Source organism: Pelodiscus sinensis, chromosome 1 (genome assembly GCF_049634645.1).
Source record: "Pelodiscus sinensis isolate JC-2024 chromosome 1, ASM4963464v1, whole genome shotgun sequence".
Lineage (NCBI taxonomy): Eukaryota > Metazoa > Chordata > Testudines > Trionychidae > Pelodiscus > Pelodiscus sinensis.
The window spans coordinates 96540421-96784213 of NC_134711.1; the positions used below are offsets into that span (position 1 = coordinate 96540421).

A 243793-nucleotide genomic window follows, 5' to 3' on the forward strand; every position below is an offset into this window, starting at 1 on the left:
TGAAAAGGAATGTAAGAGGGGGAAGGGTACAGTTAGAGCTATCAAAGCTTTTACTTCTTCTGTGTACCCCAAGAGGTGGAAAGCACTGCCCATTTTCAGATCCCTAATTACAGATTTCTTCTGTAGTTTCTTTATGATTTGTCCTTTGTCACAAGTAATGCCTTCAGAACGCCACTGCCTCTTCTCCAGAATTCCCTGGGACTACTTAATTCTACTTTCTGTGAGCTCATTGGTTTTAAAAAGCTACTTTAAAACAGATTTAGTTGTGCAAACCCCCACCCCCCATATCTGAGTATGTAAAATAGGACCTACCATTTCAAATACAAACTCAAAACAAGTAACTTAGAGAACATACACGTCCTTGTGTAAAAGGCAGAATTAAAAACATTCTGGTATTTAGGTAAAAATGTGAGGCCTAAGTAGTTAAAAGCAATGTGCTCTAAAGGTTTCCTTAATCTATTTTCCCCCAATTCTTTCCACATCTAAGAAGCTTGTGGAGTTAGTTGCCGATTAACATTCAGGAAGATTGTACTCTGTCTCCAGTTCATTGCTCTTTTGTTGGCTTATTGTTATTCAGAGCCTATTTATTGTAGATGAGCCATTCATTTTCCTCTAATTGGATGGGATTGGATTTCACTTTCATTGTTGGACATACTGAAAACCCAGGAGGTGGGGATTGGGGGGGGGGGGGGGGTGAGGGAAGAGGGGAGGGAATCAGACAAGGGTCGTGGAGGTTTAACTGAGCACTAAGTTTAGATTTCTGCTCAACGAAGCTGTACCTTTTTAACATAAACCCCTTACTTGGATTTTCAAATTCTCTGTGAGGTCTTGAATATTTTATTCCATCTCTAAAAGACCAAACAAGTTCATAAAGATTCTGCCCTCTGTTCCACCTTTGCCCTCTGTTCCTTTTGTAGGAACTTGCATAATCATTTTATTGTTGATGCGTAGGCCTGAATAAAATTCCTCTCTATATCTCATATCAGTAAACTCACAGCTGCCCCTGAATTGTTAACAATAATAGCAAAAGACATATCAGCAAGTTGAACTGGAAATACAGATCTATGGAACAAAGATGTGACATTTGTATAGAGTCACATTTCAGAGTAAGACCTACATGGTAACACTTATTACTGAACTGCATCAGAGTAAGAAACTTACACATTACAGAACAGAGAGAAAAAAATCAAAAGCCACTATTCACAGCTGGCACAAGTTTATCCTTAGGTGCTTCTGCAGTTAAATCACCAATTTCATCTAAAGCAGAGTGGTTTGTGGAAACTCAGTGATAAACATTCTCTCTAATTTTTTCCATCTATGTGTGGAATAAATGTTATGTGCACCAAGGCATATGTGGATATGCACCACTAGTAGAAACACATGCTGTGGGGATGAGGGCATTCTGTTAATCAGCTGGGTGGCATTTGAATCTCTCTTGGTGGCTGTCCAAACACTCAGCTTACCCGGAAGAGTGCTGTCTGGGCACATGGGGCCAACATAAACCCAATTAATCATGTAAGTCCCATTCAGGGGTCCCAAATAGGGGTTAAGAGGAACTTATGCATTGGCCTTATCCTGATTCTCCTCACCGAATTAAATTTTACCTGCAGATGCATACAGGAAGCCCCTGACTTGTGACCACCTGAGTTCCGACCCCCCTACACTTACAACCATTTTTGTAAGTGCAGAAGGGGCCAGAAATCCCTGATTTACATCCTCAGCCTGCATTTACAATGGTACATGGCACCTATCGTAAATGAGAGTTCGAATTACAACGCCCCCGACTTGCGACGCTTCCCCGGAACCGATCGCGTCACAAGTCGGAGACCTCCTGTAAATTTTAAGTTCAGAAGGGACCATTATAATTGACCTCCTGCATAACACAGGCCTTAACTTCATTTTATCTATAGTCCATATTTCGAGGGTCCATGATGCTGTCTCTCTTCATTTCCAGCTGAGAAAAAGAAAAAGAAAAAGAAAGAGAGAGAGGATAAGCAGATGTAGATACAAACAGCAAAAGCAGCCCAGGTGATTAACTTTTTCAAAAAAAGGACAGATGCTTACCAAATAAAGACAGCTGCAAAGTAGATAATTTCTAATATTACCTTTTCATTTATGCAGTTGCTGTTGCCATAGAGATATTGTGCAATCATGAAAGAGAGGGGAGATGGTCCATATAGTCATGAATAGGAGGTAGACCAAGAATCAGTGTCTACTTTAGGATGTGATCCATGCTATGAACAAGTGTAAGAATCCCTGATTAAAAAAAAAAAAAAAGTTGTGTGTGTGTGGGGGGGGAATTAACAAGAAACTCTCTGCAATATTCTTACTACAAAAAGGAGTAAATTCTGAGGATGCAAACTGTCTCTTGCGGGGTCTCTCATGGGGGTTTGCATCACCCAGCTACATCTGAGATGAGTCATAACCAATGGCCAAAATCTCAATGCAGGCAGGGCCTATTCAGAGAAATTATTTGACAAATAGTTTTGAACAAATTTGACTAAGTTGTGACTGTTCACAGACAATTTGAATAAAAAGCTTCAAAATGTGTCAAATTATTTGCTGTGAATTATGTGCCGGCTGTAGCTGAGAGGGTATATTTTGGGAATTAAGTGTTAAAATCTGCCCGAATAGCAACCAGTGAACAATGCAAAGCTGCAGGGAGTGTGACAAAGAGACTACAGAATTTCAACCAGTCCGTTCTGCATCAAACCTAAGACTTTGTGGTTGAATTACAGCCAATCGGAAAATCCACTACATCTCTTGATAAGTTACTCCAGTAGTAACATAGCTTCACTATTTAAATGTGCCTTATTTCCAGTTTGAACATTGCTGCTGCAAGCCACTCGATCTTGTCATGCCTTTGCTGGATAGATTAAAGAGCCCTCCTCTTTCACATGGATTCTCCCTGAGTAGCTAGACCAGGATTGCCGTTGACAGGACTGCCAGACCCCTAGGCAATGTAAGGAGTTGGCTCCTCACTCCCAGAAGAGGTGGAGCTAGGGTTAGGGTTGCCAGGTGTCCGGTATTCACCCGGACAGTCCAGTATTTTCGCCTCCTGTCTGGTAAAAAAAACCTCAGAGAATACCCGACACCTAAAATGTCTCGTATTTTCTGATTTTTTCCCCCAGCCAGAAGGCAAAAATGCCGGGCACCTGGCAACCCTACAAACACTTAGCACCTAGCCTCTCCCAGTTCCAAGCCCCCTCTCCCCAGCTCCCAACACTCCCAGCCCCCCAACCCCAGCCCCGCTGCTTACCTGGTTCCACAAGGCTACGGGCACAAAATGTCTTCCCCTGGGTCTTAGTGCTCAACTTCTCCCCTGTTCCTATCCCTGCACTCACTCGTAAAGGGGACATGCTGTTTTAATGCTGTTTTATTTTAATTTTTTTTTTGCTCGACAACTTTGTTCTCCCCACTCCTCCCCCCCCCCCCCAACAGAATTTTTTCCCAGCGTTTTGTTGTTGTTTGGGGAGGGGAGAGGGTTGGTATTTGTGTTTCAATCATCTGGCCACCCTAGCTAGGGCAATCAGCCCCTCAGCTCCCCTCCCTCGCCAAAGTGTGCACAGCGCCCTCACCCCCCGCACGTCCTCAGAGCTGTCTGGAGCATGTGACACAGGGCTCTGGAGTGCGCTGCACAATGATCCAAGAGCGATTCTAAAGAGCCTAGAGCTCTGGCTGCTGCCCCTGCTACGGTAACAAGGGGAGCAGCCAGGAGCCCCAGGCCCCTTAAAATCTCCGGGCCCCAAGGCGATTGTCCCCACCCACCCCCCTTCTATTGGCAGGCCTGAACTAGACCATCACCAAGTCACCTCTTAACCTGCTCTTGTGTGACAGATTGAGTTCCTTAGTCTTTCACTCTACCTAAAAACATGTAAGGCAGTCCTCACATCATTCTATGACACCTCGCTGAACCTACTCCAATTTCTCTGCCTTGTCTTTGAATTGTGGATTCCAGAACTGGACACAATATTCTAACAGTGGCCTCGCCCATGCAATATAGAGGGAAAGCCACCTCCTTCTCCTGTAAAATATTTCTTTGTTTATACGCGCAAAGATTACAATGTCCCTTTTAACCAGAGCATCAGACTGGGAACTCATGTTCAGCTGTTTGCCCACCTCTAAATCATTTTCAGAGTCACAGATTTCAAAGACACTGCACCCCATCTAGTAAGTTTGGCTTACATCCTTTTTTCCTAGATGTATGACCTTGCATATTGATTGATTGCACCCAGCTTATAAAGAAATTCTGATTGTTCTGTATAACTGACCTGTCCTTACGTTTACTTACATCTGACCAAACGGTTATCTGGAAACTTTATCAGAAAGGACTTTATATTTTCTACCTTATCATCGATAAAGATATTGAACAACATTGGGCCAAGAACTAATCCCTGCAAGAGCCTCCCAGAAACATACCCACTAGACTAGATGATGATTCTCCATTAGCAGTTACAATTTTGAGATCTATTAGTTAGACAGTTTTTAATCAATTTAATACATACTCCATTGACTTTATATTATGGTATTTTTCTTTAGAACATTATATGTTATTTAAATCAAATGCCTCCCAGAAGTCTACATTTATTATTTTTATCAACCCAAGCGTGTAGTCCCATTAGAAAGTGAGAAAGATAGTTTGACAAGACCTTTATTCCATAAATCCATATTGATTGACGTTATATTGCCACCTTGAACTTGTTACGATAGTAATTAACAAGAGCTGATTGACATTTATAAAGAATAATGCTTCTTTTCACAATCTAACTCTCCTCAGATGTCAGTGGCTGGGCAGAGGCAAAGGTGCTACCGGTTGGAACAGGAGAATAGGAAGGAGCGTGTTGAGGTCAGAGTCTAAGGAAATGGTGGAATTTCTGGAGGAGGCAAGAGGAAAAGAGGCACGGGGGCAGATTGGGAAGCTGCAATGATTGGGAAACAGGAGAGCATAGAAGGAAGCAGGGAGGAAAATGGATGAGGCTCCAGGAGGAGGTGGAGGGACCATGAAATGTGGGCAGGTCCTCATTTATATGAGAAAAGACCTTGTGGGTTCAAAGATGCTATTTCTACACTACAAGGTTTTTGTGCAAAAACCGGCAGAGTGTCCCACACCTCAAGTGCGTTTTTACGCTAAAAAAAATTACAGTAAATCGACAAGACAGAGGGCTTTTGCCTGTAGAGTTATTCCTCTCCCCATGAGGAATAACTTCTTTTTGCGCTACAGCTCTTGTGCAAAAAGGCACATGTGGACTCTCCGCAGGGGTTTCTTCCGCAAAAAGAGCCTATCAGAAAAAGCACAGGTGCTCTGTGAGCCATTCTGTGACTGGCCATCAGGGCTTTCTTGCGCAAGAGCGTCCATGCAGCGTGGACGCTCTCTTGTGCAAAAGCACATTGCTTTTGCAATGAGCTTTTGAGGAGTGGATACGCTTTTATGCAAGAAGTCTTTGTGGAAGATCTCTTCCACAAAATGCTTCTTGCACAAAAACCCTGCAGTGTAGACAAAGCCAAAATGTAGGAAACTCAGGGAGATATAATTATTGGGATGAGGAAGGGAAATGGGGTTGATCATTGTATTCTCTTATGTTTTACATTCCCAATCCATATTGTGAATCTCACTTGCTTTTCAACCACCAATTACAAAAGATTAATGTAATTTGCACAGGGAGAGACATATAGATAAAGATCATCAAAAGTATTTAAAGCCCTAATTTCCACAGAAGTCAGGAGCCTAAATTATTTTGGCGATCAGGGCCATACTCACAAGCAAAGGAGAAATGTTAAATTAAAATCAAAATATAGCTACAGGATAATGGATGCTGTCACCATGCCTTACCTTTCTGTGCTTGGGTATAGCTGCTGTTTACTTTTTTTCTGTGAATGTTTCAGCTCACCGGCCAAACCAAACTCTGTCACTGCTGGTGTAACAAAAGTCTTCTTCCTCCCCCCACTTCCAAAAAAAGACATTTTAACTCAAATCCAAAATCTTCACCTTTGGGAAGGGCTGAGCCCAGGTTCCCAACAAGACTTTCCCAAAATGAACAGTTTGTTGAAATTCCTGGGTTTTTTTTTCCAAAACAACAAAAACATTTAAAATTGAAAATTAAGGAATTTGATTTTGATTAAAAAAACTGAAGTTGAACTTTTTTCATTTTGAATATTTTTTTTGTGTTTTCCATCTCATCCCAGAAAAAAGGGGAAGAGGGAAAAGAAAAGAAAAACAAGCAAAAAAATTAGACAATGATAAAGTTGCATTTGGTTTAACTTTTTTAATTAACTTTTTTTACAATTTTCGAATAAGGGGAAAAGTGGGAAAACAACTAAACAAAATTAAAAAAATATAAATGAAGACCTTCCCGCTAGCTAGAAGCCCAATCATAGGTTTCACTCGGTCATCCTCGCTCTGAGGAAAAAGAGATTACTTGTAGGCCTGGGCCCATTTCCCTGTAGTCCTTGCTGCCAGGCCTACAGCCCCCAGAATGCCTATTTTCTGAGTTGAAATCTGTGCTAGCTCCAGAGCATGCCTGAGAAAAGCCAGCATGTAGTATTGCCAGCTCAGTGTTTATTTTAAAATGAGTGATAGGATTGCTGAGGGCCCTGGAGCTCATTTCATGATGTCGCCAGAAGCCTCAGCCCCATCATGCAATTCAGCCCCGCCAGAAGCTATAGCAGACTTTCCTCCCCTTGGCTTGCAATACTCACAGGAGGAGTGGGAGAGCAAGAAACAGAATAAACCCAGTAGCTCAGTGTAAATTTACCCCTCCTGTCCTGTGAGCAAGGGGACAGGCCAGCACCTCTGTTCCTAGGAAAGTACAGGAGGGCAAAGAGCTCCTGGAGAAGCAGCAGTGAGGCTCAGGAACTGACATGGGGAGTGGAGTGGGCCTATGATTTTTGATCTGCTGAGATTGGCAATACTGAATGTGCCCTGTTACAGACACCATTAACATAGTGATACAATCTAAACTGCTCTAGCATGCTGCCAGGAAACGTGAAAGATGTTTACAAAATTATATTGGAGCACAGTCGAAATAATTTAGCTTCCACAGTAATACCAGAAATTACAGTAAAAATGAGATTAGTAATGACGACTGTCATGAGTTTTGATATTTCCTAAAGCTGTTACAAATTAAGTTTAGAAACCTTATGCTGATTACATTTAAATTATGTCCTTTTAGGAACTGGCATTTCTGAAAAAAAAAAAACCCACAAAGAAAAAACACTTAAGAGGGGTGTGTTATCTGTTGGCATTTGGTTACTGACAGTGTTATGTGAAAATTAGCTCATTTTATTTAAAGCTTCAGAGGGGTAGCTGAGAGTTGTTTTTAAAACTTTTCTAGTTACAGACTATCTGGATCTGAACTTTTAATACTCCAGTCATCTGAAGAAGTGGGTTATGCCCATGAAAGCTCATGATGCCATCTACACGTTTTGTTAGTCTTTAAGGTGTTATCTATTCGTTGTTTACGCTTTTTATTTAAAGATTAGATATGGATTTAGGAGTTTAAAGTGATGCTTAACTAACATTTCCAAAAAGCCCAGTCAGTTTTCTATGCTGGGAAAACAAAACACAGCATGGACTCCCAATTGGTTGGTGTAATCAAGAGCTGAGAGTAATTTATAATAACATTTCTGCCTGAGATGGAATAGCACCAAATGGAACACCACAGGGATCAGTAGTGAACACAGTTCAACAACTAAATTAATGATATGGAGCAGTGACACTTGTTCAGCCCATCTCTTGAAGCAGGGCAAGCAAAAGCTCATTGTAGCACCCCATGTGCTGTCTGACAGAAGCAAGGCAGCATGAGGAGTATTGAAGTAGGAATCAATTAAATAAATATCAAGGCCCTAAAATTGAGAGACCTTGAAATGCATTCACAGGAAAATTTCTAATATAGTTTTTTTAATAATTCACCAAAAACAACCCCCCAAACTTTGATTTAAAAAAACATGTTTAAAAAGATAAAAATCCAGAATCATTAAGTTTTAAAAAAACTCTCTTATTCTGGCTAATAGATTAATGATAGCACAGAATAACATAGGACACTATATAACACTGAAATATAAATGAAGAATTAAGAGTTTCAATAGCCGATGTTATAAATGACCATAATTATGTACAGTGAATGAGGTAACATTCAAGGTCATGGTTTTTGCTGGCATAAGAGTGGTTTTGCCAATTCTTCTCTTACACAGAATTGCTAATCTACTTAAAATATTATTGTGGACAGAACAAAGGTAATGTGGGAAGGTGTAAGTAAGAGATACACCGTCGTGTAAGGATAAGTAAAAAACTCCTCGTTTTTTCTTAGGAAGACCCAGGGCAGGTGAGAAAAACAGGCCCACCCATTGGGGAAGCAAAGGAGACAGTTGCCCGAGGGCCCAGTGATTCAACAAGGCCCGGGGTTTCTGGCTGCTGCTACTGCAGCAGCAGCGGCTGGAGTCCCATACAGTATGCTCCAGAGCCCCGGGCAGTGCACTCCAAGCAATGCTGTAAGGTTGGTGCAGGAGAAGCTAGCGCCAGCCTTGCCGTCTCTGCCTGAGACCCCGCACCTTATGGGAATGCTGGGCCAGGCCCCCAACCTGGTCAGGGGCCTGGCAATTCTGTCCGCCCCCCTGCATACAAAACAACATGCCCCAGAAGCTGCAAAAATAGTAGGAAGAACATAGAAGTTGGGTAAATGAAGCTTGCACATGCATAATATATGGGTTACCTAAAAATCAATGGGTTGATGTGCAAAAAAATGATTGGATAAAGACACAGCCATCTGAACTGCAGAAATATATAGAAGATCTAAGTGAACATTGGCCCAAACTGGAGTAATACTGGACCAGAAACTGAAGAATGGGACCAAAGGACAAAGCCAAGAGGATCAGAGAAGGTAGCGAGTATCACAGAAGAGAGAACTTGGTGGCCCAGAATGTGACAATTTGGACTCATTTGTCTGTTATGTGTCTGGTGTAAATATATGCCCCAGCACTGAGAGTGACAATAATTCTGTCTGAAACTATCAATAAAGGAGAAAAGTGATTACGTCCAGATTGGGTGGACTTATGACTAGTTTTCAACTTTTACCCCCCAATAAGACATGATGATGTATGACTGCTCACTGCCATCCTACTCAGGGAAGAAAAGAAACTACAAAGACATTCTGTCCCCACTCTCAGACATCCAGAGGAGAGGACGAGAGTGAAGAGCTAATATGTAGGTATGGTACAAAGTAAATATTGGGCCATTTTTTAGTGTTACCATTCTCAGCCAGGCAGTCTTGGATGTGCAGATATGGTAGTACATTTTCAGGATGTTGCACGGTGAATATTTTATGTGTCTCTCTTCGTATGGGACCTGCTCCAAACCCCTAATCATCTTTGTTGCCCTTTTTTGAACCTTTTCTAATGCCAAAATATCTTTTTTGAGATGAGGCGACCACATCTACATGCAATATTCAAATTTGGGCATACCATGGATTTATATAGAGGCAATAAGATGTTCTCTGTCTTATTCTCTATCCCTTTATTAATGATTCTTAATACTGTTTGCTTTTTTGACTGCCACTGCACATTGAATGGATGTTTTCAGAGAACTATCTGCAGCGATTCTAAGATCTCTCTCTTGTGTAGTTATAGCTAAATTAGTCCCCATCATTTTGTATATATATAGTTGGGATTTTTTTTCCAATGTGCATTACTTTACATTTATCAACATTAAATTTCATTTGCCATTTTGTTGCCCAATCACTTCATTTTGAGAGATCATTTTGAAGCTCTTCACAGTCTGCTTTGGTCTCAACTATCTTGAGCAGTTTAGTATCATCTGCAAATTTTATCACCTCACTGTTTACCCCTTTCTCCAGATCATTTATAAATAGGTTGAATAAGATCAGTCCCAATATGGACCCTTTGCTTTCCATCTTTTAATCAGTTATCAATCTATGGGAGGACCTTCCTTCTTATCCCATGACAACTTACTTTACTTAAGAGCCTTTGGTGAGCGACCTTGTCAAAGGCTTTCTGGAAATCTAAGTACACTATATTTACTGGATCCCTCCCTCAAAGAACTCTAGTAGATTAGTAAGGCATGATTTCCCTTTACAGAAACCATGTTGACTTTTCCCTAACAAATTATGTTAATCTATGTGTCTGACAATTTTATTCTTTACTTTAGTTTTGCCTGGTACTGACAGACTTACTGGTCTGAAATTGCCTGGATCACCTCTATAGCCCTTTTTAAACATTGGTGTCATGTTAGCTATCTTCCAGTCATTAGGTACAGAAGCTTTTTAAAGGCTAGGTTACAAACCACAGTTAATAGTTCCACAGTGTCACATTTGAGTTCTTTCAGAACTCTAGGATGAATGCCATCTCACTTGTTACTGTTAAGTTTATCAATTTGTTTCAAAACCTCCTCTAATGTAATGACACCTCAATCTGGGACAATTCCTCAGCTTTGTCACCTAAAAAGAATAGCTCAGGTTTCAGAATCTCCCTAACATCCTCAGCTATGAAGACTGAAGCAAAGAATTCATTTAGTTTCTCTGCAATGACTTTTATCATCTTTGAGTGCATGTTTAGCATCTCAATCATCTAAGGGCCCTATTGGTTGTTTAGTAGGCTTCCTACTTCTGATGTACTTAAAAAACATTTTGCTATTACTTTTTTATTTTTTGGCTAGCTGTTCTTCAAACTCCTTTCTGGCTCTTATATTTTTACACTTAATTTGACAGAGTTTATGCTCCTTTCTACTTTCCTCATTAGGTTTTAACTTCCACTTTTTAAACAATGCCTTTTTATCTTTCACTGATTCTTTTACCTGGTTGTTATGCTACGGTGTTTTTAAATTTGGGGTACACATTTAAATTGAGCCTCTATTATGGTGTCTTTAAAAGTTTCCATACAGCTATCAGGAATTTTACTTTTGTCACTGTACCTTTGAATTCCTATTTAACTATCTTCCTCATTTTTGTGTAGTTTCCTTTTCTGAAATTAAATGCCATAGTGTTGGGCTACTGAGGTGTTTTCCCACCACGATGTTAAATTTTATTACATTATGGTCACATTTCCAAGCAATCCAATTATTTACCCCTCGGATCAGATCCTGTGCTCTACTTAGGACTAAATCAGGAATAGCCTCTCCCCTTGTGGGTTCCAGAACCAGCTGCTCCAAGAAGCAGTAATTTAAGGTATCAAGAAATTTAATCTCTGTATCCCTTTCTGAGGTGATGTGAATCCAGTCAATATGAGGATAGTTGAAATCCCTCACTATTAAGTTTTTTATTTTGATAGCCTCTCTAATCTCCCTTAGCATTTCATAGTCACTATCACTCTCCTGGTCAGGTGGTCGATAGATCCTTACTGCTATATTCTTATTATTAGAACATGGAATTACTACCACTGAGATTCTATGGAACATTTTGGTTGATTTAAGACTTTTACTTCATTTGATTCTACATTTTCTTTCATGTACAGTGCCACTCCCCCACGAGCATGACCTGTTCTTTCCTTCCAATATATTTTGTTTATCCTGGTATGATTGCATCCCATTGATTGTCCTCATTCCACAAAGTTTCTGTGCTGCCTATTATATCAATATCCTCCTTTAATACGAGGCACTCTAGTTCACCCATCTTAGTATTTAGATTTCTAGCATTTGTGTTTAGGCACTTTAAAAATTGGCCATTATTTATCTGTCTGCCGTTTCCTGATGTTAGACTCTTTTTCATTTGATTGTTTCTCATCTGATCTTACCCATATTTTATCATCTTCCATCTTCTCCTTTTGAGCTGAACGTAGAGAATCTCTATTAATAGACCCTCCCCTAAGAGATGTCTCTGTCCAATCCGTGTGCTTCTCAACACCCGCCAACTTTCCCCTAGGTAAAGTGCTAGGGATCCTTACTGGGTAATGGTTAACTGGCACCCACAGGAAGCCCACCATGAGTAGATGACTGCTCTAACCCCACAAGGACCACTGTGCTGCGGGCTGGGGCAGGAGCTGGCAGCCCCGTATGGGGCTGGCGGAGGCAGTGGCAGCCCTGTGTGAGGCCGCCATGGCTGGGGGAGGCAGCTGGGGTCAAGGGGGCCATCAGCAGCCATGCACAAGAGGAGCTGGGGTGCCAGGGATTGCACCCAGCCAGACTGGAGTGGTTGGTCCATCCCCCCCATCTCTAATTTCCACTCCAGCCAAGCAGAATTCAGGTGGAATGAAAACGTGGAGCCCAGTAATTTTGAGAGTGACTAAAAGGTGGTTTGGCACATGTCTGATAGGCTGATTCATGGCTTGCATACATTGTTCCATGATTAACTGCATCTGCCAGCTGTTGGCCCTATCACCTCAATAATCCAAATCCTTTCAATTTCAGGTACATTATTCCTCATTAATTGTTCTGCCTTTAATTTTAGTATCGTCCACATATTTGTAAGCCTCATTACATAAGAACGGCCATATTGGGTCAGAATAATAGTCCATCTAGCCCCGTATCCTGTCTTCCAACAGTGGCTAATGCCAGATGCCTGATGCCCCAGAGGGAATGAACAGAACAGGTAACCGTCAAGTGATCCATCCCCGGATATCCATTCCCAGCTATGACAAAGAGAGGCTAGGGATGCTATCCCTGCCTAGCCTGGATAATAGCTATTGATGGACCTGTCCTCCATGAACTTACCTAGGTTTTTTTTTAACCCTATTATGGGTCTTAGCTTTCACAACATCCTCTGGCAAAGAGTTCCACAGGTTGACTGTGTGTTGTATGAAGACATACTATTTTAAACCTGCTGTTTACTTATTTCATTTGGTGATGCCTAGTTCTTGTGCCATGAGGAGTAAATAACACTTCCTATTTACTTTCTTCACACCAGTCTTAATAATATAAATCATATCACCTTTTGCAAGCTGAAAAGACCCAGTCCTAATCTCTCCTTGTCTGGGAGCTGATTTGAACATCTTATAGCACAGCACGTGTGACCACAGTGTCGCTCATGGATGCATCACTGTTTTCTTCTCCCTTTCTGCTCTGTGAGCTCACTTTACTGTTGAGCCCCACAAGCCAGGCACAGAAAGCAATGGTCCTCAACGTCAGGGAGCAAGCAAGAAGCTGTGGTACAACAAAACATCGCATCCTGGCTTTTGTTCACTCCATCACTTGCAATGCAATCCCCCACCTACTTCCCAAGAAAGGTCAGAAGGTTTTGCTACATGTAGTTACATCACCTAGCCAACTGCCCCACCCCACTGGAGTCAGTGAAAAGATGACTGACTTCAGTGGATATTGGACCACATCCTACATCTTAATTTCACAGTCTTAATTCTACAACTCATCTCCTTGAATCATACATGGTGCCATATCTTCATTTTAAATTGTTATGCTCTAATCATTCAAATTTCTTACATGTAACAGCTGTTTCTTGCACTAACCATGTCAAACAAACCCCCAGAAAGTGAGAGAGAGAGAGACAGAGAGAGAGAGAGAGAGGATTGGGGAGTGGGAAGGAAGGGAAGAGACTGAATCAGATTGCAAAGAGGATCATGACCACACCCTGCTACCCCCTGCAACAAATATTTTGATCACCTGCTGACTTCACAGATATAGGTTGTTGTGTGATGGCAAACACACAGCTAACAATGTTCAGAAAAACTGAAAAAAAAAACAGATAGTCTATGAGGTGCTACTAGACTAACAAAACATATAGACGGTATCATGAGCTTTCATGGGCACAGCCCACTTCTTCAGATGAAGAAGTGGATCATCTGAAGAAGTAGGCTGTGCCCATGAATCTACATGTTTTGTTAGTCTATAAAGTGCTACCAGTTTACCTGTACAGACTAACTCAGCTACCCCCTGAAGCTAATGTTCAGAAAGTAAGCCTTGAATACAGCCAGCCCAGCCCTGCACACCATCCGTAGTGTTAATAGGCCCCTGTGCTTATTTTATTCCAAATGACTAATTGCCATTTATTTGTTATGAATAACTATAGTGCCTTCTGACACCCCCTAGTCCTCATACACAACCCTAACCCCAAACCACCAGAGTATGTACAAGTCTGACATCGCATCTCTATTAAACTGTATTCTCTCTGCCTGTTGGTGATAATGCACTTCAGATCATTCATTGACGCAATATATTTTCCAGGATAGGCTTTTTGTTTTCACTCTTGGCTGCTCACCCTCTTCAGTGGTCAGTTTTGCTCATTTCTCTTGTAGGCTGTCTAGAAGCAGAGAAAGGCTTTTAGTTTTAAGCAGTTCTCTTTTCAGCCTCCTCTTATTGAATTCCAACCTCCATTTTTTTTTTTAACATAGGAACATCATTTATCTTGGACTATAAGTTGCAGAGGCCTTCAAGGGGCTCCTTTTTTTCTTTCCCAGCTGCATTTGTTGACACACAGTCAATCTGTTTTTTGCCTTCCTTCCCCTTTTCCCCCCCAGCAGGCCATAAAGTATCGACAGCTGTGCCCTTTATTAGCATAGCCATTCTAAATACAACAAGGGGGAAGAGACTAAATATATTACAGCCATTACCTCTGTCAAAAAGTGACAATTTTAAAACATTTCGGCTTTTCACTGGGAAAGCTAGCAGCACAAAAGAAAGTGCTATAATTTTATTGTAAATGCTTTTTAAATATGGGTCACTTGGTCATAATCAGGAGAAAGCATGGAAAAGTTCAAAGCTTGAGAATAGTTCAGGCTGATATCAGATTTTTTTTTTTAAAAAAGGCTTGTCTTTAAAATATGCAAATTGGACAAAACACAACAGTGAGAAGCATGCAAACTAAGATCTTGTTTCTGGAGGTTTTGTTTTTAGTACTGCTCTGCTCACACTTTTCCATTGACTTATAAGTGTGTTTCACAACTTGGATAGGATTTTTTTCCTTTGCAAACAGGGTGTTATGGATGTTTGGACATTAAGAAATGAAAGGGGAAGAACAGCCAGTCTCAGTCTCAAAATAATAAAGGATTCTTTTTCCAAAATGCTTTTGGAACCAAGATGTGATATGACTCTGGGATTTACCCAGCAAAATGAATTCTAAGAAATAAAATCAATGTGAAGTCTTCCCTGGCATATTAGGTTCAAGGTACGATTCTCAAATCTTGGCCTAAGCTATGAATTTTGTTTACATATTTTTAAGTTGCCACTTTACACTTTTTGTCCAAAACTGCAGAATGGAGGCCTACCTTTTCAGTAACTAGCGACTGTGACTAGCATCTAATATGCACTCTAAAATGTAAAAGGGGATTGGGATTTATGGATGTGCTTAAGTTTGTATAATTCCATCATTTTTGTTGTAAACTGCAATCAGTGGGTGAGGCTCGAGGAAAAAAAAATCCTGTCTGAATCCATCATTAATTACACCAACTTGCTCATCATTTTGGAGACCATCTGAAGACATTTTGCATTGTTTTCCCCCTCACATTAGCTGCAGCCTTCTATTTACAACTGTTGCCCTGAGGTTTGGTTTTGTTTTTAAAGGTGTGTGCCTTAGCTGTATGATATAACCATTTGGTTGGCTCAGTCATCCAAACAGCTGTCCAGAGGCGGAACTTCTTGAAAAGATCCAATTAAACAAGGGTAGATTTAATCCTGGAGAAAAGAGCTAACACAATTATTGTTAGGTTTCATAGAGGTACCCATGTTTCAGCAAAAACAACAAGGAGTCCAGTGCCACCAGACTCACAATAATTGTTGTTAGTATTGCAGTAGCACCTAAAGGACAGGACCCCATTGTGTTAGGCATTGTGCAAACGTCCTCGAGAGAGGGTTCTCCCCCAAATATCTTACCATCCTAGTCTAAATCTCATTAAGTTATACACCCCTATTTGTAACACCACAGAGAGTTACTAGGAGGCGGTGCCCCCTCCTTGCTACACTCGCCAACCCCTCTCTGGGGGTTGGAAACTCTGACTGCCCCAGCCCCAGTCGTTGGGGAAGACCAGGCTGAGGCATGGCAGCCCTGGCAGGTCCCAGCTCTCTCCTCCCAGCCGCCAGGCCTCACAGAGGCAAGGCCTGCCCTGCCATGCCTCCCCGCCCCCCTCGCCAGCCGCCAGGTGGTTGGGTTGATCTGAGGCTGGCCTGTCTCTCTTCCCCTGGCTACCAGGGGGTTGGGCTGAGGCCAAGGCTCTCCCCCACCCCCTCCGGGGCTGAGGCTGCCCCTGCTCTTGCCCTCCCACCCACCAGCCCTGGCTCTTTCCTCCCCCCAGCCCTCTCCTGACCTAGGGTGTGTGTAAGGGGACTGAGGTGTGAGGGGGCGCAGTTCCTAGTCTCTGGTTCACTAGAGGGATCATCGGGGAGTAGGGAGGGGAGAGGCTGCGTGGCTTGCTGCTTCTGCCCACCCCCCCCAAGCACTAGGGAAGGGTGAGAGGAGAATGACCATGTGGCTCACGGCTTCCACCTCCCCTCCCTGTCAAGCGCTGGGGAGTGGGGAAGGAGAAAGGCCGGGAGGCTCCCGGAGCCACATGGTTTGCAGCTTTGCCCCCACCGCACCGGAGCACTGGCGGGAGAGGGTAAAAGCTGCGTGGCTCCCAGGCCATGTGGCTCACAGCTCCGGCCCCTCCTTCCCAGAGCACTGTGTGGGGGAGGGGAGAGAAGAAGAAGAAAGGCTGCATGGCTCCGGGGCTGCGCAGCTCATGGCTTTGGCCCACTCCAGGAAGGGAGGCCGCTCTGAAGTCTCCCCAGGCCTGACGTGGCAGCAGAGTACTGGGGAAAGGGGAGGGAGGAGACAGACAGGGCGTAAAGTGACGTGATGACATCGCTCTGTTGTCCCGGAGGAAAGACTTTCTTTAATATATAGGGAGATGCTACAGGAAGGATGGCTTTTTAACAGCAACTGCCGGACCATTAGTGCTCCTTTCCCAAAGCTAAGAGGAGTTACAACAGGGTCATCTTTTCTTGGAGCTTACCAGAGTTACGGGCACATACACCGTTCTCAAAGCACTATTGATTCTTAAAACCTGTACACTATGGACTACACAGAAGACAAACATACAAACACCAGCATCAGAGCCAACCGCTACTTAAAAAATAGACTGATCTCACCTTACCAGAGTAAAACAAGCCATCTGATGTTGGGGGCATGGCTTATAAAGCTATCCAGTCTTCCACAGCACTCAATCCTCTTTCCTTCCAGCCAACAGGCCTTCTGACAGGACTTCTCCTTAACCCATTCCTGCCCTGATCTTGTAAAGGGCAGAGGACAGGAGATGTGCTTGAAGAGCTTCTGGGAGCAGCAGGCAATTGACAGGTACAACTTCCAGTCACATGTAACTTCTTCAAAAGTGGCGAGGAGTCCTGTGCTACCTTATAAACTAACTGAAGTGTAGGAGCATAAGCTATCGTGGGCAAAGACCCACTTCGTCAGATGCATGCATGATATGTAACTTCTTGTTGCTTTACACTGTACCTGAGTTCAGACTAGTCTCCAGGTAGCTTTAGGAAATACAACAGGGTTTAAAATCATCTTCTGTCTGCCACCCGTATAAGCTTTGCCTAATACAGAATGACCTAAGGATACATTACTTTGTAAACTGGCACTCAGGTAGTTCAGTAGCAGTGGACATGTAGCGGAAGTCAAAAGGCACCAGTGCTCAGGACAAACTAACAGACATTGCAGACATCTAAACATTGCATGGTCCCTGAAGCCAGAATCTTCATTCTGTAGAGATTTGACTTCAGGAGTAGCACAGATTGCACAAAACAACCTAGGAAAGATTGGTTTGTTTTGGCTTATTGTAGTTAAACTAGCATAATGTTTAGTTAAACTAGGATAACGTTTCCTACCATTTTACAATACCTTTTCTAAGAGCTTTGAACACACCAGGCAATTAAGCTGTTAACGCAACTGATTATTTTCATTTGCCATTACTCTGTGCTTGTACTTGTTCCTCAGATCTGCTGTGCCATTGTACTACTTTTAATTTGCATTTTACACACATGGTTCGGGGGGGGGGGGGGGGGAGAGAAGAACTTTCCTGGCCAGCTAACTGTTTAACTTGTTGCTCATCAAAGATCTGTAAAGTCTGGTTTTCAATTATTTGAACAGTGGAACAGTCTTTTTACAGCCAACATTATTAAAGTGCCAGATTTTATTAGCTGTTTTGTGTTAATAAGACTAAGGAGAATGTAGTGGAATGTTCCTTTGGAAGCTCTTGAATTCCTGTATACTCTGGAGTTTACTTTTCTCTGCCTGAATAGGGTGCCTGGCAATGGACTAATACATTAGTTTTCTGTGTTGTGATAGTCCCTATCCTGAAGCGGTCTCTGATGTTAACTACTTCACCTAGATAAGTCAACGCTGGTTTCAAAAGAATATCAAGGAAGAAACCCCAGCTAATACCACCCATTCACCACTTTTTGTTTTGTTTAAAGAATGTTCCAGGGAAAGAGACTCACATTTTAAGGAGATATAATATCCAGTCCACTGATAGGCCACAAGAAAGTAGTTTCTTAATACAAGTAAGAGCTGATTAAAAAAATAAGTCTAGTCTTTAAAAATGTCAAATATATTGAAAATGGCCAAGCTTTTGTGATTTTTTTAAAACCAAGTCATCCTTTTTTCAAGTGTCTATTGAAAGCTTTACTATGCAATAACCTGATTTTCAGGAAATGTAAAATGTTAATAGCCATTTAAAAATTTGCTCTAATGCTTTCAATTAAAACTTGTAAATCCTCCCAGCAGATTCATGTGAGAGTTTTTGTACAAAAAGCCAAAACGTTTAGATAGGGTCAGCAATTGCCCATGGAAATGCATTTTAGAACTCTAAGAGTAATTTTTGAATGAAAAAAAATGTTTGTTCATGTAACAGGCCCTTTTCGGCTAGAGGACTGAGTCCAGCACAACTGAGTGTGCTGGATGCACTTCCAAAAATGCATCATCAATCGACAGGAGGTGGACCTCAGAGCTCCAGGCCAAACCAGCAAAATGGAGCCATCAGGCTCTCCCTAGCAGTCCTGCAGTAGTTAGTGTTTCTGTCCTGCTAGCAAGGAACATCTCCTTCCTACCTTCACAAAGGAGATGCTCAGGGTCAGATGTTAGGCAAATTAAGTAGAAAATAGAAGAAAGAGGCAGCTTTCCATGCTCATTTATCACACTGAGAAGTGCTAAAATGGAGCCTCTGAGGGAAGCATGTCTGCTAGAAAAGGTGACAAGTGTGCACATGTATAAAATGTCAGTGGAAAGTAAGAGTGGTGTGGGGTGGGGAATGCAGCTGACATAATCCAAAGGACTATTAAGGTCTAATCAGCACCTGCTTTGGGGAGCTGTACTAAGAACTGGTGCCACGACGCAGAGGTACAGCAACAGCTGGAATAAACGTTGCGTGTAAGCGAACAGTGATGATTTTCTGGTTTTGCCTGCCCATTGGCCAAATCATCAGAAACCAGGAGCCGGTCCTCATGTTAGTTGAGAAAAATCAGTAATAACCCTTCTGTCCCAGAAGAGAACCCTAACCCAGAGGACTCATGTATACAAAGGGAGTATACAAAGTAGCCTGTCATAGTGGAGAAGGCCAGTGGTCTGGCAAAGTACCACTAAGAACCTAGTGCCACAGGATACTCAATAGGGAAATCACCCTTTACTAAGTACCATTCACACTAAGGACAGTTGGTAACAGTATCAGAAGTGATGTAGGTTCTTCTGTCCCTTGATTTTTAGTCAGTTGAGCTCCTAAGTCACTTTTCAAAAGGGAATTTAGATGCTTTTGAAAGTCCCCCCCCCCAAATATCAGAAAGTGACAAATTCAGTAACTTCCATTGGATGAGTGGATTGAGTCCATCATTATTATCCAACACAATTACATAGTGTAGAACTACAGCTAGTTAAATATAGAAGCAGGCTGATGGTTTTAATAATGTCCACTCACTGCCTCAAGATTTAGAAGTAAAAACCAGGCTGTGGGACTATAAAATATGCTAAAATAATCCTGTTCTACTAGCAAATGCTAGAGTCATCCTAACATGCATTTTTCAAAATTACAGCTCTCCTCTCAGGATTCTCCAATAAAAGAAATTACAGTAAAACTCCATTAGTACGGCATCCAATGCTCCGGGACTCCTGATGGTCCGTTTCAGCAGCAGCTGAATTGGGGATACCTGCAATAGAGCAGCTGGGGTGCTGCCGGGTTGGTCCCGCAGCGCTGAGGGGCGGCACTACGGCACCAACCCAGCAGCACTCCAGCTGCTCTTGGGGACGCCTGGGACAGAGCAGCTGGGGTACTGGCCGGTTGGTCTTGTAGCGCTGCCCCTCAGGGCTGCAGGACCAACCCGGCAGCACCCCAGCTGCTCTATTGCAGGCATCCCCGATTCAGCTACTGCTGAAACTGACCAGCAGCAGCTGAATCAGGGACGCCTGGGGCAGAGCCGGACTATCGTAAGGGGGGGGCTATGAGGGGTCTGGGATGGCATCCCCTCCCACCCCACTCCAGACCCCTCATAGCCCCCCCTTCTGATAGTCCGGCATATCTGATAATCCGGCACCCCCTGGGTCCTAAAGGTGCCGGATTATCGGAAGTTTACTGTACCTCACTTGCCTTCTCTCTGTACCACCTTGGAGCCATCACAGCTACAATACAGCTTACATCCCCATAGAAGATTACCAATAGCAAGGTGTGCGATCCTACACCCAGAGAGACCAACCAAGCAGCTGCACCACTCCACTGATTCAAGTTTATTTTCATCTTGATTCCTTAATATTTTCCTAACAATTTCTCATGTACTCAACCGCTATAGGCTGGGCCCAGCAAGAGGTACACGCAAGGGGTTCATGAGTAATGTTCCCTCTATTTTGTTTCCATTGCCACCTGCCATTTCCTTGAGAAGGCATACGTGGCTCTATCATCAGCAGTCTTCAGATAGGAGCCTCAGTGTGGAGGACCTCCCCTCAGATCTTTTTAGTTCCAAGGTGGATGACCTCTTGAAAAACCTTAAATGAGACTAGATCTACTGCTTCCTTTCTGGGTCTTCATGTGTCAATTAGGAGGCAACCATGGAATAAATTCTGTTCTGTGCACTTAGGCATGTGTAGATGTGCACCACCAGTGGAAACACCTGCAGCTGGCTGTAGGTACTCTGCTAATCAGCTGGGTGATATTTTAATTTCTCCTGGGCTTACAGCGAACACTGTTCAGGAGACGGTCTCGGTTCTTAAAAAGTGGCTGAAGCAACTGTAGTTTGGTTTCATTGACATCAAATACATTTTTCTGAAATTTGGAAAGCTTGTAGTCTGAGGCTGTCTAAGACCAGGATTGTCCTTTTATTGTGTGTATACAGCACCTAGCACAATGGGGCCTTCTCCTGAATGAGGTCTGTAGGTGCTATTGTCATACAAATTAACCAAATGGAAAACTTCAGGATTTAACAATATTCTGTTACTTACAAATAACACTAGTATGCAACAGCTAAGGCAAGAAATGCCCACACCAGAGGGGAGGGAGAGGAATGTTAAACTCATTAAGGAGAGATGGCTGAATTTAAATTAGGACCCATGGGGCAGAGGTATGAAGTCACGAAGGGCCCTATCTGCATTTGCAGGGCACAACAGACATATTAAAGGGAGTTTGGGATAACTAAGTTAGAATATGGACGGTCACAACAGGTATTGTGCCCTTAAGTGACTGAAATGCCATTGCACAAGGAGAAAAGGGGGTGCTAGCATCAGGCAGGCTCAGGCTCATAATAAAGTTAGCTACTGCCCTGTGAGGACCTTTGCCAGGACTGTTTTATTCCTCACCTTCCCCAGTGTCTTCTCCCATCTCAGTGTCAGGCATTACTTGGTCTAGTACCTCTCAGCCCTTTTCCTTTATTAGGGGCTGGCATGAGCCAGTTGCTTGAAATTTAACTTTGAGCTCACCAGTTACTCACAGCAGCCCTTCTCTAACCTACTCTATCTCCTCCTCACCTCAAACTGCCTCAGAGAAAGGAACAGATCCTCTTCCTGCTACAGTCTCTATGTACTGTTCCTTACCCCTTTCGGCAAACTCAGGAAAGCAGCACTGCATCCCAGCGCATTCAGATTTTTCCCCAAACCCAGAAGACATCACTTTTGCCTCAAAAAAGGCATAACATCCACAGAATCTGAACCCCACACACCTGTCAGTGTAGCCAGATGGATGCAAAGAGAATTGCAGGCAGTGTTATGGTACCCAAGCTGGAGAGGGATGAAATGAGAAGATGAAGAACCATCTCAAAGAAGGGAGAAGGGGTACATAGGAACTGAGAACAGCCAATTTTCAGAGGAACTGCCAGGGCTACAGTAACCATCCAATCTTGCTGTGTAAAATTAATAGAATAGAGTGAGATTTTGGGATACTACCCTAATAAGAAAGTTACTCCATGCACTAAACAAGACCACAAAGCAATTTACTGAGCAGTTAATTTACATGAATTATTCCAGAGCTGAAACATCAGCCAAATTCCAACTAACTTGGAGTCTTCATTTCTGCTTGTCACTTTAAGTAGCGTCCAGTGGTTGTCTGAAGAATACACTTATTTTGCAAAAAACTTTTAAACAAGAAAACAAATTGTTGCATGGTTCAGGCTGGCAAAAACCCAGTGTTGTGCTGTCTATAATGAGCTCCCCTGAGCCAATATATGTTCATCCCTATGGTGTGCCAGGAAAGATCATTTTAGAATTAGTAGCATATGCACAGGGAGTAAAGTGTGATTTCTCCTTAGTCAAAGTTACCTTGTGTTGGTCCCTTATACTGTGAGAGGTCTTGCTGCAGCAGACTGTAGGTTTTTGGATGCCAATCGGTGTCTGTTTTATGGGAATCTATTACTGAGACAAGGGCTCCTGCACTTGTAGGAAAGAATGCCCAGAATGGATACCAAGAACCCTTCAAATCCTCATTAATACAACTCATGAGCTGTTGCTCCAGAGGGAGGAAATTTGGAAATTCCCTGGTCGTCTATATCATGAACCTTGTCGTCTATGGAGAGCTGACTGCAATTTGTGTAGAGCAAGCACTGCCCACAGGCAGACTTTGCCAGCGTCAAATTTCCACTATTGAAAGACAACAGAACAAATCAGTCTAAACAACAACTAGCTGGAAGAAGGCAATTGCTTAACACAATCTCACCCTGGAAACTCGCAGAAAATAAAGGAACCGTGTTCTGTGGCAGCAGAAAAGTGCCATTCTTACATTTGTGTGTGTCACTTAGGTATTATTGGTGCATTAAAAATGTAGAGATGTTATTGCTTTGGCCAGTTGCCTTCTTCCTCTAACTCATGGCTTCACTTCAGCGAGGTGGCTTGAACTCCATTTGTTTTGATGTAGTGTGAAGACAGCCATAAATTCAATGGGCAATCTAGAATTGCATGGATTAGCTTAACATTTGTAGAGGGCTCAGCTTCAAAAATTCTATAATGATGTCAATATTTGTAGTGCTCTTTAAAAAGAGAAGGCTCATGGCTAACCTCTCCATGAAGGGAGTGGAACTCATCTTCCAGGGTAGCATCGGTAGGCTTTTCCCTTTTTCAGTCAATTAAGAAGTATAAGGGATGCTAGAGATCCAGCTCTAGGTACTACCTCTGAAAAATCAAGTTCCATTTCCCCCGCTACACAAAAAGTTACTCAGTCTAGTGAGCCCTGTGGACAGAAGTGTGCATATTTGCTTTTCTGGAGAGCATATAGACATTAGAGTATGTCCAAAAATCCTGTAAACGACCAATGTTAAATTGAGGAACCCAGAAGGCTAGAGGGCTGCTGGCTTCCTTAAGAAACCATGCTTAGTAGTTCTTCCAGCCTCCCCCTGAAAGTGAGAAAGCAGTGTATGGTGAGCATTTAAACAAAACACAAACAAACCAACTGCACTAGGACAGGTAGCAGGGAATGTAATTTAAGTATTAATACCAAGAGAGACACAGATAAAGAAACCAGGAAGGCAAAAAGGCAACAGCAGTAATGCAGCTCTCCTAAAACTTTACAATTTTAAGGTTCTGTAAAAGTTCAACAGTAAAGTAGTATTAGTTTAGTATGACAAGCCTTACCCCATAACTCAAAATTAAAAAAATCCTTCCCCTTCTTGATTTGATTTCCCCATAATTTACACATCTGTTAATTTTCAACATGTAGGCCCTGATTCAGAAAAGCACTTAACCAAGCACCAAAGTCCATCCAGGCAACAATTAAGCACATGGGAAATTTTCCTGAATGAAGACCCTAAATAGCATAGACTTGCTAGGTTATAGTTATGGCTATGTCTAGACTACGCTGTTTTCGAAAGGATATGCAAATTGTGAGAATTTGCTTTTCTTCCGATCTCACTTTCGAGAGCAGATCTTTCATAAGTGAAAGTAGTCTGGACACTTTTTTTGGGAAAAACCCAAAGGAGCAAGAGCTTTACTATGTTGTTCATGTTATATTTAACAGAATTCATTTCTAGTGCAATTAAGTCATTCTTCTTCAAACAAACTATATTTTGGGAAGGGGTTGGGTAAGACACCCTAAACAAAAAGAAAAAAGCCTACTGAAATGGGAAAGAGTCGAGCAAGTTTTAATAAATTTAATTTTTTTGCACTGCAATCTTATTTTCATCTCACTGAAATACAATTTGCTTTACAATTAATAAACTGATAATTTGTTCCTATATAAATGGATTCATAAAAATGCAGAGATTACACCACAAGATCCACCATCATTCAAATATCCCGGTAAGACTGGAAATGATACTGGCTAATGAAGGGGTAAGAATGCGTAGATAAAAGATGTCATGGCTCGGAGGGAAGATGCTGATTAAAGGAGATATTGACAGTGAAGCAGGTGATGCTTTAGTCTGAATCTGAACTGTCCTGCTCATTGGTTTGGTACTGGCAGATTGTCTCTTCCAAAGGAGTCATTGTGCCATCCGGTCGAACTCCCATTGGCTTTATAACCTCATCCCTGTAAGATTTTAAAAAAAGTTTCTATTAGCAAATGCACACATGCAGCAATCCGCTGTTTTATTTTAACTAGATGGATATACACACACACAGTATTTTCATAGAGTCTTTAAAATAATAAAGATCTCTATTTTGAAGTAAGGAGAACAAAACAAATTCGAGATAAAGACCACATTCATGTAGGCCAACCTATTAAGCCAATTAAAAAAATACAGGAAAAGTCAATGCCTAACAGACTCATGACAAGGAGCAGGTTCATGGTTTTAAAAACATACATTAGCTTTTCTTCTGTGAATTCTTTAAGAAGAAATGGTTGCCAAAGTTTCACCTGCCATTCTGGGCAACACACAATTAAAATAGAATATTTGATACATATTCATCTCATTCAGGGAACTAAATCATTCAGGAGAACACATTCTGCCTACACAACCTCTAGTGGTGCTTAAGTACTTGTTGATTCATTTTGAACAGGCAGCTTTTTTTTTTACTATTGCTTTTGTTTGTAGCAGTTTAATTACAGGATTGACAGCCATTTTAATCTCTTCAAAGCTCCAAATGCCTCTCCACAGCTAATCCAATTATATCTACTCCACAAGCCACAGCCTCTTCTAAAGATGATTAATTATTGATTAAGCCAATCAAAAAGTATTAGCACAGATTTATTTAATCCTCACATTTTAGCACCTCATTTATTATATGTGGATTACGGAAAAGGTTGTAGGGTCAAAGATAACATTTTGATTTTCTATTAAAGAGCCCTTATTTTTAATTTTTCATGATTTCATTTAAATGGTGTGGATACCTGAAAATAATTTACCTCTGATTGGAAAGGGAATCCCATGAAATGCGTATATTGCCACAAAGACAGTTTAACCTATGCATTTTGCTGTAGTTACTCACGGTGTGGGGGGGGGGGACCTTTATTTTCCCCAACATTTTGCCTTTTCCTTTACTCTTGTCTAAAAGAGGGCTTTGTACAGAGCGCCCACAATCCCTCCTTCCAACCATGGCTTTGACAGAAGCAGCTAGAAGATCACCACATTAGTTGTGCAAGATATGAACAGTAAACCAGATCTTATAAAGATGAGCAATGGTTGAATAAGATACCAGAAACTCTAGCTTTGATCTCTCCCCCCCGCATTTGCGTAACTGAGACACTCAAACCATAGTGATGATTTGCACAATATATAGCCTCAACAGTTTTACTAAAAAAATGATATGCTGCAGTATGTGATTTGAGAGACCGTGAATGCCATGAAACCAGTGTGGTTTTGCTAAACTGGCCAGGTGGACTGGTAGGTATTCGTGCAAGAGGTCTGCAACCCTAGCATCCAGACAAGTGACTGTGTGGCTTCTGACTACTTGCACCTCCATCTCCAGCAGCAGGGAATGTGCAATTATGTAGATCAGCAGTTCTCAAATTTCATTGCACAACAATCCTCTTCTAACAAGAATTACTACATGACCCCAGTGGGAGAACCCTACCCCTACTCTGCTGTGTGCATGAATACACTTGTTTATTTGGGAGGTGGCCAAAGCCCAAGGACTTCAGCTCCTGGCAGAGGCCAGTATCTGGAGATCCACTGCCCAGGGATGAAGGTCCTCAACTGGCTGAGTACCTAACCACCTTACAGTAACAACGTACTTCAAAGGTAAGAACAGATAAAAAGACCAACATTGACGCTAATTAGTCGTCAGATTGTGAGGGGTGAGGTGCCACAGTACCAACTGTACGAGTCTGGGATGAGTGCATTACTCAGGACTGTTGGTAGGTTTATGGAATCAACTTTGTCATTTGCACACAACAGTCCCCGTGCAGATTCTTAGCTTGTGTGAACTCTCAGATCCATTAACCGCAGCGAGTCCCCAATTGAGCACCGGAGATATGACAATTTATGCCAGTGGAGGACCTTGTTTAAATTAAGGTAAAAGTTATCTGGGTTTCTCCGGACAAACCACACACATCAAAGAAAATCGTAGCTGTGATAGCAAAGATGGGAAACTAAGTGCTCTCTTCACAAAAATTACTCCTCGAACCTACTGGCTAGCAGTGTGAATTTTGCAGTATCCCTTAAATATACGAGAAATGTAAAATATATGAATGTACAGATTAACAATATTTGTTTTAATGTGTATCAACATCATTGTTTCCCCTGACAAGATCAAAGACTCTTCTCTGCACCATGCATATTCCCAATACCAACAAAGCATTCTATTCAAGTATACAAATAGAAAACACACCCTAATTAAACATTTGGTAAAATGCATTCTTTTCTCCCACTTCCAGATCTCCCAAGTGTCCCTTCAAATTTACCTATACAAGTTTCAGCTTCCTGCTTGCCACTTAGCTTGATAACGATTCAAAAAAAATCATTCCCTTGTTTTCGAGGGTACTTCTTTCTTGTCTGCTCTGTGTAAGACAGGGCAGTATTGACACATGGAATTAATGACAGTGTCTGTAATAAAACAACAGTCATACAAACACCAGTCTGCTCCTTTGATAACATGGCATGTTTGGGACCTATTCACCTCCCTATAATTGAGTACTACATAATAGTTCCGATCCTTTCATGTAACATTATTTTGTTCTATGATTAGAAAAGGAGGGGGGGAATCTATATACCATTGCCATCTTTATTCACCAGCTGATTAATGCTGTGTTTTAATGAGTGTGGCTGCTATTTAGGCAGGTTCTGTTACATACTTGTTTTGTTGACTTCTGTACAATGTACAACAAAACCCAAGCTGTGATAATTGGAGACCATTTCATCTGCAAAAGGATTCCTGCTATTAATACAAGGTTGGCTTGGAAAAAGCACCCTGACATTTTAAATTAGTCAATTAATATATAATTCTCCCATCATTTATAATGAAGAAAGTGTTTTTATCAGACTTTTTAATTAACATGGAATATTTCCAATAGTGTAGGATATAAACAGATGGAAAGTTACACAACAGTGATTTAATCTGACTAAATTTAGTCTCTTGCAACTCTGAAAGCTTATGTTAAAATCTTTTTGCACAGAGTGAAGGTGGTTTTGGAAGCTCAATCACTTTTGGAAAGTAAACTTATTTACAAGCCAACAATTCTCATTGCTGTAACAAGGTGATTTATACTACTTGCTTTCAAACAGGTTTTATTTAAAATAAATTCAGGGCCAACTCCAGCCAATCAACACCCTATCCAACACCTGGCCCAAGTAGTACTGAAAGTTTCCCATTGCTGGAGACATTTCAGTATCTTCCTTTCCCCCCTTGCATTTAAAAAAAATTAGAAAAGCTTTTGTGGGCAAAACCCAACTTTGTCAGATGCACAGATGGAAGTTACAGCAGCAGGCATAAATATACAATCTAAAAATCTGCATATTTATGCCTGCCACTGTAATTTCCACTCCATGTATCAAAGTTAGTTTTTACCCACAAAAGCTTATGCCCAATAAGTCTTTTAAGGTGCCATACGACTCATTGTTTTTGTGATACAGGCTAACACTGCTACCCCTCTGACATTTGTCACCATGTATGTAGGATAGACTCTTAATTGGAAATTCTGTGTTATACTTCATTCAGATATTTTAAAGATGCTATCATTGTATATGTCCTAACTTCTGATGAGTAACGAGTTCATATTCTGTATGCCACGTTCCCTTTGCATGGATTACAAAACTCCAGACAGATAACCATTTGAAATTTCAACAATAAACCTTCCCAAAACCCACCCCAATTTAAAATCTCATCCTGTACAAAGCTCTTTCAGTAGTGAGGTAAAGAAGCCAGAAACATTACAAATGTGTATATTCACTCCTCTATGCAACACTACCTATATTTACATGAGATGTAAAATACTGTTTAAAAAGTTAACCTGTTATGTTAAGTTTAACTGGGCTGGGCCTGCTGCTATGGGCAGGCAGGCCGCTCCTGTCTAACTGGGCTGCTGATCAACCAGTAATGCCAGCCAGGTAACCAGTTAACCCTTTACTATCTTTAGTTTAAAATGAAGCGTAACTGGATGAATTAATTTTCCCCCAAACTTGGCAATAATTAGTTCTTACGAGGCAAATTTGATCAGAGATTCATTCGATCAGAGATTCATTCAAGCACAACTACCTCACTGAAAAGTTATAACTAACTAAAAATAGCAGTTTGCAACCTCACCTATAGTCCAATATCCATTGAGTCACTCTACTATTAGAGCGTTAATAGCTTTAAAGATGCCAATAAAACCTTATCAACATCATGCTTTATTTAGGGTTACTAAATGCCATGAAACAGTTTCAAACACTCCCTTGTTGCATGCAATCATCTCCTACAACAGGCACTTTTCAATAACAATGTCAATACTAAAGTAATCAAAAAAGGGTCAGCTTCATAGCTCACTACATTTGCATCCAAACACAACTGATTGAGCCCTTTTAAAAAAGATGCCATGCTTTTATTCCTCAGGCATGCAATTGGGCCATCAGATAACACATTTTAAAAATAAATCCGTGAAATCAGATTTAGAATGGCCTGTAATTATATGGGATGATTTTGCCATTTTCAGTCAGGGATGTATCAGTCCTTTACTTTTTCATAAGCAAAATGTATTTGTATTAGCCACACAAGATTTGCTGCAACCCCATACAAGCCCACTTTAATCACTTGCCCAAGTTGTAGGGAACATAAGAACAGCCATACTGGGTCAGACCAAAGGTCCATCCAGCCCAGTAGTCTGTCTGCCGACAGTGGCCAATGCCAGGTGTCCCTGAGGGAGTGAACCGAACAGGTAATGATCAAGCGATCTCTCTGCTGCCATCCATCTCCCCATCTCACAAAGTGAAGCTAGGGACACCATTCCTTACCCACACTGGCTAATAACTGTTAATGGACTTAACCCTCTATGAATTTATCTAGTTCTCTTTTAAACCTTGTTAGTGTTCTATCCTTCACAATCTCCTCAGGCAAGGAGTTCCACAGACTGAATATGCGCGGTGTGAAGAACTTTATTGGTTTTAAACCTGCTGCCCATTAATTTTGTTTGGTGGCCCCTAATTTTTATATTATGGGAACAAGTAAATAACTTTTCCTTATTCACTTTCTTCATACCACTCATGATTTTATACACTTCTATCATATCCCCCCTTAGACTTCTTTCCCAAGATAAAAAGTCCTAGTCTCTTTAATCTCTCCTCATATGGGACCCATTCCAAACCCCTAATCATTTTAGTTGCCCTTTTCTGAACCTTTTCTAATGGCAGTATATCTTTTTTGAGATGAGGCAATCACATCAGTATTCAAGATGTGGGTGTACCATGGATTTATATAAAGGCAATAAGATATTCTCCATCTTATTCTCTCTTTTTTAATGATTCCTTACATCTGGTTTGCTTTTTAACTGCCACTGCACACTGCGTGGACTTCTTCAGAGAACTATCCACGATAACTCCAAGATCTTTCCCAACTAGTAGTAGCTAAATTAGCCCCCCATTATATTATCTGCAATTTCACATTACCCAGCTAGTCTTTAAAACTATGGGAAGGAAAGAACAGAGAAGAAAGCTTCCTCCCCCATTTTCCTGTTCAATTTCTTTCCCCTTTACCAAGTGCCTCCCCTTAAATGATGAAAAGCATGTTGGTGCTGGAAGGAGTGGATAATGATTTATTAACATTTAAATTAACATTCTAGCAGAGAAGGGAAATTCAATGGATGTTTGTCTAATTAAGATTGCACTGGTATTTCTGCTATTTTCAATTACTTTCAATGTTTCTTCCACCGCCAGCTTCCTGATGCGTTACTTCCTATCATGAGAACAATTAGCAAGTCTATCTAGGACAGCCATCTCTAGCCCATTTACACTCAAGATCACTTTCTGAATGTAAGGGCAACCCAAAAATCTATTCTACTGCTTCCTCAAGCCCCCACCCCTTCCCAGAAGCCCTGCTCTACTCACTTCATCCCCTCTGTCAACTGCTCTTACCTTACCCTCACTCACTGTCACTGGCCTGGGGCAAACTGTTGGTCTTTGGGAGAGGGTGTGGGCTCTGGGTTGGGACCAAGGTGCTTGCAGGGTGGGAGGGACTTCCCAGAACCCAGTGTTTGAGGGGAACCTGCTTAATAGCCAGCTCCCCATGAGCACTGACTCCTGTCTGCTTCCTCCCCACACTGCTGCCTCTGATACACAGGCAATGGGGGTGGGGGCTTGTGTGTAACAATGTTAACCAATGAGCCAGAGCTCATCAGTTAACCATTTAACCATGTAAACTATCACATTCCTAATTAGCAGTGAAATAAGCCCCTTTCCATTTGTATTTCTGTTTGTAAGCCTGTTAACATAAATTCATTTCTCACAGGCCATCTACTAGACTATAGACCAGTGATGAGCAACCTAGGCTAGTAAGTGGGCCACATGCATGCCTCTCCATCTTAGTGGGCCACAAGACTGTTGTAACCAAAACAGTCTCCAGGGATAGGGTGGTTTTGCTAACTGTGCTCATGTACCTAGAATTTACGGGCATATAGACTGAATCGTAGCAAGGCTTTGATTGGATGCAGGGGAGCACAGCTCTCAGTCAATGTTACATGCAATCACCACATACCTCACTGTGTCCTTGCTTTACATGCATGTCACTTTAGTAATACAGATAGGAAAAAGGCTACATATGGAAACCAATGGCATCTGGCAACCCTGCAACTATGAAGAAAATATCTTATGGGCCACACACAAAATCCTGATGGGCTGTATTCTAGCCACAGGTTGCCCATCACTGCTAATGAGGGTAACAACATTTATCCCCTACTTGTGTGACCTGGACTAGATTTTACTCCGCAAACTAGAAATAAATGTTGTTCCTCTGTCTGCCAAGTCATCTATTGACTTAGGGTGTCCTCCACTGCTGCTTCTCAGCTTGATCCTTAGTGGTCTATTTTTCTCCCCTAACACTGTAGATTCCCCACCTTTCCTCAACCCTTATCTCTGCCACACTGGCAGTCCATACATCCCAATCACTCCCATGACTGCTTTCTTCTGTTAATTACACCACCTTCTTCCTAATCCATTCTGAACACTCCCTGCCATTTTGTCCCGTCTTGCTCTCCTCTCTAGGGCAAGGAAGTGAGAGCAGCACACTTACACAGCTCATGAATGAGACACTATGTACAGTCATCACTGTACTGAAAAAACTGCAGCTAGACAGGGAGACTGTGGTTAAGGCAGGAAAAAAAAAATCAGTACACCTGTCAAAACAGATCAGTTTCTAGATGCTCTGAAAAACCAAGTGTATTTTATGTACGTTGCTTGATGTTTTAAACCAAAATTTCTGAATCAACTTAACATGCATCTGATTTCTCTACCTTGAATTCTTTGCTTTATTGCAGGAATCAGCCCTTCCCAAAGGTTCTGTCTACATTAATGTTTAAATAGAATTCGATGGAACTGTGTTATGTTCCAATTCCTGCTATCTGCCAAAACATAAGCATAGTTTTCCAGTCCAGTGAAAATGGCCTAAACAGAGCAGACAGACATAAGTATGTAGATAACCAAAAAGCAAGCAAATTATTAGCATTCATACATACCTCTGACAAAGTAAACAACTGGGGCCTAACCCTCTCTCTCAAGAAGAGCTAGGATTAAAAACCATCCACTTTGTTTTATTGTAGTATTTTGGACAGGGTTACGTTACCTGGAAAGCTTATCAAACATGTTGACAAGTTTCATGGCTTCATATTCTTTTTGTTCTTCTGTCATTTCATCCATAGGATTGGGCATTGGCTCCTCCACATGACCAGTGATAAGGTTAATGCTGTGAAGGGGGGGGGGGAGGGGGGGAAAAGAGATGGTTGTAGCATTTACATAAATAAATACATACAAACAAACACATAATATAATAACTGTCATACTGGGTCAGACCAAAGGTCCAGCTAACCCAGTAGCCTGATATGGCCAATGCCAGGTGCCCCAGAGGGAATGAACAAAAAACAGGCTGTCATTAATTGATCTACCCTGTTGCCCATTCCCAACTTGACAGAGGCTAGGGACACCATTCCTGCCCATTCTGGCCAATAGTCATTAAGGGACCTTTCTTCCATGAACTTAATCTAGTTCTTTTTTTAACCATTTTATAGCCTTGGCCTTCACAACATCCTTTGGCAAGGAGTTCCATGGGGAAGTATCGTGAGCAGTTTGTATCATCTGCAAATTTTGCCTCACTGTTCACTTTCTCCAGACCATTTATAAATGTTCAATATAATTGGTCCCAGTACAGACCCCTATGGGACACCATTAGTTAACTCCCTTCTGAAAACTGACCATTTATCCATACCTCTTTCCAGTTATCAATCCATGAGAGGACCTTCCTTATCACATGACAGCTTATTTTGCTTAAGAGCCTTTGGTGAAATTTTCTTTGGATTTTGACAGAACTCTTTGAAATTATAATTCCCTGGCAGCATCATAAAACCGTTTAATGCCTTCAAATTGCTAGTAAAATTCTGCAGTTCTTTTCGGGGATAGCCTTCCTCCATATTGTTTTATATTCATTTTGTTGGCTTTAAAAATTTTTTTTTACTGTATTAGCTCTAGGTTAAGCATTCAAATACCTAAGTCTCAGAAGAGGAATTCTATTCAAGGAGAGCTTTGAGTTAATTGTCTGGAACTATTATTTGACACACAGACCAGTCTGGATGGTGCATTTTATCCTCAAAATATGTAATGGGAGTACCTTAAAGTGGCATTACCACTGTTTTCTTTTTGCACTCATTTCTACTGAGCCACATTTACTCCAATGTCACATGCTGAATTTACAATGCTAGCTGTTAGAAACTCCCTCCTTCCCCTATTTTTTTAAAACTTATACACAGACGGCCAAATTTGATACAGAAATTGGATGCAAGAGACAAGATACCTTGAAGTGCCTTTTTTTTTTTAAAGTGACTTTTCAGAGCAGGGTCATACTTAAAAATGAAATAATAAAAATATTAAAAAATAAAAGTACTGTAGTGGAGGAAGTCACTTGAAGTCTTTTCAGAAACAAAATGATGAATCGCAGACTAAGTACACAAATATCTTTTAAATTCAACATGCTTGTAATGTATTATCTGGAGATCAAAGGACTGTTTTCAGGTAAGGTTCTTGAAAGATACCAAGACATAGTGGCTAGAAAGATGTCCCAAAAATCGGGAGAGATGAAGTCTGCCATCTTTCTTCTCAGTGAAATGTGCTGCTTCGGGCGGGCGGGGTAAAGAGGAGAGAGAAGGTTTTTTGGCTGTGTAATTGGAGATTCAGAAAAAGCCAGAACCAGCACATCAAGAAGATTTAGGGTCTTCAAGCAAGGCAGAGCAAAGTAAGGTAACAAGCAAGCACTACTCAAGCACTACGATGGGCATCTGAAATAACTTGAAGCCAGATAACAAGGTAACCCTTCATATAGCTAAATTTCCATCACTTAAATTAGTTGCAATTGATGAAGTTATGGAGGAAGTATTCAAGAACCACAGAAACACTGGTTCACACACACAAAAAAAAAAAGACACTGAAAACCTTCATAAAGACTGTGGAAAACAGTTTATGTAAACACACACAGCTCCAAATTGTAAGCTATGATAGCCACCTTTGACAAAGGGCAGAGAGGAGGAGACTAAGAGTGCATCTAGACTGCAGGTTTTTGTTTGTTTTTTTTAAACAGCCGTTTTTCTGAAAAAACTTCACTTACATCCACACTGCTATTGTGTTTTCAAAAGAAAAATCAAAACAGCACCAGGGTTTTTCTGACATTGTAAACCTCATTTTACAAGGAAGAATGTCTTTTCCAAAAGAGCTCTTTCAGAAAAAGGCACGTGTGGACGTAGAAGAGGCATTTTTTTCCCAAAAGAAGAGGCCTCCAGGAAAAAGCACAGGTTCTGTCCATAGTAAATCAAAGCTTAAATGCTAGTTAGCATTCACACTGAATGGATACTATCTTTCAAAAAAGCAGATTGCAAAAGCACATTGAAAAAGCAGTGTGGATGCTCTTTCGGAAGAAGTTTTTTTGGAAGATTTCTTCCAAAAAACCTTTTGAAAGAAGCTTGCAGCCTAGATGTACCCTTAGCGAAAACACAAAGAATAGGGCAGTTTAAACAGGAAGAAAAAAATTAGTACTGTACTTTGGCTTTGCAGATTTATACTCTTCAGTGTCTGTATCTTCATCATCTGAGTACCAGTGATCTCCCCTTCCTCCTGCTAACAGGCCTCTTGCTGCCAGTAGTCCTGCTGCATTACCATAGCCTGTATACTTTAACAAGTTGTCAACTGCAGAGACAAGCAGATCAATTAATGAAGCTAGAATTTTAATTACAAATATTGTACTTTAAAACTTGTTCTAAAGCTGCATTACAAAGCCTAACTTTATGTAGTGACCAGTTGGTTCTATAAACTAACTGAAAAAGACAAGTGAGATTCTATATTTAATTTTGGTGTGGTAGGCCACTCTTTTGAGACTAAAGCAATAAAGATGACAAATTTAAGTTTGCTTGTATTGAATCATTTTGTCAGACAATTATAGGAGCTGAAAAGCTGTGAGAAGTCAAGAGTTAGAATACACAATTTCACAAGAAGATGGGTTCCAGTGATGCAAGCCAGGATTGGGACCTGGGACTTCCAAAATTGTAATTCTGGTTCTACACCCTGCCCTTTTGTGGCTTATTCAGTAAATGCCATTTTATCTCAGTTTCCTCATCTGTAGCACAAAGAGGATAAGCAGCTACCCAAAAGGAAATCCCAAGAGTTCAACCAATGTTGGGGAACTGCTTTTGAGAAAAAAAACAGGGGCTTTATTTGGTTTGATAAATTATGTAGGGTGGGATTTTCACTGTACAAACATCTGAAAGATTAGATGGCATAAAACATTTGTCACCAACCATTAAAAAAAGATTTTTTTAAAAAGAAAGTGGAATTAAGCCTACATCAGACTGATTTTTCTGTTTCTGCCATCAAGTTCTCATTTTGCTAGTAGCGCACAGACAGAATTTGTGAGGAAAAGTAACAGTTTCTAAGCTTTACCAACACAGCATCATTACTTGATATGTAGGCCACTTAGAAGTAGACAGCTTCCAAATCCTCTCTTGCATACCAAGCCAGGAGGGGTTAGGAGAACATCAAATACACTCTACTCATCCCTTCTTGGGAGCAGGCTCTATTGCTATGCAACAGGACAGTGATGTGCTCCAAATGCAGTCCACTGAGCCCTCATTCAAAATAAGGGTCACCAAAAGGTATGTTCTTAAGGGAGAATGAGGGTTTTTTTGGGGGGGAGGGTGGGGAGGGAGAGATTTGTGTGGTTTATTTTAAAGCCATGTATATTCTCTGGAGGGGGAAAAAAAACAAAGAAAACAACAGACTTCTATAGGGGCATAGGCCTAGATTCCCCCCTCCAAACAGCACTTCTAAGAATAGCCTTCCTTGAACACAGAATTACAGAAGTGTTTGTTCTTCTACCCTACAAAGGTAACACGCAAGCATGCTTATGCCCACATTTGGTTTTCAACAAGAAAACTATAAGAGCAGTTGCTAGCATTCTCTTAACAGAAATTGCAAAATGGTGGTTGTATCTGAATGTATACTCAGATGAAAAATTTACACCAGTACAGGAACCCTCTCCTTCCTCCCGATTTAAGCCCTTTTCACAATGGCATAGAAAGCCTGGAACATTCCCTCTGCACTGGGTGAATTCCAATCCAATTTGGTAGCAATCAAAAATAATTTATATATTAATATTTTGGGGCCTAATGGTAAGAAGAAAATTAATTCTCAGTCATTTCTGGTGTCCTGTTTTGCAGTTGCTCTGTATATGGAACTCCCACCGAAATGAAATAAACAACTTTGCTTGAAGTCAATGAGAGTATTGGGCATTGAACAGCTACAGCAAAAAGTTTATAGCTAAAACTACTTATAGCTCATGTCACTGACATTAGATTAGGGACCAAAGACTGAAAAACGCATACAAACTACATAAGCTTTTCCATCCAGCTTGAAACCAGTCAGCTGGGCGGTATAGAGAAGCTTGTCATTATCAATTCCATGATAAACAGAAAATTCTAGCCTCCTGGCTTTTAAACTGATAAATTTACCCAAAATTACATCTTAAATGTTATATTTTTTATATAAAGAGAAAAGCTCTTAGAACAAATTTTTACTGCAGTTTGCTGTGCTATAAACAGTGCTGTGGAAGTACAATTATACTTTAACATCATTATTGGATTGGTACTAGGTTTTTGTTAGATATCAAACTTTGAAAACCGCTTAAGAGTTGAAGACTTCATGAAGCATATTACTAAAAGGTAAAACAACAACTGTATAATTAAAGAAAGTTTAGATAATCAAGATACAGTAAAACTCCAGTGGTCCAGCATCCAATGGTCCAGCACTCCTGATGGTCCAGCACCATTGGAACCCAGAAGTGCTCTGGGCAGCCGGACAATTGGAGCTGCTCTGCCCCAGCTTCCCTGATTCAGCTGCTGCTGAAACGGACCAGTTGACTTGGGACAGAGCAGCTGGGGTGGCCCGCAGTGCCGAGGGGCGCATCCCCTCCACTCCACCCCAGACCCCTCATAGCCCCCCCCCCCGATAGTCCAGCATATCTGATAATCCGGCACCCCCTGGGTCCTAAAGATGCCGGATTATCGGAAGTTTACTGTATTTAATCACAATTTATTTCCGGTAAACTGTTTCATCTTTAGAATGCAAGATTTTTGAACCATGGGCTGTTGTCTTCCTATTTGTCTCTAACACCCACTACTTTTTTGGTAGTAAAAAAAACCCTAAAATCCTATTGGTCATGTAAGGCTCAAGTTCTTATTTGAACAGCAATTAGTCTAATTTTTCATTTTTTTAAAAAAAGTATTTGAAGAACACACTTCCACCGCAATAAAATTAACTAGATTAAAAGGTGTTAATTCCATTTGAAGAAAAAATAAAAGATATTTAATATTACACAGAAGCATGGTAGCTGTATGTGCTCCCAGGAAGCAGAAAGAACAATCAATAAGTTACAAGATCTGTGTTTAAGCTAGCTAATTTACAAAAGGGAAGGTAGGGGGAAATACGTAAAGAATTTCATTAATTTTATAACTACTGTTTAGACTGGCCAGATCCTCAAAACAAAGGTCAATTCTGTCAGGATACACCAATTAAGATCTTAACCTATTGGGCAGCAACTATATAAGATGTTGACGACAGAAAATGGAAGCCATTATCTAATATTTGACCGAAGATGAACAACATTAGGCATGATTTTAGTAGCAGCACAAACAGTACTTTTAACCTAATGGTTGTATCTGGAATTGGGAGGGTTACGGAAATATCTTCCTAAAGCCTTGCTGTAATTAGAATAAGAGGAAACAAAATTGATTTATACCTCTCTCCTTACAAAGGACAAAGAGGAATTCTGCTGCAATCTGCTTTACACCAAGGTCAACATGTGTCATAAGGCGCACAAGTTTATTTCTCACTGTTGTGCCAACTTCAGGACGATTTGATACATCTCTTAATGGAGGCAATACCTATTGTTACAAAAAGAAAAATGAATACACCACACATTACTGGCAGAAGTCACCAACTTGAAAAGAAGCTCTGACAACTTTTGATTTTTTGGAAAAAAACCATACAAAACAAGTTTAAATCCCACCAAGCAAAAGAGAAAGAGAGCAGGACTTTAACAGGGTTCAAAAAAGAGCTAGATGAATTCCTGGAGGTTGGGTCCATCAATGGCTGTTAGCAGGATAGATAGCACTTTGAAACTGCTGTTCAGGCTGGAAGGCTAACTTCTGTAGGGTGTGTAGACATACCAGAAGATATTTTATAGAATACTCCACTTAAATTTCCACACATGATCTGTCATACTCTTACCTCAAATATTCATCTTGGTGATATAGGCATGAAGTAAGGATCTTTGTTTTTAAGAGGTCATTTGGCCTTGCTTCTTACACCTTACTTGAAGTCTTCAAGTAAGATTTTCAACCAAACGTGTAACTTAATGGGTCTTCGTACTTCTAAATCACTGAGTTGGTACAACCAGCCCCTACTAGAATGCAAACTGAACAGGAAAGAGCGAGGGGGCGGGGGCAGAAGGAGGAGGAGAATGCCACCTATTCAGGGTGCCCAACACGTCCCATTAAAACTTTGATGTTTGGTTTGTTGACTGTTTGATTTGACATTTCTGGTGTCTGCTGCAAGCTTCAGCTTTAGTAGCGAATAACTCAAAAAAAGAGTCCATAGTCATTGATCTTGCTCTAGTTTATTACACTATGTACTGCTAACGAGGTGTGCAAGCATTATTCCCACTCTGACACTCACAAAGCATGCTCCACTCCTGTCAGAATCATAGGGTCGGAAGAGACCTCAGCATGTCATCGAGTCCAACCCTCTGCCCAAAGCTGAACCAACCTCAACTAATTCATCCCAGCCAAGGCTTTGTCAAGCCAGGACTTAAAAATCAGTTAGTACCAAGAACCATACTGCATGGCTGCGTCTAGACTGGCAAGTTTTTCCGCAAAAGCAACTGCTTTTGCTCAAAAGCTTGCCAGCTGTCTACACTGGCTGCTTGATTTTGCGCAAAAGCACTGACGTTCTACTGTCCGAAATCAGTGCTTCTTGCGCAAATGCTTTGACGTTCCCGTTCGGGCAAAAGCCCTTTTCCGGAAATGTATTTGGGCAAGAGGGCCAGTGTAGACAGCTAAAAACTTATGTGCAAAAAAGCCCCAATGGCGAAAATGGCAATCAGGGCTTTCTTTCGCAAAACCGCGTCTAGATTGGCATGGACGCTTTTCCGCAAAAAGTGCTTTTGCGCAAAAGCATCCGTGCCAATCTAGAAGCTCTTTCCCGCAAATGCTTTTAACGGAAAAGTTTTTCCATTAAAAGCATTTGCGGAAAATCATGCCAGTCTAGACGTAGCCATTGTGTGTCATCCCCTCAGTTCCTAATGCTCAGACTGCAAAAGGACTCTAAAAGCACTTTTGTTTATTATCAAGCCCAGTGTAAATAACTTATAGGGGAAGAGGGAGAGGGCAACCACCTTGTGCACCTCTCATTAATAAAGAAGGCTAACCTTATAAGCTTTCTCTGAATACAACTCTTACAGAGGACAAGATGGATTTATTTGGGATTTTGGTCCCTTTTGGGGGTTGGTTTTAGAACAGAGTCCTTCCACACCTGAACTAGTTCAGCATCTATGTTGCTTCTGCGAAAGGGCTGCTAACCCCAACCCTGAGCCTTATCTCTTGGAGATCAGAGGATCTTGTCCAGCAGGACAGGATGGTAGGGAGAGCCAGAGAGAAAGAAGGCAGGTGTCAGTAGCATGACCTGCACACCATGGAACAACCCAAAGGGCACTTCTATGATTCATCCCATCACAGTGGCATTTTCAGATCTCAGTTCTTCACTTCACAACCTCAGTAGCACACTTTTAATGTAGTTTGTTTGTATTAAACAGAATAGGTTCTTAGGGGAATGACTGTCAAACAAATGAATATGGATTCAGGTGGAGAACATGGAGTAAGTGTAGATTTATATGAAACCCGGTCTTTTACTTCAAAGAAAAGTCCTAAACAAATAAAAGATGCAGAGAACATATGTAGTCGTATATGGCTAGACTATGATTTGAGGCACAGCTTAAATTTGGAAGCTGCATCAACCTTGGAGTAGCCACAAGGGACACTGCAATTTAGTGATGCTGCTGGGACTCAGTTTCTATCCTGCTTCCTCTTTGCTTGGTAAGGGGGCATTTTGAAAGTTTTTCCACTGCACTTCAGCAGATAGTTAAAACTACAGAAGTTATGAAAATGTCTATTTTTTTAAACCTGGGATAAAATTCACCCTATGCAGAAGGCTAGCATGGGACTCATGCTCTACCTGAAAGCTATTTTAAGGGCTTAAATGATGCACAGCAGTTAAGCTCCAATGCCATGGATTATTTTCTGCTGAAGTATTGTAATTTATGACTAAAGTTCAATTGATGGTACAAAAATACTGATGGATTGACTAGCTTCCATAAGGCTGTAGGGCTATTAGTGATGAGGAGGATTTGCAGAAGTGACTAACAGATTTAGTTGCTAGAGTCCCCTTAGGCTCTTTTGAAAAAAAAAATCCTACCACCTCATACTACCGCCTCAGTCCCTGTTCTAATGTTGCTGAATTGAGGCTCTGTGGCATAAGCCATAGAAGTTGGGCCCAGGCAATTCAAGTGGATTTTCTTGCAATTGAAACAATTTGTTCAGTGTCCCCTCTGTATATTTTAATCATTACAGAAGTGTCATGAGGTTACATCCCAATGCTTACATTTTGTATTTTTAATCTGAAGAATTTAAAGTTAAGAATTTCAGTCTGTTCAATATTTTATTGTTGGATCTGGATTTTCATTTGCTGATACAGGTTGAACCTCTCTAGTCTGGCATGCTCTGGTCCAGCAACATCCTTGGTCTGATATGATTTTAGTTACCCACTGTTCATGGATGTGGCCATTTCCTGTGGTCCCATAAAGTTTGTTTACAGGCACCAGTCCGGGCACTCAGCATTCTGTACTGTTATTTAGCTCTAATTTACCCCTAAAGGTCTAACAGCCCAGTAAGCAGTGGAAGTGTTGGTAATGCTGCTAGACAATATTGACCTCCCATGGCCCAGAAACTTCTCCCATTCAGCACCAGTCAGGTTCCAAGGGTGCAGGATTAGAGAGATTCAACCTATGCAATGATTTAAGTCATTATCATGCATTTGTAGAATGACAATGTTTATTTCCTTCACAGTACTTTGAAATAAAATTATGACATTACATTGAAAACACTAACGTAGATCAATATTTTTGTCATTGAGCTGAGAGAAGGCAACAGTTGCTTATGGATATAGACAATTAATGAAATTTTAATACATGTTGCTTTATATTCACGCATCAACTTTCTCTGTGCCTGAAAGATTTTGTTGCATGTTTTATTTTCAGACATATCTGAATCTTACCTGGGCTTTGATAAACTTCCTGATGTTCCGATGAGCTCGGCAACATTCCGTGAGTAAACTGAGAACTGGAGTCAGACCCTCTCTGTAGCTGCTTCCCTGAAATGGAATTTAAAAAAAATCCCGCAAGCATTGGCTTAGTTACAAGCATCAGACAAGATTATATTTTATATATTCCATGCATACATGTGTTTTGCTTGAAACTTTAGAATAATATGGCTAATTTAGTACACAGACAAGTGGAAAAGAATAATTCTCATTTTTGTAGTGAAATTAAGATTTTTTCCCCCCCCTTCTCAATAAAAAAACCTCTTAATGTCAACAACATAACTGTTAGGAGTGACAATATATCTATTAAAATCTTTTCATTCAGAAGTTTAGAACAATTTTATGTAAAATTTCCCTCTAACTTTGAAACTTTCTGTGCAAAGATTTAGCATGAACACACATTACTATGCACAATTTGAAAAATTAAGAACACACTACCAAAATTCTTCCAGAAATCCATAATTTCTGATGTGCTATTCAGTATTTCAAAAAGGGACTGTTCCATAAGCTAATTTTAATCTAAAAATTTGCAATTTAAGACAACCTAGCTCCCTTGGATGTCAAATATTTTCAACTGCTTTTTATCTGAACATTATATATAACGTACAATTTAATGGCGTTTCAGCCTTCATTTTCTTTGTGTTGTGGGTTCAACACACATTTTATTCAGCATTTAGGCTTAATCCAAAACCCAACTGGTACTGGCGCAGAACTTTCAAGCATACGTTTAAATTATTTGTTGCACTCTGACCTGAACAAGTTTTGCTGATCTTGCTTTTCTAACCATAGATGGTATTCTCCTCAATGATAACAGAAATACAGTTTTGTCAGTAAAATACAACATCTCAGCCACAAGAACCAAAAAGGTTCCCATCCACATTTGTTACTTTTTATAACCTCAACAATGTTTTCAACTTTACTGTATTTAAAGGAAACAGAGTCAACATCACATTAAAAATTGGTTGGCAGTCAGGCTGGTTTTATCATCTGTAAATAAATTCTGATTAAGTAGGATACTCTCTCCTTCGCTTTGCTTTTCCTTGTTATTTTATTAGTTGTGTTAGGAGATACATGTTTTACTTTTATACACCACATGCCTGTTGACATGTTTCATAAATTTATGAATAATTCTATATTAATATAGTTCTCACAAACTTTTCAGCTTCAGAATGGGTCTGATCTGAAAGTTTGCTGAATTACATATCAATCCTACCTCTTAAAAATGTACAGTTCTGCAGGAGGAGGCGGCAGCTATATGGATCTGGAGTTATGGTTCAAGCTCATGTCTACCTTTACAAGAAGGCATTCTTTTTGTGCCATGTCACCCTTACCTTGTCTATTCTTTTCTCCATGAAATCCAGCAACACTTGAATGGCATCCATATTCATACCATTATATTTTAAAACAGTTTCTTCTTGAGTTGATGGACTAATGAGGACATCCAAACAAGAAACCGGAATATTGCTCAAAAGGTTGACTGCATTACTGAAAGAAATTTTTAGAAAGCCTGTTACTCTCAGTCAACTAACCTTCTTTAAACAAAACATGGACGAGATTAAAAACAATTAAAAAAATACATTCAAATAATACTTTCTCCACAAAATATGGTACACAATCAGTATTGTGCATTCAATTAATATTCTGTATTTTATCTAGTTAGTGCTCTAGTGATAATTAAATGCTGTACCAAACCACAGGTAATTTTAACAGTGACTGAAAAGTATGCCATTATCAATACTACTTATGTGCTTAAAAAAAGCTAGTGTAAATAATCAAGAGTGAAAAGCCGTATACTAGCTATGCACAGTGTACACAGCTACAGTTTAAGATGCTTCTTCATTCTCAATTCTCTATTCTTGCAAAGAACACATGTTGTGTTACTAAAGGAGGAGAGGTCAATATAGCTGCTTTTCATTACTTGCTGATCTTAGTTGAATCAGCCAGAAGTAAAGTATACGCATAACTATAAGAATTGGATGTTTGTTCCATAAATTGATGCTGCATGAAATAGGAGGATCTCACAAATCGGTTTTGTAGGAATGAGGGGGGAAAAAAAAAAAAAAAAAAAATCACAAAATGTCTCTTGAAATATATAAGTTTTAATTTTCCAATGCTTAAGTGTTATAAAACCACCAGAATATTTGAATAAAAATGTTTTGATCCCCCTTGAAAAGGAGGGGAAAAAGTCATAAATGCGGTTCATACATCTTCATATGTTAGCACCTGGACTTGCCTCCTCAAGTACGGCAGACATTTAAGGCTCTCAAAAACACAAAATCAAAAACTAAAGTTCAGAGACATCAAGTACTGGATTTTTTTAAAATGAGTTTTAGAATTTCCAAAACAGTAAGTGTCTGACAACCCTTATGCATTGTCAGAATCAAAGGGGAAACCGTGTTTAAGTTAGAGTAGTTCTGTAGTACCTATTTTTGTTAATCTCTAAGATGCCACTGGACAACTTATTTTCATTCAGAGGAGTAACTCAATACACAAATAGCCCCATTGACTTTAAGCTGACCACTCATGGTTGAAGGTAATATTCAATACAAGTGAATTGGATCAGGTCTTGATTTTTCAAACCATACGTAAGCCAGTTAATAGGAACTAATATTTATTTAATTCAAGGTAACTAGATCACAGGATCCTTTTTTAAAATGGAAAAACATGTTAGCATTTGACTAAGAAGTCCTGTGTTATGGTCTAGTTTGTTTTCAGAGAGCCTTATTCTGCTCTTCTGAAAGGACAAAAGTTAAATTGGATTTATAAACTTCCCTCAGATTGATACAGCCGCTCCCCGAGTTGCGAACAGTCGAGTTACAACCGTTCGTACTTACGACCAAAGCTCCCATGGGGCGGACGTAAAAGGCGGTCCCCGAGTTACGAACATGACCCGCGCTTATGAACAGTGCGGTCGCGTGTAATTCAATGGGGTCCGAGTTACGAACAGTTGAAGTTATGGACCAAGTGTTGCTCCGTAACTTGTTCGTAACTCGGAGAGTGGCTGTATATGGATAGTTGCTGAAAGAGAGGCACCCCCTCTATATCACTAAAGGTAAGTCTAGACTACACGCTTCTTTTGAAAGAAGCTTCTTTGAAAGAATCTTTCAAAAAAGCTTTTTTCTAAAGAGATAGTCTAGACAAAGACAACTTTTTCAAAAAAGTGATCTGCAATCTGGATGCTCTCTTTTGAAAAAGCCCTGTTTGCGGTTAAGAACGCTTTTTTTCGATAGAGCTCTTAAAAAAAAAAAAAAAAAAGACTTCTTCCTCGTAAAATGAGGTTTACCGCTGTTGAAAAAATCCGCTGTGTTCTTTCGATTTAATTTTGAAAGAACATGGCGGCAGTCTAGACACAAGTGAAGTTTTCGAAAAAAGGCCACTTTTTTCAGAAAAACCCCTGTAGTCTAGACATTGCTAAATGGTGGTTAATCAGCAGTCAGGCTGTTAACAGATTAATCTGAAAAAAAAAAAAAAAAACAAAAAACACTCCACACCCCCCCCCCCCCCCCCACACCCACCCACCCCCCACAACAACCCTGGTTTCTTACTTTTTATTCTTCGAGATGTGTTGCTCATGTCCATTTTATGTAGGTGTGCGCGCTCTGAGTTCAGGACAGCCCTGCCAAAGCCTGTATCCATCTAGCTTGATGAGCCAGTGCGGAATGATTGGTGAAGTTGTGGATAGAAGACCACGTGGCCACCCTACAAATGTCCAGGATAGGGACCCGAGCTACAAAGGCCATAGAGGAGGCCTGAGCCCTAGTGGAGTAGGCTGTGAGGAGAGGCAGTGGCACCCTGGCCAACTTGTAGTATTCATTAATACAGGAAGCGATCCATTAAGAGATCTTCTATATGGAAACTGGTTGCCTTTTCAACGGTTCCGCTATTGCTACAAACAGCTGAGGGGACTTGCAGAAAGACCTTGTCCTATCTCAATAAAATGCCAAAGCTCTCCTGACATCTAGCGTGTGAAGCTATTTTTCTTTGCCCGAAGCATGGGACTTAGGGTAAAATACTGGGAGGAAAAGGTCTTGGGAGACATGAAAATGAGACACCACTTTGATGTGAAAGCCACCAGGGAAGATACCTTTCAGAAAAGGTGCAGTAATGAACATCACTAGGGGCTCAAAGGGGGGCCCCCCATGAGTTTGGTCAGGACCAGATTGAGGTTCAACTGAGGTACAGGTTGATGCACATGTGGGTAGAGCCTATCCAAGTCCTTCAGGAACCAGCCCAGTTGGAAGGCTAAAATGGCTGCTAAGTGCAACTTAAACATCAATGAGAAGGGTGGCCCCTGAACCCTAAGGTCCAGAAGGTAGTCCAGAACCAGTGGGACCTGAGCACCCTTTGGTAAAACCCCTCTGTGGGTGGCCCAAATGGAGAAGTGTTTCCCCTTAGCTAGATAGGTGGCCCTAGTAGAGGGCCTTCCTACTTCCCAACTGGTCTTTCTGCAGCCACTCTGAGCATTGCAGTTCCGCTGCTGTCAGACATGCAGCTTCCAGGTCATTAAGTGCAGGGACCACAGGTTCGGGTGGTGAAGCCTGCCAAAGTCCTGTGTTATCACATCCGGGTCCAATAGGAGGGCTATCAGCCTTTCACAGGAAAGGCTCAAAAGGGATGGTGAACCAGTGCTGCCTGGGCCACGCTGGTGCAATGAGTATCAGAGATGCCCTGAACTCCTGCACCCGTAGGAGCACTTTGTGTACCAATGGGAAGGGTGGGAACGTGTAAAGCAGCCCCTGGAGCTAGAGGTGATGAGTGCATCTCCTGGAGACCCTCAACCCAGAGCCATGAAGGAACAGAACCTGGGGTGCTTCCTGTTCTGGTGGGTCACAAATAGGTCCAGGAGAGGGAACCCCCACCTGTGGAAAATTTGGAAGGCTACATCTCCTCTGAGAGACTATTCACATCCAGAGAAAGACCCGCTCAACTCGTCTGCCAGAGTGTTCGAGACCCCAGAAAGTTGGTGGCAATTAGGTGGCTACCCTCCCTGATGCACAGATCCCAGAGCTAGAGGGCTTCCTGATACAGAGGAGGGGAACGGGTTAGGGCCCATCCTGCCTGTTTATGTATGAGATCACCAAGGTGTTGTCGAATAGAATCAGACCTGTCCCTCCCCTGAGCCTGGGGAGAAAAGCTTGACACTGATGTGGAGGGAGAGGTCTTCCCGTAACCACATACTGTGTGTCCTCATGTCACCGAGGTGAGCTCCCCAACCCATGTCGGACACGTCCATCACCAACCAAAGGGTCATGAGGGGCCTAGAGAATGGTACTCAGGCGCAGACCACCCACCCCCTCCTGGGTCCACCAATCCAGAGAGTGGAGGATTTCAGAGGGAACAATCACCACTCTGTCCCAAGAGTTTAAGGGATGGGTTGTGAGCCTGTGCCAGCTGGATGCATGCGGAGTCCAGCATGCTGGATCGCATAAGTGCAGGCAGCCATGAGATCCAGCAGGCACATACAGTTCCCTCTCTCATTTAGGGCGCAGCTTGATGCCTTTACAGATCTTACAGGCCTCAGACAGATGAGCTTCGCCGAGGCACTGAGGCAGGCTCTGTTGGGGTCACCACAGGGCATAGGCTTCTGGCACTTCTTGCAGGGCTTGAAGCCTTGTAGCCTGGACATGCTCCGCCAAATGCACCAGGGACACAAAACAAGCCCTGTGCCTAAAACAGTGTGCAAAGTACTGCACTTAACTATCAACTGCTAGATAAAGAAACATGAACCTCGAAAACTTTGATGATTAAACAAACAACTAAGATGAACTTTTAAGAGGCGCTTGCAGAGCAAGAGCAAGACACCTTCCAACAACTGTCGCGAGCAGTAAGAAGGACCTAGTGGGTCTAGGGCCAGCAGGGGTATATATTAGCTGATATATCACCACCACTCCAGGGAGCTCCCCTGCTGGCCTGATGGGTACTGCTAAGGAAAAATATTCCAACGTGTGCGTGCAGCGTGCACACACCTATGTGGATGGACATGAGCAATCACTCGAAGAAGAATACTGTAGAACACATTTCAGGTTGTCCATATAGACCAGGATGAACAATAATTGTTAATGGGGGCCCACGCCAAGATTTTGGAAAGTCATTAAGGGCCACACTTCTATTAAGGGGGTCAGGGATGGTCGCTGGGTAAAGAAGGGAGCTTGGGGTAGGGAACTGGGATGCAAGAAAGTGTGTGGGGTCTGAAAGGGAGTTTAGGGGAAGAAGGGGGCTGTGATCTGAGGCAGGGGCTTGGGGTGCCAGGTCCAGGAGTGTGTAAGGGTGCCAGAGAGGATTTTAGCCTGGGGGAGGGGCTCTAGCAGGGGGTGCAGGGTCTGGGAGGGAGTAGTGACATGAATGAAGGGGGTGCAGAGGGTTTGTGTGGTGACCTGGAGCAGGAGAAACGGGGTGCAGGAGACAGTTCTGGCGGGGCGGGGGGGGGGAAGGATGTCGAAGGAGGTGCAGGGTCTTGGAGGGAGTTGTGACCTGAGAAGGGGTACAGAGAGTTTTGGTGGTGGCCTGGGGCAGGTAGTTGGGGGAAAAAGGCTAGGGTGCCAGAGGCAGGCTTTGGTTGGGAGGCACTTACCTAAGCAGCTCCCAGCCAGCAGCCCTGTAGGAACCAGAGACAGGCTCTCTGCTGATATCTGAGTCAGCTGGCTGCTCCACATGGAGTCTGCTCTGGGCATAAAGAGGTGGAGGGAGGGAGGCTTCACATGCTGACCCTGGCCTCAGCAAAATTTCTCAGCCCTTATTGGCCAGAAACTGGCCAATGAAAGCTGAGAGATTTTTGCTGGGGGCTGCGAGCAGTATGCAAAGTCTCTCTCCCCTTCTTCCCCAGCAGTCCAGAACAGAAAGCAGCTCTCTGCCTAAGGGTTCCGGTGAGGTGGCTGTGGGCTGGGTGCAGTGGCTTGGCGGGATTAATCTGGCTTGCTGGCTGCCTGTTGCTCACCCAATATAGACTCTGAAATGGCATCTTTGCAGTATAGACGTACCCAAACACCACAACCATCGTAGTGAGTCCAAGTCTGTAGACCCAGACTTGGACTCAACAGGTTCCCTCTAGGGATGTAGTTGACTAGTCACTATCTGATAAGCTTATGCTTATCCAATAATCTCGTAGTGACTCGACTAGTTGCTTTCCTTCCCTTTACTGCCTGGGGGTGCAGAGCCAGCTTAAAGGCCAATCCCTCCCCCGCATCACCATCTGTGCTGGGGGCATGGGAAGCAGAGGCACAGTGGGGAAACAGAATGAGTGGGGACTGAAGCCGGCTGAAGCACTGCAGTGGGAACATGGCAGCAAGGGGGGGGGGGGGGCGGGAGGAGAAGAAGAGCTGGTGCCGAGGGAGCCATCTTAAAAAGCTGGTTCCCACCAGCACCATCTCTGGGGTGCCGCCAGCAGTCCCTGCTGCCTCTATCAGAGGCAGGAGGGGGAAAAGGGGAGATAGGGGAGCTGTTGCCAAGCAGCCTTTGTCAGCATGAGCCAGAACTGAGCAATCCTGGCTCACGCAGACATTGCGCCTCTGTATTTTCAATGTATTAAGAGCCCAAGCTACAGTGTGGGTGGCTCCCAGAGCTCCCTCCACTGTGGCACTCCAGAGCAGTCCTATCGACCAATTGTTTAGTTGACACAAATTGTATCAACTATACAATTAGCTCGGTAAGACCCATTTAACATCCTGAGCTCCCACTGAAGTGCTTGAGATAATAGCTGCAGAAGTTGCTGCTCAGGCTGGAGCTCAGGCTGGAGCTCAGGCTGGAGCTCAGGCTCTGACACATAGGAAAAGAATGAGTTTAAGAGCTTGAGCAGGAATGTCTACCTGAATATTTGTAGTGTTGTACCACAAGCCAGAGTCTGGGCTGAGACTCACTGCCAAGGATTTTTTTTTGGTAGTGTAGATGCACCCATATAGGCTTTTCAAGAATAATATTTGTAATGAGCAAGTAGTGACTGATCTTAGTCTCAGACTCCTCAAAGTTTTCAGAAGTCTTTCTATTTGAAGTTGCATTTAAAAAAAAAGTCTAGCTAGGCGTTACTGCCGCTCCTTCCCCCCACCCCCCATATCTTGCAATTTGGTTCTAATGCAAAATTAATTTAATACAGGGATAGGGTACCTCAGGCCTGGGGGCTTGAATGTGACCCTGGCTTGCTTGGATCTAGTCCCCAAGGCTCAAGGCCTCCCCCCCGCCCAGCATTGGAGCATACAATCTACTAGGCTGGGCGCCCCTAAACTCTGGTGTGAGAGGAGGTGAGGAGTGTCTTCATCCTCCTCAGCCAGGGGCCAAGCCCGTGAGGGTTTTTTTGCACTTCACTTGTGTGCAACCTCCGACTGATTTCTCTCTGGGTCAATGGCCTCTGGCCCAAAAAAGGTTCCCAGACCTAGTCTAAGACTTTCAAATAATCAGAGAATATTGGGGTGAATTTACACTAGAAACTAATTTTGTTGCAGCCACAGTAGATGCAGTGTCCTTTTACCCACAGTATTAGCTCTCTAAAACAACTATCAACAAATTTCAACTGTCTTTGCTTGATGTTTTAAAGGAAAGGAATACAATCTAAAAGTATCCAGTTTGACAATTCATACAGTAATAAAACAATTCTATTCAACAAATATTTGGTGGCTTCAGCCTTTTCAAAGAAACAACCCTTTTTACTCGTTTCTTATTAAACAACTGAGTTCCCAAACACCTACAAAATTAATTTTCTGGATCACTGTGCCTAAGCTATTCTTTTCAATAAATGAAGCCCAGCTTTCTGATCTTTGTCACTTCACTGACAGTTTTATTTGTGGTAGAGGAGTGTATGAATTCTCTAGCTACCAGGAACTCAGTGACTGCACAGATCTGCACAATAGCGTTTGCATTCCTACTCCAGGGGGTAGAAATACTGCGTATATTACTCGCCCCTTTCTACTTCCTAGAGATCATTAATCACTGGGACATGACGTCCACCCACTCATACTCCCAGCCCCCTCCTGATATGCAAATTCAAAAGCCAGGACTGTTTAGCACAGCTGAATGCCTTGATTAAAACCTTGTTAAGAGGGCAAAAATGGCACTTGCTCTACTATTTGGTGCATTAAGTGGCTCATATTCAAGTGTTAAGACATGACAATCACATTAATAGTATCTGTATTTTTTTCCCCCGCTAAGCTAGTTAAGGTATTTCCTATGGAAAAACTTGCAATTACTGAAGTCAAACTGATTAGCACTCATGATGAGGAAGCTAACCAAGCCATAGTTCAGGGCATGCATTCAGCATTTGGTGTCAGTATAAAATAAATCCTCAAGTTTATTTTGAGCCCAAAGTTTCATACAAGGGCTCCTTAGGTATTAAAGTTTGAATCTTACACACCTATAATAGGTACCTAAGTCTCCAAATGTGGGATTTATACATCCTTTAAAAAAAAAACCACACACTTTCTAAAAGTGGGAGTTAGCTGAAAGTGTGGTTTATACGGTGAAGAGTGATAAAGTTTGTGCTTCAAAAAGGCTGCACAAAGTTTGCCCAGTTTTCAAGGGAAGAGATACTTTTTGGAACTGTCAGCTCTGCGGAAGCCATCCGAAATCTGGATTCTGAAAGGCAAGCTCCGTTCTGTCTGTTTTGTGCCTCATGTCCAGCAATAAAGATTCTATAACTTTAGTCAATTGTAGTGGAGTTCTGTTGCTGAAACAAACCTGAAAATAATCCAGTTCATTCTTTTTATGGCTGAACAGTACTACCAGAAGTTAGAGGAGTAAAAATACAGAATTAACTGAAACAGATTTGGAAAGTAACATTTGTGTTTACTTACAGCTATACCTATAGGGGATCAATGTGGCATTCAACCCCCCCTTGAGGCTTATGAGGTAAATCCCCCAGGCCTAAAGCTACCCCAACTTCAAAACTGCCTTATTCATATGCACTAAGTTATTACATAAACATTTAAGTTAGGAAATACCACATTCATGGTTGCTTATGAAGTCTTAATTTTGCCCCCTTGGCTTCCAGTCTGTATACTAAATGAGATCCTATTGGGTGGGGGGAAAAAGGCAGCATGTAACTTTATAATTTGGGGACTGCTGATCCACGGGGGGGGGGGGGGGGCGGAATCAATCTGGCAGGGGATAGCAAGAGCTGGAGTGCCAGCATGGGCTCCATAATACAGGGGAGGAATGGAAGAGCCCTGAGCCCTAAGAGCCAGATCCAGGCAAGCCGGGGACCACCTGTAGCCCTTGGGCCTTAGGTACCCCATCCCTGCTATAATTAAAGACTACCACAATGCGTATGTACAATGGGACAGAACTGAGGTGCTGCAGGGCAGTCTTAAGGGGGCTATTTCCAGATTTTCTAGTGCCTGACTTTGTAATCTAAATAATGTTCTAACATTTTGTATGAAACTTGTTAGGTTGTGGGTTTTTTTGTTTGCTTGTTTGTTTTTAAAGACAAATGCTGTTATATACAGCTATAAACAAATCACCCCTCTTCACATCATGCATAATCAGTAGGATTTGAACAGTTCAGTACTACAGCACAACCTACTATTGCTTGAGCTACAGGATTAACTACATTAACTGGAAGCAGTAGAAGGCTGTTTTCCCCAGAGAGATGGGGATAAGCTACTGCAGCCACATTCTCGGTCCAGGAGGTGATCAGGGCACAGAACCTGGAAAGCGGAGGAGCTTGGAAAGCGGAGGAGCTCCTGCCCTGCTGTAGTGGCCTATACTCCCCTAAGCCATGTACCAGATCTAGCCAACAGCATGCATTAAAACCGACAAAGGCAGATGTGAACAAATCTCACTAATTCTCTGCTCACTCATGGCTGAGTGTCTATTTCAGATTCAATTTTAAGTTAAGTGCATCATAGATCCAGACTAACAGGCTGGGACTAAAGTACATCACATTGTACCTATCCATTTACAACAAAGCAAGACAGCAACAGTCCCAGATGGCTATGCTGAGAGGGGATACAGGTAGATTGGTCCTAGACTCTTGTGTGCAGGAAACAGAGCATTCCAAAAACAGGGTTTCTAGTTTTACCAGACGAGATCAGACACAAGCTACCCCTAACAAAGCACTAGTCTTAATGCAAAGACATCTCTTCAAATATCTCTCTCCAATAGTATGACCTAATAAATGTGTTTGTCTCCAAGGTGCCATAGGACTGCTTGTTGTTTTTACAGCTACATACCAACATGGCTGCCCCCTGAGACTTGCCTCCAGTAGTAGCATCTCCCAAAAACAATCCACTAATTCATTCTCGCTCACTCACACGCACACTTACACTTAAGAGGAAGGTGAGAACAAAAGTCAAAGGAAGACTACTACCCGTTAGTGCACATTCAACACTATCTTTAACAACATGGTACTTAGGCATTCATTGCAGAGGTGTCTTGAATAATCCCAGACTAATCTGCACTGACTGAGGTGTGGCTCTGATGCAGGATCTAGATTTCCACTGATCCCGTGGCTTTTGGTAGCTTTCAAACTTAGTGATAGCTTTAAGGTGGTGGAACCTATAGCATTCTTCTAAGAACTGTTAAGTTAAAGCAATGTCTCCAGAAGATTTTTGTAGCTAGAATTATGGCTTTTTCAAGTTGAAATAGGCAACACTAGTGTTGCCTGTCAGACAACTTGGAGGCAGTATTTGTAGCTGCTTGGGCTCATGTGTCTGTAGATGCCTATTACATGGAGGAAGACCAATATAAAATACCCCAAATAAAAAGCTAGAAATTCTAACTGCACAGAAGTGAGACTCTTACCAAAATAACTTGATTTTTTTTGTGCTTAACTTGCAGTCAACAATTCAAGGGAACTTGGTGAAAAAACAAACCATTTTATAAAATTCCTTATGGAGTCAAAAGCAAGATTCAAGGCAGCTGCAGACTCTTCAGGAAGATGACCTGATAACTAAGGCAGTTTAATGGCATTTATACATAAGTAATAGGACAGTGCATAGGTGCCTTAAGCTGAGAAGGCAATTTAGAATTTTAACCATTACAAACCCAGCCATATGCAGGAGCACAGATCCAAGAGCATGAATTTATTGTAATTGATTCACCCTCTGACAAGTTAGACTTTTACATATGTAAAATAGCACTAGCATCTTTAGAATACCAGTGCAGAAATGCTGGGCTAATGGTGACCTAGATCATCAGCTAAACAGTTCCAAACTAGTGGATCAATTTTGTAAAAGTTAGACAATATTTCTAACTGATTTGTGAGGACAGTTAAAGATAACTTCCAGGAGTGCTATAGCTAGAATTCCTGTAAATAATTATCAATATTTCCACAAGTACATATTTACATTTCAGTCTTACTTAAGATTATACAGTTTAGGGATTGGGGGGGGGGGGGAGGGAGGGGGTTGAGGGGACAATGGCCACTCACTCACTCTCAGTGGCTCTCAACCTTTCCAGACTACCGTCCTCCTTTCAGGAGTCTCATTTGTCTAGCATACCTCCCTCTCTCCCTGAAGTTTCACCTTTAAGTGCTTACTTACAAAATTAACACAAAAAATACAGAAGCATCACAGAACACAGTTACTGAAAACCATGTGTACTTTCTTATTTACCATATAATTAACAATTGGAATATTTATTTATTTATTTACATTTCAGCATCTCATATATAGAACAGTATAAACAACTATGACATTTTAGTTTGTACCAACTTTTCTATTGCTTTTTATGTAGCCTATCATAAAATCAGGCAAAATAAGCAGATAGGTTCATGTACCCCCGGAACATTTGTGCAATTGAGAACCACTGCTCTAACTAAAAAGTTAACCCTCAAACATATATTGTTTCTGTTAAATCAACCAACCTGTGCAATTCTTCTGTTTTGTCTTCAGTAGGGCCCATGGTTAATAAGCAGTGGCGAAGGATGGCAGCCATATAACGAAATTGATGAGATTCATTCTATATAAATATAAATTATGAAGATTTTTCATTTTGACGATTGTAAATGAGGGTTTCAGGTCACTAGAATAATAGAAATATTAGATCATATAATCTAGTTTTAAAGTATTTTCCATTTCCTACCAATAGAAGATTGCTCTTTCAGAGTCCAATCTGAATACTTGGTAGAGTCTAATTTTAGGTGAATCTATTCCCATTATTTGCTCTAGGAGATTTGGGATTGATACAAACTTTATGCACCTTAAAAAACCCAACCCCCCCCCCCTTCCCTCCCACAACAAAAAAAAAAAAAAAAAAAAAAAAGACAGGGCTCCCAAAGCCTTAGCTCTAAACCTAGACTCCCTATACAATGAGTGGAGATAGACAGGTGCCTCAGAATAGGACTCTCAAAAGCCAGTACATTGTAATGTTTCCCCTTGGGAAATATCATGCAGAGAATTAGTTGTAAGCCCTGCCCTCTTATGGAGTTTGGCCTTTCAGGGCATATCTATACTTACGTCTAGATCAGCACTACTGCAATAGATGCAATGGTGTAAATTTAGCAGGTCTGGTGAAGACCTGCTAAATCAATGGCAGAGCACTCTCTGGTAGACTCCTGTGCTTCAGGTCCCTGAGAAGAGTAAGGTAAGTTGGCGGGAAAGCATCTTCTATTGACATACAGTGTAGACAGTGCTGTAAGTCAACTTGAGTTATCCAATTCATGTAGCATAGCTTAGGTTGACTTACAGCTGTAGTGTAGACCAACTCTGTCTGATATGCCGGAGGAGAATGGGAGGGGAGGCATCTCCCTTTGCTTCGCTCTCTGCTGCCAACTTTCTCTTGGCACAGGAACATGCGCCATTTTTGCTAGAATCTGCACAGGGGAGTAGGAGAATATCCCTCATCCACGATTCAACTCCTTTATTAACCAGATAGGGAAATATTCTGATGTGAGGCTCCCTCAATCTCTGATGCTGAAATTGTTGTATTGCACATAAAGAGTGAAAGAATATTGGGCTAGCAAGAGAATGATAGTTTGAAACCGACTGGGAAGTGTGAGATCCAGGATCCAGTGACTAATTATAGACAGTGGAACAGATTCAGCAGGTGAAATAGAGGGATCATCTGATGTGGGCTCCCACTGGTTAGTGCATTCACCTGAGAAGTGGCAAATCCTTGCTGAATACTTAGTCTCTTCAGGTGGAAGGGGAACTTGAACCCATGGTCTCTTATATTTAGACCAATGGGCTAAAAGTTATGATGTTGAAGGTCCTCTTCCCCGCTGTTTCATGTAAAATATCATCTAGAAGGGGCAATCTGGGAGGCAAGCACTAAACATGCACAGCAGATCAGGCCCCATAGGCAGAGGAATACAAGCAAGGCCCAAATTACAACCAAACTCCTACCACTCATTTCCTTCCTTCAGTATTTTTAAGCATGTCTCAATTCCTCCTGCACTCAAAATTCTTTCCTTCTCTTTTCCCTTTGATCCTTTTCCTCTCCTTTATTTAACATGTCCATTCTTCTCATTGTTGCTCAACCCTACTGCTGGCCTATTTTTTAAGATGACCTTCCCCCACTCATCCCTCCAAAAAGAGGCCCAAACAGCAGCAACAAAGTCTATAAATTAAGAAGTGTGTCAATAAGCAACGTGATCGTTTAGTTGTACACACAGAGAAGGGGACAGATAACAGATATTTTCTTTGACTGTTAGTTTCTATTGGTACTGAAGGTTTCAAGTATTGTACAACACAATGGAGACCAATTTTCATTGGGCCGTAGGTACTACTGTAACAAATGTTGGACCACTACCGCAACCTCAGAGTCACCACTCAATATTAACTGTATTTTCCAACTGCTACTTTGAAATTCTCTTGACATTGAAAATTGCTATTTCGGATAGGAATTTTTCCAAATTGAATCTCATTTCCTGCTCATGGGAATAAACTCTTCAGATCTTTATATTTTTCCATCCTGCCTGATGGTAACATCTAATGCTGCGTCTCCAGCACACTTAATTAGTGTATTGTTTTCCAGATCATTACAAAGAATGAAACAGAACTCTGCTTCACAAGGATCCTTTGGGGAATGTTACAGTTTAGAACTACAGTTTAGAACTAGAGAAAACAGCTTTTACTCAAGTACTATTTGGCTTTGGAAACCTTTGGCAAATAAGTTACCATAAAAGCTTTATCTTGAAGCACAAAATAAAATCCCTAAGCTTGGAAGAGATCTAAACACTTGTACGATATAAAATAGAGTGACCCAATACAACAGGATTTCCCTTTTCCTTATTATGCTCCCTTAGCACAAACCGTTTTTCAGTTCAGACAGGCTTCTTTGGTTTGTCCAAAGGTAAAGTTCTGAGATGAAACTTCTGTGTTTCTAAAGATATTCCAACAACTGAAACTGTCCTAAATAAGGGAACACCCAGCTCTGATGTCTGAGTAACTGCTTTTCCAATGTAACTATGTGGTGGTTATGTTCTTGCAGACAAAAATAAGCCCAAATTAAAGAATTTCAGTTCAGACCTTACCTCACTGTGGACATTCCAACTGTCAAGTGTCACATTAAAGAGAGCTTTGAGTGCCTCAATGGCACAATCTGTTTCTTGCAGCGATAAAGGACATCCAACATGTTCTTCAGCAGCTTTGTACTTGTCTGTCCATCTTATGCTAAAAGAACTTTCCAAAGCTTGAGTCAAAACCTGCAACCCTTGTAGCTCATGATGCAACTGTGACCTAATATCTGTGTGCAGAAGTGACAGGAGGAAGAGAAGGCGCAAATCAAAACATTTAATGTCATCGACAAGGTGTTGGTCTTTGCATTTTCTCAGTAGATTGCAAAGCATAGCTGCAAGGTTCAGTTCCAAACTGAGCTTCTGTGCAAGGGCACTATTAAAAACTATGTTACAAAGGCATTTCAAAGCTTCCACTATAACAGGGAAATTGGACACATCCTCCAAAGAATCTTCTGTCATGTCCAGCTTTGCCAGCTTCATCAGGATCTGCATGTTTTCCTTAGTTGTCACAGGCACTAAAACCTTCTTATCTCTGGAGAGAATCCGAAGGGCTTCAAGACAGGCAACTTGACATGAAGTTTTTAGGTCTTTTTCAAGGATGTTTAAGATTCCTTCACACAGTTTCTGTGCACACATACAAAAAAACAAAACAACAAAAATGTTAATCGTGATTTTGAGTGTAAAGTCTTTTACTATTGTCAATCAAATAATAAAACTTCAGCCATTTTCTTCAAGGAACTTGATTTTGGTCTCATTTTATGTAGGTCATTAGTTTTTCAAAATACAAACTGCAACAAAAGCATTCAGAGAATATTATAGATTTTTCTTCTACATACAACCAAAATAAATGGACACAGATAGAGATGACAGCACATCTTCTAGTCACAGGCAAATGGCCAGTTTCACCAGTATCAAGGTTCTATACATAAATCCTATTGTCCCAGCAAGTTGCTGGTTACTTTTCTGTAGAGAGAGAGGGTCCTTTACATGACATTTTTAGTGGAGGAGCAGGGGGTGAGGGAGGAGAAGATGACACTGTTTTAAGTAGTCTTAAATATTTGGAATATAGTACATCTCTCCTACTAAGTAGTTCTTCATATGCATGTATATAGCTCCCTGATTTGAGATTTAATGACCCAGTGAGAGTCAAAGTTGAGGTAAATTCAACTGGTATTTATGGTCTGTAGACTAACAAACAAAAGAGAGCATATGAAAACTAGCAAGACAAGACACAATGAAAGGTAGACTTTGTAATTTAAGGTGATGAATATGCAGTCTAGCTAAGAGCCTCAATAATGCCTGCAAAACAGTCTCAGACCACTCTGATCAAGGGCATCATGATCAAAGGGTAGAATGATATACTTACATTACAGGCCACTAAATGTGCATTGCCGCTTAGAAAAATACAAGTGATCTAAGAATTTGAAGGTCAGAAAAATATTTCAGTTACAGGAAAGATTCTAAACACAGAGTTTAGGTTTATTCAGATTTACGACAATCAATCAAGATGGGGGAAGTCTCAGAGGGGTAGCCATGTTAGTCTGTAACTTAAAAACAAAAAAACAACCCCCCAAAAAAGTCCTGTAGCACCTTAGACTAACCAAAAATATGTATAGTATCATGATCTTTCGTGGGCACAACCTACCTCTTCAGATGACAAATGAGGAAAGACAGGATAGAAGAGACTGCATGATAGGTCAGGGCTTCATAAAGTTTTTATTGCACAAATTCAGGATAACATCACTCATGGTTAGCCGAGTCACAAGTCTAGTTATGAGACTCTTCCCAAGTAAGAGGCAATAAAAACTTCAGTGTATCCTATACCACCCTAGCTTTTGGTTTTTGCCATTTAAATCTCCCTCTGCTTCTTATCCCTTAAAGTGTGTTAGTTACTAGTGAAATAGTGTAATCATTAATTTGGTTAGTTCTCGGTGACATCCTCTGGTGCGGTATGAATCAGTTCACGATGAGAAAATATATGCCGTGTGTACACCTACACTTCTCACTTTCCTATGAATACTAATGTATTGCAACAGTTTCCTACTTTGGGAAAATGTCTCAGGAATTGGATTTGTCAAGCACTAAAATAAGTGTTCACAACTCAGACTGAGGCTAGGTCTAGACTGCATCCCTCTGCCGAAAGGGATGCAAATCAAGCACTTAGGAAGTGAAAATGAGGCCAGGATTAAAAAAAAATTAGGAGTACAGGAGCTGCCGAAAAAGCTCCCCACTGTCGGCAGAGCCGCAGCTACACTTTACTATCGACACAGCGACGGAACGTGAGTATGCAAATAAATCCTGGGATATTTAAATCCCGGGCTCATTTGCACTTCTGAAGTGCTTGATTGCATCCCTCTCTCGGCAGAGGGATGCAGTCTAGACAGCCTCAGAGCTAGAGATCAAAAGTTCCATAGTACAGTAAAACACCAATTGTCCCACATCCAGCGGTCTGGCACTTCTGATAGTCCGGCACCAACTGGAACCCGGAAGTGCTCCGGCCAGCCACACAATTCGAGCTGCTCTGCTCCCGGACTCCCCAAGTCCGCTGCTGCTGCTGAAACTGACCAGCGGCGGACTTGGGGAAGCCGGGGGCAGAGCAGCTGGAGTGCTGCTGGGTTGGTCCTGCGGCGCTGCTCAGGTGAGGGGTAGTGCCACAGGACCAACCCAGCAGCACCCCAGCTGCTCTGCCCCCGGATTCCCCAAGTCAGCCACTGCTGAAACTGACCAGTGGTGGACTAGGGGGAGCCAGGGGCAGAGCAGCTGGAGTGCTGCCAGATGGTCCCGCAGCACTGCCCTTTCCCACACTGCGCAGTTCCCCGCCAACCCCCTCTCCTGATCCCTCATAGCCCCCCTTCTGGCACTCCGGCATATCTGATAATCTGGCACCCCCTGAGTCCTAAAGGTGCCATATTATCAGAAGTTTACTGTATATGCTACAGGGAGGCAGGTTTTTTGCTTGCTTTTTTTTTTTTTTTTTTTTTTTTTTACAGTAACAGTCAAGAGTATGAAGAGTTATGCAGGTTCAACTGTGGTACAATGCTATGGAGATACATATGCTTTCCTGTCTGGCAATTTGATGTAAGATACTTTGAGAAGTTGACTCTCACAGCGCTACTTAGAATATTTGGCCTGTTTTGATTTGAAGACCTACCCATTTGCCTGCATTCTTTACCTCTAAAAGTTTATCCATACATTTTTTGGTCACAGTTGTGGTTACTTTTATCTCACGTACAGGGAGGCACCTAATGAAAGCCCGATCCAGTGTGCACTGCAGTCTGTCAATGGGAGTGTTTTCCTTCAATTTCATCCAGCTTTAGATCAAGATCTAAAACCATTATGTATAGATGGCACTCTTGTTTGCAGCCTCAGCAGAAAGCCCAAGAATTGAATGTTTACTTGTTCACCTTCAGGGATGATCCTTCTCAATCACAATAGGGTAGATTCCCTATCTCCATTGCACAGACTTAGAACGCAAGAGCTGTCAATACAGCAGCTTTAAAAAGCACCATGGGGGGAGATTTTCAAAGACACAAAGGGCAATTAGGCACCAAACTCCCACTGATTTGCAACAGGAGTTGGCACCTCTCCCCTCCTCCCCCCAGCATGTACCTTTATGCCCTTGAAATTCAGTTAAAGGTTAAATAACCTCATTTCATTGCTCTGAATCTTCATGAACTGTAGTAATGCAATGGTGAAAACCATGTTTGTTGCAAACTGGAGATAAATGCAGGAATATTTGATTAAATTTTAAAAAACCCTTTTAACCTAACAAGTGATTTGTACAGCATATCTTGAACCATCTATTGGAGGTCTCACTGTATTATACATGTCACATACAGACTAGACAATGTCACTGCCCCAAAAGGCTAATGATATGATGAAAATCACAGTATGCTCACAAACTTATGCCCTACTAAATTTGTTAGTCTTTAAAGTGCTACCAGACTAATTTTATTTAAAAACACCACTTATAGTAGCAGTAAGCAATGGCAGGTTTTTAATGACAAAACCTTCTATGACAATTACGTGATCACAAGCTGGTTGGACCCTACTAAGCCATCAAAAAGGATGAACCTACAAGCAACAATTCAGTAGAGCAGGGCTACTCAACATGCGGCCCACAGGTGGGAGCTAAAACAAAAAAGTAGTCAATAGAATGGTCTTCTGTTGATGTGCATTATAGTAGTTAAATTCCTGGGCTGTCATTGCTCATGAAGAGTGCTGTTATGAGTGGCAATCAAGTAAATATTGTGTTTCGTTAATAGCAGAACTGACTTAAATGGGGCCTGTGTGTGGTGTAGTCTTGCTTTAATCTTTGTATTCATGCCCATCAGTGTGAAAGAAGCTATTTTGCATATATATTTGCATGCAACACACTTATGTTGCAGCCCTCCACATGTGCTGTGAGTATCATAGTGGCCCCCAGGGCTTCCAAAGTTGATTAGCCCTGCGTAGAGGAAGCTCTGAATTTCAGTTCTGTCAGCAGAGGCAGTCAGTTGCAGAAAGCCTGCTAACTGATCCAAACTGCCATATTAAAATAACGTGGAGAGAGACGGCATGTTTTGTTTTTACCCTTTAACAGTGTTGGGTTGTGAAAAGAAAGAAAAAAAAAGGTAAACAGCAATTTTAGCAACTGTGGGGCTAGCAGAACAAACGGTGTTAACAGGGAGTATTCAGGCACTGCTGACAGTTGGCAGCATTGCACGGGCAACTTTAACTAAGCATTTCCTGGCTTACAGAAACTTGAGCTTTGCTCAACTCAGTGTTCTGCAGGGGGACAGATTACCAGCATCTTTAACCCTGCATCGACATAGGGTTTTTCCCTCCACCTCAGTCATTGAATTTCCTAGTTTTTCAAAACAGGAAAATTACATGAGTTGTTAAAGCAGCTGTACATATGCCCCACAATTTGAATACCAAGCCAGTCAGTCCACTACCAACACATCAACTAGGCTCCATTAGCCTTGCTTTGGGCACACCTCCTAGCCATGCTACTGATCTCCTCAAGACATTTCTCCTCCAGCCTGCCCCACTTGTGGCAGTTTCTGATTTATTCATGCTCAGTTTGGTTTGCCATAGCTATTGTACAACAATCGTGCGGACCAAAACAAAAAACCCCAAACAGACAACCCCACCCCAAACACACAATGATGAGCTTGGGTGTGGGGAGCTTTTTTGTTGCTTCCCTTAGTGCAGGGGTTCCCAAACTTTGACACGGAGACCAGTAAATCCATTCATGAACTTTTGGAGGACCAGTAATGTTCATTTGCGTATTTGCATATTCATTAATCAAATGATGAATATTCAAATAAGTTGTTTCTGGTCCTCCCAAAACCCCCAGTGCCAGCTTTAGCAAAGCTTTTGATATGGTCGCCCACAATATTCTTGCCAGAAAGTTAAGGAATATGGATTGGATAAATGGACTGTAAGACAGACAGAAAGCTGGTTAGACCAGGGTTTCCCAAACTTTTTACTTTAGTTGGAACCTTTTTTTTTCCCCCCCCAATACTGCTTTTTGCAGCCCAAATATATAAACACAAAAAAAAACCTGAGAAAATACTAGACATATAACACGTCTGGTATTTTCTCATTAGGTAAGTTGTATTACTAGATGTATCAGTTTGTAGTTTCGAACTGCCTGGCTGGTAAATGTGCTCAGGCTGCATGAGTGTGTCTACCAGCCAGACAGTTGGCAACTACTCGAGGGGGAGTGTGTATGGGGCGGGGGGGGGGGGGGGGGGGGGGGGGGGGGGGAAGACAATAGAATCCCCAGGCTGGACTAACTCATGCAGGGGGTAAGGGGGGTAACACGGGCAGCATCCCAAGATCTATATATGGCCAGGTCAGTCCCACTCCCCGCAGGCCGATTCATTCCTTCCCCCTGCTCTCCCCGCTGTGCCACTGGCCAGCCCCACTTCCCCTCAACCCCCCTCCCGGGCAGCCAGGTCCACTTCTCCCAATCTCCCTTGGCCAGCCCCACTGCCTGTATCCAGCTCTCCTTCCAGAGGCCGCTTCTTCTCCTCGCCCCCATCTTCCCCGGCCAGCTCCCTGCCCCCAACCTTGCACCCCCGCTTCCACCAGCCCTCCAATCTCCCCAGCCTGCCCCGATTCCCCCATCCAGTGCTGCTTCCGGTGGCCAGCTCTCCCCTCCTCCTCACCCCAGAATCCCCTGGCACCTGCACCTTCCCTTAGCCCTGAATCCTCCTGGTGCCTCCCCCTTCCCTTACTGCCCCTGCCCCCTTTGTCCTCTCTTTCCCTGATACCCACCCCCTCAGCACTCTCTGCCCCATCCCCTCCTGCCCCTCTGTGCCCTCACACATCACTTGCTCCATCCCCACCTCTCTCATGCCCACCCCTTCTTTCAAGCCTTCTCCCAGCACCTCCCCCTCCAGCCCCCAATGCCCTTCCCCTCTTCTCTCCTCTCCCAGCATCACCCTGTCACCCCTCCCACTGACACCTCCCCTCCTGCCCTTTCCCTCATTGTCTGCACTTGGCCCCCTGGCATTTGTCTGTCTCTCCTGCACCCTGTCCCTTGGTGCCTTCCCCTCCCAAGCCCCTTCTCCTTCCATTCCTCCCCCTCCGCGCAAGCCCGCCGCTGCTGCCTCCTCGCCTCCGCCCAAGCCCGTTCCCTACCTTCTGCCTTCCACATTGCAGGGCCGGAAGCCGCCAGAGCCAGCGTGGCCCCACCACGTGCCTCCGAAGACTTTTAAAATCTCGGGCCGTGACATCACGTCAAGCCCGGGCGTGCTCCCTGCCCATGTGCAACGCCGCACATGGGCAGCAGCAGGCGGTGAGGAGGAGCCACGCACAGCGGGGACGCTCGGGTGGGAGGACACGTGGGAGGGCTCGCGGGGGGGGCCCACGCCAGGCAGAACTGGGGGAGAGACCCAGCTGGCACTTCCGGGTTCAGGGACCCGGGGCCCGAATCGGCCTGAGGCAGTCACCAGCCATGCTGAGGCCCGGTATTTTTTCCCGGGCCGCGGCCCATAGTTTGGGAAACGCTGCCTTAGTGAATCACTTTCTATTTATACATGCTATTGGACATCAACAACTAGAAAAATACTTTCCATTGCTCTAGTATACAAACCAGGATCTGACCACTAGCCTATTGAGTTAATAGTGTGAATGATGGTTCTCTGTCACAGGAAGTAACTGCAATTTAAGGGTGAACAGCAAGAGTTTTGCTACAAATATCTGCTTTCAGAGTTTAGCGATTTCTGACATAACTCAAATGCAAGTACTGCAAATATAAAAGTGACCTAAAGCGTATATTTGAAAATGGTACCTCTATATACTACTACATATTATTCTACTTTAATGTGAGAATAAATAATTTGTCCCTACAATTACCTCACTCTGAACTGTATGCTCATCGCATTTTCCTGTAGCAGAGCAGATGGACTGGCAAAAATGCAGGGAAATCCACCAAAAGTAGTTTTTAAATGGTTTTCACTTATCTTGCCTCCTATAAGCAATGCAGATGAGAACTGGTTCTTTCTGCATACTGTACACACCACCAATTTCAATGGGAGTTCAGCATGCCCAAGGAATGCATTTTAGGATTCTGGGATGCTGTGTGGAAAACTCCCAAACTCAAACCTAACCATATGCTGCTGTTACTGATAATCAAGATTAAAGATTTAACTTTAAGAGTCAGGTCTTCTGCTTTCAAGCTAAAGAGATATTGGTTCAACCTTAATGCTTGATAGTTTTAATGCAGCTTTGTGGAAGGAGAAGTTTTGACTTGGAAGGAGATGGAACATCCACCTGCATTAAAAAAATTCTTTAACAATTCCACACAGTTGTGGGTTTTTTTTAAATTTTAGAAGTGTCCATTTTAAAGAGGCCTCAAATAGCTAAATCATAGTCCAAGGATTTGGAGAGAGGGGGGAGGCAAGAGGGACAGTGGTGGTAGGGAGGAAAACAATATCATACATTTGCTATGATGTTTCATATGGTTTATTTTATCGGATCACTGGCCGTGCCTGCATATTTGGCTTCACCAGGAACGATGCGCCAAAAAACCATGATGTTCCCAAGTCACTTGAATAAATGGTAACTGGCATCAGGTCATTCTGTCTTCTCCTAGACTGACTTAAGTCTCTGTAGTTCATTGTGTCTTCTAACAGAGGTTTTTCTTAGTTTTAAATTCTCAGTTGATTTTAATTAAGCTCTCAGCAGGCGGTTCATGAGCTAGGCAAGTTTTTAATTTATTTAATACAGCCTACTTTAGCATCTGTTCAGAGGGAAGAATGGTTAGTGAAGTCAATAGGAGCTCCACACACAAAACAGAGGCAAAACTGGGCCCATAAAACAAAACAAACCCCTCATCTCTCCCCCTCGCCCTCCACAAGCTTTCACAGCTCTTGTATGGGTTTACAGCATTTGTATTGCTGCTTTCTATCTTGCACCCAACTTTACTGACTACCTCTTTTACCATAAGCAAAAATATCCACAATTCACTGAAATCTTAACATGCAGCATAAAATATATAAGGGACTATATGCCATAATCAGCTAGATCTAAGCTGTACACAAGCAGCAATCCTGGCTTCTGGGACACTCTGCTCTGACACTAAGAATTCTGCAGCAACTTCATCTAAAATATTTAAGGAGGTATGGTGGGGGTCAAGCTAGTGAATTACAAATAAATATTAACAGTGAAATAATTACAGTGGCCCTCATTTTATACAGGCTTCACCATTTTGCACTGACTGTGCATAATGGAATTACAGAACGTATCAGAGAAAGAAGTTCGCCAAAAACTCCAATCAAGTAGGAGTCAGCTGAGGATTTCAACTCCAAATAAGGTTGTTTGGGATTGCGGGATAAATGGGATAGACAGCTATTTCTGCTAAAGAGGTCAGAAGTGAAATAGCAAAGAATACCAGCATATTATGGCATTAAGTTTTGGAATGAAGCATCCATTGGGCTGAATCAGAATGCGTATATTCTTTAGATGTACCATTTCACCTCAGTGTATTACAAGGATGTCAGTAGAGCCCTGCATGGACACAAAATTGGTACGTGTGTTTGTATTGACAAAAAGTGAGTCGCGGATACCTGCATTGCATCTGCAGATGCAGCTACCCACAGATATAAAGTGGATATCCGCAGATTTGCAGGGCTCTAAATGTCAATACTGCATTAATTTATTTTTAGTGCAAGTTATTTTCATACCTTTCAATAAGGATGAATGAAAGCTTAGATTCTGGAGCACAATTTTGTAACAACCGCTAGTGTTCACAACGAATTCTGCAAGGTCAGGGTTGGATTGTGCAAAAAAACATGAAGTGCCGGGAATGGGTCTGTTTTCCAGAACATGGAAAGGGGGGAGGGGAGGGGAGGGGAGGGGAGGGGAGAGAGAGAGAAGGGACACTATACTCACCGTCACCGATGGGGACAGCTATAATGCAGAGTAACCACAGCAGGTAGCCATATCACTGTGACCGTATCTTGCCAGCCACCAGATTGGGTAAGTGCCTTGCCCCCTTCCCTAGAATGGGGTGAAGGGGAGGGCAAAAGCTCCCCCACACCTGACAACTCCTTGCCCTGAAGGATCCAGGCAACAGCAGATTAAAATTAAAGAATTAATAAATCACAACAGTAAACTAAATTATTGACTGAGAGGAGTCCATGCTATCTTATAGTACTTCTTGAGACATGGAGGCAATGTACACCAGACTAAAATGTAAAGAATTAATAAATCACAACTGTAGTCTGGTGTACATTGCCTCCATGTCTCAAGAAGTACTATAAGATAGCATGGACTCCTCTCAGTCAATAATTTAGTTTACTGTTGTGATTTATTAATTCTTTACATTTTAAACTAGATCATTGACTGCTATTTTATAGTACTTCTTGAGACGTGGAGGCAATGTACACCAGACTACTATTGTGATTTATTAATTTACATTTTAAACTAAATTGACTGAGAGGAGTCCATATTACTAAGCCATCCTTGTTTGATATTCTATATTTTATTGTTAAAGAAATTGTGTGCACTTTGGATGATTTTCAGAAGGAAAAAAGTCAAGAAACAGCTAAACACTTCATTTTTAAAGTTTTCTATCATGTTTCTAGTCATTTTTTAAAACAGATGGGTACCAAGGCAGAAAAATGTTCAGTGTACATACACAGTGTTTCCAAATAGCTCAGCTGATTTTTAGCCATTGTCCTGGTGCTACATAAAACTACCACCAGATGTCCCCAAATGGACTTTATTGCATGTCATTTGTCATGCAATGCACCTTCAACAGCTTAACCAATGAAAGATGGGGACTAGGCTCTATACTCCAGGTCACCTTTTAAACTCTGCATATTGAAGAAAATATATATGGATAAATGGTCTAATCCAGCTACACCTTCCTTGAGAGTTATCATTTAGCATAAGAATTACTGAAAGCTTTGTAAGACAAGTCCAAAGAGCACATCATAGTTTGCCTTAATGTCCCCCCCCCCCCTAGTTTATGTTAATGGACACAAATGAAAAAAAGTGCGTAAATTTTTCTGAAGCTTGTTCTCCCAAGGCAACTTTACTCCTAGAATCCCTAGATCATGTCTCCCATAATATGCAAACACATCTAGACTAGAATGAGAACGAGAAAATGATTTAAAGACATAGCAAAATTTAATACGTATACTAGGGATGTAAGAGTATAGCTGTTTAAACAGGTAACTGATAAACTGAAGGTTATGGATTACCCTAACAGCTACACAGGGCTCCCGGTCCAGCCACCTGATGCCCTGTGCTGCTGCATCTATCAGAGGCAGCAGCATGGGGCGGCAGGCTGGAGCCAGTATGCTCCCAGGGAGCTGCCTGCTGCTCCATGCTGCTGCCTCTGACATGGAGGTGGGCGTGTGTAACCACTGAAATTGTCAGCAGTTACACAGTTAATTACACACAATTTAACATCCCTAATACATACTAAGAAATGTGTATATTAAAAGTAATAAACCCAGTCATGCCTCACCATTAAAATGCTTTCTGTACTTCCGGCTAAATAGTCACTGCTGCAATTGAAGCAGCAATGTTAATTTAGCAAGTCTGGTGAAGACAAGCTAAGTTGATAGCAGAACATTCTCCCATCAACAGCTGTTCTCCATCTTTCTAAGGGTACATCTAGATTACATGCCTCTGCCAACAGAGGCATGTAAAATAGGCTACCCGACATAGTCAATGAAGCAGGGATTTAAATATCCCCAGCTTCATTAAAACAAAAATGGCCACCACAGTGTGCCGGCTCAGCTGATCGTCGGCACAGCACGCGAGTCAAGACACGGATCAGTCTACAGGGAATGCCTTCGTCGACCGCTCCCTTATGCCTCGTGAAACGAGGTTTACAGGAGTGGTCGACAAAGGCTTCCTTTGTCGACCGATCCACGTTTTGACTCCTGCGCTGTGCCGACGATCAGCTGAGCTGGCACAGCATGGCTGCCATTTTTATTTTAATGAAGCCGGGGATATTTAATCACTGCTTCACTGGCTATGTCGGGTATCCTATTTTACATGCCTGTGTCAGCAGAGGCATGTAATCTAGACGTACTCCAGGAGGCAGAAAGTCAGTCAGCAGGAGACAGTCTCCCATCAATATAACGTGGGTACACATCTTGTGAGTCTAAGTTATGTAACTAGAGTTGCATAAATTAGGCTGATTTACAGTTTTAATGTAGACCAGCCCTAAAATGTTAAGATTATGGTCCCCTCAAAAGTTTTAAAGACTGTGTCCATTAAGAATATTCAAAGATGGTTCTCTGATAGAAAAATCTTAAATTAAGGACCTGAGTAAACACCATCTTGCTTCAAATAGTGTAGTAGTAAGGAGAACAAACTGCAAGAATTATTGTAATGCAGTCAGACAATTTGGCAGCATATAGCACGATGTCAACAAAGGACATTAAAAGCTTAACACAACACAATCCAATTATACATACTTCTAAAGTTATTTGATCTGAACAGTTGGATAATCAATTCAAATAACTTCAGGTATATTTGTATTTGGGTTATAAGAACAGGGATACTTATATTTCAGTGTGCAATCATTCAATACACTTCATCCCTTCCATAGGATTGCAGATTAGTATGTGTCAAAAATTATATAGCACTACCATAAAGAATGAATCCTTGCAATTTAAAGGAGTTTTTATATGAGCAGATGGAAACAGTTTTCACAGTTTATACAAAGGGTATTACATAAGATATCAAATGAAGGAAGACAAGACACCACCATAAAATTGAGAGCATGAAACAGCAGCCACGTCAACAGGAAGAAAATTAGAAATCTGATGTACAGAGCAACTGGTGTATCATTTAAAGTTCTTGTTTTATACAGACACCTAAAATGTCAGTGTATGCAATCATATTTAAAACATGGTCAATAGAACTATATGTTAGTTTCTTGTTCTGAGATATGTAAAGTCATCTTAACCATTTTATTTTTATTGGGTTTATATTTACATAGTTCTAAACACTTCTTAAGTCCGTAATATATATTAACAACCTTGATAGTTCTAAACTGACATCTTCAGATACCAGATCTAGATTTAAGTGGAAGTATATTGGCTATTAAACCTGCTGTACCTTTCAACAACCAATATATTCATATAAAGATAGTTGCTTCTAGCTTGTGTTCAGTAAATTCACATATTGCCTCGGAACCAACCCATTTGTGTGCTTGACTCAGGAAGGCAGACTGTTCTTGTATATGCATTCTAGATAATCCTAATTTCTTTGAAATTTCTTGTTCACGTAACTGCACTTGGCAACTGATTCTTAGTAACTACACCCACTTATGAAGTCCATATTAGGGATGTAAAGGGTTAACTGGTGATGCTTACCAGGTAGCCCATTTAACCAGTGGCCTGGCCAGGCTGGAGCAGCCCCTCGCCTTATGTAGGCAGGCGGCCACTCCAGCCCTACAGGGCCCACCGCCCACAGGATCCCAGCTCAATTAAATATAACGTTTAACAGGTTATCTTTTTAACATCCATTGTCCACATTCTCCAGAACAACAGTTCAGAATGTTTTCTCTAGCAGTGTAATTGGGGCAAATGCGTGTGCTCCATTCCTCAGGGAATAAAGGATACAGTAAGCTCAACCCCCATTCAATTCCTTTGAACTACTTTAGGTAATGAGTTGGAACAATAGTGTCCATCTGTATTATTCTGGTTACTGATCACTTAGGCTGGATGTTAGTTGGTTACTTTTTTTGCAGTTTCAGTTAGTGGTAGGTCAGTAAGGAGGAAAAAGGAGTGCAGCTTATGGTAGATCCTAAATTTCTAGATTTTAAGTCATGCCTAGCCAAGGGAGGGAGGGTAGGCAAATACTCCATTCAATGATACCCAGACAATAAAGGCATGTGTTATGGCAAAGAAACACCCAGTTATCTCAGACCATCAAAAACTACGTTGGGCTCTGACCACAGACCCAAGACAATCATCCAGTGTTCTTGTCAAGAGTTCTAACACCAAACTCAGGGGCCAGGAAGCAACAGAGGTAAACTCAAAAATCCTTAGAAACAGTCCTGCTTCTCAGGGCTGAATAGTTCTGACTCAACAGCTCTGATGCCAACTGCAAAGAGGAGCTTTATTCAGCAGTTCTCAAACATCACTGCACCATGACCCCCTTCTGACAACAGAAGTTATCACATGACTCTGGGCAGGAGGACCAAATCCTGAGCCCTGCCACTATGGGGTTGAAAGTCCCACTGCCCAGGGATGAAGCCCTCAAGTTTCAGTAAATCTAATGCCAACCCTGGCAGCCCCATTAAAAAAGGGTTGTTAATGACCCACTTTGAAAAGCTTGGCTGTTCTCATACTGTGAGTTGGGATGCCAAAGATAACATTATTGCCAATGCTGAATAGAAGGTGGCGTTTTCCAATGCAACCACTATTTCCCTCAGGAAAGGAGTAGCACTGAGGATTCCAGTCTCAAGCCACAGCAGGGAGCCACTATGGAAAAGGCACATGTCTACAGGAAGAACTCAAGGGAAGAGGAATTCCGAGAGTCATCTAAGTTTACTCCTCTGTCTCCAACTGCATCAGCACCATCCTGCATTGCACTGGAGAGCTCAAGACAATTTTCTTAAGTGCCTCCTGTGTCAGTACAGTCTAGTCCCACTGCACCAAAGGTTTCAGCTATTCAGAGATATTCAGTAATTCTTGTGTATCTTCCCCAAACCTCAGTCATTTCAGACTATGAATCACCAATCTTAGATATTTCCCTGGTTCAAGTACCTTCCAGATCTCCTTCACCAAAAGAAACAAGGGTACCAGTTACAAAAATGTATTTAAAAGATATCAATAAAATTAAGGATAAGTTCCATTTTCATCTTTCAATCTCCTTTCATGGTTCCTGCATCAGAGTTTTCTTCAGTCAAAGACACCAATTCCACTGCAGCCTCTGACAAGAGTCTTTCATTAAAAAGTATCATCAAAGGAGAGAAAATGAGACGCTTCCTATTACATCTAAGGATGCTCCTTGGTTTCCTCTCAACTGGCCACATCTTTCTCATATTACCCACAGGGCCTCAATACTCCAATTACAGGAGCAAGTTCTCCCACAATGTATGGGATCTACTTGTGATGAACAATTTTCCTTGTCTAGATCAAGGCAAAGGAGTAAAAAATGTTAAGTGATAATGAAATACCTGTTGATCAGGACAATCATTTTGATCTTCCACATGGCTCATCTTTCTTACTTGATTAAACAATTGCAGAAGTTCTACTTTACTCTCAGCTGATTTTTTTAAAAATCTCAGGAATTACTGAATGCATGCGTGTACACTATGTTCTAATATTCTTCAGGGAAACACAAAAAAAGTGTGATATCCTACATGCTCTTTCTGGAGAAGGAAAGGTTATTGCTAAAACCTGTCAAACTGCATTTGATGCCACCAATTCTGGTGTTTGTTCAATAGCTACAAGTACTGCATTGTAATGTGACACTCACAGTTATCTTCCTTTGTTTTATCAAAAGAAGTTCAAACAACAATTGAAGACTTGCCATTCAGTGGTCAGAATCTGTTCAGTTATAACATGGATGAATCTCTGCATCCATTAAAGATTTGTGATGCAAGATCCAATTTAAAAAAAAAAAGAAAGAAAGAAAAAAAAAGTGTCCTCAGTCTTCATTCTCCAGATTTAGGAAAGCCCAATATGTTTTTCATGTTCTCAACACCAGAAGGCTTCTGGACAATTTGGGGGAGGGGGGGCAGGGGAGAATCTACATATTAAAAGGAAGTCAGCTCCATTACCTTCTTCTGTACTATGCATTTGGATCAGGCGTAGACATCAATTTGATGCAGGGGTCAAGGTCCTTGTACTAACCTACAAAGATCTCCCCCATACCCTCAGGCCTGGATGTCTTTCACCACAATCGAAGGGTCCTTCAAATAAGCACGGATTATTAATGTAATTCAATTTCAAACTTTTGCTTCCTTTCAGCCCCACTTCCTGGTTCCTTTTCAGGGACTATTTTTATGAGCGTGCCACATGCCAAACAGATGACCTCATCAAGTTAGGAGCATTAGAATTAGCACATGAAGCTAAGAGCATTAGAAGCCTCTCTGTTTCTTTATTTTCTCATTCAAATATAATCTATTTTCTTTATTTCCTCATTCAAAAAAAACGTTTTAACATTCAATTTTAGATCTCAGGAACCTTAAATACATTCAACACAGCAAGTTCTGCCTGGTAATTCTCACTTCACTTATCCCAACATTAGATACCATGGATTGGTTCATTACCCTCAACTTAGGGGACATTTATTTTGATGTGCAATACACCAAAATTTATTGTTTTATGGCTCTTGGGAGCAATTATTCATTCTGGGTACTTCCTTTCAGAATGTCATTGACACGAAGGGTGTGTTTATGAAGTGTCTGCCAGTGCCAACAGTTTATTTACACTTACAAACATTATGCATTTATGTGGATCCGTCCCAATCTATGGAAGAGTTCTGATAAATACTAGATTCAGTAGTTATGAGAGTATTCTTCCTACTGGACACATTTCAAATAAAAAGTATATCCTTCACTTTTGTACTTACTCTTTGCTTACAAAGTGTTTCAGACTTAGGCCATATGGCTTAACACACATTTGTAACTCCAATTGCCAGATTACATCTGAACATCTCAAGCAAAGATCAAGTCAGTTTACAAACCAACACTCTGTAATTTGTCATTAAAAGTACAGACTCCAGATCAAATTATGCGTATGTGGGGGAATTCCATTTGCTTCTGCAGTTATGTCCAAAGCACTGATAGGCTTGGATGCATATATTACTTCATATTCAGGGTGTCTAGTCATTTCTAGAATCTGAGATTCACATAAACATACTACAGTTGAGAGCAGGGAGATTAGCTTGCAAAATGTTTCTGCCTGTCAAGGACTCTTCAATCCAGGTTCTCATGGACAATGCTACAGTCACATATACAGGCATGTGAGATCAGACCATCTTTGTCTCGAGGACACAACTTTCAGAATGACGTATTCAGAAGCCTGATGGCTCTTCACTTCCTAGGTGAGTAAAATAGTACTGCGGACTCACTAAGTAGCAAATGTACTTGCCTGATGAATGGGGAAAAAAAATTCTCTTCTAAAACAAGTCTCCCAAGAGCAGGGAATTTCCCAAAGACTTGTTTGTGCGCGATCAAAACGAGAAATATTCAATTTTTTTTTTAAAGCTGAAAGGAGTCTAGGATCCTTGACAGATGCCTTCATTATTTTGCTGGTCACATCATTTGATACCTACTTTCCCTCCATTTCCACTGCCCCCCCCCTCCCAAGGATGCTATTGGAAAATAAGACATGAGAAGGCTTGAGTGATACTAGATGATTGAAGCTGACCTCATTAGTATTAAGTCCGAGAACCAAAACTGGTGTCAAGTCATTCACCACAATACTGCTTAACAAAACAAAAACAAAATCTCAGAATTAGTCTAATTTTTCACCCTCTACATTTCAGAGGTTGGATCATATTGGGATGTCCTCAGTAGATAGTATTCTTCATAGCAGAAAGATCCATTAGGACAATATACCAAGTCAAATGGAAACTTTTCCCATTATGGGCTAACACTTCTGCTCCATTTTAATGTTCTATTCCAATTATAATCCTAATTTCTTTGAAATTTCTTGTTCAATTAACTGCACATAGCAACTGATTCTTTGAATAACTGCACCTACATATGGGTTCCACATTCTCCAGAACAGCAGTTCAGAATGTTCTCTAGCAGTGTTCAATGGGATCATGCATGTGCCTAAATTACCTTATCTTTAAAGATTACCTATCTTCAATAACACAACAACATCCCTAATTTCAAGTGCTTTTAAATAGTCAGGTGACAGCATGAAATTTTAGCTGTTACACAACTATTCAGTAGTCCTCAGAGGCAAGGCTGGCAGCCAGTGTGCTCCACTCCCAGGATGTCTCTAATCTACAGGGTTTTGTCGACAAAAATTGACTTTTGTCAACAAAACTATACCTGCGTCTACACTGCCACCGCGTTCTGTCGACAGTAAGTCAACAGAACGCGGCAGTTTTGTTGACAGCGATAAGCCTCATTTAACGAGGAATAATGCCTTTTTTTCTAAAGTACTCCTTCGGGAAAAAAAAAGGGGCTATTGCATGAAAACTGTGCTTTTTCGAAAGAGCGTCTAGACTCTTTCAAAAGAGCGGCTTGCTTTGTTGACAATACTGATCGTAGTGTAGATGCTTTTTTTCGACAGAGGCTTTGTCGACAGTATCTGTGAACAAAGTCTCTGTCTAAAAAGGTGTGCAGTCTAGACGTAGCCCCAGAGATCCCCCTGCCATCCTGTGCTACCTCTATCAAAAGCAGCAGCACAGGGGAGCCAATTTAAAAACCAGCTCCCCCTCGCAGACCGGCTGCCTCCGATACAGGCAGTAGTGCAGGATGGCAGCAGCCCCTGTCCGTGGGGAGTGGGGGCAAGCTTCCTGCAAACAGAGGCTGCTGCAGAAACTTTCAAAATTTCTAAATAGTATCAGGGCATCTTATGATGAGATACCTCAGTTGAATATCAGAATTCATTCCACCAGAGCACAAGCTATATAGATGCCATATTTAAGACAAGTTTCATTACTGAAAAGAGGTAGAGCAGCTACCTTGTCTTCAGCTCATCTGTCTATAAAACATTATTCATTAGCCACTGCTTCAAGCTCTGATGCCAGTTTTGAAGAATAGCTTTTAGATAACTTCTAGCTCCTGCTTTAGTGAAGGATGACAGCTAGATAATCACAATAACTGGGGTCCACATGTTCAGTAACTTGAACAAACAGTATGTGTGGTTCTCCAAGATGTTTTGCACATGTTAAGCCCAGAATTCACTCTTCTCATAGCTTGGAGTCTCAAATGGGGATTCAGTGAAGGAACTGAGTGATGGTTGGGCTAGTTGTGCCCTTTAAGGAGGGTAGGGCAAAAGTCTGCAGAGCACATGAATGACCCCTATTGCACATCACTAGTGAAATTGTTCACTGAGCCAACTGTATACCATAAGTGGGGACCGCATATGCAGAACATCTTGAAAAAACAGTTACTATAATGTAAGCAACTGTTCTTGTCATTACTAATTCCTGCTACCAAAGCAAGAGCACAACCCTTTTACTAAAGATCCTTTTGCCAATAAATCCTCAACTTAGCTTGAAATCAATTTAAAGAGAAAAAGCAAAGGCCTTGAGATAATGCACTACTTATGGCATAAAATTTTAAGAAAAAATAAAAAAGAAAACAGAAGCATTTCTAGGAGTTTTAGTGCCAGATTTTTCTGGTTCTCTTAGGAGCTGTTAATCTCAGCACCCCTACAGCAAAATGCCATAAAATGCAAATGTTTCCTACCTTTGACTCCCTAAATATAACACATATTTCACCAAAGATCATTAACTATGAAGTAACACTAATTTAGATGTTATTACCTTCTGTAATTCAATTTTAGAAGGCTTTTAAGTGTCCCTTTCCAATAATGTATACCTGCCAACCAGCAGATGCATACAGGAAAAACTGGTGATATAACTATTCCTATGGAAGGGGCTCCCCCCATTGAATGTGCCAGTTTTTTCCTGACTCCATGCAAGCACATATTGGCTACGTCCGGAGGATCGGGGCCAGTGTAGACGCTCTTTTCCGGCTTTTCTAAAAGCCGGAAAAAAGCGGCGGACATTTTTATTTAAATGCCACGGGGGATATTTAAATCCCCCGCGCATTTCCCTATTGCGATTTCAAAAATTACCATGCCCCTTCCAGAAAAGGGGCCAATGTAGACGAGCCCATTATGTTTTCTCCAGTTGAGTTAGTGGCCCCTCATTACTTTTTCTTAATTAGAACCTTCAAACAAGACTTCTTGGTACTTTTGTTGTTTTTCTTTATCAATTCATCTGCAACTCTATGTTCTTTTTTCCAAAATCATAGCAAGGCAAAAATATGCATGTCACAAGTATGACAAACTACTTATGGTTGTATCACTTCAATGATAGCTGTCTCTACACAACACAGAGCAAAGGAAAGACTGCCCGAAAGGAGGCATGCATAAAATAGAAAGGTTTGTTTTGCTTACCTTTCTTTTCTCCTCATCTGCAGGATCAAATTTGAAAGTGGCCCTATTCTGGAGAAATAAATTTAAATATATAGTCCATTAACATTTGTTATTAGTTGTCAGTTAAAATGCAAAATTATTGCCATAATCTGATTAAAACAAATTCCAGTTTTAACATAAACCCCTCAATTTGACAGCATACAAAGAGACTTTCCTGAATCATGTACTCTGTCTGACATCCACCTATGAGACTACTGTTGGCTTGCAGTAAGTGCCTCTAAGATTGTTCCCCAATTACCTTTAGACTTGTAGAATAAGCCTGGATCTAGGAGATCCGTAGTTCTAACCTTTACTCCCGGAGTGGACATAGCCAAGTCACTTAGGGCCAAAAACTAACCCCCACTCAAGTCATGGATATTTTTGTCACTAACTTCAATGCAATGGAATCAGGCCAGCAAGGTAACTGCAGTTTCCATTATGTGTAAATAGGTATTATTTCTATCTTTTCACCTCACACAGATGTCAAGGATTAGTTACACATATAAAGCAGAAAAGCTGTCTAGGTACTCAGGGTTTTACAAATGTAAGAGGAAGCAGGAGCCAGTGCGGGGGGGAGCCAGCTTAAAAGCCAGTTCCCCTGAAGCACCCTCTCTGTGGTGCTGCCTATTCTCCTCCTTCCCCTCCCCGAATGGGGATGGGGCAGGGGCTGCTCCGTGGCAACAGTCCCTGTGCACAGAGATCCCACAGCCTGGCTCCTACTGCCTTTTAAATTGCAGAGCTGCAGTGGGGTTTGGTCCCAACAGCTGGCATGAGCCAGAACTGAGCCAGGCTGCCTATATAGTTCAATAGAATTTTTATCAACTACTCAATTAGGTAAATACCTGCATTTTAACATTCCTAGCTGTAGTAGCTGTTTTTGACTGCACTTAAATGGTCATGAAGGTACCAGCTGAAGGTCTCATGAAGAAGCTGAGGACAGGCTTTTGATACATTTTTAAGAAACAAGATCTGATTCAATATTAAGGGGGACAACCCCAAGTTAAATGGAATGAATTCACACAAATATACTATCCCCTTGTCACAGATATTTCCTAGATCTTGACAGCATCTTTTTACTGATACAGGAACATCGTGAAAAGACTAGGCAAACCCTTGGTGGGGGTAAGATACTCTAAGCATAAGGGGAAACACATTTGATGCACTCAATGCAGATAGGGCCATGGAGTGGGAAGAGAAAAAATGAGAACCTAAATAAATACTTTTAAGCAGCCATCAGCAGCCACCAAGAAACAACTCTTACAAATTAGACACAGAGAACTTGGTTCTTCTACAAAAGAAAACGTGTTTAGTGGGGAGATAAGTCATCTGCTGCTTTTAGAATTTGATGGGTTTTCTGAACATTTTGAACAACATGTCTAGAGCAATTTTTTTTTAATGTGCATTGTTAAGAAATCTAGTTAGCTATCAGTTTGTAAAGACACCTAGATATCGTGATGTTTTCTCCTTCTGCCTAATTATGCTTTAGAGGATTAAAAAAGGACAAAAAAAATATTGTGGTAGGACTTCTTCACAAGAACAATACGAAGGAAAAAGGCCAAATTGGGACAATTTTTAGGGACTCATTCCCCCAGTCCAAGTTTCCCTAGAACACACAGCAAAAACTCCAGTCAGAGGGAGACATTTTAACCATAGCTAGAAAGTTGAGAAGGAAGGGGGGCAAATACAAATATTTTAGGAGATGTTTAGATGCATTCAGACTGATTGCATACAGCTGTATTTGTTAAATTCTGTGTCAGCCTTAAATTCCTGAACAGTCTGCCCTTCAAGCACAACACCCTGTACCACAGATGACAGTTACCTAAAACCTCTGTTGTGACAGGCAAGTGAATTTCAGATCAGAAGTTCACACACAGGTGAGATACCTTGCCACTAGCCCTAGCCAATTCAATCAAGTCTATTGACAATTAGGCCAGAACTTGCTGAGACACACCAAGAAAACCCCAGGTAACACAAAACAGTGAAACAGCTACTGTCATCATTAAAAGTCAGAGACAACACTCAATAAGAAATTCAGGTAAGTCTTTTCCTATCTCATATGTGGGAAGACAACCATTCACTGACTCCAGTTCATAATGGTTTCCTTTTCAAATCATATGACTAGAAACATGAAGAAAATGAAAAGCTTACTCCCTTACAAAAACAGACAAAGCCACCAGGAAAGCCTTGGTCCAGGTTACAAGTCCAAGATTCAGACTGAAGTGGTACTAAACTGAGGTGCTGCAACAGGTCAGAAAAGGAGAGGTGGCAACTTAAGAAGCTAGCACTCAAATCTAGCATGCTTCAATAGAAGAGTTAAAGGCTTATTTTTAAACTGCTTCCAAAAGTACTCTAGACCAGGGGCAGGCAAAATACAGCCACAGGCTGGATTCAGCCCACCAAACTGCTGGATCTAGCCTGCAGCCTCTGCCAGGCTCCCTGCTTGCCTGCTCCACCTCCACACACTGCTTAGAGCAGCCTGGGAGAGAGGCTTTGCACACTGCCCATCTCCAGCACAATCTTGCAAACTGGCAGATGGGAGCTGCCTATTAGCAGGACAGGCAGCACCTGAAGTACCCCTCCTCCAGGGCTCACAGCATTCAGAGAAGCACATGGCCCCTTCTGAGCTGCATGCAGAGGCACAGAAGACCTGTCTGAGAAACCAGCTGGGCTGTTGATCAGGAGATTACTCCTGCACAGAGCCCACCTCTGGCACCTCAGCCCATCCCTTCCCACAAGCCTCTTCCCTCACTCCTATCCCCAATCTTCTGTACCATCTGCAACTCTGGTCCTGCAACCATACTGTCTCCTATACCCTGCACCCAATTCCTGGTCACATCCCAAATCCCTGCACCCCTCTTCCAGTTCACAGCCGTCTCTCAGACTCTGCACCCTCCCATACTCTTCTCCTCCAAAGGAGAAACCTTTCCTATACCCATATCCCCTTGCGGAGCCTGCACCCCCTCCTGCAGCCTAGGTCACAGCCTCCCTCCCAGATCCCATACCCTTTCTGAACCTCAATCCCTTACCCCAAGGTCCCTTCTGCACCCAATCTTCACCCCAAACCTCCTTCATTAATATAATAAAATACCACTAAATTCTTGGAGTGCCCCTCCATCACAAATTATTGTCCACCCCTGCTCTAGACAATACAGCTGTTCTACAAAGTTGGAAGTAACAGAAAGTAGTTTTTCTATCAAACTAAGTCAAATGATCTTCAGATAGACAAAAACAGTCACCTAGCCCAACAAGTGAAAAAACTGTACTTTAGCATGCCTGCTACTAGGAAATCCAAAAATATCCCCATATCCCTTGACTCCACACGTGCACACCCCTGTGGTAATAGGAGCAGACATGTCTTTTCCCACCACTCACTAGATGCTTCTTACCAGCATCTTCAACTCTGCCTTCTCAACTGGCTTCCTATGGCTTTCATAAACACTCATGCCCATATCTTGGCCAGGCACACAAGAAATTAAATAAAATCCAGGAGATAGTTTATGAGAAAGACAGCGCTCCATTTTATTCACATACTGACAGCCATCACAGATCACATGGTTTCCACATCACCCAGTCACCTCACATACACTAAGAAGAAGTAGTGACAAGAGAACCCTATCCAAACATGTCTTTCAGGCAGATGAGAAGTTTCCCATCATCTTCCAGAAAGGAAGGAAATGACTCAAATGTGATTCTCCTTCTCTCCCCACATCCAAATCTGCAGTCATGTTATCAAAACGTTGCAATCACTGATACCACAGGGTGATGGCAGAGCTGAAAAAAATCATTATGGTATTCTCATTTCTGAGCATAGCTGTTATTTTGTGAGGGATAACTAATGAGGAGATTTCAAGGAAGGACAATATCCATACAGCATTCATACAGTGCATAGTAACATATAACCTAGAGTAAGTTGAAAAGACATTCTGGTAAGACTGCTTTACAGTGTAATTTTACATTAGGATAATGCTTAAAGACCTCAATCCAAGATCAGGGTCCCTTCGTGCTAAGAACTGAACTAACATGACATCCCCAGTTGTTGCTCCTTAGGTTTAGGGTGAGTGGGGTGGAAAAAAGCTATAAATTAGGGATGTAAAATTCCATTAATTGCCTAGCCAGTTAAACATATTGTTTAACTGGTTAACCAATTAAAAGGGGGTGAGCAGGGGGTCCAGTGCAGCCCCTGCCTGCAGGGTGACTGGGCCTGCCACAAACCGAAGTTTCCCATCAAAACAGCCCCTGCCTCCAGGACACCCAGGCCTGCCACAGTCAGGGGCTGCACTGAAACAACCACTGTTGGAGGCAGGCCCCCTTTGGGGCTGGAACAGTGGCAGCTATGGAACTGCTCCAGCCCCATTGGTTAATTTTAACTGATAAGGATGAGGCTTACTGCTTAAACTAGGGGTGGGGAACCTGAGGCCCAGGGGGTTATATGGACACTGGTGGAAGGGACATTGTGTGGATCTGGCCCCCAAGGTTCTGGGTTGCCCCCCAGCATTGGGGAGCCCGTGCTGGCAGTCAAATCCCCCTACTATCTCCCTGTGGGGCTGGAGCACACAAAATCTCCCCCAGGTGCTGGTGTGCAAGGAGAATGTGGAGAGTGTTTTTCTCCCTCAGTTGGGGGCCACATTAGTGAGGGTTTGGTTTGGATTTTTTTGCTTCTTACTTGTGTATGGCCCCAGATTGTTTTCTGCAGGTCAGCAGCCCCCAACCCAAAAATGTTTCCCCACCCTTGGTTAAACCTTTACATCCCTACTATAAGTCACCACACATCTGTACAAACACAGGGTGCCCCCACTGTAAGTAACCCTGGTACACATTGGTCCCATACTAGCGTTATTGATGCTTGTGGGAACTGTTCTGTTTTATGTCCCCCCCCTTTTCCACTCTTCTGTTGCACAAAAAAACCCCACCCCAAACGAACAAAAACACCCCAATTTGCAAAAACAGAAGTCAGCCACAGGAAAAAAATTCCCTGCTTTACATCCTTTTGCTATACATCCACTTTTTCTCAACATACCTTGGACATATAGCAGGGATGCCCTATATTAAACTTCCCTGAATTCATTACTCATTCACTCCTCACAAAATAAAATTCCTCCTCACAAATAGCAATACTGTATTTTTTCAGCTCTTTTGATTGGCATTGTGAGAAGAACAAAGAGCTTGTGATGATTTGATTTCCTGCATGGCTGTCATGTAGCTATACACACACACACACACACACACACACTCTTGTTTTCCAAGTCAGCCACACAAGCATCAATTAAATAACCTCTCAGATGGAACTGAGGCAGCTGTGGCAGAGAAGGTGAACGGCACACAGAATAAGAAATGAGAGGAGTAGAGACTGGGAGAAGTGGCAAAGGGAGTTATTTCAGGGAACCACTTAAGAGAAGTGATTGGTGTTCATTAACTTATGGAAATTTACGAGGTTAAAAAGGGGGTTACAATGACATGCGACCTGGGGCCTTGTAGAGGAACGAACGGGAACAGCTTTGAGTTACGTGAGGCAGGAGCAGGGATGGGCAGGGCAATAACGGGGTTAAACAGGGGACTTTGACCCGAGATAAGGGGTGCCAGGGAAGAAGGAAGGGCGGCACTGGAGTCAGGGAGCGGGAGGGGCACGAGGGCCAGCAGGGGGGACGGTTGGAGCGCAATGCAGAGTGGCGGCGCTACGGAGGGGGGAGCAGTTTACACGGCAAGTCAGAGTGGCGGGCGAGGGTTCCCGCGGGGCGGGGGGGAGGGGCAGTGGAGGCGCGGGCTGGGCTTTTACCCGGGCGCTACATGAAGACGGAAGGGGGAAGGCTCGTTACCTTCTCGTTGTACCGGCCCAGGACCCGCTCGAGGCCCTCGGCCCCGCCGCGCCCCCTCACGGCCTCCAGCACCGCCTCCAGCTCCATGCCTGCGGGGCGCTCCCGAGCCAGGGGCAGCACAGCTCCTCCGCCAGCAGCAGCCACCGCCTACCAGCTGCTCCCCGACCTTTCACCCCGCGCCGCCGATGACGCCACGTTCGCCCTAGAAACCAACGGCCCGGTCCCGCCCCATGTAGGTGGGCGGAGCGAAGCTATGGGAAGGTGTGTGCGCGGGAGAGAGAGAGGGAGAAAGAGACAGACAGACAGATCAGTCGCTATTGGCTGGAGCGGCCACAGGGAGGCGGGCTCTTGAGCGTCTAGCCGTTCCTATTGGCTGCGCTCTATTTCCCTCCTCAAATCCGGGCAGAAGCCCCACAAGCCTGTTCAGGCAGGTTCGAGGTAGGCAAAAACTACATTTCCCGTCATGCAATGCGCCAGCAGACCACTCCTGTCGCCTATTCATGAGCCGTTGCATGCTGGGAGTTGTAGTCTCCGGGGGCTGCGGTTATGGGGTGGGGCGAACAAAAGCTTTAATTCTCAGTCGCCACTGGGGCATCGACGTGTTGGGTGTGTGAATGTGTGTGTCTTGTCCCCGCTCCCGCTGCCGCCCTCCGTGCCTCAGTTTCCCCCGCTGCCCAATGGCCGTCGCGCTATGTCCGCGCCGTGGTGGCGAATACAACTAATAGCCACCGCGACCGTTGACGTTCCTTTGCAGGCGGTTGCAAGGTCCCGCTGCGCGCGGAAGCGGCCGAGGGGCGGGGGCGGGGGAAGCGCTGTGGGTTGTACCACGTGTGTCCCTCCACCCCAGTGGGCAGGTCGGGCGCGTCGCAGCACCTGTGCCCCCGGGCCGTGCGGGCTGGGCGGGTTTTGCATTGGAGCGCGAGGAAACACACGGCGCTGCAAGCGGGACGCCTGTGCAGGGCTGGGTGCCGCTAGGAAAGCGTGGGACTGGCTTCTTCAGCGGCAGCGTGAGAGCGCGGGCGTGGCTGTGGGGCAGCTGCGGGTGGGGAGTTTGGTGGAGGGCAGGGGGAGGGAAGGCTCCTGTCCTCTCCCCTCGCAAGGAAAATGCTGGTCGCCCCTCTCTCTGCATGCAGCTATTGCAGCGTGTTTGGGAGCGGGGCGATGCCAGCAGTGCAGCAGGGGACCCGTGCATCGCACTGCCCCTTCAATAGCTGGCCCTAGGGTTAGAACAGGTGTGTAAGTGGGAACTGAGCAGGTGCCCTGGGGAGGAGGAGGAGTGAAGTCCCAGCGGGAAAGGAGGACACTCTCTTGTGACTTTCTCTTAGGTTGCGGCTGAAGAAAAGAGCAGTCCTTGGTGTTGTGCATGAGATAAAGCTTAAAACAAACATCCTGGTGATCAACTCAGAAAAACTGGAGCCGCCAGTGGCTGCTAAGGAGCCAGGGTGTTCAGGGAGCCCCTACGTGCAGGGCCAGATTAAGAGGGGGGGCTAGCCGGGCAGCTGCCAAGGGTGCCAACTTATGGGGGGGCACCTGAAAGGTGTGCAGCACGCCGGGAGGCGGGGCCACGCATGCATCGTGCGCCCGGGGGCAGAGCCGTGCATGCTGCCCGGGGCGCAGGAATGGCTCGAGCCGGCCCTGCCTACGTGTACCTATAAAAAGCAATAGTCAAGTATGCATACTGCACAACTGGACAGTCTTTTACTTCTGTGAAGCACACTACAGCAGTGGCTCTCAACCTTCCCGCACTATTGTATCCCTTGCCAGGGCGCTGACAAAATTGCCAGGCCACTGGAGAAGGGGGGGGAAGGCAGCACCACACTTGTTGAAAGGGAGTCCCAGAGCTAGTTTCCTCCCACTACACCTTCAGGGGCTGCCTGAAGTGTGCCAGCCAGGGCTCCAGAAGCAATGTAAAGGGCCTGGGGTTCCAGCTGCTGCTGAGAGTATCATTGTGGCCCCTGGGGTTTCCACAGTTGAGTAGCTGCCTCTGGTTTTTGACTCACCAGGCTAAGAGGCAGTTGCCCCCTCCCATCCTCCTGTGGACAGGTCTGCCCCTTGCAGGAGTCTGATTTGTCTTGCGTTTGCCATGTTACACCTTACTTTACTTGCTTACAAAATTAGACAAAAATACTAAACTGTCTTAGCACACTATTACTGAAAACTTGCTCACTTCCTCATTTTGAGCTTATAAAGTAAATGAATTGGCATATAAATATTGTACTTACATTTCAGTATGTAGTATATAAAGCAGTATGAAAATTAATATTTGTCTACAATGACATGTTTAATCTGGAGAAGTAGGTTGTGCCCACTATATATTTTTGTTAGTCTCAAAGGGTGTGTCTAGACTACAGGGTTTTGTCGACAAAAGTGGACTTTTGTCGACAAAACTATACCTGTGTCTACACTGCCGCTGAGTTCTGTTGACATGACATCAACTCAGTTTTGTCGACGGCTGTAAACCTCATTCTACGAGGAATAACGCCTTTTGTTGACAGAGTTGTGTCGACAGAAGGTGTTATTGCATCTACACTGTCATGTTGACGAAGCGGCTTGCTTTGTCAACAGAACTGGATGAAGTCTAGATGCTCTTTGTCCACAGAAGCTTTATCGACAGTATCTGTCGACAAAAAGCCTGTAGTCTAGACGTACCCTAAGGTGCTACCGGACCATTGTTTTTTTTATAAAATTTTAGTTTGTACAGACTTCCCTAGTGATTTTTACATAGCCTGTTGTAACACTAGGCAAATACCTAGATAAGTTCATGTGCCTCCTCAAAGACTGTTGCATATCGGTAGGGGTACACAAACCCCTCATTGAGGATCATTGCTCTGCTGTGTTTTCTTACTGTAGAGTGTTACTGTCAGTGAATGATAAGCCTGATGCCTGCCATGTCTCCATCTCTTGTGACTATCAAGAGTTCAATATAATTGGTGTTTTTTATTCCTAAAGTCCCGCCTCCTAGACTCACGTGAGAATCTTAGCTTCCACTTAGCAACCAAAATTAGTCTCTCCTTCGCTATTGACAACATGTTTTGCTTTGCAAAGTTGCCCATGCATAGTGAATCCTTTTGCAGACAAATTAATTATGGGACTTTGTAGTGGCCTCATCAGCATTTAGCATCCATGGAATGGTAACATGTCACAACTAGCTCCCAGCTCTCCACTCGCCTGTGTACTCTGTCATGTGCTGTATAGAGTGACAGATCAATCTGATACCATAGGTAGGCAAAAAAATGCAGGATGAATTCTCAAAACGTAAGGCAGGGCTACTCAACTGTGGAAACCCCGGGGGCCACAATGATACAGCACATTCCAAGAGCTGCAACTTAAGCGTGGTTGCATATACATGCAAATATATATGCAAATAGCTTCTTTCACACTGACAGGCATAAATACAAAGCACATCCCACAATGCCCTGGCACCTTCTCTCTGGGGGTTAGAAACACTAACACCTTGTACCTGCCTGTTCCAGCCAGCCTGTCCACTTGTGTCTTTCAATGCTCACCCCACGTGGGAGACACCTCACCATTGTGGAGCATGTTCCCAATGGAAGCCATGTTCAAAGGATCCTGCCCACAGGCCGCATGTTGAGCCCCGCGTAAACCCAAACTGCACCATAGGCCACAAACAAATGGGCTCCGGGCCGCATGCAGCCCACATGTTGAGTAGCCCTGACATAAGGGCAGAGTTCTTATGTTCCTATATGTCTGTGAAGCATTATACACATCTATAGGTTTGCAACAATAAAAAGAATGTACAACTTAAACAGTATTTTATGTATTCAGAGCATTTTATAATCAAAATGCACTGTTCAGATTGCTGAAAATTGCCTATTTTGAAATAAAAAAATGCTTCAGAGGGGTGTTATCTCCCTCAGAAGGAATTTACTTATTCACCACAAATCTCTTCCCTGGCTCCCAGGAGTGCTTCTCCTTGGAGAAGACTTACCTCTTGCTGTCAAATATTTGAGTGTACAGCTGAATATATCCTGAGGGAAGAGCATTAGCAACTTCTAATGGACCTCCAAGTAGACACACTTGTACATCTTGAGCATGCATGAATGAATAACCCAGATCCAAACCTAGATTTGAATTTTCTGTGAGAGCCTCGATCCATAGGGCTGAATTGGAACCCAAAATCAGACTATCATCCAACCTTTAAGACAAAAAGGAACAAAAATTCAGGCCTAAATACTAATCTGATTTTTTAAACTCAAGACATATCAATACAGAGCCTTTTGAAAGAAATCAAGCAAAATAATCCTTGATAGTTCTTTTATCTTCATATCATAATTAAGTGCAAGCCAGCCTAGACCTCACTCTCTAAAAAAAACAAAACATTCAAATGTTTTACATACATTTTTATGAAACCCTGATAGATTCTAGAAAACTGTCACTGGCACTTTAAAGGCACATTGTCATTTATCATCCATGCATTTTATTTAACACCTTAGGTAGCATATGAAAGATTAGGATTTCAATGAAAAGCGGACAGAATAAATTGCATCTTCCTCCAAAGAACTGCCAGACCTTTTCAGATGGTGCATACCATAAGCTCTTCCCATGTTAGTCACTTCATCTAAACCTTCCAAAGCAGTGTCTGCCCCTGAATTTCATGGGTTTCAGGGTCAGTCACAACAGAATTGTGAGGTTGGGGAGGTCAGAGGCCATTTTTGTCAAAGGGTAGTGACCCTAGCAGCAAGAGGTAGCCTGACAAAAAATTGGATTCATTCTAGTGAAAGTAGTTCTCACTACTCTTCCCCTGCTGAGTCTTTTTTCTACCTGGTAATGAAAATCCTGCAGAGTTGTAGTGGGGTCTCACTACTGAATGACAAAAAAAAAATCACATTTTGAAAATGTATTTGTAGTGGTCTTACAGGGTGAGGGGAGGGGGAGAGAGGGCAAAGACAGAGGACTTCCCCAGAGAAATCTGTAGTGTTTCTTTACTTAAAAAAGTGTGGCTACCAAACCACAACAATTTTAGTTACCATCATCAAGAAAGGTAGGCAGGGGAGGGTATTTAGTTGTCTAAGCATGTGGTCTGTAAAAATGTGTACACCTAAGGTGTGTCTACATTGGCGTGATTTTGCACCAAAGCAGCCGCTTTTGCGCAAAAACATGCTGCCTGTCTACACGGGCAGGGAGTTCTTGCGCAAGAACACTGATGTTCTAATGTGTGAAATCAGTGCTTCTTGCGCAAGAACTCTGATGCTCCCGCTCAGGAATAAGCCCTCTTGTGCAACTGTTCTGCGCAAGAGGCCGGTGTAGAGAGGCAACATTAATTTCTTGCGCAAGAAAACCCGATGGCTAAAATGGCCATCGGAGCTTTTTTGTGCAAGAGAGCATCTACACTGGCACGGATGCTCTTGCGCAAAAGCACATGCCAGTGTAGACGCTCTCTTGTGGTAACGCAAGAACTCTTGCGTTAAAGAGTATTTGCGCAAGATCATGCCAATGTAGACACAGCCTTACAGATTCAAATCCTTACAGGAACAATTCTGCCTTTCATCTTTCTAAATTATACAAAATGAATGTGTGTGTTGTGGGGGAGACCTTCATAATCGAGACCCCATCTAATCTGTGTGGTCATTAAAAATCCTGCAGCTCTTTTCATAAGAGCAAATGTTTGCGTGACAAAAAGTCCCTCTCCTCAACACTGATATGCTATGCGCTAGCTGGTGGCAGCCCTTCTCCCTGAAGATGTTTGCATTTCAATGGTACTCTCTACACTGTATATGATTTCTATCTATCCACTCACTTAAGTTTTTATATATGACTCCCATCTTCACGATATCTGAGCATCTCTCTCAATTTCTAAAGTGTGTGTAGACATAAGGATGTCTCTTTCTGCTAGGGACTGGGATTTATTTATTTATACATGTTATTGTGCAAAGGCAAATACATGGATTTTGCACTTTGCTTAGACGCAGCTGAGGATAAGGTCAGCCTGATCTCTTCTAAGATCTCACTCCAGATTTGAGCACTAATGGTGGAGAAAATGACAATCCTGCCTACATGAGCCTCACAATGGAAGTTGTATTGGTGGGATGCAATTGTCCTGGCAGGTCAGAATCAGCAGTGCATTGGGTAACTTAAACCTCTCCTGTGTAGGGGATGCTGAAAATAAAGACTGAAACCTTAAATTTGACAAAGTATTTCAAGGAGAGTCCATGAACAGAATGGACTGCAGGTGGGCCCTGCTGGCTAAGCAGTTGTATTGCTGTTCAAGGTTGAGAAAAAGGCAAACTGTATTTCTCTGACAGCATTTGCTTTCCCTAAGAGTTACAGTGCACTGATTGCAGTCTGGCCGTAGGTACCTAGTTGAATGCATTTTATATTTAACAATTTCAGTGCCATGATTCAACAAACACAGAAAGAACATTGAAATCAGGACTTTGATCCAAACCAAGTACTTCAAAAAGGTAGCTGCTAAAGCTTAGCTACTTACAAACTTCACTGTGTGTTTTAACTGATATTTTGACCTTTTTTAAATAGATACTTTGAATTACAACAAAGGAGAATTTGATACTTTGAGCCTGATTCTCAGTTGCTCTGTATCATTTGTACTCATTTATACCAGTGCCAGATTGAGAACAACACAAAACCAATTATTCTAGTAGAAAATTGCCTCTGCTTCTCTCTTGGTGTAACCACACAATGGAGAACCAGAGCCAGATTTTTCAAAAGATATTTATATTGCCTCTTCAAGTGCCTAGACACCCAGTGGAATTTTCAAAGTGCTAGTGTTTTTGAAAATAACACTATCTGCATCTTCAAGTGCCTAAATAACCAAAGCAATCTAGCCAACAGGCTCATTTGTAATTAGCAAAAACTCATTTAATGCAAATTTTCAACTAAATTCTCCAGTCAATATGTACACCTATCAGAGGGTTGGCCACTTCCCAAGTGCTCCCCTTACAGCCTGAGGGGGTGTTACAAAGGCCTGCTTCAGTTTCCTCTGCATTCAGGGCCTCTTAAAAAGTCCATGCATTCCATATACGCAAAGCTTTCCCATTCTGGGGTCCCATTTTTAAGTCCTGCATAAAATCTTTCATGGCAGAACTCAAACTTACAAAGTTTCAGTTTGGTCCAGCCTTTGGTCATTGAGGCTCTGACCTCTCTTTAAAATACCTTTCTTTTTCCCTTGTCCAAATTTGAGCATAGGCCCTGCTCTCTGTCTGTCTTCCTTCCTTTCAGAGTTCAAACACTCCACATTCCAGTTTCAAGCTAGGAACACTTCTACTTCCAGAGCTCCTGCTTACCCAGCATCTCTTGCCTGGAGTTTGGCTTTCTCTGAAAGCTTTTCCCCTGCACATACAGGGCCATGTAGAAGCCATCTTCTTCTCCACAGTAGCATAGGCATATTCCAGCAACAATCACCTATTGTCTCCCCCTTTATAAGACTCAGGTGCTTTCCCTTATGCCCAGTTGGGCAGAAGATAATGGATCCAGCTGCACTTATCCTGCTCCCTCTTAAAGGGGCCATTCACCATGCAATAACCCCTTTGAGCTAAGCAGAATATTGGGTATGCTTGGACTGCACATTTGACCCCTTTATTCAGTGTTCTAAGAGAACAAAGGCTTTGTTTTTCTAGCACTATTTGGCATCAGCCTTATCATATAAATTATAACATTTATATAGAGACAAATCTTGCTTCCCTTCATTAGCGCGATTACTTGTATGAACAATGTCACCAGAATTTGGCTTGGTGCTGTATATGGCTCTGATCCAGCAAAGCATTAAGCACATTTGTAAGTTTAAGCAGCTGAACAGTCCCATTTAAGTCAATAAGACTGTTTAGGAGCTTAAAGTTTTACCCATTCTTAAGTGCTTTGCTGAATAAGGGCATATGCCACCACTTTAAGGTTTGTTTAAAGAGTTATCAGCCTGTGAAAGTCACTGTATTCAAATAAATAGGATATATTTTGTTTCAAAAACTTGTTTATCTGTGTGTGAAAATCCTCCATATATCTTGCACAACTGAACATATTTATTTCCAATTTAGACCACAAACTTGATTATCATCACACTGGGTGTTATCAAAGATTTTATTTACATAACAATTACTAAAATGCCTGATGTCATATTTCCATTTATTTATTTCTTACCCATAGGGTAATAGGTCCACCATAATTGCTTGATGCTTTTTATAATACAGAAGAAAAACCTATGTTAATAAATTCTAACAAAAACTCACAAATACCTACAAATCTGACAGAAAATGTCTACTAAAATTTTCCCAAAAATACAATACATTTTCCCACACATACACATTACAGATAAGTTCAAAGGCACAGCTTTGAATTTTTTTTTTTTTTTTTTTTTTTTTGTAGACGCATATAGAGTTGTCATCCTGTGAAGGAATTAGAAGAGAAATTTTCATGCCTGTCGATATGTAATGAAATGAATAATTTGTTTTGTATTGTCACTTTTTACATAATTGCTTAGTATCATATATTTAAATATGTGGCTCTGAATCCAATGCCTTACCAGTCTCAAAATCCCTTCTTAGGTTTGATGTTACTGACCAGAGCTGTCACATTTAACCAGATTGTGCAAACTTAATACAAATACATATATAATAAGAACCACAGTCAACTTAAGGCAGTGTATCATTCAATGCTACATGTCTTTCTTTTGTAAGGATAACACTTATTTGATCAATGGAAAGGTGCATCAATATACAAAGTTATGTGTAAACTGGAGTCTATAACAACATATACCATGTAAGGAGTCCAAAAAAGGAATTAATGACAAGTAATGATTTGACAGAACGTCTCTAAAGAACGCAGTAGAGGTGCCAGAGCTTTGTTTATGGTAAACTTTTTGTCTTTATCTCAAATTATAAATAGCTTTCTCTCTAACACCTTAAAGACTAATTAACATTTGTCAATAAGGGGGAATGGCTCAGTGAAACTGACATCACAGCAGGGCCAGACCATAAGACAGAAGAAAAAAAAGGCACAGCTTGGCCAATATAATGCTCTATAGTAGCAGTTAAATCTTGTTACAGGAACACTCTGTCACACTGGTCTGCAGTATGTCCAGATTATGAACTAAAATTATTTCTCCAGGATTGATTCTGTCTTCAAATCCATTATCAAATGTTCAGATAAAGTCGCATGTAAAATTGCCAGATATAAAGTTTTTCTGTCTTTATTAAATATATGGGCTCATGCTATACCAGTCTTTTTCACTTAGCCCATCCTGTGGTGGCTTCTCCATTGATGTAAGCAAAGCCAGGAAAGTGTTGCATGTGCTCATATTCAGAATTCCTGCGAGTCGTCAAGGGAGTGTACATGTCGCTAGAGTTTCCATATCTTGTGGAGTGCATGGAGGGACTTGTGTAGCATGTGTTTGCTGATGGGACTTCTGGCCAGCGAGGAGTTACAGGGGCTGGATGCAGTCTTGGGGTACTGCTCATCAAACAGGGCTCCATCCTGGATGTCGGACTGTTAAAAGGGTACTTAGGAATAAAAACAAAATTTTAAAAGTTTTAACACATGCGTTAAAAAATTAAGAGCAGGCAGTAGCTACATTTTGCCTTTGGAGTAAGAACAATTCTTAAGGCGCTATAAAGGTCATCAGTGAGTTCACATCAGTAAATATTCTTAGCAATACATTCTTTTATTTTTATATAACATTTATAGTGTGCATGAGATGTTCTACAGACTGTTAACTGAGAGCTAAAGGAAAACAAATGTTGAAACATCAAACTTTAAAAGGCCTAATTCTTCATTGCCCCATACCTTGTATGGTCATTTACAGCAAGTCAAAGTGAGTGTTATACTCTACCATTCTGATTTAACTGCACTAGGTTCAGGGCATTGGAGAACAGGCCCAAAGACAGGAAGCAATTACATAGAAGAACTTAGATGGAAGAGAATGGGGAACAGAGTGCCCAACAATGCATGTTTTGATTATACTGAGTCTGAGATGGAGTGGTTTGAAGAATTCAATAACTTTCATGATGGGAAGTTATAAATAGAAGAAGTTTGGGCATGAAAGTGGAAGAGGAACACAAAATGGTGGTTAATGATGTGATGGGAACAGAAAGGAACTCAGGAGTGGAGGAGTGGAGCAAGTAGGTGAACAGCAGGTGGATAGAAAGTCAGAGAGGGATGATAGTACCACTTGTGCGAAGCCATTGTGAATTTTCAAGAGAATGAGGGAAATTATAATTAATTAGTTTCAGAGAAGAAGCCAATTAAAGGGGCAGAAAATTAGAGAATATGGCACTATTTCCTGAAGGAAAAAGAGCATTAGCATCTCTAATCCAAAATAGCATATAGATTATGGAGAGCAGTCAGTTGGATGATGATGGAAGGATGGGTAAGAACTGGAAGAAGAGGAGGTATTGCTGGAAAGACAGAAAAGTTTAAATGCAGGATTGGCAATGATAGCAAAACCTCCTCTGTATTTAGAAGCAAGGAGGGTTTTTTTCCATGAAGAATGGGGAACAGATTCACTTTGAGTAGCGAGAAAATATAGTTTAATGATCAAGTCCCAGCTACTTGAAGGATCTCAAAGTCATCATCCAGAAGGAGGTTGTACACAAATAAAGATGGTATAGAAACAGATCAGATGTTCAGAAGGGTCAATCAGATGGTGGTTTAGTGCCACATGCATTGTCTTGACAGAGGCAGGGACAGTGCAGAGGAAAACGAATAGAGGGCAGACTCCCAAGGCAGTAGCATAGGCTGGTGAGGATGATGAAGAGCAAGCAGAAAGTGGATGAACTTGCTTTGCAAGTATATGGGGTTGGAGGCTTTTGTGTAGAAGGGAGATTTTGTTGTTTTAATGGAAAGCAGTATTGGAAAATAAAGGAAGGAAGAGAGAGGGTAGTATGGATAAGAACTGGTGCTAAATACAAAAGAATATGGGGACAGAGCTGCCAGAGTAGGTAGCAGAAGAAGGGACAATGATCAGTGAAGTCTTGAAAAAGAGAGGAAAAATAATAGGAAGTTACAAGGGAAATAAGAGGTTTCTCAGCCTTAACCAGAGCATTTTCTACTCATGAATTCTATACCATTTACTCAGCAATGATAGCCAAAACCACAGCAATGCTCTATAATCCTAATTCTAACTACCTACTCCGTGCCGCGTGTAGCCGCGGGCACGGAGTTCAGACTAAGGGACATTTAAAAATGGCGACGCCCAGGAAGATGCAAATGAAGCCCGGGATATTTAAATGCAACTTCGAATGCCTACATTAGCCTCCCTAGTTCAAACTAGGGGGCTAGTGTAGACATACCCTAAGAGATTCTTAGTGAACATTCAAAGTATTCAAATTTTATTCACACATATATTCAGGTCAAGTGCATTTTAAAGTTACATGCACTAATAGTCTCTGAAACAAGTTAAAAAGCCCTGATCTTGCAAGCTGATCCATATGAATGGACCCTTATGACTATATGGAGTCTCAATGAAATAAGTAGGGCTATGCAAGGGAGCAGACTCATCCCACTTGGATCAAATAAAAGGACTAGAGCCTAAATTTGCATAAGTGAATACTTACAAAAGAAGTGTTTCTCTGCCTATTCAATCAAGGGACAGAAACCATGTGACTTATCTAAGTAGGAATACCAAAAGTTCAAAGGTTGAGTATTAAATACTAATATTTGCAATTAATCCCCAGAATAAGAAAAGGTTTGAAAACAAGTCATTATATTCAAACATCAAATACTGTCAGGAAAACACTAATTGCTGGCAAGATAGTCTGTGAGCAGAAAAAATAACTCAAATTTGTCACAACTGTAATCAAGACATATATTATCTAACACACGGCATGTCTTAAAATGTCACACTTCCTGCTCATTCTCTTGCATTCTGAAGAGGAAAGATAAAAGGGCCTTTTCTGGAAGAAGGCAGTCTGCCCTCTTTAAATGTTTACAAGCCTATCTCCCAGCCTCCACAGAGAGGAGAGAAGGTCTGTCCCTCCTTCCAGGAAACTGTCAAATCTCGAAATCCCTTTCTTTGAAAAATATCATATTTTAAAAAAATTATCCCAATTTGAACATTTTCAACAGATAGGAAATTCCATTTTGGGAGCATTGAAACAGAATTTTTCAGTTTGCCACTGCCCACCTGGAAGACGCTTGTCAATTTTACTTTCCACAGGTAGGCAACTGTTCAATTTTTCCTGAGAGAAAAATAATTTTCTTAAGCAAAATGGAAGTTTTCCCATGAAAAATATTGATTTTTGCAAATAATTCAGATGGAAAATTCCTGACTAGCTCTGCTCACTGGAGAGCTTCTAAAAAGGGTATGGAAAAGAATTTTTCTACACTCCAGCTGTCAAAAGGGACAGCTGGAAACTAGAGAACAGAGGAGGATGATATCTGCCTCCTGCTAAGAAGAAGACAGGCAGAAGGCAGGACAGAAATGAAGAGAACAGAGTTTGCCCTTTATAGCTGGGAGGCAGCAAACAAGCCATGCTCCATGTAGTGATATATGTAATAATTTTGAGAAGTGGTACATTAGGGAAAAAAAGAAGGAAACTTTTTCTGTGGTAAACTGCTGTTTATAGACAAAAATCAGTGGAAAAAATTATTCATGGTCTTCTAGGTAAATATTAAGATTATTATTTGGGGGTGAAAGTCTAGAAAAAAGCAACGAAAAAAGTCAGAGTATTAAAAAAACCAGTTTAATACAGTAGTTTATTGGATGAATTGTACCTTAAACGTACATACACATATGCATTTGCATGCATATATGTGTGTCTTCCACTGCATTGCCTTATTTTAACAGACAGTCTCTCATTCACCCCTAATTTATTATTAACATAAACACATCTATGTAAGGTCATACAGCAGTCAATACAGGTTGGATACCCTTAGGACCTGACTGGTACCATGCAAGGGAGATTGCCAGACCAGGGGAGGTCTGGGAGAGGGGGGCACCAGCTTCTTTGCTGGGCTCCTCTCCCCAGCCACTTGGCACCACTGCCCACAGACCCCTGGCTGTGGCAGCCTGCCGGCCTCACATGCTCCAGTGGCCCTGGCAGTCCTGCCAGCCCTGAAGGTGCTTGTGGCATCATCCACTGTGGGCTCTGTGGCCTGCCCTTCCCAGTCTTGCCGGCTACAGGATCTGTGCCTTCCCCCCTTCCTGGCCTCGTTGGCTGTGGGCTCTGGTGCCCTGTGGGCTTCTGTCCTTCACTGGCCCCACCAGCTGGCTCTGTTCCTAGCTGCCGGCAACCTGTGTGCTCTGGCTCTCTAGTCCAGTAATATCCAACACGGATGTTACCAGACCAGAGAGACCTGGACCATAGAGGTTAAACCTGTATTTTCATGTACTTGTATGCTCAAAAATGTGTGTGAAAATTGTAAAAACAGAATAATAGCTTTTCTAAAACCTGGGAATTTTTCAGTAAAAGTCAGTAAAAAAACTTAAAACAGAGGGCCTTTTCTGTAGCATAGTGTCCAACATAACCTATTGGCTAGGGATTCAGAAGAGGTCATTAAATGAATGGCAGTGTGCCTCTCCATAGTGGCCAAAGCTGCGAGCTGTTCTCCTTTAGAAGCCCCTGAGGAGCTATTTTAACATGTCATCAGGTGCAAGGATCAGGAAGGACCCTCCAAGGGCTCATTAAGTGATGCTTGGCCTGAACTGGAGCTAAACTGATAAAATATTGTCTCGGTCCAATCAAGATGATTTATTTCTTAATTCACATTAGAATATAATGTTAACTTGGAGTTTCATTACACTTGGATCGAATGTTCCAGCTTAAAACAATCTTTTCTTCCTGGTGTTGCAGACAACTTTCCCTCTTGCTAATCAAATCAGAACATTCTGCCATCCTGATGTGCTACAGTTTTCTACTGAAAGCTGTGATGCCAAGGCTGGGATTCAAAGCCAGGACCTATGCTGCTCACACGGACTGAGAACAAGTGGCTTGCACACTCCAGGAGAAGCTCTTTCTGTGATGTATAGCAGCCTTCTAAAATGTCAACAATATTCCCTGTGAAACCAAATAGTCTCTAGGGAAACTGAATGGTCTCTAGGGAATCCTCACAGGTTCTCCAGGTCATGTCAAGTCATTATATGAGGGAGTCACACAATCCAGATCACTTGGAGGTAGAGCAAATGAACATATAAAAAAAGATGCCTTTTTTGGATTTAAACGTTGGCTTATGGAACAAACTCCATAATGCATTGAAAAGGAGAGCTGATCTGCCTTCTTTCTTTCAGTTAACATGCCACAGTGAGACTTACTATAGAGCAAGGGCTAATGACTGAGCATAAGTGGACAGGATACAGTGTGCTGCTTTTCTATGTAGTCAAATACCCCAGATGCAGCTGTGTTTATGAATGTGTCATGAATATAAAAAGAATAATTGCCTGAAAATAATATAGACTCCAAATATCTAGTATTTTACAATAAATTCTGTTATGACTGAATCCAACATGGAAAGTTTTGTACTGGTAGGTCAGCTAATTGCAAATGAGTTCAGTGACTTCTTTTTCCCTACAGTGAAGAGACCATTGAAAGACAATATTTTTAAAGTACCCATTGGCCCCTGCCCGACTATTAACTCAACCAATGAAGCTTCTATTCAGCCTTGTTGGAGTGTCCAAAGCATAGCCATCTGCGCGGATGCCTGCCCAAGCTGCCTGAATCACCTTTCACACTTTACATCCGGTTTAATGAAGAGTGCTTAAGCATGCTGAACTCAAAACACTGGGGCCTAGTGATCTTTGCCAGATATAAAGGCGACATTTGTTGGAGGGCTCTTGACAGGAAATTACTATTTTCTGGGTCAACTCACACTTGCTGCTACCACTGCTGTTTAAACTAGACAAGAAAAACTAACTACTTTAAATCTGGGCGATTTTAAGTTGATTATTGTTAAGACTGCTGCCTTTCCTCCAAAATTGTAAATTAACATAGTTTCTTTTAGTATTCTTTTAGAAAATACTGTGGTAAGTGTCTTCTCCCACTAATGGTGTCTGAGTTTCTTCAGAGCAAGGCTGAAGAATAATCTATTTATCCTTACCCTTCAGCAAGCCGGTTGATTATGCAAAGAGGTGAAAGGTGTCTCTGTCCAAATAGCAAAATATTTTCCTTATGAACACAGCTCTAATTTTATACTGCATTAGCTCACACTATTGAACAGCATTATATCTGTCAAATATTATCTTTTGGATACCTAAGTATCTAGGCAAAAGTTATATATCTGTATTAAAGAACTAGTTATAAATGAATGTTGTGGAAAATTGTACAGTGAAATCTCACAGAATTTAATAATAAAAGTAATTTATTCATTGGCTATTCCTTTCCAACCTTTAATATGACTCTTTTCTCTAGACAGCTAGGTTTGGAGTGTGTTGGCCCATCAAAAGATGTAGGGTAAGTGATGTAGACACTTTTAAAAATGGGACATAGGGGCTTTTAAAAATTCTACCAATGCTTACTTTTAATTATCTGCTTTCCAATAGAAATACATAATTATTTGAGTACATAACTGTTTGATGGACAGTTATGAAATATCTAAAGCAACCTTAGACTCTGTGTTCAACCCTAGGGTATGAGTTCTCTGCTGTGCTTCTGAGGGGGGCAACCCCAAATTTTACCCAGGGACCCTAGTAGTATTAGCATTATCAGTGCTACCTGTACACCCAATGCCATTATTATCAAGAATGAAGAGGATATTTATGTGAAAATACACTGGTAAATATGCTTGCATGCAGTCTTAGTGGAAGGTGAGTCCAGTCACATACTCCCACATGCAGATTATAATCCTGTTTCATTAGCAGACCTCCAGGAACTTTGCTGCACACATTAAACTCATGTAATAAACTAAACCACCTGCCATATTGGGGTTCCAAGGTTACAAGATATTGTAGCTTTAAAGGATAACAGCAATAATTACCACTTTGGTAGAACTTCACTCATTACTGTGTACTGAACCAAACATGTACTGTCCCAAATTGCTGTCACTATAAACACCAAGTGAAGATCAAAACATCACATCACCACCTGTCCTGAAATTCATGGGACACATTTTTCATGGTCTATCTCATGTTCTGAATGCTAGCATGACAATGTTTGTATAATCCACTATTCAATGTGTGTTGTTTTCCCTCTCTACCTAATCCATAAAGATCCACAGAACAAATTACTTTGCTTCAGCTCCTAATTTTTAGAAGTAAGCCTCAGTTCTGAAACATATCACTTTTCAAGACTACACTTAAATACATGCTTAAGGGCTGTCCTATATAGTTCCTAAGTGCTTTTTCTGCATCAGAGCCTCAGTCCTTTACCTCAAACTCTAGAGGTTTATGCTCTTGCCTCTGGGGTCCCATTATATTTACATGACATTTTCTTTAGACAATGAAATTAGAGGTGTGAGTTGTGCATTCTGTGTCTAATCAGAATCACTGCTTAGTTCTTGCACATTAATGCAATGCTGTTGTGTTTTGAGTTTCCAATATTGCATGGGTAAGTTTAAATCAATCAATAAATGCCTGAGTTGGAGATGAATATATTGCACCATATATTCAGTTACTAGAAATTTTAAAATATTAAAAACAAGTATGGTTTCATGCTCATGAAAATACAGCTCTTCATATTAAGATAAGTGTAGTGGGTGTACTAGTGTTTAAAAAAAACACACGGGGGCCTAGATTATTCGGTGTCTTGTTAAGTAGCAAACAGTTTCTGGAGATTGAGATTGGAGAAGATTCGTGTCTCAAAAGAAAGGGGAAGAATATTTGAACTAAATGATACATTCGGTCATAATGCGCTACAGGGTAAAGGCCTCCTATTTCTCATGCCAAAAGTTTTGATCAACATTCAGCTGACTTTGTACAGCACAGATTAGCTAGGTGGTGACATTATAAACAAAATGCACATTTTATCACTGTGACTTGGATTGTTAGTGGAAGTGCTCAGAAGTTCTTTGACAAAATAGTTGCCAATGATCTAATAAATATAAGGCAACATAACCAGCATCTAGGTCAGCTAAAACTGTATAGGAGGGTAACCTACAAAACATAACTGAAATACACAGGTGACTATGTATACACATTACGCACTTCTCTAGTTGCAGAAGCCACATATGACCATATGCAGTTCTGCATTACTGCTGAGAAAAGGAGATAGCAGTTAGAAAAATCACACAGTAGAACATTTCACATTGATACACAGTGCTCTTGCTGGTGAGCCAAACCTGGTGTGTTAACTCTGAGCAATTATAAATAAGAAGCAGCTGCTCTGAGAACTGCCACCAGATGCCACCAGAAGGCAAACAGATTAAAAAAAAACATTCATGCTAGATTAAGATACATTTAGAGAGATTCTGCATAAAGAGCCCAATCTAATTCCAATTTAAGTCAATAAAAAGACTCTCATTGACTTAAGTGGGAATTGGAGTAAGCAGATCGTGCAGGGAGAGTCCAGTACGAGACTGAAACCAGCACAGCACAGTTCAACCAGGAGTTCACAGCTACTGACAACGTCATCAGTAGAACTGGGTGGGAAGTGGTTTCGTGTCCCATGAATATTTTCAAGATTTTGTAAATGTTTCCCATTCTGCATTGAGATAAAACTGAGACCTTCTGCAGTTACTTCGATATAAAAACAGGTAGAGAGTTGAGAAACAGAGACATCTTGCTCCAAATCAGGCAGCTCAAGGACTTGAGCTGGTATTTCCCAGGTGAGTACCTAAAACACCAGGCTAGTTGCTACCTTGGGTGGCTCTCCCACCCCTCCCCTGGACCTTAGAAATCTTTCTGACAAAGTTTTGTCAAAACGGTCCAAAAAGGCATTTTGACAAAAAAAGTCTACACCAGCTTTAGTCATCAGACTGCTTTCTGCAGTTTTTTTCTGAACATTGACTCCACTGTGTTGAGTGGCTGTTTGCTTCAATCCGTACCCTTCATCTTTCAATCTAACTAATCCCATCCTAACATATTTCCATCAAAATGATTTCCATAATAAAACAAAAGCAAAAATAAATAATATATCATCATCATCATCCTCGGACTAACATGATATCTGCAGCCATCACATTGTTCACTCTGCTTACATGTTACTCTTTTGCCTGCTCCTTTGTTTGTCTATTTAGACATAGTGGTTCACAACCTGCAGCCCACAGCTGCAGTCCATGTGATAGCCTCAGGAGATTCAAAACGGCTTGGGGCTCCCGGCCACCATTACCACAAGAGAGGTGGTATCCAGAGCTCCAGGCCTTTAAATCACAGCTGGAGCTCTGTGCAACACACTCTAGGTGGCTCTGAGAGCTGGTTGTCCCCAGCCCCACCCCTTCTGCCCAAAGCCCTGCCCTTTCTGGGTGCGCGAAACCAAGGCTCTCTTTTTGCACAGCAAGTCTGTCGGCTCCACTGACTTCACCCCTGCCATAAATGGGTGCATCTACCCTGATTTCAGTGGAATTGTGCCTGGATGGGGCCACTACAAATTTGGCCCATTTTGTTTCGATTTTGCAAAATCATGGCTTCTGCTTTATGATTCTTTGATGTGGGTTCCCTTTATAAATGCTTCCACTAGAAAAAAATAGGACTTCATAATATCTCTAAGCTTTTCAGTGGCAAACACATAATTAAGTTGTTATGTATTAAGAATGACCATTAAAGTTTTAACATTTTTCTCAGTGTGGAGATTTTACCATATTCCATTAAACTTGAAAAAACCCACCTTGATTTCAACTAAGGTCATATTAAAACTCTTGGAAGATTCTTGAATCTGTTGGTGCAGTTTAGAACTCCTTTAAATGTGCAATTAGCACATTAATGGATAATATTCTGCATTAAAAAAATCTCAGTTTACAAGCAAGGTAAGAGAAAACACTAAATTCAAACTGAGGTAACTGCTCTGGAATATGATTAATTAAGACACATCTATTTTTTTTTGTTCTAGAATATTTAAAAGCTGAAGAAGGCAGGAAAGTTATTTGAAACCTGGACTTGGAGAGAGAGTCTGCTCTAGCAACAATGCTTGCAAAAGAAATCTCCCTCAAAAGAGTTATATGATTTTATTTTTTTATGTGTATATGTTACCTTAACCATTAACTTAGCGTGCAATCATTGTAGTTATCTCTGTGTATTGATATCTGCATAACTTATGTGACCTATTTTGACATTGCAGATTGTTACAAGAGGAAAAGATGATGTTTGAGTAAGGAACAAAATTTCTAAACAAAAGCAACCACCAAACACTCTATTATGCATACAGGAACATGTGCATAGATTTCGGAGTCAGTGTACATATCCTTAGATCGCATATTTAGACTGTTTTTCATGCATTCTTTGTCATATAGTTTTCTGCAGTGGATAACAATGAGAGAGAAAACTGATTTCCAAAAGGTGAAGTCTTTGATTTCAAAGGTTTGTTACAGAACATAAGAATACAGAGGGAGTTGTGAAAAACTGATACCTACAACCTTGTCTAATACCACTCAACCTAACTATCCACTCTTTCTTCTTACTGTGGATATAGCAGTTGCACTAAAAGTGAGAGTCTCCACCCTGCACCTGGCATAACTCTTTGGGCCCGGTGCTAGGAAGATGCATAGGAGATGGTGGAAGGAATCTCTTCCCACAAGCCATTGAATCCAGAGTCAGCCCAAGCTACGGGCTGACCGGGCTAGTAGGGGGTGCCACACGGGGCTGCCACGCATGTGCCGGTCGCCTTGGGACCAGGGGCGCTGCACGCCCGGGGTCGGGGCCACACATGTGCTGCACTCCCGGGGGCAGCACCATGCTTCCGGGCCCCGGGGCGCACGGATGGCTCAGGCCTGCCCTGATTAAATCCCTGTCAAGCTGTCAGTAATACCTAACTCTTATATGAATGAAAAGCACTGCATAACTCCAGAGGGGCTGACAGACTTGCCAGGCCCCTGAGCAAGGTGGAGGGGCAGGTCCATACTCCTGGAAGGGGTGGGGCCTCAGGAAGAAGGGGCAGTATGAGGGCAGCCAGTCATCAGTACCGCCCAGAGTGCACTGGGCTCCTCCTCCCGCCTTCCCCAGCCAGCTCTCACAGCTGCTTGGCACTCCGGAGGCAATTTAAAGAGCCCGGGGCTATGGCTACCATTGCTGATGCAGTAGTGGCAACAGCTGGGAATCCTCCAGGCCCTTTTGAATCACTGGGCCCTAGAGCAACTGCCCCCTTTGCTCCACCTATCAGCGGGACTGTACATCTCAGAGTTTTTACAGAGTATCATTATCCTCATTTTCCTGGAGGTGAAATTATGGCAATGAGAGGGGAAGTGATTTCCCAAGGTCACCCAGCAGGCGAGTGGCAGAGCCAGGATTAGAATCCAGGTTTCCTGTGTCCCAGGCCAATGCTCTATTCATTAGGACCTACTGAAAGCTGCTGCAGCCTAATGACTGGAGCGGGCTCTGTGGCCCCTTATGTGTCTCCTCAAGTTTCCTACAGATGAAAAATAGAAGGATCCATACAAGTGGACACCTCCAACCCCCATCCTTCGGAATCATGCCTATACCTGCTTTCTTGAAGGCTTCCAGAGACACGGCCCCCATGGAGCTGTTCGCCACACTGTGCAAGAAGGTCAGTAGTGCACCATCTGTGTATACCCCAGAACCCCACTGTCTTCTTGCCCCATCCTAGTCTTGTTGCCAATGGCTGTGCCTGCACCTCTAAATCTCATGCTGGTTTTGACAGGCACAGTTTTACGAACCGAAATAACTAAATACTGTAGGCAATGTTCAGTACAAGGCTTAGAACAGAAAGTGGGCTAAGTCAGTGCTTTTCATGTAATGGAATTCCAAAATGCCTCGCAATACATGCAGAAACAAAATGCAAGGCGTATCCAATCAGACTAAACCTGAGTCAGAAGACACAGGGCTCGATTCACCACTGTACTACTTCAGGTTCACATCAGCGTAGCTCCTTTTAAATTAAATGAAAACGGGAGTAATGCAATGGTGAGGCAAGCCTGTTGTGCCTATTTAGAATGAAATAACTGACTCAGCCAGATACAAATATTACATATGAAATGCATAAAAGCCCAATATATAAGTTTGAAATAGCCAAAACAATGCTATTTTATAATCTCAAGCCATTACTGGACTCATCCAGACAAATATCTTCAATTAATGTATCTGATTTTAATACTACACCATGATTGACTAGATATATGGGTAGATAGAGTCCAAATTATGTTGCAAGTTACAAAAGTTCTTATAGCAACTTTATGATAAACATGGGATAAAATCCTGGGTCCATGAAATCAATGGAAAACTTGCATTCAGGTGGGTCAGGATTTCACCCAGCATATTTAATCAGATGCAAATATAAGTTTCAGAGCTACAGTAAAATACAGAGTCTGTTTTATGAGTTGAAATTCAAGCAGTATTTGTCACAAGTTCAGGACCCCAACCCCCCCCCCCCCCCCAAAATGCCAATACTCAAAGGAAAAGGTGCCAGAAGAGCAGACTACAATCCCAGCATCAGATAAATTTTATCTGTTTTAAACCACTTATTTTAAATTAGATATCTACCTGATTTAAGAACATCTAATGCAAATGTTCAGTTAGGCTATATCTAGACTGCAGGCTTCTTTCGGAAGAACCCTTTTTTGGAAGAGAGCTTCTGAAATAACTTCTTCTGAAAGAGAGCGTCCACACACAAAAGTGCATAGAAAAAGTCATCTGCTTTTTCAAAAGATAGTGTCCACACTGAATGGATGCTCTCTCGCATTTAAGCTGTGATTACTATGGACGGAATGGCCACCAGATCACCTGTGCTTTTTCCTCTTTCCTCTTCTTTCGAAATAACTCCCTCTTCCCCGTCCACACATGCCTTTTTCCAGAAGAAGGCTTCTTCCTCGTAGAAAGAGGATTACCAATGCTGGAAAAACCCCTCTGTTCTTTCTATTTACTTACAGAAGAATGCGATTGCAGTGTGGACATAACTCAGGTTTTGTTGGAAAAACTCAGTAGTGTAGACATACCCTAATTATTTAAACTGTTATTTTAGACTGATACTTGGCAAAGAAACAATTTTTTGTAATCCTTTCAGTTGCATTTAAGATCATAGCATTCAAAAGCAACTTCACAGATTGAAGTGACTTTTAGCAAAAGAAAATCTGCATTCAGGATGAAAATGTCTGAGGCATTTTAGATCACTATGGCCTGTAAAAGCTGAGAGTAAAAATCAGGGCATATTATACAACATCAGATATTAAGAATTGCTTAAAATAGCGTGAATGCTGATTACAGACAGTTTTTAAAATTATCTAATAAATTAAATCATGGATTTGCGAGTAAGACAATAGACTTACCTGTGAAGAGCTTCTGTGGTAAGCTGAGTAATGAAGTGGTCCAGAAATAGCAGTGTCATGTGGTAGCGATGGATATTGACTCTGCATTGGATGGGGGTGCTGGTTGCTATAGCTACCATAGTTGTAGCTTCCTGTATACCTAAAATGAATAACACCCCCACCACACACACATTTAGTACTCACAATAAAGTCATTCCAGCAACCAGTTGTGTTGTTCTTTTCTAATGCTATATATGAGATATATTTGCATTCGTTTCCATAGGGGAGAGAAGCTCTGAAAAACAATCTGTATAAAGATTTTCCCCCAACTCAACTCAAAGAAACAAATGTCCCTTAGTATAATAATGTGCTCTCTGAGTTCGATTTAACAGGTCTTCACTGGACCTGCTAAATCGAACCACAGAAGATCAACCATGGCAGTGTAGATATGGCCACAATGAAGTATTATTCAGCATGAGTCAGAATGAACTGGGCTTTGAGGGCTGAACTGTGACATTTAGCTACCCCTTTTGATGGGTCCAGAGGAATAATTTGCTATTTCCCTTTAAGGGGTACAGTGTACTCTACCTGTGCAGTTGACTAGAGAGGCAGAGTCATAGCATTCCTTAGTTCTTTTTTCTCCCTTTCCCTTTCTTTTGGGAGCATTGTTCAAGCTCAGGGGAAAACAGGGGACAGAGAAGCCCCTGAACTTTTCTGAATGTTTCTGGTTCATCCTTACATGGGTCACACAACAGAGGAAAAGGTAGAGACTCTTTCCAGGATCCCTGTCTCTGCATGGCCATGTAGATGCTAATCTAGCTCTAAAGTATTAAGCTTTTAACATATACACTAGCTAGAAGTAAAACTGACCCAATGGTGGCAAAGGGAGGGGAGAGAACAAGGCTCATTTACATTTTATTTCTATTGATTTTTAACATCTTTTAAACAGATTATTATAAAGTGCACAGGGCAGATCTAGAGTCTGGGTACATTTTACTGTCTCCCGTTAGTTTTCAATTTAGCACTCGAGATACTGAGCTATAGTAACCAAACACACAGGAATGTGTATAAATGAGAGCAAAGCAGTGGGGCTGAAAAGGATTGCTTTCAAAACCCGGGGCCAGAGGTCTTTCTTCATTCAGTACTGTGAGGTGGAGCAAAGCAAGGAGGTAACAGGATGGACCTCGGTGGGACACAAGCATTACTAGGGTGGCTTTCCATAAAGGAGACTGGTCTATCTGGGCAGTTTACTGGGTCCTCCACTCTGTCTGATAATAGAATAAATGCCCCCAAAAGTCAAAGATGTTAACATGATCCTGTTTTTGTACAGCATTAAACATGATTCATGGTTTTGAGTACAGACACCTCATCCTGCCTTGCCCCATGGAATCAACCACCATTAAAAAGCTTTTTAAATTCTTATTAAAGCTACAGAAAAGGAAGGAATAACAGTGAAAGTATTTGGTATTAAAAGAAATGTTCCCTTTAGCTGTAGAGTTTTTAGCAAACACCGGCCTGACAGTCTCTGAGATGATATTAAACATGTAATAACTGTCCTTTTGGAGTGGGGAGGGGAGAGAAAAAAGTAGCTGAGATGGGCTGAAGTTACTTTTGTTGTTCAAGTCCAGTCCTGATCCCTTTCAAAACAAAACAAGAAAAACATACAAGATTGAAGAGAAAAGCACAGTGAAGACAGAAAATGCATTTCTGTCTCTGGTGCTATCTCTTGCTTATAATCTCATTCCCTGAGAAATCTGGCTCACACAGTCTACTCCCAGACCTGGCAAACTGTCCCAGTGTCACACTGTTTAAGGCATTGCTGTTATCTGACTCCCTGGTTGGGGGGCAGCCATGATGGTAGAGTTCAGTCCAAAATGGTCTACAACCCTTGTGTTTTGATCCCCTTTCCCCTCTAGGTCTTTTTTTAATGAGCCCAAAAAGGGGGGTGCTTAGAAGAAAAGCGCATTGCCCCATTATTATGTTTGCTATGTAGGCCTGCTTGCTGACACACCAATTGTGGTTCATTAATTTCCAATTCTGTTCTCCTCTTGTTTAGTGGTCATGATTTCAACACCATGCTTGGGTGGTTTCAGTTGACCTTTTGGTCTGGATTCATTTAATCTGTCTCCTTTTTATACCTGTTTCCCAAAGAGTTTTATAGAACAGTCTGAATTGGACTTTTGTTAACCTGGACAACATAGAGCGTAGGCCTCTGCACAACAGCTCCCGATGGCAGCATGACTCCTCCTGCCATGCCTGTGCTCTACCTCTGGGGCAGTTAATGTCAATCAGACCAGCTCTGCATTTCTGCTGGGCCGTGCATTGGTAGGTTCCTAGGACAGCATGCTGTATATGGTAGCAGCTCCTTGTTCCTGCCCTCACTCCTCCAAACTCACATATTTTTTACCATAGGGTGTCCACATCACAAGGCTTCTTCAGGCTCCTGGTCCGAACTACCTAGTTCGAGCCCCGTGTAGCCGCGCTACACGGGGTTCGAAGCAGCGGGGATTTAACAATGGCGGCTCCCCGCTTATGCTAATGAAGCCCGGGAAATTCAAATCCCGGGCTTCATTAGCAAGTGCGGTATGCATACATTACCCCGCTAGTTCGAACTAGCGGGGTAGTGTAGACATACCCTAAAAGATTAACTACAGCTCCAGGATGAAGATTGTTCTATTCCTCTAGAAGAGTGGAACTCTGCAATAAGGTAAAACTTGTCTGTCTAGGAGAAAGAGCTTGGAACCAAGACTGTGGAATGATTTCCCCCAAGTACTAAGAACCATCACAAATCTCAGCACTTTTCACTCAAAGTGCGAGATGAATTTTGTTGGCCTTGACTTCTCTAACATAAATACATGGCAATATGTATAGTGAATACCTGCCAAACAAACATACATCCCCCTGAGGAGAGGATGAGAAAACAAGCCACATGTGCCAGATGTTAGAGAAGACATTTAATGTACTTTGCAAGGTCCCCAGATACTATGGAGATAAAGGCAGCATAAGAACCTGTATTATATAGAATAGAATTTCTCCCCCCTCCACCTGCAAATCTTATTATTGCTTCACAGACACAGCATCAAAATAGTCTTACATCTGAGAGCTCTTGACAGGGGTCAATGCTGCTAATTACTTACCTACACATACACGTTGTTTTAAAAGAACATTATTAAGATTGCAAAATCAACCACTTGAAAGTTAGGAAGTATCAGAAGTTAAGCTACCCATGCAACTTTAATTCAGCTCTCATGTGAATTACGGTACAGTCTTTAATTACAAGATTACAGACTATTTCTTCCTAGGTTTTTAAAGAGCAAACTGAAAACACAGAAATTCCATCACGTTGCATGCTACTGACACCCATATGGGTCTTCTGCTGGGCTGGAACTTTTATGCTCACTGTGTAGGCCTCTGCCACCTGAACTAACAGAGTAACTGGTATCAGCAGAAGTAGGTTATCATCCTCGATGTGGCACACCACAGGAAAAGAATGGGACACTTTCACAGTGGGTTTCACAATTATCTGCTGACAGAAGAGGAATGGTGGGACTCAAAGTTTGTCTACATGGCACCAGAAAGCACACTCATAAGCACGTGTCAAGCCTCCAAAAAGGACCATATGTTTGGGGTTTAATGTTTCCACCCTACATCATATAGCATACGAAAACTATTTTATACACATTTATATGCGGTATCATGTGGAGCTGTCAAGTGCTTCTGTAAGCCTGTAGGTGAGATAAAACAATGGCACCCCAAATGAGAAAGTATCATTTTTGCACAGTTCCTGAAACATGCCTATGACTACAGTTTTTACTGTTTAAATTAATTTCAGCATCTCAATGTGCTGTTTATTGATCAAAGCTATCCAGTGACAATGTACACGTAATGATTTTGCCTTGCTGCACAGCTAGCCCATGGGTTTGGGGCTCGCAATTTAATTAACATACTTCATCTTCATGGATTCTGCATCAGTTAGGAAGAGCTGTTCATGAGTAGTGCTGTAAAACCTGCAATATAAAGACTCCAGGGTGATGTGTTCATTCCACATGGAATGATGCCACTTCATGCTCGTGAAAATCTCATCCATGAAGAAGATGACAATATAGACCAAAGGTTTTCAACCAGGAGTTCGGGGGCCCCTGGGATCTTACAAGCAGCTTTATGGGAGCCTCCAAAATAAACCAGAGAGTAAAACCAGTGTTAGATTCACAGGAGCCCAGACAAAAAGCTGAAGCCTGAGTAGCTTCATTTGCGGGGCCCACTGTAGCTTGGGCAGTTGCCCTGCTTGCTACCCACTAATGCCAGCCCTGGGTTTTAATCTGCTAGATACGTAGAAAACAGTTGTTGTAACACAGGTGTGCTGTGGAGTTTTTAATAGCATGTTGGGGGAGCCTCAGAAAGAAAAAGGTTGAGAACCCCTGCTACAGACATCAGTGCAGAGACCATTGCTGGAAGAATACTTTCCATTCAATGACTAGAGACATGTCAAGTACAGTCTGCAGATTGTCCAGCATCACAGGAAGTATCTCTGAAACATGGAAAAGAAATTGCATTCTCCCTGAGCAACCAAATTCTCTTATACAGTGTGCAGAATTTGAAAAACTGAGACTACCTCCAGAACTGACTCTCTGTGAAAAAGTACTTGAGAAAATAGACTCTTGACACCTACACAGATGAACACTAACCAAGATCTCCCTTTTTAGACTTGTGAGGTCCTACCAATACCAAATTATGTAGATATTGTTTGCACTTGGGTAATTCCATTTTGGATTGGCTCCACCCACAAGCGCGCAAAAAGAAAAGCACCTGCACGACAATTGTTTAGGTACCTTTTGTGGACAACAGACCAACTGATAGGGCCATAGTCTACTCTATCCTACAATGCTGAAAGGTAAGGTAATGCCCATAGCTCTAGATCAGCAGCAAGTCATTTAGACCAAGGATCAGTAGCTGAATGTTGTTGCTCAGCAAGTGAAATGGACTCTCCCAAATGAACTTGGTCCCATTGTAATTCATGGGGGTGGTATTCACACAGGGCTGGATTACCAATAGGCAGACTAAGCACATGCTTAGGGAACCAGCAAAGCAGGGACACACACATACACACACCCACACACACACACACACACACACACACACACACACACACACACACACACACACACACACGAAAAAAAAGATTTTACGGTATAGTATTGTTTTTATTTTGAATTACATATGGGGGGGGGCATTATAATCTTTTCAGTGCTTAGAGCCTCTAAAGGTCTTAATCCAGCCCTGTATTCACACCTTGTGCTGTTTGATTGCATGTACTGGGAAATTTTGAGGAGATGCAGGATTAGTAGACTTTTTTGTTGATTCAGCTGTGTATGCAGCTTGTGCTGTAGGTTCAACTGCTTACTAGTAAGCGATTCAACTATGATGAACGTGGCTTGACTATGGGGATATGTCTAGACTGCATCCCTCTGTCGGCAGAGGGATGCAGATTAGGCAGGTCAACATTGCAGATGAGGCAGGGATTTAAATATCCCATGCCTAATTTGCATAAAAATGGCCACCGCATTTTGCCAACTCAGCACTTTGTCAGCAAAAAGCAGCAGTCTAGAGGGGGATCTGTCGAGAAAGAAAGCCTTTTTCGACAGATCCTGTAAACCTTCTTGCAGGAGGCATAAGGGATCTGTTGAAAAAGGCTTTCTTTCTCAACAGATCCCCCTCTAGATTGCTGCTTTTTGCCATCAACGTGCTGAATCGGCAAAACGCGGCGGCCATTTTTATGCAAATTAGGCTCAGGATATCAACCTGCCTAATCTGCATCTCTCTGCCGACAGAGGGATGCAGTCTAGACATACACTATCATTTCAGGCCCTGAGTGGAGGTATGTCCAGGGAGGAGGTACTCACATGGTTCCAGCATCTCTGGCACAGTGGTGGGCAACCTGCAGCCCAAGAACCACTCTGAGGTTCTCTGTGGGTATGTCTACACTACCCTGCTAGTTCGAACTAGTGGGGGTAATGTAGTCATCCGCAGTTGCAAATGAAGCCCGGGATTTGAATTTCCCAGGCTTCGTTTGCATGAAGCTGGCCGGCGCCATTTTTAAATGCCGGCTAGTTCGGACCCCGTGCCACATGGCTACACGTGGCACGGACTAGCTAGTTCGGATTAGGCTTCGTGTAGCCGCGCGGCACGGGGTCCGAACTAGCCGGCATTTAAAAATGGCGCCGGCCGGCTTCATGCAAATGAAGCCCGGGAAATTCAAATCCCGGGCTTCATTTGCAACTGCGGATGACTACATTACTCCCGCTAGTTTGAACTAACGGGGTAGTGTAGACATACCCTGTGTGGCCAATGAAACATTTTGTTTACCATTGTCCACTCACAGGATTGCCAGAATTGGCTTGTTTATCTGCATAGTTTTTTTCTACCAGTATTACAAAAGTGACATGCACTTAAATCAAGGGTATGTGAAGTGAGGTGCATGCTAATTACACACAACACTGACTGTGAGAGCCAGCTGCTCCCTCTGCAACCAATCAAAGTGCTGCTACGGTTCAATCAGCACACTCCACAAATTCTAGATATGCAAGGACAGTTAGCAAAACTACCAGGGAGACCATCTTGGTTACAACAATCTTGCGGCCTGGATTCACTAGCCTAGATTGCCCCTCACTGGTATGACAAATGTTGACTGACAGACACTCAATAGGTGTTGAATCTGAAGACAGTGAGTTCTTACAACATGTCATTAAAGAACTTGATGATGCTGTAACCAGGGCCAGCCCACAATATTTTGGCACTTGAGGCAGGGAGCTCAAATGACTGCCTGCTACCTCCTCGCTTGGGCCAAAACTTTGAAAGGTCTCAATTCTGCCTTCTTCCTGTTCTACTCCTCTCATGGTACTGCTCTGCTACCTACCCCAATAAGGGAGAACTAACAACTTAAAATGCCTTGTTCAAAAAGTGTGAACTAGTGGCGCCTCCCGCCCACAGTCTGGTACCTGCGGTGGCTGCCTCAGTTTGCCTCATAGTAAGGCCAACCCTGGCTGTAACTCAGCATCTGCTACCACTACTGGAGGAATTTCAGACATGGGGATGTGCCCCATCTCTTACGTTCAAGTTCTGGGAACCTTTTCTCCAAGTTACAGAGATACTACTTCTAAATATCCATGCAGACTGAGAGAAGGATTGAGTTTCACTTACACACACAGCATGCTAATGTTCCATAGTCCTTTACCATAAACTGGCCCAACTATGCCAGATAAATACGAGTCTATAATCTTGTTAAGCTAATTCTCCCTGGAGTAGTACACAGTGCTTCTGAATCTGGGGAATCTGCTGTGTGTCAGAGTCCTGGGTCTTTCAGTGGAATTTGCAGTGACATAGGAACAGAGAAAAATGTCATCAGAGACTCTAAAGGTGGTAGTGGGATGATAAGACTTAGAAGAAAGAAACCAGCTCTGGTCAGATGAACCCTCACCAGACATGTCCTGAGTGAATAAACAAAAGGTACAAGAGAAGTAAGTGAAAACAAAGTACACAAAATAAGTCCTTACTTGTAAACTGAAGAGAGATGAAGTTTATGTTACAGTTCTTACCAACCATGTCATCAATAATGTGACAAAACCATTTGACCCTGATTCACATCCAGAGGGGCTTATCAACATACCTATTAGATTGCATGTACCATTAGATCTGTGGTTCTCAACTGTGGTCCATGGACCACTGATAGTTCATGGTGACTTTTTCAGTGGTTCACAGGAACATTGTCCAAAGTCACATGGTGTGAGCAGGCGCCACCGTTAGGCTGTTTTACGTTGTGTTCACAAGCACGTGGTGCATTATCCATAGTGTCACCTAGGACACAACCGTGCTGTGTTGCCAGTAACTTCCGTCTGAGGCTCTGGGCATTAGTGTAGCTGCCGCCGTCATGCTGAGAGGTTGCTGTGTCATTCGTCCTGTGCTACATGTGCTGTTTTACAGGTGTTGTGTAGTTTGTTTATAATGGCAACGACAGGAAGAAATGTCAAGTGCAAGTATTTGGAGGACTACATCAAATTCGGCTTCACTTGTCAAGAAAAAGAAGGTGTGGATTTGCCACAATATGTTATTTGTTTCAAAGTCTTGGGGAGTGACCCAATGAAGCTGGCTAAGCTGAAACTCCATCTCAAAAAGCGTCACCCCTACTTGTTGCAAAAGGATGAAGATTATTTTGAGTGGCGGTTATCAGGTCTGAAACGGCAGCGCCTTGACTTAACAAGTGCATTCTACAATAAGACAAGCAATGCAGTGCGCGATTCCTACATTGTTGCATACAAAGTTGCACAGGCCAAGAAGCCTCATACCATTGTAGAGCAACTTGTGCTCCCCTGTGCAAAAGAGATGGTTCGGCTTGTTCTTGGCAAGGAAGCAGCAAGGAAGCTGAATGATATATCTGTCTCTAATGGCACAGTATCGAGACAGATAAACGAAATATCACAGAACATCAGTTGTGGATGAAATAAAGAAGTCTCCATTGTTTGCCATACAATTGGATGACTTGACTGACGTCGCATTGTGCCTTCAGCTATTGGTGTTCACATGATACATAGTTGAGGGAGACTTCAAAGACGAGTTTCTTTTTTGTAAGACTCTTGATACCACCACAAAGGCTCAGGATGTGATGGAAATTGTTAACAATTTCTTTGAAGTACATGGTCTGGATTGGGTAAATCTTGTGGGTGTCACTACTGATGGTGCACCTGCCATGCTGGGCTCAAGATCGGGCTTCCAGAGGCTGGTGAAACAGCATGATCTAGTGGTAACCAGAGTTTATTGCTTCATTCATAGGGACACTTTGGCATCAAAAACATTGCCTGATCAACTGAACGCCGTTTTCACAGGGTTGGTGAAAGCTGTGAATCACATCAAATCATCGGCTCTGAACACCAGGCTGTTCAAAAGATTTTGCCTGGACATGGGTTTCGACTTTGATGTGTTGCTGTTCTACTCTTCTGTACGGTGGTTGTCAGAAGGGAACGTACTCTTCAATTGAGAGAAGAGTTGGATTTATTTCTGCAAGCTCAAGGGAAAGAGGAATTCCGAAATGTGCTGACGCAGTCAAATGTAGAACTTGCATATCTTGTCGATATTTCTGGAATCTTGAACAAACTGAATCTTCCGCTGCAAGGGAAAGGTGCAAATCTGTTCTCTCACCAAAGCATCATCAAGGCTTTTCTTGACAAATTGGAACTCTGAATTGTAAGAGTTGAAGGCAATAATTTGGTTCAATTTCCATATGTAGATGCCATGCTCGGGGAAAAGTAAGCCATTTGGACGCAAATTCTCGATCATTTACGGAAGCTACAAGACAAATTTCAATGATACTTTCCAGAGGTGGCCACAACAAGGGATTGATTATCTTTCATCAGGAATCCATTTACAACAGATGTTAATAGTGTTCCCGAGGATCTGCAGGAGGAATTTTTGGATCTGAAAAATGATTTTACGGCTCAAGACATGTACCAGCAGTCTACCATAGAGAAATTTTGGGCCAGTGTGACTGGGTGTTACCCAAATCGGGCAGCACATGCAGTCAGATTTCTTTTGCCATTTGCATCAACTTATATGTGTGAAACTGGATTTTCGTGTTTGTTGCACGTTAAGTCTAAACAGAGGAATCGGCTTGTAGTGGAAAGCAATATTCATTGTGCATTATCAAGTACCACTCCAAACTTTGAAAAACTTGTCAGTGAGAAGAGAATCCAAAAATCTGTTAGTAAGAAATAAATTTCAAACCAAAATGTTCGTTGTCTGCTCTTTTTTATCATGTCTCAAAAAGGAGGTGGTCCACGAATATTTTTTGATTGGCCTGGAGGTCCGTGGACTGAAACGAGTTGAGAACCACTGCATTAGATGTACAAGAGTCTCTACTGACAACAGTAGATGTTGATGAAGAACAAATGGAGAAAGTTATAAGAGGTGGATTTGATTCTGCTGGGACATGTAGCATCCTCAGCCTAGACTGAAAACTGACTCCAAAACATTTATTGGAATAACCAAAAAGACTAAATTTAAGTCTGCCAAGGGAAGAACATCACAGAAGCTTTTAGGCCATAAATTGTTTTCCACAGAGTCCAATCGTTAGCAAAAGGCAGAAATGGTGTTATGATGGCAACAGTTTTGAGTCATCCAATAGGACCTGTATCTGTGTCCCATTCTCATGCTGATGAAACAATGAGAAAAAAGAAAGTTGAATTAGGGCATAAGCTAGAAGCTTACATGAAAAGAATCCATGAGCTAAGATAGCTAACAAAGAAACCACAGTGTACATTAGAGATGTCATGGCTACCAAACAATGATGGCTGGATACAGATTCTACACATTCAATGAACTGGCTGCTGAGAACTTGAGGCAAGTCCTAGGATTTCTCAAAGCTAATTCTGCAAAGTGTTTGACAGATATGACAATAATAACATTGTGAAAACTGCAAAAACCCAGCACCGGACAGGATCTAAGGTTGTATGCAAGGAATTCCAGATGGTTGGTGGGCAGCCTATTCTGGTTTCTAAATGCCTAAATATGGCACCCAACAAGTCGCTTGTAAAATTCCTCTCTGACTACACGGTTCAAAATGCACCTGAAAGTGTAGGAGTGCACGCAACACAAAAACTCCTTGCTGGAGGCTTCTCCAGTAGTGAGGTAGTGAAGTCCATCACCAATAGAAATGCTAAAGAAGCCCAAGTCTTGAACACTACTTAAGAGAAAGTGGACACAAGGATGCTATGTGTGCCAATATAGCTTTTGAGACTCATAGGCTACGTCTAGACTGGCATGATTTTCCGCAAATGCTTTTAACGGAAAAGTTTTCCGTTAAAAGCATTTGCAGAAAAGAGCGTCTAGATTGGCACGGACGCTTTTCTGCAAAAGCACTTTTTGCGGAAAAACGTCCGTGCCAATCTAGATGCGGTTTTGTGCAAGAAAGCCCCTATCGCCATTTTCGCCATCAGGGCTTTTTTGTGCAAAACAATACCGCGTTGTCTACACTGGCCCTCTTGTACAAAAGCATTTGCGCAACAGGGCTTTGGCCCAACGGGAGCAGCATAGTATTTCTGCAAGAAGCACTGATTTCAGACAGTAGGAAGTCAGTGTTCTTGCGGAAATTCAAGTGACCAGTGTAGACAGCTGGCAAGTTTTTCCGCAAAAGCACTTGCTTTTGCGGAAAAACTTGCCAATCTAGACGTAGCCATAGGGTGTGTCTAGACTACAGGGTTTTTTCGAAAAAAGTGGACTTTTAAAAAAAAAAAAAAACTTCCCCTGCGTCTAGACTGCTGCCGTGTTCTTTCAAAATTAAATCGAAAGAACACGGTGTTTTTTTCGACCGCAGTAAACCTCATTTTACGAGAAAGTGCTCTTTTGAAAAAAGGCGTTCTTGAATGCAAACAGGGCTTTTTCCAAAGAGAGCGTCCAGACTGCCCGGGTGCTCTCTTTTGAAAAAGCAGCTCGCTTTTTCCAAAGAAGTGGTTGCAGTCTAGATGCTTCTCTTTCGAAAGGGGCTTGTAGTCTAGACGTAGCCATAGTGTCAAAGGAACCATGGCAATTAGGTCACTTGATACGGAGGTTTTGTTCTTGGCTGTTTTCTGCCTTCCATAAATGGAACACATAGACAGCATACAGATTGAAACAGGCACCATTACTAGCACAAAAGATAAGACAGTGCTTCATATCTGTGCATGTAGCTCGTGACACACTCTCTCCTGAATTTTGCAACATACTTCTTTCTGTACATGCATTGATAGGATGAATCTGTGTTACTCCTATTTGGGATGGGGAGCGGGAAATTTGTTTAACTTTGTCAAAACAAAGGGATCTTACCTGATTGGAGATCTTGCCCAATTGGGACAGTGTGATGGAAAAGCTGCAATTGCTGCAGCAAGGAAGTTGGTAACAATGTTGTATGACCAGAGAGAAAGGAGGTCCAGATTACCTGTGCCTCAGTCTAGACATCAAAAAGGACAAGTCATTGGCCAAATTCCTGCCACATGAGGACAGTTTTGAAGAGCATGTCAAAAGAGCTTATTGGCAGAGATAACAATTTGAATGCTTTTGCACACAGGTAAACTAGATACTGGATCATCATTACAACATGGATGGGCAAATGTGGACAATGAACTACTTTTTGTGTTCTTCAAGGGCCAATGGCATCTGAGCTTCTACAAGACAACATCTGTCCCTGTAACAGTAGGAGGCGCTGCACAATCCAGTGTCTGTAGTCAGAACCATTTTCCCTAACAGAACCGTATATATGCAAAAGCAACAAAAACAGAGTAACCCATGTACTCTTGACTGAGATCATAATGAACAAGATGATGATAATGATGTTAACTTAAAAGGTCCCTAGTGCCATTACAGTTCAATGATGCCTGTGCAGATTTATTACTAGATTTTGCTTTACCCTTTAGATTGTTGTTGTGAAGCTTTGATGTCACAAAGCAATCCAATTTCCTGTCTTGAAATAATACGCAGAGTCATTCAACTAACAAACAAATGCAATAGAATACAATACAAAAAAATATTTCAAAGTAGCCATTTTAATGTGGTGATGGCGCCACTGTTTACCCCTACTTCTATGGTAACAGCACCATTTGACAGCTCCACATCACACCTCATCTCAATCTAGACATAATAAGGTTTCCATTTATGTATGGGGTGCTTGTTTGTAGCAAGGGTACATTAGGTTGACCAAATCAGAGGTAACTACTACTCACCCACAGACGGGTATTTTTAAAGTGTTCTAACTTGTGGCACTCTAACTACCCCACGTAGACCTTTTGGTGCCTTCTAACAGGTCCCTAGGTCATGTTAACAGAAAGTAGGAATTTTTTAAATGTGCCAACATGGTCCACACAGCACAGTCAGAACACTTCACAGATAACACCCCTCTCATGCACTTGGCCATGCCATACAGACAAGCCCCCGGGCACCTTGGCTTCCATTCCAGCCTCTGGAGGGAAGTGTGCTCTAGTCAGCACACATTCTTCTGCATCTTCCCCACAAATTTGACCCCATCTGTCCTATCCCCTTCAACCCACCCTATCCCAGTCCTGTGTCTTCCCCTCCCTGACTCCCCATTCCAGTCCCATTCTTCATAAGAACAGCCGTACTGGGACAGGCCAATGGTTCATCTAGCCCAGTATCCTATCTTCTGAAAGTGGCCAATGCCAGGTTCCCCAGAGGGAATGAACAGAACAGGTCATCATCAAGCAATCCATCCTCTGTTGCCCATTCCCAGCTTCTGGCAAACAGAGGCTAGAGACACTTCAGAGCATGTTTTGCATCCTGGCTAATAGCCATTGATAGACCTTTCCCCCTTAAAGTTTTCTAGTTCTTTTTTGAGCTCTGTTATAGTCTTCTCACCTAGCTAGTCCCGGTCACCACTCTTAAGGCATCTCATCCTAGGTCCAATCTTCTTGCCCAGCAAGTCTGCTCTAGAAAGTAGGTCAGCTTAACGATGTCAATCCAGAGTGTGAAAAATCTATTCCCCTGCATGGTGTAGTGAACCTGAACAGAATCTCTGTGTAGACAGCACTAGGTTGACAGAAGAGTTCTTCCATTGACCTATCTACTACCCTCCAGGGAGGTGGATTCCCTATGCTGATGGGAGAATTCTTCCTCTTGGTATAGGCAGTGCCTATACTGAAGCACTGCAGTGTCACAGCTGCAGTGGTGCTGTTTTACATGTAGGTCAGCCCTCACTCTTACCCCTGTTGACTCCCTGACCATTTCAGTCTCCTTGCTGATCCAATCCTGGTCTACCTGCACCTCAATTTCTACCATTTGCTTCCAGGCTCACAGTCTCATCCATTAGATTCCTTGTCCTAATTTATTCCCCTGGCCCCACTTTAGGTCTCCTGTGCATTTGAAACTGATTGGCACTGAGAGTGCAGGAGAGACAGTCTCTGATGTCTGCACTTCTCTGTTACCAGATCACCTGCAGCTATCTGGAATGACTGAGTAATTAGGAGGTTCTGATTCATCACCCATGCAGTGACAGGCTGACAGAGGGCAGTGCAAAGAAGGTTGAAATAGCTCCTGCTCTTTTTTTTCCTGCTCAGAAGGGATTTAGGTCACCAGATGAGGAAGGTTCCAGAGCAGCTGAAGCAATTGGGTCACAGAGGCAATATGTCCCATGGCTCTAGGTGGACCACAGAGATTGGAGGCAGCTAGCTGAGTCTAACTGGAACCTGCCTTTGGGCCTGGTACCTAAGGTGCTTATAGAACTTGTCTGGCTGGTGGCACACAGACCATGTCACTAAGGATGGTTTCAGGACAAAGGTGGGCACTGCAGCGTTGCCAAGACCTGCTGAGAGATGGGCAATTACAAAGTTTTCCATGCTGTTCTAGTGTGACTCTTGCAGCTCACAGAAGAAAGGTAAGCAGTTTCTGTCTTCTGGTTCTCTACTCTCTCTCCTAGAAGGTATCGTAGATATATGCAATATAATTTCTTCATTTGGTACTTTGGAAGAATATTTTCTGATTGTGTTAAAGGATGTTTGCATCCTGGCTCATGTCAGTTGTATGGGCTTGTGGGTTCCAACTTTTCCACATCCTCTCCAGAATAAGTCTCACTAACCTCTTCCCATCTTGGAGGGTTTAACTGGGCTTTAAGAGTAAAATATTTGATGTAGTATCTCTTTGTACGAAAGAACATACACAATACAGGAAGAAATGCCACAAAAAAAGTAATACTTCTTTACTTTCAGTATTTCCACCAATACAATTAGGCTAATTAAGAAATGTCCAATAAATCCCCTCTTTATTTAAAACACAGCTGAATGTCCCTGTCTCAACATCTTCCCAAGAAGGTTTGGAGACTTACATTACCAATTATTGTCACCACTGCACATTCAGAGGGAAGTAGTAATGACCCCTCAATATTCATGTAATGAAATCTGCTTTTCTCACAAAGATTTTGCCTGACTGGCCCCAAGTAGAAAAAGATACATTTAGTTTTTCTGAGCATGACTCAAAATGTCCCTTTGAACTTGACTCTTTGTCACAAGCCCTGTTACAGAGTAAAATAAAAATCCGTGTAAAACTCTTCAGCCCTTTAAAGTGTGTTCCTCATCAGTACTCTGTAAAGCTTTCACATTCCAGAGGCCGTCCATCTTCCGTGATGACTGGTAGTAGCTCCAGCAGAAATTGTTCTAGAGGGTCTCGCCATTCAGATATCTTGGCAGGTGGAGGATCTGCTTGTGTGAAATTCATCCCAAAGCCATATGCAGCACTTGAGCCCTCAACGGTGCACAGACCTTGTGCTGGCTCTTCACACACCAATGACTCTCTAACCTTCCACCATACAGATGGCAATTGTGGACAGAACTTGAGGAATTCAGTAAGAAGACTCCACCTTTTGTGGGGTGCAGGTTATCAATGACATCTCCCATGCCTGGGCTTGCTCCCTGGGTGATTTTGTGATGGTGTTTGGCTAGTTGTGGAATGGACAGAGGAGCATTCTGAGCCTGAAACAGAGCCCTAGAGGTTGGGCATATACCGCATAGCCATTGCTTTGGATCAGAAGTGTTGTGAGCCTCAGCTAAGGTCTGTAAAGTGCTCTGAGATTTTTAATACATGTCAATGTGTCAATGGTTATTATTTTTATTGGTCAGCATTACTTAAAGGCATTGACACTTTTTTTTGTTGGATCCTCCTCCTAGTTCAAAAATTCTCTCTTTCCAAATCCTGGAAATTGTTACTTCATGAGACTAGCGATTAGCTTGGTAAAGGGAGGTTAGCTTTTCTCGACATATCTAGGCCATTGGCATAGCATAATAGGAATCAGAAACAGAAAGAAATTTAATTAGATCATCACTCTAGTTCTTCTCTCTTGAGAACCGATTTTCCAGGTCTCCTTGTGTTTGTGATTAGCATTAGGTTTAAAAAAAAAATAGAAATAGGTGAGAGACCGTATAGCAGTGATTCTCAAACTTTTTGGCCTAGGTACCACCTGGCTAAATGCAAATCTTTCTGTGGATCACAAGTTACTAATGGAAACTCACTATTAATTACATAATTATGCCTGAGCCATTTTGCTAGTGTTGCAGCTGAGGAGAATGGTTTAATTTAAATTATTAAACAGATTAAGCATTTTAACTTTCTCATGTTAGTTTATCAAACTGCATTTTAAATAAAATAAAATATTAATTTATGTTCAACAAAAAGGTTTCAATGTTTTCTTTTGTTTATGGCAGGGATGGGGAACCTTTTTTGGGTTGGGGGCCACTGATCTACAGAAAAATCAGTCGGGGACCACACAAGTGAGAAGCAAAAATCTCCAAAACCCCCCAACCCTCACTGATGTGGTCCCTAACTGAGACACCTTACTCCTCTGACACTCCAGCCTGCACGGGGTAAGGGAAAGGGACAGGGAGGACTAAGGTTCAGGGCTTCCTATAGGCCAGATTTACTTTTCTGGGGTTCCGGAGTTAATGGATTTTGTGGACCCCTTAGGCTCTGGGGTCAGGACCAAAATGAGGAGTTCAGTGTGCCAGACAGGACTGCCAGTGAGTGTGCTAGGGATGGGGTGCAGGATCAGGACGGGAGGTGGTGAGGCTGTGAGGTCTGGGTGACAGGTAGGGTGCAGAAGCAGGCTAGGAGTAGGGTTTCTGGCTAGAGGGAGGGAGCAAGAGCAAGGGTGGGTGTAGTGTGTGGCCAGGCAGGAGGGTGCAGGAGCAACTGTGGATGGAGGAGCAGTGTGGGGGCAGGTGTCTGGCCAAGGGGGAGATTTAGGAGCAGACTCTGGGGTTCAGGAGCCGTGGACCGCCTGGGAGGTGGCTGCAGACCACTAGTGGTCCATGGATCACACTTTGAGAACCACTGCCATATAGCCATATAAATTATCACATTTTCAGTGACGATCTATTCCATCAGGAAACAGACCTTGGATTTCAACTGCTTTTGAAAATACTATTGCACATTCAGAACAGTTTTTAAAATGGAAATAAATAAACTGGAAAGTGACCTACCCATGTTCCTCTCTGTGGGGGTAAACAGGTATCCTGTGTGTGACAGAGGAAGAAGGTACATGAGGACTTCTCATGCAGGCCAGCTGTTGCGGGTTTTCAGCAGGTGATCCAGCAGCTGTTGTCACAGTGTATGTGAGCGACCATGTATAGGACTGCATAGCCCCTGCAGAACAAAGTGGACATAATGTAAGCTGTAGTCCTTTGAAAGTATCCATTTTGAAACAGCCAGTGGAGAGCAATCTAATAAGGTGATGCCAGTGAAAAATATCAAACAAAGGAGGTGAATAAAAATGGGTTGAGTGGTAGCAGTAAAACCCTCATTTTTGAGGAACACTTCAAAAGTACAAATAGATGAGCTGGAATATCAGATACTGGGAGACAACCCAGACACACATGCATTTTTTAATCATAGCAAGATGTGAAAAATCAATGCAATGCTGCAATTTGTGCCTATAAACTTCTGAGAGCAGGAGCTGTCTTTTTGTTTGGTTTGTAGAAGCATCTAGCATAGTAAAGTCCCGGTCCATGACTAGGGAACTTAGGGCATGTCTAGGCTACATGGCTCCGTCGACAGAGCCATGTAGATGAGTTTACTAGACATAGGAAAATGAAGCGGCGATTTAAATAATCGCTGCTTAATTTACATCAAAATGGCCGCTGCACTGTGCTGATCAGCTCTTTGGCGACACAGCGGGGTAGTCTGGAGGTGCTGCGGTCAACAACGGAAGCCTTTGTTGACCACTCCATTGTGGCTTGTGAAATGAGGTTTACAGGAGTGATCGACAAAGGGTTCCCTTGTCGACCGCGACGCGTCCAGACTGCCCTGCTGTGCCACCAAACAGCTGATCGGCACAGCATGGTGGCCATTTTGATGTAAATGAAGCGGCAATTATTTAAATCACTGCTTCATTTTCCTATGTCTAGTAGATGGAGCCACGTAGTCTAGACATACCCTTAGATACTACAGTAACAAAAATTACAGATAAATAAATATACTATATGTTTGAGTTTGTCTGTTTGTGTGGTCATTTCCAGGGGTAAGTGCGTAGTTTGCTGCATTCCTCATTCTGCTTGGGGAGCACAGGGGTCAGACAAACCTGACCTGCCCCAGCCGGGGGACATGTGCCCTCCTCTGGCTGTGCCCACTGGAGCTGCAGTGGCCTTGGACAGGCACTTCACACTTGGCCCCAAGTTGCTGCAGTGAGAGAGGACTGTGGCTGTCCTCTCCCCTGGGCCACCTGTATGCTGAGCCCCTCATTCCCAGCCCCACACCGAGCAATGATATACATGAAGAAAAACAAAAAATGAATTGAGTTAAGGACCTGAGCAATGCCGGGTAAATCTTCTAGTAAACAACTATATGAAAGACAGAAAAGGGCTTAGCACTGGGAAAATAGCACTAGAATAAAACATGTAATAGACATCATGGACCAAATCCTGAACTTCTTTCTTCAACAGAGGGGAGTATTGTGCTGGCCTGCCTAATCCTCAGGATGATCAGGGCTGGTATGGGAGGAAGAATGGGGGCGTAGAAGTTATTAGAAATAATAACAAGTGCACACATGAAGATGTTCCTCTCTCTCTCTTCCTGCTAGTCAGCAGAGGCCAGACTTTGTTTACTTTTAATATGATTCTATTCTGGGAAGTTTAAAGCAAAACAGTGGGGTTTACGTTTTGCTCGCCAGGGACTGATGTTTTTAGTCAGTGTGGCTTCTTCCAGGTGGGAGTTCTAGAAGCATGTCTCAGCTCTTGAGAAACATTGTCCTCTTCACATGGACTTCCACCCTTGTGGCTGGCGGTTCCATAATTCTAGGGTAACATAGCTGTTGTGGATGTAGTCATCATACAGGGTGAGGGCACCGCCACAAAAAGGGACCAAATCCCATGAAAATGAAGACCAACATCCTGACTCTGACCTAGTATGGAACAGGGAACCAATGCAGATAGCAAAACAGAGGTCACCAGGAGCTCCCAGCTCTCTTTCTTCAGCTAACAAGGGATTGGATCAGAGTTTCAGGAGCTGACTTGGTTTTTCCTTTAGCCCCTCTAGAATGCTCTAGTGTGAAATGACCTAATTCAGGGAGGCAAGTTATTGTGTTGTCAGCCACTGTGTGGCTCTTGGTGAATGGAGAAGCAGTTCCAAAAAGTCATTTTCTTCAGATAGTTCTTTGTCGTGGGAAGTGCTCAGTTCTGGGACTGAAACGGGACACCCTGCACTAAACAAGGTAATTCGTAGTCTGAAACATTCCAGCCGGTGTGACATCGTGGCTGCCGAGCTGGAGAAGAGGTGGGAGTTCTTTGCATTTTTCATGCGTGAGGGCAGTTCACAAGAATTGCTTGCACTGCAGCCTGTCTGTATTTGCTTCTCATCTCCACCACTGACGCTTGAATCGTCTTCCTTTCTGAGAACCACTGAGATCTCTGGGAGTAATGAAGAGAGTGCAAACATTCTAGTGCTGGATCATCAATGGCTGAGTTTAATGAGTGATCAGAGTGACTCCACAGAGTCTCTATTTTATGGGATTTTGGTGGGGTTCTGGACTTGACCGCATCCATTCTAGTGCCTTCATTTTTATCTGGAGACCAACCTGAAGGAGGTTGTGGTCAGTCCAGCATAGGGAACAGTTTTTTGTGTCCCCTGTCAGGTTCCCCTTTTCAAGTGAGAACAAATGATCAAGTAGTCACTGCTACCTTCAAAATCAATGAATCTATACCCAAGACCCATTCAAAATTCATGTCCAAAAAATGAAAAATATAGCAAAGAGGGTTTAAGCCATTGGATTGGTAGGGTTGTTAATATGGTGCTGCAATCTCCCAGGACTATCCTCAACATTTCTTCACCATGCTAGACCACAGCACCTCGGGTTGCTGTTCTAGGAAAGATTCTCTCTCTGGGAGGTCTGTAGACTAGCAGCTTGCATATGTTGGGCTTGTTTCTGGATTTGCAGAGCAACTGACTATTGAAAGATTTTCTGCCAAGGAAGCCTCTCTGACATTTGAGGCTGGAATGGGAAATGATGACTATTCACCGCTTCTCTCCCTTGTGGAGGGAACACTGAGGTTTTCATAGGATGACCTGAACATGAAGAGAGAGAGAGAGAGAGAGAGAGAGAGAGAGGAGTGGCTCAGATTAGGGAGGTCTCCATTTCCTGTGAGAGGAAGGAGAGTGCTCCAAGGTACGTGTGCAGATGCGTTAGGGGAAGGCATCAGTCTGAGAGCCTTTCCATACTTTATGGTAGGTCAAAAGATAGGAAGAGAGGAGTTTTGAAGAGACTGTTATTGTTTCATTTTTTAAAACACCAGTCACCAGAGTCCCAGTTCCACCACTTTTATACAATCAATGTCAGAGACTTCAATGGGCTGCAAGACTGGAATCATGAAGATGAGCCTTTGTAAGCTGATTAACAGACTTGAACTGAACTGAATGTAAAACAGAAGTGGTTCACTGATTTGACACCACTTTGTTCTTTGTGTTTTCAGCATTTGGGGTTTGAATCAACTTAGAAAATTCTTTTACTTCATTCCAATTTATTTTTTACGTATTTACTTTTTAAGACGGACTACACTTTGGAGAAAATGACAGCAAGAGGCCCTCTGTAGGAAGCACAATGTATAAATAGCTCTGCTAAAAGCCTAACAACAGCCTTGTTGTGCTATCACATAAAGCAAAGCCAAAAATGCAAAGGAATTTCACTCACGGAAGTGTGATTTGTAGCACTGTACTCGTTTGTGTGCATGTGTGAATATTCCTATATAGCCAGGCCAATTAACTATGGCCCTGTCTGTTGTGCAGTCATTTATACCAGTGCAAAGTGAATGCAAAACGGCTGTAAAATGCAACCGTATCACAATGGGAGAATTTTACAGCCACTTTGCACTGGATTATAATGGTGTATGGCAACACAGGCCTGGGCTACACTACGCTCCCCCATTGATTTAAGATCTGCAATTTCTTCAGCTACGCTATTCACATAGCTAAAGTCATGGTACTTAGATCTATTTACTGCACTGTCTTCCATGCAGTAAGGTTGGTGGCTGAGGCTCTCCCATTGACTCTGCCCACTATTCTCACCCTGGTGGACTTCTGGGGTAGAGAGGAGAACATTCAGAGGTTGATTTATCACGTCTGAGCAGATGCAATAAATCAACTGCCAATGGATTGATTTCTGCAATGTCGGTCTACCGTATAGTGGAGACAAGCCCTCCGTAGCAAGCCCACAGATGTCAGTAAGTCTCGCAGGAGTAAATATTATACCTGATAGTAAATAATACTGTTGAGCCCAACTGTTTAAATTTCAGGAGTTAAGCTTGGTCTACGCTACCGACTTATAACAGTATAACTACATCGTTCAGGAGACTGGAAAATCCATACCCCTGAGCAATGCAATTATACCGTTCTAACCCACATTGTAAACAGTGCTTTGCTGCTGAGAGGGCTTCTCCTGTCAACGTAGTTACTGCTTCTCGGGAGGTAGATCAACTACCCCAAGGGGAGAAGCTCTCCCGTCAGAATAGGTGGTGTCTTCTCTAAGGGCTAACTCACTGCAAAAGAACTGGCACCATTGCAGCAGAGTGTCTGTAGATCCAGCACCAGAAGGAAATGTAGAGACCCCCCCCCAAGCTTCCATGGGACCTCTGGCAAGGTGTGTGTGGGGGGGAGGGGGGAGGCTGGCTCTATGCCCTAAGAAGGGGTGGCGCTTTGGGCCAAAGGGGCAGCGCTGGGGCAGCCAGCCCTCAGCGCTACCCAGATTGCAGCCTGGGGGCCCGCCCCGCCATCAGAGCCATGCAGTGTGCACAGTGCAGCACTCCAGCAGCAATGTAAAGGGGCCTAAGGCTTTGGCAGCTACTGCTGCTGCAGTACCAGCAGTGGCGTCCAGGAGCCCTGGGTTCCCTTTGAATCGCTGGGGCCTGGGGCAATTGCCCCCTTTGCCCTCCCACCCTCTCCCCTGTCCCTCGTCAGCAGGCCTGGGCAAGCCCTCAGTCTGTCCAAAACCAGGAGATTGGCTTAAAAATGTTTTTTTTTTTTAAATAAATGTGGGGGAAGGGTCTTTACATTTCCTTCTGGTGCTGTATCCTTACTATTTGCATCATCAAGCTTTTCTCTGCAACCATGAGAGATAGAAACTGACTTTAATTTTTAAACAAAAATAACATTTTTGTACATTCTCATGAATCCAGGAATGGGAGCTTTAAGTAAAAATACCAAATCCCATGAGACTCATGATAAAATCATAAGAGCTGGCGACACTGTGACCTAGTCTACACTACAGCAGAAGGTCGCATTAAGATACACAAGTCCAGCTATGTTAATTAGGTAGCTGGAGTCGACGTATCTTACATCACGTTTCTGCGCTATCCATACAATGGGAGGCTGATGGGAACAAATGCCCCATCAGCTTCCCTTACTCCTCGTGATAAGCAGAAGTATTGGTGCCAATGGGGGTGCCCTCTGAGTTCAATTTAGCAGGTCTTCACTTGACTCACTAAATTGAACCATGGAATATTGAGCACGGCAGCATCAATCTTCCGCATAGTGTAGACATGGCCTAAGAGTTTGTAAGATCTCCTCCATTAAGCAGTAATACCAAGTCAGCACCTATGGACTAATTGTACATTCACTTGTAATTGAGAGGAAGGCAGTGAAGGTGGTGATGATCAGGAGATGGAGAAATGATTAGTTATCTATTAGCAGACATTTACAATGCAGAATTTCTGTAAGCCAGTTCAGGTTCTTGTAACACCAATTGCATTAGCAAATGAGTAATCACAGGCTTTAAGAGAGGACTACAGAGTCAACCATATAACAATCTCTATTGTCATAATATTGTTGTAGTTTGAGCAATCATTAATCTGGTCTTTGTAATTTAGAAAGAATTAGAGCTAATTATCCTTTTACACTTTCAGTAATTTAACAGAAAAATTTAAATAAAATGTTAACTGGGCATGCCAGATGTTTGGCACCAGAGCAATCTATCCATGATTTACCTTACTTTAATTATGGTGTCATCTAATTTCAGTGGTTTAATTTGCTGCTTCTGTGTTTGAACAGTGAGTGCTTGCAGAAAGTTTAAAAAGCAAGTTTAATAGTTAACTTTTATTGCTGATGCCACAAGCAGCAAAATATAATGACACCTTAAATTGGGGAACTGCAAGCTACTGGCAACCAACCAGAGTAGTTTTCTAGTTATACAATGCACCACTCTGCTGCATTTACCTAAATTAAGGGGAAACATTACAGAAAGGCAACACAGTAACTTTTAGATATATCTCAAGAGAATTGTTGGTTTGAGCCACATATCTGGAGCAAATACACAGAATTAAAACACAAGCAAACAAAGGAAATACATCAAGAATTGTACACTTCATTCCTCAGATCCTCCTCTGGTATAAATATGCATAATCCACTGAGCCAGAGTACTTACATTTTCCAATACTTTGATTTTTTTTTTTACCTTCCATGCTGTGTAAGCACTTAGGTATCATCTAAACTAAGGCCATGTCTTCACTCGATGAAGATGGAGGCTGCTGCGATAAATATTCTGGAGTTTGATTTAGTGAGTCTAACTAAGACTCACTAAATTGAACTCAGAGGGCACCCCCCCCCCGGCTGCCAGTACTCCTGCATCTATGAGGATAAAATAAATAAATTAATGGAGATTACCTATCTCCTAGAACTAGAAGGGACCTTGAAAGGTCATTGAGTCCAGTCCCCTGCCTTCACAGCAGGACCAAGTATCATCCCTGATGAATTTTTGCCCCAAATGGCCACTGCAAGGATTGAACTCACAACCCTGGGTTTAGCAGGCCAATGCTCAAACCACTGAGCTATCCCTCCCCCCAGTAAGGGCAACCCCTCCCATGTGGGCACAGTGGGGAAATGTGGAACACGCTACATCAATTCCAGCTATATAATAGATTTAGCTGGAGTTGCATATCTTGATTCATTGTTCCCTATGAGTGTAAACCTGGCCTAAGAGGTTTTATTATTATGACTATTTTGGGCAGGGATGTGATTTTTTTTAACTAACATAACTGTTCTAGTACAAACCCTATTATGAATTCGATTAGATGGGTATAAAGGTGAGACAGCACCTAAAGCTTAGATCAACCTAGCAACGTTGCTGTGAAAAATGTGTAGATGCAGCCTCTTGAGAAGGTGGATTTACTATAGCAGTGGAAAAATTCCTTGTGTTGCTATAGCAAGTGTCTACACCAGGGGTCTGAAACTCCCATGGGCCAATGATCCAGCTGGGGATGGCATCTGAGACTCCTGCTTTAGATTATGACTCTCAAGTCTCAAACAATTAAAAAACCTGAAGTTTACACAACATTATGTAGGTTTAAAATGCTTTAAAATCTTTTTCAGACACAAATACAATTCTGGTTTCCTGGGATGTCTTCAAAGCCATGAAAACCATTTGGCAGAAATCTTTATTAGTCCTTTAACTACTGTCTGATTCTCCAGTATAGTGGATTGTCATTTTCTGGCATTTTTCTAGAAGCTTTTGTTGCTACATGAGAGAGTGCTGCAAAAGTGAAAGTTTTATTATCCTTAATTGACATTCATTTCACCACTGAGTAACCAGGGCAGCACCTGTACTTGGAATGTCTTTTGACAGTCATTCAAGTTCCTGACTCCTTTCCTGTATCTCTGTAGACTCAAATGAGGAAAAACAAAATATTTTTCTGGCTTTGGACACCACCTCCAGAATGTGTTATCTGTCTTTCATATCAAAGAGCCTCTGGGAGGAATTTAACACGCACCATGTAAAGGCCCAGTTGTGTGTGCCAAATTACAAGGCAATCATGTGCCTACTCAGCCCTACTGAATCATTTGCAGTTATTGCAATCTCCAGCCACAAACTGAGTATCTTCATGCACAAATTACTAATTAGGACTTCTGCATGCCCATTTGATAGACAATGTGTTCCTGGGCTTAGGCAAAAGTAAGCGGGAGCGCCCTGGTCTGGTAAGAGCTGGCTGAGCTGCAGCAAAAGCCAGCAGGGAGCTATATAAAGAGCTGGCAGGTTGCAATAGCACAGCACCTGTAAGAGATTTTAAGTTACTTTCACCGTCCATTACAAGCATGGACTTGCATACAAGCTGTAGACCTCCATTTCCTAAACCTGGCCTTGTAAGGTGTTGAAAGGTCTGAACAAAACATTACAACAAAAAAACGAAACAAACCTCAGAGCAGTAGGCTCCATTAAAATCAGTAGGAATTGTGGGTTGTGGTATTTTTGAAAAGCCTAATGCCTATATAACCGTATAAATCAGGCCCATTTGAACTACAGTATGTCCAGTTTTTTTCTGATAAAGCTTGTGTTAAATCATTCATTAGTGCTGTATTTAGAAAAGACTCTTTAAACCTATTACTAGAAATATTCAATTTTAGACAGCTTTGAAAACACCATGGAACAAAATAGTGGACCTTTTCTTCTCCAGACATCTGCATAGAGTTATACTGATATTTCCATCCGATTTTACAAATGTATATATTGAGGCACAGAAATCTATATACTCACTGGTTCCTTTTTCAATTGCAGTGCATGCTATGTTTGGCAAGATATAAAGAAAATACGGATTTAGAATGATTAATACTGAATATACGCTGAGTCCTTTTTGAGAGGAATTCTTCAGAGATTGGGTCCAAACTAGGGATGTAAAAGTGTAGTCGATTAACCAATAAGCAAAAGCTTATAGGTTAATGCTATAGACTACATGCATTCTCTCTCCCCCCCCCCCCCCCACTTGCCAGTACATATTTTAGCAGGCTAGCCAGCAGCCAGCTCAGTCCTGGCTTACAATGGGTCTGGGACCTACCCTTGCTGTGGCTCTGCATTTAAAGCGTATTAGGAGCCAGGCAGGCAGGCAGCCCGGCTCAGTTCCAGCTCGTGCTGTGTCCGGGAGCTTCTGCTGCACCGAGATGCTGCCTCTGTATCACAGGCAGCAGCATGGGGCAACAGACAGCCAGTCCACGAGGGAAGCTGTTTTTTAAACTGGCTCCCCTCATGGACCATCTCCCACCTGGCACCCCACGCTGCTGCCTCTGATACAGTGGAAGCAGTATGGAGTAGCAGGGGGCTTCTCAGGAGTGAGGCTGTAGTGCACTGGCTGCTAGCTCCGTCCCCAAGGGCTATAGAATACTCGACTAACCAATAAGAATTAATGAGGTTACTTGACTATTCAATTAGCCGATATTTAACATCCTTAGTCCAAACTTCAGCGGCTCTTAAGCGACACATTGCTCACATTTTTTATTGCAGGCTTTTGGTTTTTTGACAACAGTTTTTTTGGAAAAAAGAATGCAAGAAGCAGCCATCCTTAGCCTACCTACCTGTTGTAGTTGCTATGCTAGCATACTCTGGGGACTGATTGCTCACAGGGGAGGGTGCAGATGGCATTTCCACTGAGGTGGCAGATTTAGCTGGAGAGAATGGCACTGGGGAGGGTGTTGGAGGAGCAGGTTCTGTCAATATAATTTCTTCTCGTATTTCTGCTGAAGATAAGGAAAAAGGTAATAAAAAATGTGGTTAAATATGGCTTGGGGAACCCTGTGAAATAGATCACTCAGAAAAGTAAATTTTAGATATAACCTCGAGTGTGTGAAGGAATTGCATAAATCTGTCCTGATTTTAGATATTTTCATGGCCTCACTGATGCAGCATCTCTAGCTCATTAATATGTTCATCCTCACAATATCTCTGTGAGGTACTCGGATGCCCCTGTGACAGATGGGGAACTAAGGCACAGGGAGGATAAATGATTTACCCAGAAAGTCTGTGATGGAGCATACATTTAAACCTGGGTCTCCCAGTTACAGGCTAGCACTTTGACCACTGGGCCATCCTTGCTATCCTAAACCTTTGTTGTCAAATTTAGTCAATGCTAAAATGGGGGGGGGGAGGGGAGGGAGGAGAGCGAACTTTTAAAAAACCAGCTAAAATACTTAGCCACACAACTCCCATTTTAATTAACTGGAACTGCCAGGGATGGAACTGGCCCCACTGACTCTATGCCCACTGAAGACTCTGTCTCATCACCTGCAACCTGAACTGGGAGGTTACTGGTGGTCTCCACAGTACTGGGGCAGTACTGAAATACCTGAGCATACAGAACTGAGTGTCTGGCCTCTGTATTTTCCATGGATGATATAGATTTTTTCCCCTTTGGAAGTTGAACATCCAAAGTGACCAGAGTCACTTAAATGAGCGTGGTTTTATAGAATCATAGAATCATAGAACTGGAAGAGACCTCAGAAGGTCATCAAGTCCAGCCCCCTGCTCTAGGCAGGACCAATCCCAACTAAATCAACCCAGCCAGGGCTTTGTCAAGCCGAGACTTAAACACCTCTTTTTTATAGGTCAGTTGATGTGATCATTCAGTACAAAACTCCCTTGCTGAAATCTCAGATGCAGGTTTAGGAGTTGACATTTTCAGATTTTCATAACAAAACTCCATAGTTACAGCAACAAGCAGGTACAGGTTGAACCTCTCAAGTCTGGGACGCTTGGGATCTGACCGATGCTGAACCAGAGAATTTGCCGAACCAGGGGAAGTCACTATTGCCTAGCAGCATTGCCAACACTTCCATTGCTTTCTAGACTCTTAGAAGACATTTGGGGCAAATTAGAGCTAAATAATAGCACAGGACACTGAGAGCCAGGACTGGTGCCTGTAACAAACTTCATGGAAATGCAAGAAATTTGGCCACACCCATGATAAGCAGACATTCAGCTAACTAAAATCATGCCGGACTATGGATGTTGTTGGACCAGACAGTACCGGACTCGAGAGATTCTACTTATAGTCTAATTCAGAAGTAACTTGAGGACATTCACTAATCAGAGATGCTCATAATTGACTTGTCTGACAACAACAGAGCTGAAAATGACATGTTCCTTTTGGATAGGCTTCATTAGGATGTATGAGGATCAGGAAATGCTCATGTACAGAAATGGGTGAATCACAGACAATAAAATTAACATACATGTAAGGTACTGCTAAGAAAACAAACTCACCTGTGCTTCCTTCTCCTTTCATTGCCCTCATTAACTCATTAGCTCTCTCCTGACAATGCAGTGATTCTAACAGGTATAATACATAGTCATCAAACATCAGATGAATAAGGTGAAAAGAACCTGGGGGATGAAAGAATGTAAACAAACATGAAAGCAATTAATAGTCTCAATACACTTATGCAAATGATTACAGAATTACAGAAAAAGACACCAAATACCACTGGCTCCTGTATAGTCCTGATCCGAAGCATGTCTCTTACTGAAAGTGAGTTGTCTGTCAATGTTAAAGGCAAGTTAAGAAGTGAGGTTATTTTTGTGTTGGAGTTCTGATTGCCAGAGTATATTCGTACCTGGATTTATACAGATGGTGTGAATTCCTGGATCATTTCTCAGAAGTTAAATTTATGTCTCTGGGGTCCAGTCCTGAGAAAAGTGTCCTGACAAATAAGTATCATTTTGTAGCAATTATAAATCTTGAGCAAGAAGCCGTTCATACCAAGCTGCCTCTCCTATAGCCAAACAAGCATTTACTAAACCAGACGGGGTGGTCTAGGAAAGCAGGAAATGAATCAAAACAATAAATCTATTCCCTGTCAAATACACTAGTATAAAGTATAATTAATCTGGCTGGACTGTCCATGGCAGCATTATACTAGAAAGATACAGTGAAGGATATAGTGAAATTCAGAAACTAGAGGACCTGGACCCCAGCATCTTCCCAACAAGCATCTGATTATCTTTTCATTAGCACTTGTCAGCTGACTGGACACTGCTCCTATATATTAAGGACCTTGAAAGCCAGAACATTTTCTTCCCAACTCTATGGTAATGTCATTAGTATTGTCAAGAATCAAAGTCCATTATTCATCTGCAATGGGATGCACAAACACCTTAAGCTACATTGCTTTAATGGGGAGCACTGGGTCAGTTAGGGCAGGTATAGTCTGAAGACTTTATAAATAAGGCACTTTCCCATTTTTCATAATTATATGACTGTTGGTAAATTATGTTCCTAGTTAGACTAATTAGGTTAAAAATTACCATGGTTAAGAATGAGCACATTTTAGGATGTAAACAGATCACCTAGTTGAGAGCTGGGAATAATTATTTTTCTCTCACACTCTAACATCGTACAACTAGTCAGGAATTTCATAACGAACAGGAACTTGTCACTTCAAGTCATCCTGGTTAATGCTGTTTCATTATTAGGTTGCTAATCTCTTAGGCTATGTCTATATTACGTAAAAAAATGAGGAAAAATGGCTCTTGCGCAAAAGGGGGTTCTTGTGCATAAAAAAAAATGCCATCTACACAGCACTTTTTTGCACAAAAACCTCTTGAGCAAAAGGGACCCGAGGAGGCAATGCAAATGAGAGCGTGAAATATGTAAATGAGCACTCCATTTGCATTTTGTCTTGCAGAAAAGGATCGTAGTATAGATGCAGCCTTAGAGAACATACTCATTTAAAGTCACGCAATGTTCCATTATGAGGTTGTTTGGCTCACCCCATTCTGCCGTCCTAGGATTCCAGCCGGCAAGCAGGGGCTTACTTCATTCCACTTGCCAGGCATTCCAGCTGGGGAGCAGGAAAGCCCCTAATCTCTCATCTGAACAAGAGCACTGGGTGGGTGGAATGGAGCAAGCCCCCACTCCTGTACTCTGCTTCCCAGGGTGAGCAGATCAGGACAAACCCTCAAGCCTTAACCACCCGACAAAGTTCACAATCATCATTGGTGAGTACATTATTAAATTGTTTAAAATTATTTAAAACATGCACTGTATATAAGTTTTGTCTGGTGAAACAAGTTCCTGTGGGAACCTAACCCCACCCCATTTACATTAGTTCTTGTGAGGAAACTGGATTCACTTAACACTGCTCTTGCTGAAGGTAGCATTTTTCAGGAACATAACTACAATGTTAGGGTATGTCTACACTAGCTTGTTAGTTCGAGCTAGGTAGGCAAATGAGGGCAACCAGAGTTGCAAATGAAGCCCGGGATTTAAATATCCCAGGCTTCATTTGCATCTTCCCGGGTGCCGTGATTTTTAAATCCCCCTTACTCCGAATTCCATGCCTGTGGCTACACACGGCACAGAGTAGGTAGTTCGAATTAGGATTGTGGAACGAGGAGTACCCGTAGTTTGAATTAGAGATCATAATTCGAACTACCTACTCCGTGCCGCGTGTAGCCGCGGGCACGGAGTTTGGATTAAGGGTGATTTAAAAATGGCGACGCCCAGGAAGATGCAAATGAAGCCCAGGATATTTAAATCCTGGGCTTTATTTGCAACTCCGGTTGCCCTCATTTGTCTACCTAGCTCGAACTAACGAGCTAGTGTAGACATACCCTTAAGCAAGACATTACTGTTCTCTTCCGCCTTTCTCTGAAGCATCACATTTCTGACAAATGTAGAATATTGAATGGGACAGATCAATGGTATGTTCTTGTACAACAACTCCAAACTACCTAAGACTTCCGGGAAGGCATATGTCAGAACAATATCATTGGAAGATTAAAAGACTCCTTAGGTAAAAATGCCCATTCACCTGCTAATGTAGGATTGACTTCTTGGAGGGTTTTATCTAGTTTATCTTTGAATAATTTGACAGATGAAATTTCTCCTACTTCCCAAACATGCTTCCCCACTGTCAGAGCGATAGAGAAAATCATTAAAAGGCCTCTGCCCAGCTTTTGTATTCACTGGATTGTGCTGAAGTAGCCCTGCCCTGACCACATCTGATACCTATCCCCTCTCATATTTCCTTTTCCCTTTAATCATCAAAACTTAACTGAGAGACTAGAGATCTCATGCAGTGCTGAACACTGCATACTTCTCAGCCCAGTGCAGAGACCTCTCAGTACACGTACTGAGCAAATACTGAGTTCTGAGCATTTGGGCATCTCTGCGGCCATCAGCTGCAGGGCCAGCCATTATATGCAAAACACTCTGTCAAGGCAATGTTGAGGGCTCATGGTTAAAATCACAAAATGGGAAAAATGCAAGTTGAGGTTCCAACAATTGTATTCCATCACATTGTACATATGCAATATTTTCATTCTTATTTAGGCTAAATGTGTAGTCTAATAGAATACTTTTTTGTAAAATGTATAAAATAAAATATACATAGGCTGTGTAGACACACACAAGAATCCCTGCCTACACAGAGTATATCTATTTAGATATAATGTGTATTTGGAAAGAGTGTATCAGCAGCCATGTGTAATATGCTCTCCGTGGCATTCAGGGAATTACTCTATACAACTCTAGTAAAGCTGATCATATGCATACTCTGTCTTAAAAGTATGTTAAAAACACATTACTGTCTCTTAAAAGTATTGGTAATTTAAATATGTTAGTGGTCACCAACTACATTTTTAAAAGTCTCTGCTTTCAAATTTTTACAGCACATGTAAAATCAATATAAACTGGATTTCTGGAAATAATGCATTTTAACAGGATATAAATAATCTAGCGTAGAGTTTTTAATAGCTTGGGTTTGATAATGCTGCCTCATCATTGGATGAAGTGGGTTTTACCCACAAAAGCTCACAATGCTATATATTTTTGTCAGTCTCTAAGGGCATGCCTCCACTAGGAAATTATTTCAAATAATAACTTCCAAATTAACTATTTTGAAATAAGCTTATTCCCTGAGAAAAGCAGGAGTTATTATTAGAAATAACCAGCCCGTTATTTCAAAATAACTTCCTAGTGTAGACTAGGGCTAGGGTGCCACAGGACTACTCTTTTTTTAAAGTTACTGACGAACACTGTTACCCCTCTGAGTACTGAGCAGGGTTACATGTCCATCTTCTTTATGACACTGTAGACTTCCTAAGGTTTTCTTATGGTAAGTCGCCGTAAGGCTCTTCTTTCTACCAACACACACACTGTCTCTGTGAATAAACGCTTTTACTTGTGTTCAATAGAATCCTTGAATATCTCCCATTCTGGATCCCAAAGTGCAGATATATTAAATTCAGTGAGTGTTTTGATTGAGCAAGGGCTGCAAAGGACATGAGGACTGAATCCACATCCAGATCGCCGTGTAAAAACACGTGGACTATCTCATCTGCCACTTCGCAAAAAAGTGACTGAAATGCTATTTAACAGCATGAGCCAAATTATTCTCCCTTGAATGAATGCTATAATATTCTAATTACAAAACGGTTGTAAGGCACATTTAGTACTGAATTATAGCTGAGCATGTTCCCAAGGTGCAATTATCCTCTGAATTTAAACATATCAGAATCTGACCCGAGGAACTTGTTGTGGGCTTAATTTAATATAGTTCCTCTCTTTTTACAGTATCATGCATTTGTAATGAGCACCATGCAAGAGAGAGAAACAAAGGTGGCATTGATTTATTTTAGATATTGTTTTCCATATAAATTTGTTCTTATCGTAGATAAAACTCATGCTTTTTGGGTATATTGATGACTATTTAAACAGACACTGATTTTTTGATCATTCTACATAATAAACAAATGCCAGATCTTTATACTGTCATCGTTTAAAAAAACTAAAAAGCATTATCTGAGAGGGTGTTTGAAATAAAAATGATAAAAATCACTTGTTTGATGCTGTGGTCATTCTTAAATACAGTGTAATGCATTTTAGCCTTGTCAATATTTCACGATCTGGAAATTTGACTACAGAATGGTTCACTCCATGTTAGTGGGCGGGCTAACAGATATCCTGAAATGACATACAGATCTGAGTCTCGGCAAAACTTTTAAGCACGGTGCATGGCATGGGCAATTCAAAACAATTCGTAGCCGACAAAAGCTCATCTCTCCCCTTTTTCTCTCCCTCTACCCTTCCTCTGTCCATGCATATATCAAAGACACAGTTGGTGGCAATGTTTTGGTAATGCACCCTGTGTATAAAAACAACTAATTAGCAAGAGGAGCCTTCCAACCTTCCCCAGATCTGTATATTTCTGTTTTTATGAAACTTGCACATAATTTCTGTCTTTTGTGAATAGCAATTGATGTTCACTGTGTATTAGCTTGATAATGCAGCTGTAACAACACCCTGACTGCATTCAATGTAGTCTTTTTGGAAAGAATCAAATACAATTTATTATTGTAGGTACACTATCCGAGGGACTTTTTATCTCTAACTAAATGAATATATATTTTATCACATACAGATGAACCCTCCTCAATACCTACAGCTATATTTTAAAGAGCCATTCATAGGTTCCTGCTAAATACAGTATTTTGCAAACATCAAATATAAACTGTTGTATATGAATAACTGAAATGCATATCCTGAAATTGGTTTCAGTTTATATCTTACATTTAACTTAATTCATTTTAAATGTAAAATGATTGCCTTAACTTAATATAACACCCCTTGTGTGTAGAGTATCTTTTTTATAAATTCTGTCTCAAGCATTCTACAGAATTAAAAATATTGAAAGAGTTAATTGTAAAAGAATAGAGAAATTCAGAGAGAGCCAAGGGGAACAGATAGGTTTTTTAAATGGTGTATCCAGTATTTCCAGTCTCATGTGTTCAAAATCAACAGGTAGGCCCCAAAATATGAGATTTAAAAAAAATCTTGAGTTCTTAGTGTTTATCTTCTAGCATGTGGGCATTTAGCATTCCTACTTTCAAGGTTTTTTCTCCGACCTTGAGGGTTAGAAACTTTCTTTTATTTTTTAATGAAAGATGAAATTGTCACTTCCTTCAAGTCCATAATTGTATTCTAGCAGCAAGGACTTGAACAAAGAACACCGGATATCCTGAGTCTTGTGATTAAAATTGTGAGGCTTGATGACCTTCATTAGGCCTAATTCACTTCTGGGCCAGATCAGTAATGACTCCATTGAAGTCAACAGAGGACAACTTGTGTGAGAGGAGAACCTGGCTTGTTCTAGGATATAATGTTCCAGTTTTTTGCTGGTCAACTCTAGTGCAGTTACACCAGTATTAAACTGGACTAGCACAATGGTCAGTCAGGCCCATTGTGTTTATAACACTTCTACACAGAATATGAGTCTACTAACATTGCAACGAATGTTAAACATTTTGAAAATATCCATCTTATTCCATTTGCAGTTTTTACAAAACTTCCAGTTAAAAAAAATTATAAAATAGCTACAGAGCTCGGGTAAGGCTCTATACTATGTTGCACCTTATTAGTCATTTTAATTTCTGTAAGATGCATGCAAAGCCTACAGTTTTGATTTGCACAGGTGTTAATGATCACACAAGTGGAGAATCAAACCCTTTATATTCACCATTGGAAGATCTGCCCATCACTACACATGTGTTCTGTTTATAATAGTGCCCAATATTTTTGGTTTTGGTCTTGCCCGCAAGGCCACAAAGCATCTGTTCTCCCCACACTGGGTGTGCGCAGCTCCCCTGAATGTCAATGGAAGTTACGCATGTGTGCACAGAGAGAATGGAATACAAAGACTAGAACTGTCACAACTGAAGAAGAGTGTGTGCACAGTTGCTTTGAAAACCTAATTAGGAGATAGCATTGCATTGCATAATGACATGGGGCCTTTCAGACTGCTTCTCCTACACTCCACTTGTACAGTGTATATGACCAAAGAACTGCATATTTATGGAGCGGCTGTAGACACTCGTTAAGGTAGAAACGAGCTTCTCTGTATAAACTCAACTTTCAACCTCCTCCTCTAATTTCCCCTAAATAAATCAATCATCCTGTAATGACACATTTAGCATCCCATTCTGGGAAAGATATTTGTCTTAGAAGTTTGGTAAAAAATTCAGTAAACAAATTTGGGCTAGATCCTAGGCTGTGACCAAAGGACCTGCCTATGGGAGAGTGAGCTTCTCTGTTCCCAGCTGCCATTTTTGAAAGAGGTGAGCTGGTACCTCTTGGCTTTTAAGAAAGGGCCCCTTAGCAGGACATTCTTTGGCGGGGCCCTCAGTTTTGGAATTCTCCCTTCCATTATCCATAGGTTTGAAATAGACAAATGTATTGACATTCAGAGAACAATAAGAAGCCATCTCTTTTCCCAGGTTTTGCGGGGCAATGAGTATACTGATGGCTTGTATTTGTGGTTTGGGATCTGTGGGTGGAGTTGATTTCTTTTCAGCTGGCTATTTTCTCTCATGTTGGGGTAGCTAGTGGGTTTACTTTTATTCCAGTCTGACTATATTCTCTCCTTCCAAAGGTGCTTAAAGCCTTTGATAGGCTATGTATCATGTAAACCCAAATAAATATATCTCAAAAAGTACTAATGGTGGAAAGCCAATAAAGAGCAAGTTACATTCTCATTTGAGTAACTCTTTGCAAAGCAATCTGAAACATTCACCCAGCACTGTTGTATAATATACATAATGTAGCCAGTTGAAAACATATAAAAAATTACTTCAAATTTCGAAGTTTCTGTTTTGTAATGGTTGATGCAGACCCATTTTCCTATTTTGTGCAAACCAGTTATTTGCAACTTTTATCAAAAGCTTTATCTAGATGTTTATGCACATATTTGTTTATCAAAGAACAGGGCTTTGGTCAATGAAAAATTTTAAAGATATCTTGGTTAAAAATCACTATGAATTTGTGATTTAGAATTTTACAAAAATGTCTTTGTGAAATTTTTCATTTTTGAAAAGAGATTGGTTCCACACAGTGCTGCATCTGCTCAGTGATAGAATGTGGACATACCTACTTCTCATGCTGTCCGAGTCCTCATAAATTTTTTAAAAATCTGTCTCTACAGAGGCTAGCGTAGAAAAGTCAATGATTTCCCAATATAGGTTGAACCTCTCTAGTTTGGCACCCTCGGGACTTGACCAGTGCTGAACCAGAGAATTTGCTGAACCAGGGGAGGTCAATATTGTCTAGCAGCATTACCAACACTTCCACTGCTTACTGGCTGTTAGAAGACATTTTAGGAATAAATTAGAGCTAAATAACAGCACAGAACACTGAAAGCCTGGACTGGTGCCTGTAAGCAAACTTTATGGAAATGCAGAAAACTTTGCCATACCAATGATAAATGGACATCCAGCTAACTAAACTCATGTTGGACTACAGATGTTGCCAGACCAGTGAATGCCAGATTAGAGAGGTTCAACCAGTACTGCTTCCTTCATGTCTGTTCTTTGTTTCTTGACATTTTTCTAGATGAACTGAGACCTGAAACTGCATAAGAAACTCTTCTTTCCCTGTCTAGATACTGACGGTTCTCAGAAAACAATGAGGGCAGCTCTTGAGATTTTATCAAGAGTTGTGTAGTACTTGGTGTTTTAATAATAGCCTCCGTTCCAGGTGATTTGTGATACGTGAGAATCTCAACTTGCATTTTTAAAAAATTAAGGTTCTAGCCTTTATGGTCATGGAGTAAAGCTTAAAAATGTGATCCTTATACACCCTAGATACTAAAAAAACAAAAGATATACAAAAGAACCAAAATGCATTTTTAAAATAAAGCTTTATTTTTAAGCCAATTCCAGGATTTTGGGTGGCCTGACACAAAATCTGTGATTGGATGGGGTTAGTAGTTCTGAGTTCATGGACACCGTCCAAGTGCCCCATAAAGGACTCCATAGTGCTCTTGCCAGCCTCCAATATCTGCTCTCCTCAGCTTACTAATTCATGGACTAAGATCGGAAGCTTTCTATCTGTAAATCTATATTCTTTTTTTTTTCCAAGGCGGGGTGTATACCTATCACCCCTGTACCAAGCACTTCCTGAAAGAATAAAATACAATAAAATGCGGCTGGAAGAAAACATGCTAGTGGCTCAGTAGTGCTCTATTTCAGTTCTCATTATTATTAATCTACTAATAATGTATATTGACAAGTGTGCACTCATGAAAACTCAAAAGCACAGTAGCCTATTTTCAGTCATTCCTATTGTTGACTAATTCAATTTGTACATCTAAATTCTCCTCAGTAGAGACTGTTTACAGACCAGGTTTCAAAGCACAGTTGTTTTTGAGTTCTATGTAAAAAGAAACAGGGCAATTTTTTTTAATGAGATAATTATATTCTTCCACCGTTACATCAAAAACAACTAAAGGGAATTTGTTCAAAAGAATCTGAACATTTGAAATTTCAACCCCCAAAAGAGACTTTTTTTAGAGTTATGAGCATGTGAAAATAAGAGGGAATCATCACTCCAAATGTGTGACAGGCCTTCATTTAGCATTTTTTACTGTGCTAACCAATCAGTACAAGAAAATCAAAGTACCAAAGCTGGGTGCACTGTGCAAAGTCATGTCCCGAATCACTCTTGTACCAAAACAGGACCACATCAAGAGGAACTGTTGGGCTACTTTCTTCAAAGAGCCTTGTCTCTTGGCAGCTACCTACAAGAAAATACATATATTTCACATAGATAATAAAACATTCATTTTCATCTCTATTGTCTGGCCCAGTCCAACACTGCCTGTGTCCACCTATTTTCTTTACTAAAACTACATCCCACTGTTAGAAAATTAGGATAAAAATGTAAACAGACACCTGTCAAGCCACCCAGTTTTGATAATTCTATATACATTAGTTTTCAGGAAGAAGAAACCTACAATAAAAATATAACCCCTAAAACGTAAAATGTTTATGCTTGGTGAAGGGTAAAATTTGGATTACAAATAAGGAGGGCATTTATCAGACTGACCAACAGGAGTCAATCTTCACCTTAATTCAGTTCCTTTTATTGCAATTCTTTTGCTCAGGAACCAAAATTTATAATAAATAGCGTTAGTGTGGACGCTCAACTGCTGCTATTTTGAAATAACTATTTCTGAGAGTCATTCAAAGTAATTACTCCCCAGTGCTTCCTGAGACTCTAAATCAAGGTAGCACATCCACATTAAGGGAGCCTGCCTCAGACTAATTTTGAGCCTGCCTCAGACTAATTTTCCCTGTAGCGTGGACACACTATTTCAAAATAGTTATTTTGGGTGTTATTATTTCAAAATAAGTTTTTTCAAAATAATTTTCGAGTGTAGACATGCCCTAATAGGAAACACTAGAAGCAAAGAGTTGCAATTTTCCAACAAAACATGCCAATACAAAATGTATTATCCTTCACAGACAGAAGCTCAGAGTATATAGTAATTTATATAGTTACGTATACTGTATACAAATGTATTGATGCCCGACTGGCTGAGAGTGCTCATGCATTCATTCAGTAAGTATCCACTCAAGTCATACTAAAATTTAGGTCTGAGCTCAATTACTAGCATTTCAGAGGAATTCCTAAAAGTTAAACAGCTTTATCCCGAGGCGATTGATAAGCTTGTTGTTAACCTTGAGTTGCTAAAATGAATCAGCTGGACTAAATATTACTTTGATTAAACTCTTAAAAGGGCATGTTAATTTATTATCTCCACCTGGAATGCTATATTATTAATTACAAACTAGAGAGGAGTCTGAAGCAACGCATGAGACACATACACTCTTGAATGTTGGGATTGCTGGAAATCCGAACTCTGATCCAGCTCCTAATTTTGCAAATGGCACTTATTTTGGCCGGAATGAAAGCCTTGAGCCTGAACACCCTGATTTTGGAGTCTGAAATTGGGATCCAGATTTGAGTCTGTGTCTACTAAATGCCTCCTGCTTTCTAAAAACAAGTATTGAACATGGTTATACTGCACATTAAGTGATGTGGGGCCTAAGTCCTATTTACCAACCTTCACAACACATCTGTCCACCATGGAATCCAGCCACTCAATGTATGATTCAATGGGTGATTGCTCCTCCAAAAGATGATCGAACTCCTGATACACTAACAAAGAAAAAGACTCCAAATCAAGACTTTAATTCCATTTTAAAACAAATGGGGGGGGGGGAGAAGAAAACAAGAAGAAAACAGCCAAAAAAACAGACAATAATACATTGCCAATTTGTTAAGCTAACTACAACAGGGCTCTCTCTCTCTCTCTCTCTCTCTCTCTAAGACATAAAAGAGGCAGTTGAACCCATAACTGTGCTTAGTCTCTATCCTGCTCCTGTTGAAATCAGTGAGTTTTTTTCAAAGATTTCAGTGGGAGCAGGATCTTGGTCCATCATTTGAAAGTCACTGTTTGCTTTAAACTTCAGCTGTCTCTGCCCGGAAGTAAAATACGTTTATGGTGTTCACAGTGCTGAGCGGTAAGCTAGGCTTTGACCCTCATGAGGAAAAAAGGCCATGCATGAAATTGATTTAGAAACACACAGAGAATCTTTTAAACACCCAGTGGATGAGTATTGTTGATACCAGCAAATCTCCAGGGCACGCTGCTTTAGTTATGAAAACGTACTTGCTTCAACTGCAACCACCATTTATTTATAACATCAAACAAGCACAAAATGTATTTTCTACTAAAAGGTACTTTTATAAAGTTGGTAACAACCAACACGCAAATGCCTTGCTGACTACATCTGAAGAAGTTTCTACAGACAGGGGATCTTCTTTCAAATATATAGTTTTTCAAAAATAGAGAGAACAAACTGAGACGGCCCATTCAAATGCATCAATAGAACAGGACCATCTCCCATTTATTTACAAGAAGAAGCTATTGGAAGGCAAGGAATCAAGTTTCTGAGCATCTCAAGGAATTGCTCGGCAATTTAGCTATAAAAAATTATCCCCTAACTCAAGAGATGCTTTATACCTACTGCGTCACAGGGTGATTTAAATATGCTGTGCACTTCCATTTGTACTTAATTATAAATAGCCGGAGGGAGGAATTTTGCCTCCCTCCCCCACTGGAGTGGATGCTAGGGTAGAGACAAGAGGCAAAGTGCAGAGTTGCAAACTAGGGAAAAGTACAGGAGGAATGGAGAGCAAATCAATACAAGGATATTCTCCACTTGAGCAGCATGGCCATTCTTTGTAACACTGTCTTGGATTAGGCTCTGCAGATTGGGAAGTTGTGGTGTGAGCTGAAGCAACAGATCCAGTGCGGGTGCATTTAAGGGTTTCCTTGCCTTACAAATGGCTAAGTATTGATTTTATTTAGATTTAATTACAAAGGGGTAGATTGTCACAGCTTTTATTCAGCCACCCAGCGGAACAATGGGGAGCAAGGCTTCTCTTATTTCCCACTCATACCTGCTTGTATAGAATTTTAGATGCAGTGGGGCGAACTCTTATCAGTCTAACACAGTGGGTCCCAAACTTTTTGGCATCATGCCCCCTTTTTTATTTTAGAGAAGCCCTCACGCCCCTTCTCCCCCACCCCCAAATAGCAGCAAAACTTGTTGAGAAAAAAAAACAGAGCAGAGAGGAGCATTGCCCTTTTGAGAGCAGAACAGGCATTGCCCTTTTAAGGCAGCCGTTTTGAAGTCTGCCCCAGTGGCCAAGCAGCAGATGGACTGGGCTCTTTCTTGGGTGGGGATTGACGGAGGAGGGGGTTGGGTTGCCTGGCGCCCCCTCCTTGAATTTCTTCATGCCCCCCCAGGGGGGCACCCTCCCCAGTTTGGGAGCCCATGGTCTAACACTTCCCACTGTAAGCAAGCCCCTGGGGAGAAGGTGGAGGAAGCAGAGCATAGGAAAAGCCCTCACTCTGCTTCCTTAATTGGCTGGACATACAGCAAGGAGTAAGCTGCTTTGGTGAGCCTGGGCTGCCCTTATAATGTATGGGGTCCTACACAGTACTATTAAATTCATGTCCCTATGCCCAATGGCAACCTGGGGGAGGAGGGACAATGATTTTTTAGAGAGAAGATTTTATAATTTTCAGCAACACACTATTGAAATATTTTTCATACAAATTGCAAACCAAGGTCCTGTAGACTAACACCGTAAATTCAGTGATAGAAATGTAGCCGTGTTAGTCTGGTGTAGCTGAATCAAAAAACAGGACTGTGTAGCACTTTAAAGACTAACAAGATGGTTTATTAGCTTTCGTGGGCCAGACCTACTTCCTCAGACCAAATAGTGGAAGAAAATTCAGAAGCTGATAGTCTGTACCTGGGGTTGGCAAATGCCTGTTAAATGACTTCCTGGCTACCTGAATGTCTCTTTCACAGGTTCAATGTTCTGCCTATAGGTCTGGCAGGATTTTTCACTTCTAAGTTAACTAGACCCTCTCTGGAGGAAGCAGAGCCACAGCACAGGGATGAGAAGAGGCAGGTGGGTGGACATTAAGACCTACTGGTGCCCCAAATTTTCAGGTGCTGTCTCCAGCTGTGCGTACTGCATATGGGTAAGGGCTGCTCTGCTATGATCCTTCGAGTCCCAGTTTGTCGTCTGGTTGGTAACAGCTGAGAAAATGCTGCTACGCACTATCCCTGACTCAGGGCTGATTCCAAAGTTAGTATCTGGCCCAAAGCAGCTGTTGCAGACACCTCTGCAGGGTCTGGAAGGAAGGGGCACAGGGGAAAATTCTGATAGAAGTAGCTCTATGTTAAAAACAAGGAAAAAGACTTTCCACTAACCAATGGAGATCACTTTCTATGAATAACTTTCAATCCGGAAGAGATGGGGGTTTTCCAGTTATTTCCAGGAGGCTGTCCGAGTGTCGGGATTTCCCAGCAGCAGCAGGGTGTAAGAAGGCACTGGAAGCCTACATGGGACATGTGTACTAAAAAATCCCAATGCCATAAGCATGTCGTGAGGGCTCAGTTCTGAGGAGGCACCAGCAAAAAATGTGTGTGTGAATCTGCGCACACGTGTGCTCGTGTACGTGTGTGTGCTGAACTAGAGGTGCATATCAGTTTGGCTTTGTCTCTTCCCATTAGCTATGTTTTCAACTACAATTTGAAATGAGACTGAGCACTGATGTACTTTTGGGGGCTGGGAACACCTTTTCAATTGCTTTGTGCACAGTGCTTAGCACAATGATCTCGGATTCAGACTGTGACTGCTAACAACTAGTGCAATACACATAATAGCCGAATAGGGGAGAGTTATCCTGGAGGTCTTGGGGATTCAGAGGAAAATTCTATCAACAGTGGTCAGAGTGCGTGGAAGGACAGAGAGGAGGTGATACAATGGAGTTAAGGAATTACGGAATTTAGATTTAATTACAAAGGGGTAGATTGTCACAGCTATTATTCAGCCACTCACAGGAACAATGGGGAGCAAGGATCCCCTTACTTTCCCATTCAGACCTGCTCATATTAGGATCCTAGACAAAGAAATTAAGCTGATTTTCCAGCCCTCTGTAAACCTTCCAGTTAGAAGGGAAAATACTGACCTGCAACAATAATACTGAATTTACTTCAATGAAGATGAAAACACCACCCCACCTTTTGGAACTAGCTACTTGAAGAGTGATCCTTGGTTACAGATCTTTAAATGATTTTCATCTAGGTAGAAACTATATCCAAAGCTGGAAAAAAGCTCTTACATATATACCCCTTGTCTCTATGTAACTTCCACCACTGAGACCAGAAGCAGTAACCCTGTGGTTTTCCTCTTTCTCTCCTTTCTCCTCTCCAATTTTGTTGATAAGACTGGCCCCCTTCCACTTATGTTCTGAATTCCATCCACTCTTCAAGAAAGTACTTAAGCACTTGCTTAACTTTAATTGGATTTAAATGTGAACTTAAAGTTTAGTACTTCATTAAGGATCCTTCCTAAATGGGATACTCTCCTGAATCTGCTATACAAATATTACTGATATTAAGTATTAAACCATTGGGAGCTAGATAATATCCAGTGGTTTTGGGTATATTCTGAGGATGTGAAAGGGGAAGAGAGATTTTCTGGCTGCTAGAAGACAGAATGAGTCTGTATTCTAGGCTTCAGCATATCCTGAACTGTTTATCTTTCACCCCCTTCCTGTCCTGAATTCTCATTACTCTCAACCTCTCTCTGCTGCCAACTCTGGCTTATTCCCCTCAAGCCAGGAATCCACAGTGGACAGGAGGTAAGCTAGGGGCTGGGAGAAACTGGCAAGAATCCCAGAACAGTTCTTTGCTATTTTATGGAGCGAGCTGAAGGTGGTCAGGGTTTGTGAGATCACCTTCCTACATGGGGATGAGACATCTGGAGGTCAGTGAAGAATGGGAGGTAGATGGGAGCATTTTTGTCATATTCAGGAAAGCAAGGAGGAGGACTCCAGGTGGGGGCAGAGGTTTGAAGGTACTAAAGACAAGAGTACTCATCTTTAGCATCCCAGTGTAACACACCCAGGGATGCACACACATTCTGTGGGAAACTTGTGTCATTACTTTACACATGGAACAGATGAATTTTTATTCTAAACCCAATTTGTCATTTTAAGAAAACACAACATTTCCAGGATTCCTGCAAGCCATTCTTTGACCTATGCCCTTCAATAAACCAAGCAGTGTCTATGTCAGCCAATCAGATTTCTGGGTGTGGGATACACATTTACTTCTAAAAGTTCATAAATAAAACTTCAGCCAATCAGAGACTAACTTGCTGATAAAAGTGCTTTGTAAAGCTAGAGTTTTTTTAAAAAAATAATAAGTCCCTGGAAGTGACTCAAACACACAATAGGCCTATTGTCAAAGCCATTAAAAAAGCAGATTTCCCTAATAGCATAACTGGGGAAATGACCAGCACTCTATCAGATAAAATGATTAAGGGCTTGATTCATAGGCCATTAAAGCCAATGGACATACTTCCATTGTCTTTAATAAGCTCTGGATTGGGCCTTAGGTCTGCATCAGTCGTTAGGAAAACGAGACATATTTTTTTTAATAGAACATTGTCTGTATCCATGTTTCAAAGTGTCATTTCTTGGTTTTGCCTCACTTCTTTCTGATAAATGTTTCAGTATTTATCTGAGCTTCATGCAAGCAGTAGCCAGTAAGGATGCGCTACCACATTGTTACGGCATCATAATTACTAAATTGATTTACTATAAATCAATTATTATAACATTGAACATTGTTGTTTTTGTTGTGTTTTATATTCAACAGGAAATATGGTACATGGTTCCCCATATTATATCTCAGGGTTTTATTCTTACGTTGTATGATGAGCTTTCTGTGCTCCTCACGTGAATCCTCCATGGTGTAGAGCGTTTGTTTGGTAATGCTGTTCAGATCCACGTTCCTCCAGTCCTCCAGCATTTGAAATGTGATGTCTGCACTGTGAATCACCGTTCTTGATGCCTATAATCCAATCCAATCTACTCATTAGTCCATGGTTTATTAGGTTAAAAAGTAGACTTTATCCCCTTTTACGCTTCCTTAGCAAGCCTCACTAAGTTGATTTTCAAGCTCTGTATGCCTCTTGATCTTTTCTGGAAATTACCGGCCATGGCAGCTGTAGAAAACTCTGAAGCCATTTTTGCCAGCTCGCCTCAGCCTGTATTCATTTCCACAAAGTGCAAATCTAGCCAGGTGTTTCTTAACAAATGGCTTTCTCCCTACACCATTAATTCTACCGGGTTTGTGCGACAGTGCTTGGTCCTCTTTAGTCCAAGAACAAAAGCACTTTGGTCCTGAACCTCCCCTTCAGTCTATATATGAAGGAAACTCTCTGTGTGTGTCTCTTCCCTCTGCTACATGAAAAGGGGGGGGGGGTCAACTGCCAGCAGACCACCACCTGCCCACACTGTGGACCATGCCAAGACCTCCCTGCACAAAGGGAAGAGGTGGGTTGAGGGAACCGTGGCTAGTGCTAGATTGGGGTCACACTATCAGTTCTGTGTAAATTAATCAGAGAAGACAGTCTGGATTAGGACTGAATTATCTTTTTCAAAAAGTCTCCCTTGGGGGACACTGCAGCCTGAAGAGGTTTAGGAAGGTGCTGAGGGGACAAAGCAAATGTTGAAGCTTTCAGCCTCTGTGTGAATGGCTCTAATCTTTTGATCCCCCAGGTCTATGCAGATTCTTGAGGATCTACCAGGTTTGTGGGTAGACCCCATAGCTCATGCTGCTGCAGAGGGGCAAACCCACCTCCACAAATGGATTAAAGGTGGAGGAACTCCACAAAGCGTACTCACTGAGACTTCCTTTCCACAAACTTCAAACCCTGGGGCTATTTCTGCTGTAGGGGTTAATCTGGGGGTTGCGCGGGACAAAAGCGGGGCCATGGTGGCTGCATCCCCAGAGAGCCCCAGCCAACTGGTAGAAGCAGGCCAAAGCCAAGCCCGAGCCCTGTAGCAGCAGGGCGAGAGTGGAGCTAGTAAGAGGGAGGGGCAGAGTACTGGGTGGCCAGTTGCAGAGGACTTCACCTGATCTGGTAAATTCCCTCATTCGGGACCAGTCAGGTTCTGAGTGTGCTGGATGAGGGAGGTCCAACCTGTACTCGTTTTCAAGTTAATTTAATGGAAGAAATACAATCCATCATGTATGTCTATCATAGCATCTTTTGCAAGGTGGTAAGTCTGATATTAACCAGATATTAACTCCCTAGTTTTGCCAGAAGAAAGACTGGATTAAAAAAATAGTAAATTGGTCAGGATTTGATGGCACTTGGTTTTAAATTGAAGTATGTAACCACAATAAGTGAATATCTGCTGTTTTGATTTTGCTTTCGCTTGAGGTTTAGTGTCACAAATAGTGTTTTCTGTCTATTTCCCTCATCAAAAGACCTGTCCAGAATCCATTTTGAAAATCAATGGAAAGTTTCCCATTGGCTTCAGTGCTTTGAACTGGATCTGAAACCTCTTTTAGGACCAGATCCTGAATTTGTTTTATAGAAGGTACTGGGAGTTTTGGGTACACATGGAATATAGGACCAGGCCCACTCCCTAATAAATCATTTAACTGATTTTTGGATGGTTTTGTAGCTTCTGTACAGAAGAGCATTGTCAATATTGGAGACTAAACTACCAACGACTCGTTCCATTGTGACCTCCAAGAGAACATCTCCTTGAGCAATACCCAACCTGAAGATTTAGCAAACTGCTACAAAAGTCAGCAAAAGCAGCATAGATTAAACTTATCAGAATGGATAACCAATGAAATACCTACCTGGCAGAGATGATTTAATGAGGTCTGCCGCCGGAGAATTTGTGAAAACCTTCTGGACACTGTAAGAAAGGAGAATTTACACATATAGGTAATATGCCAAATAAACAGATTAGATTTTTAAAATATCTTGTTAAAACTAGTATCAATTAAATACCTTGAATTTCATTTATGTTAAGGCACATATTTGTGATTTATTTATTCTTCATATTAATGGCCCAGTTTTCAAAGACAGACTTTTGTATAGGACAACCAATTCTTACACTTTGATGCTGAAATCAATACAGGTTGAAACTCTCTTAACTGGGATTCTCTGGTCTGGCAACATCCATGGTTTGGCACGGAGGTTGTAGGACCAGAGAGTCCTGGGTGAGGGTCAGCAGCATGGATGCCTGTGGGGCCGGCAGGGCAGTGGACTGGCCTCAGCGAGCTGATGGTGGGGCCACCCAGGGCATGGCAGCAGGGCTGCCCAGTGGGGTTGGGAGATGTGGTAGTTTGGTGGGGCAGGGAGCTGCTACGTGCAGCTGTCCTGCAAGACCCGGAGCCCCAGCGCAGTGCGTGTGGGTACACGGCAGGTCCCGCAGCCATGGCAGCGATGGCTGCCCAGTGGGGTTTGCAGGGCAGTGGAGCCAGCAGGAGATGGGGAGCTGGCCAGGAGGCCAGTGGGTGGGCCAGGGGGACCAATGACAGGGGTGCAGAAATGACCTCCCCTGGTCTGGCAAAATCCCCCATCTGGGACTGGTCAGGTACTGAGGATGCCAGATCAGGGAGGCCCAACTTGTAGTTACAGTATGTATAAAGACTATTTATATCTGTAAATGATGGTTGAGTGTTCCAAAAAAGGGATTTGGGCATCTCAATAAGGCATCCAAACTTGTGACTTGGGCTGTAAATATTCACTATGTATACAGGATCTATGATCCCAATCTTGCAAACACTGCCAGCTATATAGTTTTCTGTCACCAGTACTTCCAGACTTGCTCAAACAAGAGTAAATATCATGCCCAATAATAAGTAACCATTTGCAGGATAGCCAGGCATCAAGTACAAGTAAATGCTAATGTGTTCTCAAATTTATTCTCATGTGACAATCACTAAAGGTCTGCAGATCAAAACAAATAATCTATAGAGATATATGAAGTCAGATTTGTTGGTATTGTATTATATATTGTTCCTACGTTGTCCATGAAAGTAGTTAAACATATATTTTCAGATTTATTAGAATATTCTTTGTCCCAATATTTATGTATGTGGAACAGGTTTCAATGTTGTGGATTCTCAATAGTTTTGAATTGACAAAGAACTGACAAAAACATTCTCAAGACACATTTGCCATCATTTTTGAATAGCTAAGTAAATGGCCAAAAATATCAAGTGGATTATTCTAGTTTATGTCCTGAGCATTCTGCAAAACATACTCCCAATTTTCCGTGCTGATCAGTAGTTAATCCTTCTCCTAAATTAGTTTTTTTTAAACTTCTGATGTGGAATTTACTGCTCATGAAAAGCAAAGAATTGAGAGCTGTGAAATAAAGCAGGCTTTATCAATAGGTGATGTGCACGGCAGGCATCTACAAAGCATGTCTGAAAAGGCGTAGTGCCCTTTCCTGTGGTGACAGGGTAATTTGATCCCCTTCATATTTAACTCTGGCACTTCTTTGGAGTGAGGGCCTCAAGCTGTATTCAAATTGTGCAAGTCTGTAGGTTTGTTTAATAATTTGCTTTGCCTAATATCATGCGTAATGCTTGCTTACTGTCAACAAATTAATTTCTTATCAAGTCCATAAAAGGGAAAGACAACTGGTCTTAGAGCTGTGGCTTATTACTTTTAAAGGAAATTGGTTCTCATGAGTGAGTGGAGATTATTGGCGAATGAAAGACTTCTAATGCTGATCTTTTTTCATGACCAATAGAAAGAACATTTTCCTAGCTTCCAATTAACTTTTAATGGATAAATAACACATTCTTCTCAGATGAAAAAAAAAGATTGTTCAGTACATACATTCAAACTTGATATTTCGGAGATTCTCTGGCAGGTCATGGAGAGCTACTTTTAACCACTCATCCAGCTGTTTTGCAAACTTTCGGATCACCTGTGTCAAGCTGAAAAGAAAAATCACTACTTCAAAACACATATACTCTGCAGTTTATTCTGCAGTGCCGGGAAGCATATAAAGTCAGGGTTCCTCCACCCAGCATATCGTTTTTAGTTACAGACAATAAAAAGGTACCGAGGACACAATTTTCAGATGGAAAAGAGAAATTTTGACACAGCTTTAGGAGGACAGAGTGATTCTTGAGCCAGATTTGATTCTCCATTACATCGGTGTCTATGTAGAGAAATTCTGTTATAGTCATTGGTGCTATTCTGCATTTACACTAGTATAATTCCGAGCAGAATTTGCCCTACTACAGCCTATGGGGCCCAATGGCAGCCTAATAACAGAGCTTTTTAGTGAACAGTTTAAACAAAACTAAACATAAGAAGCTGCATAAAAATAACAGTCTTTCCAAATTTTGGAATGGAGAAGAAATAGCCCCATTTCGTCAATGCAGGGGGTGGGTAATAATTTTTGATGAGGCGCTACTCCAAGACTTTCGTAAGTAGTCAAGGGCTGCACTTTTTGATGGCGAGGGTGCAGGGAATGGGACAGAGGTTGGGTGCAGAAGGGAGCTCAGGGTAAGGGACTAGGATGCAGGAGAGAGAGTACAGGGTCCGAAAGGCAGTTTGAGTGAAGGTTGAAATTGTGACCGGGGGCAGGGGATTTGGGTGAAGAAGAGGATTCTGGCTTGTGGGAGGGGTGTAGGAAGGAGTGCAGAATCTGGGAAGGAGTTGTGACCAGAGCCGGGGATGATGTAGAAGATTTGGGTGGTGACCTGGGGTAGGAGGAAGTAGTGACCTGGGGCAGGGAATTGCAGTGTAGGAGGGGGAGAGTGCCAGGTGCAGGTCTGTCCAGGAGGTGCTTACCTAGGCAGCTTCTGGGCAGTAGCTCAGTGGGACCCTGCTGTAGCCCCAGGCTCAAAGCAGCTGGCTGCTCCATGTGGCTCTCTGAGGTGAGGCTTCATGCACTGCCCCCACTTCCAGCATGATGTCTCAGCTTCCATTCACTGCTGGCCGATAAGAGCCGAAAGATTGTACTTGGGGTGAGGGCGGCATGTGAAGCCTCCCCCATGGTTCGCAGCACAGAGAGGCACATGGAGCAGCTGGCTACTTTGAGCGGCATGGGGCTGCTCTGTGACTGAAGGTGCTTGGGGCTGCTCTATGACTGCTCATGGGGTGGCCATGGGCCAGATTGAAAGGCTTGGGGGGCTGGATCTGGCCCGTGAGTCATCTCTTGCCCATCCCTGCTTTGATGACTACATTTTGGAAACTGTATTCTCAAACTGAGTCAAAGCTGAATGCTATCTGGCCATCTCCTACACCTGTGGGCAGCCCCACTGTGCCAAAAAGTCACCTGCAGGATCAAGGACTTGGATAGTATAGAAAACATCTGAAAATATCTGGAGCAAAAGGGAAAAAGATATCCACAATACGCTGAGCCCAGGATTTGTTTCAGATTTCTCTTCCTCACTCAAATCCATTTTAAAAGGTGGCATCTCGATTTCACCTCAACTTACTACTCTGTTTGGGGGTTTCAGTTTGGAAATTATATCAATAAATAAAAGGAGCCTCAATCTTATTCCACAGTCATAAAAAAAATCATGGTCAAGATTTTCACGTGAAGGAAGAGTAGACCCAAGATGAGAGTTTTGAGCACCACTCTGCCTCGCCCTGCATGGGTGGGTATACAGAGAAGCTTTCCCATCCCTTATAGAACCCCTGTGCAAGGACTGGGCTCAGCTCATTGGGTGGGTGCACAGCCAGTTTCCTGTGGATACTAGCAACTCAGATGGCAGCAGGAGGGGATGAGTTGCAGAGGACATGGCCACGGGTCTGTCTTCCTCCACACTGGTTATCAGAGAGGGCTGGGCATGGATTGGAGTACTTGATGACCCCACTTAAAGGTTGGCTTTGTTGGCACTGCAACGTTGGTTCCCAGGGAATTCCGTCTGAGTCAGCAAGATTTCCTCCAAAGGCTTCCACTGCTTCTCTCCATTGCTGTGATACCCTTCCGCACTCCCTCCAGTGTGGGCCGTGGCTTAACTGCCACAATCTGGCCCTTTATATGCATTACAAAAGTCCATATTCACACTCAAGTCTCTCCTTATTGGTTATGAAAGAATTAAGCAGCTTGAAAAAGGGGCTGCTATGCAATTTAATCCTTCTGATGAGATCGATTTGGGGGGAGGATGGGGGGAGTCTGCAAAAACATGCAAGATTTACCAAAGAAATCCACACACATGTACCCTATTCCTGGCTGCAGACAGATACTTTGCATCCAGTTAACAAGCCACAGAATCTGAATGCTGCACTCTAGTGTAAGTAGAACAAAAGCTGGAGAATGTTTGCTGTAATTAGAGCGACAACAAAATGTAGGTGACCAAACCTTTGGTGCAAACAGCGAACAGCCAAAGCAATGGTCTCAACAAATTGTTAGCAAATCTTGTGCTGAATTTTATCACATAATTTTGAATATTGAACAAATTTATAAAAATCTAAGTGTGTTTGCAGATATTTCTCAAAGAGAAGCTACATACATACTCTGGCTGAATAAAACCTTCTGCAATGAACTGTTGACCCTAACCCTGCTTTCTTTATGTAAGCAAAACCCCATGGACACAAATAAGTTCTATGGGGGGAAAGAACAGACAAGATCTGAGGTGTAGATCAGAAAGGAGAATTTGGCTCTCAAACTAGTTTCGAAAAGCCAGGTATCTTTCCTGTTCAGTAGAGAGAAGCTGTGTGCATCTGGTTCTGGATCATGTGAAAAAAGTAATTCCCAAATGAACACAGTTCTGTCCTGAACATGATAGCATTTAAATGCATCCATGTTCTCTCAGAGGTCAACCTTACACCCAGCCCCCGTACACATTCTATTCCTCATAAGTGGAAGAACAATTTACATCAGAGACTGACAGAGACTGACAGAGCTCGGATTTCTGCTGTTTTGTATGCATTTGGGAACATGCAGGTAAACATTATTAACTCCGCTTGGAGCCGTAACTTGGAATAATAGGCTCTCAGTCCTGGAAAAGTGACAGAGCAGCCTCTCTGAACATGTTCAAAGGAGGCATAATGAAGGCATTCCACTGCCTATAGATTTCTGGTGGGCACTCATGCACATGCTAGCTGCAAAACGACCGTCTATTTGCTATGAGACATTTCTTTAGGATCCCATCTATCTTTAAACTCATTGGAACAGCTTTCAGACTTGTAGGGAAATTATGCTCGTTAAGAACTGCCCCAATAGTGAAAACAAGCCCCCACAATTAACACAAACAATTCAAACAAAAACGGTCAGTACGACAGAACACACTCACCTGTCGGGTAATGCTTGCAGTACAGTTGGCATCAAAACTCCAGAAATAGCTTTGTACAATATTGAATCACAAACCCCAACTATATTGACTACAGTGGAGGAACCCAATACAGGAAGCATGTGAGGAGGCATCCCTTGCCAAAAGTGCAGAAGAAAACTTTGAACCTAGAATCACACACCCATACAAATTATACATGGCAAACTGGACAGGCTTATGCTGTAACTTAGATAAATATGGTACGTTATAATATGCACAGGAGGATAAGGAAACATTACCAGTGAGGAGAATAGGTTAAAAAAAGCTTTTGCCTTAGCACACTACAAGGGTTCTGATCATGCCATGCAATTTTTATTCTCCACCAGCAGGCACAGTGAGTGCAGCTCCTTGATTTTCACATATCCAGCCTGATTTTCTGTAGCTTGCATGTTGTGTAGTCATTTATACACATGCAAAGTGAATGCCAGGAGGTGGCCAGAGCTGGTCAAAATATGGGAAGTATTTCCCTTGAAAAAATTGGGAAGAGACGAAATAAGTTTGATTTTTTGAAAGATTTTTTTTTAAATGAAAATGGAAAATGTTTCCCCTAGAAAAGAAGGAAAGGGCAGAAAGGAGAGAAACAGGTGGGGAGGGGGGAATCATTTTTCAGTTTAAAAGAAAGGAAGGTGAGAATTTCAGTCAAAACAGAAATGTTCTTGAAAATTTTCATTCGGATTAAAAAAAGCCATTTTCCATGGAAACATATTTGATGAGCTGTAGAGCAGTCAAAACACTCGTATTCCTATTTGTTAGCATTTTGGACCCACCTTGCACTGGTGTAAATGACTATGCAAGGTGCAAAGCAATAAAGATTCAGGCCTGTAATATTTTATAGTTTTCTCTCTATTTCTCTCTCTATAGGTACACTAGTCAACCACTCGGTCATTGGAGATGCTCTGTGGAGCTGATCCTGCAAACACTCCAATATGTATGCTTATCTGGTGTCACTGAGGTCAATGGGACTAGAACAGGGGATATTTGTTGTATATAAGCTGTAGATCAGTTTTACTCTCATTAAGAAATGGCTTGGATCCCCATTTGAAGATGTGTGTTTACTAACAAGGAAGGTACCAATGGAAAATTTTTAACTGGAGACAGACAGTTCCTTTTTCACGCAGGTAAATGAAAATATATAGTCTGGATGTAATCATTGAAGACCCTCAGCTTGAAACTGGAAAAGTGTGGGGAATAATAGACAGCATGAGAGACAGGAATAGAGAATTCTGCTGCCACTTTCGCTGGGATCTTCAAAGGGGCTGATACCAATAACGGCACAGCTTCCATTAACTTTCAACAGGAGCTGGGTGACGTGACTCCCATAGGTTGCTTTGCAAATCCCAGTCTCTGTGTGTTCAGACTTATTTCCCTTAACTAAATACTTTTGCCATATGCAATTGAAAATTACTTTATGCATCAGCAATTTGGGGAGTTTTGGTTCTTGAATTATAACAAAAGCCAAATAAGTACATGACCAGACAGTTCTCAGACAAAAAAAAAAAAAAAGTAAATTACAAATTTGTGGAGGGTAGTTTACATACTGGAGCAAGTCAAATCCAGCAATCAGTGGGAAGTGTGACTAGCAGCAGCAGGCAATGGTAAATTTATACTGAACATTGAAAAAAATTCCCTCAGAGTGATATCTGTAGTGATACTCAGACTGAGGCTCGTGAGCCACAACTGGCTCTTAAATGTGGTCTCCTGCAGCTCTTCACAGTGCACAGTAAAACACATAGTTTGGTTAATAATTAAATTCAAAGTGTTTAACCAATCAGGATGCTTTTACTATGTTATTATTACTGGTTGTAGTTAACAAAATAATAATACTTGTTCAGTCATTTTGCTGTGATAATAATATATACTAAACATCTCCCATCATACGGTTTAAATATGACTATATAGCACTAAAGTAAATTAAACAATGAATTCACATTACTATGGATCTTTATCATGTTGATTGATAATTTGGCTCTTGAACTACTAAACCCTGAGCATCACTGGATAAAGATCTCCCTAGGGAAGTGATGAAAGACTCGTTTCTTGAATCATACAAAATTGGACTAGCCAGCAGTTAAAGAATATATTGTAAGGGCCAATCCTGAATCGAAGGAGAGGCAGACAGATAACTCAATAGAATTTTTTCTCTCTAACTTGTGTGTTGATCTAAAGAGTTATTATTAACAGTTACGTATAAAGCACCCTATAAACAGTAGTGTAAATATTCTCTTCTCTTATTCACAAAAAGGTACCAGATAATCTATAACTTGAAATATCACACTCAAAATATGCTCCAGGAGTCATACCTCATCAAAGTTGGCTCTTATTACAGTGTCTAGTATCCTCTGACAGTGAGTTCTGTACATCATAATAAAGGTAGAAACCTGAGAAAGAAAAAGAAGAAAATGCACAAAAGATCATTTTACTTAAAAAAATATCAAATTTTTAAAAACTGCTTTAAAAATACACAGTACAAAAGGAACACGCCAGTTTCTCTCCACATATAATTGAAAAAATACTAAAATCATCTGAAATGATTAGTTCAGTTAGATTATTATTAGAAACGATGCAAGTCTTAAAGCTAAATTTTCCTTCTGAGACAAACAGAGGATTCCTTGATGGAGATTCCACAAGCATAAAATGAGCAAAAAAGCCTTGATGAGATCAACAGGAAGAACAGCCCTTAATTAGGATATATAGAACCCTATTGCTTTTGTTCAGTTTACATAAATACTACACACATGAATAGTGTCTGCAAAGTAGAAAGCCAATCAAGAGTCTAGATATTTTGCCGTATTAACATACAGGATTTTTGTTTGTTTTCCAGCCTACAGGAAGGATAAATGTAGTAAATTCACTCTTTCCTCAGGAAAGTGCTATAATATATTTCAGCATACAAATGAGGGAGTTCAGACTTTGTAGGTTGTATATTCGATTATAGAAACAGAGGTCTGGAATATCACAGTTGATGACATGAACAGATATTCTTTGTTAACCCTTTCCTACTATATGCACTGTGCCTACACTGAATTCAGAAATGCTGAAAGAAAAATGTACAGGAGAGTTTTTCAGACATTTAAATGAGAGAAAAATATGTGCCCTTAGCACATGGAGCAATTAAGTCCCTCATAAATAAAGCCAAAGCATTATTAAACTCACTGTTATTTAAGATCCTTGTATTTTAGATCAACCTTTCATCAACAGGAAAAAAGCAAGGCAAGCCAAAGGAATATTTCGAAAGTGTTACCTTCTCCTCTGGCAGACTGGCTGGCAGATTTAGATCTTTGACATTTGGAAACTCTGGCAGTAATGTTCCAAGTTTGGATCGTGGTGAATACGCCACTGTCTGTTTGGTTACTTCTTTTTTTCCTGTTTCATTGACCCAGGCTGCTCCTTTCTTAGAATACATCACGTCATAATACTGAGAGCTCTCTTTCACTGCAATGCCATAGTAATGGTACCTGACACATGAAGATACACATTTTATAATCAGCCTATTCATACAGCATACAAATAAAGGTTGGGAGGAGAGAAAATAAGCAATTGCTGGTGATTTCGTTTACAAAACAGATGCGTGCCAGTATACATTTGGACCACAAGTGCTGATTTAACAGCAGAATGACATTGTAATGTATCAAGTTTCCAAATATCAATCATGCTGGGGGGAAATAGCTCTAATTGGGTAAAATAAAACTGGTTTTGTGTCAGGGCATGGAAGTAGATCGCAGCTTCTTGTTTGTGCTCTCTTAAAATTCTCAGCTGTATTTTGAAGCTACTTGTTGTCTAAGCATTTGCACTAAAGCTCTGCAACTGATCACTTTGCTTAGCGATGAGGAGAAACACAGGGCCAGGCCAACAAGACTAGCCCCTCTGCCATATTTCCAGTTTCCTGACAAGTGCTGGTTGGATCCTGGGGAGCAAACAAAGCTGACTAGAAAACTGCAGACAAAACAAAATGTCAAAGAGAAACTGAAAGGGAAAAGAAGTGCACAAATTGGCAAGTCCCAACAATGTCAATTTCTGGATAAAATTATTTTGCAACTTGGATTGCTGTTCTCCTTAGGCTCAGACCAGTGAAGAATATTACATGACAGGATAACACCAGCTGGGCTATAATACGTAAGGAAAACAGAATAGGTTTAATATTGTTCTTATGTTACTGCCAAACTGTATCACCCCTATCACTGTAAATTTGTGCTACAGCTTAGCATTTAATATAAATGATAATGAGACCACTCATTATCCAGTCCAGCCTCCTGAATCAAAGCACCTCCTGATGATTCTTTCCATCAACTTGCCTAACCTTGACCACAGCCGATCAGCTATCACTGCCTCATTGTGATGATTATGAAAATGGTGTCACAGAAATACCTGTCTCTTGAAACATTCGTTTACTTCTTTGTTTTTCCTGGAGGGAGCTGTCTGGCAGCCGCTATGTCCTCTCAAAGGCCTTGTGTCACTAAGATGTTACAACGCGCTCCCTGCTTTTGAAATGTACAACAGACCTGGAAAGACTCTTGTACATTTCAAAAGCAAAGCGCCACTAGGAGCATGGGGCCAGCAGGAGACTGAGTGTCCCCAGATTGCTCCCCGCAGCGCTTCTGCTTTTGAAATGTAGCAAGAGCCCTGATCTTTCTACATTTCAAAGGCAGAAGTGCTGCCAGTTCCCCACTGTGCCCCTGCTCCTTCTCCCCATGGAGACAGTGCTGGAGGGAACCGGCTTTTAAGATGGCTCCCCCCAGCACCGGATCCTGCTCCCTCCCCCGCCACCCCCACTGCCTCTCTCTGATAGAGGCAGCAAGGCGGGGGAGTGACTAGTCGAGTCACTAGTCGACAATCCAATAAGCATTTGCTTATCGGAGAGTCAGCTAGTCGACTAGTTGCTTACATCCCTATGTATCACTGACTGACACCTTCTAAGGTGTAGCTTCCTTTGGAGACGAACAGTGATCATAGAATCACAGAAGATAAGGGTGATGCTCTATTAATCAATCAAAAGAGACTCATTTGAAAACAACATTAGACTATCTGAGTGGGATTTTTAAAAGTCCCAGAATGACACCTCAGCACACGTCCAATCATCTTTCAATGGCATTTATGGGTCCTCATCACTTTTCAGCACTTTAAAAAACCCCACTCTCCATTCCCTAGTTCTCTTTAAGGCCTTAGAACAAACCCCATATTCCACACAGGACAACAGACTATTCCAACAGCCGCACTGGATCAAACCAAAGGTCCGTCTAGCCCAGTATCCTGTCTTCTCACAGTGGCCAATGCCAGGTGCCCCACAGGGAATGAACAGAGTAGGTCATCAGCAAGTGCTGCCCATTCCTAGCTTCTGTCAAACAGAGGCTAGGGACACCATTAATGCTCAGCCTGGCTAACAGCCATTGATGGACCTATATAGCCACTGAGGGTGCATCTACACTGCACTATAGCTCGAAATTAGATGCAAATTGCGTAGCGTATTTCAATGTTATTTCAAAATAGCTTATTTCGAAACTTCCCTTACTCCTTGTGGAATGAGGTTTACAGGGACATTGGAATGGCAAGCCTGTTATATTTTGAAATAACGGGCTTGCTGTGAAGACGTAGGAAAGCTATTTTGGGATACTCTGGTATCCTGAAATAGCATTGGAGTGTAGACATAGCCTGATAGACCTTGCTTACCAGCATGGGCAGTGGGTAACGTAGGCAAGGGTTACTGCCTTCCCAAAAATACCTACACTCCATGAGTGCTGGGGAAGACTGGGGCTAAAATTCAGGATTTCTGGTTCAAGGGAAATTTGACAGTTAGAAATCTGGTTTCATTCTGATTTAGACTAAAACCAGATTATTCAAAGTTTCCTGTGTGAACTGAAAATTCTGAAAAAAATATGGTTTTGGAAACACCATGTGTGGCTTCTAAAGGAGCAGGTAAACTGAGAAGAATCATAACTTCTTTCAGCCACTGTGAGGGCCCCCAGGACCTGCAGTTTTGGGGTTGCTCAACCCACAGCAAGTCCTAGGAGCCAGCTGGCCTGTGGATCTGGATGCCTAGTCCCAGAGCAATCCACACAGTGGGGCTGCTCCAGAGCCAGACCCTGGGGGGAGGGGAAGAAGCTTGCTAGTAGCCCACCAGGAAACCAGGCAGGAATCCACCAGAACTTTGCTTGGGATTGATGCAAAGGCCATTGAACCCAAGACATTTCCACATAACAGCATGGGCTTGACAAATCAGCATTTTATGATGAAACTTCATCAAAAATTCCTGACCAGCTCTAACCCTTCCCCCTGTTCCAGGTTTAAAATGACAATCTTGTGCCCCCACTCAGCTATCATCTGCTGTACACATTGACATGTTCCAGGTGTTATATCATGAGTAATATCACCAGCTCCAGCCCCTCTGTGCTGCATAAAAGAGCTGCAGGAAACTAAAGGGGCTCTAAATGCCCTGGTTCCTGCTGAGGCAGAATTTTCCCCAGAATAAGCACTGGAGTAGACAACTATAAAGCTGCCTTCTGAAATCCTCCTTGCAAGCCCCAACATGGGGGGCATGCCAGAGGTGGGACTGGGGGCGGGAGGGATGTATTGGGGGCAAGGCTGCAGCAGGCATAGAGTTTCCAATTGTCTAATTGTATAAACCCAAACACCCTTGCCCTGCCCCCTCTTCCCTGAGGCCATGCCCCTGCCCTGCACCTTCTCGGAAATCCCACCCCTGCTCATGCCATTCCCCCCCCCCCCCATCACTCTCTCCCACCCTCATTCACTTTCATTGGGCAGGGGCAGAGGTTTGGGGTGTGGAAGGTGATGCAGGCTTTGGGGTGGGGCTGATAGGTTTGGAGTATGAGAGGGGCTCTGGGCTGACCTGGAGTAGGAGGTTGGAGTGCAGGAATGGGTGTGAGCTCTGGGAGAAAGTTGAGGTACAGGAGGGCTGGGGCAGGAAGTTGGGGTAGGGGTAGGGGTGCTTCAGGCAGCAGGTACCTGAGGTGGCTTCCAAAAGCAACCAGCATGGTTGCTAGGCAGAGGCACAGCCAGGCAGCTCTGGATGCTGTCCCTGCCTAAAGGCACCACCCCTGCAGCTTCCACTAGCTGGCCAATGGGAGCTTTGGTGGCAGTGCTTGGGGTGGGGGCAGCAGGCAGAGACCCCCTGGTTGCCCCTGTGCCTCAGACATGTGCTTTGCTTGCAGGAGCTGCACAGAGTCAGGGCAAGTTGGGACCCTGCCTTAGCCCTGCTGCACTGCTGGACTTTTAGTGGCCCAAAATTTCCTGGATTGGTTTCAATCGCCTCCATAAGATCAAGGCTGATCCCAATGGACTCCCGGCCAATCCAGGAGGGCTGGCAACCCTAGGGATAACACTGAAGAGATTCTGAGCAGCCCTGGGAAGCTGCCAGGCCCCCTAGACCTCAGGACCAGGAGGGCACAAAAATGGATTAAAGCCACTTTTAAGTGCACCTTCCCTGCATTGCAAGTTTTCTGAGGTGCCTTAGGGGCACAGCACAGACTCTCCCACCATGTGTTGTATTACTAAGTTGTTCCTTAGGACTAGATTCTGATTCTTTACTTACGTTGGGTAGCATTTTACTCCAAAAGTAACCTCACAGTCATTGACTCCATTAGGGTTTCTCATGGAATACATAGTATTCACCATAAGTAAGGCGATCACAAACCTAGCACAATCAGTTTAATTGCTAAGTCACTGGGAAAATGTAGGTGGCATCACATGGGAGGTCTTTCCCTCTAATAAATTCAGCAACTTTCAGCTCAATTTGATCTCAGCTATACCCATTTCAAAATCAAAACCTGATCAAAATCATGGAGAATGTGATCGTTTTATTTTGTATTATTTCATTCCTAGCATATTTCACTTTAGCAATACACTAGACATGAGGGTTTTTCCAAAAGCCTCAAAATCAAAGAAATTAAAATAGTCAAAGTTAACATATTTGGATTACTGCTTGCAAGGACAAAAACTCCTAACTGTGCACTGCAAACATTCTTTGTAACTTTTCCTGTCCGTTACTGTGGAAAAAGAGTTAAGCCAAGGATGAGCATATGAAAGTTTGAGCTTTCAGAAAATAAAATGCCGACCACACACAAACATTTTTACAGCAGTGTGGAATGACTTTTCCTTTCATAATCTGAGTACCTGCAGCACTCCTTCAATGAAAGAAATAAAATTCCCTGCACACCATGTTTTTTCCATTGGGCAAAGTAACCCCTTGTTCATATAATTGAAGAGTTTCAAGCTAAGTACCATTCAGGAAGAAATCATCTTTTATGTATAGTTGCCTTCTCATGGCTCACCTGTTGTGAAACGGTTTTAAGCTCAGTGAGACAGAACACAGCTGTGTTCTTACAGGCAACAAACCCTGTTGCAAAGAAGAAAGCTGCTCAGCTGATGTCCAGAAGCATAGTGACATTGTAGCTCTGAACTTCCTAATGTTACCTTTTACTACAAAAAAAAAAAAAAAAAAGAAAAAAAAAAACGAAAGCAGAACAGTGTGAAGCTGGATAAACTTTAACCACTGGTACAGCTGGAGTTCCCTTTGGCAATAGGTGGGTAGTGAAGTAAAATGACATTGGCAGCAATTTGTCAGCCCAGTTGTTGAAAGGGAGACAGATGTTAGCTTATAGTTCGTTAGTAATTTCTCTGTGTAATATTTCATTTGAAAGCGATTGGATATTCTTGAAAATAAAAATAGAACTCAGAGCAGTACTACATTTGGCAAAGAATGGATTTACTTAACAGTCTGTACTGTGTGCATGAATATCTTTACTTTTAATTGGCTAACATCAGAACTACTCATCTGGGTGCCGTGATCTTTACACTGCTAGCAGCTAAAAGAGACCTAAACAAATTGAATTCTACCTCTCCTGTTGCTGTGAAAATAGAAGAGGAGAGGGGAGACATCTAGCACAGTAGTAATCATGAACTGCCTATATGGCCATGCATTCATTTCTATGCTGACTGCCTAAAACCCTGTAGATTACTCTTATTATTTTGTTGTTTATTTTGCTTGCCTTTGCTTATTTAAAAAAGATGGTTATGGTCAAACGTAAGCAATAAGTCTGAACAGGATGGGAATCTTACTGGACAATCCAGTGAGGCAACACATGGCCACTAGATAGCCTATTGATGTTTCATAAGAATGAGTCTGGTGAATATTAAAATAACCATATCTACCTGCAAATGCACCCCATAGCTATTTAATAAATTGGCCTGTACAGTCTGATGCAATTCCTGAAGGTGTCCCCTCCGAAAGGCAGAATTATTGACTAGAATGGCCAAATACATGAGCGAAATACTGCCCACCAAGTTCTACTCCAGGACTGTGGCTATAATCAACTTTAAATATTCAAATATGCCCATGTCTCTGCCTTAAACACAAGTGTAATTGCCATCTATTCCTGTTTATGCAAATTAAGTGTGGAATCGGGGCTCCTTATAAACTTCCAACATGGCTTCCTCAAATTGGTCAAGTTTGGGTGACCCCATTATAGCACATGTGAATTGCTAGTTCCAGCACTCAAGTGACAGAAGTACCATCTTTTAATCTAAAGGCAATTAATCCTACTGACAAACATGGTCATACTCACTCTTTTCTTTCATCTGAAAAGCTAAATGACTTTGCGGTTGACACTAGCATAACTTCATGTGTGAGGTAAAGTTCAGCTGTATGGTACGCTACTGAAAACCAAACTGTCACATCTTCCTACATAGGGCACGTCTAGACTACAAGCCACTTTCGAAAGAGATTATCTAAACAGCCCCAAGTTTTTTGAAAAAGTGATCTACTTTTTCGAAAGAGAGCACCCAGGCAATTTGGATGCTTTCTTTTGAAAAAAGCCCTGTTTGCATTCAAGAATGCCTCTTTTCAAAAGCTCTTTCAAAAAAAGGCATTCATTCTTCCTCGTAAAAGCAGGTTTACCACTGTCAAAAAAACCCACCGAATTCTTTCGATTTAATTTCGAAAGAATGCGACGGCAGTCTAGATGCAGGTGAAGTTTTTTCGGAAAAGGCCACTTTTTTAAAAAAAAAACCCTGTAGTCTACACATAGCCATACAGACCTTCTGAACCAGTGCAGAAATCATGTCCATTTCTAAATCTAGCTATCTTGAGTCCCCCGGGCTTAGAATTTTTTGCTAATTTGCACCTGGGCTAGCCCATCAATTTCATCTGAGTAATATTTTAGGTTATTAACCACTAGAGTACCTAGGCAGAAACACACTGTTCTTTGGGATGAGACCTCACATTTGAAACTGCCTGAAGACTATCACTCTAGAAAGAGAGAGTTTGGTCACAAAACACAGGAAATGCTCACAGAAATTGTCTTAAGGAGACAGTGGTGGACCGTTGGACAGCTAATTTTGATCTCAGTGAAGAGAATCTGCTAGAAACACATCACCATGGAATTATTTATCAGAAAGGAGAAGGAAGTGGAATCAGATTTAAAATGGTATTTGACTGAATATCCTTCAATGCACGAGTTATTCTTATTTTCTGTCCTTAAGATATAGGTTTAATTTTCATTTTATGTTTTTTTTCTTATGTATTAATAACATCATTCTTGTAAGTTGTATGTGGGAATGAGAAGTTTTACAAACAAACTTTTGCAGCCACTTAGGGCTTTTGTTTTATATTTTACATATTAAGAGTCAGATCTGGCCAATATGTGGACCTCCAAGGAAAACCAAGGTGTAGCAGGGTGTGATGTTGCATTCACTATTCTTTTTGAATCAGTACAGAACCAATTCCTGTGATGGATCCACTTTACTTTGGAAATTTCATCTTCTGGGTGAGACAGAAAACAAAAGTCCTGACCACTCATGGCTATTAAAAATCTTATCTTCTCACAAGAGCAAAGGGTATTAACTCCAGGTTCCTGGCCAATTTCCAGTTTGGGCAATTGGATTCTTTCTACTTAAATTTCCTCTAGAACCCACTTTTGATATAGTGTTCTGCCATTTATGTCCTAAACTGTATGCCATTGAATAGCTGCCACACTGCACCCCAGAAATAGAGGCATTTCAGTGGTGGATGTGAAGATCTCTAATAGGATAGGAAGTGTTCTTGAATCTTTTGGAAAGAAAGGTGCTACATAAAATGTATATGAACTATGTTATAACTCTGCAAAATTTCAGAAATTAGCAGACTACACTGAAATAAGTAAAAGATGCCCTTTTAGGATGTTTATAAATGACCATAGTTACTAACAACAAAAAAATGTTACTTAATAATAGTTTTCAAGGCAACAGAAATTGAAGTCAAAGGGAACTCCATGGTAAAATAGTCAAGCAAAGACTGATCCTAAAATGCTAGAAACCATGTCAGAATTTAGCTCTGTGTGAGAATAGGAAATAGTACAATACATTGCTCACTTTGACTGGCCTCTGGTTCCGAGCCGTCTCGTCGTTAATTGTGGAAATTGTTGTCTTATTATCTGTAAATAAAGACAGTGAACTGTTAATAAATCCAAAAAAGTGCATATGCAAATAGTGTATTTTTAATGTAACTGTTTGGGAAAGCGTGAGAAAAAGGAAGAGAAATTGTATTTAACGTACACAGGGGAACCACCAGAAATTTGTCACCTAAGGGGAACAATCATACTCACCCTGCAATGGTGCCTAGGCCCCAGGTCCCCATTCCATTTTGTTGCAATCTGACCTCCTAGGTCACAGGACCACCCAGGTTTGGCCTGGTGCCAGGTTGCACTTGCTGAAATTGGGGCCTGTGACCCTTCATCGTGATAGAGGGGCCACGAGCCACAATCTGAGTGGCACTGCAATCCTGCATGTTGGGTCATACCACCCTCTCAAATGAAAGCACAGGGCAAACTGCCCATTTTCCCCTCTCTCGCTGGGCAGTTGTACCCCCCTCCTCCACATACACACACCCACCCAATTGGCACCCCTATCAATGGTGTGCACCACGTGCAGCAAACAGAAGTTTGGGTACTGTTGCACATATATAGAGTTTGTCAAGGGAAATCTGACCAAATCAGCTTATTCTAAAAAAGATGCATGATTTTATTCCATTTACTGAATGAAGCAAAACAACAAATGAAATTCAGAAAAACACCATTCGCATAAATGAAACTTCTCTAAATATATACCAAAGTAAAATGCAGTTTATAATCGCTAAGGGCTCAGTTCTGCCCGTAAGCTTAATGAGAGTTTCAGCTAAAATTGAGCCTATTATTAAAGTTGCTCATGTATGTGTTTGTAGGATCAGGGGCTTCATGTTACCATAATAAGACACTAATTATTGGAAAATGTGCTCATTGTTCTGGTCAAAATAAGCCTGAGATTTTACAATACAGGTAATTTTTGCTATAACATTAATGTGTGGTCAGGATCACCTCATCTGAAGAAGTGGGTTTTGCCCACCAAAGCTCATTATACTATATACATATTTTTGTTAGTCTCTAAGGGTATATCTACACATCAAAGTTATCTACACACCCTGCATCTTTTGAATGTGTCTGCTATTTCGAAATATAGCAGATGCGCTATTTCACCATCCCTGTAAACCTCGTTGTACAAGAAGTAAGGGATGGCTCAAAACAGCACCAAATTTCGAAACAGTCTATTTTGAAATAGACTTGAAATAATTACACAATTTGCATAGCACAAATTGCGTATCTTATTTCGAGTTTAGAGTGCAGTGTAGACATAGCTCATGGTGCCACAGGACTACTTGTTGTTTTTAAAATTACAGACTAACACAGCTCCTCCTCTGAGACTAATATGGTGTCAGCATCTCATCATGACCACATTCTGGAAGCAGAACATTTCTTGGAATGAGGTAATTCTTTCGGGGGCCCCACAGCCCTCTTATTAAAATACTTGCATGGTTATGAGAGAATTCCGTGGAAAGATGTTGCTCTTTGACCGAGGCCACAATTCTCCTAGATGAGGTTCACCATTGTATTAACAGGGATAGTGTAGTGTGACCGTATACTTAATCTACTCTCTGGATGGAAAATAATGGTGCATCTCACAAACACGACAAAGCAGAGAGTCTGAATACCAATTTATGCTCAACAGACAATGAAAAGGACTGGTAAACAAACACCACATCTTTAGTACCAGCAACATTTAGGACTCAGACCATTATTAATTCAAACAGTAGATCATGCCTTCAATAACTATTGACTCCTTCATGCAGTTTAGTCCCTGCACCTATGCAGAGCCCCTTTGTATGGATCTGCCTAACTCCTACTGAGGTCCAAGAGAATGGAACTCCCTCGCAGGAATGAGCCCAGTCATGAGGCATGATGAAAACTCTTTCAGCAGAACAGCCATAAAAGCAAGAAAGCAGTAGGCCTCAAAGACTGATATGGAGAAGGAATTTCTTCCTCTATTTTGCATTCTATTTTCCACACTAGGTTATTGCTGAATTTTTCTCATACTCAATGAAAGCCATGTAAACTTCACTGAAGACAAAGATAAAAGGAGGAAAAACAGAAGAAAATGTCAAAGATTAATTAAATAATATGGACTTTTCCCATAAAACTGTGTTTCATCCCAATTGGTATCAGCGATAAATATCTAACTCAGCTGATCAAAAGCTCCAGAATGTGCATTTAGATCACAGGTGCTTTATAAAGACTATTAGCGTATCACATATTTGGCTTATTTTTCACTCATATTTCTTTCCAAATCTACAAATGGTTCCCCCTGTACAAAACATAATGGATTTGTGTTTGTTTCTGAGAACCTTGCACATATTTGGTTTATGTCAAAAATACTATGTATGTTCACACTCACTAGGCTGTTGAGCTTTAATTTCTGGAGCAAAACTTCAGCAAACAGTAAAACACTTTTGTGGAGCTGTGAAAGTTCAGCCTAGCTGTTTGATAAATGAGCAGACGGGCAAGCAGCCCCTCTTTCTTTTTTTGTATGGATTCAATGAAGCCTGCCTAAAGAACACCACATGCTGTTCCAGCTACTGATCTAACATTCCGCAACATCTCAACCTTCCAAATTCCCTTTAATTACACATTAATCCCACCCCTCTCTCTTTCAGTTTCCGCAGACAGGGTTGGGGGCTCCACAGGGCTGTGGGAAAAAAGGCAGTGTTGAAGAACCACTTTCTGGGGATTTTTTCCCCTTTTTTCTTTTGGTAGTTGCTGTCACTCAGAACATACCATTCCACTCCCAAAGTTGAATATTACTTCAGTAGATTCAAAAGCGAACTTACTTTATTTTACTTTTGCCCTAATTTTTCTTTCAAAACAACAAAAGAAACCCATGGAATTACTTTCAAAGTCTGTTAAGTGCTGATTAAGTATTATAGTGCACACTGTAAATATTATCTTATGAATTAGATGCTGTGGGAGTTCTTGAAATCTAGAAATCAGATATTTCTACATACCAGGGAAGAAGTGATTAGGAAAAGAGAAGAATAAATAAAGCAGACAATAGGTTGATTTGCCTTTCCCCCCCTTCTTCCAAGTACACCATGTTAAGCAGTAAAATATACTTTCTGGAGCACTACTGAAGTGTGCATTTCTTATAATATTCTGTTTACATTATTTTTTAAAAGTCCAGCAAAATTTTAAAGGAAAATTGCAGGATTTTTTCAGAAAAATTTAGGAGGGGAAATGTGGGGTGTGTATAATTTCAAAATCCACAAATGCTATTCAACGAATAACTTATTTTCAATGTTTAAATGGCTGTAGATGACTTTGTTCTAACTCCATGGATGGAGCTCGATCTCTGCCAAGAGGCAGGAAGCAAGGCTGAGTAGGTTGGGGAGTAGCTCACTGTGCATTGAAATCAATGGGAAAAGCAGAAATGTCTGACTGTTTTTAAAATGTGCTTCTCCTCGGACTTTCAGCGACAGGCAAAGAAAATTTCCTCTGTTTATAAGTAAAGAGATTTTTTTCTAGCTGTCAGAAATGAAAACTCAACTTAGGATCTGAAAATCAAGCTGGGTTTTTTCCTTTCCATTACCAGCAAAGAAGATTCTGTGAGTCTGTACAGATAGAAATGAGGACAAGATCTGACAGCAATTTGAACCTGCTTAATAATTCTGGTGGCGATGTGTGAGCAAAATTAGAATCCAGCTTCCCTCCCTGCAGCAGTGGCGGTTCTGCAGAAGTAACAGATGTAAAATATTGTGTGAAACTATCTATACTGGAATCAATAGGAGTTTTGCCACTGATTTCAGTGAAGTCAGAATTTTGTCTTTTGTATTCCTAAAGTGAGCAAATATAAATCTGAACACACATAGAGAGATCTGCTGAATAAGGTGGTTTTGTTTTTACATTGTTGCTTATTAAAACTAAAACTACAGTTTTGTGCTACACTTTTTTTATTATACTTTGTTTTACGTTAAGTTTCATTTGGGATTTGTAGGCAGATAGTAACAGGAGTTTTACATGAAGAGTACACTTATACATTTTGAGGATGAAACCAAGTTGGAAGGGGATGGAAGAGCTTTGGAGGATAAGATTATAATTCAAAATGATCTGGACAAACTGGAGAAATAGTCTGAGGCAAATATGGTGAATTCAACAAGGACAAATGTAAAGTACTTCACTTAGGAAAGGAACAATCCATTTCATACTTAAAGAATGGGAAATGACTGCCTAGGAAGGAGTGCTGCAAAAAGGGATCTAGGCGTGATAGTGGACCACAAGCTAAATATGAGTCAATAGTGTGACACTGTTGCAAAAAAAGCAAGTATGATTCTGGGATGCATTAACAGAAGTGTTGTGAGCAAGACATGAGAAGTAATTCCTCCATTCTATTCTGCTGGAAAATTGTGCCCAGTTCTGTGTGTCACATTTCAGGAAAGATGTGGACAAATTGGAAAAGGTCCAGAGAAGAGCAACAAAAATGATTAAAGGTCTAGAAGACATGACCTATGAGGGAAGATAGAAAGAATTGGGTTTATTTAATATGGAAAAGAAGACCGAGAGGGGACATGATAACAGCTTTCAAGTACCTAAAAGGTTGTTACAAGGAGGGAGAGAGATAATATATTCTCCTTAACGTCTGAGGATAGAACAAGAAGTGATGGGCTTAAATTGCAGCAAGGGAGGTTTATGTTGGACACTAAGAAAAACTTTCTAACTGTCCAAGTGGTTAAGCACTGGAATAAATTGCCTAGGGATAGTGGTGGACAAAATATGGTACACAGGCTGTAATTAGTCTGCCAGTGAGAGTTTTGGACGGGCTTCCTGCCTGCCCCACCCCCATACACCACCCAAAGCGGCCAGCTACAGGAGGCCACATGTTCTCTGTGCACCCCTGGTGGAGACTTCACACTCTGCCCCTACCCCCAGCACAATCTTGCATCTGCCATTGGCTGGAAAATGGCCAATGGAAGCTGTCTGGGCTGTGCTTGTGGTGCAGTCTGTGTGCAAAGAGCCCCCTGGGTGCATGGCACACAGAGAGCACATGGACCCTGTAGCCAGCCATACTGAGCAGCATGTGGGAGCATTGCATGCAGGGAGCCTGCCTGAAGGTCTCACTGGGCTGCTGGCCAGGAACTGCCTAAGGCAGGCTCCTCCTAGTCAAAGCCTGCACCTGGCATCCCACCCTCCCTTGAACCTTCTGCCCCACCTCCTGCATCCCTGCCCTAGGTCATAACCCCCTCCCAGACCCTGCACCCCCTCCTTCAGGTCAGAATCCTCTCCTGCATCTATACCTCCTCCTGAACACTGCACCCCCTCCTGCACCTCAATCCCCTACCACGAGCTCCCTTCTGTACCTAATCTCCATCCCAGACCTTGCACCTTCTCCATTAATGTCATGGAGTGGTCTTTGACTACATTTCGAAGTGGCCTTTGAAAACTTTTCAAATTCTTGGAGGCATACCTGGGTGGTGGACAAATACCTTTGATGTCGGCAGGGGAGCGTCCAGACTATCGCGCTGAGCCGACAAACAGCTGATCAGCTGTTTGTCGGCTCAGCGCGGCAGCCATGTAAATTTAAATGAAGCGGCGATTATTTAAATCACCGCTTCATTTTACTATGTCGGGTAGCCTAATCTACATGCCTCTGGTGACAGAGGCATGATTCAGCATTCCGGATTAGAATTTAGAATGATCAAGTAAGTTCTAAACAGTGCAAAAGAAACACTCACCCCGATAACAAAATACAGGACTATATTACCCCTGATAGTAATTCCTGCCATTCAGGTCTGTCTCCAGTTTCCCCAGCAGGGCCTATCATTCATCAAACATTGACTGAGGAACTGTGTACTTTCTGGGGTTTCCAGTACTGAAACACAGTCGTTGCTTGTGTGAAATGAAATACAAAAAGCAGGGTCTGCTATTCCCGTTTGCGGATAATTATCTTTATTGATCTGGTCTAAGACAACTCTGCCATGGTGGTCATTCTCCTCCTGTTCACAGCAGAAAAGAGCTCTCTCTCTCTCTCTCTCTCTCTCTCTCTCTCTCAGAGCTGGTGTGTCTGTGTTTCCCATCAGTGTTAAAACATGAATCACAAATACTACAGGTACCTTCAATGTAATACAGGAAAAGTGCATTTCACATAGCCCCTCAGCTTTGACCTAACTCTACTGTCATTGAAGCCAGCTGGAGTTTTACCAACCACTCCAATGCCAGGTGCTTTTGAAAAGCCTAACAGAAACCTCCCCAGACACACATTCTAGGATTAGTCCTCGTTATAGGGCATCATGTAGATACACTGCCCCAGGAAAAACAGAAGGAATGCACAGTGCTGCAGATGCACCCCATTGGAACACAATGCTTCCAGAACACCCCTCTTCCACTGAGGGGAAGGAGCATGATAAATCAGCCCATTGAAAATTCTCCCTCCTCTGCCTGCATCCATCCAGCTCTGCTGATCAGTGGATAGTGGTGAGGAGGCATGACTATATCTACTGGTTACTTCCTCCATGCTCACTTACTTGTGAAGGATGGAGTGGAGGGGGCATAGTGGGAGGGTACTCTACCCCTGTTCCAAACACTGTGATACCAATGAGATTGTTTAGGATGAGGTCATAATCCAACCCTAAGTCTAGAGTGTGACATTAAGCATTGCTATGTCCCAACTGACATTATCAAGGAAGATAAAGGCAGGCTTTGGGCACCAACTTTAATCAGTGGTCCCTATGCTAGTAACTATGGGTATGTCTACACTACCCTCCTAGTTCGAACTAGGAGGGTAATGTAGGCATACCGCACTTGCAAATGAAGCCCGGGATTTGAATTTCCCGGGCTTCATTTGCATAAGCGGGGAGCCGCCATTTTTAAATCCCCGCTTGTTCGAACCCCGTGCAGCGCGGCTACACGGGGCTCGAACTAGGTAGTTCGGACTAGGTTCCTATTCCGTTCTACGAGGTGTACCGGTAGTTCGGAATAGGAACCTAGTCCGAACTACCTAGTTCTAGCCCCGTGTAGCTGCGCTGCACGGGGTTCGAACAAGCGGGGATTTAAAAATGGCGGCTCCCCGCTTATGCAAATGAAGCCCGGGAAATTCAAATCCCGGGCTTCATTTGCAAGTGCGGTATGCCTACATTACCCCGCTAGTTCGAACTAGCGGGGTAGTGTAGACATACCCTATCTGTTGAGTAGGATCTTTCCTAAAGGGTCTGACAGAGGGTAAGTTTTGTGAAGCCCTTGCTTGGATCCAGTTATATACAAAAATCATCCGTTTCAAGAGCTCATCCAGTCAGATGGAATTCAGCCTAATGCACAAACAGATCCTTGTTTTTTCAAACACCATCAAACACTTTGGCCCAGACTCTCAGTTGAGCTGTCGCTGCCTGCAATGCTCAGGGTGTGGGTAACTGGATCAGTAGCGTCTGCTGGTTGAATGCAGGACTCAGGGTTGAATGCAGGACTCAGGAGTAGTTACCAAGCTGAGTCAGGAGACAGGTACCAAGGCCAAGCCAGCCTGGGGTCAAAGGCAGGATAAGGACCAACACACAGCGAAAAAAAGCAAGGTCTGTAGCAACAGTAAGCCAGAATCGGCATCGATGCTCAGACAGCTCCCGGGCCAATTTCCTGAATTAAGCAGCAGGCGTGGACCAAGCAGGAAGCTGCAGGGTTCTGTTGCTCAGGCCTCTCCAGGAAGTACTTCGCTTTAGCACTTTCACAACGCTGAAATGTGTCCATCGGAAGAATGACTGTTGCACACAAGGACAAGCTTGTCCGGAGGATATTTAGTCCACTTCTGAGTAGTGCACAGGGCTTGGCTTGTCCCATAGCCATTTCACAAGGGCAAACTCCTCTTCAGTCCTCTCCTCTGCTACAGTAAACTAACTCATGTACTTTAAAGAGGGAATTGTTTTTCCCTCGTCCTTGAGTCCTGAGCCAATCGACTTGCAAGACTCTAAGAAAACATAACTGGTGAGCAGGCACAGACGTATGTCATATTTTCTAAATGCGGATGTGCTGCGTGTGACACCCCTCATTAGTACATGGCCTGAAGTCTTTGGCATGGACAACTGTCACACCCCATACGATCTTTTATTAGATATTTCCCCTGGACAATACTGGAAAGAGAACCGGGTGGGAGAAGTGTTTACATCTAAGGATTGGCGTGGTCTACTAGACAGGAAACTAGCATAGGAATCAGCGGACTACTGCTTAATGTATTTCCAGGGCTTACCAGAGCTGAGCCCCAGAACCTCTAGGTTGGTAGTTCATAGCCCTCTAGGTTTGCCCTGTCAATTATGAAAGTCAAAAAATTGCTTGAGGCCCAGCATCACTTTCATTGCCAATTAAGCTCTGCAGGAGACCCATGTTCTGTTCCTGGCTCTGCTGCTGAGCTGACATGTGATCTTAGATAAATTTCTGTGCCTTTGTTTTCCTCTCTAAAACTGGGATAATATTTACTGGTGGCCGGTATTATAGAGGAAGTCACCTTAGAAGAGCCAGTGATTCCTTCTGGATATGAACCCTGACTACACTGTGGTCTGATCGTCCACCAAAGTTTGATTGTGAAGATTTTTCTAATTATAAAAATGAAAAAAATCTTACATATAAAAAGGCCTGTTCCTTGTTTACATTAAAACCTTGTCTATATTAGAAGAGGTTTGCTGGTATAGCTATATTGGCAAACCCCCTAGAGTAAATGCAGCTTACATCAATAAAAGTGCTTTTGCTAATACAGGCCGTCCTCGCTATAAGTCCAAGATACGTTCCAAAAAACTTGGACTTATAGCAAAACAACTTAAAGCGGGGAATTTTTTTCCCGTGTCAGACTTGCATTTAAACAAATTGGGGAGGACTTACAGCACGGAATGGGAGGACTTATAACGTATCAGTTTCTACAAACGTCAACGACTTTAGTGTGGAACAGATGTATACCGAGGCTACTTATAGTGGGGACACCCTGTATAGTTTATACTAGTCCCCCAAATGATAGAAGCTATACCAGCATAATGTAAAATTGCTTCTACTCAAAGGCCATATAGAAAAGTTATAAGAATCACCGTTCCCATCAGTGACATTGCTATAACCCCCTTTACATTTAAAACATGGGGCTTATGTTACAGGCCATGTTACACTGCTTTGTCAGCGTGCCCTTGATGCTACCAAAGAGGGTGTATAGTGGCCTTAGTAGGATTGAGATCCAGCCTGTAATTTTTTGCATCGTTTTGAATGCCTAGTTCTTTGTCCTTTTTAAAATGTTTATTTGCTGCAGCTGTTCGAAGACTCAGCAGCATCGCATCAAAATAAGGACACAATGGAAAGAGGTATAGAACCTCCAGGATTCACAATGGAGTTGCATGGAAGACACTGGGAGGGAATATAGACCCATCATGAGACACTGCAGAATTCCCCCATGGGAGCCATTCAGGATGTCTGGGACAAGTGTTAAAACAGAAAGTTGTGGAGGGAAGAGATTATACCTTCAGGAGGAGGGATTAAGAGAGCGAGGAGCATATGGGGTCATGAAAGAAACAAAGAGGAAGGAAGTGACTGTGTGAGAGGCCACTTGGTGCTGGGGAAGGAAAGGGATATAAAAGAGAAGGCTGAAGTTATTGGTAAATTTACCTACAGCATGAATCAATATTCCCTTTTTTTAAGCTCCCTTTTATTTTTGTCCCATTGTAGGTTTATTCCATTGACAGGCAATTTTAAAGGCACTCCTGACTTGAAACCTTGAATCCCAGATCTTGGCCTAGACCAAACATTCATAGGCAAGACAAAGATTCCCCAACATGGTATTTATAAATGAAACTTTAAATGTACCAGTGGTATCAGTGGCACTATATTAATCGAGAAGAAATAACTGTCTCAGCAGAGGTAATGTGGTAGAGTTTTACTCAGTACACACAGGTAATTTTTAGCTCAGGACAGAAAGCTCTGTGCTTTAAAACAATCTATTGAAAAAATCAATCAATAAAAAAGCAGGAGCCCTTATGTTTAACATTGCCCACAAAGTTCAAAGTTCATAGATGAATCATAAATTCAGTGAGATCCACTCAAAGGCGAATTCTCCATAACTTCACTAACAGATTTGACAGAACAACCAAGCTCTTTCTCTGGAGTAAAGGACAGCTGCAGTGCACAGATGAGTGGCCATAAGGGCAAATGTGTCCGGGTTTCTGTTCAGCCATCTAAATATGGAAACCCCCAATTGGCACCTATTATATTGCGCCTGGAAGGACAGCCCCTCCCCCAAGGCACTTACAGCATGCAAACTTTAAAAATTACTGCTTTTAGAGCTGTCCTGCTACAGCAGCACAATTTGTTAGAACTCTAGTAGTGTGTCTATAGGAAGGGAGAAATCAACTGCAGAGTCATTGATTGCATGGAGTGATTGTTTGCCTCACTGGTCCTTGTAAGTGTTTGATATCTCCACACGGCAAGGCTATGTCTACACTGCCCCCATTTTGCACAAAAAATATGCAAATGAGGCAAAGCATGGAATATCGCCATGCCTCATTTGCATAATCAACGAGGCTCCGTTTTTGCGCAAGAGCCTTTTGCACAAGAGCTGTTCTGCATTTTTTTCAGGAAGAACGGCTCTTGCACAAGAGGGGGTTTTTGTGAAAAAAGGAGCCGTGTAGATGGCTCCTTTTTGTGCAAAAGCCTCTTACGCAAAAATGGAGCCTCATTAATTATGCAAATGAGGCACGGCGATATTCCACACTTCACCTCATTTGCATATTTTTTGCACGAAATGGGGGCAGTGTAGACATAGCCCAATAGTAGGTTTGATAGCCATTTTGCTGCATTTAGGTTCCTACAGATCACCTCCTGCCTCACCACCGTGGCTGTACCAATTCACTCAGATTCCCTGTTGCTGGGAACATAGATTTGGGGGTAATTTCCATACACAAAATACTGCATAATAGGATACAGTGAGGAGAATCATTTGTGGGGGTTCCTGTTTACGGTGAAGAGAAACCACTGGCCCAGCGGATCTGACTTAAATCCATGACTCTATATTGGGTGTTGCAAACAGCTGGTAAAAATCAGCATTTGGGACAACTGCACATGTTTTGCAAGTTCAAGGTACTCCAAACTAAATCTTTGGGGAAGGAAAAGGGCTTAAATGTCTCTTTACCTAAGGTGGCTGGAAAGACCGATGCATTTTGAGAGGTCACCAGTGCATCGTAATGTTTCAGATAGGCAAACCATTTTTTTTTCCCGGTGAAACAATTTAAAGTTTTACTGTATATGCATCATTTATACACATTTTTAGTAAAGGCAGCAAAGATATAATAGAAATTTTACCTCTGCCAAATTTGTCACTCTGTAAGAAATTTGTTACTACTTTCCATTGTTCTTAAATTAGGCATTGGAACACTATTACTCACTTAGTAGCAATGAGATAGCAAATAGAACAAACAAAAGTTTGAACAAAACCCAAATTTTCATTTATTATATCTAAATAGAACATTAATGAAATGTCAACCAACTGCTTAGGGTTTTATAGCAATTATTCAGCAAAACTTGCCACACAATGCATTTTACTTCCTTCACTAGGTTACTTAAAACAAACATGAAATACAGAAGAAAACATTCCATTAAATGTTTTCTCCTCTTTTGGCTTCTTTGTTAGGAAATAATACCAGCAAAATTTTTGATTCTGTAAATCAAATTGCACTGCTGTACACTTAACATTGTAAACAGTAAATGAGACTAGCTTTCACTGAAATGAGCTTCAGACCAATGCTTGCAAACTTTCAAAAAATGGTTGGCAAATTTCAGCATGTCATATCCCAAAATACAAGATGTGAATGCCCAGGGTTTGTTTTCTCTTGAGTAACTCCCACTTTTAAGTAAATTTGACATAATTCCATTTAGCACTTCACAAGCTCACCTATCTGCAAATTCAAACAGTAAGAAACAATAAATCTGGTGATGTTCCAGGTTGCTGGGAGCGCCTAAAAAGACGTTGAAACTCCATACTGAAATGCACAACTACAATTTATTGATTGCATCTGTACAATCACAGAAGGCCAACACAAAACATATAATGGGCCTGGTTCGCTTCTCTCATGTTACTGTAAATCAGGAGTATTTGTACCGAAGTCAGTGGGCATTACAATATTTCTGCAAAATTAATGCACATTTCTGTCCACACCAAGAGCTTTTTAATAACACTTAGAATTATTCTGATCACATTTAGAGCAGTATTAAGGAATAACAGTTATTTGCGCTCCCTCGTGTTTAGTTTCTATGTTACCAATGCCATCAATGCCATTTTGAAGCAAAATGGCTGCCACGAACAGGAAGGTCATAAAAACCACCATTTTTAAAAAACATGTTTACTTTAACCATTGTGAGAAGTGATGCTTACCTTCTAAGTGTTTAAAATGTTTCATGTTTTTCTTGGAGTTTTAATATGAACCATATTCCTCTGACTTGAAGTGACAGTTTTCCTGAGGTTAGAGCCTTTATATTTAAATATCAAAATATGACCAGAACAAGGTTAGGGAGCAATTGAGAAAGGCTTCTCTTTGGAGTTTAGACTCACCTTCCCAAAGCTGGCAGCGTTAACAGGCTGCGTGTCATTTTTCTCACAGAAGTCCAAATAGTGCATGTAGAGAGCACTTCGAGGAATGCAAACGCCTTCTGCAATCTCATAGTTCTCCTCCAGCCTTAAAAAGCAAATACCAAACAAAGAAAACTGCAGATATGTTGGCTGCTCTGAATTATACATACTGTGCAAACCTGCAGTGACCTTTACTTTTCAGTTTACCTCTGTTTTATTGTTGCCTCATCTTTCCAATTCCCCCTTCCCCCATTTTTCTGTTGCATTCTATTTAATATATAGATTGTGAGCTCACAGGGACAAGGATTGGCTTCTTTGTTGTTTGTTCGTATAGTACCTAGCACATGGTCCTTGACTAAAATTCCTAGGTGCTATTTTAATAACGGTATCATTACTTTGAAGCATATTGGGTTAAACGAATGAATGCACAATGACAGAATAAAGAAATCACAACGTGGCAACGTTCTGATGCACCCTATATGATGAGTCAAAGCCAGCGTCACCTGAAACATCCTGAAATATTTTAAATACTTTCACTTCTGCCTGATTGCAAGCTCCTTTACATAAAGGAAACAGGACTAGCTAAAATAAAATATTTGCCTCAATGTAAGGCTCTCCACAGATCAAGTAACGTACAACAGCTGCTTACCGATGTGAATGTACAACACAGGATAAAAAGAATCTACCAGGTGCTGAATGCAACATTAAGCTATTGTCCTATTCTACCTCAGAAGATAATAATTCCTCACACTATTTTTAATTTTCAATAAAAATATTGAGGGCGCGCACACACACTTTGCCTTTAAATCGTGAGATTTTCCAAATAGGTGAGATTATAAATTATAAATCTCTTGGTCTGAGAACGTGTGGCTTTGAACGTTATTTCTGAAAGGTGATCTTTGCCAAAGCAGAGAGGCCCTAGTTCAGGCAGGTACTTAAGCACATCATGTCTAACATGAAACTCATGAGAGGTCCCACTGACTTCAATGCTCTTACTCCCGTGTTTATAGTATCTTGCTGAAAGAGGGTCAGAAAGGGTACACTCCTTTTTTTTGTTAATTATATAGTTGAAATCAATATTTGCTCAGGAAACCTGGATTTTAAAGCAAACATGGCCCTTTAAGTAGTTACCTGTAAAAGTTCAGATCTCCAAATAACTCTGTTTTTCTGCCTTTGACAGACCTTCCTTCCATGACAGTTATTGTGACTGCAAACTATTTTAATAAGATATCTGGATGGATGAATGGAATCGGTTTGTAAGGGCAACATCTATTCTTCCTTGGTTTCTACAGGAATATCATCATGACATCGTTCCCCAAATTCATAGACCTTTAACAAGACCTCTTTTCAAAACCCAGTGAGTTCATTTCTATACCATAGCTGCTAATTGGCATGTCAGCTTCCCTGACCAAGACAGGACAGAAAGAAAAGCAGTTAATTATTTCTGCTCATATCTGATGAATTTTTCTCTTTTTCTCCTCTCTTTCACAGGGAGTCATTAGTCTTACACTGAAGAATGCTCCATTATACCTGAACTTTTTTTTTAATGATCAAGCCCCCCCCCCCATTTTACTCCACTTCTTTTATTTTCCTGCCTTTTATTTAACAACTTTATCATATTTTGAATTCAGCTTCATCCTACAGTATTGTAAAAGGATAATGAATTCAATCTGCTACCTAACAAATCATTATCAGAAATATATGTGTGTCCTCCTAATAAAGCAATCCAGTAGTTCACTAGGAGAGCTTTTGTACCACTCATAGTATTGCAATAAAACCTCTCATTTTCTATAGGAAAGACAATTTTATTTGCCCCTATTACTGTCCCCCTTTGTACTTACACACTTCTAGATTAAAAGGGATGATTCTGCAGCTGAATAATATTTTTGTAAGTGTTGATCACATGGACTTTTATTTTGAAATGAGACGCTACAGAATATTCCAAGTTATTGCAATGTAACTACAGTGAATTCCTAGATTTATAGATGGAATTACTATGGCAGGGAAGGCCTATTTCTCTTAATCCTCTTTACATTATTTTGCCACTTATGTCCAATGAGTAATTCATATCACTGCTGAATTTGGCCCAGAGACTACTTACTAGGCTGTAGCCAACTGAATTTGGCCTTCTTTCATAGTCATGCAAAGACAAAGTCCAAGGCAATAGCAGGCAGAGCTGTCAAACATGAAACTAAATAACAAAATATGTTTTATTTTGTGTTTGTACTAAGGATGTTAAAAAGCAGGTAATTGGGTAGTCATGTAACTGCTGAAGTTTTCAGTAGTTACACGGTTACATGCACTTGCAGCGTGGGGCAGCAGACAGCTCCCCAGGAGATGGTGCATGCTGGGATGGGATGGGATGGTGCATGTACCAACTCCTGGCTCCTGCCCTGCTCCCAGGGAGCTGGCTGCCACCCCACACTGCAGGCTTTGAAACAAAGTCCAGAGTGCAGGGTGGCATCCAGCTCCCTGGGAGCAGGGCAGGAGCCTGCGTTTAACTGTTCACAGTAACCAAAAAGCCAAGGCTTATCGGTTAACCATGTAGATTGTTATCCTATTACATTCCTAATTTGTACAGCACCTAGTGCAAGGGGTTCTGGTTCATGAATATAGCTACTTGGTGCTATCACAATATGATGATTAATCTGTGCTAATGAGTTAGGCTTTTTAGAAATGTGTAAATGACATCTTCACGTCATAAAAGCTTAGCACTTTACAGCATTCTGGCCAAGATATTTGAATGTCTACTTGTATACAGTATAATCTATCCAGTAGCATAGCTTCTCCAGGTCAGATGAACAATGACAATCAAAGAGATAATACTAAGATAAAAAAACAGAAGAAAGAAACACTAGACTACTTTTATGTGACACCACTGCTAGATTGTGAAGCTCTAGGGCATCAATCAATAAGCTAATTGAATTATTTATTTTGACACAAGCAAAAATATTTAAAAAACACAGTAGAAAGCTGCTGTGTCTAGTTCTGTTTCCGCCGATATTTCTGAGTGGCATATTCAACGGAGGAAACTAAATGTGCTACAAAAAGTCAAAAAGGGAAATGTGTGCACTAGATAAATGTGAAGGAACATAACATAATGTGTGGGTAGCAGGAAGCAGATAGATTTGCATGATGTAACAAGCGGTTTCCATTTCTGAATTCTAGGATTCTCTGGCAAATGCTTCTGAATGGGCATTATTGTGCAGAATGCATTCCAGCAGAGCTCAATGTCCCAGGAGTTTAGGGATTTACTAACCTTTATGACTGAGGAAGCTTGGAAGTATTTGGCTGAATATTGTTTATAGAATTTACATGTCTTCTTTTCAGAGCGCTATCACTGGCATGTGTTCCAATTCAGTCTCACTTCTTGGCTACTCTGTTATTTGCTCCTGGGGGAGGGAAGGGGAGGGAGACTTCTAACTGGCACTACCACAAAATAAACAATGTCCTGAATTTGTGGCTGCTAAACACTGTTGGCTATTTTATTTTAGATTGAGAGTCTTACATTGTACTGAGGTAAAATAGACTGGGTGAATAATGCAAAATAACAATACACCTATGAATAGTCACTTTTCACTTTTTAATGAGTTCTCTTTGGCCATACACACTTGCCTTTTTCATTCACTGACCAAACATCGGAAAGACTGAATTTCTTTGGCACAGATACTTGCAGAAAGTGATTTTCATAGTCAAATTCAATCATTTAAATTTGCAAGTCTGAGTGAGAATTTGCATCAGAATTGTTCATGACTTTCTCCAGTCAGAACACTGACTATTCAGTTAGTTGCTCTAGATCAATCCATAGTCAAATAAAATGCAAAATTTCACTGAATACACTTTAACAAATGTGACAAAACAGCAATCTGCTCATGAATATTCCACATGCCGGAAAAGAGGCAAAATCATTGGATGGATTATTCTTTGCAATTTATTCATTCAGGTCCACGGCAAAGCATGTTGGAGGTAGACCACCAACCTAATTTTCATACTGGGATGGAGAAATTAGAACCCCAAGTTTTCCAATCTGGGGCTCAAATTAGCACGTACACTCCTAAAATGTGTATTTGAGTTCCTGAGTGACAATCTAAGGGTCCAAGTGCAAAATCAGGTACTCATGTTTGAAGACTGGCTCCTTTACTTAATGTCTCTTTAAAGACATGGGTCTTATGAGACTGACCCAGCAGTATAAGTATCCCAACCTTTTGCTAAGTGAGGTATTGTATGGCAGTCATCCATTTATCACCTGACCTGCTGAGGAGTACTGACAACTGACATAGTGTGGCAATAACCATAGCCTCTCAAGCTATTTGCTTTGAAAAGTATTAAAACAAGTCAAGGGACACTGATTTCTGACAGGGTACTTGGGGTCTAATCCACAGACCAATGAGTGTTTCCGATCACAATTCCAAAGCCCAACCTTCCGCAAAGCATTTTGTGCCCTTCACTCTGTGAAACAAACTAACAATTTTTTTTAAAAAAAGTAGAAGACATGAGTTACTGAAACAGAGCTCAAAAGATTGTGTCATCAAAACACAAATGAAATGGATTAAATACATGTGAACAAGTGAAACGCCCCTCACTTATTCACAGCACTAGGCACAGTAATGCTTTATTGCAGTCTCATCTACTTTTAGTCCTGCCCCTCCTTGTCTCCTTCCTCCCTGCCCCTCCTCTTAATTTTTCCTCCCTATCTTCCTTCTCCCGGGATAGGATGCCATGTGAGGTGAATCACACAGTCCAACTCCTCCTGTTTATTTTCTTGCTCTATTTTATGCCATTCGGACCCCATCAAACAGAAATGGACATTAGCACCTGGTTGAGAGCTTTGCTGAATCAGGACCTTGAATCCTGAAAAACCCTTGGCATTTATTTTTCTTTATCTATTGTTTATTTATTAAACAAAACAAACCTCTCATTGCTCAGGTGGCAGATACATCTGTCCAAAAGACTTATCCAAACTGGATGTGAACTTTCTCAGTGCACAAAAAACATAAACAGGACAGCCAGCAAGACACATTACCATATAGAGTGCAACTGAATAGAATGCTTACATGAAGTCAAAATGCTATTGCTTTGCGAGGTTTCTCAGACCTACAGTCTTTTTGCTTGGGAACAGAGCATGAAAACAATAAGGAATCATCAAAGAGGTTTTTTGTTGTTGTTTTTTGGGGGTGTTTTTTTGGAAAAGGTATCTTACCATTGCAGAGTAGCTGGTGTAGAGTGCGGCTTGGATGCTCTGTTATTTTCTTTTTCCTCATCTATTGGGAAATAAAAAAAACCAGTATGTCATTTCATTGGGAATTGCGCTGACATTTATGAACTGATAAGGAACCATCTATTGCAAGAATTCTGTCAGACTTCACAGCCTTCCAAAAACGGAGACTAAATTCTGGAAATATGTAAAATGGTCCCGATAGAATAGTTCCCGTACATGCTGCTAAAGCTATGTATATTTTGGCTTGCAGCAGGTTGACAATATGTAACAACCTCCTCCCACCATGGTCATTAGAAGAATCTGAATCTGAGACCTTCCACACCACACAGCACACAATCATTCTACCAATTGAGCTAATAGAGCAACTGTTCCTTGAGTTCCATTATTTCTTATAAAAGTAAAAAAATAAATTTAAAATAATTCCCAGGCAAATGTGACTTGCAAGGCTGCACATATTCAGAGGTTAGAGGAGTTCAGAATCCCTCTCAGAAGGGCTGTTTTTAGTAATGTACAATACATCTCTGCTGTCACCAGAATCCCCAGATGTATCTGTATTCAAACTCAGCATTTCCTAGTGTTAGAGGGGGTAGCCGTGTTTGTCTGTATCTGCAAAAACAATGAGGAGTCTCATGTCATCTAAGCCCTGGTGTGTCCACACTATCAAGCCTATTATTTTGAAATAAGGGGCTGGTTATTTCAAAATAATAACTCCTGCTTTCCATGAGGAATAATGCTTATTTCAAAATAACTACTCCTCAGAGTCATTCAAAATAATTACTTCCCAGTGCTTCTTGGGCCTCTAAGTCAAGGCAGCATGTCCACATTAAGGGAGCCTGCCTCGGACTGATTTTGAGGCTTCCCTATATTGTGGACGTGCTATTTCAAAATATTTATTTCTGGAGGTATTTCAAAATAATTTCCTAGTGTAGACATGTGCTTAGAAACGAACGGGCATAAGCTTTCATGGGTAAAGCTATTTCATCCGATGAAGGAGGTTTTACCCACAAAAACTTATGCCCTAATAAATCTGTTCATCTCTAAGGAGTCAAAGGACCATAGTTCCCTGTAAGGTGTTCGCCCGTGTGGCCATGCACAAAAAATTCTCTGCCCGCTTACTTTGTTTGCAGAGACGCGCAGCAGCACTCACTTTCCTGCTGAAGGTGAGTGGCATGGCAGGCATCTGCTCCAGGCTGGAGCTGGGATTGGTTGAGGCGGTGTAGTGGGGAGACCGCTGGTGGGGGAGCCAGTTGAGGCATCATGGTGGGGGGCCCACTCCAGCGGCCAGGGCATGTGTCAGTGGTGGGCCAGGACCTGCTGCGTGGCGGGGGGCCGGGGCCTACTCCAGCAAGGGCCCAGAGCCGGCCGCGTGGCGGGGGGCTGGAGCCTGCCATAGTGCATGATGGGAGGGCTGGGGCCTGCTCTAGTGGCAGTGCCTGCCGCAGCTGCATGGCCCCCCATCATGATGCCTCAGCCAGCCCCATCCAGTGGTCCCCCCATTATACCACCTCAGCCAATCCTGGCCCCAGTCCCTGCTCAGGGGGCCGGGGCCAGAGGAACCAAGTGGCAGGAGCAGCTGGGAAGTCACCACATGGCTCTGGCCCCAGCTCCAGCCCCACATCAATGTTAAAGGTGTTTGGTTTTGAAGTCTTAATTTGGGCCTCTCTAAAATTATAAACAATTTTTAATATGCTTCTATGCCTTGCCTGTTTGGGATTTTGCTCTTTTGACAGAATCTTACTAGATTTTTATATTGAAGTGTGTGGGGTTTTGTTTGTAAGGCAATATTCTGGAAAAAAGTGGGAAAACAAAACATCAATTTACTATAAAGATAATCTTGTAACAGGTCTCTATTTAGAAGAAAAAAATGATCATTAGGACTCATAGAAAATCATTCCAATGATATTAAGAAAGTAAGAGTCCTTGAGACTGATCAAAAGAGTCAAGTGTTATGCTTGATTTCTTAAACTATCCTGTAAATCTTCTAAAAAAACCATAACGTTTAATAAAATAGTATGTTAGGTGCTACTTAAGGGTAAAGTCGTTTTTGTTATCTTCATCTGTAATGTCATAAAAATGTGCCTCAGGGACTTTAAAACATACACATAGATAATAAATATATCCTCAGTTCCACACTCAGCTCAGTGCATGCTGGACTGAACGTTCAGACTTTAGTCAAACCTGCATAAATACTCATATATTGCAAACAGTTAAATGCCTTACTAAATGTTAATGCATTAAGTAGAACTACCATGTAAATGAAATGAAAAAGATGGTTTCTCCTCTGAGGATCCTCTGAGGATCTAAAGGGCAATATATTTTCTCTCTCTCTAAGTGCTTGTGCCTGTTTTTATCTTAAGATATCTGGAATGTTAGATTAGCTTTCCCTGCTTTTAGAACAAGACTTTTAAAGGTTTCAGATACAGGCTCAAACTTTAACTGAAACGATGAGTGTCTTTAATATTTAACACACACATCATTTGTCCTGGATATTAGACATTTGAGTTAGATATATTTTTAACCCTACCCCTTCCCCCGAAAAATAGGTAAACACTAACTAAAATCAAATCTCCCACCAACTGCTTACATTTGAGTATCATGGAATTACAAATAAAACAAAAAATAGTTCACCAGCTGACTACAGAATGTCAGAGTATTCAAGACCTAAATTTCAAATGCAAAAAACAAATAATAACAACAACAACCACCATCAAGACTTTCGTTATGCATCCTCAAAAGCATAAAAATTCAAAATCCCAAGTTATATCTTTCTTTGTAGCTGCCCATGACTTGCAATGCCACAGGTTCTATGTAATGTGGACACCTGTCCACTAGATTATAGGCTGAGTCAACAGACCCCCTTTCATGTAATAGGGATGTAACAGTGTATTCGATTAACCAATTAGAAAAAGCTTATAGACTACACGCAATTCCCTCCCCACCCCCATCAGTAAAGTTTTTAGCAGACTGGCCAGTAGTCTGGCTCAGCCCTGGCTCACACTAGCTCTGGGACCTATCCCCGTTGCAGCTCTTCATTTAAAGTGTATTAGGAGCCAGGCAGGCAGGCAGCCCAGCTCATTTCTGGCTCAAAATGGAGTCCGGGAGCTCAGATCCCCGCCCAGACAGGGGCTGCTGCCACTCCGCGCTGCTGCTTCTGTATCAGAGGCAGCAGCATGGAGCGACAGGCAGCCAGTCCACGAAGAGAGCTGATACAGAGGCAGGAGTGTGGAGTGGCAGGGGGCTCCTCAGGAGTGGGGCTGGGTTGCACTGGCTGCCGATCCCACCCCCGGGAAGTATAGAATAATCGAATGACTGATAAGAATTCATGAGGTTAATTGACTATTAAATTAACCAGTATTTAACATCCCTACCACATAAACTACTGAATAGCCATTATGTATCAGATGACTTTCGAACACTATTAGCTGGAGCTTGATTATGCTACCACTAACTAACAAACAAAGTGCTTATTACTGTGAATAGTCCCATTGATGTTGAGACTACTCACAGTTGTGAGCCCTTGTTTTAGTATTCCTGTTTTAGTATTCTTTCCCTTCTTTTAGTATTCTTTCTTCCATAACATCTATATCTTAAGATATTTGTTAGCAAGAGGTGGGTGCCACGGTGCCACACATCCGAACAAGCGCACATGACCTCAGTGTTGGTGCACAAGACAAAACTCTCTCCACTCATGGCTGGAAAATCTTAGAGGAAACACTGCACCGTCACCCCCGCCCAGTCAGAGGCTCAGGGCTCTGTGCCAGAGCTGACTGACTGGGCAGGGCTGATTAATCACCTGTGAAGCTGTGCTGCCACGCAGCTTAGAGGGAACTCTGCCCAGGACTCCTCATTGTTTCTTAGTTTGTAATAGTGTAATAAGATCCCTACCAAATTCCTTGTCCATTTTGGTCAATTTCACAGCCATAGCTTTTTAAAAATTGTAGCTTTCATATTGTCAGCTATTTAAATCTGCAATTTCATGGGGGTGTAATTTCTGGGGTCCTGACCCTTAAATGAGTTGTGCAGGTGGGTCACAAGGTTATTGTGTGTGTGTGGGAGGGGGCAGTACTGTTACTCTATGCTGCTGCTGGCAATAGCGCTGCCTTCAGAGCTGGGTTGCTGGACAGCGATGGCTGTTGGCCAACAGCAGCACAGATGTAACGATGGCATGATATGGTGTTACCACCCTTATGTTTGCCCTGACGTTTACAGAGCTAGGGCCTCAGCCAGCAGCTGCTACTTTCTGGCTGCCCAGCTCTGAAGGCAGCAGCACAGAAGTAAGGCTGGTATTCTATAGCATTGCCACTGCTGCTTCTGTGCAGCTGCTGGAAGGGGTGTTGCTTTCAGAGCCAGGTGCACAGCTAAGAGCCAGTGCTCTCCAGTTCCCTAGAACTGCAGGCAGTGCAGAAGTAAGAGTGACAATGCAGCAACACTCCCTAAAATAACCTTGTAACCCTTCCCCCTTAACTCCCTTTTGGGTCAGGACTGCCAGTTTGAGATATGCTGTTCTCCTCCATACAATCTGTATAGAGTAGGGTAAAAGCACACAAAGACCAGATTTCACAAGGGTTGTCCAGATTCGTTGGGCTTTGATGCATTTTTCATGCCCATGAATTTGGTAGGGCCCTACTAATAGTACATGGACCATAGATCAGACAGCACAGATTGACTACAGAATATTCACAATTTTAACCCAAACTTTGAGTCAGGCCTAAAGGCCATCAAATGCCATAATAGTGAATGTCTCCACTGCTGGTTCTTTAATATATTTTGTTTTTCTACAGGACAGATTTGTTAGCTCTATGCCTAAACCCAAACCTGGAGGACCAGAATGTCTGATCTGTCTGGTGTCTCCCACACAAACCAATCCAGCATGGTTGAACCTGCCAGAAGATAGCGCCTCCCTCAGCATAGAATCTGAGCTTCATTCAATATAATCTGGAAATGATTAAAATACAACACCACAACCAAACTCTAGATTTCTCAGAGCTGTGTACTTTCACAGCTACTTTATAGTGCACAATGTTGGGGAATGATAAAGTTCATTTCATACAACTTGCCTCAGAAAAATCCTCCATATCTTTCAGCTCAGAACAATCTCAAACCAAAACCTATTCACACGGTGCAGCCAAAAAGATATAAGGTTTATCATTACCAGGAGGCACCAGGGGTATCATTTCAGATTTTGGGGGTTGGGGGGAGAACCTGTGCATGCCGTGATGGGAAGGAGAGTGAAAGCATGGGGAGGTGGACTGAGTACAGAGGCTTCAGCAGTGTTACTGAACACAGTCAGTACAAGCCAAGCACCAAATCCACCATTCTCCACACATGCATCATCTCTACCCAGGGACTATCAAGGTACTGGAAAACTACGGGGGGGGGTTGACAGTCAACTTAGCAGTTAGCTGACAGTAGCACTGTATCTAATTTGTATATAAAAGAAAGAAAATTAAATAAATATTAGATCAACTCAGCTCTAACCCTCATACTCTGACATCTTGGGGCAAGTCACCTGAGGACACTGGTTAGCCTTGAAATGTTAGTGATTATTCTTACTTTGTTACTAACTCTGTGGCGAGAGAGAGGCCCTGTCAGGACTCCTGGGCTTTCTCTCAGCTCTGGAAAGGAAATGCGGTGTAGTGGGTTATATCAAGGGGGCAGATACATTTCAGCTCTATATGGATATGTCTACACTACAAAGTTAATTCGAACTAACAGACGTTAGTGCGAATTAACTTTGATAGGTGCTACACAAGCGCTCCGCTAGTTTGAACTTAATTCGAACTAGCGGAGCGCTTAGTTCGAACTAGGTAAACCTCATTCTACGAGGACTAAGCCTAGTTCGAACTTACTAGTTCGAATTAAGGGGTGTGTAGCCCCCTAATTCGAACTAGTGGGAGGCTAGCCCTCCCCAGCTTTCCCTGGTGGCCACTCTGGCCAACACCAGGGAAACTCGTATGCCCCCCTCCCGGCCCCGGACCCCTTAAAGGGGCATGGGCTGGCTACGGTGCCCATGCCAGGTGCAAGCCTGCCAGCACCCAGCTAGCAGACCCTGCACCTGGCACAGCTCGAGCCAGCTACCCGATGCCCTCCAGCCCTCCCCCTCTTCCCGGGACCAGGCTGGCGGCTCCCAGGAGCTTGCCCAGGACTGCAAGAGGCGGGCACCTGCCTGGTCTAGTGCGGACATCGTGGACCTCGTCCCCGACCTCCACACTAGGCACAGGAAAGTGGCCGTCTAGGGCAGGAGAGCTGCCAGCCTGGCCACCCAGGAGCAGGTTGGCATGAAAATCAAGGTGGTCCATTGAGACCCCCGACCCTGGGCCCTGAGCTTACAATGGCTGTACTGGGTCAGACCAAAGGTCCATCTAGCCCAGTAGCCTGTCTGCCAACAGCAGCCAACCCTAGGTACCCTGGAGGGGATGGACCGAAGACAGTGACCAAGCCATTTGTCTCGTGCCATCCCTCTCCAGCCTTCCACAAACTTTGGGCAGGGACACCACTCCTACCCCCTGGCTAATACCACTCCATGGACCCAACCTCCATGAATTGATCTCACTTCTCTTTAAACTCTGTTCTAGTTCTAGCCTTCACAGCCTCCTGCAGCAAGGAGTTCCACAGGTTGACTCTTTGCTTTGTGAAGAACAACTTTCTGTTACTAGTTTGAAGCCTGCTACCCATTCCTTTCCTTTGGTGTCCTCTAGTCTTTCTATTATGGGAACTAATGAAGAACTTTTCTGTATGCACCCTCTCCACCCCACTCATGCTTTTATAGACCTCTATCATATCCCCACTCCATCTCCTCTTTTCTAAGCTGAAAAGTCCCAGTCTGTTTAGCCTCTCTTCATATGGGACCTGTTCGAAACCCCTCATCACTGTAGTTGCCCTCCCCTCTCCCACCCTCTCTCTTCCCCTCTCCCACCTCCTTTTCCCAGTCTCCCCCAGTTTTGTTCAATAAAGAGAGATTCTATTTTTGAACACAATTGTCCTTTATATTGTACATCAGGAAGGGGGGCTAGGGAAGGGTAAGTGGAAGGGGGTGAGGGAGGAATGGGGTACGAGCCCCCGATGGGGAGGACTGGGCTGGGGTGGAAGCTCTCCTGCAGCCCCCTTGATTGCCCCCTCTCCCCAGATGGCAGCCTGCGGCAAGTGCAGCCGGTCTGATGGCTGAGTGCTGTGATGTGCCCAGTGTGGGTAGTCCGGGCAATCCAAGCCAGGACTGCTTTGCAAGCGGGGCACCCCTGAGAACTGTCTGTCTGGGGTGGGGGACGGGTCCCTTTAAGCACAGCCCTCCACTAGCCTGAGACAGCAGCTCCATGCTCTAAGTCCTCATCTGATGCCCTGCCGGCACTGCTTCCGGCCATCCTTAACCCCGGTTCAGGGTCCACTCAATGTGGACATGCTAGTTCGAATTAGCAAAACGCTAATTCAAACTAGTTTTTTAGTCTAGAAGCGTTAGTTCGAATTAGCTTAGTTCGAATTAGCGCTGTAGTGTAGACATACCCTCTAAGAACATCAGAATGGCCATTCTGGGTCAGACCAAAGGTCCTTCTAGCCCAGTATCCTGTCTTCCGACAGTGGCTAATGTCAGGTGATTCAGAAGCAATAAGCAAAAGAGGCAATCGTCTCAGTCCATCCCCTGTTGCCCTTTCCCAGCTTATGGCAAACAGAAGCCAGGGACACCATCTCTACCCATTCTAGCTAGTAGTCTTTGATGGACCTACCCTCCTTGAACTCATTTTGTTCTTATTGGAACCCTGTTATTGTTTGGGCTTTTCTACCATCTCCTGGCAAAGAGTTCCACAAGTTGATTATGAAAACATAATTTATTTTGTTTGCTTTAAGTCTGCTGCCTATAAATTTAATTGGGTCAGCTTCTTATGTTATATTAGTGAAGGAATGAATACCATTTCCTTATTCTATTTTTCCACAGCATTCATGATTTTCTAGACATCTAACATATCCCCCTACCCTTTAGTTATTTCTTTTCCAAGCTGAAAAGTCCCAGTTTTGTTAATCTCTCCTTATATGGAAGCTGTTCCTTACCCCTAATCATTCCTGTTGACCATATTGTACTTTTTCCAAATATAATATAACTTTTTTTAGACAGGGTGACCAGATCTGCATAGGGTATTCAAGATGTGGGCATACAATGACTTTATATACAGACAAAACATGGTATTTTGTCTTATATGATCTATTCTTTTCCTAACGATTCTCAATATTCTATTAGCTTTTTAGTTTTTAGGCTGCCACTGCACATTGAACAGATATTTTCAGGAAACTATTCACAATGATTCCAAGATCACTTTCTTGAGTGGTAACAGCTATTTTAGACCCCATCATTTTTGTATCTAGTTAGGATTATATTATCCCACATGCATTACTTTGCACCTTATCAACACTGAATTCCATCTGCCCTTGTGTTGTCCAGTCACCCAGTTTTATTAGTTCCCTTTGTAATTTTTTGCAGTCAGCTTTAGATGAGTCCCTGTTTATCTCCTTTTTAAGAACGTTTAACACAGTGATCCAAATGCAAATCCCAGCAGCACAACACTCATTCCTACTCTTTCCCCCCATCTTTTAAGTGGCATACCCGGCAATGTTTTCATGCTGCTCTAACGATCCTTCAGTTAGATCCTTCAGTGGAACGAGGTGTACCGGTAGTTCGGAATAGGAAGCCTAATCCGAACTGCCTAGTCCGTGCCGCGTGTAGCCGCGGGCATGGAGTCCGAACTAGTGGGGCTTTAAAAATGGCGGCGCCCGGGCTTCATTTGCAACTTCGGTTGCCTACATTAACCACCCTAGTTCCAACTAGGGTGGTAGTGTAGACATACCCTCAATGAGTACTAACTAATTATTGAGTCTTGCCAGAATGTACCAGAATGCCCTTCCAGAACTTTCTGGGGAAGCCAGAATGGCACCTAGTAGTGATTCCTGTTCTTGTTTGTACTTCTTAAAGCCTGAATTCACCCTCTGATTTAGCCAGCCTATTGCAAGAAATGTGGCCCCCACCACTCTGCCATGTGTTGCTACACGGCCTAAATGTATACATCTTCCTCACTTCTCCTGACTAGTCCACACTGATTTTTTAAAGGGAAAGAGGAGACCCTCTAATAATCATATGACTCCAGGAGCTGGGAATTAAAGCACACCACCAGATACCACAATATTTGAGATAAAAAGAACAAAAAATGGCAACATTGCTTCCTCTCTTTTCTCACTGGCAATCAGGGCCGCCCGAGGGGGGGGGGCAAGTGGGGCAATATGCCCGAGGCCCTGGGCCCGCAGAGGCCCCCACGAGAATGTCTGACTTCTGACATCTGAGACAGGGAGTGCTAGGAAGGGGCCCCCAAAATTGCTTTGCCCCAGGCCCCCTGAATCCTCTGGGCTGCCCTGCTGGTGATGATGAGCAGTGAAACAGTTAACAATGATGCCATTTAAAGTGTCGTCATCCCAGGGCACTCATTTAAATGAATGGTTCAGCTCTCATTTTAGAGCTATTGTTTCTGCCTACAAATTCCTACATTCCTTCAGTCACACTCACTTCACCTTTTGAAGATTTTCTTTACAATCATCTTAGTTGGAGACCAATATTTTTTTAAATGAAAGCCAAGACTATAGACTTCCTCTATGTCCTTCCTCCTACTCAGCTAGGCCAGGCAGGTTCAGGACATACTTCAGGAGACAATACTCTATTTAATACTTCCCAGCACAGCATTTAGGCCAACATTTTCCAGCAGGACTTTTGAGTGTTTTTGGGGGGCTTTGGGGCAGCCTCTCCCACTCCCTCCCCCTCAGGAACCTCTGTCTGCAGGGAGCTTAGACTCCCTGTGGACAGGTACTGCTGCCACCCTGTGCTGGTACCTTTCTATCAGAGGCAACAGCATGGGGTGCCAGGTGGAAGGAAGCAGTTTAAAAACCATCTCCCTTCATGGACCGGCTGCCTGCCGCCACATGCTGCTGCCTCTGATATAGAGGCAGAAGTGTGAGGTGGCAGCAGTCCCAGTCTGCAAAGGGGGTGGAAGTGGATGTGGGAGGCTGCCCCAAAGAAGGCTGTCCACGGTGGCCCAGGCTGGCTGTGGACAGAGGTTGTTTTGGCAGCAGCCCTTGTCTGCTGGGGGCCCTAGCCCCCCATGGACAAAGGATGCTGCCAGAGCAGCCTCTGCCTGTGGTGAGCCTGGGCCTGCCACAGGCAGGGACTGCTGCCACAAAGCAGCCTCCACCTGCAGTGGGCCTGGCCTCACCATGGGCAGAGGCTGCTTTGTGGCAACCTCCTCTTCCCCCCATCCCTGTGCTGCTGCCTCTGATAGAGGTAGCAGTGCAGCGGGGGGGCAGGCAGCTCATGGAACCAACGTTGGAGGTAACCAGCTTTTAAGCAGCCTGCCTTCAGCACCAGGCTCCTGCTCTCCACCCCCCCCCCCCCCCCCCCCGTTGCTGCCTCTAATACTGAGGCAGCAAGGAGGGGAATGCAAGTAGCCAACTAGATCAACCAATAAGTCAAGGCTTATCGGTTAATCGACTAGCCGACTACTTGTTCACATCCGTAGCATAGGCATATGATACAATCTTCAATTATATTACCACATACTGCTTTTTCTCCACAGGGTACCTGCCTCATTCAGTGCACTGGTTAGATGCACAAGTTTAAATAATTTTTAAAAAGGTAATTTCACAGGGTTTATTTAAAAAGGAGAAGGGCAAAACCAAAACCTGTTACATGCAACTATCTTACCGGGGGAGCCTGCTCTACTAACTCTCTCTGTCTCAATCTCATCTAACCCCTTGAGGTTCCTCTAGGAGATGGGGAAGAAACATGCTGCTGAATCTCAGGGGGCCCCCAGCTTGTTTCTGCCTAATATGATGGGCCACATCCAGGGAGGGGAGGGGAGCTCAACCTGCTTTTCCCCCCACTACAGCTGCTCTGGAATCTCTCAGACATTCCCAGAACACTTTCTGCTGCAGCTTTGATGTGGGCATCATGAGATTAGCTTCAGGGTTGCTCTACAGTTAGATTAGTTTACGCTACACCATTCAGGACAGCAAAAAAATTCACATCCCATTCAACATCATTAAATCAACATAATCCCAGCATAGACACCGGTAGGTCAGTGGAAAAATTCTGTCAAGCTAGCTACAGGCAGTCCCCGGGTTACGTACAAGATAGGGACTGTAGGTTTGTTCTTAAGTTGAATCTGTATGTAAGTCGGAACTGGCGTCCAGATTCAGCCGCTGCTGAAACTGACCGCCAGTTCTGACTTACAGATTCAGCTTAAGAACCCCAAGTCAGCTGCTGCTGAAACTGATCAGCCGCTGATTCCAGGAAGCCCGGGGCAGAGCAACTCTGCCTTGGGCTTCCTGTAGTCAGCGCTGGTCAGTTTCAGCAGTGGCTGACTTGGGGACGCCTGGGGCAGAGCAGCTGGGTGCTGCCGGGTTGGTCCAGTAGTGCCCAGAGCGGTGCTGCAGGACCAACCGGCAGCACCCCAGCTGCTCTGCCCCAGGGTCCACAACAAAAGCCTTGTCTGCTGGGGGGGGGCACACTAGCTGCGCCCCCCCCCCCCCAGCAGACCAGGGACACGGGGAGCAAAGCCGCAGCGGCGGGGTGCCTCGCCTCTGAGGCTTTGCTCTGGCGCAGGACCCGCTTTGCTCCCAGTGCCCCTGGTCTGCTGGAGACGGTCCCCAGCAGACCAGGGGCACCAGGAGCAAATCCGCAGCCGCGGCGGGGTCCCGCGCTTCTGAGGCTTTGCCAGAGCAAAGCCTCAGAAGTGCGGGACCCTGCCGCTGCTGCGGCTTTGCTCGCGGTGCCCCTGGTCTGCTGGGGACCGTCTCCAGCAGACCAGGGGCACCGCGAGCAAACCCGCCGGGGCTGCGGCTTTGCTCCCGATGCCCCTGGTCTGCTGGAGATGGTCCCCAGCAGACCAGGGGCACCGGGAGCAGCTTTTCTCGCCCCGGAGGTCGAGGTGGCAGACCGCTGCATGCGAGCTCCGGGGCGAGAAAGCCCCGTTCGTAAGTGCGGCTCCGACATAAGTCGGATCCGCGTAAGTCGGGGACTGCCTGTACTTCCCCTCAGAAAGGTAGATTTACTATGGGGACCAAAGAATCCATACATCGCTATAATAAATGTCTACACCACAGCAGCACATAGTAACACTGCAGCAGTGCTACTGCAGCATTTCAGTGTAGACATACCCTTAGAATGTGTGTGTCTGTGTGTGGTGGGGGGGGGGTGTTGTTATTCCAACAGTCTGCCAAAATTTTCCTGGGGGGAGGAGAAAATGAATGAGAGAAGGGAAAAGGTCATTTTTAGCAGCTTATATCTGAGCACAAGCAGAATGCTTCGGGATAAAGAAGAGACAATTCTGTAGCCAAAGAGCATCCCTCTTGTTGAACATTAAAAGTGTTCTGCAAACAATGAAGATGGGAGAGGCTTGCAGAGAACAGATCACAAGAATCTTTCATAATGGAAAATGGCAACCCAAGTACAGATGTCACTACCAGTCCCCCTACAATATTTTACACACCAATGTCTTTTCCAATGCTGCTGATTTTTAAGACATTAAACCTATAGATTGTCTCAAATTATTGTTTCAGGAACCATATACAAAAGGCCGGAATTTGTCCCGAACCCTCCTCTTATGTTTTGGGTTATTCTCCCCAGATCCAAGGTTAGACATTAACTTAAATTAGTTCTTTCTATTTGTATTAATGTGATGAGGCCCCACTACCTCGCACTGGACCCCAGGGGGAGAGCGCCCCGTTGGCGCCACACGGGAGCCCTTACCGGCCATGTGCCAGATGCTCAAGGGCCGCGGCACGGCTGCGGAGTGCGGGCCTGGCCATAGAGAGGGGGAGGGGACAGCCCCACATCGCGTCAGCGTGGGGGCACGGCTACACTGATGACATCAGGACGTCGTCTGGCCTGACGCCGGGGCGGCAGGAGATTTAAAAGCCGCCCGGGTCGAAGAAGGGGAAGGGAGGAGGAGCGCGAGGGACACCGATGCTGGAAGGGGGAAAGGCGCCTGGGAAGTCTCCCCGAGTTGCTGGGGTTGGCCCCCAACCGGGAGGTGAAGATCCCTGAACAGGGATGCCAAGAAGGGATAGGAGAGAGGAAGTAGCCCAGGACAGGGCAGTGACTTGAGCCCGGGGGTTGACGAGTTTAGACAGGCAGCCCCGCCAGCCGGAATTGGACCACAGTGTGGTCCAAGCCCTTAGGGCCCTGGGCTGGGGCCCGCGAGTGAGGGCAGGCCCGGGCCCCCCTCTTTCCTCCATCCTGTGTGGAGGAACGACCAAGAGAGACGCCAGTTAAAGGCAACTGACGCCTCCAGCTGGCCAGGAACCAGCCGGCCGGAGATAAGAGGGTGTGATGCCCAGGACTGGGAGGGGCTAGGGACCGGGGACAATGGGCCTGCCTCCATGTGCACGGTCACAAGGTGGTGGAGAATGTGGGCATGACTACCCTGGGACCCTAGAGTAGAAGGGGGGGAGGCAGAAACAATCCCTGGGGTAGAGACTGAGCGAATTCCGCAGGAAGACTTTTTTTTTCTCTGTTTTGGGTGGGCCTACAAGGCAAGGGGGTTGTGCTGTTGCGACTCACCAAGGGGAGTGGCAAGAAGTTTCGGGCCATAGGGCTGGACTCTACCCCTGCCCCGAGACAGTGACAAAGGGCAGGAGGATGGAGCCCAACAAGATCCTCGCGTGGCTTACCGAAAACCAGAGACAGAACCAACAGCAGCAAACGCTTTTAATACAGCAACTCTTGGCGCAACATCAGGAGCAACAGAGGCAGCTAGTGAGAGAGTTGGCAGAACAGTTTCAAAGCCAGCAAGAGCAATGGGCCCGGCAGTATGGGGCCCCCACCTGAGGACTCGGCGGACTGGTGAGTGACGGGGGTGAAGGGAATGGTGCCCTGCAGTTGACCATCCGCCTGACTAAGATGGGGCCGGAGGACGACCCGGAAGCGTACCTAACCACATTTGAGAGGGTGGCCATGGCGGCTTGCTGGCCTGAGGACCACTGGGACACGATCCTCACCCCTTACCTCACAGGGCAAGTTCAGCTGGCCTACCGGAGCCTAAGCACCCGAGATGCCCTTCATTACTATAAAGTAAAAGAAGCCATACTTGACCAGATGGGCATAACACCGGAGTCATATCACCAGAAGTTCCGGCAAGAGCGTTATGCCGTGGGGGCGAGGCCCCGGGTGGTGGCCCAAAGGCTGAGGGAAGCCGGATGGAGGTGGCTCGAGCTGGAGCAGCAGACCGGGGTACAGGTAGCAGAGATGGTGGTGCTCGAACAATTTTTAAACATCTTGCCGGCCGGGGGGCAACGGTGGGTAAGATGACATCACCCGTCCACATTAAGTGAAGCCGTCGACCTAATGAATGATTATGAGGTGGCAGAGGCGGCCAAGGGACCGCATAAGGTAACCAAGGCCACCCCTCCACCGAGGGCTGAACCCCCATGACCCTGACACCCCAGAGGTAGCTCGGAGGTGAATCCTGGATGGGACACGGCCCGCGGGGAGGGAAGGAAGCTGGCCCCTGCCTGGACCACCCCCTTAGCAAGCATGCCCGTGGAGAAACCCCGTCCGTCAGGCCAAGGGGGACGTCCCGTGGGACGGCAGGAACCCCCCCGGAGGAGCCTGCTATAGGTGCAGGCAGGAGGGACACTTTCAAAAGGATTGTCCCATATGGATTGCACCTACGCCCAGGCCCTAGCATGGGAACGAGACCACGCTGGGGAAGGAAAGGAAAAAATCCTGTGGTGTGTCCATGTTAATGATTATCCAGTGATAGCCTTGGTGGATTCCAGCTGTAGCCAGACTATAGAACGGGCCGACTTGGTGGAAGAAGGAGGGCCCATGAGCCCACCCGTACACATCCAGTGCATACACGGCGATGTGCACCAGTACCTGACCACCTGGGTCCAAATAACCAATAGGAACCGAAACAGCTGGTGTTATGTGGTGGTCGCCTCGAAGCTGGTGTATCCCATCCTGTTGGGCAGAGACTGGGAGGGGTTCGGGGAGGCCGTAAGCAAGTGGCAACAGCAAAGCCCACACCCGACCCAAGAAGGGATGGTGGGGCAATCTGAAGACCACAGCGTCCGACTCGATAACCCCGAGGGAGACCGGGACGATGACCCCGGGGAAGGCACCTCACGACCCAGAGAGGGTGAGCCGGCCTTCCACCCCGCACTCGGGTTGTGGGAAGGGGATTTCCTCTGGGAGCAGCCCACGCTTGGGCCGAGGCGAGAGAAGCAAGCGAACACACTGCCGATGAGGATGGACGGGCCACGAACCCCCACTTCGAGGTATGCCGAGACCATTTATATCGCGTTGTGGAGGGAGTGGAGGATCAGGGTGTGGTGAGGCAGCTGCTAGTTCCCAGAGGGTACCGCTGTCGCCTCCTGGAGGTGGCTCACACCAACCCCTGGGCAGGCCACCTGGGTTATGAGAAAACACTGCAGCAAATTTTACAGTGATTCTATTGGCCCGGGATGTACCAGGAGGTGAAGGACTTCTGTAGCTCATGCCCCAAATGTCAAAAGTCCGGCCCTAAGGGGGTACTGAAGGCCCCCGTTGTCCCCCTTCCACTGATAGAGGTCCCGTTTGAGAGGATCGCTTTGGACTTAGTCGGACCACTAGAGAGAACAAAAGCCGGGCATAAATATATATTAGTCGTGATCGATTATGCCACAAGATATCCAGAGGCAATACCCCTAAAGAATACCACTGCCCCGAACCTAGCAACTGAACTGGTAAAGATTTTTTCTCATGTGGGGATACCCAAAGAGATCCTTACAGATCAAGGCACGAATGTCATGTGAGACTTATGGGAGAGTTGTGCCGATTATTACAAATAAAGACCCTGAAAACGTCCATTTATCATCCCCAAACAGACGGACTAGTTGAAAGGTTTAATAAGACGCTTAAAGGGATGCTACTAAAGTTTGTGGATCAAGATCCTGGGGAGTGGGAGTGGGAGTGGGACTGGTTGTTGCCGGCTCTACTGTTCATGGTCCGGGAGGTCCCTCAGACATCAACCAACTTCTTGCCCTTCAAACTGTTATACGGGCATTGCCCTAGGGGGATATTGCACGTGATAAGAGAAAACTGGGAAGAGCAGGACAGTAGGGTACAGGGGTCAGTGCAGTACATCCTCAAGCTACGGCAGAAACTACACAAACTAGGGGAATTCACTCAGGCTAACCTGGAACTAGCCTAGGAGAAACAGACCAAATATTATAACTGGGGCGCCCACTTGCGAACCTTCGAGCCCGGCGATAGAGTCTTGCTGTTGCTCCCAATGCAGGACTCAAAATTGCTAGCCAAATGGCAAGGGCCTTTCGAGGTGACACGGAGAATGGGGGAGGTGGATTACGAAGTAAGGTTGACAGGGGGCAGGGGAGGTACCAAAATCTACCATGTCAATCGCCTCAAGGCATGGAGAGAACGAAAAGGGTTGCTGGTGAAACCCCTACCCCCTAGCTCTGAATTGGGGCCCGAGGGAGGGGGCGACTCCCCACCAGTATCATTCCCAGTAGAGTCAAGCCTGTCCAAGACCCAAAAGATGGAGATGGAGGACCTTCTGCGAAGTTTCCTGAGGGTGTTGACTGACCAGCCCGGGCGAACCATAGAAACCTACCACCATATAGCAACAGAAGCCAGGAAGAAAGTGTGGGAGCCGATGCGGCCACTTCCCCGGAAGATGTGGGAGCCAGTAAGAGAGGAGTTACAGTGAATGATCCGGTGGGGCAAGGTGGAAGAGTCCCACAGCGAGTGGAGGAGCCCAATAGTCCTCGTTCCGAAGCCTGATGGGTCTTGGCGGTTTTGTATCAACTTCAGGAAGGTAAACGGCATATCCCGATTTGATGCATACCCAATGCCCCGAGTGGATGAGCTGCTCGATCGATTAGGAACAGCACAATACCTCTCCACCATCGACTTGACTCGGGGATACTGGCAGATTCCACTGACGCCAGCCGCACAGGAAAAGATGGCATTCTCAACACCCTTTGGATTGTATCACTTCGTCCGGATGCCCTTCGGCCTCCATGGCACAGCGGCGACATTCCAGCGCCTAATGGACAAAGTCCTGAGAGATCACGCACAATACGCAGCCACCTATATCGATGACATTATCATCCATAGTACGTCCTGGCGGGAACACTTGCAGAGGGTGGAAACTGTGCTCAAGGCCCTCCAGGAAGCAGGCCTTACCACCAACCCCAGTAAGTGCCAGTTCAGCGCACAAGAAGTAACCTACCTGGGTTATACTGTAGGTCGAGGGCAACTCCGCCCCTTGGTGGACAAGATTGGGGCACTACGGGACCACCCAGCTCCGAAAACCAAGAAGCAGGTACGGCAGTTCCTGGGGTTGGCTGGGTATTACCGCCGATTCGTGCCTAATTTCGCAACACTAGCCACCCCCTTGACGCATTTGACTCGGGGCACCATGCTGCAAAAAGTGCGATGGACCCCTGAGTGTGAAGAGGCGTTCCAGACACTAAAACACCGGTTGACCCATTCTCCCATCCTGACCCAACCAGACTTTAACCGCCCCTTCATAGTACAAACAGATGCATCGGAGAAAGGAATAGGGGCGGTACTATCACAGGAAAAGGAACATGAAGAACATCCTGTTGTATACATTAGCCGTAAATTATTTCCCCGGGAATGTAAATATTCCACTATAGAGAAAGAGGCCCCAGCAATGAAATGGGCCATTGAAATGCTACGTTATTATCTTTTAGGAAACCGATTCCGAGTGGTGACGGACCACACACCCTTGCGCTGGCTACAGACCATGAAGGATTCCAACGCACGCCTAATGAGGTGGTACTTAACATTACAACCCTATTCGTTTGAGGTGGCTCACAGAGCCGGGGCACAGCACCTGAACGCGGACTTCTTTTCAAGGCAATACAATGCCAACAAGGGCGAGAACCAAGGGATAGAAGGTGACTTAAGGGGGGGGATGTGTGACAGGATCCTGCTACCTCGCACTGGACCCCAGGGGGAGAGCACCCTGTTGACGCCACAAGGGAGCCCTTACTGGCCGTGCGCCGGATGCTCAAGGGCCGCGGCACGGCTGCAGAGCACGGGCCCAGCCATAGAGAGGGGGAGGGGACAGCCCCACATCACGTCGGCGTGGGGGCAGGGCTACACCGATGACCTCAAGACGACGTCCAGCCTGATGCGGGGGTGGCGGGAGATTTAAAAGCCACCCGGGTCAAAGAAGGGGAAGGGAGGAGGAGCGCGAGGGACGCCTACGCCGGGAGGGGAAAGGCGCCTGGGAAGTCTTCCCTAAGGGGCAACCAGTGGCTTTGCTGGACCCCCCCAGTAGACCAGGGAGACCGGGAGAAGCTTTTCTCGCCCCGGAGGACACGGGTGGCGACCCGCCGCCCGTGAGCTCCGGAGCGAGAAAAGCTCCGTTCGTAAGTGCGGATCCGACATAAGTCGGATCCACGTAAGTCGGGGACTGCCTGTATGTTTTGTTCGATGGACGCGCTTTGTGATGCTTATTATCTTTTCATCTATGCCAGCCTGATTTAACTTTCCCTTAGGACATCATTCGGCACTGTATGAAATACCTTATCAATATCTAAATTATACAGCAGTATAGTAACTACCCGCACACATTTGGTTGCTATGTTTTCATGTAAAGAACTATGAGCAGGTACCTTATCCAATCTGTTAGCAAGCACAGTGTCTCAAGATGATCTCATCTGAAGAAGCGGGTTTTGACCATGAAAGCTCATGATACTATATATATATACTGTTAGTCTCTAACACAGTGGTCCCCAACCTTTACCAGCTCCCGGGCGCCCGGGGGCAGGGCCACATTCGCACCGGGCGCCCGGGGGCGGGGCCACACTCGCGCCGGGCGCCCAGGGGCGGGGCCGCGCATCCTGGGGCACGCCAGGGCCGGGGCCGCCCGAGCCCCTTGTGCCGTGGGCCCGGGGCTGGCGGCGCCGCCCGAGCTGCGTGCCTGGGGCCGGCAGCGGCGCCGCGCGCCCGCATGTGCCCCGGGGCTGGGGCCGCCCGAGCACCGCGCACCAGGTGCCGGTGAGTGTCGCGCGCCTGGGGCCGGCGCCTCCAGTGCGCCGGGGGCGGGGCCAGCCCGGGTTGTCGGCGGGCGCCTAAAAATGCCCCGGGGGGCGCCATGGCGCCCGCGGGCACCGCGTTGGGGACCACTGCTCTAACATGTCACAGGACTACTCAATGTCTATCTACTATGAATAGTCCAAACTCGTGGCACTTAATTTTATTAACACCAAAATTAAGGATAAGATCACAAACCCCAGCTAATACCTTCCTCTAAGATTAGTCCGCTCCTGGGTTCCTCCTTTCAGACTCTGCAGACTACACACTAAATAGTTTTTTTAATTGAAAATTGTATTATCAAAAAACCCTAAAATTTTCAAGAAAGTGCATCCTCAAAAAAATCCTCATTTTTTGTGTCACAAAAGTGAAAATTTTCAGTTTCTCTGGTTTGGGGCAAATACTTTTCATTGATAAAAAACAACATTTTTTGCTTGCTGGGTAAAAAGCTCAGATTTTCCAAAGCTATTTGTAGACTACAGAGTTTTGTCGGAAAAATGGCCATTTTCCCAACAAAACTTGATTTATATCAACACTGCAAATGCGTTCTGTTGACAAAGAACAGAGTGCTTTTTGCACAACTGGTAATCCTCATTCTATGAGGAAGAAAGAAGCCTTTTTGCGAAAGAGCTCTTTTGCAAAAAGGTATGTGTGGATGGGAAAGAGGGAGTTTTTTTGGAAGAAGAGGGAAGAGGAAAAAGCACAGGTGCCCTGGTAGCTATTCTATCCATAGCAATCACAGCTTACATGCAAGAAAAGCACATTTCTTTTTCGCTGCACTTTTGCAGTGTGAATACTCTCTTGCACAAGAAGTTTTTTTGGAAGATCTCTTCTGAAAAAAGCTTCTTGCGCAAGAAGCCTGTAGTCTAGACGTAGCCCAAGGGAGAATGGCTTTGTCATCAGCTCTAAAACTATCTGTTTCACTAAGTGTTTTTCATTTAAGGGACATTATCATGGATATTGGACAATTATCATTAAGAACTCCAGTTTTACCTGAGATGATGAAAAATTAGATTTTTTTTTGTACAGCAAGAAGTGATAATTCATAATTATAACATCACAGCTACAAACAAGTGCTAGTTTAAAACAGTGCCCATTAATTACAATGATAATCCATATGTTCTAGCAATGTAAACAAACGAGTGGGATTTGCCAGGTTAAAATGGTATTGTGTGATTTTTGATTACATCATAATAAAATTTAAAAAATGAAACCTGAAGGGGCTGTTGCTGGTTACTCAATACTAATATAAATTGATCTTGAAGTCCTTGTTCATTCCTTTCTAACACTTTGTAGCAGTGCTTAATTTGAAATGAAAGAGAGACGAAGATGGGTAAGGTGTGTGTTTGTGTAAGGGTGTGTGTTTTCTTTGGTGTGGTGAGGAGGGTAATTCCACCTGAAAAAGGAGTGATGGGGCAGATGAATTATGGGTATGAAATTATACACATACCCATCATATACTTTTGTGTGTATAGGCTTGCCTACTTCTGCTGTATGAAATATAATCATAGAATCCTAGGGTTGGAAGAGACCTCAGGAGGTCACTGAGTCCATCCCCCTACCCAAAGCAGGGCCAACCCCAACTAAATCATCTCAGCCAGAGCTTTGTCAAGCCGGGATTAAAAAACCTCTAGGAATGGAAATTCTACTACTTCCCTAGGTAACCTGTTCCAGTGCTTCACCACTCTCCTAGTGAAATAGGTTTTCCTAATATCCAACCTAGACCTTCCCCACTACGACATGAGACCATTGCTCCTTGTTCTGCCATCTGTCACTGCTGAGAACAGCTGCTCTCCATCCTCTTCTGAACCTCCCTTCAGGTAGTTAAAAGCTGCTATCAAATCCCCCCTCACTCTTCTCTTCTGCAGACTAAACAAGCCCAAATCCCTCAGTCTCTCCTCGTAAGCCATGTGCTCCAGCCCCCTGATTATTTTTGTTGCCCTCTACTGGACTTTCTCCAATGTATCCACATCCTTTCTATAAAGGGAGGCCCAGAATTAGATGCAATTGGACAAAGCTGAGGCCTCACCAGTGCCAAATAAAGGGGAATAATCACTTCTCTGGATCTGCAGGTAATACTCCTCCTAATGCACCCTAATATGCCATTAGCCTTCTTGGCTACAAGGGCACACTGTTGACTCATATCCAGCTTCTCATCCACTGTAATCCCCAGGACCTTTTCTGCCAAACTGCTGCTTAGTCAGTCTGTCCCCAGCTTGTAACAGGGTTTGGAATTCTTCCGTCCTAAATGCAGGACTCTGCACTTGTCCTTGTTGAACCTCATCAGATTTCTTTTGGCCCAATCCCCCAATTTGTCTAAGTCACACTGGACCCTATCCCTGCCCTCCAACATATCTACCTCTACCCCTAGCTTAGTGTCATCTGCAAACTTGCTGAGGGTATCATCCATACCCTCATCTAGGTCATTAATAAAGATGTTGAACAAAACCGCCCCAGAATGTACCCTTGCAGTACTCCACTTGACACAGACCACCACCACAACTGGCCCAGTGCGACAATTCCCCAGGTGCATGAGATGGGGTAAAGAAAAGATGACAGGGCAAGAACGGAGTCCACTTACTGTATAACCCACAAACTATTGGCTGGTACATGGAGATGTGTCTTGCCTGCAGGCCTGGGAGTTTCTTTGTGCCAGAGGCTTGGCCTTTCTCCTGACTGGATGCTTTGCTTCAAGGCTATCAGTATGCAGCTCTGTTTGTGGTTTGAACTAAGGTCTATGTTTTCATAAGTGCCTATGGTTCTGGCTTCCCAGCTTTAGCGATTCCTTCATTTTCAGAATCAGACTTCTGACCAAAGTCAATGGGAACTAGGAGGGTTCAGCAGTTTGGAAACACAGACAACTCCCCCCCCCCCCCCCCCCCCCCCCCCCCCCCGCACATACACACATACACCGTGTGTTAAGCTGCATATGTACAAATGGAGAAATCCAAAAGTAGCGGACACTTTTGAACATTTTGATTTTAGTCTCTATGTCTGCCAAGTAGCTGGGGAAGAATGTACCCTTATACTTGTTGGAACATTAGGGAGGTACTAACCCTTCACATCATCCCCCTGCAGCCCTGTGGATGTGATAGGACTCCTGATGGGTATGTGGGAGCAGAGGTAAGATTTGGTTGAGCTCCCTGCATTAGTCTGACCAGCTCCACAGTTTTCAGATGAACAGTTCCTTCCCCATCCAATTTCCACACTAGGTCTATCTGTTCTTAGGCTTGGTGGGCCCAATGCTGAAATATGCTAAGTCAGGGATTCTCGACCGTTGTCTTTATAAGCCTCCCTCCTCCCAAACATGCTATAAAAACTCCATGGCCCAGCTGTGCCACAATAGATTTTCTATATAGAAGCTAGGGCTGAGATTAGGGGGTAACAAGGAAGGCAACTGCCCAGAGACCCCAGAACAGGGGGGCACCACGAAATTATGTTGCTTAGGCTCCAGCTTCAGGCCCAGAGCCCCAGGGTGCAGTCCCACTTTGCAGGATTTTAGCTTTGTGGGGCCTAGCTAGTCTAATGTCAGCCATGTTCAGTAGTCCCCCAGAAACCTGCTCGCGGCCTCCCTGATTCAGAACCACTGAGCTAGACCAATGTAAGTAGTTACCACATTTCTCACTGTTATGTAGCCATGGGTGAGAATCTGTCCTCTATGCCTTGTAGAGAAAACTGGGTTTTCCAAAGCACTGCACAGTCAGCCTGTGGAACTCCTTGCCAGAGGATGTTGTGAAGACCAGGATTTTAACAGGGTTCAAAAAAGAACTAGATAAATTCATGGAGGTTAAGTCCATTAATGGCTATTAGCCAGGATCGGTAGGAATGATGTCTCTAGCCTCTGTTTGTCAGAGGCTGGAAATGGATGACAGAAGAGAGATCACTTGATAATGACCTGTTCTGTTCACTCCCTCTCGGGCATCTGACATTGGCCACTGTCGGAAGACAGGATACTGGGCTAGATGGACCTTTGGTCTGACCCTGTATGGCTGTTCCTATGTTCTTATGGCATGACTTAGAAGTATAAGTCTAATTGACGAGAGATGGTTGTAAAATGGACTTTTTTCTTCCACATGAAAAATTTAAATTAGTTTTTTTCCTAAAAATTTTAAATATCAATTTAGATATTTCATTGAAAAGCTAAAAATCAAAATCAGAAACAGATTCAGTTTTTGGTAAAAATTTTGATTTTCTGGCAAAAAAAAAAATGCAGGAAAGCAGATACTTTCAGCAAAATATTTCACCTAAAACCCAATTTTCTGATGAAAAGTTTCCTTTGGAAAGTCTTTTGATCAGTCCTACTATTAGCATACAATGGAAGCTGGAGTGGTAAGTCACTTTTGCTTTAGAAAATTCCATCCAATGCCAAAACAGCTACAGGAGCCAATGGGGACATTATATGTACAAGGACAATGAAATCAGACAACTTTTCTCCAAATTTTAATTTCCAATGGTTTTGAAAACACAGTGCATTCTCCTCTGCTATGTATGAGTTCTCTACAAACTTAGGTTCATATATTTGGTAAAATGGAATTAGTCCTTCAACTATAATTTAATGCCTAAGGACTGTCTAGTTGTAATCTTCCTTACATGACTAGTATAATAGGACAGCACAAATTTTATGACAGATGTGGACAAATAGAAGAGTAGCAAACATGAGAAAAGGTTTAGAAAACATGACATATGAGGAAAGATTTTTTTAAACTGGGCATGTTTAGTACTGAGAAAAGAAAACTGGGGGGGACACATACCTGATAATAGTTTTCAAATATGTTAAGGACTGTTATAAAGAGATTCGTGATCAATTGTTTTCGATGTCTCCAGAAAGTAGGATAACCAGAAGTGGATTTAATTTGCAGCAGAGAAATTTAGGTTAGATAGGAGGAAATACTTTTGGACTACAAAATTAATGAAGCACTGGAATAGGCTTTTTGGGGAGGTTGTGGAATCCTCATCACTGAAGGTGTTTAAGAATAGGTTGGACAGAGAGTAGCCAGGGATAGTCTAGGTTTACTTGTTCCCTTGTTCCTGACTGGGGACAGACTTGATGATGTCTCAAAGTCCCTTCCAGCCCCACATTTCTGTGATTCTAGAATTCTGTCACAGAACATTGAAACTGAAACCTTCAGAAAACCCTACCTTGTAATATCACATCCCGAAATCCTGCTCTTCTGCAGAATATGCCAAAGCCCAAGGAACAATAAGTTAGTTCATTGCAGTTACTTGATCAGAAATTATACCCTTCCTCTTTTACTAGAATGTTGAGCAAGGGGAGTGCAGGGTTTAGAAAACTGGACACTGGGAATAGTGACAGAGATGCAGCCGTGTTAGTCTGGTGTAGCTGAAACACTGGGAAGGCATTGATCTAGAACACTGATGCTAGGCAAAATCCTATGTGCCAGCTATCAATCAAAAAAGGCCCTGAATGCAGGGTATCACTTTGTGGGGGGAAGATGGCAAATTTGCAGCTACACATCTCATCTAGTACTAGTCACCCCATCCTCCACAAAGAAGCATGTTAGCACAGCAATCTTGACAGGCGGCAGGGAGTGGGGAGAAGAGGGAGAATAAATGTGGATCTCCCCTCAGGGAAAGGCCCATTTGCTCAGACTCTGGTTTAGGACATGGATTTGGTTTTATGAGCATAATCTGATAGAAAAGATGAGGATGGGGGAAATTAACTTTACAGCTTTTGCCCAAAGCCTCACTAAAAGCAGAACTCTGGAAACAATGGCTGGAGAGCCACAGTGCAAGGAAACAGGATGCTCCCAAGAACATTCTTTCAATTAAGATAGCACAAGGCATGTACAGGTCTAGACAAAATAAGACACATCAATGCACTGCGCCCTGCCACACTTTCCTCTCAACTCTGGAGTGTTCTTCAGGATTTGGGTCAGTGTCTTTTTGGAGTTCCAAGTCCCCTCTCCAGGGCAGGATTCTCTTCTTAATCACAGAGTTGCCTGTCCTGGAGGAACAAAATCCCAGAGAGGAAACTTGGAATCCTGCAAAGACACCCCAAAGAATACTCCAGGATGGTGAGGTAAGTGAGAGAGGGAATAGCATCAAGGGTGCCATTTGTGGCAGGTTATGGGGGCAGTAGTCCCCCCTCCTGAGTTTAAACCCCTGGATTTCATACTTGAGGTCTGCTTAAAGCGCATGCCCTGACTCCAGAGACAGTTCTTACATGCAACAGAGTTTGAGCTGCTTGCAGCTTTGTCTTTGGGGCAGAGAGTTTGGTATAAAAAGAAAGAGGCGGGGTGATACAGAATAACAAAAGGCCAGGCATTCCAGTAACTGAAGGATCGTTAGAGCAGCATGAAAACATTGCTGGGTACGCCACTTAAAAGATGGGGGGAAAGAGTAGGAATGAGTGTTGTGCTGCTGGGATTTACATTTGGATCACTATGTTAAATGTATAAATGTCCTTGAAAAGGGGGTAAACAGTGACCCCAACCCTAACCCTAACCCTGCAAAGAGTTTCAAAGGGATCGCACAAAACTGGGTGACTGGGCAACACAAGGGCAGATGGAATTCAGTGTTGGTAAGTGCAAAATAATGCAGATGGGAAAATATAATCCTAAAGATAGATACAAAAATGATGGGGTTTAAAATAGCTGTTACTACTCAATAAATCATTGTGGATAGTTCCCTGAAAATATCTGTTCAATGTGCAGTGGCAGCCTAAAAAGTAAAAAACTAACCAAATATTTGGAATCATTAGGAAAGGAATAGATAATATAAGACAAAATACCATATTGCCGCTATATAAAGGCATTATGTGCCCACCTCTTGAATACTGCATGCAGATCTGGTCATCCTATCTAAAAAAAGATATATTGGATTTCGAAAAGGTACAAAAAGGGCAACAGAAATTATTAGGGGTTAAAGAACATCTTCCATATGAGGTGAAATTAACAAAACTGGGATTTTTCATCTTGGAAAAGAAATGACTAAAGGGTGGGGGGATATATTAGATGTCTAGAAAATCATGAATGCTGCGGAAAAATAGAATAAGGAAATGGTATTCATTCCTTCACTAACATAACATAAGAAGCTGGCCCAATTAAATTTATAGGCAGCAGATTTGAAACAAACAAAATAAATTATTTTTTTATAATCAGCTTGTGGAACTCTTTGCCAGGAAATGGTGGAAAGGCCCAAACTATAACAGGCTTCCAATAAGAGCAAAATAAGTTCAAGGAGGGTAGGTCCATCAATGGCTACTAGTCAGAATGTGCAGGAATGGTGTCCCTGGCTTCTGCTTGCCAGAAGCTGGGAATGGGCAACAGGGGATGGACCGAGACGATTGCCTCTTCTGTTTATTCCTTCTGAAGCATTTGGCATTGGCCACTGTCGGAAGATAGGATACTGGACTAGAAAGACCTTTGGTCTGACCCAGTATGGCCATTCTGATGCTCTTATACAGAGCTGAAATATATCTGTCTCCTTGATGTAACCCATTTGATCCCCCTTCACTTTTAGAGCCGAGATAGAGCCCAGGAGTCCTGATGGGGCCTCTCTCTCTCTCCATAGAGTTAGTAACAAATTAAGAATATACAGTGAAACCTTTGTTATCTGGCACTCTGTTAACCAGAAAACTTTGTTAACCGGCATTGCCCCCGGCTACAATACTGTCACATCTTCAGGCGCACAGGCCTGGCTTGGTTTACCATGATTGGCTTAACAATTTTTTTATTTAAGAAGTACTAATCATCTTTAACTCAAAATAGAAATGTGAGAGCAACTGCCTCACACTACAAAACTACCAATATTAAAAACTTGAGTTTTACTATTATTGTCCATGGGTTTTTCCTAGGTTGATGGGACCCTCAGATAACTGGAATTTTTAGATAACTGGAATGCCCTAATCCCCAAGTGTGCTGGATTACACAGGTTTTACTGTACATTAACATTTTAAGGCTAGCCAGAGACCCTTAAGTGACATGCCACAAGATGTCCGAATATGTTAGTGTTAGAGCTGAGTGGGTCTAATATTTATTTATTTTACTTTCTTTTATATAGGAATTAGATACAGTGCTCCTGTCAGTTAACTGCTAAGTTGTCTTCTAAAAAAGTAGAGTTTTCCAATGCCTTAGTAGCCCCTGGATAGAGATGATGTGTGGGGAGGAGGGCAAATAGGATTGGTTTCCCCTCTCCACATTTGGTGCTTGGCTTGTATTGAGTATGCTCAGTAACACTGTTCAGTCCTCAGTCCATGCCCCCATACTCTGACTCTCCTCCCCCATACTCTGACTCTCCTCCCCCATACTCTGACTCTCTTCCTCCCTCCCCCATCGCAGCATGCACAGGTTGCCTGCACACAGACATCAAAATCTGAAATGGCACCCTGAATCACATATACATGTTTTATTGTTTTGGCTGTATCTGTATAGTTCTTTTGCTACCCAAAGTAAAGAGCCATTGTTCTGTAGCCTTTGCACAGTCTCTGTGTCATGTGATTTCATTTATCTCGTGTCCCTGAAGGGGTACACCATAAGCCAGAGTGCCTTCACGGCTGGTGCTCTGGGAAGTGTGTACTTAAGCAGTGGGAGAGGCAGGTCTAGCTGGCTCTAGTTACAGGGCCTACGCTTAGCTATCAGAAGGGAGTGGTAGATAGAAGCTCTGATCCAAAGCTAGGGGCAGTGCCTTGGATCTACTCAGACACAAGAAATGTAAAAGCCCAACGGCTCAGTGTGTGGGCCCAAAATGGCAGTCTGGTGTATCTCTGGTAGGAGCAGCTTTACCAGGTTTTGTAACAGGATAATCAGTTGACACAACACGTCGCCACAGTTATCACTAAAGTCAAGAACTTCTCCGAATTTCAGAATTCAAAGAAGGTAATGAGACATTTATATGGATAAAACTCAACACCAGTCACGTTAAAACGAAACACAAAACAAATACAAAAACAAACTCAAAGGTTTGGAAGGGATATAAACCCTTCTGCTTTGGGGCATAACCCAATCTCTATCCAATATGAAGTTAGGAAGAAGTTTCTGTCCACTCTGTCACTTCTTGCCAACCTCCTCTGAGATATCAGATATCAGACTCTGTTGAAGACTTAATACTGGATTAGATGAGGGCTTCAGGTCTGATTAGTTATGGCAATTCTGTTCTACATAGGTTTAAGAAAAATGAGAAACATACAATTTCTGCTTATTTAGGTGCACTGCGTCAAGGTCATTTTGATGACTGTGGGGTTTGCAGCCATGGCTTCTGTTGTGTCTGTAGGAGTGGCACCACAGAAAGTCCTGAGATTCAGAAATCACTCCCAAGGGTCTGAATAAATACCCCAGCTGTGAGTAAGGTATTAGGTATGGATGCTGAGCCAATGACTTCACATCAGCCCAACAAGCTAACGGTACAGGGATGTGCGAAACTGATAGTCATATAAACTACTTTCACTCCTATTATATGTAAAGGTGCATGAGGAAGCAGAATCAGCACAGACACACTTGAAATATAGCTCTTCTTTTCCTGATCCTGTTTCTCAAAAGACCCATTACAATACACTGGTAAACCACTTAAATGGAATGTCCTTGACCCATCAATAAAATGGCCATTTTAGATTCTTAAAGAACACTGGGGAGTTAGAGTAGGTAAAGCAAAAGAACAGTACCCCAAATAACCACAACTCTTAGTTCAGGGCTACTCAACATACGGCCAGTGGCCCATTTGTTTGTAGCCCACAGTGCAGTTTGGGTTTAAGCGGGGCTCAACACGCAGCCCCCGGGTGGGAGCCAAAACAAAAATATAGTCAATATAATGATCCTCTGTTGATATGCGTTTTAGTAGTTACATTTCTCGACTGTTATTGCTCACTAAAAGTGCTGTCATATGGGTGGAAATCGGGTAAATATTGCATGGTATTAATATCAGCAGAACTGACTTAAAGGGGGCCTACGTGTTGTGTAGTCTTGCCTTAATCTTTGTATTCATGCCCGTCAGTGTGAAAGAGTCTATTTGCATATATATTTGCATGTACATTCAACCTCACTTAAGTTGCAGCCCTCAACATACGCTGAGAGTATCATTGTGGCCCCTGGGGCTTCCAAAGTTGAGTAGCCCTGTCTTAGTTAGTCCTTGCAATACAGATGGAGTTACCCATAGAGCCCTGCAAATCCATGGATAGCCATGGATCATTTTTGCGGATGCAGACACAAATTTTGTATCTAGATCCTTGCAAATTTGCAGATATCTTTATATAAATTTGTGGATATATAAATATCCGGAGGTATCTGCACCCATGGATGTGGGTGCAGATATCCGCAGATCATTTTTTGCAGATGACGATACCAATTTTGTACCCACACAGGGCTCTCATTATCCAATCAAACAAGCCCAAATCTGCATAGCCCTAACATTCTCTTTATAGACCCAGAACAAAAAGCTCTGGAGTAAGAACTATAGGACGGTAATCACACAGGACCTGATCCAAAGCCCAAAGTCAAAAGAAAGACTTCCACTAGCTTGGGCTATGGACCTGATCCAAAACTCACCAGAGTCAATGAGAATCTTTCCACTGACTTTGATGGGCTTTGGATTTGGCCCACAGACATCATAAGTGTTCTGAAAAGTATGACTGCGCACTGTTGAACTCTTTGGCGATAGGCATTAAGGCTTATTAGGTGTCACTTGAAGGATGGCTTTATTCAGGGCTACCACACAGTGTGAACTTGATGCCATAGGAGATTAATGATCTCCAGCTGCACAAAACACGGGCAAACAAGTGGTTGCCGTGAATCTGCTAACATTATTTATAGCAAAATACAGTTAGAAGAACTCTTTAATTTATAAAATAAAACCTGCCCAATGAGTGGCTCTCAAATACAATACACAGTTTGCCTTCTGTGAATTACAGCAAGTGTTTTCAATTTGAGGGTTACAAACAAGTGTCAGGAGGTTCCAACCATCCATCTCTTCCCATATTTCTAAATTGGAGGTTGTCCCACTACTTTCCTGAGCAGATGGGAGCAGAGTCCCTGTATAGAAAGGACCAGTGGGTTATTGTGTAGTCATAGTATCAATACCATAGCAACTGGACATCCTCAGAGTAATGTTCCCTTCATGTAAAACAAGTAAAAGGGACAGTCAGGTAGATTGGGTGCAAAACATGGAGTGGGAGGACGGTTGTTTTTAGTTTTTAAAAGCATAGTAAAAATGACTTTAAAACAACAACAACAAATAAGGGTGTTTCTGTTTTTAGACCTAAGCAATCTCCTGCAGGGGACAAAATGCAAACATGTATTGTAGCATGGGCTAACCTACAAATGCAGAGATGGGACATGACTTGTGTTGTTTATTTTCTCTATCTATACTGAGTAAAAATAAAACAAAAAACCCAGATGGGGAAAAGCAAATGCTGAATTAAAAAAAACCTTAGAATTTTAAAAGCAACTTATCTTAAAAATCATTTCTTTTTTTATTTAAACCGGTTAGTAACAAGCAACAACTAAAAAGTGCTAAAACAAAAGATAGAGAAAAATATTTTTAATTGCCTAGATTTAAAATTGACACTGTCCCTTCAATAACCTAAGGTGGTATTATCATAGGTAAGGTTATATTTAACATGCGATTGTGATCAGAGAGCGTCTAATTTCTAAGTACATGACATACATTAGGAAGGATTTATTAAGTCACGGTTTGCTATTTTATTCTGCATTTCAAATATCTAGTCGTCACCTTTTAAAAACAAAACAGATGATTTTGCTTTCGATCTAATTCTGGCAGTTGCATTTTATAGGTCATAACTTTTTACACAGAGTGCTGAATCCTGCAACCTATTCTACACAGGCAAACCCTGCACCCTCACAGAGCCCTACTAAAGCCCTGACTCTCTACAGATAACACTGCTTCCTCTTGAATACGTTTTAAATGGGATGCTAGCCAGTGTTTCCTCTAACTTTTTCCATCCATGTGCAGAATAAATGGTGTTCTGTGCACCAAGGCATGTACAGATATGCACCATCAATAGAAACATCTGCTGCTGGCTGTGGACAGCTGCTGGCATTCTGCTAATCAGCTGGGCAGCTGATCTCTCTTGGGTGGCCACCCAAACACTCAGCCTACAGGGAACACTGATGCTAGCAAACATTCCAATGAAAACATGTATACAGCTAGCAGCTATCACAGCAACCTGACTCTTCGGACTACACAACTGAAACACTTTTCCATTCCAACAATGGCTACATTTGGAACCCTGAATATACACTATCTTGCATTACTTAGATTGCAAGCTGTTTGTGGCACTTATCTATACAGCACTTAGCACAATGAGGTCCTGATCCATGACTGGTTTCTGCAGCTATCACCACACAAATAATAAATAACAATTTTAAATCTGCTTTTCAAATGACAGGTATAGTGTAACTGCCCTTTCCTGTTATAAAAGGGTCACATTATTTACCAAATCATTGCCGTGAGAAACAGCAAGGTGAAACTAAGTTTACATCTATGCTGCAAGCCAAGATGTGATTGCAGTACTGCTAAAAATGGAAATTCAAATGTGGTAGCCCACACTTGAGCAAGGGCTGTACAAACATGCCAGAACTCATGCTCAGGGTATGTACTTGCATTGCTAGGCCCCATTGCATTGCTAGCAGTGACCCCATGTTTGCACTGCTAGGTTTAGCTCTGTTAGCATGGGCATTCCTATCTAAGCTGCAATTATCCCTTGGATTGTAGGGTAGACATACCCTCATTGTAAGGCATGTAATTTTCTCTTTGTATATTTAATAGCATGATGAAATAAAGATAGTTTTTGAACATAAACATTAATGTTACAAGGGCATGTTAGCTTCTGCACTAGGACAATCCCATAACCTCACTTAAACTTAATGAAAAATTACTTACTTTCATCATTAGAAACATTCCCCAGAGAGGTGTGACTGGAATACCGTTTGTTTTCACTTTCATTGAGACATCTTTCAATCCAGCTCTCTGCAAAACAACAAAGTTGCTTTTTTGTCTTTTGTGTAAATACGAATCTTTCGGATTGTTTCAAGTGTACAATACAATGTCACACCGCAATTTTTGCTAAAGGCCTTTCTGTTCAGTTTCACTCAAGACTTGCCAGTTCATTGTACAAGAAGAATCCTCTTCCTCCCTTTGACTATCAGATTTCCTTTAAAAAAAAACCCACAGGCGGAGTGAGATGTGTCCATGCACATTAGGAATCTTTTTCAGGGTGACCGATCATTTATCTGACACATCATTTAATGTGACTAGACAAATAAAGGGCTCTGTTCTCAAATTCCTTCAAAATTACACAGGGATTTGAAAAATACACTCTGCATACATTTCTAGGCCTCAGTTTTGCAAAGACTTAAGCAAGATTTCAATGAGACCCTTTACGTGTATAAAGTTAATCACAGATGCAACTCTTGGCAGGATTAGAACCCCACACAGAGATATCCACTCAGATGGACACATGCCCTCATGAACTCCCTCCTCCGAACAGCTACAAGGGTCCAGCCTTGGAGATCTGATTACAGGCCTGAGACCTTACACTACCAGCTCTTCAGGGTAAGGATAACATCTTCTCATGTGTTTGCCTGTATAGCTCCTAGAACAATGGAGCCAGGAGTGTGGCTGGGACCTTTAGACACTACTGCAATAAATATAATTCTTCCTCTCACAAAACTAGTAATAACAGTTATGTGCACAGACAGGAAGGGGTAGAGATTGGTGGAACCAACCATGGCACTAGGTGGGATAGGAAGAGGGAAAGGCTGTAAAAGTGGTCCCATACTTACAGCAGGTAGAAACCCAACTGAGAAAAGACAAACAGTAAGTAAAGTTACTAAAGTAAAGTAAGTGAAGTTAATTAATCAGCTAGCCAGGGCCAAGAGCATTGAAAGGGACCTATAAGACCATATACCTGCCACCTACATGACTCAGTCAAACACAGAAGGCAGAGCTTAAGCATTTGTGTTACAGTGCAGTGATGGGCTGAGGTCCAGAGGGCATGATTGTCTGTGAGCTTTATCATCCTGGTCAGTAACCACAGCACTCTGTCATTGTGTGGGCAGCTCATGGCAGCACTAACGCATGTACAGGCAGTCCCGGACTTATGAACGGCTTACATTCAGAACACCTGGTTGTAACTCGATTTGGTTGTAAGTCAGAAATTCCTTTAAACGCACTGTCCACGCTGTTCAAAAAACTTGACGTACATGGTTCTCAACTCGAAAATATCATAATGGGGTTAATGGGAGGTTGGTCGTAAGTACCTACAGTCGTAAGTTGATGTGTTCGTAAGTCGGGGAATGGCTGTGTTGTGTTCTTAGAGTGTGCATGTGATTAGGTATTTTAAAATGATAAAATCAGAACTTGGACAACTTTGGTTCAGAATTGAGTTTGAATAAGCAAAGACAGAGTAATCATGGCCAGTTAACAAGTAGCCTCATGCACTCAGGTGCCCATACATACACAAGAGGGATCCATATCGGAGAACTGAAGAAGGGCAATGTGAAGGACCCTGCTAAAATCTACAGTTATAGTTTTACACATGCTCTTCCAGCTGGTTAGCCACTCGACTACAGGTTGCCGCAGCTTCATGTTGTACCCTCCCTATGTCTCTATTTCCTTGGAGTCCTACAGCACCTTAGGGCATATCCACACTAGGAAATTATTCAAAATAATTTATTTCCAAATAATAACTCCCAAAATAACTATTTTGAAATAGCATGTCCACACTACAGGGAAGCGTCAAAATTAGTCTGAGGCAGGCTCCCTTAATGTGGACTCGCTACCTCAACTTAGAGCCCCAGGAAGCACTGGGGAGTAATTACTTTGAATGACTCTGGGGAGTAGTTATTTCAAAATAGTGGTAGTGTGGATGCTGCACAATACTGCTATTTCAAAATAACTTTCGAAATAAGTATTATTCCTTGGGGGAAGCAGGAGTTATTATTTAGATGTAACAGGTTTGGTAGTATGGACGCTCTGCTTGTTATTTTGAAATAACTTCCTTGTGAAGAGCAAGGCTTAGATCAGGGCTACTCAACTTTGCAAGCCATGGGGGCCATAATGATATTCACAACACATGCCGAGGGCCGCAACTTACGTGTGGTTGCACATATGTGCAAATATATATGCAAATATACACAAATAGCTTCTTTCACACTGACGGGCATGAATACAAAGATTAAGGCAATACTACACAACACACAGCCCACATTTAAGTCAATTCTGCTGATGTTATTAAAATCAAATATTTACCTAATTTCCACTCTTATGACAGTGCTTTTAATGAGCAATTACAGTCCAGGAATTTAACTACTAAAACGCATATCAACAGAAGACCATTATATTGACTTGCCATTGTGGAGCGTGTTCCCAGTGGAAGCCATATTCAAAGGATCCCACCCATGGGCCGCATGTAAAGCCCCATGTAAACCCAAACCACATCGCAGGCCACAAAGAAATGGACCCCGGGATGCATGTTGAATAGCCCTGGCTTAGGTTACGTCTACACTCCATCCCTCTGTCGGTAGAGGGATGTAAATGAGGCATTTTGAAAGTGCAAATGAAGTGGGGATTTAAATATCCCATGCTTCATTTGCATAATCGCATCATGGCGCTCTTTCGAACAAGCGCCATTTCTAAAGTAAAACCGCGGTCTAGACGCGGTTCTTTTGAAAATGGCAGTCTTTTTCGAAAGATTCTGTACATTCAAAAAATGAGGAATACAGGATCCTTCGAAAAAGCCTGCGGTTTTCCACAGGACAGTGTCTAGACCGCGGTTTTACTTTTGAAATGGCGCTTGTTCAAAAGAGCGCCATGACACGATTATGCAAATGAAGCATGCGATATTTAAATCCCTGCTTCATTTGCCCTTCCGAAGTGCCTCATTTACATCTCTCTGCCTACAGAGGGATGTAGTCTAGACGTAGCCTTAGAGACTAACAGATTTATTAGGGCATAAGTACTAGCATAACAATCAATCAAATTAGGACTGAATAAGGATTTAAATTGGCTCTCTCACTAAAAAGGCAATTTCCCCTCTCTCAGTATTCACATCCCCCCATCAGCTGCTGTGAGTGAGCCATGCACACCATGACTGAATTGGCCTTATTAACACTAGTCCTATATTTGATTCTTTTGTTATACTAGAACCGGCTTACTACATATATATATATATATATATATACACACACCTGCCCCTATAATTTCCACTCCAATTCATCTGATGAAGTGGGTTTTACCCAGGAAAGCTCATGCCCTAAAAACTCTGTGGGTGCATCTAGACTGGCAAGATCTGCTTTTGCACAAAATCTTGCCACCTGTCTACACTGGCCACGAGTATTTGCGCAAGAACACCAACTTTGTACTGTACAAAATCAGTGGTTCTTGTGTAAATACTCCGATGCTCCCACTCAGGGACAAGCCCTCTTGCGCAAGTATTCTTGTGCAAGAGGGCCAGTGTAGACAGCCAAGTTAATTTATTGCGCAAGAAAGCCCGATGGCTAAAATGGCCATTGGAGCTTTCTTGTGCAAGAGAGCATCTACACTGGCACTGATGCTTTTGTGCAAAAGCAAATCTTTTGCGCAAAGGCACATGCCAGTATAGACGCTCTCTTGCACAAATACTTTTAACGGAAAAACTTTTCCGTTAAAAATATTTGCACAAAATCATGCCAGTCTAGACGCAGCCTGTGAGTCTCTCAGGTACTACAGGACTCCTCGTTTTTGCAGAGACAAACTGACACGGTTACCCCTCTGAGTCTATTCCATTGTGCATTCCTGAAAGTGATATGTTGTGGTATAGCCTCCATTCTCTTATTTATGCCCATATTTGCACGTACCATCTTTCCTTACTCAAATGCTTTGCAGGTTCTATACACAGAGGCAACACATTTACCGTTAGGCAGCAAAGCACCTAACAAGCAGCAGATCAGTATTTTCTCATTTCTAGAATGTATTCCCTTTGCAGATGATGATCAAGGATTTTTCCACCCGTACCTGCTAGGCAGCTAAAGCAAGCAAACACTGTGGAAATGCATGGCTATTGTTTCTGATGTGTTTCTATCCTCTTTTAGGAAATCTTTTCCTCTTTCTATCACCCCCACAATAATCATACATCAGAACACCTTTAGCCCACAGCCTTAAAATCTTACAGTAGGACCTTGATAATGAATCTGTACTTTACCCAGTCATGAGCCACAAGACTGCACTATTTCCTGGCTTTTCCTGAAGAAAAGATCCTGCTAAAGTTTTGCTGCAGGTAGATCCACTGTCTAACAGCCAAATGCCTGGCATCTGGTGTTCTGACCACACCCTGAAATCTGGCCTTTCCCTCCTGCTCCTTCAGTGCTGTAGGGCAGAGGGGTAAGCTCTCTGCAGTGAAAAGGAACCAGATATTCAGGGTTACAGCAGTGAGGCCTGGGAATAGGGTTGCCAGCTTTGGCTGGATGTATTCCAGGAGGTATCATCCTATGGCATCATCTTTAATTAAAGATTCATTTAATTCCTGGAGGCTCCAGGACAATCCTGAAGGGCTGGCAGCCCTATCAGAAAGGCCTCTCAGAATGGCTGCCCCACCCTCTTTGTGGGGGGGAGGGCTCTGGAGAGAGCAGCCTTTGCTGCTTTAATGCACCTGATGGCATTGCCCAGCAGCTGGGGTTAAAGAAAACATAGCTGCCACTGGCTCTGAGGGGAGAGATTGATCCACTGCTCTTCCCTTGCTCTTTATCCTTCTAAGGAGAACTGTGTGAGTCATCTGAACAGAGAGCTGGCAACAGCCAACTGTATTTCTCTTCAGGACCTGGGCTGGGACTTGGGGGCAAAGCTTTTCTAGGTTTTCTATGATGGCATTTTTTCTTGTCAATATCTTTAAACCAACTGAGCCCACTGTTCTTGATTAATAGCACAATTTACATAGTCTCATTTAGAAGGCTGGTAAAATACATTACAAACTATAGTATCTTCCCACTTCTTAATACAGTCATCTATGGGATAAGACACAGCTGCTAATTAACAATGTACTACAACATTAAACCATTTAGTGTTAAATCCCCCCCACACAACACTATTTGCAGCTGCCTGGGTTCTCCCCTGTGGTCTCACATTCAAGTATTTATCAAACCTCCTCCAGTTGAAAAAAGTATTTGATCTGTTCAACAGTAGAAAATAGAGGAAACTAGACCTGAGTCCCAACGTTGTGGAGATTATTGGCAAATTTACCAAATAACAGAGCAAACTACAGAGAATGGCTGAAAAAAAGGCCTGCTTCTTTAAATGAGGTGGCTAGTAGGATGAGCTGAGTGATGTAAATCTGGCTGTTGCAGTCAGTGCTAATTGGTGCTGTCAGACATTCACACAGGCATTTCCTGTGCACCTGGTTCAAGATTTCCAAAACTGTGTCCCTAAAATAAGTCTCCTAAAACCATATTTAGCACCTATAATCAGTGAGTTTTGCAGCTGTGATTTGCTGTAGTTTTGCTTGAAGTCAGCTGGGCTCTTCCAATGTGGATCTAATTCGGGCATCAAAATGCAGATTTGCAAGTAAGGGCAAAATATGGTTTACATTGTTTTTTAGAGACCAGCTGACAAGTAGTTTTGGCCCCAAATTAAATGTGGAAGAAACTGTTGTTTTTTTTAAATTCTCATAAAACCTAACATCCAACACTAATAAGAATTTTTTCAAGCATTTCGTAAAAGTACAAGCATTTTTTGCAGAAATGTAAATATTGCTGCCAAAGACTTGTAGACTCCAAATATTGCACTAATAAAAATAAAAAGAGAGCAAGAAATTGACTAGAACCAAAAGGGAAGCTAATTAGACTTGTTTCCCATCTGAGCAATAAAATAAAATAAAAAACAAACTAAAAAGTGACAAGTAAATTTGATCTTTAAACTCTTTCAAATCTTAATAAAAGAGGCCCTGACCCTACAAAAACCACCATATGGGCAGACTCTTAAATTTGTACAGACCCCCTACAGATTTCAACAGGGCTCCACGCAGGTTGTTTTTGCAAGACTGAGGCCTAAGTATTCTGTGAGCTTGAGGTCTACTTATTAGTTGGTTAGTTTAACTAAGTACATTCCCCACAATAATAATGTAGGTATGAGCGCCATTAAACAACCAAAGCACATATGTTTATTGCTGGAATAGAGACAATGGCAGCTCCTCTCCTATTGCTAGGGGAGTTTCACTTTCTACCTTCTGCAGGAAGAGCACACACCTGTCCACCCCAACTGTACTCTAAGAATTATATCCCAAGGTACAAGTCCTTCCCACACTGCAGGAGTCAAACCTTTTATGTTGTCTGTATGTAACCAGTAAAATTTAATGCAGTCACCTCATGGAGACTCTCTACAACAGTGGTCTCCAATCTTTTTAAGCATGAAATCATTTTTTGAACCCTAGTCAATCCAGGATCTACTTCAAACCCAAATACCCCTGCCCCACCCCTTTGCCAAGGCCCCACCCTCCTTACTCTGTGAAGATGGGGTATAGGAGAGGAGGACAGAGTGATATCAGCGCCCCCCCCCCCCCCCGCCTCTGTCTCCCCCACCCTGCACAACAAGCAGGAGGCTTCCAGGGAGCAGCTCTGAGGCTCTGGTCAGGAGCAGCAGGGCAGTAGGGAGAGAGGTGGCTGAAATGCCGGCCTTTGATAGCCTCCCAGCCAAACCAGTCAAGATCACTTGTCAGAGGCTCCAAGATCTACCATTAGATCCCAATCTACTAGTTGGTAACCACTGCTCTACAGTGACTCAGTAAAGTAACTTTGTTTGGCCTGGTCTTCACTTAGACACTGTGGAGATCAATTTCCCAGGGATCGACTTTGTGGGTCTAAATTGACCCCTGCTCACTCTCCCATTGACTGATATGCCATAGCAGAATAGGGGAATAAGGGAAGTCGACAGGAGATTTTCTCCCGTTAACCCCCCGCAGTGGGGACTCTATGGTATGTCAAACTAAGGTACATCAATGCCAGCTACGCTATTCACATAGCTGGAGTTGAGTATCTTAATTCAACTTTGCCACTAAGTGTAGAGCTGGCCTCACACTATTAGTAAAGAACACAAGTAAAATACATTTTTAATACATTTTTTGAGATGACAGTGCCTCTTTAAATATATCAGGGACTAAAAGTGGTCTGCCAATAATCTTGTCATTTTGTATGGTGCATTTTGCAAGCTTTAGTATATTTTTCTATGTATGTGAAGACAGGCACATTATAAATATACCATTTTTGTATGACAGAAAGAAGTAGATTCTTGAAACAAAGATATTTTTTCATTCCTGATTTTCTTGCTTGATTACATAAGAACAGGATAGATAACTGCAGAGTGCTTTCATAAAGGCAATTTGAAGGTGTTTCTTCAAAGTAATAAGCATTTCCTAGTCTAAATGAAATTTGCCATGGCATATATAAATAAACAGAGAGACTGAAGACTAATGTATATATTAGCCCAAAATATTTGTATTATTGTGTCTAGTGTAAGCACATTCAAATGTTTTCTATGTGGATATTTTAATCTTTTAATTTTAGCTTAAAAGAAAAGAAAGAACCTACAAAAATAAAATGGGCTCCCACTCTGCTGAAAGGTAAATTTTTATTTTTTTTAAAGCTGTTACACATTTACTTCCTACTTCTCTTTCTTTTTTGCCCCAGTCCTGCGAAGACGTGTGAATCTCCTCAACTTGAACATGTAAATAGTCTCATTGAATTCAGTGGGACTCATCTCCTCACAGATAGGTTGGACCTTTATAATCTGGACTTCCCTTGTCTCTCAGGTTGGAGCACTCTGTGAAAAGCCAAGGGCCCTGCGCTCAGCAGCTCCCCCCCTACACACACACGCTCCCTCCCAGCATGTCTGGAGTGCTGCAAATAGCACATCTGAAGCATTCAAGCTCAGGGAGGAAGAGGGAGAAGTGGGGAGAGAGGGGACTCTTGAGGGAAGAGGCAGGGTGGCTGCAGAGCTCCACAGCCAGTGACCAGGGCGCAGCCCCATGCAGCCTGGGACCAGCAACCAGGAATGTAGCCTGACAGCTGGTGTCGCGGGCTGGGAGCACAGCCCAGCAGCCACCAGGCTTGGTGTGCTCCCATGGGACTTTGCTCCTTTCCCCCCACGTCCCCCCCAGTCCCCCGCTGCAGTGCTCCCAACCCACCCTGCCTTTCTCCCCTGGCCAGTTCCTGCTCCAGCTGTGCCAGCCCCTCTGCTGTGGCCAGAGAGGAGCCCACAGGGAGCGCAGAAGGGCCAGCATTGACCTCCCCCTGGTCTGGAAAATTCCCTGGTTTGTGACCAGTCAGATCCCAAGAGTGCCAGACAAAGGAGGTACAACCTGTATTTAACAATGGGAAAATTCATGTGTTTAAAGTTAAATATGTGACTATGACTTTGCAGGGCTGGTGCCTTTTTCTGCCTTCTTATCTCTCGCTTATTCCCTTACCTTAAACTCAGTAAAGCTCTTCTCTGTAGAGCAACAAGCATGTTTTCATTTACGTTGTGTTTCTAAACTGAACTGGGAAAGAGGGACTGAGATTTCCCAAAGGAAACCCAAATATATGGATGCTTGGACAGATTAGATTTGTACAGATTGGACCTCTCTTGTCTGGCACCCTCAGCACCTGACCATCCCAGGTGAGGGAATTTTCCAGACAAGGGGAGGTCCCCTGATACCAGCCCCTCAGCCCGCTGCCCCTCCCCACTGCCGGCTCCTTTAGCATAGTAGGGCTGTCTGCAGGTCAGCCCCAGCTCCGCTGCCAGCCAGCGAGGCAGCTCCAGCCCCACTGCCAAACAGCAGGTTGTCCAATTGGGCTGCTGCAGCCCCAGCCCTGCAGCCATGCAGCACGTGACCCCAACTATGCTAATTCTGCTGGCTGCTGTGGCCGGCTTCCTCTCCCAGGATGCCGTGGCTGCAATCCTGGCCCCGATGCCAGGCAGCAGGCAGCTCAATCAGGCTTCTGCTGCTGCTTCCACCTGGGCTGCTGCAGTGTCTCCCCCACCTCCCCACACACACCTCTCAGGCTGACGTGGCCCAGCCAGACTTCCCCTCTTGGGCTGCTGTGGCCTAGAACACGCTGCCGGGTGGAAGACAGCCCTGATCTCTCTCCTCCCAGGTTTCTGTGGCCCTACTGCTAGTAGACTGGCAGGGTTGCACCGGGCTCTGAGCTGCTGGCCTCCCTTCCCTGGGGTTCTCTCATCCACGAACATCCGTGGTCGTGCCAGACCATCGATCTTGCCAGACAAGAGAATCCCAGATTTGGGAGGTGCATCCTGTATTGGTAAATGTCATTAACTGTACACGTATAACTCCAATGAAAAAAATGTTTTCATTGATAATGAAATTTACAAATAGTCAAAGTAGAAAAATGTTGCTTGAGAACTTAGTGTGGTTTCACTTACAGATATTTACTTTGTCTTTGGATGTGCTGCTGACAATTTGGCTACGTCTACATTGGCCCCTATTCCGTAATAGGAATGCTAATGTAGCACTTGGGAATAGGCAAATCCGCGGGGGATTTAAATATCCCCCGTGGGATTTGCATTTTCATGGCTGCCGCTTTTTTCCAGCTTGTAGATAAGCTGGAGAAAAGCGCCAGTCTGGACGCGATCCTCCAGAAAATAAGCTCTTTTCCGGAGGATCTCTTATTCCCACTTTCAAGGGATAAGTGGGAATAAGAGATCCTCCGGAAAAGAGCTTATTTTCCGGAGGATCGCGTCCAGACTGGCGCTTTTCTCCGGCTTATCTACAAGCCGGAAAAAAGCGGCAGCCATGAAAATGCAAATCCGCGGGGGATGTACACAGTTCATCAGGGTTAACCTCTGGCAGGATGTGAGATGGTTTGTTTACCCGAGTGTCCGCAGGCATGGATCCCCAAAGCTTCCAGTTGCCACAGCTCCTGTTGGTCAGGAATGGTGAACCACAGCCACTGGGAGATGCGAGTGGCTGTGCCTGTGGACACTCAGGTAAACAAACCGGCTGTGTCTAGACTGGCCCCTTCTTCGGAAGAGGCATGCTAATTTCTAACTTTGGAATAGGGAAATCCGTGGGGGATTTAAATATCCCCCGCGGGATTTAAATAAAAATGTCCGCCGCTTTTTTTCCGGCTTGGGGAAAAGCCGGAAAAGAGCGTCCAGAGTGGCGCGATCCTCCGGAATAAAGCCCTTTTCCGGAGGATCTCTTATTCCTACCTGAAGGGCTCTATTCCAAAGTTAGAAATTAGCATGCCTCTTCCGAAGAAGGGGCCAGTCTAGACGTAGCCACCATGTTGCAGTTCACCAGTGGCCAACCCTGACGAAGTGCATATTGCTGGCACAAGGGAGGTTCCCCACCCTTATCCTATGTGAACTGACTTGGTGATCATACAAGTGCGGAACCCAACTGGTTATACCTTTCCAGCAGGATTGTGAACCTGTTCCTAGATGGTAAGTGTCGAAATCAGGAAAAGGTGTGACTCTAGGCATCTGTGGTGTCCGTCTCTGGAGAAACACTACTGACTGTATGGTTCATGGAGACAGACCTCACTTTTCAGCTCTAAAGGTAGAACCATAGAACACTAAAACTGGAAGGGACCTCGAGAAGTCATTGAGTCCAGTGCCCTGCTCTCATGGCAAGACCCATTACTGTCTAGACCATCCCTGATAGACATTTATCTAACCTACTCTTAAATATCTCCAGAGATTCCACAACCTCCCTAGGCAACTTATTCTAGTGTTTAACTACCCTGACAGTTAGGAACTTTTTCCTAATGTCCAACCTAAATCTCCTTTGCTGCGGTTTAAGCCCATTGCTTCTTGTTCTATCCTTAGAGGCCAGGAAGAAGAATTTTTCTCCCTCCTCCTTCTGACACCCTTTTAGATACCTGAAAACCGCTATCATGTCCCCTCTCAGTCTTCTCCTTTCCAAATTAAACAAGCTCAATTCTTTCAGAATTCCTTCATAGGTCATATTCTCTAGACCTTTAATCATTCTTGTTGTTCTTCTCTGGACCTTCTCCAATTTCTCCACATCTTTCTTGAAATGTGGTGCTCAGAACTGGACATAATCCTCCAACTGAGGCCTAATCAGCACGGAGTAGAACAGAAGAATGACTTCTACTCAGGTTTAGCACCCTTTCTCCTGATACTTTATGCATAGAGGTAGGGGGATGGGCGACAGAACATCTTTCTTCCCCCCCCCCCCCTTCTCCTATTTAGTTTGAGTATCCTTATCCTCTAATCATAACTCCGGTCATCTGAAGAAGTAGGCTGTGCCCACGAAAGCTCATGATACCATCTACGTGTTTTGTTAGTCTATAAAGTGCTACCAGACCATTTGCTTGCTGTTTTTTTCTCATGTCTTGCTCACAACACACCTGTTAATTAATCCCAGAATCATGTTTGCTTTTTTTGCAACAGCGTCATACTGTTGACTCATGTTTAGCTTGTGGTCCACTATAACCCCTATATCCCTTTCTTCTGTACTCCTTCCTAGACAGTCGCTTCCCATTCTGTATGTGTGAGAGTGATTGTTTCTTCCTAAGTGGAGTACTTTGCATTTGTCCTTATTAAACTTCATCCTGTTTACCACAGACCATTTCTCCAATTTGTCCAGATCATCTTGAATTATGACCCTATCCTCCAAAGTAGTTGCAACCTCTTCCAGCTTGGTATCAAACTTAATAAGTGTACTCTCTATGCCAATAGCTAAATCGTTGATGAAGATGTTGAACAGCAACATCTTTGTTTGTTTGTGTGTTTGTGTGTTTGTTCATGCATGCATGCAACAGGGGGTGAAGAAAACCCTCTTGCTGGGGCCAGAACGTAACTGGTTTATAGTTATTTCCTGAGCATGCAAACAGATGGAACAATGGAGCAAACCTATCCCTAGCATCACTCCCCTGACTTTATCAGTTACCCCTGGATTGAAGCTGACCCAATAGCTATAAAAGACTTGTTTAGTTTATCACAAGGGTGCTGACTGTGTAGCCTCACGGCAACTGTTTTAAACTGATAATAGTTAACTGTTTTAGTGCTAATCAATTGAGCATTAACATCTAGCTGTGCTTATCCATGGTAGCATGGAAATTAGCATGGAAACGATCTGGCAAGTTTAACCACTTTTGGGGGCCCTGCTAATGTTGTTTCCTACTGAGCATTCTCTAGGGCTATATCTACACTCACGGCTTCTTGAGCGAAAAATATGAAAATGAGGCTAAGCGTGGAATATCGCCAAGCCTCATTTGCATACCTAATGAGCTGCCATTTTTGCAGAAGAGGCTCTTGCGCCAGAAGGAGCTGTCTATACTGCCCCTTCTTGCACAAAAAAAACTCTCTTACACAATGCCGTTATTCCTGAAAATAATCAGTGTAGCAGCATTGTGCAAGAGGGTTTTTCTTGCGCAAGAAGGTGCAGTGTAGACAGCTCCTTCTGGCGCAATAGCCTCTTCTGCAAACATGGCAGCTCATTAGGTATGCAAATGAGGCTCGGCAATATTCCACGCTTAGCCTCATTTGCATATTTCTTGCACAAGAAACTGCGAGTGAAGATATAGTCCAGAGCTTTTTCTAGTCCAGTTTTAAATGTTCCATTCTTTCCCAGGAGATGTTATTATTAACTCTAATAGGAATTGTATCACCAACCTAATGTTTCTTTTTCTTAAATTCATCCTGTTACTCCTAGTTGTTATACCAGGGCTTGGAGTGAGCATTACAGGAAGAGAGTCGCCATGGGAAGGGGAAAGAGAAAAGGGAAGAGGGGCACCATCCAGGGCTACGTCTACATTGGCCAGTCTTGTGCAAGAACATATGCAAATGAGGTGCGGTGATTTGCATACTTGATGAGCTGCCATTTTGCACAATGGACTTTTGTGCAAGAAGGAGCAGTCTATACTGCTCTTTCTTGTGCAAAACCCCTCTCTTGTGCAAGAGCCATTCTGCCGCTTATTTTCAGGCAGAACAGCTCTTGCGCAAGAGGAAGTTTTTGCACAAGAAAGAGCAGTGTAGTCTACTGCTTGCTCAAAAGCCCCTTGCGCAAAATGGCGACTCATTAAGTGTGCAAATGAGGTGCGGCCATATTTATCGCCGCGCCTCATTTGCATATGTTCTTGCGCAAGACTGTCCAGTGTAGACATAGCCTATGTGTATGTCTATACTACAGAATTTTGTCAGAAAAATGGCCGTTTTTCTGACAAAACTTGAGGAGCGTCCACACTGCAATTGCGTTCTTCCACAAGTAAATCGAAAGAACAGAGTGGTTTTTCTGGCATTGGTAATCCTCATTCTACAAGGAAGAAGTCTTTTTGTGAAAGAGCTCTTTTGCAAAAAGGAGTGTGTGGATGGGGAAGAGGGATTTCTTTTGGAAGAAAAGGAAAGAGGAAAAAGTACAGATTCCCTGGCGGCCATTCCGTCCATAGCAATCACAGCTTACATGTGAGATAGCGTCCCGGCGGTCTGGATGCTATCTTTTGAAAAAGCAGATCATTTTTTCAATGCACTTTTGCAGTGTGGATGCTCTCTTTCGGAAGAAGTTTTTTCAGAAGATCACTTCCCAAAAAAACCTTCTTCCGAAAGAAGCCTGTAGTCTAGGCATAGCCTATGAGAGGGAAGATGAAATAGCAGAGGAAGGTGGTGAAAGGAGTGTAGAGGAGAGAGCAAACCACAAACCAGGATGGAAGCTTAGCAAGAGGTCTATGAGTCAAGTACCACCAGAACATTCTCCCCTCTGCCCTGTTCAGTTCTTGCTGCCAATAATATAGAAAACTAGTCTAGCAGAGTTGGAACTAGCTCTATAACAGGGTGCACAACAAGTGATTATAAAGCAGCAAGTCATGGACGGGCTATACCAAGCTAGCTATACAGGCACACACCGCTTGCTCTGGCTAGAAAGTGACTCGTGCCTGGCTCTCTCCTTAGCTCCTGTAATACATGCTGTTTAGTTCTAGTTGCCTACACCAAATAACTACATCACCTGAGAGGTACACTAGCATGCACTGTTGGAAGTGTCACTCTCCATGCATTGCTCTTGCCCCAAGCACCCTTGCGGCCAATGGGAGCTACAGGAGTGATGCCTGCCAGCAGTGATGCATGGAGACTCCCCAGTGCACCCCCCTCGCGAGCCACTACTACAGGGGGTGCTCAAGGTAAGCACTGTACCCCCCAACTCCTTCCCAGAGCCTGCACCCTAGACTCCCCCCACTCTCAAACTCCCTCCCAGAGCTCAACGCCTCCCCCCAACTCCCTCTCAAAGCCTTAGGAAGATGGGGGGAGGGACTTGGCCCCATTCTGGGCACCACCAGAATTTCTACAACCCTGCCACCCCTTTTCTTGTCAGAAGCTGGGGTTGTGTGAACAGGGAGTGGATCATTGTTCTGTTCATTCCATCTGGGGCACCTGGCATTGGCCACTGTGGGAAGACAGTATACTGAGCTAGATCAACCTTTGGTCTGACCCAGTGTGGCCGTTTTTAGGTTCTTGTCCCATTTGAGCTTACCAGCTAAATACATTTCTGAGAGATTTCTCAACACCTCTCCACTTGGCCCCTGATACACACAAAACAGAGACCTCCAAAGAACAATGGAGGTACTGACCTAACATAAGAGCCTAACCCTGCAGTACCAATTCGCCCAAAAAGTCTCATTGTCTTCAATGGCAGTTTTGTCCCCCTGATGTCTGCAGGATCGGGCGTAGGTGCTGGAAGTAGTGGCGCAGGGAGTGCTGCCACACACCCAGGCTTGCAGGGGTTTCCATTGTATCCAGAGGTTTCCAGTTTGATTGAATGGCTTTCAGCTCACCCCATTATAAAAACTGTTCCAGCGCCCTTGGGATCGGGTCAGGAACAGAATAAAAGAATCATGAAATCAAAACGCATATCAGTAGCTGACCACTTTAGAATGAATGTCTCGCTTTCTTAATGCTCTGGGTTTAAGTTGGGACTGTTTGTCTGAAAGACACCTGTCTATTCCACTACCCTGGTTCTTCTGTTATTGCTCCTCGCCACACTAAAAGAGCTTTCATTTAGGAAATGTGAGAATTTGTTCATTGTGAACTTTGGTGCGCCAACTGCTGAGAACTGACTATTTCACTCACATCACAAAGACCATTTTAGAAAATAATTACACTTTCCAAACCCCTGCCCCGCACTCCCAGGGAAAGAAACAAGACATTCCTGATCCCAGCATTCTGTCCTTTCTTGGATTAGTTGAGGGCACTTTAAACTGCAAGGGAGTCTTTCTTCAGTTGTTGAAGCCCATGGGCCCCAGCGTCCTGCTGACCCCCTACTTCCATCCCAAGGACAAGTTTATTATAAAGGGGAAAACTTGCCAAAATCATTTAACATGATCAATTACATATACTCAGAGAGTGAAAGCTTGGCCTTGTTTGAAATCACTGTTATTTTCCCTTTGAGTCAGTTTCTACCAGCAGCTGATGTTCTACCCAATGAACACAAATTTCTAATAAACCGGAAAGGGTCAAAGCAACTACCAGTCACACAGGTGACATAGACACACAAAAATTACATATGTATAAGCATTATGGAAACTCATTAAAGGCCTGATGCACCCAAACCATCTATCTGAAGCACTCTCACTGGTTTCAACAGAAATTTTCCACAGAAACACTGGAGGGTCGGGGTGGAAATTGTAGGATCAAGTAGAAAATTATACTCTATGCACACACATTTACACCTGAATCAAATAAGACATACACACACATGTCCATACACATATGTTAATGTTTGAATATGTACATATTAAAAAACATTCCATATGCCCAAATTGGCTTAATCATCAGTACCCTGCTTCCTTACTACTGTGATCTACAGGATCGCTCAGTGGCAAAACCCATTATAACAATCTATCATCCTAACTAGAATGTCAGCAGTTTACTCAGCTGCTGTGCGGTTCAGGCTCCAGCTGTATCAAGCTTGTAGAGCATTCGTTTTCATGTACAGTGGAGTAACAAAGTTCAGCATGGATCCATGAAAATAGACTGGTGGCGGGGAAGTCAGGAAAGTCATTTACTTCTATGTTCATGCAATAGCAAGCTATTTATTTTACTATCACAATGTCAATTACCTCTCAAAGTGCAGACTCTGTCTGGGCTAGGTACATGAAATCCCACCGCTCTTTGAAAGACACTGTTACAGGTCTGATTGTACTGGAACCCACCTCTTTGAGTGTTGAGCTGAAAAGGGATGTGTATTCTGACACCACCCAGAGTTTAGCCATCCCAGGATTGTACTTCAATGCCCTGATTTTGCCAGGGCAGGCTGCAAATGTGGAGCCTGTTCCGCATGATGTTCACCCCAATTCCTCTCTTCCTTCTTTAAAAACAAAACCAAAGGCCTGGTATTTTACAGTCAGACTTCGTTGCCCCACCCAGCCTTTCCCACCGTTCTCCAAACTGCCTTTATTTCTATTGAACCTCTTGCTCCCCAGAGATTGAGTATTCTCCAGGGGGTTAAAATAATAAGGGGGTTTTCGTATCATGCTTCATTATCGTTTAATAATATTGGTATTTAGCACAGAGCCCTTGTATCTCAGCATGAGAGTGTTAAAAATAAAAGAGGCATCATTTCATACACAGATTAAATATTCTACATGAGTCTTTAGTTCAATAGACACGAATTACTGCCGTAAAGCAGTTCTGAACTGTTCTGTATATCAAATGAGACAGGGGTTCACAAGTGCACAATGTCCACTGTAATCAACACTGCAGTCTCACATCCATTGCCAGAGGGTCCATTTCTGAAGCCCCTTCTTCAATGAGAGCTTTGCCCAAGTAAAATCTTCAGGATCTGGTCTCTCACTGTAACTTAAAAATGAAAATTCTCACTCTACTTTTGCAAAATGAGGCACAGCTGTGCCATCTTCCAGGTTATTCGTGTGCCCACTTTTTATTTTTTTTAAAAAAACTATGTATAAACAGTGGGAAAATAGTGCACCTTCACTCCTTTTACATACTCAGCTGAGAAAACAATCACATTTTTTCCCTTGAGTTTTTGGAAATAATTCAATAGCAATTGAAAAAAATGTAAACTTCCCCTCCCCCACAACTAGAACTTTGAAAGTCAACATCCTCCTCCAGCTAAATTTATCCCAAAATCTCAGAAGAGCAGGATTTATTGTAAACACATTGTTACAATGTAAGGGCATGATCCTAAGCACCCTAGCCTGTACTCACTGAGAGGTCCGTCAGCATATCACCCAAAATAATGCCAGCAGCACCATGATAGTAAACAGGAAAAAAACCTTTTGACGTCTTTCACTGGTGCATTTCTATGAAATTGGATAATGCAATTAGCAAGGGTTAGACCATATAGGACTCAATAAAATGTTCTTTGTATATTCACACCTCCTCAACTTCAAGGCACAAAAGAAATGCAGGATCAGCCCCATTAACACTATGTATACCGGAGTATACAATCTAACAACATATTTCAACCACATCATAAGCTATCGATAAAGAAATATAACATACTTTTCAGCCATTATAAATCATATGTTTCCTAGATAACAATGCAAATTGTTTTGGAAACATCTTTTGAAAAGGTAAGTAATTTTCCAGGAAAAAAAAACTAAAAGAAAAACAACACTATTTAAAAATTTTAAAAATCTTGAGACATCTAAGATTAAATACTGTATTAATCTTCATATATTTAAAAATGTTATAATCAATCTCTTTTGCTAGCAAGGATGCTAATATTTGTTAAGATTAAGACTGATTACATTTTTATATCAAATTTCATTAAAACAATCAATATACAAAAGCCTTTATTGCTACTATGAGTGAATGTTTATATTCTAGATTTTTTTTTTCAAAAATGCAAATGAATAAAACAGAATGCTTGTTTCTAAAACATATCAGTTTGTTTTAAACATATGTAGCTATAGCATCATCTTCAGTAATGAGACTATATCCTCAAATTAGACTAAAGCTAAACACTTTCATCATTTTGTGTGATTTAAGCTTTTTAGAGTTCACACTTAAGTGCTTTAAGTGCTCTGTGAAATCAATGGAAGCCTTTTTTATTTTAATGGGCTTTGGATCAAGCCCTAAGTGTCAATTTTATGTCCCACCACCCCAAATAGACCTGAGTCCTCTCCCATTGAAGTAAGTGTAAGTTTTGCCATTGATGTCATTTGGGACAACATTGGGCCCAAAAATTTGTAGCAAAAGTCTATTTTAATTTAAACATATGTTCAGCAGAAACATTCTGCTGCAAAACTATCATCTCCTATCCCTGACATCCTGCAGTACTGGGTATTCTCGGGAGATTTATAATGCCTGGCAGGATGGGAACACTCATGAGGTCTCTAGTTCCCTTCCCAGAAAAGACATGCTGGTCTTCTGGAACCCAAAAGGGTGAGAAGGTTTCAACCTCTGGAACGTGGCTGAAGTTATGAGGTAAAGAGACCGTTCAGGCAAAAAGGAGAGCACACACACACCTGCCTTAAAAATAACTTAACAAACACATCACCGCATCGAAAAAAAGCTGCTGGTTTGAGGGAAAGGGTTACATTCTGACAGGCCAGGGTGAGTGAGAGGAACCATTTAGTGCAGAACAGTGTTTCTTGTGACATCTCTGTTAATGTGAGGCCTGGTTTGTGTCCATGTGACTAAGAAGCATGGAGGTGTGTGCATAGCAATATTAAGATGACATGAGACAATTACTTTACTCCTTTACTACTTTACAATTACAGATCTTTGCCTTGTCCTGAAAATATAAAAGTTAAATTTGCTAGCACCTTTATTCAACAGGTAGTAATTTCAAAGCCCATTCTCTCTCTCTCTCTCTCTCTGCTACCATTTGTTAGGTAGCTCTATGAGGATGATGTCAACCAAAGGTGAGCTGCAAAATCCAGCTGGATTGTGTGAGCTGAGGCAAGGGCATGGGTACGGTACTAATCATTGGGCTGGCCAGGAGAATGCTCTCCGAGGTGGCCGCAAAGCTGATGGTTCTAGATGCACAGTTTGTTTGGACAGGCTTGTTAATGAGTGATTAAGAATGATTTGTTGGAGCTGTTCAGCAGGGTCTCAGCCTCTTCTCTTCGGCATGGTTGTATTTCACCGCAAGCTGCAGGGGCTCCTGCATTGTATGAGGGGGGCAGGCATGCTCCATTGGATCCTTGCTCTCTCTCACACCCCCTTGGTTGGGGGCTTTCTGCTGCTTTCTCGGTGCCCCCTCTCAATCTCACTTTAAAGCACCCAAACCCAACAAGGATATACTATTTTGCTATCCACCCTCCCCGTTGCCCCCCCCCCCCCCAGCTCCCTGCAGTCACCACGGTGATGTCATGGGGGGGGGGGGCTGTGGCTATGGAAACCTGTTGTTAGTCCGCCTTGCAAACGTTGCTTTTCTCTGGGCGCGGGCAGGTGCGAGGCCGCCCTGTGCGTTCCAGGGCTGGGCTCTGCTCTGCGCGCCCAAGTCTCGCCCAAGCCCAGGCGAATTCTACGCGCGGGGGCATCCAGGCCTCCCCCTGCAGCAGCCCTGAGCGCCCAACACTCGCACTGATTTCAGGGGGACTTGCGCGCCCTGCGGAGAATCGCGCCGTGTGCCCGGCCGCAGAGGCTAGCGGGGAAGGAACGCGCCCGTCGAAGCAGCAGGAGCCGGCTTCAGTGGGGTTGCATGGGGCAGGCGTTGGCCCTGCCGTGGGGGAGAGCGCGTCTGCAGATAACCCCCCTCCCACAGAAGCGAGACTGCCCAGCTTCTTCCACCTGAGGAGGAGCTCCGGGGAGCGGGTCTCTCTTGCCAGTGGAAGTCGGGCTAATCAAAGCTTTTGCCCCGCCCCCCTGGTCTTGCTCTGGGCTTTCAGCGAAGCCATCTCCAGAGTGTGCGAGCACCCGCTTGTCTGGGTTCTTACAGGCCTGCCCCTGCCTGAGGCATTGCCTCTGCTGGGACCCGCAGCCCCCGCAAAGCATGGGGGGGGGGGGGAGTAAAGACTGCAGGACTCGGCCTTTCTTGGCTGGGTTAATAAAGCCGGGGGGGGGGGGGGGGAAAGAGACGTGGTGCCCTGTCTCCGCCTGCCTCGTCCATGCCAAGCGAGTGGCCAGAGTGCGGCCACTCCCCCCCCCCCCCACAGTCAGCTCCTCCCTGGCCAGCAGCCGTGGGAACGGCTCCCCCTCTGGCCCCCAGAGAAAGACCCCAGCTCAGGGCCCATGGAGCGCGGGAAGGAAAGGGGCCAGGAGAAGCTAGAGAGGGGAGGAGAGAACTGGCAGGAGCTGGGGGGGGGGGGGGAGTCCGGCTTTGGGAAGGGAGGGGGCATGTGGGTGTAGGGCTGAGGGAGGATCCGGCGGGGGGGGGTTGGTTGGAGGGTGGGGTGGGGCTGGCCAGGAGGCTCCCTTCGCCACCCAGGGCAGACAGGCAATGGTAGCAGGTTGATTGGGTGGGGGCCTGTTATAATGAGTCCGGAGGAGCCCTTGGAGGGGGGCGGGGAGCGCTCTCTGATGATGGCCATAAACCCAGCCCCTCTGTGCCCATCTCCCACGGCTCCTCGCTCTTCCTTTGTACACCTAAAACAAAGGGCAGGACGTGCCGCCGGCCGGCTCGCGAGGCGGCTGCAGGGCCTGGCTTCTTCCACTTGCCTTTAACTTCTGGCAGAAGAAAACAAAATCAATCGCTCGATCCAACTTCTGGGCCCTGGCCCAACGCCGGCGCATCAGCGCCTTTAAGCAGCATCCCCAGCAAGAGTGTATGGGGGAGGGGGTCCCCTTCCAGGGAGAACACCAGCCCATCTTCACCGCCTAGATCAAGGGAGGGGAAGGGCGGGCGCAGTAATAAGCGTCTGTCCCAGGAGAAGAAATCCGGGGGTGTTTCCCCTCCCTGCCTTTCGAGCTCTCTCCACACGCACTCTCCTGTACAGCCTTGTTTGGACAATCGGGAAAAGTTTCAGCTTTCCCGAGCCAGGGCCAGCAGTTCGGTCGCTGCTTCCTCTTGCCTCGTTCAATTAGATGCCAGCTCCGTGCTGCTTATAAGAAGCGATTCTCGTCTTCTCTCTCTTCCCTTCTGTTCCCCATCTCAGCTACAGCGGATTGCTTTAGCAGGACAAAAAAACGAGAAGATGAAGTCTGCCCCGGGCTGTATGGATGCTCCCTTCACTTTCATTGCAACAAAATCTTGCCTTTGATTCTGAGTACTTGTTGCATATGTTGAGGGGGGAGCTTTGTACGCTGTTGTTGTGGGGTTTTTATTAAGTAAAAATTCACAAGACGATGCTGAAGATTTAGTTAAAAGCTGTGGAGCTTTTGTAATGTTTCCAGACTTGTAGCAATCGATTTCTTCGTTAGAGACAAACTCTCCGAATGGATTCTAAAATGATTGGTTTCCCATGCACTCTGTCCCTTCACTGACTAAAACAACGAACAATCCTGAAGTACCTTAGAGGATCGATCTATCTATCTATCTATCTATCTATCTATCTATCTATCTAAAGCTTCCGTGGGCAAAACCCACTTCCTCAGAGGAATGGAGAAAAAACTTTTTTTAAAGTTACAAACTAACAACGGCTACTCCTCTTTCTGAGACCTTCACTGGTTGTTTAGCTAGGTTACATTTAAGCAGATGGCATTCTATTTTAGAAAGCAAACATTAGTAAGTTGATTCCAGTATCTTGCAATTAAAAGTTACAGGGTGGTTGGGTTCCTCCTCCTTCCCCTCCCCCGTTACTTGTTGTTTTGTTTTGTTTTAAACAAAACTGATAAAGCGAAATTAACCCCCCCCCCCTCCCCATGAAGCTATATTTCACCACAACTGCAATAGGAACTTTACATAACAACTGAAACTCAGAAGAAAAGCTAATTGGATTAAGTCCTCTGAAAGGGAGGTTAAGGTGTCTGAATGAGACAACTGCAAAGCTCCACTTTTCTTGCCATCTGGTTAGCAAGACGAAAGTGTTTTCCGATGAATATTATCTTCATCACTCCTGTTGCCATTTATCATAACCCTGACTCATTTAGAGAGCTGCAGCCCAAAGAGGCGGCCGCAGAAATAGAATTCTGACTGTTGGGATTGAAAGTCCCTGTGATCCCCATAGACAGTTACACCGATCAGTAACCAGCAATGCCCATCCATAAAACGGGTTTGAGTCCCTGCCAAGCGAGGCAACTTTATCCCACTGTTTAACGATTCTTCCCTGAAAAGTCTATGCTCTGCCTTAGAGCCAGTGTGACAAACCAGCGAGTGCAACGTTTCAAGATTTCAACACGTTTTCACCCCGAGATCACAAACTCCATTTTTTGTTGTTGTTGTTGTTGTTGTTGTGAAAGGATCACATCTTTGTAAATTCGCCCTAGCCAGCCTCCCCCTCCCCCGGAAAGGGTTTGCGTTCCAGCTGTTGCCTTCAGTTCTCAGAGCAAGCACACAATTAAAACTTCACAACAGCAAAAAGCCTGAGCAGTGACCACACACTCTTCATTTAAAAAAAAACACCAAACACCTCTATGAAAGATTTACATATCTGCCCTTTGCTTAGGGAGTGAATGCGGGAAAGAAGCTCCTCACATTTAGGTGGAGAAGCGTTTTACTCTTTACACTTATACCATCCGTTAGCAGCCTTTTAGATTTTCTTTAGATCTAGGCTCCCTTTCAAAACACAGCATTGACTCTTATACGAACCCGGTGATAACTGGTAGAGAGCTTTTAAAAACAACCAGTAGTCCTGTGTCACCTTAGAGACTAACTACATAACTATATATGACTCACTAGAACTATAACTTGCATCTGAAGAAGTGGGCTGTGCCCACGAAAGCTCATGGTACCATCTACATGTTTTGTTTGAGGTGCTGCAGGACTATTCGTTGTTTTTTTAAGTTTAACTTTAACTATATAACTCTGTGCCCACGAAAGCTCATGATACCATCTACATGTTTCGTTAGTCTATAAAGTGCTACCAGACTGTTTGCTGCTTTTTAAGTTTATCCTGTACAGACTAACTCGGCTACCCCCTGAAGCTTATAACCATCTATCTATAGTATCATGAGCTTTTCATGGGCAAAACCCACTTCTTCCGATGAGCCAAGTGGAGAGAGGGACAAATCCCGAGAGCTGACAGGCTCAGGGGGGTCTGAAGTGGCACAATATTTTCACACACGCACATACCCACAACTTCACTTCTGGAGATTCCTTCTAGAACCAGGGGTAATTAATTAGATCCCCATGCTCTCCCTCTCGCAGAACTGCCTAAAGTTACTGAATTGGCAGAGGGAGATTCTTTGCCTCCGAGGGAAAGACACACACGGGAACAATCGCAGTGGGAAATACAGCGCGGTCAGGGAGAAGCAGCCACATAAAAGAAGTTTTAGTTTTTTTCAGGGTGGATCCTGCAGCTCTTCCTCGGATAAAACTCTCATGCAGTCCCGAGCGCCTAAAGGATTCCAGGATCTGGCCCACAATTCCTCTCGGATCAGTAGTACAGACACGAGCCTGCACCCACTGAAATCTATGACAACTCCCCTCGACAGCACTTTGTAAGAAATGATGAAGGACTGCGCCTCGATGGAAACCTCTGCAAAGGGGGATACAAGCCGCAACCAGGGCAAGCAATCCCTACAGGGACCAGTCCTCCAGTGAAACATGGCAGGGGCTCCAAGAGGGGCTTGTTCGGGAAAGAGGGCTTTGCCTTTCTGGAGAGAGCGAGGCCTCTTTGGGAAGGATGGTTTGGGGGGTTTTGTTTTGTCTTCTCAGACAAATGCAAAGGATCCGGGTGGGTTCAGGGAGCCGCTTGGGAGTGGGACTTGGTTTCCTAAGTCATATGCGTGACGCCGCTGTGACCCGAGTCGCCCTGGGCCCGTGGAGAATAAACCTAGAAGTGTCATGTCTGTGGGTGCAAGATTTCGAACCCGCTTTCCTCGTGGGGAAGGGTGGGAGCCGTGTGAACGGCGCAAAAAGGGGGGCGCCTTCATTTCGGAGGGTCGGGATCTGACAGCCCCGGCGTGGGGGAGGCCTTACAATAACGGAGCTAAGAAGTAACGTAGGCCCGTGAATTTGCTCGGAGCCATCCACACCCTGCCCTGCCACCAACCCTGCCCGCCACGGCCCTCGGACTCCCAACACCGAGCCGGGCCAGCCCCGGAGTGTCGGCGCGCTGCAGCCGAAACAGGAGCCACACACTCCAGCGATGCCCTCTTCTGCCTTTTGCCCCGCGCCCCTTCCCCCTAGCCCGGGCTGTCTCTGCTTGCCGCGGTGCTCGGGAGTTTGGCCCCGCTCCCCCTGGCTCTCCACGCCGGGCTGGAATCAGGAGCCCTTCCCAACTCAGCCCGGCCGCCCCAGCCACGGACTCGCTGTCCAGCCCCGCTCGGAGTCTAGCTGGCCCACCAGCCGCCATTGGGGTGAGGTCAGTAAAATCCCCTTCCTTATCGAGACCGTCATTTGTCGCCCAGGAAAGGCTCCGCTCAAATCTAGCCAGTGCCGAACGCTAAAAGCAGAGAGGGGATTCATTTGCCTGGACCCCGGGGCACGGGGGGGGGGGGGGGGAGGGGGGACATCCAGCCTGCACCGCAGCTGCCAGTGTAAACTCAAGGCTCCAGCCACCCTGGCTATTTTAACACAACTCAGCCCCAAACCCTATACACAAGTTGGGCTCTTGCTGGAGAACTGAACACACACACACGTGTACACACACATGTACGTACACCTACACACAACACACACACGTTGAACTGGAAGCCGGGTAACTTCTTCGCCTGTTGGAGTCTAGTCTATTTCCTCCGTGCTCACTGTCAAGTTGAACAGTCTCCACTTGGCTGCAGTGGGAGGCTGCTGTCTCGAGTGTGGAACTAACCTGTGGAATCCATGTCAGGTTCCTCCAGTAACCCACAATGCATGCTCTTCCCATGGACAGCACGGAAGCCCCAAAGTCCCGGGGTCTGGAGATCCCCTGGCTCAGAGATGCACACAGAGAACGGGGTAGGGGGGTGGGGGAAGAGAGAGAGAGAGAGAGGTGATGGTTGAGGGGGTGGAGGTTAGAGAGAGAGAGAGAGAGAGAGAGAGAGAGAGGGACACTCAGTAATCCAGCAGGGCAAAGCCAGACCCGTCAAAATGTTTGCGGATGTTTCATGGGAAAAAGCATCATTTTATAGGAGCCCTGATGGGAGAAATGTCATTGATAGGCCAGCCAGCCTGATGAATGGCTGCTAGTCAGATGGGGATGTGGCAAGGCTCAATGTGAAGCCCATTGTGATGCTGTTTTGAATAAGAAAAGCTTTCCTCCCAAAAGGGGGGCCTTAGATCTACGCAATCCCAACACTTCGACTTCCCTCCTCTGTTAGAGCATTAGAAACGTTTTTCTGATTTAAAGTTCCAGCGGCCTTTCCACCCTCCCTTCCCCCCCCTCCCCCTTCCCTCCTAGGCTTTGGCTCATTACAGCCTGAGCTCAGATTTGGCTCAGCTCTTCAAACAAGCAGGAGATGTGGGTGCGCGCTCTGGTGTGTGTGTGTGTGTAAAGACCGAATCGATCCCCCCCCCCCCCCCCCACGCCGGATCCTAAGATGCGCTCGTTCGCACACACAGGGAACTGGAGCCCCCCAGCCTTGCAGGAGAAAGTGGCCTGTGAACAGAAGTGATGTTTCAGTTCTGTGCCACTGCCAAGCCCCCCCCCCCACCCCCCATTCCCATGCATTTTTTGCTAGGGCACTGCGCACAGACTGCACGGGCTGCACAGGAGGCTGGGGTGTGTGCAAGTGGTATACACTGGACGGGCAAATGTGGGCGCTTCCCAGCAAGCAGGGAAAGGTTGTGCTCCTCCTTGGCCATGCAACTCCTAATACAAACCCGACCGTTACCTGCCCCTTTTAGGACGACCTCAGAGGGCTGCTAGCCAGGGTGGAAGGGAGCAAGGCTGCAAACAAAGTTGCCTGTTCTGAAGGCGGCTTTAAGAGCTGGAAGGGGAAGTAAAAGTGCAAAGCTCGGGCTCTGATAAAGTGGCTGCTTTAGGGAAGGCAAAGCTGTGATTAGAATATGAATAGAGCTCCAGGAGAGGAAGAGAAAGGGGGATTACAGCTGAATTACTTTGACCATGGACAGAGCCAACGTTTTCTACTCTCTCCCCCACACCCAGACTCCCCCCCTCCCTCCCCGTGGGGGGGAAACAAAACTCAGCCAAACAAGCCGCGAGGCTGCTAAACAGGAAGCCGAACGTTTTCATGGCACCTTCCACTCCGTATTGAAAGGGGGAAGGACACAAAAGCCTTCCTGCTCGCGTGGAGCCAATGCGGAGCGCGAGCTCCCCTGCAAACAGGCTCTGGGCAGAGAAGGGAGATGCTGACGCCCGGGCCCTGTTTTCCCAGGAGACAACTCTTAGGAGCAAGGGGCTCTGGGGGCAAAGGAGTGAGGAGCAAGACCTGGGCTGCGATGAGTTTTTGCGTGGGAAGCCAAGTGGGACCCACGAAGAGGTTGCAAAAGGAGGAAGACTGGAGCAAGGGGGTGATGGATGGAAGAGCCCTGCAGGGGAAGGGG

General features: G+C 43.1%; 2 protein-coding genes across 4 annotated transcripts; both read right to left on the bottom strand.

Annotated features, from left to right (window-relative positions):
• Positions 1 to 24453: 24453 nt before the first annotated feature.
• On the bottom strand, positions 24454 to 82862 carry RIC8B (RIC8 guanine nucleotide exchange factor B). 2 transcript variants are annotated; one of them, XM_075938417.1, is made up of 10 exons: positions 82630 to 82862; positions 76799 to 76846; positions 57249 to 57857; positions 54639 to 54733; positions 43183 to 43336; positions 41807 to 41902; positions 38217 to 38361; positions 34969 to 35113; positions 32511 to 32630; positions 24454 to 24855 (listed from the first exon to the last, which is right to left on the bottom strand). In XM_075938417.1, the coding sequence occupies exons 1-10, from the start codon at positions 82714 to 82716 to the stop codon at positions 24744 to 24746; spliced, it is 1611 nt and encodes a 536-aa protein (XP_075794532.1). In that variant the 5' UTR covers positions 82717 to 82862; the 3' UTR covers positions 24454 to 24743. The 2 variants fall into 2 exon arrangements, with proteins under 2 accessions (XP_075794532.1, XP_075794536.1); XM_075938421.1 differs by lacking the exon at positions 76799 to 76846.
• An 8578-nt stretch (positions 82863 to 91440) lies between these two features.
• On the bottom strand, positions 91441 to 242307 carry RFX4 (regulatory factor X4). 2 transcript variants are annotated; one of them, XM_006137987.3, is made up of 18 exons: positions 242121 to 242307; positions 217258 to 217344; positions 185289 to 185349; positions 180071 to 180194; positions 167531 to 167592; positions 159414 to 159627; positions 158473 to 158550; positions 156137 to 156300; positions 152718 to 152818; positions 150719 to 150777; positions 148765 to 148909; positions 143527 to 143621; positions 142080 to 142197; positions 132890 to 133009; positions 131206 to 131364; positions 121869 to 122031; positions 104893 to 105031; positions 91441 to 92096 (listed from the first exon to the last, which is right to left on the bottom strand). In XM_006137987.3, exons 1-18 carry the CDS (start codon positions 242161 to 242163, stop codon positions 91824 to 91826), a joined length of 2205 nt encoding a protein of 734 aa, XP_006138049.1. In that variant the 5' UTR covers positions 242164 to 242307; the 3' UTR covers positions 91441 to 91823. The 2 variants fall into 2 exon arrangements, with proteins under 2 accessions (XP_006138049.1, XP_006138048.1); XM_006137986.3 differs by having other exon boundaries at positions 131206 to 131367.
• Positions 242308 to 243793: the final 1486 nt, after the last annotated feature.

What these genes read in the sequence shown, in the direction of transcription:
- RIC8B (XM_075938417.1), bottom strand. Translation starts at nt 82,716, where the DNA reads ATGGAGCTGGAGGCGGTGCTGGAGGCCGTGAGGGGGCGCGGCGGGGCC. An exon ending in TGGGCCGGTACAACGAGAAG is followed by an intron (nt 76,847 to 82,629) that starts GTAACGAGCCTT and finishes TTATTTCTCCAG; the next exon opens with AATAGGGCCACTTTCAAATT. An exon ending in ATGTTTGATAAGCTTTCCAG is followed by an intron (nt 24,856 to 32,510) that starts GTAACGTAACCC and finishes AAAATCTTACAG; the next exon opens with GGATGAGGTTATAAAGCCAA.
- RFX4 (XM_006137986.3), bottom strand. Translation starts at nt 242,163, where the DNA reads ATGCATTGTGGGTTACTGGAGGAACCTGACATGGATTCCACAG. An exon ending in ACACCAGCTACTCTGCAATG is followed by an intron (nt 180,195 to 185,288) that starts GTAAGATACCTT and finishes TTGCTTTTTAAG; the next exon opens with GCTGGAGGAGAACTATGAGA. An exon ending in TAGCATAGCAACTACAACAG is followed by an intron (nt 122,032 to 131,205) that starts GTAGGTAGGCTA and finishes TTTGTTCTGCAG; the next exon opens with GGGCTATGCAGTCCTATACA.